Below are 288,358 nucleotides of genomic sequence, written 5' to 3' on the forward strand. Positions count from 1 at the left end.
TTTGTTTGGAAAGTGCTATTTTATATTTTCTCGAAGAATACATGTGAAGTGCTATCTTAAGTTATCCAAAGAAGTGATGTTACGCGGAAAGTCAACTAAATTAACAATATTAGAGGTTATTAGGTAGTCTTCTGACCAGAATGACAAGTTCATTGGATGAGGAAGTGTTTAACCAGTGATAATCTAACCTTGCGTTCGTAATGTTGTCAATGTTGAATGAAAAGAAGTTAACATACCTTAAATGTGAATACGACACGACATTGTGGTTAATATTAGGTTTACATTAGGGCATATACTGCAAAGTTGAATCGAAATAAGATCGTATACAGGTTATAGTAACATTTTAGGAAGACATGTGAAGATAATTGATGGAATTTGAAGAAAATTGAGAACAGAATGGAATATTTAGATGGATAATTAATTATGAGAGTAACATGCGTCAAGTTGAGATGAATTATTATGCTTAATGTAATATAGAGTGAGACATGAGATGTGTAATATGAAATGGATGATTTATATGTGAAGAATGGTAACGTATGTATCATGAAGAATAATGATGATGATTATTGTTTCATCGAGAGTGAAGGGATAGATAATTTTAGCTGCGATATTAGGTCAAATTCTTCAGCAAGCCACATATAATACCAATTATGATCTGTATAACATGCCATTACTTACTACCTACAGATCATCAAAAATAAATTCACATAGGGAGGATAGCACAAATATAGCCTGTATTAATACAAATTGATAACCACAAATATTTTCATTTGAATAAGAAAGGAAGCTTATTTAGTTACATTGAATGATATCACTGGTAATATTATCTGTAATTGAAAGTTGACAAAGTTGACGGTGACTGATATAGAGTCTTCTTACAAGTTAGACTACTTAATATCTAGAAGGATTTCACTGAATAGTTGTCAGATGTGAATGATAGCATGATGACAGACCACATATAATTAATATGTTGGCACTTAAATTAATTTTTGAAATTAATATTTATTTTTAATGAAAAACTTGAGTAAATAACAGTAATGACATTTCAATTATTTTATTTCGAATGAAGTGATGACTTAATGAATTATATTTTCTTCCATATAAGAGAATAATAACAATGAGAACTATGATATAATTGAGAAAATTTAAACTGCAGTATATTGCTGATGATGGAATATGGACAGCTAATGGCAAATGAAACTAACCCAACGTGAATTGATTAGGTGTATATGTAAATCAAGTGAAAATAGTTAAAATCAGATTATGTAATGATTGATGCAAGAGGAAAACGTGATTTTCATTTTGTTTATAATTGATTCCAAGGTAAATAATTTGCGTCAGACATTTTCTAGCTCCCAAACGAAAATTGTAAATATTGTGAGCATGTTTCTTTTTCAATTTAATTGGAGGCCTCTATTTAAAGAATATTTTCAGAATGATTGATGAAATACAAAATTAGTTGATTTTTTTTTTTTAAACTTTATATCAGGATACATAACTCACTTTTCAAGATTTTCTTTTATTTAATAAAATAGTATTATAAAAACTTATTTACTCTTTCAGTGACTTTTTAGGATAAGTACCTAGTCTTAAGTGAATGTTGGTTAAGTATTACATGAAGATATTGCGGAAACGAACCAGATCGCGAACTGGAGACGTCTGCTGCGTAGGTTATGTTTATCCGACGGTATAACCCGATGGTCCGTTCTCGATACCGAACCCATGACCCGAAATTTGAAACCAATTGGAAGTTGATGTTATATTGAGCTAGGCTGGATCTTATGCGACTTGACCTGGACGCGGGGATGGCGCAGTAGCATGTCTTCTTTGAATATGACGTGTGTTAATGAATGAATATGAAAATGAAAACCTACAACCTGTTTTCCAGTCAATGAGCAGGTCAGGGATGGAATGAATGAAGCCCCCATCTTGTGGCGAGGATAGGAATCGTGCCGGCTGCCGAAGCCTGTCACACTCCTGTGGAGCAATGATTAATGACTGACAGATGAAATGAAATGATAGTGGAGAGTGTTGCTGGAATGAAATGGATGACAGGGGAAACCGGAGTACCCGGAGAAAAACCTGTCCCGTTTTTGCTTTGTCCAGCACAAATCTCACTTGGAGTGACCGGGACTTGAACAACGGAACCCAGCTGAGAGAGGCCGAAGTGCTGCCCTTTGAGCCACGGAGGCTTGCTGTTAATGAATTAATACATAGGGGGGGGGAATAAACAAACCCTTCAAAATTTACATAAACATATCATAGACATCTGGAATACTGAAGAAATGCCTGAGGAATGGACTACAGCAATAATCCAGCCACTGCACATAAAAGGTGATAAAATGGATCCCAGTAATTATCGGGGTGTACCTCTGCTTGACGTTAGTTACAAGATTTTATCTAAAATTATATATACAAGAAGTCAGGAACAACCTGACCAGGATTTGGGAGAATATCAGAGAGGATTTTCACCAGGACGAAGCTGTCCCGATCAAATCATCAGTCTTAAGTGGATCATGAAACACCATAGAGTTCGGAACAAGAGATTATTCATCACTTTTGTTGATTTCAAAAAAGCTTATGACGGTATTCATCGTGAGTCACTACCGACAGTCCTTAAAGAATTTTGGTTTACACTAAAAACTCAGTCTTATTGGAATCACTCTTAAATATACTAAGTCGAAAGTCAACTATGGAGATGTATTGTCTGAGCCATTTGAAATCCACACTGGACTTTGACAGGTAGATGGACTCTCACCATTATTGTTTAACTGTGCCCTGGAGAAAGTCATGCGAGAATGGGTAAAGAAATGTCACTTAAACATGAAGATAGGCAGAAATATTAAACTTATTTGCCTAGCATTCCCAGACGATCTTGCACTACTAGCAAGTAGTGTGGAAGAAGCTAAATTTCAAATTGAAGAACTCAAGAAAATTGCTGAAAAAATTGTACTGCAAATTTTGTTTGAAAAGACTGAAATGATGCCGAACTTCAGAATTGAAACACCAGCCAATCACCTTGGTACTGGTAAACAAATTAAGATTGTGAAGAAGTTCAAATATCTTGGGGAAATTATAACCTGGAACACAAAAGAGAAAACACTGATCGACAGTAAAACATCTAAACTGAAAACAGCACAGCAAATCACCTGGCCGACTTATTAAAAAAATCTCTATGAATGCTAAATTTCAACATTAGGAATACAGTTGTAAAACCCGAAGCAACTTATGCTAGTGAAACACACTTCAAGTTGAACACTAAATCAACAACTGATAAATTGCAGAGAGTAGATAGAAGAATCATCAGGACAATCCTAAGTAAGAAACACCAAGTTGATGGCCAATGGAGATTATTACCTAATGAAGTAGTATATCATGAAAGCGAATCAATAATGGATACAATGCAGAAAAGGAGAATTGCCCTTTTTGGTCATATAGTAAGCCTCCGTGGCTCAGATGGCAACGCGTTGGCTTCTCACTACTGAGTTCCGTGGTTTGAATCCCGGTCACTCCATGTGAGATTTGTGCTGGACAAAGCGGAGATGGGACAGGTTTCTCTCCAGGTACTCCAGTTTTTCCTGTCATCTTTCATTCCAGAAACACACTCCACTATCATTTCATTTCATCTGTCAGTCATTAATCATTGCCCCAGAGGAGTGCGACAGGCTTCAGCAGCCGGCACAATTCCTATCTTCGTTGCAAGATTGGGGCTTCATTCATTCCATCCCTGACCTGGTCATTGACTGGAAAACAGGTTGTAGGTTTTACCTTTGCCATATATTCAGACTGCCAGAAACCTGACTAGTTAACCAGTTATTTAGTTACTTCTGTAAAAATAAAACAAAGAATACTTGGTTCACACAGATCATGAATGATTTAGAAGAATTAAATTTATCAATGCTCTAAACTGAAGGCAGAGAAGAGAAGAGGATTCTAAGGAATAAACACTTAGAATTCAAACTCATAACATTTGAACAAAGGAAGTACACCCATTACTGACAACCAAAGGGCAGCCAGGTCCGACAGGATGAAGAAGTTTTGGAAGCGGAAGAAGAAGGTGAAAAGCTAACTCTATTCAATACCCATCATCATCTACTAAAGGCAATGCCTTGTCGCTGTAGCCACATCTGACAATCTTCTGCTAGCCTCTTCATGTTGCTATATGAACCACATGCCAGTTCACCGATGGAGTTCTTGATGTATGACATCCTTGGTCGTCCCCTGGGTCTCTTTCAAAGATGGTTTGGACAAGAGAGTCATGTCTCAGTCGATCCTCTTTTATGTTCTTTAAAACAAAGTCATTTGTTTTTTGATCTGTCCAACTTGTTTTTGTAATTCTTCTCCAAAACCACATTTCAGCAGCCTCAAGCTTTGTTTCTTCCTGTTTCCCTAATATCCAGGTTTCGCACTCATACAGTAGCACACTCCAAACAAAGGTCTTGAGAAATTATTTTCTGGTCTCCAAACTGAGATGGTTGTTTAGCAATAAGTTTTTCTTATTTTGGAAGGCTTGTTTTGCTACCACTATTCTTTCCATGATTTCTGAAAGGGATCTCTTATCAGAGGTAATTACACGACCCAAATAGGATAATCTGCGACTTGTTCTATCGGTGTGTTATTTAATTTTAAGAGTTTTCTGCCTGTAGGCTTCTTTTTGTCTGGTATCATGAATTTTATTTTCTTTATATTTATTTTTGGTGTAAATTTTTCAAAGGACTTGTTGAATGTTCTTAGCATCTTACTCATATCCTTTTTAGAATTAGCTAAGAGAGCAACATCACCTGCAAAGCGTATACTGTGCACCTGAATACCATTAAAATTCACCCCTTTAGTGTGCTTTCATTTTTCTAACTGCATTTTCTATAAACAGGTTAAAGAGATATAGTGACAGTGGGCAGCCTTTTTGCACTCTTCTTCTAATTTTTGCTTCTCTTGTAGTACCATTATTATTAACTTCCGTGGTTTGAGCTTTATATAGATTCAGAATAAGTCTTTCCAGTCAAGTCCCATATTCTTCATTACTTGAAAACACAATTTCCACTCAACATTATCAAAGGCTTTTTCCAAGTCAATAAATGCTACATAAGTTTTCCTGTTGACTTCTATCCTCCTTTCCAGAATTTGACGTAATGCTAATATAGCCTCCCTAGTCCCTTTCTGTATTCTAAAGCCATATTGATTGTTATCCAATTGTTCTATTTTCCTTCTAATTCTGTCTATAATGATATGTAAAATCTTAGAAATGTAAGAAAGGATCGCTAATGTTCTATAATTACATAAAATCAGCTTCATGGTCCGTATCGCACTTCAATAGATTCACAATTAAGTATTTATTTATTTTCCACCTAGTCGATACAATGATTGCTTAAGGCAATTTTTAATGGTCAAAAGTGGTACATGTTTCGTATATTATCAACATCTTCAGCCACATAACACTGTTTAGATGAAAAATATATAAAATTGACAAAGTAATGCTTTAGAGGAAGTGTCCTTAAAATCTTATGTTAATTTTAAGGACACTTCCTCTAAAGCATTACTTTGTCAATTTTATATATTTTTCATCTAAACAGTGTTATGTGGCTGAAGATGTTGATAATATATGAAACATGTACCACTTTTGACCATTAAAAATTGCCTTAAGCAATCATTGTATCGACTAGGTGGAAAATAAATAAATACTTAATTGTGAATGTTCTATAATTTGAACAATCGCATGCACTTCCTTTTTTGGGGAGTGTAATTGTTCTACTTTTAACAAAATCAGTTGGTAAAGTTCCTTGTTCGTAGCATTCAATAATTACTTCAAACAGACCATTTTTCATGGTATCATCGCAAGTTTTTCAAGAGTTCTGCTGGAATGGCATCCATACCAGTGGCTTAGTTCTGTTTTACTTTAGAGAGTGCTACATCGAACTCTGCTGTAGTGATGGGCAGTCCTCTGTTGACTTCTTGAACTAATTCTATATCCTCCAAATATTCAATATTGACAATATCTTCTGCATCATATGAGTCTTCAAGGTATTCTTTCCATCGGTCACTAACATTTTCGATGTGAAAGAGCAGTTTTCCATCTTTATTTTTAGCCACATTGCTTTTAGTTCTTTTCTTGTAGCTAAGAGATTTTATCATTAAGTATGCTTTATCAGAATACCCCTTCTTCAAATCATTTTTGATTTCTCCACTTCTTTCATCCAGTTGTCTTTGGCTAGTCAGCATTTCATTGTTATCAAGTTTTTTAATTCTTTGTATTGTTCAAATTGTATTTCCGTAATCTGTTCCTTTCTTCAATGAGCTCTAGAATTTCTGAGGTCATCTATGGTTTCCTTGGTTCTAATTTTGCTCTACCGAGGACTTCTGTGGTAGCTATCTCTAAGCCACTTTTTATATCATCCCATCCCGATTTACCTTTCTTCACTTTGGTAGCATTCTTGAATGTTTGTAACACACTAGAATCTTGAAGTTTATTTAGGCACCACTTCTTCTGATTGTTTGGAACTTCTTGAATCTGACATCACATTTAGCTGCAACAAGAATGTGATCACTGTCGATTTCAGCACCTGGATAACTTTGGCTGGATTTCACTTGATTTCTGTACCTCTGTTTAACCACTATATAGTCAATCTGGTGTCTTCTTGTATCTCCAGGGGCCTTCCGAGTATAACGTCTTCTTTTGGGAACCTCAAAAGATGTGTTTGATATAACCATCTCGTACTGCTCACATAATTCTAACAGTCTTCTGCCTCTTGAATTTGTTTCTCCCAGACCAAATTTACCACTGTATTAAACATTTTCATTTGAACCTACAGAGGTATTAAAATCACCAATCAAAATCACATTGGCATTCTTTTCCACAATTTCCAATAGTTCTTCGATGTTTTCATACATCTTTTCTACATTATCATCCTTACTGTTGGTAGTGAAGAAATACACTTGTATTAAGACCAAGTCTACTGGTCTGGCTTTTACTTTCACCATTAGGATTCTATCATTATTTGATAAGTGTTCTCAACATTGTGGACCCATTCACCTCTCAATACGATTGCCACTCCACTACTTCTGGTTCTATTGTTGCCAATATGAATTATTGATGGTTATGTTAATTTTAAGGACACTTCCTCTAAAGCATTACTTTGTCAATTTTATATATTTTTCATCTAAACAGTGTTATGTGGCTGAAGATGTTGATAATATATGAAACATGTACCACTTTTGACCATTAAAAATTGCCTTAAGCAATCATTGTATCGACTAGGTGGAAAATAAATAAATACTTTAATGCCAGTCACAATCTCAATGAAATCTCAGAGAAACCCAACATACTCTTCGATCTATTTATCACTTTCCTCAGAAACAATAATGCAGCCAACCTAAACTCAATCCTAAATTTAATCAAAGGTACTTTTCCAAGACAATTACACTTTCTCCCGCACCCTTCAGCCCCACCTTAAGCCCTCTTCCTAAGCCATATTTCATTTCAATACAAGAACTTACTGATTTCCATGATTATAATTTTTACAACACCCCATTTATACTTTATTCTTTGTTAAAAACCTCTTAGTATGTATATTCCTTGTATTATTAACTATTACCATAACATCTCATTTCACTTGTTATTCTTTAAAATAATATTGTCTTAGGATTTCGCCACAAATGATCTTTGCTCCAATACGGCTGATGATGACCCCTAGATGGGTCGAAACTAGTACCGTATAATTTTGTAATTTTGTGAATATATTGTAGTATTGAAAAGGTGGAAACATTTACGTTATTATTATTATTATTATTACTTATATATTATCAATATGAATTATTCTAAAATCCTCAGACCTGAAGTCACCATTGCCAGCCCATCTTGTCTCACATACACCTAGATCATCTAATCTGTTCTTCACCATTGGATTTTTTAGTTCCTCCAACCTTGCCAGTTTGAGCAATGTTTTAACATTCCATGTGCCAATAAAAAATGTATTGTTTTCCTTGCGACAATTTTGTGGGATGATGACTGGAGAGGTCTCACTGTTGTTCCCACTCCTGCCAGATCTTGGCTTCCGATTTCCAAGATCAGTAGAATCAACTCTATCATCAGAACTCAGCTTGGCTATTATACATGGGATATCCTTACGATCTTTAATGTAGTACTTTCCTGTTGCTTTCTACATCCTCATGCTGTTGACCTATAGGTTTATTAGACTTTAATGTATATGACTGATTAAAAAAAAAGAGGGGGGCTGTATATGACAGTGTCCTTAAATTTGAATAAATAATGATGTTGATCGGTAGGAATATGTTGATTTAGGTACTACAGATATAATGTTTATATTTTGAAGGTGCTTTCAGAAGGTGTTAAAAAAAACCAAACCCCATGGTGCAACAGCCCTCGAAGGGCCTTGGCCTACCAAGCGACCGGTGAACAGCCCGAAGGCCTGCAGATTATGAGGTGACGTGCAGTCAGCACGACTAATCCTCTCGGGCGTTATTCTCGGCTCTCGAGACCGGGGCCGCGATCTTACTGTCAGATAGCTCCTCAATTGTAATCACATAGGCTGAGTAGACCTCTAGGATTGTTCACTGGAGACCATGGGGACACAAGAGAGGCATTGGAAGACCCCTGAAGAGATGGCTCGACGACATAAAGCTGTTGGCTGGAACACGCTGGTTCCAAGTGGCTCAAGACCGAAGACGATGGAAGCACATGGAAGAGGCCTATATCCAGCAGTGGATTGAAATAGGCTAGAAAAGAAGAAGAAGAAGAAGAAGAAGAAGAAGAAGGCTGAGTAGACCTCGAACCAGCCCTCAGATCCAGGTAAAAATCCCTGGCCTGGCCAGGAATCGAACCCTGGGCCTCCGGGTAAGAGTCAGGCACGCTACCCCTACACCACGGGGGCGGCTTCTTTCAGAAGTGACTAATATTTGTGTTCTTCGAGAAATGATTACTCCTGTGTGAGGCTAGCCATAGATTTTGGGTACATTTGACTTAGTCATCATTGATATCAAGTGTTGTGAATTAGAGATTCTTTCACCCATGTATCGAAGTTAATTAAGTCTTCCACTTTTTATAAGTACTATAAGACATGTTTAGCCCATATTGTCAACTTTGAACAGTTTAAATAAAAATATTAACAATAAAAAGTTCCACCTTTACAATACTCACAAAATTTAATCTTAAAATAAAGTTACAGATACATGTTTCGTCCCTCTTGGGGACATCTTCAGCCTAGTGAAGAATGAAAGTTAAATAGTAAAATTAGCATATCAAAAATGTTGTTATACACATGTTTTCAGTAACTTAAATCTATGTGGTCTTTATGTGCCATTTGACAAAGTAACATTGTAAAATCCGCTCAAAACTGCTTAAAAATCAGATCAAAAGTTAGTTGTATGGCTTTTCAGGCGTTTGCTCTATTAACCAGCATTTCGTCTTAGGTCTGACACTAGACTCGTCAGAGTGGGATGTGTCAGACCCTACCCACTGATGCTGGGGTGTATGCAGGTGAACTTATCAGAAGCCTCTTATGTGGCACAGTCTGATAACTGCATACGGGAGATAAAACTCCACAATGGAATTAATGCCCGCCTAGCAATTCCAAATGGTAATTCTAAATTCCCATGGAGGAAATTAGATATTTTTCCACCAATAGAGCATATCAAAAATCAGATCAAAAATTAGTTGTATGGCTTTTCAGGCGTTTGCTCTATTAACCAGCATGAAAAAGCCATACAACTAATTTTTGATCCGATTGATATGCTCTATTGGTGGAAAAATATCTAATTCCCTCCATGGGAATTTAGAATTACCATTCAAAACTGCTTAGTCGTTGATCAAAATATAAAAGAATCTTACCGGGCGAGTTGGCCGTGCGCGTAGAGGCGTGCGGCTGTGAGCTTGCATCCGGGAGATAGTAGGTTCGAATCCCACTATCGGCAGCCCTGAAAATGGTTTTCCGTGGTTTCCCATTTTCACACCAGGCAAATGCTGGGGCTGTACCTTAATTAAGGCCACGGCCGCTTCCTTCCAACTCCTAAGCCTTTCCTATCCCATCGTCGCCATAAGACCTATCTGTGTCGGTGCGACGTAAAGCCCCTAGCAGAAAAAAAAGAAAGAATCTTACGTTTGCCAACACACAGGTTAAGAGTAAAACTACCTATAACTTGTAATTCAGTCTTTGTTCTAAGTTGCTATTTATAATAAAATGTGTTCCATTAATGTGTTAATGGATTAAAAACAGTGCGTGGTAAAATTAGACATGTTAACACAGGGGAAACTTTACATGTGGTGCCATTAGAAGTTGAAATGCCAAGCTTGGGTCGTAATGGTTTCATTTGTGGAGTAATTTGCTTGCCTGTCAGTTTGTATCTTGGCGGGCAAGCCTTGTTCTGTCCTGTGCTGTGTACAGCAGTGGTGAAAGGCCAATGGCTGTCTGAGCCACAAAAAAGTTTTGAAATATACATTGAAATTAAGTTTCCTGAATTCCACAACAGAGAGATACAAGGGAGAAGATACAGATACACAAAGTACACAGGTGAACCAAATGCCGCAGCAACCACTGATCTTCAAGCCATTTCATGATTGATCAAAGACAGGTTACTCCAAATTCAGTTACAGATCTGGAACATAATCTCTTTGTACCTAACAGCTACTACCTGGCAGTGAGATTGGATTCTCTCTCCAATTTACACTTCAAACTTCATATTCTTCCAATATATATATTCAATACATTCTTAATTACATTTACACATTAAATACAAAATTCATATCAAATACAAAAATTGTTACAACAGTGACAATAAATGAAACTAATAGGACTGAACAGATACTCTTGAGTATTAGCAGAAAAAACAAAACACTTTAATATGAATCGCTATAGCTCTGAAATAAAACAAGGACACTACTTTTCAAATTATACAATCACTATATAAACAAGAATTTTACTTTCACCCAATAACATGCAATAGTCATTGTATAAAAATAAAGTTATTTCTTAATGCACAGAAGAATGATGAATAAGTTCACACGTTTCAGATGGAGCAAAATAATATCCACATAAAGAGAGGACTGACTGTTGTGTTATTGGTTAGTAAAGGGCTCACAATTCAATATGTCTCTGCATTATCCTTGTTTCTAAATCAAGATGAAGTTTTTCAGCCTTCCTGGCCTGCTTTTTAATATTTTCTTCAACTAATAGGAGGCCTTCAGGCTTTTCTCCTGCCATTTTCTGGGCCCGTCTATCAGCACCTAAAGCAGCCTCAGCCTGGAGATGACGGAGTTTAAGCAGACGGTTCTCATAGTGTAACAGTTCTACCTGAAATGAAATAAAACACTTATGAATTTATAAAACATGGGTCTATAGTGGGAGGGAAGATACAGCAGAATACAGGAGATGACTGGCAAGAGCTATCCTAATTAGTATGTAAAGCACACATAAAAACTAAATAAAAATTTGACTTATTCATACATAAGAGAACAACATAATGGAAACATCATTAAGCATAGAAAATGAAAAAATTAAATACTCATGGAATAGCAGGGTAGCAAGCACATCAAACATATAAAAATGTTCAACTTCACCAGCAAGAGTTAAGGTTAGTGTAGAAATCCTCTGGTGTGGCAACTCCAATTCATAACAGCCTTACATTTTACATTATATCTCTCATCAATAGCCACCCATATGCACAAGGAAGGCAGCAACGGCAAGTAGCACATTAGCCACCTCAATTTCCCCTCTTACAGACTCCTTTCACAATATTTTCTTCCGTGATAGCTTTATTTATTATCTAAGTGTCTTACTTGGCACTGTTTCCTACTGAAGAGACTCCAAAATAAGACTCAAAGTTTGAAATCTGGAACTTCCACATCAACCACATCAGTCTAATGCTGGATTTGAGTTTTAACTCATAACAGTAATTTTTGCATTCTGTTATTTGTCCTTCACTCCTTTGTCCTTATATGGGGTACAGACTAGAAAAATGAAATAAATTTTTTAGGTATGAAAGACATGTATTTAAAGGAAGAATTTTAGATATATTATTCAGAATGTCCACCTTTTTCTCGAACAGAGGCATGGCGTGGATTGCATCATGCCCGATGTTCACAGGAAAATATGCTACAGCAACCTTCAAGACTCTTGGTATACTTGATCTGCTGGTATGCCTGTCTCCCACCAAAGGTCTCTGTTATCTCTGGCCAATCAAAGGATATGAATCCTGAACTGAGGGCTGGAATGAAGTTCACCTGGTCTCAGAAGTACAAATGAGTTGCCCAATACGAAAGACAGTGGACCCGATCAAGAAAGCCAAGATGGAGGGTGTTGTCACAGAGACTATGCATGCTGCAGTACTTGCAGGCCATCTGGCTGGACAGCAGTTGATATGGCAGACAAAGGTTCACGTTGGGCTGCATGTGCCATGGGTTTTATAATAGAGTATCATATTATGAATCTGGTTCCCTACTCCTCTAACAAGCGAACTATTGAAAAGGTCATATCGAAACCAATGATGCAATTTTGCTGAGAGGAGAAGGAGACCATAAAATAACTATATTCAAAAATTTAGCTGCCGTGTCAAACTGGAAGTGGTCAAAATCTTGATTCAAAATCCGTGTGACAAAGCAGCTACTGCAGAACCCTTGCATCTTGCTGGCATGGCACACAGCAGAGTGGAGTTGCAGTTGAGCTGGAGAGAGATAGAGATAAATGAGGTGTGTTAATCTCATAATAAAAACAAAAATATTTTTGGCACCATGCACAAGGAATATGCACTTTAAGGCCACATTGTTCTTCACAGTTTTCCTTTGAAGGCAATATTTTGCAGGCACTTCAAACTTGGGAAGTTTCTCCATTGTGTAATTGGTTGCAAACCATGAATTTTTAATTTTTAATCATGTACTTGAACCGTGGAGAAGAAAACTGAAAAAGAATTAATTTTAAATATGTTGTTTCTCTAATAAACATCAAACTGGAAGTTATTACAAACTGACGGAATGTCTGTTAAATGACAAAAAACTTATCCAAGGCCTGTATTTTCCCTGTAGTGCTGGGAGGAATCCAGGGAATTTCTATACTTTTGCCAGGAGGAATGTCTTCGAGGCAGCATTTATCACTATAAGTAGTCCAGGAAACTAACAGCAGCAAACACCTGTCTTCCACAAATGGGGAGAAGGCTACTTTAAATCAATAATTTTTTTTTTTCATTGTCACTGATTGTATGGTTGCTACAATTATATTTTTGGTATAAAACATGTCTTTGATACTCTCAGACCAAAGTGCCAGTTGCTTCCTGTGGTAGACTGAATAACTTCGGGAAAAGAGTAACGGCCATAGTAACAGTAGGCATAAGTGTGTATGAATGGGTGAATGCGCTAACTGATTGTATGGCTGCTACAATTATATTTTTGGTATAAAACATGTCTTTGAAACTCTCAGACCAAAGTTCCAGTTGCCTCCTGTGGTACAATTAATAATTTCGGGAAAAGAGTAACGACCATATTTCTTGCCAACAAGCAATAATTTTCACTTTCAGTTTGTGCACGAAACCACTCTGACCTGTATTGTATATCGAAGAAGTGGTGTAGTCTAAAAATCGCCCTGTAACTGCTTCCACAAATTTCTTTGCAACTGTATCTTTTTTCCCTCCTCTTCTTGCAGATATGCATGGGATACAAATTTCATGATTTTTCTATTGATTCAGTACTTTTTTCCAGGAGCAACTTAACCAACCAGTAGATGCACTGAAATTAATTTGTCCCACTGAAATCTCTCTTGAAATGTCCAAGGCCCACAGTCGCAGGTCTTCATCGCAAACATTCTGCTTCAACCTTCTTGCTTCTGCAAAGCGAGAAAGTATTTTTTTATACATCAGTCTCCTGTGTTCAACATACTTACTGACATAGATTCTAACTGGTTCTTCCACATGCACAGTTGTTGTTGTGATGTCACCACAAAATTTCTCTGAACAGTGGTTAATGAAAGCCACTTCTTACCCCTGATTTAACCATAAATGTATAACTTTCCTCTTGTATGCAAGATCTACAGTGTGTTTCATTTTTTTCTGTGGACTGGAAGCATAGCTTGAACTGGTAGATATGTCACATGACTGGTCACAATATCTATAATATATAACACACTGGTTCATCATAGTATGCCAGCTATTCGATACCTACGCTGACACGCTGTTTTGAATGAACGGTGTGCGCACTTAAGTCAGGCTCAGTTAGTAGTAGTAGGAGTAGTAGTATGAACTGGTCTGGAATTACAATTTAGCCCTATTCCAAATTATAGTACCAGAATTCTCTAAATAACTCAAAATTCAACCTTGAAAAGAGCCGTTTCTTAGGAAAAGCTTCTTCCTCTTCACTTTCATTAAATCTACATTAATTTTATTCCAAATTAGCAGCGAAGATGTGGTTTCTTCTCTGGCTTGGAGGAATAATTGCCTCCACGTCAGATAGTTCTTTCCCCCGCCAGTGTAGTGAATTGAGATTTTCCGACTCATCAGGTACTCCCAGGAAGCCGATAAGTAAACGGGCATAGTTTTTGCCCTGGGATTATCCACAATTTGAACACACACCGCCCCCCTCTGCCCGCCGAAAAAAAGGACGACAATTGTTCACGGATCAGGGATATCTGCGTCTTTGTCATTCCAGCTCTGTAGCTTTGGGCTGTTAGTTCGGCAGCATAGTACTGTTCATGTGGTTTTTCATTTGATCGAGTATTTCATATGAAGGCATTGCTTTTAATCGCGCCATTCCTACCGACATCATTGTAATGACCCATGTTCATTTCAGTTGGGAAAACCACTAAGAGAGTCTTTAGAGAATCTATAAAGGCAGGCAGAGAATGAGTGCCTGCCATTATAATGAAAACTCCTCAAGCTGATTGTGACTGACGGTAGGCAAGCTGGCCTACCATTACAATGAAAATTCCCTAACCCAGGCTTGATATGAGAAAAGACGTTGGTGACTTGACCGTCGTGCTTCTAGGGCAACATTAACAGCTATGCAACTTAATACAATCATGCTCACAAAGTTTACACTACCTAATCTAGAATTCTGTACAAAATTTAGAATTCCGTAGTGAAGCACGGGTACATCAGCTAGTAATTATTAAATTAATGTTGTAATGGTCCACCTTTCAATATTATAATATGCAATATTTTGCTTTACATTAAATATGGACTAGTTTCGGCCTGGGCTGGCCATCTTCAGCCTTAATATAAAACATCTAGTAACCAAACAAATGTACATACACACAATTGACATAAAACAAATGAAAAATATATACAATTTGACATTAAAAGCTGGGATTAAATAATGAGAATAATCTAGGCTCTAAATTCTTAGCATCTTTAGTATGCTCATCATCGAGACTCTTTCAAGCACTAATATTCACAGAACTGTTAGTTCCATCACTGCCAATCATTGCAATATCAATTGTAAACCGGGATCTGGTAAATGTTGATCCTGTAGTCAAACACCAAATCTACCTTAGTGGTGTTAGCCGTACGCAAGTCACTGAACGCTGCTGTAAACAACCAGCACCTGACCCAGAACTGCTAGACGACGTTTCAACATCAATCAACATAATAAAATGAAATCGAGAAAGTTAATAAGGAACAAGGAGACCAACTACTCAGGAAGATAAATGATGACTTTGCTATGAACAACATGAGAAACTATTATCGGAATTTCAGGGAGAAGCTAAACAGATATGACCCCTCAACTCTCCAATTTCAGGACAAAAAAGGGAACATGGCATATAGTAATAGGGGCAACTGTAAGATACTAGCAGAATATTTCAAGGAACTTCTCAATTGCAAAGAACCACGCCAAAAGATGGCGTTCGATTATGGACCAAAGTAATCCCCAAACCCTGACTCGAAACCCTCATCTATAAGCGAGATCCAGACAATACTAACTCATATGGAAAATAACAAGGCATCGGGAGAAATACAGGTTTCAATAAACATCGCACATTCGTGCACATTTCTCGATTAATAAAAGTCTATATTTCTTTTGAAAATGGCCGATGAGCAAAGGACTTCTGGCCACTGCGTAAAAGAAGCTGAAATTGCGGTATTTGAAAACAAATGTTTGCAGTTCACCGAAAAATAGGCTATAATCGGGATAAATAATAGAATAATCGGGAGGCAGGAAGAACTGTTGAAAATCGGGAGTTTCCCGCCTAAATCGGGGAGTTGACAGGTATGAAACCGATATGGCGAAACTGTAGTAAGCGTCACTCAAGGTTTAGTAACACGAGCCACCGCTAGGTGGCACACGCCAGTTCACTGTCGCATTAGTAGTGCTGAGAGGGAGCGCTGTGAGGAACGACAATGCTGCCAAATGTTGGTTGTTGGTTTGATATGGCTATACATTTTTTTCTTGCCATGCAGACAGTATGCGCCGCGGCAATAGAAAAGAGCCTCTCGAAGGGGCCACTGTTCTCATGACAAAGACTGGCCTGGATGTGCAAAGATAGGTTACAACTACTAAACTAACTTTTTTCTTCTGTGCAGACAGTATGCGCCGCAGCGATAGAAAAGAGCCTCTTGAAGAAAGTGTGGCGCCAAAGGGGCCACTGTTCTCATGACAGAGATTGGCCTCGAGGTGCAAAAATACCTTAAAGTTAATAAATTACCTTTATTTCTCGCGCCGTGACCCTTTTAAACTTTACTGGCTGCTTCATAATTTTTTTCTGCAATGGTTGGTAACAAATTCTCGGCCTCATCCTAGGTGTCAGTGACATCGTCCTCTTCCATACGTGAACCAATCACCGTTATAAGCAATGGAGTATGGCATCTAAAACAGTATTTCTGGTTATAAAAGCAAATGTACTTCTAGGGACGGGTGGGCTGGTCCCAGGCAAGCGTATTGAACACATCTCTTTTCCACGATCATTATAAGGTAAACTTGGAAGCATTTCAAGTAACATTCTATGTAATAATCCTTGAGTAACTGTTTCTATATTTTTACCACAGATATGGTTAACTTCAAATACTTGGGAGCTTTGTTTCTTCTGATAATACCCAAACCAAGAAATAGGCAATAGGATACAAGCTGCATCAAAATTCTACCACTCCATTAGTGAACTACTCTGGAATGACACATTTTTGACAAACTCCAAAGATCACACTGTACAAAACATATCTTGTACCAATTTCAATGTACAGACTGGAAGCAGAAACCTAAGGGACCAGCTAAAGTAAAGTAAACTCGAGTCCTCATCCCGAGGTGGTGCAGCTCTTTTTCAGGCACACCCCCGTTGGAGGTGAGCTGCATGTACCATTTCAACCACTTACCAGCCCTCCTGCCATTCTTAAATTTCTGGCAGTACCGGGAATCGAACCCGGGCCCCCGAGGACGGCAGCTAATAACACTAACCGTTACGCTACGGAGGCGAAGGGACCAGCTAAAAACTGCCTACAGACCACTGATATAAAGCTCCTCCATTCCTGTCTTCAAAAGGCATGGAGAGACCAAGTAAGGAATGAGAATATCCAGCAACAAGTTGGACTGGACAAGATTCTGTTGAAAATCTTAGAATTAAGCAGATTACAATGTAATGGACATATGAGAAGAATGGCTCGAAAAGAAAGATGTTGATAAGAGACCCCCAGATATAATGGTTGGGAAAAGCAAATTTTCAAAGACCTTACGAAACGTGATGTAAATTGGCAGCAAGAATTACATTATCAACAGTGGATGGACAGGATGAACCGGAGGAGGCTCGAAAACACCTGCACCCGGCTTGTTGGAGCGAAGAATTGATGATATGATGAGTGATCTATTTTGAGATTAATCACGTAATCTGTATCAAAATAAACTATTCATTCACCTCAAGAAACTTAAATACCATTTACAGTATATAATTTGCATCAATGGTTTAAGAGTTATTGTTTTAACGAAAGTGCGAGAATGGTTTAACTGTTTCATGGAGAGAAAGGAGTGAACTAAGACCTTGAAAAAATTTTGAAATGAGCTATGTACATATATTAGAAGGAAAACGCTATATGTCAGCTACGAGGATTTTTTTTTTTTTTTTTTTTGCTAGTCATTCTACTTTGCACTAACACACTGAAGGTTATCATAATTAAGGTACAGCCCCAGCATTTGCCTGGTATGAAAATGGGAAATCACAGAACACCATTTTTAGTGCTACTGATGGTGGGATTCTAACCCACTGTCTCCTGAATGCATGCTCATAGCTATGCGACACTTGCTCAATTAAGCCCATCACCATACATTACAAACTGCTCCCTGCAAAGTGAAGGCGGGTTAATAGTACAGTAGAATCCCTTTTATCTGGCCGAAATGGGACTGGACTAGTGCAGGTTAACTAATTTTTCCAGTTACTCAAGATTTTGTATAAACTGGCACAAAAGTACATTATTATGTATGACATACCATGTAAAAGGTCTCAACTGATACAGGCACTCTGTAGAACTTCCTGGGCTTATAAGCAGTATTTCAATATATATATATACATATGAAGTATTTCATTATGTAACTGTTTAAAACACAACAAACCCATTGATAACTCTAAGCCTTACAATTAGGTGAAGAAATAGTGTAAAACAGTCTGCAGAACAGCCAACACATCACAACAGGTAACACTGTTAAAAAGCTTATGGCAACAATATTTTTTTCCTCAAATGATGAGCATCTAGGCTGTGGTGAGGAAAGCAAAGATTTGAACTTCTTAAGCATGTCTCTGATATCCACCTGTTTGTATGCCTCTCTCTGATGTTTTAAGAATTTGTTTTGAATATAGTACATCTTATTACATTGTAAGCTGACGTACAAAAACGGCTCTGCAAAACAAAATTTTGTCAGTTCTGCTTCTTTTCATGATATTGGTGCTGTCAGCTAAGCGACATCTTTATCTTCCTCTTCCCCTCCTGTTCACTCAATTTACCAATGACGTGACATTATGTCATCATCATCATCATCATCATCATCATCATCATCATCATCATCATCATCATCAGAGGGTGTGGTGGTGGTGATTGTTTTTTAAATAGTTTTAAGAGAAAGTACAACTAGGCAACCATCCTCTATTAACATTAATCAGACGGAAAAAAATAGAACGGGTCCAACGCTTCGAAAAATGAAGCTATCGGCCGAAGAAAGGCAAAGACCACAGAGGGCGTGAAAATAAAGGACTCCTAGGCCTAGAATGCTCTAGCAATGTCGAGGTCAGAAAAGAACAAGAGTTGACCAAGGGAGGTCAGATAGAATAGATGAAAGTGAGGAGCCTGGCACAAGTCAGTGGAAGCAATGCCAGGACTCAGCTAAGGGCCTCATAGTTGCCAACCCATTCTCCCCAAGTTACAGGCCCCTGGGGCCCCTTTTACCACTTTCAGTCACCCTTTATGACAGGCAGGGTATACCGTGGATGTATTCTACCGCCCCTTACCCACATCATCAAGGCGGAGCATGACAGGTATAGAGCTGCTGATATCTAACCATTTACCAATCTCTCTTTCATCGGACTGAAGTTTTTTCTATTGTATCATTTTTTCCCATTTGTTTGTTAAGAAGAAAGCTATTCATTTTCACGTTCAACTCATTTAAAGTTATATTTAACATACCGATTATTGTTGCCATTGATGTTTTCACGGCCGATACTTCTCGAGAACAGTCTAGATTTTCTTCTGAAGACGCAAAGCAAAGTTCTTTGCAAAACGTAAAGAATTTCACCCTATTTTCTTGACATGGCATAAACCCAAAAGCCTATATCATGCCTATACCAATTATTTCCCGTATAACATGCCTTTCCAGTCATGATCAGAAGTCTATATCATCATCTTCATGCTCTCGTTCTTGTCAACAGCAAAGTAACGTTATTGTTTTATTTGTCTCTCCATTTGATCGAGTTGAGATAAAGTGCATCTTGCATTGTGAAAGACTTTTGTTTTGAAAATCTTTCACAAAACCTTCATTGTTGACACATTTCCACATAAAATGGGACTGATAGCTCATTAGAAATTCTGGGTAACACCTAGCTCCACAAGCTGCAGGAGACTCACGACAATGGAAGAAAGGAAGTGAACATTCTCACAAGTCTTCAGCAGGAGGGTGAGCATGACAGTTGTCTAGCAATATACATACCCAGCATTTTCAGATGATAAAGACTTTCTCAGATAAATGTACTTTGACGCTTGGCACAAACACTTCCTAAATCAGCTGTGAATAGATTAACATACATCTTACTGTTTTTCAGAGACCAGTGTCCACAGGAATGCTTGTGACATTATTGAAAAATCATGAATTTTGGAATTTCTCTAACACTGATAGTTCTACTTTGTGTGTATCTGTAGTGTTCAAACGAAAACAGCATAGTCATATGGTCTGTTCACTTACAACATCTACCTTATAGATACCACGTTTCTGTTTGAAACAGTTAAGCCAGTCAAGAAAATGAACACATTAGCCCAAATACCGTACCCATTTAAAGAAATGAAATTCCCTTGCCTTTTTTTTTTTTTTTTTTTTGCAGCATCGGTCCTGAAACACAGACAACTTCAGATCTCTTAAGTGAAAACCACTCATAGGCCTAAAGCACATGGTTCATTTCTTCACTGCAAGACTGGTGAAGAGTTTTGTGATTGTCAACTGCTTTTCCTGATTCTGAATTCATTAAAACTTCAAAGCTGACTTGCTTTCAAATACAGTGCCTAACTTCCCACGTAAAATTCTTCTCTTTTTTCCACACTATCTAGCAATTCCAACTTTTGCTTAGCCCATTAGTGCATAAAGTTCATTTTTAGTGTTTTATTTCAATTTATTTACACATTTCCACTCTTAATAACTGCAGAAACACGTTCCAACAATCAGAAAGTTCATAAAAGTGATAGTTTTATTTACACACGCCGTCCGATATATCGGACGCTATGCACTCAGGTCAGTGCAACAACACTAGTTACTCAGCATTATATTGCACAATTATGTTGCAAGCTGGGAAGTGTTCGAGAGTTGGATTATCTTATACAATTTTCAATGTAAAGTAGATCTACAATTTCCACTAAAGACTTATTACAATACTGTATACGCCATTTACAGTTATACATTTACTGATTATGATATCCACAGAAGCATTTCAGGTGAAGTCCAAAGTGATCAAGCTGATCCACTCTTCGGATGCCACTATAGGGCTTGAACAGCTTTCATTGCGCAGAGATGCCAACTTTCAAGAAAAACAATTCGTAATGCACCCGCTAGGGCACGGGGGAGGGGGGGGGGGCAGCGGCCATAGAATCTCCCCCCCCCCCCCCCCCGAGATCTTACTAACTTACATATCATTGAAAAATCAATGAAAAACATACAATTCCACAGATGTAACAATTTAAAGACTGGCATATAATGTATGATTCTTGCTAAAGTAACAGGTGATCTGTAGTACATATGAGCCGCTGAGAGACAACGTGCTCTAAGTCAAGAAATGTCAGTTTTTGAGTTATACCACTCAGTGCACTTATAACACATGAAAATTTGTTGTGAAAAAGTGCTATAATGATAACTCCCATGGGAGACGCTTGAGAGCACTAGACGCATTCTTCCCATCACGCCAGAGTGGAGCGCATTTACAGGAATAATGGTACAAGTCAAGCGTCACGCCCAAGACACAAAACTCAGTCAAGGAAATGGAAATATCGTAGCCCTAACTTTCGATCTTCAGAAAGCACTGGCTTTCCCAAAGGTATCAACTACAAAAGCCTATTATTTGAGGAACTTGTATGTGTATAACTGTGGCATTCATGATCTCAAAACAAACAATGGCTTTATGTACATTTGGGATGAGACTTTGGCATCAAAAGTCTCCCAAGAAGTAGGTTCCTTCCTGCTAAAGCATGTTGAACTCCATGCCCATGATGCTCATCATGTGATAGCATACAGTGATGCAGCAACTGGTCAAAATCGGAATTTCAAACTTGCAGTAATTTGGATAGAGATTGTAAAGAACTCGAGAAATGAAATCTAAGTGGTTGACCATAAGTTCATGCTATTAGGACACTCCTTTCTTCCAAACGATCGGCATTTCGGAGTTATCGAGAGAAAATCAAGAACTGCTCAAATTTTCACTCCGGATGATTGCTGTATACCATTTAAAAGGCAAGGAGAAAACAACCCTTTGCCATTTACAGAATGGCTCTGAATGACTGTCTCAACAAAAGACATAGAGAAAAGTGTAACATTTAGAAAGATGAACATGCAAAATGAAAAGTTCAGTTGGCTTCATGTTCGATGGCTTCATTTTCAGAAAGGCTCTCCTCATCTCATTCTCTACAAGGAATCTCTTGACGAAGGAATCCCTTTCAAAACTTTGGACATTACTCCTTCACATCGTGTTCATGGCCATCCTCGTTTGTCTAGTGTTCAACTCATCCCTCTCAACAACGCTGTGCAACCTGTCACCGAGGCTAAGAAGAGAGACATGATGACCCTTCTCCCATACATCCCCCTGGTACACTTTCTTCAATCAACTGACAACTGTGAATTCGGTTCTGGAGTATGGACCTGATTATGTCGACCCATTACAAGAGGAAGCTGACATAGATTGAGAAATTGAGTAAACTGGCAACTTTTATAATGAAGTTTGTTTAAATTTCAGCATGATAATTTAATTTTCAAAAATTTTGACATTTGGGCAAAACTATTTATAATTCATGAGTGTCCGTACTGCTGAACTATTAGACCAGATTGCATAGCTATCATTTAACTACAGAGCAATTATTTTAACTCACTCTGCGAGAGAAAAAGTTCTAATGGAAGCCGTACGTGCAGTTTCACATCTACTGTACTAAATTATGTTTCGTTAACAATTATTTTATAAATACATTGCCATATTAGAGGTTAAAACACAACCTATACAATTTCCTTTTACTCAACTTCACCAAAACATTTATCGGAAGAGTGGTACACCTCTTGATTTGTACCACTTTACCTTTCGCTATGAGTAAACTGCTGACAGGAAAAGGGGTACTCGAACGATAAAAAGCAATTTAAGGAACAAATAACTAAAATGACTTTATTAAATATAATTTTAATATATCGTCTGCATATTTCATCAAATGATTCATGAATTCTTGTAAAGCCTGAATTTACATGAAACGAAACGTGAAACCTTTAACTTCTCAGAATGGGAAAAAATTGACTTAGACCACTTTGGCTCTCAGCGGCTCATCTGAGTGGAGGTTTAAGGATCATTTATTTTGTTGAGTACTGTACTTCTCTTAGCAGCTTGTAGTTCCTGTTTGGTAAACGTACATCGGTGACATGTGTTTTCTTTTGATTATCACGTGCCTCCTCTGCACTAACGGAGCACATAACAGTTCAGAGTTCATACTAGCACGGAATTCAGTCTTGTTCTTCATCACGCACATGTGAAAAATCGCGGCTACACACACTACAAAACACGTGCGAATGAGATTTTGAGAAACGCAGTAAACAGGACCATACATTCAAGTATTCCTCCCTAAATTCTTGAACTCTTTTTGGCTTATTATCGTAATAGTGTCACTAGCCACGGTAACATCATTACACGTATTTTCCTGCACAAGAAATCGCATCATTATCTCAAACCTTTCCGATTTTGTAACATACGATTAGCATGTATCCTAGAAGAGCAATATATGTAAATTTGGCAAGCAAAATCGCAATAAATACTTCTTCAACGATCAAGCACACAGTATTCACAATGAAACTGAGTTTGTCACCACTTTGTCGCCAAAACAAAGACAAAAGAACTCTCATACTTTGCATAAAGTCTGATCAAGTGACGAACAAAGACAACAACTCTGCAAGATATACCACTTCACAGGTGCCTATTTTTTCGGTACTAGAAGCACACACTGCGTTCGGCGCGTGGAAACTCGAAATATTCTTAAACAAGGGACATGGAAGGGGTTTAAATGATTACTGAGAAATCCGAAAAGAATATTCTGAGAATTCAAGCTGTATCCTTGTGTATCCTTTTGAACACTTCATATAGTTAGATTTAAAAATCAACAAAAAATTGTAATTTGTGGTGTGTGATTCATAAAGGCATAATTATGGTGGGTGATTCGTAATTATTACAATTGAATCATAATAGTTTTCATCTCTGCACTGCGGTACAGGCACATTGTGTATTTTCTTATGCTGGACCACCTTGATGCACCACTTATCTCCATCTGTTTGTTACCAGCAGTGACAACACTGCTGTCAACCCAGTGTATCAGCAACGCACCACCAAAACTCCTGCAGTCGTATGATCCCCTTCTTTTTCCTGTCCACCTTTCTTCGAAGGGGGCACTATTCCCTGTCTGGTTTTCTTGAAATGCTCCCGTTGCACCTATTCCCTTTGAAGCCAGATGTCTTACCAATTTCCGGAATGTAAAGTAGTTGTTAAAACACTGTATTTCCCACGTTTGATTCAGTTCCAGCTGCATCAATGAGAGGTAGGACTACACTTCCTCGAAGTCCAAATTATTTCAGCCTTTCATTTTACATTGCCCAAAGGTGGAAAGGTATCCTATAGCCACTGGCAGAGAAAGAAGTCCAGCGGAATTTCACAATTTTGCGAACCATCTGAGGGGGGGGATATGTAAATAGTCATCAACTGAGATGTAGATTGTGATCTTGTTCACTTTGGAGTTGCTTCTTTTGTGTTACAATTTGACCAACTAATGCTCTTGATTTTTCTATAAGGGATATCGGAAACAGTGGTACTGGACCAATCTATATATATAAAATAAGAGTTTTGTCTGTACATTGCTCAGAATTTGAAAAGAATGGTATTTCTGTATTGGTCATGTCTACAGTAACCAGGAAATGTACTTTTTACTTTTCCGTAATTTCTGTCTGTCTATATGTCTGTATGTACACGCATCACTAGAAAACGGCCAAAGAGAATTTAATGAAAATCGGTATGCAAAGTCGGGGAATAAGTCACTACAATCTAGGCCAAAAATAATTTTATTCACGCTGATAGGAATGGTAGTTTAGGGGAAGGCCTAAAATTTAATTTTCAAATATTTATGTTTTTATTGGTCCTATCTTCATAAAAATTGGTATGAAAAGTCAAGGAATACGTCGCTACAATCTAGCCTATTTATAATTTTATTCACTCTGAGTGAAATGGTAGTTTAGGGGAAGGCCTAAAATTTAATTTTTAGATATTTACGTTATTAGTGGTCGTATTTCATTGAAAATTGGTATGCAAAGTCGGACAATGAGCCACTAAAATTTAAGCTATAAGTAATTTTATTTACGCTGAGTGAAATGGTAGTTTAGGGGAAGGCCTAAATGTAATTCTCAAATATTTATTTTATTAGTAGTCGTATCAATAAATACTACATAACCAAAGTTATAGAGAATTAAATTTCCGACCATTTATATCTTATGCATTTTTACCATACCGGCTATGATAACACAGATATTCATGAATTTGTATTTTTGTTGCTAAGTCCATATCAACGCCGAGCCACGAGAAAATGGGTTAACAGAATTTAATGAAAATCAGTATATGGAGTCGGGGAATAAGAAACTACAGTCTAAGCTATAAACAATTTTATTCATCCTGGATGAAATTGTAGTTTTGGGGGAAGGTGCCTAAAATGTAATTTTTAAATACCAATGTTATTGGTCCTATAGAAAAGTACTATATAAAAAAGTTATAGAGAATATAATTTCCGATCATTTATCTTTTATTCAGTTTTACCGTACCGACTATGATAAGAGTGGTATTTCAGAGTCGGAAGAAAACGAAATGTGAAGGCCTATAATATCGAAAGTGCATAACATTGACCATTGTTTATTGTGATGTTCTTTGTCTCTGATGGTGCCTCTCAACTCCGATAGATGGGATTACTGCTGCGTACCGAGTATAACAGCCTGACTGAATATTGGCGGGAAATAGCCGGGCAGTTAGAAAACTCTCTTCTTTAGCATGCCATTCCTCTGGTTCATACATTTGATACAGCTGGTACGTAACACACTGGATCATCATAGTATTTTACCTATTCGATTCCTACTCTGACGCGCTGTTTCGAATGAGCAGTGTGCATATTTAAGGCAGAGCCTCACTTAGTCGTAGTAGTAGTAGTAGTAGTAGTAGTAGTATGACCTGGTCTAGAATAAAAATTTAGGCCTTTTCCAAATTATAGCACCACAATATTCACTAAATAACTCAAAATTCAACTCTGAAAAGAGCCGTTTCTTAAGAAAAGCTTCTTTCTCTCCACTTTTATTAAATTCTACATTCAATTTATTCCAAACTAGCAGTGAAGAGGGGGTTTCTCTTCTGGCTTGGAGGAAAAATTTGCCTTCCATTCAGATAGATTTTTCCGCCGCCAGTGTAGTGAATCGATATTTTCTGACTCATCGGGTACTCCTAGGAAACAGAATAGTAATTGGGCATAGTTTTTGCCCTGGAGCTCCACTATTCGACCCTCTCCCTGCCGAAGAAAGCAGAAATGTGTTTATGGATCACGGCTATCTGCGGTTTGGTCATTCCAGGTCTGGAACTTTGGACTGTTAGATAGGCAGCGTAGTCCTCTTCGTTAAAAGTGAGAAAATGTGTGGTGTTTCATTTGAACGAGTATTTCATAATATGAAAGAATTGCTTTTACTCGCGCCATTGTATGTTCATTTCAGTTGGGAAAACCACTAACAAGGGAACATCCACAATGGTGAAGTCGCCGATCGCGATGAAACTTAGCTAACACATTGAGGTACATGTAAAAACAATGCCAGCATCAATTTTACGCGCCAACATTCATTAGCGCGTTAACTAAGGGGCCTAAAAGTTGCGACATTTCAAGTTCCGTGCGATCAGCGATGAATACCTGCTGGCCAATGCTAAGTCGGCACACATACTTCCCGTCTGGAGACACACCCTCTGCACCGCCTTTTACCCTCCAAGTGGTTCTCCCCGGCACGTTCCCCTCCCTTCTCCTCGCGCTTGCGAGGAGAAATAAAACAAACAACTAAAGTACATGTTGTTATGTGTATATGTATTGACAGGAACGGAGAACACAACTGTTTGTTTAAAAACAACGAGAGTGTTATCGGTAATGAAATGAAATGTCGTATGGCTTTTAGTGCCGGGATATCCCAGGACGGGTTCGGCTCGCCAAGTGCAGGTCTTTATATTTGACACCCATAGGCGACCTGTGCGTCGTGATGAGGATGAAATGATGATGAAGACAACACATACACCCAGCCCGTGCCGTAGGAATCAACCAATTAAGGTTACAATCCCCGACCCGGCCGGGAATCGAACCCGGGACCCTTGAACCGAAGGCCAGTACGCTGACCGTTCAGCCAGCGAGTCGGACAGAGTTATCGGTATCAACATATCATAAACCTGCAATTTCACATGCAGCGCAAAAGACCACGCTTCAATCTACGTTATTATGGCCTGACATCTCCCCGTGAGCGTCAAAACCTATTTGACAATAGTTGACTGCTTAACACTCACCCTCAATCGCGTCATAAAGCTGCAGCTCCCGAAAGTTCAGCGGACCTTCTTCACCATGACTTCCGTGCTTTGCTTGAAGATGAAAAATAATTTAGACACGCTCAGTAACATAGCCCTTAAGGACTCGTCGCAAACGTTTTCATAAATATTTCATAAAATGTAAACTGCCTATACAATGTGGAAATTCCAAGGGAGAGCTATGAGGAAGGTTGATAGCGTACGCAGTGTAGCACAGGTTCTGTTCGACAGCTAAGCAGACGGCAGCGCGGGGAGAGGGAAACGAGTGGTGCTGAACCAGGCGGGACGGAGGGGAGGAGGAGCAGAGGTGTGGCACAAAGCAGTGTTCCAGCTAAGCATTGGTCAGGAGGAATTCATCGCTGTTCGCACGGAACTTGAAATGTCGCAACTTTTAGGCCCCTTAGTTAACGCGCTAATGAATGTTGGCGCCTAAAATTGGTGCTGGCATTGTTTTTACATGTACCTCAATGTGTTTGCTAAGTTTCATCGCGATCGGCGACTTCACCATTGTGGATGTTCCCTTGTAAGACAGTCTTTCTGAGGATGTAAAAAGGCATTATAATGAAAACTTCCCATCCTGATTGTAACTGATGGTATGAAATTGGGTCTACCATTACAATGAAAATTCCCTCAGTCTTCATATGAGAAAAGAAGTTTGGTGACCTCCCGTCGCATTTCTAGGGTAACGTTGAAGACTATACAATTTAAGACAATCTTACTTACAACGTGTACACTACCTAACCTAGAATTCTGCATACAATGTAGAATTCCGTAGCAAAGCACGAGTACATCAGCTAGTCTTATATATGACTCTTTATTTTCGTGTGACAGCTTCCTTTTGCTTGGTTTTCTGGTTTTTCAGTTCCATCTGCAATCTTTCAGTAATACTTTAACTACCACTGGACCTAGCCTTCCCTTTTTCATATTTTGTTGAAGCAATTTGCCCTTCACATTTACCCAGAAGTAGGTTTCTACCAATGTAATTTAAATTACCCTCGTACTCATCTGTCATTATCATCAACCGTTTCACACCTATCATCAGGAGGTTTGATGTGCTGCTCCTCTCCAAATGTCTGTTCTTCCTCCAAAACTTCCAATATTTTACTCACCATCAATCTAGTAAGGGAATACAAATGTCAGGGACAGTAGGACTCCCTGTGCATAGCGTCCGATTTTCAGGACAGGTATATTTACAAGCCACTGTCACGTCAATGATACGACATAATGGACATCTTAGTGTGTCAGTAGATTCATAGGAGCGTCAACAATATAGTTCATACCAAAGTTTACAATTATTGGAAATATTTGTTAATTCATAAGTAAAATTCTCGACTGTTGCACAAAACTCTGTACTATCTTGCAGCCATGCTCACAATAAGTGTGATTCAACAAAGAATGGTAAGGATATTTTATGATGTATTTTTCGTTATTGTTAGCTACAGCCTTTCTGAAGCACAAGAAAGTATTGGGGGCTTAAAACCATGCATAAATATCACACAACTTTATTTTTTATGACGTCCGATTTTTCGGATGCTATGCACTAACGGGTTAAATGTCAGAACATTTATTTTACACTTCCTGGATTAATCAATCTTGATGCAATTCCACATGCTGAAGAACTAACTGTATGCACCAAGACTTCACTGAGTCTACTAATGGTGTACTAACACACTTCACTTGCACAAACTGAATTATTGCCTACAGAAGGTGCGAACACATCTATTAAAAATGCTAGGAACAATAAAGACCATTAAACATTGTTTCGCCAGAGTTTCTCCGAATTCCTAAGAACTCTTTTCTTCTTTTTCCAAGCTAAAGTGTTGCTGTTATAGAATTGCCAGTTATCTGAATGTCTGATGTGAGGGATTCTACTGTACTTGTATATTCAGTTCCTCTTAACTTTTTTTTTGCTAGGGGCTTTACGTCGCACCGACACAGATAGGTCTTATGGCGACGATGGGAGAGAAAAGGCCTAGGAGTCGGAAGGAAGCGGCCGTGGCTTTAATTAAGGTACAGCCCCAGCATTTGCCTGGTGTGAAAATGGGAAACCATGGAAAACCATTTTCAGGGCTGCCGATAGTGGGATTCGAACCTACTATCTCCCGGATGCAATAACATTATAACAATAAATAAATTTGTGGGTCAGTGTTCCTTTATGAATCACTCCTATACAAATCATAATCCACTGCTAAGGCATTTTAAGATACAGGTGGGAGGAAAAGAAAATCTTTTGAAATAGCTTGGTACTTATAATGTAATTCAAAATTTTGCTTACCCTTAGTGATTCTAATTCATCAGGAGTAAAATTAGCATTTACTGCTATCTTCCAAAGTCCTTCCACTTTAGGTTCAACAAATTCTTTACTATTTGGACCTTTCGCTGCTATACGATGCAAACGATCATAACCATCCCTAATCTCTCTATGTTTCTCCCTGAAATTAATACACAAACAAAAGATAACTTAAATGTAACTGGACAAAGACTTGAATCATTAAAAATAATGAACAGAATCCACTAACTAAAACAAAGATGAATAATTCGGTACCTTAAGGAATTAACTTTATGAGTCAAATCTTTCTGAGGTTCCTCAGCAGTTTCCAAAGCATTGAATTTCTCCAATTTCAAATCTACAGAATCTGAAAAATGAAGACAAGCCTGAGTAACAAATATTAGTAGACCTAAAAGAAATGACTACTTGGCAAATGTAACATAGCATTTACCTAATATGAGGACTTACTCTCATGAGAATCACCTGCTCCTCTCTCCACATCTGACAGAATGGAATAATATTGGTCTATCTTATCTTGATGATGGCCAAATTCTTCCTTCAGAGCTTGCAACTCTTCAGCTATAAAACAATAAAACACTTGTAAGTGATATGCATGCCCTGAATAGATAGATGTCGCAAGGTTAGCTGGTTTAAATCAATTACTGTAGTTCTTTTAAATGTTTTTATTTAATTCTTTATTCTTGTTATTATAACTGCTTTCCAGTGCTATTACTGGAACAAAAATGACTGTTTAAATTTAAAATGTTTTAACAGTTTACTAACTAACTGGCGCTTATCCATTGTTAAACCAGTACTCAACCAGTGTCAGCTATAAAACTTCATATCCTTGTTGCTTGTCTTGTGGTCTGATTCTGAAACACCTACCCTTAAAAACTCCATTCAAGCTAATTCATATCTGAATGTCATTCCACGCCATCTCTGCTGACAGTCGAGCAGCTCGCCTCCTTACTCCCAAGACTTCCCAGCCCAAAGTTTGCAACATTTTCTTAACATCAATCTACTCTTTTGTAGGAAATCACCAGAACAAATCATGATGTTTTCCTTTGTATTTTTGCCAGTTCTCAAATCATGTAATCTTGGTGAGGGTCCCATACACTGAAACCATACTCTAAGTGGCTCTTACTACTGACTTATACTCTCCCTCTGTTACATCTTAACAACACCTAAATAACCTCCCAACTCTATGTAGAGATCTGTAACCATTATTTACAATCCCGTTAATGTGATCACCCCAATGATCTTTCCATATATTAACACCTAGGTACTTACAGTGATCTCCCACCAGATAATTCCACTCCAAAACAGTAATTAAATTCAGAGGACTTTTCCTGAAATTTAAAATTGGACTTTCACCCCCTTTACCATCATACCATTGTCTGTTGTCCATCTCACAACACTGCCCAGGTTTTATTGCAGTAGCTCACAATCTTTTATCTCATTTATTACTCTATACAGTAGAACATCATTAGCAAAAAAGCCTTAACTGTTAAATCATATATATATATATTGTGCCATTACATTATTCCAAAGGTGAAGTTTCAATACAGTTGGAGTAAACGCAGTTACCCACAGCAAAGTTAAGTAGAATGAATAACTTTGTAATATGTCACAGAAATTCAGAATGACACAATATCAAAGAGTTATATAATCATGATGGCAGTGAGAAAGACAAAAACCAGGGACTCTGATTGTTAAGAAACTGAACACTGTAGAAAGGATAAGAAAATGACTATCTTTGCGAGAAGACATGGCGCGAATAAGTTGTAAGCTGATTCAAACGAAAAGTATCAAGAAAAGAAGAAAATTTGAGGAAAGAACATATTAACTACAAGGAAACATTAAAAAAAAACCACCTAATATATCAATATATATTCATAAAATGCATTATATCCAATTAAAAACATTCAATGAGATTTGCAAGTCTGCCAGTCTAAGACACCAGAGAAGCAATAATTCGGCACAACACAATATTACCGCAAGAAAGTTTATAACGCAAATCCCATACAGCACATATATTGAATTTACAACAGACATTTCGGAAGTCTGAGATAAAATTAGGGACCAAGCAAATAAGTTTTAAAAGAATTATAATTGTTACAATAGAAGGCTTTGATTGAAATTACATCAACAGCTGATCTCACCTGTTGTTCTGCATTTCTGTAATTGAGCAAGACAAGACGATTATGAATCTACAAGAAGATGGGCAGCGGACTACCTGGAGTGACCTGAGCTTAACCGTGATTGGCCAACATCGCAGTTGACATCTACAGAACCAGCCACGCAGTACGATGATCGCTCCCGACAACGCAGAATGAATGAGACATAAACTGTCCCAGAATCAATGGAAAAGAGATAAATTTCTTACATAAAAACATGTAGTTTAGTAGATGTTATTTAGAGTAGTTCATTTGTACTCAAAGTCTTGTTATTGTGTCGTTTTAAGCTTCAAAATAAGCTTAAATATTTTAGATTCTCGCGAGTGAATTCTCAGTAGATCGATATAAAGAGAGTAGATAGTGTTCTAAAGCAATTTAACCAAAGCCCAATTCTCAAGAAAAATGGGATATTCTTTCCAAGTAATGTTATGCCATAGGAGATGAGAAGTTTTGACAGGAGTATTTTATAATCTATAAGCTTCATTTCCGTGTTGATTGTAGCTACAACATAAGAATGATACTGAAGCCTCCACCTTATCAATACATTTATTTATATACTATTAATCACAGTAATCACAGTACCGGTTTCGACCCCTCTAGGGTCATCCTCAGCTGTCATATACCAATATAGTTATTAAAACATCACATTGGAAGGTGTTGTACATACATGAAAATTGACCCAATTTGACAGGCTGTTTAAAATAAGTTGTATGTTAAAATGGTAAAATAAATCCTCTCTTCGTCAATTATAAAAAGATTACGTAATGTGAGAGGCATGTCACTACAATGTTCCTGTTGATTTGGTAAGCGTAAACTGAGATTTGTACTATTGTGTATACACTGATGTTCATAGAGTAATCACTATTTTACGTTAAAACTTATAATTAATTATTAAAAACATTTTGACATTTTATTCTTCTGGTGATTATGTTGCTTATTACATGATGTCCTTCTGTTGGTAGTATGTGTATCTTGAAGTGATCTGGACACTGTCTATGAAGAAATAGGTCGTAGTTTAATGTTCAGTTCGATGCATTGTCTATGTACTATATTCATAGTATATACTACATGCTGAGTTAATAGTAATGAAACTTTTCAAGTCAAAAACAAAGACCCTACTAACAGCATCCAAAGAAATCTAAAAACTTTACTAAAAAATACCCATTTTCTTTTAAACGAACAAGAAACCATGAAACTCATCACAACGAACCCGGGACTACCTACTGCTAAAGCATACCCAAAGATTCATAAAGACAATATTCCAATGAGGCCCATAATAAACTATAAACCAAGTCCTACTTACAAATTATCACAATTTATCCAAACATTTCTCAAAAAACATTACGTATTTTTAGCTAAAAAAACAATAAGAGACTCAATAGAATTCTGCAATATCACTAAAGAAATAAAAATAGAACAACACCATAGACTAGCATCATATGACATAATAAACATGTACCCCAACATACCCACGCAAAAAACCATAAAAGTTATAGAATCTAATCTCAAAAACCACAGCAAACTCAGTAATTTAGAAATAGAAGAGTTCATAAAATTACTTCACTTTGCTATCAACAACAATTATTTCAAATTTCATGACACTATATATCACCAAAAAGGATTACTTTTTTTTTTTTTTTTGCTGCTAGGGGCTTTACGTCGCACCGACACAGATAGGTCTTATGGCGACGATGGGATGGGAAAGGCCTAGGAGTTGGAAGGAAGCGGCCGTGGCCTTAATTAAGGTACAGCCCCAGCATTTGCCTGGTGTGAAAATGGGAAACCACGGAAAACCATCTTCAGGGCTGCCGATAGTGGGATTCGAACCTACTATCTCCCGGATGCAAGCTCACAGCCGCGCGCCTCTACACGCATGGCCAACTCGCCCGGTAAAGGATTACCTATGGGATCCCCAACATCAGGTATATTGGCTGAAATCTATATAGATCACATGGAACACCAAGAAATCCAAAAACTAGATAATATCCTCTTCTGGTGCAGATTTGTAGATGATGTATTTGTTATAATAGACAATAGACACATTAATGAAACCAAAATTTTAGAACAATTAAATGGAATAGATCCCCATATAAAATTCACCATGGAAACAAAAAACAATAACACCATAAACTATCTAGACATATCTATAACCAGGCACAATGACCATTTAACATACAAAATATATAGAAAGCCCACTCACACATCCAATACAATAAAAATAGACTCTACCCACCCTAACACACACAAGAAAGCTGCATATTATAGTATGATTACATACCACTAACAAAAAAAGAACTAAATAAAGAACTTAATTTAATCCATGAAATAGCCAGACAGAATGGGTATTAAAAAGAAATGATCAATAAGATCATATACAAAATAAAAAATCAACCCAAATCCAAATTGATCAGAACTGAAAAAAACCAAAAAGGACTACGTACTATTCACCTATAATAACAGCCATATACATCCCATAACGAACATCTATAAAAAACGAGGCCTAAAAATAGCTTACGGTATAAAACCACACGCAGCAATGCCAATATCTTACATAATTCTAAATCTGTTAACAAAAAAATCTATACAACCACTCAGGAGTCTATCGCATGAAATGTAACGACTGCGAAGCCAGTTACATAGGCCATACTGGGAGGAACTTCCAGATACGACATAAGGAACACATCAATGCAATAAAAGACATTTTTCAGCCATTTTTTTTAAATGGCGCCCGGTAATGACGACGTAGTGTTTTATTCTCCGAGTAAATTAACCGTAAAATGTGACGAAAAGTGCGGAAAATGTCGAAAATTAGTGAAAACTGGAATGTTGTGTGATTCATGTGATCGATGGTGGCATTATAAGTGCGGAAATTGCCCTAGAGACGTAAAAACTAATGAAAATGTTGACTGGATTTGTGAGCAGTGTGTTCGGAATGTTGTTGTTGGGGACGGCGTTGACGAAGCACCGAAAACAGTCGATGAGGAATATAAAAGTGCATTAGAAATTATAAACATTCTAGAAAAGGACAATGAGACTCTTAAAGTTGAAAATCAAGAATTAAAAGAAAGACTGCGATCGCTAGAATTTGGGACTGACCATTCTTCGAGTGATATACCGGTACAAGTAACAAACTCGAGCACGTGGTGTCAAGTAGTTCGTGGATGGCCGGCTAAGAAGAAATCTACAACTGAATTTCCGGAAATAAACATCAGAAATAGGTTTTCTGCCCTAAATAATTTAATTCTGGAAGAAAGTGATCGCGCGCGTGAAACCAAATCATCGCGATCCGTTGCCGTGCCGAGTTTAAAATTTAGGCCTAGAATTCAGATTCAAGACCCAGTTAGGCCTAAATCAGCGAAGGTAGCTGTGTTTGGTGATAGCCAAGGAAGGGGAATTGCGAGAGTGATTAACGACGAGAATATAGCAGCAACCGGAGAAATATATCCAGGAACTTCTATCAGCAGTGTTGTGGAAAACGTAGAAGCAGCAACTAGGAACTTCGGGAGCGGCGATGCAGTGCTTATCATCGGTGGGACGAACGACGTAGCTCGCGACGACGCCAAGAATGTAAGATCACAACTTAAACATACACTAGGGAAGCTGACCCACACTAACGTTTTTGTAGTGAACGTGCCCCACAGGCATGATTTGAGTAGAGACTCGTGTGTGAACATTGAAGTGGACAAGGTCAATACAGATATTGTTAAAATTTGTAAACATTTTCGGAATACTCAGGTTATTGAATGTAACAGTTTTGAGAGATACTGGTATACAAAACATGGCCTGCATCTAAACAATTCAAGTAAACGAAAGATAGCAAATATTGTTCTAGATTTTATTAATCTTAAGATATGTACTGTAAAACAGGCAACTCCCTTGAGTTATAATACTGACCAGGAAAACTAGTAGAAAGAGCCAGCTGTACTTCAAGCTGGCTCAGTCAACTAGAAAAAGAAACTCAGGATAGTAAGGAATTTCAAGTTACCCAATTGCAACAGTCAAGTTTTAGGGAGGAAGGGGGTCTGAGATTGCTCTTGGTAAACTGTCAAAGTGTAGTAAATAAAAAATTAAAATTCGGTACATTGATGGAATCTTACGAGACTGATGTGGTGATAGGAGTGGAATCGTGATTGAAAGAAGGGGTGGGTACTAGAGAAGTAGGTATAAGTCCAGGATCCGCCGGCACGGGCGAGCACGGGCTCCGCGGCCGCTGCTTGTGCGTCTATATGACGTCATATATGACGTGTTTGGCGAGCTGATGTTTGTAAACATGGCGGATAATTCGAAGGGACTTGTAGCGGCCGCTAAATGTATGAATTAATGGTCTGTTACATTTAGCTGTTTGAGACTGCGTAACACAATTTACAGGCACTAGATTGGGTTACAACTTGACTAGTTGGTTCGTGAAATAGGTATTAACGGTACGATATGATGGGGCTGACTTGATGTCGCGAAAACTTTAGGAGTATTAAGCACGTCCGGCAAGTACGAAAAGCATTGGTCTCGTTTGGTTAGGTCCGGCTAGTGGCAAAACCATCGGTCTGGGGACAAACAAAGGGAAGCCCCCAGGTTAGAACCGCGAAGAGACCAACAGGTCTCTAGCATCCCTTACGAAAGCAATTGTGTTTCACCGAATACCACTGATAGTTTCAGGTTAGGTAGTGATCCACCGAAAACCACTGGTAGTGACACGTTAGGTTAGGTTTGGTTAGGTGCGACAGCATTGCTAATTGAACGGAGTGATCCACCGAAAACCACTGATAGTGACAGGTTAGGTTGTGATCCACCAAAAACCACTGGTAGTGACACGTTAGGTTAGGTTTGGTTAGGTGCGACAGCATTGCTAATTGAACGGAGTGATCCACCGAAAACCACTGATAGTGACAGGTTAGGTTGTGATCCAAAGAAAACCACTGATAGTGAGAGGTTAGGTTAGGTGCGACAGCATTGCTAATTCAGCGACTGTTGTTGGAAGTACACTTTTGGTGATCACGTCACGAATGGGAAGGCAACACTATACATACGAGTATACTGCAATCACTGAGACAGCATATGAATATATGGGTACTCACCATAAGTTGACAGAGGAGTGGACAGAAGATGGACTTCTTGTGTTTACGTAGATGTACTCCCTCTTAAAATTATAATTACTAGTATGGATACATCACCAAACAGGAGTTGTTTTGGCTAGTTGTACTTCATCTTAAAACAATAATCACAACTATTACGGAGCTGGACACACAACTCGATTGTTTCTGTCTAGTAATACTTCCTCTTAAAACAATAATCACGACTATGACAGAGCTGGACACACAACTCAATTGCTTTCTTCTAGTTGTAAGCCTACTTCCTCTTAAGACAGTAATCACGACTATAACATAGCTGGAGACACGACACACGACTGGTTTGTTTTCGTCTGTTATTTAGTTGTACTCCCTCTTCAAACAATAATCACACTGCCGGTATTGAAACTCGTGATTTGAGTTTGATGTATTCTTGTTCCTCGTAGAAGTTAAGTTGGCAACAGTTGAGAGAGAGATGACAGAGTCATCTTTTGGGGGTAATTATTAATTACTTTGCAATGCCATCTCTATTACTGGTAATGTACTATATGTATCTCTATATACATTGTTTACACCTCAAATTATCAAGTAACATGTTAGCTGAGTGGATAAGCTGATGGACTACGGAGTTGGAGCTGGTTCAAGACGACCTATCGCCAGGAATTTATGACAGGTAAGTAAAATGAGTATAGTATGCGAATATGTAAGTGGAATAAGTACGTATAAATTAGGTTAAATGGACGCCGGTGAAATACAGGCGGGAGTTGAAAGAAGGTGAAGACATAGAAAGTAAATGCGAAATTTCTTCAGTATGTTTTGATTTCTCCCCACCCGAAACCCCTCCTACCCAGGAGGTCCCGTAAGTATGTCGTCATAGCTGTGCCGGCGAATTCTGGCCTTGTTCCGAGAAGTATTTCCAGAAGGGTACACAGTCTATCGTAGAGACCGAGGAGATAAAAAGGGAGGGGGGGTGTTTATTCTGGTGAAGGAAACTTACTGTTCACACGAATGGTTTACCGATGAAAGGGATGAAATATTAGGGATAAAATTAGTTTGTGATAATATGAAGGAGGTGGGAATTATAGGAACATACAGGCCTGGAAGAGAGGAAAGAGACATGGAAATCTTTGAAAAAATAATAGATTATACTCGTAAAAACAATTTTTTTTTTTTTGCTAGTTGTTTTACGTCGCACCGACACATATAGGTCTTGCGGCGACGATAGGACAGGAAAGGGCTAGGAGTGGGAAGGAAACGGCCTTGGCCTTACGTAAAAACCATAATAATGATGATATGGTAATAATTGGGGGAGATCTAAATTTGCCTGAAGTTGAATGGAAAGGAGCTGCAAGTGAAGCCCATGAACAGAAACTGGTAAATAAGTTAATTTGGGAGGGAGGATTTACACAAGTAGTACAAGAACCAACTCGTCTCAATAACTTACTAGATGTATTCTTGGTTAAACCATGGGAAATTGTTGATAAAACTGAGGTAATTGAAGGAATAGGAGACCATAAGGCTGTAATAATGGATGTAGGACTCGTACCAAAAAGGCTTAATAAGAGGGCTACACAAGACAAGAAATTGTACAGAAAAACTAAAGTTGATGAATTTGGGACCTTAAATCACAATTCAGTTGTTGGATAAGTGAAGGGAGTAACGTAGATACACTTTGGGCTAAATTTAAAGGAATTATTTGGGAAGGAGAGAAGAGTAAGAAGGGTAAAATGACCTCAGACCCTGTTTATTACACAAGGGAAATAAGAAAATTAAAAAGAAAATGTAGAATAGTAAACAGGAAAAGAGGGTAGGGAGAGTAGAGAAACTAGAAAACAGCTAATGAGGGAACTGAATAGAGTGAAAAAGGAAGCAAAAGAGAATTATATGAATGGCATACTTCAAGAGGGTAATGACCATAAAGGGAAATGGAAAAAGCTGTATTCATATATCAGGAATCAAAAAGGAAAAGGAATCCAAATTCCTACAATGGTGGGAGAAGGGGGTGAACACTATTTAACAGATACTGAGAAAGCAAAACTATTTAGTAGGGAATTTAGAGATTCAGTAGATGATTGTCAAGAGTTGGAAACCGGAACAGAAGATAGAGAGGGAGAGAGACAGAGGAAAACAAGAAGCTTCTCATTCACAAACGAAGATATTTTCAGAGAAATCCAACTGCTTCAGCGAGGAAAAGCAGCAAGAAGTGATCAAATTACTGGGGAGGTATTAAAGACAATGGGGTGGTACATAGTGCCTTATTTAAAATTTCTCTTTGACTATGTCATAAATAATAGTGTAATACCAAAGGAATGGAAGGAATCTGTAATAATACCAATTTATAAAGGAAAGGGTGATAAAAGGAAACCAGAGAACTACAGACCAATCAGCCTGACCAGTATAGTTTGTAAAATTCTGGAGAGTTTAATATCAAAGTACATCAGAGGGATATGTGATGATAAAAATTGGTTCATGAGGAGCCAGTTTGGATTTAGAAAGAAATTTTCTTGTGAGGCACAACTGGTGGGATTTCAGCAGGACATATCAGATCAGTTGGATTCAGGAGGTCAGTTAGACTGCATAGCCATAGATCTTTCCAAAGCCTTTGATAGAGTGGAACATGGAATATTATTAAAGAAATTGGAGGGAATAGGATTGGGCATAAGGGTTACACGTTGGATAAAAGCATTTCTAAATTCAAGGGTTCAGAAAGTCGAAGTAGGAAATAAGGTATCTCAGGAAGAGAAAGTTTGGAAGGGAATTGCACAGGGTAGTATAATCGGTCCGTTACTTTTCATAATATACGCAAATGATTTAGGGAACAATATAACATCAAAAATAAGATTGTATGCAGATGACATAATTGTTTATAGGGAAATAAACAACATTGAGGATTGTTCAGAATTACAAAGGGACCTTGAGTGTATCCAACAATGGGTTAAAAAAAATAATATGAAGGTTAATGGAGGCAAATCAACTGTTACAACTTTTACAAACAAGAGCTTTAAAACTGAATTTGAATATACTTTGGATGAGGTAGTTATCCCAAAAGATGGCAAGTGCAAATACTTAGGTGTGAGATTTGAAAGTAATTTGCACTGGAAGGGTCATATTGATGACATTGTTGGGAAAGTATACAGATCATTACATGTCATAATGAGGCTACTTAAAGGATGCAACAAAGAATTAAAAGAAAAAAGTTACTTGAGTATGGTTCGTCCATTATTGGAATATGCACAGTGTTTGGGATCCTCACCAAGAATACCTAATAAAAGAAATAGATAGTGTGCAGAGGAAAGCAGCAAGATTTGTAACAGGGGATTTCAGGAGAAAGAGTAGTGTATCAGAAATGTTAAAGGAACTTGGGTGGGAAACTTTAAGTAAGAGAAGGGACTTAATAGACTTATAGGATTATATAGAGCCTATACAGGAGAAGAAGCATGGGGAGATATCCGTGAGAGGGTTCAGTTGGAAAATAATTATATCGGCAGGACTGACCACAAATATAAAATTAGAAGGAATTTTAGCACAAGCGATTGGGGTAAATTTTCATTCATTGGGAAGGGTGTGAAGGAGTGGAACAGTTTACCAGAGGTAGTGTTTGATCCTTTTCCAAAATCTGTACAGATATTCAAGAAGAGAAAAAACAGCAACAGAGAAAATAAATGAAGTGTTAGAGGGCATTCGACCAGTGCAGGTTATTGTAAATTAAAAAATGTGTGTGAATAAATTAATTCCATCCCCTGGTCTAAGGAGTTTGGACAGCCAAAGTAGGGGACTGCCTGTAGGGGTGAAGTACAGTGGGGACTTCGAGGGCCCTGGGACCGCTACGGTAGCTGTGAAGGCCCTTCAGGAACTCTGAAAAGTGGTGGCAAAAGGGGCTCTGGTTAAGACGCAGCAGGTCGTTATGCTACTTAGGATCCAGAACGGGTAAAAAACAAAAACAAAAAAATAGTAAATAAATAAATGCAATGTAAATATTAATGTTATACCAGTTGTATAGTATCATTTGAAGTCATTCCACATACTGTATATTAGTTGACTATATTTGTAAGTAGTACAGGAGATATTATAAGTAGAATTTTGTAAACAATATAAATTTATTAAGGATGAGCTGTGTGTTTAATAGAAAACATTGTTAGCGTAAATTGTATAATATTGTATTATAGGAAAAATTTTTTTCTCTTGTTATTTTAATATTTAGTGCTTGACAATAATGTATTTTAGTGTACCATTTGCCACCGAGGTAGACACCTCATTTGCAAATAAAGAGATTTTGATTTGATTTGATTTGATTTGATATCGAAGACCATAAACACAAATTTACAAATATTGAAAATGACATGCAAATCCTAAGTACTAACCCCAAGAGTCCCTTACTCAGTATCATGGAAGAATTTTACATAAACCTAGACCAATACGTCAATCCAAATTTTAACTTGAATGAAATTACAGAAAAAAACCAATATCCTTTTTGACGCGGTTATTCCCCTCCTAAAAAGCAATTATCTAAAGAGTTAAGAAACAACATCCCATACATATAAAAGAACCGCCTAAAGATACCTCCCACTCTAATCCCACTCCCCCTACAGCCGCTCCTCCTACCCCTCGTAACTTCCCCTCTACAGCCGCGAGCAGCAGCCCTAGACTAACACGTAACAGAACTCGACATGCTGCCGTGCAACGCACATAGTGTCAACACCCAGTGTAAGTACAATATACACAAAACTTTACTTTTTACAAATCTATTAAACACCGTTTCTTACACAATTCATTTCTATTTACAGATATCACAGCCTACAACATATAGGAAGAAGCCTACACGCTATCATTTAAGATATTAAAAATGTAAACCATTTGACACTTGACATAGCATATGTCATAATAAGGTGCACGTCGCAAACTAAACAAAAATTTTTTATACTTACAATACACATTACTATTAACTCAGCATTTAGTATATACTATGAATATAGTACATAGACAATGCATCGAACTGAACATTAAACTACGACTTATTTCTTCAAAGACAGTGTCCAGATCACTTCAAGATACACATACTACCAACAGAAGGACATCATGTAATAAGCAACATAATCACCAGAAGAATAAAATGTCAAAATGTTTTTAATAATTAATTATAAGTTTTAACGTAAAATAGTGATTACTCTATGAACATCAGTGTATACACAATAGTACAAATCTCAGTTTACGCTTACCAAATCAACAGGAACATTGTAGTGACATGCCTCTCACATTACATAATCTTTTTATAATTGAAGAAGAGAGGATTTATTTTACCATTTTAACATACAACTTATTTTAAACGGCCTGTCAAATTGGGTCAATTTTCATGTATGTACAACACCTTCCAATGTGATGTTTTAAAAACTATATTGGTATATGACAGCTGAGGATGACCCTAGAGGGGTCGAAACCATTACTGTGATTAATAGTATATAAATAAATGTATTGATAAGGTGGAGGCTTCAGTATCATTCTTATGTTGTAAGAGTATTTTATAACGCTATAGTTTCCAAGTGTTAGGTTAATATAAATGTAGGTGATATAGGTTGATAAGATATCATGAAGAAAATACATGGCTATTATAAGATAGGATGTCACAAGTTATGGAAATGTCAACAGACAGAAGAGATATTGATACGATTTGAGAAGACATTGATCCCATGATGAGAATACATAAGAAGAAAATTACATATGCGTCAAGAGAGGTTAATTATGAAGAGTTGAGAATAAGAAGAGATATGAATTGAATACGAATATGTGCTACAATGAAATAAAAGAAGAGATTGAGTATTTGAAAAGTGTAATGAATCGATCGACACAGGCTAGGATCATGTGTGTTCATGATAGAACAATATTGTATTTTGTCTAGAATCCATGTGTTACATTGATTGTGGCAGATTTTAACCTTCATGGAATATCATACTAGGGTCATGCCATCAAAAGATATTCCCATGAGAACAAATATTCATGCACTTGGACATCGTAACGTAGGATTTCTTCTGAAAAGTAACATTATTTTAAATTGATTATGGCATACTTAGATTGATATGAAAGACGATTGCTACTGTATATAAGGATGTACATGAGGTGATATTGTACAATATCTCCCAGACTGATATTTCCCTAAATAATTTAATTAATTTTATGCGAGATCACATGAATATTCATTACATACCTGCCAACTTTACAAAACCAAAAATCAGGAGATTTTGATATGAAAATCAGGAAAAATCAGGAGATACAATTGGTCAAAACTGCTTATTCTACATGTCTTGCACAATACAGTACTATGATATATTTATAACACTTATTGTCTCAAAGGCCGACTGCTGCTATACGAGGCTACAAAGCTAAAAATTACACATCTCTATTACCTCACAGAAAGTATGCGAGTGAAATGATCGGTCTCTGATAAGCCTTCCGAAATAGTATGAACTCATGTTTTACACTTGTGAATCGGTCATACACTTAGATACCATTACTTAGCAAATGCGTAGATTAATATATTGCATCAAGCACCCGTGCGATTATGTGAAGTTCAATACTATTTGTATCAAATAACTAGCTGTTGTACCCATGCTTCACTACGGAATTCTCAGAAAGACTGTCCCTATAGTTTTCCCAACTGAAGTCAACATAGGTCATTACAGTGACGTAAGTACGAATGTCATGATTAAAAGTAATGCTGTCCTATGAAATATTCGATAAAATGGAAAACAGCACATCTTCTCACTTTTAATGAAAAGTACAACGGCGTCGATCTAACAGTTGAAAATTCCAGAGCTAGAACAACCAGGCCCCAGACAGCCGCGAACATTCCTGTGTCATTATTTCATTAAAGTGTGCACACTGCTCATTCCAAGCACTGCCTCAGAGTAGGGATCGAAAAGCTGGAATACTATGATGATCCAGTGTGTTACGTACCAGCAGCATCAGAAAATGTGTGAATCAGTGGAATAGCACACTAAGGAAGAGAGAGATCTAACTCCCCAGCTACTTCCTGCCAATATTCAGGCAGGCTGTTATACTAGGTACGCAGCAGTAATCCCATCTGTTGGAGATCCAAATAGCAGCAAAATACACAAAGCACATCACAACAAACAATGGTCAATGTAATGTTATTGTTGATCAATTTTATGAGCTTTCTATATTGCAGGCCTTCAAATTTTGTTTGCTTCCAAATCTGTGATATTAGAGCATCTAATGTAAAGTGAGTCCTCCTTTCTTTCATGACTCCCTCTTGTGTTATTATTTAAGTGATCGTTCCTTCAAGACTCTTTTCTCATTTTTATAATCATCTTCACAATTTAATCACCATCACCACCAACATTATTATAGTCGGTATGGTAAAACTAAATAAGACATAAATAACCAGACATTGTACTCTCTATAACTTTTGTTATGTAGTAAGCCTACTTTTCGATATGGCCAATAAGATAGGTACAGTAATTAAAATTTTTTTTTGGCACCTTCCCCTAAACTACCTTTTTGAACAGGGTGAACAAAATTATTTATAGTGTAGACTGTAGTTCCTTACTCCCCAACTTCACATACCGATTTCCATTAAATTCTGTTCACCTAGTTTCTCGTAGTTTGGTGCTGATATGGACTTAGCAACAAGAAGCCAAATTCACTAATATCTCTGTTAGCATAGCCGGTACGGTAAAAATGTATAAGATATAAATGATAGGAAATTTAATAACCTTAATTATATAGTATTTTTCGATACAGCCAATAACAACATAAATATTCGAGAATTAAATTATAGGGCTTCCCGTAAACTACCATTTCACTCAGCATGAATACAATTATTTATGGCCTAGATTGTAGCGACTTATTCCCCGACTTTATATACCGATTTTCATTAAATTCTTTTCAGCCGTTTTCTCGTGATGGGCGTACATACATACATACAGACGGAAAATTAAAATATGCATTTCTCCTTGTTACTGTGGTCACGACCGGTACACAAATATCATTCTCTCTAAATTATGACAATGTACAGACACTTTTATTTATTTATATTGAGATAAATTAAAATTAATCAGAATTGTCTCCAAACAGCTCCTAAAATCTTTAGAAAAGTCACTAGTCATTATAATTGAAATTCTGTCATTAAATTACTCAAAAAGAATCCATATCTAGTGACTAGTCTCTAGAATCGACTAGACTGATGTGAACGAACACAAACATAGCACGCGAGAATGAGAGATTGACAACCGATATACGTGTTGTGATATGAAGGTTTCAATAATCATTGCACATTCGCGCACATTTCTCGTATTAATAAATATCGATATTTCGTTTGAAAGCGCCCAATGAGCGGAGGACTTCCGGCCACTGGCGTAAAAAAAAAAAAAAAAGCTAAAATCGGGAGAAATAATAGAATAATCGGGAGGTGGGAAAAACTGTTGAAAGTTGGGAGTCTCCCGCCTAAATCGGGAAAGTTGGTAGGTATGTCATTTTTTGGCTCATTTAAGATTCAGTAGAGGGAACTGTTGTACCTTTGAACACTTTGTAATTTTTTTAATTTAATTACTCACTACGTAAGATTAACATGTTTTTAATTAAATCGTACATCAATTATTATATTGGACCACACATTTTATATTAATTAAAAAACAATTATTGAGAACAATTGTTCAAATGTACAAGATGGCCGTGTACCTTTGAACATTGATCATCAGTCAGATATTGAGAGGAATAGAGTGAAAATATAATACTTGTTCACAAGGATATACGTTGCTTAAACAATTAAGTACCATGTAGCTCTGAAACTTTAAGTATAAAACAAATTCACAACTTAAGTCACATACCCTCACTTGACATATTTACTGCTACAAAAATTATCCTCAAAAACAAGCTGCTCATTCTGTCTTCATGATGAGCCAAATTGCATTGGTTTTGAAAGTTTCATTACTATATCAGATTCACTAACATCAAAAATTCCTTTCCCCTCGTAAATGAATTTGTTTTCCTGATACATTTCAAATATTTCACTTGATGTACACAAATTTCAAAGTCACAGCCAACTATTTCCATGACAAAATAATCAGATTTGCCTATCTTTTTCAAAAACTGAACTAACACCAAATTCACCAACAATGCAGTTATTCATTTCAAATATCTCCTGCTCCTTCAAATCATCTAAATCTCTCAATATATCAGCCACTATGTCATCACACTCATCACTGCTGTCTTTTAAATTCTCAGACCCTAAATCCTCATCCTCTGAATCACTCTGTAAACCTTTCTTGCAACATTTTCTTGACCTCACTCACTTTGCTTTTCATGCAAAAAATTGTCTTTTCTCATTCTAATCTCCTCCTTTTCGGGCATTTTCGTGATTATCCGGGTTCTTCCCTGTTTTCTAGACCTTCGTGGGGCAGCATTGGGATACAGTTGAATTTCCACTGGAGAAACTGGGATTGGTTCTTCATGCAACATCTGATCCACAGGACTTCATGGATGTGTAGAACCATTTGAAGATCCATGTGTAAAATTACCAAGCAATTATGAATTCAAAAAATTTAACTGTGTTCCTAGAGGTGTCTGATTTGCAGTTGTTTTTGAGGTGCCAGGGAGAGAATTCTGCATAGTTATGTCTGGCATAGAACTTTGTGTGAAGGGACGGTCAGTTACGTATGATCCCAGGAAGTCATCTTCTGTGAAAACACCCGGATCTAATGGGAAAATACCAGGAGTTTTGAAACCACTGATTATATTGCTTGTGCTGAAAACACGGTAATATATTTTGCCAGCAAGCTCAGCAACTCCATAAATGTTAAAGTCTTTCCCGGGTTATTGGGATGCCATGAATCAAGAGCCTGATAATAGAAAGTCTTTTAAGGGACCAAAAACTGTGAGATCAAGGGATTGCATTTTATTGGAAGTATGTAGAGGGCAAGTCACCATAACTATTCCAACTTCTCTGGCACATTCAATGGCTGGTAAACTTAGATGTGACTGGTGATTATCGAAAATCATCAGAACAGGCTTCTCCTTGGGGGATTTGTGTGTTTAATGAAATGCTCTAAGAACTGTAAGAAGCACTCCCCATTAGTCCATCCAGAGGGATTCACTACTCCAATAGTTCCACTAGGGAAACCTTGCAGCATGAAATGCTTAAAGTTGATTCTGGGGAAAATCACCATAGGAGGAATGTGATTCCCGATGGCATTTATTGCAGCTGTCAGAGTCATGGTGGTTCCACGTTCACCAGAAGTGGTAGCACCCACTTGCTTCATGCCCTTTGGAGCTAGCACACTTGATGGCTCTTGCACAGTTGATAAATCTGTCTCATCTACGTTGTAGATTCTTTCTGGAGGTATTGGCCCAAACACAGCAATGTACATCTACTACATTATTATAAAACAAATTGGCTTGTCAATTTCAAATTAATAATTAATACCATTGCTAACATTGACAACAAAAGTTTTTTTGCAAGAAATGAGGTCAATCGTTGTAAATAATGTACACTGAGTGACAGAGCAAATGCAACACCAAGAAGGAGTGGTCAGAACTTTATGCCAATTGCAGGGTAGACTGACGTCACTGAGGTATGCTCATGATGTGAAATGCGCCGCTGTGCTGCGCACGTAGCGAACGATAAATGGGACACGGCGTTGGCGAATGGCCCACTTCGTACCGTGATTTCTCAGCCGACAGTCATTGTAGAACGTGTTGTCGTGTGCCACAGGACACGTGTATAGCTAAGAATGCCAGGCCACCGTCAACGGAAGCATTTCCAACAGACAGACGACTTTACGAGGGGTATGGTGATCGGGCTGAGAAGGGCAGGTTGGTCGCTTCGTCAAATCGCAGCCGATACCCATAGGGATGTGTCCACGGTGCAGCGCCTGTGGCGAAGATGGTTGGCGCAGGGACATGTTGCACGTGCGAGGGGTCCAGGCGCAGCCCAAGTGACGTCAGCACGCGAGGATTGGCGCATCCGCCACCAAGCGGTGGCAGCCCCGCACGCCACGTCAACCGCCATTCTTCAGCATGTGCAAGACACCCTGGCTGTTCCAATATCGACCAGAACAATTTCCCGTCGATTGGTTGAAGGAGGCCTGCACTCCCGGCGTCCGCTCAGAAGACTACCATTGACTCCACAGCATAGACGTGCACGCCTGGCATGGTGCCGGGCTAGAGCGACTTGGATGAGGGAATGGCGGAACGTCGTGTTCTCCGATGAGTCACGCTTCTGTTCTGTCAGTGATAGTCACCGCAGACGAGTGTGGCGTCGGCGTGGAGAAAGGTCAAATCCGGCAGTAACTGTGGAGCGCCCTACCGCTAGACAACGCAGCATCATGGTTTGGGGCGCTATTGCGTATGATTCCACGTCACGTCTAGTGCGTATTCAAGGCACATTAAATGCCCACTGCTACGTGCAGCATGTTCTGCGGCCGGTGGCACTCCCGTACCTTCAGGGGCTGCCCAATGCTCTGTTTCAGCAGGATAATGCCCGCCCACACACTGCTCGCATCTCCCAACAGGCTCTACGAGGTGTACAGATGCTTCCATGGCCAGCGTACTCTCCGGATCTCTCACCAATCGAACACGTGTGGGATCTCATTGGACGCCGTTTGCAAACTCTGCCCCAGCCTCGTACGGACGACCAACTGTGGCAAATGGTTGACAGAGAATGGAGAACCATCCCTCAGGACACCATCCGCACTCTTATTGACTCTGTACCTCGACGTGTTTCTACGTGCATCGCCGCTCGCGGTGGTCCTACATCCTACTGAGTCGATGCCGTGCGCATTGTGTAACCTGCATATCGGTTTGAAATAAACATCAATTATTCGTCCGTGCCGTCTCTGTTTTTTCCCCAACTTTCATCCCTTTCGAACCACTCCTTCTTGGTGTTGCATTTGCTCTGTCAGTCAGTGTATGTATATATATATATATATATTTTGCTTCTCCCAAAAAGTCTTTAAAAGATATTGAGTTCTTCCATATTTACATTTTGTTCAGTTTCTGATTTGAGTTTTGTAATCTACCACATGATTTTATGGCTGTTGAAGTCTCAGACAGAGACAAAACATGTCCCTAAATGTTTTTAATTAAATAGTTCACTTGTAAAGTGACGTGTAATGATAGGGTGGATCAAACCTAACACTGTTTCTGAGTTTAAACTGTATCAATACGGATCTATACGATGAAGTTCGTAAACTGTACTATTGTGAACACAGTAGAGTAATTTGAATCATAAAATCCAATCTTATGAATTTCAGTATACGCATCACAGGAGCGTAGAGAAAAGTTATTACAATAATATTCAGTTCTTTCCCTTCTTGACAGAAATAACTAAGATTTGATGCCAAGCATTTCTTTCCTCAGAACAAAACGTTGATGATACGTGAAAGAAACAATGTTTCATATCAAAAGAATACTATCATAGCATCGGAATGGACAAGGCTAGAAATCAATTAATTCCTTTTTGAAAAAGACTGCAACAATCTCCAAGGAGACTGTATCCCCCCAGAAAAAGAATGTCAGAAAAGTAAACCTGGCAGGAAAAAAACCAACGAAACACAAAGAGATTAAGGGAGTTGCCATAGTTACGAAGGAAAATAAATATGTCTTAAATGAAATAAATAGAACTGAGAGAAAAATCCTGAAAATGGGCAGATAAACAGGCAGATACAGCCGAGAACAAGTGTACGATAAATTAACAATAGAAATAAAGCAACATCCATAGGACACCAAAAATAACATGGATCCAGCAATCATACAACATCAACACACCCGCAGAGACCAAAATAGGCAAGGTAGAATAAATGATATAGTGTCAAGACACGTCACAACGAGACTCATAACAGCATGACAAAAGTGATCATAGGCTTGTGAACTTCACCCAAATGCACAGATCATAATCCTGGGTTACCGAAATAATGGGCAAGGCTCACCCAGTCATCAACATAACCAAATCTCAGCACACATGCTATGTAACACATTCATATCGCCCAAAAAGACGAACATGAAATACACAGCATTAGTGTTAAACCATATACAGTAGACAGAATATAAGCTCCAGCCAGATGTCGAAACCAAAGAGACTGATAAAGGGTCTCTAACAAAATCACACACAAACACATCATCCCATGGATCACATGGGCAAGTGTTATTTCCCGTGCCTATGTAGGGATAAATACACAATAAGCAGATGAGAAGAAGGTGAAAGACATAAAAGGTTGGCAGCAAATGAAATAAAATTAATCTAAAGAACACAAATTTCAGCATGTAAGATTAGCATAACTATGTCAAGGCAAGAGAGATAAATACCTGAAGTATTGAGAAATAGAATCCGTAGATTCTATTTAATCATAAACATTGATTCAGAATGGAGAATCATATAGGGCAAATAAGGAATCTTTTTAAAATATCAGTAGAAATCTATTAAAATTATCTCATAGCCCAATGGTTCCATCTTTGCAATCCAAGTCATTCTTGCCTCTCTCAGAAAGTAAAAGAAGCAAAGAATAGTAAGAAGGAAATGCTTCATCAATCTATCATAACAAGAGCTGCCATCTGTCAAATAGAGGTGAATTACATGTCAAGTTCGAGAATACTAAAGCAGTCAGATTAATCTATGGCATCGATAAAGAACACGATGTCAGAAGATACAACATAAGGGTAACTTGGTGTGGCACAGCATTTCCACCACTCCTCGGAAAATGAGTCCTTTCCTTGGTGATCAAGCAAGGAGGGCTAATTTACATAAGGGTCGAAGCTTAAATCGAAATGCACGCACGCGCGACTATAACTAAGCTTATAATAAAGAGTAACTTAAACATATGGAAGTCAAAATATACATGTAACATAACAAATATGCATGTGTCTTGAAGGAATATATAGGTGCAAATGTCTGTTCACTAAGGCCAACATAATGCCTCAAAGACTGGTGATATTTCCAGATAAACATATAGTCGTAATCCAACAAATTATGAAACTCAAATAGGTCCCAATTAGTCTACTCTGATTTTCCTTTTTTCATCTTCATTTTGCCAATTTGGGATAGAATTAATACACTGTCATAGCCCTTCTTTGAAAAAATGATTTAGAAATCTGAAACGGAAAAAGTCCATGTGTATTCTATTCTTATTCTATGCTTGTTCTATTTTAATTCAATAAAATAGAAATTATATAATGTTTTAGAAGAAATATACTAATGAAACATTACAGATTCCTCTAATGATATGGTTTCAGGATGGACACGAGCCTTGGACAAAACATGACTAGTGACAAGTGACTTCTTCTAATTTGACCGTGACAGGTCCCAGAAATTCAATGACCTTCTTAGACCATTTTTGGCATAGCTTTCCGCTGATTTGGTCCATAGCAGAACTATCTGGAAACCTTTAAGTTAGGACCGGTCCTCTCCCCTTGTTGTATCTTTGTGAAACTCTGTCTGTGGCTTTGATCAGGTGTTCGGAAGCTATTTTTCATTTTTCTTTAACATCCATGTTACGGGAAGGTCCAGAAAGATATCCAATATTCCATTTCAGTGTGAGCGGATCGTTGAGAACTCTGCCCAAGAACAGTTCAGCAGGAGTGAACCGGCTGGACTCGTGGATGGCTGTGTTGAACCCTAGACTTAAAAAAAAAAAAAAAAAAAAAAGAGACAGATAGGAATCCCAACGGGATTGATTATCATGGTAAAAGGCAGACAAACATGTTTTTAGATTATGGTGAAATCTCTCGACCAGGTTCGGTTGGGGGTGATGAGGGCTGAGACAGACATATTTAATTCCCCAAGAAGAACACATATTTTGGAAATTGGCACTAGTAAAAACAGAAGAGTTGACTGATATTAAAATCTTGGATGGGTCAAAGATGAAAGTTGTATACAATTTTATTTTAGAATCATTACACCATATTAATTATGGAATATGTGTAAAATGGGCCAAAGATGCTGAACACATGTTTAGTTAACATATTTATGGTGACATTGCAATTAATCTTGTGAACAGGAAACAACCAAATGAACTTGGAGAAGCCATCAATGACAGATAACATACTGATGTTACCACTGAGATTTTGTTAATGGCCCAAAATAATCAATGAACAACTTCTCTCCAGGAGAATTAGCAACATCGGCGGAGTGAAAGCCGATCTGACCATTTTGAACAGGTTTACATTTTTGACAAATGTCACAGGTTTCTAAAACATCATCCTTTAAATTTGGCCAAAAGTAGACCCAAGCGATCTTATGGAAGATTTTAAGTTGTCCAAGATAAGCACCCAAAATGAGAAAATAATTTAAAATTATAGGCCTTAAGGCATGGGGAATTAATATTTTTGAAGCTCTGCCATGAGGACTCTTATGACATAACAGACCCTTCTTCATCTCGAAAGACTCCCAATCTTGTTCATTCCTAGAGATTCTGTCCATTAAACGAATACATTCATCATCCTTCCTTCGGAATTCAGAGAGATCAGTAAAGCTAAAAGGGTAATTTTTAAGAATACAGACTGGAAGATTAGTGTCGGGACTACATCCAATGTCACAATCAGGTGTTTCTACGCCTTCAAACATACGTGATAATCGGCAACAATACTGTCTTTACCTCTTACATGCACCACAGTAAAGTTGTAGGATGATAGTCTAAGAATCCAGCGAGCTGTCCTCCCTAATTTTTTTACATTAGCGCTCATCCAGGATAGCACTTCGTTATCAGTGTGAACCTAAAAATGCTGATCCTTTAGATACGAGTGGAATTTTTCAACGCCTAGGACAACAGCTGAACATTCCTTTTCGTATGTAGAATACTTTACTTCAGAGTCGAGTAATCTCTTGTTGAAGAATGTGATAGGGGCCAGACTGTTATATTCTAGCTTCTGATTTAGCACGACAGAGACAGCAATGACAATGGTATCGCATTGAAGAACAAAATCACCGTTAAAACCAGGACTGTGCAACACGGGAGCTTGACAGAGAGCATCTTTAAGTCTACAGAAGGCACATTCTTGAGCATCACCTCAGAAGAAACAAATGTTTTTCTTTTTTCAACAGGTTCAAAGGAGCCGAAATATCAGAAATATTGGAGATGAACCTACTATAGAACCCCACCATGCCAAGAAATCTGCGGACACCACAGAGGTTTTTTAGCCTGGGAAATTCGAGAATACATTTTACCTTCTCAGGATTTATGGATGGCAGAGCTGGAGACAATGTGCCCCAAAAACTTGATCTACCTAGAGCATAAGGATACTTTCTCAGGGTTGACAGTGACCCCATGTCTCTTCAACCTAGTGAAAAACTCGTGAAGATATGTGACATGTTCCTCAAATGAATCAGAAAAAGTTACGTCGTCCAAATAGGCGAATAGATAGAACTTTAGATCTCCAAAAACAGAGTCAAGTTTGCGACTCAAGAGCCTGACCACCTACAGAAATGCCCATGTGTACCTTGTTATATTGATACAAGCTGAAAGGAGTGGCGAAGGCCGTAAATTCGTGACAACTAGGATTAAGGGGTATCTGAAAATACGCTGAACTGACATCAAAAACAGAATAGAACTAGGCTTTCCCAAAAGACTGTAAAGCAGATTCGATAGTGGGAAGAGGAAAACTACCGAACACAACATGGCGTTTCAAAGATCTATAGACTGTCACAAGAAGAGGTTGGCCATCTTTCTTGGGAATTAAGAAAGCGGGGCTACCAAAAGAAGACTTTCATGGACTTATAACACCCTTTTCTAACAACTCATTGATACATTTTCTCAAGGCAGCGAGTTTGGGAGGGAAAAACTGAAGGGGAATGTCTAATCGGCATACGGTCTTTCAATTCGATGCAATAAAGGAACTCTTTAGCACATCCAAGTTTTGCAGTATGCACATCAGCAAATTCCCTAAGATGATCGTTCAGCATGAAGGCTTGGTTGTCAGGTAGAACAGATTGATCAATAAGAACTGCAGTTCAATAGAAGGCATAAAGATTTGTTTCCGGAAGGATTATCAAAAGGGAAATTTTCATTGGATCTGAAGTGAAAGGCAAAGGATCGACTAATGAAATCGACAGATAATCCGGTGGCTAACATGAAATCAGAACCTAGAATGAGAGGAACAGTCAACTCTGGGACAACGTTGAAATTCCAATCCCAAGAAAAAATTATGAATTTTCATATGGATTCTGACATGCTTTATAGGGTGTACACGATGGCCATCAGCAGACAAGTCGTGGAGCAGTTGCAATCTCAAAGATACTTTAAGATCATCCCCTCTACTAAAGACTGATTTACAAAAGAACTACAAGACCCAGTGTCAAGTAGGGCGTATACCGAGCATGAAACAGAAAGAACCTTGGCCCAGGGTAAGGCAGAAGAAGTCCACAAATTCTACGATTTGAAGAGCTTCTGGGCACCAACAGCAGGGCGTTTCATTGGTGCGAAGTCAGTTTCCCTGATTTACATTACACCGTGGATAGATGTTGCAGAATACACCAGTCAAACTGCATTGACTGCATTTTACAGAAGACCGAATTGCAGTGCCTAAAAACATGTCTACCCTTCCCACAGTTCCAACACCTGGCCGAATTCAGCATCTTATGACAAGATACGTTCTGATTTAGAAGGGCATCTGCTACGTGATCAGAGGAACGAGGTGATCTGAAGTGATTAACGGATCTATCAGCACATGGCATACGGGTGGGCGACTTGGCGAACGAGACAGATTTTGACATGACATGGCACGCGGTGTCAGGAAAAGAGCAATCGGTAGGAGGAGGTTGGTATAGATTGTTCAATTGAAGAGTCGACTCGAATTCACGACCTAGGTTGATTATGCCGTCTACACAGTTTACTTCTGACCTTTTTATGAAGAATTTGTACCGAGGGGCTAAGTTGTGATAGAAAGTGTCAAAGCGTTCCGTCTCATGGATGCTAACATCCAGGCGATTGAATAATGTTAGCATACCAGTAGCGTATTCGTCGATAGGTTCTTCTTGACCTTGCGTTCTCCTAAGTATTAAGGATGAAGTCATATCTGATAGGCCAAACCTAAGGTTAGGCTCTTTAGCAAAATCAATACAGCATTGAATTTTATATCTGTTCAACCGAAACCATTTACTAGCACATCCTTCTAACATTCCAGGGATGACGGGGACAAATAGATCTAGGGACAAAGTACATGCTGCTATATCTTCAACCCATTCCAAGAATTCTATAACAGAAAGCCCCTTTTCCTCTCCAAAGAATTTTAAATTCCACTTACGAATAATGTCCAAAGCAGGACTAATCTGGGATGAGGTATTCGTAACAGGATGGGAAAACCTGGTCTACACCATTCATATTCTTATCAGGGATAAGCTCATTGCGGCAATCGTTAACTACAACATCAGCATTGCTGCAATTTGCACTGGAAGGACTAGAGGCGCAATCATTCGACATATCCGCATTTGTATGTGGATCAACACTGGGAGGACTACCGAGTTCAGTATCACTTTCATTCTTTATAGTTTACCAATAAAGTGGGCAGACAATACAAGGAATATCACAAAACAATAATGAAAACCAAAATAAAGGATCGAAGGTTACACGTAGGTTGCAACAGAATACATACAGTGAGACTATGCAGATTAGAGTTACAGTGATGACAATGTACAAACACCAAGTTAAAAAGAGGGGGGGGATCTGAGTCATGAACAATTCAGCTCTGCTTCATCAAAAATCAATATCTCGACGAAACATTCCGACCGACAACCACGCCTGCTACCAATCAACCTACTAACCTAACTAACAAACCCTCGTGGACCAGTCGAAACTGGCTAGAGACTGCCAGGAACTGAATTCGGGCCTCTTAAACTAAAGAATAGCAGTAAAAAGGCACGTACCCAACACAGAACGATTAGGAGGATAAAATAATGTTTACTGACATAACTTGGTAAATAGAAGAAAATGAGAACACACAAAAAAAAAAAAAAAAACAATTAGGGGAATATAAAGAGAGAAAGGATACCCACATTCATTATCTTTTAGGGTGTTATGAACACAGTCAAGCCATTTGAATCATAAAATCCAATCTTATGAATTTCAGTATATGTGCCACAGGAGTGTAGGGAAAAGTGATTACAATAATATTCAGTTCTTACCCTTCTTGACGGAAATAACTCAGATTTGATGCCAAGCATTTCTTTCCTCAGAACAAAATGTTAATGATACGTGAAAGAAATGACGTTTCACATCAAAAGAATACTATCATAGCATCAGAATGTACAAGGCTAGAAATCAATTATTCCTTTTTGAAAAAGATGGAAACAATCTCCAAGGAGACTGTATCCTACCAGAAAAAGAAAGTCAGAAAAGTAAACCTGGCAGAAAAAGAATAAACAAGGAACACAGAGATTAAGGGAGTTGCCATAGTTACGAAGGTAAATAAACATGTACTGAGCTCGATAGCTGCAGCCGCTTAAGTGCGGCCAGTATCCAGTATTCGGGAGGTAGTAGGTTCGAACCCCACAGTCGGCAGCCCTGAAAATGTTTTTTCCGTGATTTCCTATTTTCACACCAGGCAAAGGTCACGGCCGCTTCCCACTCCTAGCACTTCCCTGTCCCATTGTCGCCACAAGACCTATCTGTGTTGGTGTGACATAAAGCAATTAGAAAAAAATAAATAAAAAATAAACATGTCTTAGATTAAATTAATAGAACTGAGAGAAAAATCCCAAAAGTGGGCAAATAAACAGGCAGATACAGCCAAGAACAAGTGTAAGACAAATTAACAGTAATAGAAATAAAGCAACATCTGTAAGACACAAAAATATCATGGATCCAGCAATCATACGACATCAACACACACACACACACACACACACACACACACACACCAAAATAAGCAAGGTAGAATAAATGATAGTGTCAAGACATGTTACGACGAGACTCGTAATAGCATGACAAAAGTGATCACAGGCTCATGAGCTTCATCTAAATGCATAGATCAGAATCCTGGGTTGCCAATTGTAGGCAAGGCTCACCCAGTCAACATAATCAAATCTCAGTACACACGCTACGTAACACATTCATATCATCCGAAAAGAGGAAAATGTAATGCACAGCATTAGCGTTAAACCATATACAGTAGACAGAATATAAGCTCCAGCCAGACGTAGAAATCAAAGAGAATGATATAAGGTATCTAACAAAATCACACACAAACACATCATCCACATGGATCACATGGACCAGTGTTATCTCCCGTCCCTACGTAGGGATAAATACACAACAAGCAGATGAAAAGAAGATGAAAGACATAAAAGGGCTGCAGCAAATGAAATAAAATCAATCTACAGAACAAAAATCTCTCAGCATGTAAGATCAGCATAATTATGGCAGGCCAAGAAAGGCAAGAGAGATAAATACCAGAAGTCTTGAGAAATAGAATCCGTAATTCTATTTAATCATAGACATTGATTCAGAACGGAGAATCATATAGGGAAAAGAAGGAATCTTTTTAAAATACCAGTAGAAATCTATTAAAATCCTCTCATAGCCCAATGCCTCCATCTTTGCAATCCAAGTCATTCTTGCCCCTCTCTCAGAGAGTAAAAGAAGCAAAGAATGGTAAGAAAGAAATGCTTCGTCAATCCATCATAATCATATCTGTCAAATAGAGCTGAATTACATCTCAAATTCGAGAATACTAAAGCAGTCAGATTAATCTATGGCAACAATAAAGAACACAATGTCAGAAGGTACAACATAAGGGTAACTTAGTGTGGTGCAGTCTTAAGGAGAAGTAAAAATTTTGCAATGGACAGACAATGTTAGCTAGAAAATAATGGAATAACTTTATGTAACAAAACTTTTCCCATACTCAAATTGCATATATTTTCAGTTTTATGTATAAATATTGTAGATATGATGAAGGTTAGCACATTTCAGTGAAGATTAACAAGGTAATGATGAAAAATGTGATCATCAACAAATAAATTTAATTTTATAATCTATTAACTACATTGTCCGTATTGATGGTTAAAGTATTCACAAATATAAAGACAGGAACTTTCCACTTAATCAATACATTTATTCTGTTATAAAGTACTTAAAACATGCTAATATCTCAGTACCAGTTTTGACCCTTCTAGTGGGTCATCTTCAGCCGAAAAACCTATCGTCTTAATAATAACAACTTATAACGCTAAAACACAGCTTGTCCTAATTATGAATGATTCGTGCTAACTTAAGGTGATGTGTTGTGATAGTAAAATATGATTGGAAAAATGGTTTTAAAAGCCTGCAAAGTTCACAAGTTCATTTTGATGCTGATCTTGATGTTCACTCATTTAAACCTGTGTTGCGTTGTTGACACACTTATTTGAAAATGTTTTGATGTTGAGCTGGTAAAATATTACTATGTTAACTGCGAATGACTAATGTTAAAATAATGTATGTTATGATAATAAAACGTGCTTGAAGGAGTAACTTTGACAGTCTAGAAATTTCACCAGTCCATTAAAACACTGTTCTTGATGTTGGTACATATTCTCACTCATTCATCCATTGTTTCAATGTTACACATCTATTTTAAAATATAAAATCTCTTATTGCTAAGTTGCATAGTGCTATATTTATAAATTCCGTGTCAGTAGGAGATTTATTATTGTATGATGATGTATGTTGATGAGTTTATTATAACGTCTTCATAAGCTCATCTCAAAGTCAATTTGGTGGGCTTTGACGTTCTGTTAACTAATGTGCAAATGTTCCCTTCTTTGTACTTGCATTCGTTGTATTGTGTCAAAAGATCTGGTGGAAAAAGATAAAAGAATTTTACTACTAGATAATGTCTGTGGAGCGTGTTTTGAAAACCAGTGCTAGTTGGGAGCATGCCGTGCACTGCTTCGTGTGCGCCGAGGACTAGCTATTGTGGCAATGGAGGGGCGAAGTAGTGGGGCCAAGGAGATGATTTGGGGAGGAGTAGGGTAGGGCGGAGCGTGTCTATTTAAGGTTCATTTACGTGTTTTCGCACATCAAGAACAGTGTTTTAATGGACTAGTGAACTTTCTAGACTGTCAAAGTTACTCCTTCAACCACGTTTTACTATCATATCATTATTATAACATTAGTCATTCGCAAATAACATAGTAATATTTTACCAGCTCAACACTGAAACGTTTTCAAAATAAGTGTGTCAACAACACAACACTGGTTTAAATGAGTGAACATCAAGATCAGCATCAAAACGAACTTGTGAACTTTGCAGACTTTTAAAACCATTTTTCCAATCACATTTTATTATCACAACACATCACTTTAAGTTCGCACGAGTCATTCATAATTAGGACAAGCTATGTTTTAGCATTATAAATTGTTGTTACTAAGATAATAGGTTCTTCAGCTGAAGAAGACCCACTAAAAGGGTCAAAACTGGTACTGACATATTAGCATGTTTTAAGTACTTTATAATAGAATAAGTGTATTAATTACATGAAAACCGAGCTCGATAGCTGCAGTCGCTTAAGTGCGGCCAGTATTCAGTATTCGGGAGATAGGTGGTTCGAACCCCACTGGTCTTTATAGGATTAATCTTTTAAATGATGTATTCTTCAGCATAATAGGATTGTGATTGTGGTTATTAATATTGATTTTTATACGATACTATGTTATCTGTATTTTCATCAGTATATTTTTTGATATAATCTTTTCAAATTGAATGTGTATACATCTTCAGTCTGGGAAGCCATATTTGTTTATTTACTTATAGTGCTTAGTTACCATAGCACTTGAATGATCAGCTGGTGATCACGTAAGTAAGGTTAACCGAAGTTTCTATACCTCTGCTGACACATCGTGCATTGAGATGGATGATTCAAACAGAAGTAATGTTTCAGCTTATGACAAAAGTAATTCCTCTCAGCCTGTGTGTAACCATTGCGGGCAACTGTTTAAGTCCACTCGGGGGTCAATATTCATATCTCAAAAGCACATCCGAATGAGCACCGAACACGGCTAGTGAATAGACAGGGGAATCGAACCACCAAGTAAGTACTGAAATAAATTTAGGAACATCTGCAGAACAAGGGCATGAACCTAGAAAAGAAATAAAACAACAAAACACACATAACTCGTACTACCAAGAGCAAATGGTGTTATGGAGGGAAAAGCTACAAGGTGACATCAATGATTCTGAATTTTTCTTATTTGTAGAAGACTTTCTAAAGTTTCTGTCCACTGCAATTGATTTTTTGCCTGGGCCTAAACACCCAGCAAGGAAATTTTACGAGGTGCATAAAAAGAAATCGTATGTTAATACGGAAAAAGGATATAAACAAAGTTCAAATCCGCAAAAGGTCCGCTAATAGGGATAGAAAAAAAAGACGAAGTAAATATTTATATCAGTTAACTCAATTTCAGTTCCACAATCAACGTAGGAAAGCAGTTAGAACTGTCCTTCATGAAAACAATGAAAGATGTCTGATTAATTCTCAACATGTATATGGCTATTTCCATGAAATATTAGGACATGAAAATAATTCAGTGAGAGAAAATTATCCCCCAAAAGTGAGTGAAGCTACACAAACGGTTTACAATGACACGTTTAATGATGTTATATCTAAAGATGGAATACAGCTTGCAACAAGTAGAATTGGGGTGGACACTTCACCTGGACCTGATTACGTCATCGTTAGAGCTATTAAAAGTGACATCGCTTCCGAGATAATTGCCACAATAGACACTCGTATGCTTCAAACAGGACAGGTACCACCGTGTTTTAGAAAGGCAAGAACCGTTCTTATACACAAAGGAGGAGCCCCTGATGACATGGCAAACTGGAGACCAATCACAATATTTTCTGTTGTTACGAGAGTAATTGAGCGAGCTCTTGATAAACGCCTGAGAGAATACGTTGCTTTTAATCCACAACAACGGGGATTTATATCTTCAGCCGGTACACATATCAATACTTCTCCACTCGATTTGGTTTTAAATTCCGCGAAACAGAACAAAACTGATCTAACAGTGATTTTTCTAGACGTCAGAAAGGCGTTTGACAACATTGGGCACCTTCATTTACATGAGACCTTGAGGTCATTAGGAATACCTGAGAAATTAAAGGAACTAATAGTTAATCTCCAGACAGGAAACACTACAAAAATAGAAACTGTAACTGGAAAGACAGCGACCTTAAGCCTAAAAAGGGGTGTTATGCAGGGCTCACCTCTTTCTCCCTGTCTCTACAATCTAGCGACAGATCATATTTTAAATGAACTAACTGAAGACTCTCTCACAAGCCACTATGGATTTTCTTTAGTACCACATCTTCCACATTTAACGATTATGGGTTTCGCTGATGACTTGGTTGTCATAGGAAATAGTCGAACAGCAGCACTTGAGCTCTCGAAAATAGTCACAAGGAGATTTCATGAAATAGGGCTTTATATCAACCCAATGAAATCTACAGCAATCTGCATCGAACGCGGAAAGTTAATCGAAGACCCAGCTGAATTTAAGAGCTATGATATATCAAGTTTGCGACGTGGGGAAACAATCCGCTATCTGGGAGTTAACTTTTCAAATGAAATAAGTTTTCAACCTACACAGGAGCTTAAAAAATTACAGAATAAAATGGAGAAATTAGTTTCTTCTCCACTATTACAGGCTGACCAGAAATTTAAAGTAATAAACACAGGTATATGTCCATCTCTCATATATCCTTTCCAAACTATCAAGCCAGAGAAGATTCCGAAAAAGTTCCTTGCTGATACAGACATACTAATTCGAAGTGCTCTTAAGGAATCAAATACCTGCAGACATTCCTAATGGAATGGTCTACATTGAAAAAAAATGTATGGGGTTGGAACTCTTCTGCACCACTTGGGAAGCTCATCTTCAGCACATTAACATCTGTAAGGTACTATTAAGCTCAGGTGACGAATACATCCGTGCTACAAGAAAGCTGAAAGAAGAAATAACTCTCTCACTACAATCCCTCAATGTCCCTCCATCTGACAATTTGCTACATCCACGCCTAGAAATAACAGGCCAGGAAAGCGAGAAGAGTACTGAGAGAAAGGGCATTCAGTGAGTGGAGTAACTTGCAGCAGAAAGGAAGAGGTGTATGTTTGTACAATGAATATACTGCCAACTCCTGGATTTGAGACCATGAAGGCTTATCATGTAGTGAATGGCGTGAAGCAATTAAGATGACAGCAAACATTTCAGCAGTTAGATCAGTACCAGGAAGATCTCAGAACGATTCCCTTTGTAGGTGCTGCCTCAAGGAGATTGAAACTCTTGCACATGTTTTGGGATCTTGTCCTCATGGTTAACTTTTAAGGAATACACGTCATCATAACATCCGCTCGTTAATTGCGGCAACGCTAAAAGACCATGGTTTTCAGGTATTTGAAGAGGTTCATGGCTTAGCGGACAACTGAAGCCACAGAAGGATTGACATCATTGCTTTCAAGAATAAGAAGAGAGGTTACATCATCGACCCCACAATTCGCTTTGAAAGCCATAAGTCACAGCCCTTAGATGTTAACCTAGAGAAAAGGAATATTTACTTACCAACAATTCCTTACTACAGGGAGAAATACCAGATAGAGGAAATCGACATAGTAGGTTTAATGATTGGAGCAAGGGGAACGATTCCCGCTTTTGCCGCTAATTTCTGGAAAAAGATGTCTCTGCCAGTTACAATGTTACGGGAGATTGCCATCATAGCCTTAAGGGACTCGCTGATAATTCTAAGAAATCACTGTTACAATTAGGTTACCTTCAACATTTCTCAAGTACAGTACATCTATTTCTCTTCTAAAAATAAATGTAAAAGTATACTTTGTCGCAAGGCAGCCTCTGCATGAGATGAAGTATTTCGTAAAATAAAATAACATAAATTTACACGTTCGTATTTGCGTAAAGACCACGTGGACCCTGCGGAGTGATATGAAATGTTTGTTTATGCCTATGTTACTCCTTCAATGCAAGGAATTCTTGTTCATTTAATTTTTTCAAAATGAGCCTTCCTAAAATTAGGGTGCGGGGATTATTCGGTGGCAGGGATTATTCGCGTAAATACAGTATACTGCCCCTGTATGTTCCTAAAATTTACTAATGCTGAACTCAGGTAGGCATTATAAAGTCAGCAAAACTGGGGAACATACAACTGAAACAGAAGTACAACAAGATGAAACAACAGCTATAAAACTGGGGCAAACAATTTTAACACAGAAAACTTTGTCATAAAGCAAGCACACTAAACTATAACAAAAATTATGCAAACATTAAAGATATTCAGATGACAGGCAATTAGGTCATTATCTGAAGTTACATAGGATGAGTATTGCATCCTATTTCTGTGTAACATTATGATAGGATCCTAGCCATGCTTGTTTATGCACCTAGGGGATTAGCTAATTGAATAAAATGATTAAATCTCAAATGTAATACTGGTGGATTCAAACAACTTGCAGGGTGACCCAAATGTCCGTTAACATTCGATGAGGCAATACTTCAAGGAATATTGGAGGAAGGGAGGTAATAACTGACACACATGATCAGCATGACATGAGGTTTTATTGACACCATTTGCCTCGTCAAATATTTACAGACTTTTGGGTCAGCTTGTACTTTACACTTAACAAAACACATCTGGAAAACAAACCCCACTTAAATTCTTTAACAAAGATAAATTGCTGGAACATTTAATCAAATACGTACACTTCATGTTGAGAAAAAACAGACATCAGAACAGCTGATAGCTGTCACAATCATCTCAAAACAACGATCAGGATCTCGATATCAAAATGTGAACATAGGTCATCTGGATATTAAAAAAACTGCAATGACATTTAAAAACCAAATAATGCACTTATTAACCCACAAGTATTCTAAAATTGCTACTGCTAGAATCCATGAACTCTACCACAATCCAAAAACAAAATCCAAATTTACACTGTTTATCTCTCCTGTGGAAATATTACATTTGACTCCATGGAAATGTCATTTATATATCAGAACAACTTCACTTCACTGGAGTTAAGAATTCTTTTATGATGACACTCAGGCATATACAGAAAATATTATGGACGTGGACGATTATTAATATAGGCCTATACTTTACGACACAAAACAATCTTTGGCAGCAATACACGATGTGTCAGGAAATACCTCGACAGAAAAACTCAATAAAGGGAGAATTCATGCCAAATACAAATAAAAACACTGGCCTATTGAACTCTAGGCCCTAAGGCGATGCTGGGCCTACTTTAACTCAATGGGACATTAGCGACCTGCTAATTCCTAAATCAGCTACCAAAGCTTGTTGACAATTAATACAACTCATAAAACAAATTCGTTGATCACTCAAATATTCTTAACATAATGGTGTGAAGATCCAAACACCTCGTATTTAAGACAAAATCTATCTGAAATTATTCTAACTGAAATGACATTATCTACGTAATATGATCCCAAAATAACTTAAATTTACCACCACAACAACAAACCACACATGGAAACTATCCTAGCTTGCACTTGTAAACCACAAATTTACAGACAAATCCTTAAATAATTCCAGAATGGAATATAATAAATTAAAATCTTTTCACGATCCAAAATACACCAAGGGCGTACACTATGTCCGAACATCACCTGAAGTGATACAGAAAATCTGAACAAAGATATAGAGTCGGAGCATTTTAGTTAACAAGAATCAGTAATATTTTCTCTTGTAGTAAAAATAAAAATAAAATTAAAATGCCTATCAGTGTAATCTTACATTCTTGAATGTTAGCTTATGATACCCGCAACTAAAAATAACCTTAATAATAATAGTTATTTTACTACATTTGTGGATATTAATGCACATGTAAATAACATGCATCACATATATTGTAGAATTTTCTTGTAGATTTTAGTGATTGTAGATAGTGTTTTTCTACAAGTGTTCAATATTTTGTACATTGATGGCTTGGATTGTGATCATTTTTTGTAATGACTATCTTTGTTTGATTGTTCTTTCATCATCGCCTAGGAACTTTCTTTTGGAAATGGAGAGATTTATTTCATAAGACTTTAATGTATTCACCGTGTGAGGGTGCAGATGAGGTTGAAGTTGAGAAGTTTAATGAAGCACTGGGTGACATCGTAGTCAGAGTGAACAGCAAGGGTAGTGCTCATGGGCGATTTATACGTGAAAGAAGCCATGTTGACAGTGTATGTCAAACAGATGACAATAATATTGAGATCATCTCTTTGGAACTTAGTATTTGTATAGTCACCTCAGTATACAAGCTCATTTTTAGGAATGAATAGATGAGAATATAACTAAGTATTTTTCGATGAGAAGATTCAACACTGTCAAACATTGTCAGATTGAACATTGTAAGATCAAAATATGTCAGATATCAAACAGTTAGATGTCAGGTTGGTAAACTATAAATTGTCACACTTAAGACTGTCAGAGTCTAAGGTGATTAACTCAAAACTATTTACTTCAAACCGATTAATGACTACTGTGATAATTTAATGGAAGAAACACTATTCATCACATAGGTGTTGTAATTCAATTCAGCAATGAATTCACGTGAGAATTACTAGATACATTATTTAAAATTTATTACTAGAAAAAGTTCACTGGAAGTCATTAAGTTAAATGGGATTTTTTAAAATTTTAACAAGGTGCTTTACATCGCACCGACACAGATAGGTCTTATGACGACGATGTGACAGGAAGGGGCTAGGAGCGGGAAGGAAGCGTCCATGGCCTTAATTAAGGTACAGCCCCAGCATTTGCCTGGTGTGAAAATGGGAAACAACGGAAAACCATTTTCAGGGCTGCCGACAGTGGGGTTCGAACCCACTATCTCCCAAATACTGGTAAATAGGAATTTAATTGAAGAAATTATTGTACAGTAACCTATAATGAGACTTACATTAGTAAATTTTAATGTTTTCTCAGATAAAGCATTGATTAAGGCGAATTTGGTATTTTTCAGACACTATGGAACATTTTGAGCTAAGAAAGAGATGAGAAATGGACCTGAATCTATTTGTAATGTAAATGAGTATCCTGTATAATTAAATGAATTCAAATTCATTTGAAAATAAGTATGGAAGCAAGTTACTTCATACCACAACATGTTTACGAATTTTGTTTACGATTTCTGGAGCATTTATGGCTGGGTTTTGCAAGATTTAATTTCATTTGAGCAATTGTTAATAAAGTTGAGTATCTTTTTATTGGTGTTTAATTACTTAATATTCTATCTTTTACAATGCCATACTAGGTCACTGTGGTTTTGGCTTCATTATAGACTTAGCTTGTATTGTTCTCATATCCTATTAAACCACTGGGCTCATGAACGAACAACTCCTGTGGATCTCTCATGGTTCCCGATTTCTAGCCAGAGCATTAGGGGATACGTGGACATATGAAGATATTTAATACAATATGTAAAAGGTGACGAGAACCTAATTGTGATGGGAAAATGGAATGCAGCGATATGCCTAGGAAAAGAAGGTAATACAGAAGGAGAATTCAGACTGGGACAAAGGAATGAAAGAGGAAGTCTGTTGGTCAAATTCTGCCCCGATCATTTTTTTTTATATTATTATTATTTTTTTTTTTGCTAGGGGCTTTACGTCGCACCGACACAGATAGGTCTTATGGCGACGATGGGATAGGAAAGGCCTAGGAGTTGGGAGGAATCGGCCGTGGCCTTAATTAAGGTACAGCCCCAGCATTTGCCTGGTGTGAAAATGGGAAACCACGGAAAACCATCTTCAGGGCTGCCGATAGTGGGATACAAACGATCATAATTTAGTCCTTGCTAATACTTTATTCAAATGCCACAAACAACAGCTGCATACGTGGATGAGACCGGGAGACACGGGAAGGTATCAAATAGACTTCATTATGATTAGGCAGAGATTCAGAAACCATGTGTTGGATTGCAAGATTTTCCCGGAGGCAGACGTGAACTCTGACCACAACTTGGTCATGAGATGTCATCTGAAAATGAAGAAACTGAAGAAAGGAATGCAAGAGCGGTGGGATCTAGACAAGTTGAAAGAAAAGAGTGTGAGGGGTTGTTTCAAAGAACATGTTGCACAAGGACTAAAGGAAAAAGCTGAGGGAAATACAATAGGCACCTCCACAATGGCAACGAGTCAAACAGCATAATAAAAGGCCGAGTCATTCAGTTATGGGCATATAAATGGGGTTGGAAACCATCAGCTGCCTGCGACTGTGGGAATGACAGTCAATCTACCACATCGCCTCTGAGTGTTCCATCAGGTATTACTCAGGTGATTGACAAGATTTTATTGATGCGACATCTGATGTAGTTGAATGGCTCAATAACCTGGACTGTAATTGAAGACCTGAAATAAATAAGGCTCTATGAACCAAAGTTACACATTTTGAGATATTGTTTGAAACAGAATCTACACGCCAAGCCTGACAATGTATAAAAGGCTCGAACTGCCACGAATGACAGTGTAGTAACAATATCTATCAACAGATGGCATGCTCTATGCTCCATCCCTGTGCCTTCTATACTTTAAACTCATTTTCTTCAAAACTATTATTTTGGCACTTCAAGCCTTCTTTATTGGAAGTCTTCAATAACAGCTACTGGAAAGTGTCCACCATGAACTTATTTTTTCTTTTCTTTCTTTATTCCCCATTGTTTTGTGCTTTATGTAAATAAATAAATAAATAAATAAATAAATAAACCCGTGTGGGGATTTACCGGTTACCTCCATCGGGCGCGTCCCATTGGAATTGGGGAAGCTCGCTGGCTCTGCCGCCAGCAGAGTCAGAGGGTAGTAGGGAAATAAAATACCACCGTGAAAAAAAAACTGGTCCCTTGCCAGGGTTACGGCGAAGACTGGTAAATGACCAGAAGCCCGAAAACATCTTGAGGCAACCTCTAGGGCTAACAACCCTAGTTGTAAAAGGATGGGTACCCGTCCAAAGCAAAGTCAAGTCAAAAAGCATGATGGCACAACATTTCAAGAAATATACCCCAGGGGGTAAATCTTCGGATAAATCCCTCGTCGTGAACGCCACGGCGCACGAGTCTCGTTCGGATTCTGGGGGAGACTCGACATCATGCAAGAGACGAGTCGGAGCGTCTCGGTGTACCCCGAAGAGTCAAAAACTCAGGCCAAAATCTAAAACCTTTCTAGCAACTTTCAACATAAATTCACTTACACAAACTGGCAAGCTGAAAACCCTCACCAAAGCTCTTCATGAAAATCAGATATCCATAATGGCCCTACAGGAAACAAGGTACCCAGATGAAGAGATTTTTGAATCCGAAGGCTACCGATTTTTCAAGAGCAAAGCGCAAAGAGGAATCCTCAATGGAGCTGTGATGCTTGGAACCGCGTTTGCTGTTAGAACCAAGATCCTTAAATCGGTTGCAAATTTCGAACCTGTGAATGACAGATTGTCTATACTCACAATTAAATGCGCGAACAAAACCTACGCCCTAGTTAACGCACATGCTCCTACAAGCGATAAGAACAAGTCTGATCCAGACGAAGTTGATAATTTCTGGGACCTACTGGATGAAAAATTAAACAAAATCCCCAAACACCATGTCAAGCTTCTTTTGGGTGACTTCAATGCCCAACTAGGTCGTGAACAGAAGTACAAGAGAGTTATAGGAAATTACCCTGCTCACAAAAGAACCAATCCCAACGGCAAAAGACTGGTGTCCATTTGCGACAATCACAACCTGCAGGTCATGTCGACCCACTTTCGCCATCTACCCAGAAAGCAAATGACTTGGCGTTCTCCCGTCCAAGCTCTCGGAGAGTTCCAAATTGATCATGTTGCAATCTCCAGGAGAAACAGCCCTGAGATTATGAATGTCAAGGTAAAGAAAGGCATCAATGTGGCCTCAGATCATTATATGTCTCTTATCAAATTCAAACCAATTCCCGCAAACACAAGGAAGACAACCAAACAGATCACACGCTTCGACAATGATAAACTTCGGCAAAGGGTCGAGGAGTTCCAGGAGAAGGCTAGATCAAATGATACTGACTTTAACAACGCCAAAAGTCTCCTTGTTGAGGCCGCCAAAGACGTTGCAGAAATCAAGAGAGGCAAAAAGCATGCCTGGTGGAATGGTACCTGCGAATCAGTCCTCCAAGAAAGACTCAATGCGTGGAAACAGTACTACTCTACGAAATCAGAAAATGATTGGGAAACCTACAAAACCCAACGTGCCCAAGCAGCTAGGGTGTTCAGAACTGAGAAACATAAATACGAAAAATCTCTCATTGAAAAGATAGAACAAAACTTTAGGAAGAATGAAAGCAGAGAGTACTACAGAGCCTTCAAACGCAAACTCACTGGCTATAAACCACCATCTCTATGCTTTGAGCGAAAGGACGGCACACTGGCGACATCAAATGAAGAAAATTGCAGCATTCTGGCAGATTACTTCAAGAATTTACTTAATTGCTCTAAACCTCAAAGCGCCATTGAGACCAAGGAACCCTTACTCAGGTACCCAGATTCCAGACCACCCGACAGAGATGAAATCAAGCGCCACATTGCCCGTCTCAAAAATAACAAAGCGCAGGGGGAAGACTCAGTAGTAGCAGAACTATGGAAATATGCCCCAGAGGAATCACTTGATATCTTGCAAAAGCAAATAGAAGAAATTTGGAACAAGGAGACCTTACCCGAAGATTGGAAAATAGCTTTGATCCATCCATTACACAAAAAAGGCAGCATGAAGAACATCAACAACTACAGAGGAAATCTTTGCTACCCGTGACTTACAAAATTCTATCACTTGCCATCCTGGAGCATTTGGAAGCACAAGTCGGCCATCAAATAGGTGAATACCAAGCAGGGTTCAGAAAAGGTCGCTCAACAGCTGAACAGATCCAAAATCTCAAAACGATCATCAGATATTGTACACTAAGGTCCAAGCAGTATGTGTCTGTCTTTGTGGACTTTAAGAAAGCGTACGACTCCATTGACCGGGAAGTCCTGCTAAACATCTTAAATGAATTTGGAGTCGATTTGAAACTGCTGGCATTAATTAGAGCTACCCTGACCGATACAAAATCCAAGGTGAAGTTCCACGGATGTCTCTCGCATTCCTTTGACATCAAAACAGGAGTCCGACAAGGTGATGGGCTATCCCCGATACTCTTCAACTGTGTTCTTGAAAAGATCATCAGAACCTGGCGGGTAAGATTACAAGAAACCAACTACAGTCCATTGAGAATAGGAACCAAATCCAAGGGGATCGCAACAGACTGCTTAGCATTTGCCGATGATATTGCTGTTCTCTCAAATGACATAGAAACCGCTAGAGCTCAAGTTGAAATTTTAAAGTATGCTGAGTACGATGCAGTAATGTTAAATACGTTAAAAGAGTGGTTAGTGTTCCTCTGTGACCATAAAAATGATACTAAGTCAATAGATAATACATATGAAAACCATCTTCATAAAATACGATGTTATGTCGTGTGGATCTTGTGTCCGGAGCTGTGTGTTGAAGATGTTAAAAGATTCTCGATCCAATGCGGGCCTGTAGTATGAAAGATAAAAACGAATTAAACTCGGATAGTGGAAATGGGGCAAGAAAGTAAAACTTTATGATGAGACTCACCTTGGCTGGCTGGTTGTGTGCTGCGGAGTTGAAGAGGAACTGGCAAAGGAGTCGCGTGGACCGATAAATATTGGTAATATCGAAAAGTTTGTGTGATACAGGGAGAAATCTTTGTGTTAGTGGGCATGTGAACCACGTAATAGAGGTTAAGAGAGAAAACAGAAGATCGATTTCAGCAGAAGTCATTTGTCAAACGTCTGTTACTCTCCCGCCCTACAAAATATTCATAGATGTAAGGAAAATTATACTAATTATAGTTGGTGGAAAGGATACAATTCATCTTACTAACTAATGAATTATGTAGTATCATACAGGCTTAATTATTTTAGAATCCTAAAACATGTTTTTGTACTTCTTTTCTATTTAGATTGATCAAAGCCGAAATGTAGTCAGGAGTGAATGTCGGTGTCCTGCAGGGTTTGGAGGAGCTTGTAAGCATATTGCAGCCGTGATTTACTACATCAAAAATGAACGTGTTATTTCACAAACCAACCAGCTTCATGAATGGGGTAAGCCTGGTATTTTGAAAAGCCAGAAGGATAAATATTCAAAGGGCATGCCAATTAAAGAACTTTTTTCAAGAAACAATTTTCACAAAGCTCTCTCTCCCTTTGAACTGAAATACGATTCTATTAAACATATTCCTTGCAGTCTCAGTGCAATATTGTTAGTAGAAAACAGAACAGAGATTGATCGCGACTATCGAAAAGTGGTAAATGATCTGTTACTTAATGTGGAAAATGCAGTCTTATGTGAAGAATGTCAATTTCTTGTTACGAGCATACCCGAACATCAGGTTTCCCACAGTGTTTACGTAAGAGGAACATATTTCCGCTGAACGAAAATGAATCTTTACTTCTTTATGATGGAATTGCAGTCAATGATAAAAGAATGATAGAAATTGCAGTTAATATGGTGCGGTTTCTTGAAAGACGCCTGAGAATATCGGCAAGCAGCAAGGTTCACAGAATGAAAACCAGAAAATGTGAACATGAAACCTTAGCATATGTTGTTGCAAACTCTATGGTGTAGTGATTAGTGTGATTAGCTGCCACCCCCGGAGGCCCGGGTTTGATTCCCGGCTCTGCCACGAAATTTGAAAAGTGGTACGAGGGTTGGAATGGGGTCCACTCAGCCTCAGGAGGTTAAGTGAGTAGAGGTGGGTTCGATTCCCACCTCAGCCATCCTGGAAGTGGTTTTCCATGGTTTCCCACTTCTCCTCCAGGTAAATGCCGGGATGGTACCCAACGTAAGGCCACAGCCGCTTCCTTCCCTCTTCCTTGCCTATCCCTTCCAATCTTCCCATCCCCCACCAACGCCCCTGTTCAGCACAGCACGCGAGGCCATCTGGGTGAGGTACTGGTCATCCTCCTCAGTTGTATTCCCGACCCAATGTCTCATACTCCAGGACACCACCCTTGAGGCGGTAGTGGTGGGATCCCTCGCCGAGTGCGAGGGAAAAGCCAACACTGGAGGTAAATAGATTAAGAAGAAGAAAGAAGAGCTACGGCGTTTTTGGAAGAAACATCACTAAAAGAAGCTGCTTTAGAAAATACAAAGTACGGGTTAGAGACGGAAGCAACTACCATCAGAGCTTACCAGCAGTCATTTGGATTGAAAGTTAAATGTTGTGGACTAATTGTTCACAAGATGAAACCCCTGGCTGTGCAGAAGTCCCGAAGGAATTATGACCAAAGATGAAATCCCTGTGGCTGTGTTAGAAGTATCCTTTGTCGTGTAAGAACACTACCATTGTCGACAATAACAATGTTCATCATCATCATTTCTCTTTATCCAGCTGTAGCCGGGTAGGGGCAAATATGATTCGTCTCCAGTTTCTTCGGGTCTTTCCACCACTCCTCCTCGAACACTATGGCCCAGTCCAGGTTTCTTTCTATAATACTGCATTGGATTGTGTCCTTCCATCTCAATCCTGGTCGTTCACGGCCTCTCCTTCCTTGCATTTGCATTTCCGTCACTTTTTTTGGCATTCTTTTATCACTCATTTGCTTTATGTGCCCAAACCATCTTAGTCTGCTCTTCTCCATTCTATCATTCATTTTTTCCACTCCAATTTCTTCCAGGATTTTCTCATTCTTTATTATGTCTCTTCTACTCTTCTGTATCATACTCCTCAAGAACTTCATTTCGGCTGCATGGGTATTTGACTTTCATCCTTCTTTGCCATTGTCCAAGTTTCTGCTCCGTAAGTTGTTATGGGTACGTAATAGATCTTATACATAGTTTCCTTTGCTTCCACTGGCACATCTTCGTCCCATAACATGTTTCTTACACTATGATAGAAACATCTTCCAGCTTTAATCCTTTTACTGATCTCAGCATCCAGTCGAGCACTCTCCATTAATTTACTCCCCAGGTATTTGAATATGTCCACTACTTCCAGAAGTCAAATCTGACCTTTCCGTTCTTTCTCCCTTCTAGCCACAACGAGAGCTTTACTCTTTTCTACACTTATTTTCAATCCAGATTCTTCGATCTTCCTATTCACCACATCCAACTGTTCTTGAACCTACATGTCGTCTTCTCCCCAAATCACAATATCATCTGCAAATAACATGATGTTCATTTCTCTTCCTCCATATGTTGCTTTTGCTGTTCTCATTCAGTCATCCATTACTATTGTAAACAGGATTGGCGATAGAACACTTCCCTGTCTCAGCCCGCTAGTGATTTTGAACCAACTTGTCCCGCCAATTTGTGTTTGTACGCAACTACAACATTCCTTATACACTGCCCTTATCATTTTTATTAATCCGTGTCCAATTCCTTTTTGCACCAGACTGTCCCAAACGTTAGTCCTGGGGACAATGTCATATGCCTTTTCAATGTCAATGAATGTTGTCACAATATCATTCCCATACTCCCATTGCTTTTCCATTAGTTGTCTCATAATGAAAATGGGCTCTGTTGTTGACCTTTCACTTTTGAAACCAAACTGATTTTCCTGTATCTTATTTTCAACCCTCAACCTTATCCTACTTTTCAGTATCCTCTCCATTATCTTAGCAACATGGGATATCAGAGTAATTCCCCTGTAGTTCTTCAATACTTTATCGCCTTTCTTGGAAATTGGGATGATTATTCCTTTTTGTCAATCCTCAGGGCCCTCCTTATTCACTCAGAAAATCCTGAGAACTCTATATGTCCACTGCAGGCCTAGCTCCAGCTGCCTTTATCATCTCCACTGAAATTTCATCTATTCCAGCAGTTTTTCCATTCTTCATCCTTCTTACTGTCATTTCAATTTCATTCATTGTAATTTCTTTATCCATTTCTTCATCATATATTGCCTTTCCTGGTCGTCCATTGAATGACAGTAATTATTTCTCATGTTCAGCAACTTCTGAAAATACTCTCTCCATCTATTTGTTATTTCTTCTGGCTTTGTTAATTTAATGCCACCTTCATCCTTCACAATTCTGGTGTTTACTTGATCTCTCTTTCCTAAAGTACCATACAGTAATTTCTTGGTGCCCTGCATATCATCTCTCAATTTCTGTGTGAATAAGGCCCAGCTTTTCGTCTTGTCTTCCTCCACTACTTTCTTGGTCAAATTCTTTGCCTCCACATATTTTTTTCTAATTTCTTCAGTCTTAGATGTTTTTCATGCTTCCCATGCCATTTTCTTTTCCTTCACTTTAATCTTTACCATATCATTCCACCAGTGTGTCTCTTTGTCTTTCACATTTCCTGATGTTCTACCGCATACCTTTTCTGCACATCCAACAAGTGCTTCCTTGAATTTCAAAGGGAAATAATACCCTTGGTACCCAGGGCAGAGATGGGGAATGTTGAAGATACTTTAATTCTTTTCTCTCTTCTTAATGGGATTTTTCAACCTTTCCCACTTTCAATTTTCCTATCACAACTCTATGATCTCCACCAAAGGCTTCTTCAAGCATGGCTGTAACATCTAAACGGTTTTTCCAGTGTTCTTTCTCTATGATTATATAATCAATCATGGTCTTTGTTCATCTGTCTCCCCAACCATACCTTGTAATCTTCTGACTGCTGTTCTTCCTAAACCAGGTGTTTCCAACAATCATTTGGTTCCTCATGAAAAAGCCACCAACAACTCACCTTCTGGATTTACATTTCCATATCCAAAGAGTCCTACAGCATCTTCCTTTCCTTGTCTTTCCATTTCAACTTGTGCATTTAGATTGCTCATCGATAACACTTCCTTGTCTTCTATCTGTGTCTCCACTTCCTCTAAAAAGTCCTCTAGATGTTCATCTATGCAACCCGTTTGTGGGGCATACAACTGAAATAGATCTTTCATGCCATTTCCAAACTGGAGTCTCATCACCATCATCATATTGCTGATGCATTTTGTAGATTGCACATATTCTTGGATTACTTTTCTAAGCATGATGGCCACTCCATTTTTTGCCTCAGGTCCTCCGCTGTAATACAGCCTGTATCCTTCTTTCAGAGGAATCCCTCAACCAGTTCTTCTGTCTTTCCCGTCAGTGTCAGGACATTTACTGTCGCAATCTTGATGTAGTTTGGTGCTGGTTGCCCACTTCTCACAGTTCCTCCAGCATCCGAAAAACTCTGCGTCACTTTTAGCAGGGGACGCCCTGACCTTTTCCGAGGCGACATATCTGCTTTATCCAAATAGGCTATTGTTATGATGGGCTCACCACACCCAAAGGCAATTTATACCTACTGCCAGGTTCAAAATTAGGCCACCCCTAACGTGGAGACAGACTCCTTTTGTAGCCACTCCTCTGGAGTACAGACGCTACAGGTTTGCCCCTTCCACCATATCCACTGTACCAAAGTCCACCTTCTCCGCCGCAGATGCCGTTGAGGTCTTCACTCGTAACCCTGGGCTGGGACCCATACCAAATGTTACACACCGGGTCAGTGTGCTCTGGGACTCACAGAGGCAGGGGCGCCACTCCTTGGGTAGGACTGCCTCCAAAGAGGGTCCCTACCTGCTACCTGGAATAACAGTGTTATGAAAGTAAATTATCTTCAAAGTGATTAAAGGGGGAATTCAGCATTAAAAACAACTCATAACTACTACACATAATGCCAAATGCTTAAGTACAGTATTTAACAGGTCTGAATCAGGTTGGTTTCTCATGGGCGACGAACGTGCGTAAGACCGGCTCCTCAGTTTCAGTGAATTAGAAGGTGCTATTCTAAAGGAAGCTATATAATAAGTGGTACACGAGTGTGTGATACAGTGTTGAATCAAACCAGCGAGTATCAGTCATTGTAACAATCAGTTCACCAATATTAAGTAGTGATTTCTCAGGCAATATGGGCCGTAGCAAGCGCAACACCAGTGACCCGAGCAGTAGTGCCAACCGCAGCAGTGCCAACCCTGTTGAAGAGGCAGTCACCAGGATACTAAACGAAACCATCAGCTCTGGTAAGTTCATTGAAAAGATAGTAGCCGCCATATCGGAGCGTGTGAGAGAACTCGTCATAAAGGAATTAGAAAAATCTCTCCAGTTCAATTCTGAAATTGTGGCAGAATTGAACGCAAAACTCGAGAGCAGGGATAAAGAAATCCGTGAGATGAGGGAAGACTTTGCTGCAAGATGTGACTCACTGGAACAATTCAGTAGAAGAGCTAACGTTAGAATTTTTGGGGTACAGGAAAGTGTAAGTGAAAATACGGACGAACTTGCGATAAATGTTTTTAGGGAGATAGGTGTGAATGTGAATTTGTAAGACATTGATAGGAGTCACCGAGTTGGACCTAAATCTCCAGGGAAACCTCGGCCAATCATTCTCAAATTCACATCATATCGAACAAGGCAGGAAGTGTTTCGCAATAAGCAAAAATTGAAAGGTACCCCAGTAACTATTCGCGAGGATCTAACCTCCACCAGGTTGTCAATTCTTAAGGCAGCTATTCTCCGCTTTAATCAGAGCAATTGTTGGACCTCGAGTGGAGACATCATTATTAAGAAACCAGATGGCAGTAAAATTAGAATTAACCCGCTGAGTGACATTCCTAAGGACAGTGACAGCAGTGTTTATATTCCTAGATTAGTCCATATTTACTTCTCTCAAGATCGTTAAATTTTATCTTAGAATAGTTTAGTGAATTATCGTTTATTTTCGTTTAGCTTAGTTAAAATTTCTTTTTTGCAACTATTTATCCATATATTTTACTAAATAATTGCATTTACTTTCTTATTTCCTTATGATTAATTTAATAACTTCCAATTTTAAATACTTTTAATTTTTATTTTATTAATTTAGACACAACACCCTTAATTTAGTCGCGCTTTAAAATAATAGGTAATTCTAGGCACAGTTGATTATATTCCTGCACCTAACTACTTCAATTAACGTTAAATTCCTCCTAGCTCTATGTGTTTATCTGTACATTTTGTTAACTTTCATCGTTCCAAGTTGGCAAGAATTACAAGTGACAAAACAAATTCCTCTGACGTCACTAGTCGATTTCAACAGCCACCGCATGTCGCCTCAGACCAGCGACCCTCTCCCGTCCTTCCGCCGTCCCCACTCCCCTCACCCTCTAGCGCAAACCTTGACCAAAGTACCGCTAGTATCCTCAAGAGCAAAGTATATTAGCAGCCAACCGAATGGACGAGATTGTAGAAATATTCACTCCACCTGTTTTCCATGTCCTGCTAGTGTCTAGTCATGGTTAATAGATAATAGCCAGTCTTCTTTGTGTCATCTTGAAGGCTACTCGCTTCTGAGAAATGACCGCACTCACAAACGGCGTGGAGGGGTATGTGGCTATTTCCTAACTAGCCTCAAACCTGAGCTGGTCGGTCATTCACCAGGCAGGTATGAGAGAAAACCAGAATACATACTCGTAGAAATAACAACGAATGGGATTAAAGCCCTTGTAGGAGTAGTTTACAAACCACCGAATACAGGTCGCTTAGAGGATTTTGAAGCTGACTTAACTAAATTACTGCTGGACTACCCTCACACAATAATTATGGGAGATTTCAATACGGATTTAACTGACGCAACTTCTTCCGAATCCACACGACTCAAAACATTTTTACAAGCCTATAATATGGAAATCTTACCTCTATCTCCGACTCACCATACATCTCATTCGCACACACTATTAGATCTTATAGTTACCAGCAACTCAGACAGAGTTCTCAATGTTGGTCAAACCTCCATACCTGGTATATCTGCACATAACGCAATATACATCTCGTATAACCTCCGGCCACCGAAACCCTCCCAGAAATTTATCACCTATCGACCATTGAAAAATATAAAGATAGACTCTTAGAGGACGCAGGCAAAATACCCTGGCATGACATAACGAACTATAACAATCTACATGACAAAGTTGACTTCTTTAATAGCAAAGTAACGGAACTATTTGACAAGCATGCCCCAAAGCGGCGAGCAAGAATATCGAAAGGACCCTCCCCGTGGTTAAATGACGAAATTAGACAAATTAGACAGTACAAAAATTACCCTACCGTACAAAACTTCGACGAATATAGGAAGTTACAAAATAAGACAACACAACAAATACGAAATGCTAAACTGCGACACGCTTACAGTTTAATTACGCCTGATGGTAGAACAGCGACGACATTTTGGAAATCTATTAATAAGCTTGGACTTACGAAGAACAAGACCAGAGAAGAAATTACAGTACCTCTCGAGACTCTTAACGAGTACTTTACTGCTAACTGCTCCGTAGTACGACATGACGACAAACAGAGACTTATGCATTATTATGGTACACACCCTACTCCTGACAGAGAGAAATTCTATTTCAGTCACATGACGTCCCTCCAAGTCAGAAAAGCAGTCCTCAGAATAAGCACGAAAGCAAAAGGAATTGATGACATTGGGACTGACATGGTCAAACTAATTCTTGATTGTATATTACCAACCTTAACTCATATAACCAATTTCTCTCTTTTATACTCCACATATCCAACTCTCTGGAAGAAGGCTATTGTGCTACCTCTTCCGTAAAGTCAAACGCCTTCGAACGAGGGAGACTATCATCCAATATATATTTTATCAGCTTTATCAAAAATCTTAGAATATGTAGTCCATACACAAATGTCTGAGTACCTTCGAACGCACAATCTCCTTAATCCTCTCCAGTCCGGTTTCCGACAAGGACATAGTACAACTACAGCCTTACTTAAAGTGACTGAGGATGTTAGACAAGCAATAGACAGAGGACGATTCACAGTTCTGGTACTACTAGATTACAGTAAAGCTTTCGACAGCGTAGACATTGACATTTTACTTGTAAAGCTGAGGGCTCTACATTTTTTTCGGAGTACGATTGCTTGGATGCATTCTCATCTTCACGGGCGTCAACAATATGTGAAAGGTAATAATGGAATCGTTTCCTCGTGGTGCCACGTGAAATGAGGAGCCCCTCAAGGCTCTGTAGTTGGTCCTCTTCTTTTCACACTCTTTGTGAATGACATATCATCCAATTTAAGACACTGCAAATACCATATGTACGCTGACGATCTTCAACTCTACACCGACTCTACAGCACGAAACCTCCAGGAAAATATCGACTTACTAAATATTGACTTACAATCTGTTAGTAATTGGTCTGCTGCGCACGGCCTGAAATTGAACCCTACAAAGTCGCAAGTAATCCTCCTTGGCCATCAAAGTCAAATAACAAGTATAACTAAACGTCCGTTGCCAAGAGTAATCCTGCAGGATGTTCCAATTCCTTTTGTATCACAAGTGAAGAGGTCTGCACATGTCTTACATATCTGTCAAAAAGTTTACTCAGCTTTACATTCTTTATATAAATATGAACATATATTCCCAATAAAGCTTAAAAAGAAATTAATTGAAGCCCTTGTAATGCCACATTTTGACTATTGTGATGTTGTTTTCAATGACGTCAGGCCACAATTTTCCCTAAGGCTACAGCGCGCTCAAAATGCATGTGTGAGATATATATGCAATTTAAGAAAATTTGACCACGTGTCACCATCTTTCCTAAAATAAGAGTGTTCACGACTCTATGTTCGTCGTAACCACCATACTTTGTCTCTCCTCCATCGAATTCTTACTACATCTTATCCATCTTACCTTTCTTCACGTTTCCATTACTTCTCGAATGTTCATGACAGACATACAAGGGCTCAAACATCCAACCTGCTCATCATCCCTCACCATCGAACTGCCGCATATAACAGCTCCTTCTCGGTGTCTGCCGCACGAGAATGGAATCGTTTACCGGACGGCGTCAGAGGAATACCAACTACAGTGTCATTTAAAAGAGCGTTAAGAGGTATAACAGGATGCGAGTGACCTGTGAATTTCTGGCCTTTCAGTGATCGTGCTACTACAGTATCATTACTAGCTATTATTATTATTATTATTATTATTATTATTATTACTATTATTATTATTATTATTATTATTATTATCATTGCTGTTGTATGTATGCCTCACTGTGGTGAAATTGGTGGAATTTTATTTCAGTTGTATTTTGATCGTGTTTTAATTGTGTCTTCTAGTATTAATTACTGTAGTATTACTTACGACTTTAATGTATACTAATTGGTTTAGTGTAAGAGAAGGCCCAATGGCCTTAACTACGCCAATAAAGACATCTATCTATCATTTGTATATATACAGTCAGGCTCAACAGCTGTGCATTGTAAGTGAAAAGGGGGGGGGGGGGGGGGCGTAAGGTTTCTTCAGACATGTCTCCAGTTTAAGATCTCCAATTTTCATATTACTTACACAAACTGTGTGAGTCGTAATTTATTCTAAGTAACAACAACATGCATTGATAGGTTGTAATAATATTTGAACATAGTGTCATTGAATAATAGGTGGCTTTAGATTGACTAAAACACAGCACGTGTGAATTATGTCATCGACATACTGAAGAAGTTCAGTAGGTAATTTATGTAAAATATATATTTTTACTCTCTGAATACATCTTTCCACGTGGATTCTCATGCTTGCTATTTTATATGTTGTTTTAATTTTGTCAACTGCTAACCTCCCCTCGCGCAGGAAAGGTGGTGTCACAACGACACCACGATCAGACAGACTTGTCTGTATTCCCGGAAAACCGTTGTCTATCATCGCTTAGTCTCCGGGCTCCAGCAAGTGCAGCAGTCCGCTGTCATTTGTTATGAATGAGTCGCTTGACATTCCCCCATAACACTTAGACTTAAAGGTGATCATTTCACTCAGAGTGACAGTGATTAGAAACTTCACCATGTAAGCACTTTTATAGTGAGAGTACAGGAACAATCACTGATCTGTGTTTGGTGGCTGCTCCACTTTAACTTCAGAAAAGTCAATTATTGTTCTGCAGTTTGGGTACCTATTCTTGAACACTGCTAGCATTGTTTCTTTTACACTTTCTTTACTTGGCCAGAATAAAATATTTTTTGTTCTTGTCACCAGTGTCATTAGTGTTCTCATAAATATTCGGGAGACAGTAGTCCTATATACGCCGAATAGAACTCTTAAAGCAGAATAGGAGAGGCCTGTTTTCATTTTCATCAGAAAAAGCAGTAATTGGCTTTCTTTAGATAATCCGTAAGCTGTCGATTTCAGTAGGAGATTACCTCACGTGTTACAGACGTCAAATCATGTAACTATCATCTTTAATAGAGGAATATCCGTGAAATCCCTGACTTTCATTTACCTCACACTCAGTTCCACAACTCTTATCACATTTAGCTAAGCCAACGTTCATAGGTACGTTCACTTGTGTACATGCATCATTCCCATTCATGTCACAGCTAAAATTTAATTTACTTTCATTAATATAGACACAGTCTGTTTCTGTGCTTGAATGTACTTTGCCATCATCTGAACAAAAATTGCTTGCCGAATTGTTACATTTAATTATTCTTTTGATGAGTCTTTGGAATCGATCTGATGACTGCTGTGGTGAAAAACTTATTTTTCTATAACTCTCTGGGAAAATGGGAGGCAAATAGGCAGGGCTTGGAGAATGACCAGACTTTGTTTCCAACGAAGTGAGCGCTGTATATTCTGGAGTTTGTAGAAGGCTTCCATAATGATCCATCAAAACTTGTCGTCGTTGGCTGTTACTCGTTTCAGAGTTTAGAGATTTCCTGGCTAATAACTCACTTCAATTCACAGCAGTTTGTGTTTAAACTTCTGGTGACTGTACAGGCCAATTCTTGTGTAGAACATATGTCCACACAACGCGCAGCTGAGGGATGGGGGAGATCCTGGCAGGGTTTAGCGAAGTTTGCGTTCCTGTCGCTTAATATCTTCATGTCTGCGGCATTCTTGTTTGAAGTGTTGAACTGAGGCACAGACACTTTGCCACCAAAGTAAACGGTCCTTGGAAAGTGTTTCCCAGATTTGTGGGTTTATTTCTGCCATCTTTAAAGTTTGTTTCAATTGGTCTTTGAAACGTCTCAGGGGGCACCCCATGGTCTTGGACCAGAGCTAAGTTCACCATTGAGGATCTGGCACAGTAGTCTGGTGTCATTCATACGGGGCACGTTCTTCCCATCTGAGGCGACTGAGGCGATGGCCAACGACCAATGCTTCTACACTCTTAGCATATGCTTTCTCATGAACTTCAACATTAGAAACGTAGTTTTCCCACTTGATGTTCATGATGGAGTGTAGTTTTTGCTGGTGAAAGCGCTCCAGCCTATTGATGTCACAGCAGTGTAAGGTCTACGTTTTGGAGCCATACAGAAGTGTAGAGATGACTCCAGCCTGGTACGCCATTAATTTTGTGTGAATTGTTTTTTATTCCCGAAGACTCTGTATGATAGTCGGCCAAAGGCCACATGGGTAGCACGAAGCCTGTTTTCCACATCCTGTTCTTAGCTCTTTGACAAAATACTCCCAAAGCAAGTGAAGTGGTCTACTTGTTCTAGTTTGGGGTTTGAAATGGTAATGTTAAAGTCTGGAATCAACAAATTCATTTAAAAACCACCTAAGTATCGATTAGGTGGTTTTTAAATTAATTTGTTGATTGGGTGGTTTTTAAATTAATTTGTTGATTGTACTCATTGATACGGTCATGAAGTGGACGGCTTGTAATAAATTCTGGAATGTTAATCCCTCGTGCAGGCTGGGCAAGTACCTTGGTTTTTTTGGTATTGATGGTGAGGCCAAAAAGGTCATATGCATCCTTGAAACTGTTGACTGACTGTTGCAGTTCCTCAGATGTAAGAGCCAGTGATGTGGTATCATCAGCATACTGCATTTCAGTTACTCTAGTAACACTGGTATGTCTTCGCGAGTGAAGTCTGCCAAGTTGAAGAGGCCACCATCAAAGTGGAATTTAATTTCTACACTGGGATTGTCTGTTGTTTCATAAAGCATGGCCGCCAGATACAAGGCAAACAGAGCTGGAGCAAGTAGCAACCCTGCTTCAATCCATGTGTGATTGGGAATGGTTCGGAGAAGTTGTTTTGATGAGATCTGTCGAGTCATACCATCATGAAGTGCTTGCACCAGGCCCACAAAATGCTCAGGGCAGCCAAAGCGTCTCAGAACTGCCCACATAGCAAGTCTTGGAACACTATCAAAGGAATTTTCCAGTTCATAAAATGTAAAATAGAGAGGCTTCTGTTGTTCTCTGCATTTCTCTTCCAATTGCCTTCCACAAAATATCATGTCAACAGTACCTCTGGAGTGTTGGAAACCATATTGAGATTCTGGTAGAGTCCTCTCGGAGATGACTTGTGGGTAGCTAAGCAAGATCCTTGCGAGAAGTTTACCTACAATGGATAGCAGAGAAATGCCACGATAGTTGTCACATTTACGTGGGTCGAGTCATAAGTCATGGCAACTATTTTTTTTCTCACGAACAGGAGACAACACGAAAAAACTAAGATAAGCATTTGGAAATATAGGGCATGTACTTATGCATAGTGCTTGAAAACAAATTCTGACTTCAGGAGATTCTCATAGGAAAGTGACAGAACACAGGCCATTGGTAAACACGGCTTTATTATGGTATAGACAGCAAATACACAAGACTACGTTCAAAGGACAGGTCTCCACTGGTTACAGACCTTCGAAATAATCACCCAAGGTTTCCACTGTGCATTGCCAGCGGTAAGGCACATCGGCAGTTGATACTCTACCCTGTTTCAACTTCCATTTTTTGATGCTCTCACTCAACACACTGAACTTGAGGGCATGCTTAGACCCACACTGTTGTTTACATGCACCATCTAGTAGCATCATACGTAAGTACATACCATACGTTTCCAAATGCATATCTTAGATATTCCGTGTTGTCTCCCATTCACGAGAAATAATAGTTGCCATGACTTATGACTCAACCTATGTACTACGGTCACCTTTCTTGAAAATAGTAATGATATTGGCATTTTTGAGATCGCCGGGTACTTTTGGGGTTTCCCAAATAGACAGGATGAGAGTAAAGAGCCTTGTTTTCAGGGGTAAACCTCCACCTTTAATTAGTTCCAGAGGGATGTTGTCTGGTCCAGGTGCTTTCCTAGGTTTCAGCCTAACAAGTGCCACACAGAATTCTTGATAAGTTGATGGCATCGCCATCCATGGTTCAGGGGGAAAGTTGTGGCACATCCCCTGGAAAGTCATCGGCAGAAGTGGAGCTTCGGTTTAAAAGAGTGGAGAAGTGTTCCTTCCAGCACTCCAGGATGTCTCTACCATATTACTGATCAAGACTAGAAACAGGATATTGTGAGAGACAGTGATACCGGATTGGGTAAGTTTCTTAGATTGTTGCAGGTAAACTGCGGAAGTATTGGTAATAAAATCTCAAAATACAAAAACTTAGCTGATGTGAGTGACCCTGATATAAGTGTGGAAACGGAAAGTCTATTACCGAATAATATATGTAATTCAGAAATAACCAGGTCAAAATTTCTAACGTTTAGACGGGACAGAGGGTCGAAAGGAGGGGGAATTTTCATTTGTGTTAGGTCAGAGCTAAGCAGTACATTAGAACATGTTCTCAATGACTGCAAAATAATTGGGGTGGAGGTAAATAATGCACACAATAAACAAAATATAGTAATTATTGGAGCTTAACATCCGCCAAAATCCGCTTTAAACATGATCACTCGTCTTTCACAATTGACATGTGCAAATATAAGCTACAGGAAAAGAACTATAATTGCAAGGGATCTAAACCTACAGTCAGTAAACTGGGATGGGTCAACTACGGGAGGGCCTACCACAGGAAGCAGTTAACTTATTAGTGTGGAATAATGGCTTTTCCCACGTTGTTACAAAGAACACACGTAAATGAGCACTTTTAGATGTTTTCCTTGTGCAGATCGGATGACACAGTTATATCTTGTGACGTAATTCAGGTGATTAGTAACCACAGTGCAATGGTACTCAATCTCTCTTCGGAAACATGCAATACGAGGCATGTGGGAATTTCTAAGACTATTTGGTGCTATGAGAGGGGAGACTCCGTAGGTTTTCAAAACTATCTGAGGTTGTGCTATTCTAATTGGCTGAAGGAGGACAAGGGGATGGACAACATTTGGGAGAACTTCAAAACCATTTCAAATACTGGACTGAATAAATCCGTTCCCCAAAGGATAATTGGGGATAATTCAGATCGCCGTACCACACCGTGACTATTAGGAAGCTTAAACGTAAGACTAGGAGAGCGTTTAACAGAAGAAACAATAACGATGCACGAGTATAGAAGCTTGGTGAAGCTTTCACTAGCAGAAAAGAAAGTGGCTGAAGAGAAATATCTCGATAATATTCTAAATGAAAATTGAAATCCTGGAACTTTAAAAAAAAGTATATATACGAAGACTGAAGGGAGAGAACGAGTCAGTTCCTTCTCTTTGTATAGGAGAGGATTTATTGGTGACAACAGACATAGATAAAGTGGAAGCATTAAATAAGCACTACAGAAAGGTTTTTAATCTGGCGGCACAGTTATTCAGGGACAATTTTACGAAAACTAATAATGATTTCCAAATTAAAGCTTCATTATTACGTAAAGGTCTTTCCAAACTCAGAAGAAGTAAATCTTGTGGACCAGATTCTATTTCCGGAGATGCACTTAAACTCCGGGGTGAAGCGATCCTACCATATTTAATAAGAATCTCTAATATATCAATGAACAATACAAAGGTTCCAGTAGATTGGAAATCAGCCATTGTAACTCCTATTCACAAAGGGAGCGACAAGGGCGACTTGAATAACCACAGACCAGCAAGTTTGACATCAATCGTACGCAAACAAATGGAGCAATTAATAGATTATTTGAGATTAAAATGGGGCTCTTGTGGAATGATATTCAAGGGGCAGCATGGTTTTAGGGAAGGCTTCTCCTGCGAAAGTCAGCCCTGTTCCGTATGTCAAGATATATCGGATAAGCTCGACAGTGGGTCAAGGATTGACGCAATAGTAATCGCTTTTGCTGAGGCAGTCGATCTTGTGCCACATGACAGCCTCCTTAACAAGTTAGCGTGTACGGGCATTTATATTAGAGTTGTGAAATGGATACGAGAACTCCTCAATGGAAGAACTCAGAGGGTGCGTGTGGGAGAAATGCTATCTTCTCCAATAAGTGTTATGTCTGGTGTGGCTCAGGGTAACATTATTGGGCCAATTTTTCTCATACTTTTCATGAACGATATGCCTGATTCAATAAAATCGGAAGTGCACCTCTTTGCCGATAATTGTGTCATATACCGGGAAATAAAGACAGAGGAGGGCAAACTATTGCTTCAGCAGGATTTAGATACGATTGAAAAATGGGCGCATGAAAATTGAATGAAAATCCACAGCGGAAAAAGCAAGAAACTGTGTTTCAGTAAAAACGAAATGACAAGAAAGAGGGATTATGAAATTGGAGGGGGAAGTGTTGTTAAAGCTGATAGTTGTAAGTACTTAGGTGTTATTATTAGAAAAGAAACTAGTCAGAGCAAGTGGAAAATGTAGTTAAGAAATCCTGGAGATCGTTACATTTCATTATGCGGAATCTTAGGAAAGCTAATTCTGGTGCCAAAAGTAAAGCTTATAAAAGCTTGGTAAGACAGCTTGTCTAATATGGATCTGCGTGCTGGGATCCGTACAGGGTGGATTTAATAAAATCCCTAGAAAAAGTTCAAAGAAGAGTGATGCGTTTCATAACCGGGAATAAGAGGAATACCATTAATTGGGAAAGTTTTGAATCTATAAGATCTAGATCTCACCTGTGTGGTCTTTATAAGAGCTATATGGGAAGGGCTGCCTGGAGAAGTATTAGGAATAGGTTGAAACCTCTCTCATACTTATCATAAACATACAATTAGGATCAGAAATCAGCATACAAACGTGGACAAATTTTCCTTCATAAACAGGACCATAAGGGATTGGAATAAATTACCTGCAGCAGTCCTTGATAGATTCCCTTCCGGTGGTATCAAGTCATTTAAGAAGACCATTAGTGCTAGTGTAAAGTGAAAAGTGAAAGTTGTAAATTGCGGACACTGAATTTGTGATTTCCTGCTTGGTTTCAATTGTGAAACTAGTAGTTTTTCTTGTGGTATTCTCTTTCCAGGGAATTGCTTGTTGTAATCATGTTGTAGTTGTTGCTGTTGTTGTTGGGTAATTACCAATGTTTTTAACTTTATTATCACTTGTAATGTAGTAGGTTCGACCTACGGTATTGTAAGCTGTAGGGATGATGATGCTGGATTTAGAATGTTAACACTTTAGCGTTGACGTGTACATTTGCTTTTTTCGTGGTAAACTGCTGAAATGCGATATACATTTTTCAGGTTGTTGTGGGCTACGGATGTTCGTAATTTCATTTGTAGATGATAATCGAAGACATAATTTATGTTCAAAGTTACTATTTTTGTGTCCCCCCATTGGCGTGACATATGGTTATTAGGTTGACTATGGAACAGAGAAAGCGCACGTCACCCCTACAGGGGTAACGGCCTTTTTACCTTTGTTGTTGTGGAACACTGTGCTCTGTGTAGTGAGCTGTTGATTTACGTGCCTTTCAACGAGTTCCTTGTAATTTACACTTTTGTGACAAGAATTTAATTCATGTTATGTGTTTCTGTGTTGAGTAAGCCATTGTTACCGATAGAGAGATAAAAGAACAAGTTGAAAAGGGTTCGAGTGTTGAATCAAGAATTGTTGACATTTAGGATTTGCAATGTGATGCCACCTTTTCTGAGTCAGAATTCAACAGTAGTTTGTGTAGTGAAGACACTAGCAAAGATTCCGGTGCTGCATCGGGTGATGATTCAAGCAAATCACCAGCCAGTGACAATTACTGGGGAACATTCTCAGGTTTGCAGAAACAATTTTTATTCACACGTAGCCCCGGTTTACAATTTCATCTGAGTGCTAAATCTCAACCAGTATGTAAGAATAAAGCAATAATAGACTCCAATCCACATTATTTTCCTTGCCATTAATAATTGAATTCTGATGGTTGCGTATGTCAGGTGACAAATGTCAGAGAAATTCCACTGTCTGTTGCGCAATGCACAGCGTGCTGAGAAAGGAATGGGCACTGCGCTGCACTCTATGAACACCTAACGTGAACAAGCAATGCAATACAACAGCGAATGGTAGCGCTAATTTCGTGCAACAGTCTAAAGTTAAAGAGGCCTGGACACACTACCATGTCACCCCATGAGAGGTGACATACTATATTTTGTATGAGGGTCGGTCACCCCACATGGGATGACATCATCTTCAAAGTGTTAAACTAGTAGTATTTCTTGAAATATTTTCTTTCCATGGAATTGCTTGTTGTACTCTTGTTGTTTGTTTGTTGTTGTTGTTGTTGGATAATTGTGTTAACTTGATTATTACACTACTGTAAGTGACCATTGTCACCAGGATATTTCCCATTTGCGATGTATTTGTTAATAATAATGATAATAATAATTAGAATAATATTATTAATCAAACTGAATTACCAATCTCAATAACTGAAACACCTGAGATATTAAGTGATATATATATATATATATATATTTTTTGCAAGTTGCTTTACATTGCACCGACACAGATAGGCCTTATGGCGACAATGGGACAGAAAAGGGCTAGGACTGGGAAGGAAGCGGCCTTAATTAAGGTGTGAAAATGGGAAACCACGGAAAACCATCTTCAGGGCTGCCGACAGTGGGGTTCGAACCCACTATCTCCCGAATACTGGATACTGGCCGCACTTAAGTGACTGCAGCTATCAAGCTCGGTAAGTGATATATTTAAAGAGAACCACTTAATATTTGTATAAATACTCCCTTCTTACTTCTTGAATCCATAGTTTTCTTCTTTCTACTTCTGTGCTCATCTGTATTTTTATACGTGTTAGAACAGCCAATAACACAACGATTACTTTTTCCCCCTTTTTTTTAACCATTCATTCTTGACAACAGTAACACCAATGTGACTTCCAATGCTGTCTCGCAGATACCTCTCCCGCAATTAGTTCCAGGGCAGAGCGCTGGTGTAGCTTGCACGGTGCCTATAGAAGGAAATAGTGTGGGCTAGGGAGCAGTGATGTGTGTACAGGGAGCTGAAGTCATGCAAGAATGACAAAGTTATTAGTGATTTGTAAGGAAAGGAATAGAATTAAGTAATTTAACAGATATATATTTACCAGATTTATAATAAAAGTTGAATCATGACTAGAATGTGATACTATGAATGTGGAAGTTTTCTCCTGGAACTGGAATGTTTATCATAGGGTCAGGATACATTCGAAAGGAGTAGTAGTATTCACTCTGGTGAAAGAATTATATATAAGCTATAAAAAACTTAAGGATGAGACACATGAGATTCTCGGTATAAGACTCATCTCTGAAGATAACAGGCAACTTGGTATTTTTCAGATATGGAGAACTGGAAAGGATGATGCTGACACTAAGGGGAATTATTTGATGAGATAATCAGATATGTGTGAAATGACACTGAAAGGAACGTAACTGGGTTGGGTGATTTGAATTTCTCAAATGGTAACTGGGACGATAATGCAAACGATAGAAAGAGTGTCCAATGAATCGTAAATAAGTTAATCTGGGAAGGACAGTTGAATCAGAAAGTGATAGAACCAACTAAGCAGAAGAATATTACAGACATGGTGCTGACAAAATAGATGAAGGAAACTAAAATGACAGATGGTGTGATTACGAAGCTGTTTCCACCATAGTTAAAAATATATGTGATACAAAAGGAAATTTGTACAAGTAGAATATTAGGCAGTACGATGTGGTTGATAAGGCAGGCATGAGGGAGTTAAAAAAAAAAATTAATGATGAAAAATGGTGAATAAAGAAATAAACAGCCTATGGGAAGGGTTTAAGGTGATTGTTAATGAGTGTGAAAACAAGTATGTACCTTTAGAAGTGGTAAGGAATGGTAAAGACCTACTATATTATAAGAGAGAAATGCAGTAGATTAAGGAGGAAGTTCAGGTTGGAAGGAATAGAGTTAGGAAAGATTGTGCAAATAAGAAGAAATTGAAGAAAATTACTAGAAAATTGAATTTAGCAAAAAAGGCAGCTAAGGATGACATGATGGCAAACATAATTAATTGGCAGCCATATGAGTTTTGGTGAAAAATGGAAGGGGGTGTACAGGTACTTTAAGCTGGAGGATTGGTAACACTGCTTATCACTCTGTATAGGAACTGCACATATGATAATGTAGTGGTCATTGACGTGTTTGTTACAATAATAACATAATGAAACAAGAATCTCACTGCGACATTCATTATCAAAGTATTTCTGGTGCATATGAGCACAACTTGTAACAACAGCTGTAAGAGAGGTTTGAAAATACAGCTGTGCATGCAGATGATGGATGTAGTAGCTATGAACGCAACCTGCTCGCTGAAGGAAAGCCAGCCAAGGACATATGATGTAGCCATCAAACATTCTATTCCTTCCATCTCATGATTTCCAGAACCGAATGTGATACAAAAATTTCAATTACATCATTGTGTAGGCCAAAACAACAGAGGATAGAATACCAAATTTCATTAAAATTGGTGGTGGGAAAACCAATAAATTGAAGATAGAAGATTGTCACCTCAGGAACCACACTGCCCGGGCTACGGGTATGAAAGGAGTTAGTTGAGTTAGCTTAAATCAGTATGTATTCCCAGCTGCCACGCTGTGGATGATATCGGTCAGAGATTGTTACTTAGTTCGGCAGACTACCAATGGTAGTTGTGTTTACAAAAGTAAAAGTGTTCACATCTGTGGATGTACAAACCACAAATGATACATTTATGGCATCATACCAAGTGGGGTCAATGTGACCCCAATAGGTGCACCGTTGTTGTTGTTGTTGTTATTAATATTATATTTGGTATTACTATCAATTTCACGATGCCGTGGAGAAGTTTGCTAACTGACCCCTAATGGAGTAAGAATATATCACCGTGGTGAGTTAACTGCTGCTTATATTTTTGCAGTAGCTGAAGCATATATTTTCACATGGAATTCGAAACAGCCTATGAGCTCATGTAGTAATATGATATCAATTTCATGTTGTCTGTACTGATGATTCCTTAATTCTATTTAAAATTCAAGGAGGAAATGTTCCACCTTATCATTACAATATTCTTTTAAAATTCCATTATATTTTACATTGAAACAAAATACTAATTTCAACCCTATGATTGGGCCATTTCAATAATTAAAAGATCGTATCACTGTTGTTGTCTTTAAAATGAACACTTAATTGTAGAAAGAGGATTTTAAAACTTTATGTAAACCATATATTTCTTCATAAATTGTGAGCATGCTCATCTTAAATGAGTATGTAGAATATTGCTCTACTGTGGAACTGGCTTGACAGATGATGTTACTTCATTATAAAAAGTTGATCACAAGGGAACATCCTTAGTTACTATGATAGTAGTTGGTAAAATTGATGACCTGTCAATTAAGGAATTGTCAATACTGTGTCTATTTCAAGCCTGCGGTTGAGAATAAATACGTGGATGTCTGAAAAAAGGAGAAAAAAGTTGGAGAATGCCATGTCAAGTACAAATTTAATGTAAATGATCTTAAAAGATCAGGATTTGAACTTACTTGGTATGCTAGAGGAGAGGAAGGTGGGGGAAAGGGGAACAGTAGTAGGCAGAAGAGACTGGCGAATGTGTTTGTAGCTCTGACAAATTTTTTAGAATCAAAACTGGCAATTAAAGGGATAGTATTATACAGGATGTCTCAGGAAGAATAGTCAATATTCAAGGATATGACAGGAACAATCATTTGAAGCAAAAAAAATTAATATGGACATATGCCTTATTCCGAATGGTTTTCGAGATACGTTTTTGGGCTAGTGGCATGTACGTATGTGTCTTTTTATAATGCAGTAACATGTGTCAACCCAGTTCCACAGTACAGCAATATTCTCAATGCCATAAGATGCACTTTGTTACAATACTGCCTAAAATAAGGCTGTGTCTTATGGTCCGAAGGTCTATCATACTTAGACAATGAGTATACATGATTTGCTATACCAATGCTCAAAATATTCCTTACAATACTCTCAACAGTTGACCCCCTTTTATTATTGCAGTTAAGAAACAGCAGCTATGGTATACCTGCATTTGTCTGACAGGAATATGAGTTGCCAGGGAATTCCTAACAGGACAGCTCGCAGAAATATTTGCGATAAGACAAACAGACCTGCACAATTGATGCACCCCCATTGCTATGAAGAACCATGACACAAAAATACCCAAGAAAATTCTCAGTGTCATTTTGGTCTGTGACAGTGCTCAAGTATATACTGCTAATGCTGTCCTTGTTGCATTGCACCAATTAATCAGATGGAAAATGCTCATGCATCTCTCCTGACATGTCCCCAAGTGATTTTTCACATGTTCAAGATATTGAAATATCTCTCATAGCAAATGATTCACATCAGAAAACAATATAGTGGGTTCAACAGTGGTTCCAGTAGCAATCCAGGACTTTATGTTAAGCTGTAATAAATAATCCCCACCCACGGAGCTACAGCCCTGATAGACACTGACCCACAAAGTGACCACAGCTCAGCCTAAAGGCCTGCAGATTATAAAGTGGTCCGCACAATGCAGCTTCTCGATTGTTATTCTTGACTTTCTAGACCGGAGCCATTACCTCACTGACAGACAGCTTCTCAACTGGTCTCACGCAGGTTGAGTGGACCTCTAACCAGCCCTCAGATCCAGGAAGAAAATCCCTGACCTGGTTGGGAATCAAACCTGGCACCTATGAGTAAGAGGTAGATACGTTACCCCTAGACCACACATTTTATTTTCCTATTCATTTTACTTTAACATAACTGGAACAATCGTACTGTACCATATATGTTTTTCAATCACTCCAACACATCCTAGCATATATCCACCACACTTGAAGAAAATATTCCAGCAATAAAATGTGTCTTAGTTGAAATCACGGAATAACATCCAATATAGTGCAGTAGAGATATATACCCCAGAACATCATTTATTGTACAATAATTAATTACCTGTAAATCCAGCTTTCTCTGCTTTTTCCCACAGTTTATTGAGCTTTTTATCTTTGAATAAACTTTTATTGATGTAATCATCAGATGCTCGATTGAAGGCTTTATGCTGTTTGTTTTTCTGTGGATCATTTACATCCTCAAAGTGTTCCAGAAGTCCATAGGTGCTCATTATTCCTAAAATAAATAAACTATTATCAATATGTATTGTGCAATACAGAAAATGGTAAGTTAAATATTGCAATATTAAAATGTTCAAATTGTAACAAGTCTACTCCAACCACATACATATCAGATTGCTCTTCGTTAACATTCTTTCTCTTATTTCTACTGAGTCCTGTAGCCTATTTGCAACATAATTCCCAGTACCCAGATTGACAATGTTCAGGACCATTCATAAAGCCTCGTAACTACTTGCAGCTTAGTTAACAGAGAAAGGAATATAAATCATTAAAGCATTTATTGTATCAAAATGGCACAGTACAAATCTTTTCATATGCAGTACGTAACTAGTAGAACATGGTGAATGGCAATTAGCATCACTATACTGAATTAGCTCTGCAGGATAAAAACACAACATATTTTATATTTAAGAAATCTCTCTCAAAAGTGAATGAGAGAGAGAAGGAGAGAGTGAATAAGTACCATAAGATAATCTGCTTCAAAATCCTCCCTACATTACATCAGTCTAAGAAAGAAAGTAAACCACTTTCTAGACAAAGCCAAATCAGTAACAGAGAAAGAAAAGGAAACTTGTTGAGACAGAACAAAATGTATTCAGTCATGTGATTTGCATGCAACATACAGAACGCAATTTCAATACAAAAACAAATTTATTTCTAAGTACACTATTCCTGCACTGAGCAAAAAGGATGCAAGATTAACAACTAGTTACGCTTACATCTAGACTCTGGTTAATTCAACATTGGAATAGCACCACCCTGTATACGTAGAGAAGTAGTTGTCAACAGCAAGAGGCTTAAAGTGGAACAGAACAGCGCCCACCCACTGCATGGACATAGTCCTGCTCAGCAACGGATGAGATCCTGGTAGAGCTTCCTGAGGATATCTGAGGTGCTTACTGTCTCACCAGAGCAGGCAAGGCTGGAGCTGTGGAAGAAGAGAATCCCTCACCTCCATGGATGGATGCCAGCTGCTGAGCAGTTACCACCTGGACATAATGAAAGCTGGCTGGTGTGGAAGTCCCTGAACAGGCTACAAACATAAGTGGGAAGACCCTGGAATAACTTGATGAAATTGGGGTTCAGCACAAGTGATACAAGATGTGAAAGTGGACAAGAACAAACCATGAGCCACATGCTTCAGTGCCCTCTGTGGCCAACATCCTGCACAGAGGGTGATGTCCTACAAGCCACTCAGAGTGCATTGGACACTGCAAAATACTGGGCATATGTAATATGATCTCACATGTTATGTTTTGTGTACTTCAAAATGACTTGTACATTAACTGTAAATTCGTATGTTTTTGACCACAGTATTATAATAATAATAAAAATAGTAGGAAGTTTAAGAAGATTTGTTGAAGGTCAGTCAAATGATTTTAATGAAGCGTTTCAAGCTTTAAAAGATATTGAAGGTTTTGTCTATCATGTAAAAATAAATAAATCCGAACAAACAAAAATTACTAACTTTTTAAGTAAGCAATGGAATTAGTGTATTGTTATGCGTGTTAAATTGTATGTAAATACTGGAAATGCTGTTGTTTTATGACTGTTTATACAGTATATTTTCGTGAGAAAACTTTCATGGCAGCTGTTAAGGTATGGCAAAATGCATAATACTGTAATAATTATTCATTACAATGAATTAATTAAATTTTATGTACTGTATACAGTACTGATTAAAAAAAAGCCATCTTTGGTTAATTCGAGTTTTGGATAATTCAACTTTTTTCTGATTCCCCTTTGAGTTTGGATTAAAAAGAGTCCACTGTATATTAACTAATACTTTGTATTGATCTGAGGGCAATTTATTTAAGATTTTTAAGTAAACCTATGTTGTGTACCTGTAACATGATGCACTGATTTGGTTAAGTGATCTGATATTATATCTGTACAAATCTCTTTGGAGTTTAACTTTTCTTTCTCTATATACCTTCTATTTTCCTTTTGGGAAAGAGTTAGGACAAGGAAGTTTTGGTATTTTTTTGCTATTTGCTTTACGTCGCACCGACACAGATAGGTCTTATGGTGATGATGGGATAGGACTGGAAAGGAAGCGGCCGTAGCCTTAATTAAGGTACAGCCCTCTTGTGAAAATGGGAAACCACGGAAAACCATCTTCACGGCTGCCAACAGTGGGATTCAAATCTACTACCTCCCAAATTCAAGCTTACAGCTACCCAACCTGTACTGTGGAAAATCCTCCCCAAAGTGGTTCTATCTCCTATTTTGCAACCTATGTTGCTTTCTTATTACCATTCATCCCCAACAGGTACCCACATGGGTGTAGCAAAAACCTTCGCACACATAGCCTCCATCTTTTACTGGCCATCTAGATGTAAAGATATAAACAACTTTGTTTTAACCTATGAAATTCATAGGTTATAAACTTCATGGTTCTGATCCGTATTGAATTGTAAGTACAATATAATTATTAAATTAATATAGTAATGGTCCACCTTTCAATACTATAATATGTAATATTCTAAATTACATTAATTAATTAGGGACTAGTTTCAGCTAGGGCTGGCCATCTTCAGCCTTAATGTAAAACATCAACATCTAATAACTAAACAAATGTACATGCACACAATTGACATAAAACAAATATATACAAATTGACATTAAAAAACTGGGATGAAATTATGGTTAAATTTGAAAATAAACTAGGTTCTAACTTCTTGAGTATGCTCATCATTGAGAATATTTCAAGTATTAATTTATATACACAGAACATCTAATCATTAATAATTCAACAGTAAATGGGAACTGGTAAAAGTTGATCCAGTAGTTCATCACCAAATCTATTTGAGTGGTGTTAGTCGTATGCAAGCCATTGGACACCGCTGTAAATAACCATTAGCTGACGGAGAATTGTTAAATGTTGTTTCATCATCAATCAAAGTAATAAAATGAGATGCTCTCATGGTGCTTGTTAAATCATGCTGAAATGTTGTTGAACATTGTCAGGACGGCACATGAAGATGTGGTTAACACAGATACATTGTGTCTGGTATAAAATTTGCAATTCATTGTCGTGCCCATGAAGTTAACCTGAATAAATTAGATAAAATTAAATTAGAATGAACTGAATCAGAGATTGTGTTAGTTAGATGGCATAGGTTATATGAGACTTACCTCTCAATACAGCTTGAGGTGTGTTGGCCTATTGTGTGTGCTTCAGAATAACTGTTGTGAGAATCAAATGAAAAGGAAGGAGCGGGGAGGGGGAAGGTCCTGAAGGAGAGGGGGGGAAGCGGGTAGGGTGGGGGAAGGGGGAATTACGGCGGGGCTGAAGGATGTGGGAAAAAGGATGGCTGTTGAGGAAAGGTGCTGTGAATATTATGAAAAACTGAATTATGACTTGCTGGTTTGACGTTACTGAAAATGGGAATTAGGTCAAAAAGGATATTTGGCTTTTCTGAAATTTCATTAAGATTATGATTTGGGTTGAAATATTGATCTAAATGTATGAAGCAGCTTTCAGTAATGTTAAGGAGGGGTCCTTTGTTGATGATTTTGAGAATTTCCATATCTTGTTTTATGTCTGTGAATTTGTGATTATAGTCATGCATATGCTGTCCTACAGCTGAAAATTTATTGTATTTTAGGGCATTGATGTGTTCCGAGTACCCTATATTAAAATTTCTCCTGGTCTGTCCGACGTTGCAAATGTTGCAAATGATCCTGTATACACCTGATTTTGATTAACTATTGAACTTGTTTATGGATGTGGCATTACGTAAGACTTGTGCCATTTCTATTGTTTGTTTTGAAAGCTACATTTACATCGTGCTTTTTAAAGATGTTGGTGACTTTGTAGATTTGTTCGTTGAAGGTAAAGATAGAAAGAGAGGAGTTGTTTTTCTTATCTTTTTTCAAGGTGGTAGAAGGGCGGTATTTATATTTATTGATTAATTACGAATAGTGTTCAACTCATTTTTGAGATCTCTTTTAGACATTGGAACACTGAAGACTCGGTATACCACGCTGTTGTATGCTGCTCGATTGTGAATTTGGGGGTGTGAAGAATCTTGACGGATTGTGGTGACTGGGTGGGTGGGTTTTCTGAAAATCTTATATCTTAAGTAGCTTGGGCGTCTGATAATAGTTAAGTCTAAAAATTTTATTTTCTGTTCAGTTTCGGATTCACGTGTGAATTTTATATGTGGGTCAATGTTATTTAGATTAATGAGAGTGATAGCTGCGTTTGTAATGCTCTCATCCATGATTACTATGGAGTCATCTACAAATCTTGCCCAAAAAAGGATGTTGTTAAAGTTATTATTATTATCATCAATTTTGGTGTGTTCCAAAAAATCCAAATAAATCTCAGCTAAGATACCAGAGGCCAGTGATCCCATAGCCAATCCCTCTTGTTCATAAATAACATTATCGAAAGTGAAATAGTTGTTGCCAATAACTAAAGTACAGACATGAAATCCTGTATTTCTAGTATACTTAAGCCACTGTAATTGCTTAAATTGTTTTGAATGATCGATAAATTAAAAAATTTTAACATTCATTCTCTCCACTCATTCGATATTGTAAACATGTTTCCTAGCATACAAACCTCCAAAATATACCCCATCATTCAAAACCATTTAAGCAAATACAGTGGCTTAAATATACAGTAATACCTATCCACACAATGGCACTATTGCAGTGGAACTGTAAAAGTTATCACTGTCGCCTAGCTGAGAAACGTCAATTGATATCCATCTCTGCTGCCTCCATAGTCTGTCTACAGGAATCTCGTTTGAGACCTGGACATGACACGACTATCTTCAGCGATGAATTACCGCTCCGTACTCAGATGCAGTTGCAGTTCGCACTCCATTGCCAGTAATGACAATGGTGTACAACGTGTACATTCCACCGGACTACGATCTTCAAATGGAAGCATTACAAGATTGATCGCTCAGTTACTTCCTCCTTTTCTCTTGCTGGGAGATGTGAACACCAGTAACACACTCTGGGGTTCTCCATCTTTCTGTGCTAGGGGGAGGATGCTCGAGCGATTGATTAACCAGTTTGATCTTTGTGTGCTTAACAGAGGGGAACCAACACATTTTAGTGGCGCACATGGCACATTCTCACACCTGGATGTCACTTTGTGCAGCCATGCACTAGTTCCCCTGTTACGGTGGAAGGTACACGACGACCTCTGTGATAGTGACCACTTCCCAATAATTCTCTCTCTCCTAAATCAAAGACAGTCCGAAGTACCTAAGCGCTGGTTACTTCGTTGGGCAAATCAGCCAGAATTTTCCAAACGTGTAGTGATAACCGATGACATGCTGGAGTCTGTTGAAGACCACGTTTCTTCCATTACTACTAGAATTCTAACTGCTGCAGAGGAAACAATTCCTTCCTCGCCGGAAACAGGTCCCATTGTGGACCGACAAAATTGCAGTAGCCATACGTGATCACCGACTGGCTTTCAAGCATTATCGTTGGAACCCTACGATGGCCAATCATATCACATTTAAGCGTCTGCGTGCAAAGGTCCGGATTTTTATTAGAGAAAGTAAGAAAGTGACGGCATATACTCCGTCATCACAAGTGTGGACAAAACTCCGCCGTATTGTCGGAGTACAATACGCGCCCTCAGTCCCCGGAATCTCCATTAATGGAGATATAGTTACGATTCCTTCACTATTACAAGATATTAGAATTCAGTCAATGCAGACCACATCACGTCACATTTCGCAGATACGCCCAGCTATAGGAGATACAAGTCTGCATTTCTACCAATTAAGTGCGAAGTAGAGGCCCACCATCTCTTTTACCTCTAGTGCTTTGCAACCCTACGTGCCTTTCAAGGAGTGGGAGTTGAAGAGTGCACTCGCGCTATGCAGAGACATGGCTCCAGGACCGGACAAAATCCACAATTCAAATTCTTAAGCATTTGAGTGACAGATGTCTCCAGGATATCCTCACCCTATTCAACAGAAGAGTGAGGGAGTGTTTCCATCTCAATGGGGTGAGGGAATTGCGATACCAATTCCCAATCCAAAACTTCTGGTTAGTTATAGGCCAATATGCCTTAAAAATGGCATTTGTCTAACTACCAGTGTGATTTTGCAAGTGATAAATATCATTATGGATCTGTATTGAAGATACTATACAGAGTGAAGCGAAATTCGCGCACTCAGGCATCGCAACGCGACTCCTCACATGCCAACAATAAAAAAATGTCTCTCACAAAAGTTGGTCCTGAGAGTATATCAGGCACAAAAAGGATGTTTAAGTGTAGCAATTTGGCAACACTGTAACCATATGTAGGGTAAGTACCTCTGTCAGCAAATACTATCCGTGCTGTACAGTTGACGAAGTGGATAGAGTTTTGGGTTCACATGCAGGAGGTCGAGGATTCGATCCTGGGTTGAGGCGCATTTTTTATTTGCTAATTTTCACAGGACATTACATACTGTAATACAGTAAGACACCCGTACATTACGTCACATGTATCCTACATTTACAACATTTTGTAACGCTGAAGACAACAAATACGTTGCTTGGCCTACTGGTAACGTAAGGCCCTAACGAAATGTAATGGACCCGAACGAGGCAAGAATAATAGTTGGTACTAATCTATGAGACCACTGGAGGAGGGCACAAAGAAAACAGGTTTCGCATCTAGTATATGAAGTGGTGCGAATGAATTCACGCCCACGACATGGAAAGGGCGTCTTTCAAATCTGACCAATGAAAACGATTGTTCGTCCATTTCTAGGATCGTAGTACGTAAGTGGAAATAGTGTCTACAAGACCCGCTGCAATCACTGTTGACAATTAAGATGCCAGATACCATACCACCTGGATTACATTTACGAAATAAAGAAAAATACACAATTCAACCCAGGATCGAACCCTCGACCTTCTGCATGCTAACCCAAAACTCTAGCCACTGCACCAACTGTACAGCACGAATAACATCTGCTGACAGAGGTAGTTACCCTACATGTGGTTACAGTGTTACCAAATTGCCACTCTTCAATGTCCTTTTTCTGCCTGATATACTCGCAGGACCAACTTTTGTGACAGACATTTTTTTGATTGCTGGCATGTGAGGAGTCGCGTTGTGACGCCCGAGTGCGCGAATTTCGCTTCACCCTGTATATAGGATGCCAGTGTCGTTTCCGCTCTCATCAGTCTATCTCTGATCATCTGGTCAGACTGGAAAGCGCCATTCAGGAGGCCTTTCTCCGGAAGGAACACCTAGTCACCGGGTTTTTTGACCTGGAGAAAGCTTACAATTTTACCTGGCAATATTGGATTCTCTCTACACTACACCAGTGGACATTTCAGAGAATTTTATGTCCCTTCGGCTCTTTCGAGTCCGAGCAGGGAGTGCATTTTCTCAATGTTACATTCAGGAAAATTAAGTACCTTAGGGATCTGTACTGAGAATCATGCTGTTCATAATCCCCATCAACAGCTGAGAGACAGCTACAGCAAGCTATTAACCGAGTCGACTCATAGGCCCTGCAACATTGTTTTTGATTTTCAGTGGAAAAAACCTCAGTTGTAAACTTCTGTCGACGTCTTCTTGTGCATCATGAACTAGAGCTCCACTTGCGAAACAGTGTCTTACCAGTGGTAGACGCCTGCAGGTTCCTGGGTCTCCTAGAGACTAATGTGGCAAACCCACATCTGTAAGTTGAAGGTTACCTGCATGAAGAGACTTAACATGTGCGGTGATGCTACATTTTTACATGGCAACGGTCCTCTCCTGAATTGACTATGGAAGTCTGGCTTATGGCTCAGCATCAAAATCTATGCTGAGTCTTTCAGATAGTATTCACCATAGTGGAGTTAGGCTGGCAACGGGAGCTTTCCGTACTAGCCCCATTCCCAGCCTACTCGCTGAAGTGGGAGTTCCATCTTTACGGATAAGGAGGCAGCAGTTAATCCTCACGTACGCTGCCAAAATTCGTAAAATGCCGCTACATCCAAGCTATCAATGCGTCTTTAGTACCCAATATCACCAGAGGTACCAAGACTGGCCGAATGCCACACGGCCAGTTGGGTTTCGAACTGATAGCTTGTGTCGTGATTTAAATATACATATTGGTGGTTGTCTTGAACAAACTTTTAGCAAGGTACCTGCGTGGTTAGTTTTGCGACTGGAAATACGTCTAGATCTACTCCGTGGACCAAAGGTGAACATGAATTCCCCCGTTCATTGGAGGTATTTCCAGGACTTTGTTCACCAATATCCGGCTGCGAGACATATCTTGACAGATGGTTCCAAAATTGGAAAAAATGTTGGTTACTCTTTCGTCACCGATGATATGAGCACGAAGATCTTGCTTCCTAGTGTATGTAGCATGTATTCTGCGGAGCTTTACGCCATCTTAGAAGCTCTGCAGTTTGCACTGGGTGACAAAAGAAGCCACTTTCTTATATGTACCGACTCATTAAGGTCTCTGCAGTCTATTAAAACTTGTTTATTGCAACACCCCCTGGTGCAGCAGATTCATGACCTTCTAGCCAGGTTAAGTGATGCTGACACCAGAATCACTTTCGTGTGACCTCCAAGCCACGTTGGAATTGTGGGAAATGAACTTGCGGATAAAGCTGCAAAGGAAGCGGTACTTTTACCTCCAAGACCTGTCAATGTACCTGCTAAGGAAATTTGTTCTCAGCTACGTCGAACCATCTTGGTGTCCTGGGAATCTGAGTGGCTAGTTATCCCAACTCCCAACAAGCTGAGAGCAATTAAGAAGACAGCTGCCATATGGCGGTCCCCTTTCCAGCCTTTATGGACAGAGACCATAGTATTGTGTAGGCTGAGGATAGGCCATGGATGATCTACGCACTCTTATCTCCTAAAGAGGGAAGACCCCCAGTCTTGTAGTGCCGACTTCACCGTGGTCCACATCCTCACATATTGTGCCGATCTCTCTGGCCTAAGACGAAGCCTCGGCCTGCAGGAAACACTAACGCATACTAGCCAATAACGCAACTACTGCTGATCCGCTTTATGTGTGACAGTGGATTAATCAAGGGTATGTAAATTACAACCGGTCCCGTGGTGTAGGGGTAGCATGGCTGTCTCTTACCCGGAGGCCCCGGGTTTGATTCCCGGCCAGGTCAGGGATTTTTACCTGGACCTGAGGGCTGGTTCGAGGTTCACTCATCCTACGTGATTAGAATTGAGGAGCTATCTGACGGTGAGAAAGCGGCCCCGGTCTAGAAAGCCAAGAATAACGGCCGAGAGGATTCGTCGTGCTGAGCACACGAAACCTCGTAATCTGCAGGCCTTCAGGCTGCACAGCGGTCACTTGGTAGGCCAAGACCCTTCAAGGGCTGTAGTGCCATGGGGTTTGGTTTGGTTTTTTATGTAAATTACAAGTGTACTGCTACTCAGGGAACACACGTTACCTTTTGATTTGTTAGTAATTTTTTGGCATAATTCAATAACTTTTTGTTTTATATTTTACTGCGTTTCCACATTTCTTCGTTGAATATATATTTTTATTTTATTTTATTTTAAATTTCTTTTCCACTAATATGTTCAGACAGGATGCTTACCTAGTTGGACTTCCGCTTAAAACAAAAATCACCACCATTGTAACGGTTCAAATCCCGTTACAAGATGATATCGGTATTTTTATTATTGTATGATTTTATCTGTATTTTATTATTATTATTATTATTATTATTATTATTATTATTATTATGTTATCTGTGATATTGTTACTATTATTGTAATTATCAGTCTTATTTAATTCGATTTTGCAATGCCTGTTGCTTGCAAGATTGTACTTAGATGTATGCATATATATGTATATGTAGATTAACATTAAATACCTGTACAGTGAGAGTTTCGATGTATCAGATGTGGAAGTGACGTTGTTATATTGCTATACCACTGGCGATTCTGCCAAGTCATTGCCACTTCATGGCTACGGCATTGTATTTATTTAGCAATGCGCTCAGAGAGTCAGCCGCCCCGGGCTATTTCACCACTGTATGTAATATCTGTCGCGTAGGTGGGAGTATGTCATTGTTATTTCTGGAGATTACGTAGCTGTGTCAACCAACGTCTATAAAAGGTGGGTGCATATTGTAGCATCAGTCATTAGTTATACGGATGCAGTACAGTGAAGAAGTCTACTAGATCAAGAGGCCTTAGTTGGTCAGTCAACGAATGTGAACGAGAGATGGAGAAGACTCAGTGAGCCATTAATTATTGGTCATTGAGAGAGTGAGGCCAAAGTTCGTCCGTCACTTAGTGGAAGACACGGGCGCAAGGGCTTACCATGGAGTCAGAGAGGGCAACCCTGGACCTGCCAAGGGGTAATACCATATTGACTTACAAAGAAGTCAGATGATATGGAGAAGAAGCAGTCACAAGGATGTATCACCAAGTTAGCCGTGACACATCTACAGTAAACACCAGATCAAAGGAATACGTCGTAATTACACTAAAAGTGTTGAAGGTACAGTCAAGTGAATCAGTGAGGGAAATATTTCGTATAAATTGTTAAATGTCCGGTCAAGAAGAATTCAAATTCATGCCTAGTTTCTTTCAGTTGCAATGTCATAATTTCATATTCTCATCTGTTTTATCGCAACAGGACTCACTATATTTTGATATATTATTTAAAGAATATATATTGTTCTATCAAACGAATTTGTACCGGGCGGTACACCTCCACGCCGCTTATTTAAACTTTGCGCCAGTTGAAACTCCCCTACTGGAAGAAGTCTGAACTTTGTCTTATGTGTTAATTTTCAAGTTACCCTGAAGGTGCCACTACTTGGAAATTTTGAAGTTTCTGAACTGTGTTGTTTTCGATGTATTTTTGTTTTGCTTGTAGTAAGAAGTGTGAACATTCTCTTCTAGAGGACACTACTGAAGAACTACAACGGTGCACCCTAGTGCGAAGTGAAAGAACTGTTTTTTTGGAGAAAATTTAATTTCAAAAGTTTGTTCTTTGCTAAATTTCTTTCAGTCATTGTTTAAGTTGGCAATATTAACCCTTTCTTTCCCCTTGTTTTGAATTTAGCCAATCCCGAATTTCTCGAATTAATTTTCCACCAATAATATGTTTCTTCTTCGTATTGTGTAGGGGGTTTCTTGGTGAACCAATAAAATCCTTGTGGGAGGGTGTTCTCATTCCAAAAACGCCTCGAACTTTCCGCGAGAGTATATAAACTGCTGATTTTCGGGTCTCGGTGCCACTTCAGTACCATCTTTCAGTGTGTAAAGTACATAGCAGGGGGCGGGAAGCGCCTCTTTCTTCGGGGAGCAGTTCAACACCAAGGTAATGGCCTTTTAATAACTTTTCTTGCTAGCTCAGCAGTTTAACTCTCGGGGCAGGTCCGAAGCGTTTCTACCATGTAACTTTCCCTAAAATGTAAAGACTCTTAGCATCTATTCTCTTTTAAAGCTACATATTGGGATAGAGAGTGCTTAACCCTCTCGAGCTCCCACTCATATTGTTTTGAGGTGAACTTATTTCTCACAACCGATTCTTCCTTAATGTGATGTAAATTATTCTTTTCTAAAGTCACCTCCGTAGTATGGGATTAGCCCTTGCATTAGCGGCCTAGAGCCAGATTAGGTTTTAAACAAAATGTATTAGGAGTGCAGATCACCTCCTCTCAAATTGTTATTTTAGAGGTCATGTACTTAACCTTTTTCTCACTTAATAGACCTCAGTAGGTTGGGTATGTTACCCCTGTGTATATGTCCTTAGAGGACAACTTGAAGGTGGAGTTTGGTGTGGCCTTTGATAGGCTTAAAGTTGAGAGCGAGTGGCTCTTTTTCGAAAATTGAGTGTTGTATGCCTCGAGGAGGCTTTACTGTGTAATTTGGAGCAAGTGCTCCTGGGCTTGATTGGGGTCTTCTGCCCCTTTGTTGAATTCTGTATATCGTAAAGTTGGGCTAATTGCTCAGAATTGTGTGTCTGGCTCTCGGAGCCCAAATCCTGTAATTGTACATTCTCGATTAGTGGTTTTGCTACTCTGTACCTGCCATTATTGTTATTTCTTGTTTTTTGCTAAGAAAATATAACCTTGTTAAATTTTAAATTCACTTTAATTTCGTAGCCTGAGACCTGTTCACCCCCCGCACCTTCTTTCACCTCTAACTACCACGGAAAACTCCGTAACAAGTGGTAGCAGAGCGTGGTTGAATGGGTCTCAATTTAGCCCCTTTTGACGGCTAAACATTGTTTTGATTCGAACTCTAACAATTTTCTCTGTTGCTGGAAATTTTGATTTTTTCTTTTTCAAAATTGTTCTGTCATCATGCCCGGCCCTCGCGATGTTCTCCATCTCAACTATTTGCGCAAGGAGGAGTTGATCTATGAATTAACTGTTAGAAATGTGCAATCTGGAGGCACGGTTGCAGTAGACACAAACAAGCTTAGAGAGTCCCTTGATTTGCCTATTTCCATCCCCACTTTGGGAGAGAAAGAAATTGACGACTCTCTTTCCACGATCACAGAGAATACAACTGGGCTAGCATCTGTAGTTAGTTTTTTTGACGAAAATGATCCTTCTCCTAATCAAATTAAGCGTGTGCAAGCCAGGCTATTTCATTTTTCTAATAGAGTTAACGATCTGTTGTCTCTGAAGTTGAATGACGTTCAGAGGAAGGAAGCTAGTACGTTGCTTGAAAGTATTTCTGAATTATCCAGTAAGGTTACCCAATTGTTAACTGGGGAAGTTCCTCCCAAAATCGATCAACCCACCACGGTGAATGTAGGTAGCGAGGAAGAGCCTCCTAAGGGAGAAGTCAATAGGATAACCGTTGGAGCTCAAACGATCTCTGCCCCATTGGACAACGAGTCTGAACGCCGTGCATCGTTGAATAATGTACGTTCTGAATTAACTTCTTTGCCACTGAAACCTTTACCTACTATGTCACCTGGGTTCAGCAGCTTGCCTCATCCATTGGCAATGTTGCTCAGAGGTATCTCGAAGTTTTCGGTTAACACTACCAGTGAAGTAATTTCATTTTTAAGATTTTTAGTTGAATTTCAGGATCATGCCCTTGTTTTTTCTCTTTCTCCATGTCAGATTTTGCAAATCATCTATCCCTATGCAATAGGTATTCTCTCGGACAAAATAGTAAGAGCCATAGCTGAACAGTCATCTATTGAAGATTTTCACGCACACTTGCTTGCAAATTTTTTTCCTGCTCGCGCGAGGTCATCTCTGATTCAGAAGTACTATTATCGAGTACAGAGATTGGATGAAAATTTGGCTGATTTCATACAAGACATTAAGTTTTATACTAGGGTTTTTGCTCTTCATTTTCCTGAAGATCAGATTGTACAGGCTATTGTAGAAGGAATTTAACCATCCTACAGGTCATATTTGTGTTTCGCGGCGTGCCCGCAAACCTTCTCTGAACTTGAAGCATTGGCCGTCTCAGCGGAAGGAGTTAGATACGCCGATTCCTTGCGTGTCGCGAAAGAACCCCCGCCTTCTTTTAGTAATACTCGGCCTCCACCTCGCCGATCAGTCACACCTCGTAAATGTTACGCTTGCGGGTCGCCTGACCATCTTCGGAACAAGTGTCCATTGATCAAATCTAGTAGGGCAAATAATGGAGCTGGCTCATCACAAGGCTGTTTTAAATGTGGGGCTTTCTCACATATCGCCAAGAATTGCCCAAATTCAAATAGCACCCCCTCCTGCTCAACTTCTGGTGCAACTTCCACCAATGTCACTAATAATAAGTGACTAGCGGCTTCGGCTGAGTCGACTAATTCTGCTTCCCAAGGCTCAGCCCCTGGCAAACAGGTCGTAAATTCAGGGAACGTTCAGTCTTCAAATTCATCTTTTGAATGCCCCAAAAAGTGTCTTAGGATTGCGGCGGATACCCCCGCACCTGTTCCTTTTCTTAAAATTGAGTTAAATAATGAGCCTATAACAGCTCTATTAGATTCAGGCAGTGTTTGTTCAATTATTTCGGATCTATGGTATTCAAAATTGAAATCGGTTTGTAAACTACCTGACTATGGCTCATCTCCTGTTCATTATGTTTCGGCTAATTCATCTCCATTAGAAATTCTCGGTTCTGTAAAGGTCAAAATTCGTATTTTTAAATTTACATGGAAAATCAAATTGTTTGTGGCTAAGCACTTGTCTTGCCCCATCATATTGGAAGCCGACTTTATTTCTCACACGGGTCTTGTGCTCGATCTTCAGAGTAAGTCGTGCACATTCAAATTTGCTTCCAATTGTAAAATCCCCTTGTTAAAATGTAATTCTGCATCATGTTCATCTATTTCGCCTACCCAGGATGAGATGTTGTTAGACCTTAGACATCTACCTGAGGAGCAGGCTGATAGTATTCGTAAGTTGTGTCAGTCGTTTCCAGAGGTGTTCTCTGATACTCTTGGTGTTACTGACCTTATTGAATACAAAATTGAGGTCACGGATTCGATTCCGGTCCGTTTTCCACCTTATAGGCTATCTCCACCCAAAATGAAGGCTCTGAAAGAAATCATCGATCAGATGTTGAAGGATGGTATTATTAGGCCCTCTAAGTCGGCGTATTCTTCGCCTATTTTTCTAGTCTCGAAACCCCAAGGGGGCTTCAGGCCTGTTATTGATTATAGGGCTCTCAATCGGAAGGTGGTGTTACAATCTGTGCCCCTACCCGACCTTCATTCTTGTTTTTCATGGTTCCGTAAGGCCAAGTTCTTCACCATCTTGGACTTGAATCAGGCCTATAATCAAATTCCCCTTGCCGAAGAGTCTAAACATCTTACAGCGTTTGCCACGGATTGGAATTTGTATGAATACAACCGCGTGCCGTTCGGGCTCCCCACGGGAGCAGCTGTACTCACTAGGCTGCTAGATAGGGTCTTCTCCGACATCAAATTTGAGTACTTGTATCACTACTTGGATGATGTCGTCGTATTTTCGGAGACCTTTGAAGAACATCTAGATCATCTGCGAGAAGTTCTCAATCGCCTTCGTAAGGCGGGGTTAACTGTTAAGTTGTCCAAGGTTGCCTTTGCGAAGCCCTCTATGTCATTCCTAGGGCATATTGTGTCACCTGATGGTGTTGCCGTCGATCATTCTAGAACACAGGCCATCCGTGATTTTAAACCTCCCAAGGACATTAAAGGTATCGCCAGGTTCATTGGTATGGTGAATTTCTTCAGGAAGTTTATTCCTAACTTCGCTAATAGAGCGGCGCCCTTAAACCTTCTTCGTAGGAAAGGCATCAAATTCGAGTGGGGACCTTCTCAACAAGCCGCTTTTGAAGATCTTAAATTAGCTCTCTGTAATGCCCCTGTCCTTGCTATGCCTGATTTCTCAAAGAAATTCATCGTCCAAACTGACGCGTCGTCGTCAGCAGTAGCAGCAGTCCTTCTTCAAGAGACTGAATTAGGGAGGCGACCCATCGCCTATGCATCTAGGACTCTATCGGCTCAAGAAGCCAAGTATTCCATCTATGAGCTCGAAGGTTTGGCAGTCTTATTTGCCTTAGAAAAGTTCCGTCTCTATCTGGAACATGTCAAATTCGACCTGGAGACAGATAATCAAGCCTTAAGCTGGGTCTTAGGTAAGCTGCGTCGTACTGGTCGTATAGCCCGTTGGGCCATCCGTATTTCTGCCTTCCAATTCGATGTCAGGCATATCCGAGGTACCGAAAATGTTGTTGCTGACGGACTCAGCCGTATGTTTTCCAACGAGGTCGAGACCCATGACCCGGTCGATAGTTCTTCACCTCCCGAGTCCATGCTATCTGGTGTTAATGCCATCTTAACAGATGCTCCCCTGCTCTTTAGGGATATCGAGAAATACCAACATGAAGATCCGACGCTGGCTCCGATAATGGAAACCCTTTCTTCTGGGGAACATGTCGTCCCTTATGTTCTGAGGAATGGTGTTTTATGTTGCCCTTCGAGGCATGATAAGATGATGAAGGTTGTCGTTCCAGCTGTTCTTGTGCCTATGATCTTCAAGTACTATCATGAGACCCCATTAGGGGGGCATCTTGGAATCTTTAAAACTCGTGAAAAGATTCGTGAAAGGTTCATCTGGAAGGGTATGGATGGTGAAATCCATGAACTAGTTAAGGCTTGTAAATCCTGTTTGCTTAGTAAACCAACCATGTCCACTAAGGTAGGCCTTTTGTCTTCGCATCAGGCTTCGCGCCCCATGGAACGCCTGTATATTGATTATGTAGGACCCTTCCCCCAGTCAAAGGGAAATGCCAACAAGTTCATCTTTGTATGCGTAGATGGTTTTACAAGATTTTCCTGGTTATTTCCGACTAAGCTGGCTACCGCTCAGTCCACCATTACTTGCCTAAATTCTATTTTTGCTTCTTTTGGTCCGTGCCAATATATTGTGTCTGATAATGCTAAGGCGTTTACATCAAATCTTTTTCGTAAATTCTGTTTTGACTTGTCCATCTCTCATGTGACGACTTCTGCTTATTACCCTCAACCATCTCTGGCTGAACGGGTTAATCGTAATCTCAGGTCCGCGCTTATTGCCTATCATCATGAAGATCATTCTAGGTGGGACACGTCCCTGCATTGGTTAGCTTTTGCTTTGAATTCGGCGGTCCATGAATCTCACAAGTTTACCCCAGCGTCTTTGATGTTCAAGTTTGTACCCAACACGCCGCTCTCTAACCTCTGGTCTCTGAGTGACATTCTACCGGAGACAATAGACCCGGACAACATTAAAGATCTTTGGAAGAAGGCTAAAGCCAATCTTAAAGTGTCTCATGAAAAGGTTAGGGAAAGATATGATCGTGGACGGAGACCCACCAATTTGAAGGTAGGCGACCAAGTGATGGTCAAGAATTTTGTTCCCGCGGGCAAGCTTGCCCCCAGATTTCATGGGCCATGTGTCGTTCTCGATTTCCTGACGCCGGTTACGTTGTTATTAAGTAATCCAGCCACCGAGAGGATATTTAGGGTTCACCTGTCGCAGGTGAAACCTGTATAATTTCTGTGCTAACTTGCTTCATATAATTTTAAAAGAAATAGGAAGGTTATATTTTTTTTTTTTGAGGGGTTTCACTTTTAAGGCCTTCTGCCCTTGGGAGCTGTTTCCTTTATGTGTAATTATTTTGTGTAAACCTCCCCCGATTAGCTAAACTGCCATCCTGACCTTGCCACGGCCATTACCATGCTCCCGTCTCCTGCTCCACTATACACAGGGGCTTGCTTATGAAAAGAATTTCTCCACGCCGCTGGCCCCTCAACCTCACCACAATGAATGTACCCTACTATCATTCTGGTTCAACAAAAATTCTGCCGTCGAGCTTTAATGTTTCAGTGCCCCCGCAGCCGCACGGCGCTGTGCCGCGACTGGGATAGAGGAAGGGCCCCCTCTACTCCAGCGAGGTCGACCTGTGCACGGCGAGCCGGAGCCCTCCTCCCGGCCAAGGCTGATGTGCGGCGCACAACCTGCTACTTGCCCGCGACCTGCATGTTCACCGCGGGCGCGGCGTACTTCAACACCACTGCTCCCCTCATAGTGCGGGCGAGCGGTATCTCAGGGTAATTGAGGGGTCCGAGCGGCCGCCTTTGGACACAAGCTGCAACGGCCGGTCTGGCCATCCAACTTAATCAACATCGAAATATTTAATCAACTACATGGACATTTACTATCAGCAATTACTACACTTGGGAATTCTACTGCAATATTTGGTGGACTTTGAAAAGTTTTCTTCACTTTCAAGTATTAAAAGTTTTTCTTCTGAATTCAACTTCTACAAACATAAAGACATTACTTCAACAGTTACTACAAGAATTTTGAAACTGGATCAAATCAAATTTTCACTATTTTGATAAATGCTTCTGCAATTAATCTCCATAGCAACATCATAACTTGGACCTTGTTTTCAAACAAAAGTTTATGTTCTTCCGTGTTACCCCCTTGGAGGAACTTTAGGGGGGGGAGGTCTGTACCGGGCGGTACACCTCCACGCCGCTTATTTAAACTTTGCGCCAGTTGAAACTCCCCTACTGAAGAAGTCTGAACTTTGTCTTATGTGTTAATTTTCAAGTTACCCTGAAGGTGCCACTACTTGGAAATTTTGAAGTTTCTGAACTGTGTTGTTTTCGATGTATTTTTGTTTTGCTTGTAGTAAGAAGTGTGAACATTCTCTTCTAGAGGACACTACTGAAGAACTACAACGGTGCACCCTAGTGCGAAGTGAAAGAACTGTTTTTTTGGAGAAAATTTAATTTCAAAAGTTTGTTCTTTGCTAAATTTCTTTCAGTCATTGTTTAAGTTGGCAATATTAACCCTTTCTTTCCCCTTGTTTTGAATTTAGCCAATCCCGAATTTCTCGAATTAATTTTCCACCAATAATATGTTTCTTCTTCGTATTGTGTAGGGGGTTTCTTGGTGAACCAATAAAATCCTTGTGGGAGGGTGTTCTCATTCCAAAAACGCCTCGAACTTTCCGCGAGAGTATATAAACTGCTGATTTTCGGGTCTCGGTGCCACTTCAGTACCATCTTTCAGTGTGTAAAGTACATAGCAGGGGGCGGGAAGCGCCTCTTTCTTCGGGGAGCAGTTCAACACCAAGGTAATGGCCTTTTAATAACTTCTTTTCTTGCTAGCTCAGCAGTTTAACTCTCGGGGCGGGTCCGAAGCGTTTCTACCATGTAACTTTCCCTAAAATGTAAAGACTCTTAGCATCTATTCTCTTTTAAAGCTACATATTGGGATAGAGAGTGCTTAACCCTCTCGAGCTCCCACTCATATTGTTTTGAGGTGAACTTATTTCTCACAACCGATTCTTCCTTAATGTGATGTAAATTATTCTTTTCTAAAGTCACCTCCGTAGTATGGGATTAGCCCTTGCATTAGCGGCCTAGAGCCAGATTAGGTTTTAAACAAAATGTATTAGGAGTGCAGATCGCCTCCTCTCAAATTGTTATTTTAGAGGTCATGTACTTAACCTTTTTCTCACTTAATAGACCTCAGTAGGTTGGGTATGTTACCCCTGTGTATATGTCCTTAGAGGACAACTTGAAGGTGGAGTTTGGTGTGGCCTTTGATAGGCTTAAAGTTGAGAGCGAGTGGCTCTTTTTCGAAAATTGAGTGTTGTATGCCTCGAGGAGGCTTTACTGTGTAATTTGGAGCAAGTGCTCCTGGGCTTGATTGGGGTCTTCTGCCCCTTTGTTGAATTCTGTATATCGTAAAGTTGGGCTAATTGCTCAGAATTGTGTGTCTGGCTCTCGGAGCCCAAATCCTGTAATTGTACATTCTCAATTAGTGGTTTTGCTACTCTGTACCTGCCATTATTGTTATTTCTTGTTTTTTGCTAAGAAAATATAACCTTGTTAAATTTTAAATTCACTTTAATTTCGTAGCCTGAGACCTGTTCACCCCCCGCACCTTCTTTCACCTCTAATTACCACGGAAAACTCCGTAACAGAATTCATGGTTTTATTTCAATGAAAGTAAAATATCTTAACCTCGAAATTAATGGGGAAACCGAACGCCAATCTCCTTTTCCCAGAAACTATATGATATGTTGTCAAAAGTAAGCTTATTACCCCACACCCTAGAGATAGTCAAGAGTCTCATTCTATTATTGCTGCACTGAGTGGCAGCTGGCGCCCTTCAAATAACGTATGTGTAAGTAAGCAGGTAACAAGTAAGTGTGAGTACAAGGTCCGACGAGTGTGTATTTTATTTAATGAATATTAATTTTCATAATTTTCAAGTTAAATGCAGTTTTATAATATGTTTGTAAAATTAGTCCGACAGTTAGGAAAATCTCACCACCACGAACATCAAAAATAAATTACAAAGCTTAAGGTATGTTCAGAAAAAAATGCGCAGTGGATATGCAACGTATACATAAAATAATAATGGGAGAATATACCCTCTTGCAGGTCAATACTCTTTAATAACAAATAATGAGTGTTGTTGGGCTAGGAAATGGCAACGCAAATGTATTCGTCCGCCTTGTGCACTGTCTTGAATAACGATCACAGAACTGAGGAAGTCAGTCACATCACCAGGCTCAGTCAATCAGTGACACAGACAGTGTTGGTGAGTCAATGAGTAAGATAAGGAAGCAAACTGTTGTTGAACGCAAATGAATTATCCAACTCTATGAAACTGGTGATTCTTAGAGAGTAATTGCTGAGAAAACAGGAATACTGCGAATTACATTCGCAAGTATCATTTAGCGATGTAAGACCAGTGCAGACTGGCCCCGCAGTGTAGGGGGCAACGCGTCCACCTGTCACCTGAGGCCCTGAGTTCAATTCCCGGTCAGATCAGGGGTTTTTAATTGTAATGATTAATATCCCTGGCCTGGGGACTGGGTGTTTGTGTCCTTAATCTTCCTTTCTTCACACACAACATTCCACACTACTGCCATTCCCAATACATGCAGGTTCATACAATATGGTGCCAGTAGGGGCAAAAGATCCACATGGGTCAATGCCCTGAACAAATAGCATAAATTTTTTTTAAAAGACCAGTGCAACTGTACTAAACAGAACAAGAACTGGGCAGCCAAGGAAGCTGACAGCACGAGAAGAGTGAAGCATTATACGCACCGTCCAGCAAAATCCCCATGTGACTGGACCTGCACTTCGAACAGATGTACAAGTCTACACTGGGAAGAACATCAGCACAAACACCATATGACGTGTGTTACACAGAGCTGGTTTTTTCAGTGCTGTACAAGACGGAAGAAGCCCCTAGGTGAGTGATGTGAACTGTAAGAAGAGGCTGGTGTTTGCCACAGAGTACCTTAGGGAGCCACCAGCGTTTTGGAAACTCATATTGTTTACTCAGGAGAGCAAATTCTGCTTATTTGATTGGACTGGAAAGTAACGTGTATGGAGAAAGAAGAACACCAAGCTCCAGCCATAAAATATGCAGAAGATTCTATTATAGCATAGGGGTGTATGTCGGTAGTTGGGGTAGGTAACTGCCATATAATACCTGAACGGATTGCTAAGATGCTGTATTTGAATATTTTGAAGCAACACATATCACCCAGCGTAGCAAAAGTAGGTCCTGATAGCAGGTACTTCATCCAGTAAGATAATGGCCTTAAGCACACTACTTATGTTGTTAGGGAATGGCTACTGTACAACACAGCTCATGTGCTGTAGACACCACTCCAGTACCCAGACAAACCACATACAGCATTTAAGGGCAGAAATAAAATGTAAATTGAGCAAGCAGTGTATTACAAATAAAGAAGCTCTGAAGCAATACTTCATGGACGGATGGCACAAAATAGGCCCAAAAGAGACAGAAAAACTGGCAACATCCATGCTGAAAAGCCTTTAAGCCGTGATTGCTTCCAAAGGAATTTCGACGCACTGCTGATACTTAGGAAATTACTGTACATTCCTAGAGTTCTTATTGTGGACGAATACTTTTGCAATGTGACATTTCTGCAAGCAGTGCGATTGTTTTTCATTTGTTCCAAATGCCAGTGCTTAAAGTGCTATACATTATGTTTTCAAATCTTCAGATGACAAATAAAACATACTATTATTTATTTATAATTAACTCCTTATGTTATTGGTGCTACTGGCTATTGTACCCACATGACGTACATGGGCGAATACTTATGCAAGCAGCTGTATGTCAGAAGTCTAAACCACGGAATCGACTACCTCCCAGCCTTTACGCAGCCAATCTATCTACTTACCCAGGTGAATTCTTCTACATTGACATCGTAGGCCCTATAGTCAAAACTTCTAAGGAAAACTCTTATATCTTTCATCTGCTTGATGGATTTTCTACATTTTTAGTTTTACACCCATTGCAAAAAAACTACTTCTCAAATTATCATCAACTTATTACATGGCAATGCCTCAATATTTTCCTAGAAATTGGTTGAAGTTTTGTTTCCTATCGGAAATTAAGCATCTTTTCACCTCACTGTACAATCCACAAACTAACAATGTGGAAAAGTACCATAGAAACTTGAAAATAGCATATCTATTTTTCACAGCACCCATCAAAGACACTGGGACATCCACCTTCCCTCTTTTAACTTTAGCGTTCAATTCTAGCATTAATAATTCCACCTTCTCGACTCCTACAAAATTGTTTTTAGGTCATGAATTGAGAAAACCCTGTACAGCAAAATTGGATTTAGATGGTTTGATGGAATCTGACCAAAATCGTAAGTCTGATGAACTATAGAAACAGGCTAGGAATCTTAGGTTATCCATTGTAAGGTTCATGACTGTCATTGTAGACCTTCAGTATATAAGGATTTCTTATTTGGCCCTTGTAAAGAATATCCGCAGAGTTCGGGGTCAGAGTCTATATTTGCCTAGCTTTGTTTACGCTCGCTGGAACCTTAACAAAATATCGCTGTGCCCATCCCAGTAACTGCAATTATTCAATCTCCTTCTGATATCTATGATATAAAAGAACTCAATGTGGGCCAATTAACATTTTTTTTTTTTAAACTTCTTAGCAGATGCCCTCTTGCCTTTTTCTTATTTGATCTTTAATTCAACGAGATATCTCTCCTCACTGAACACCGATGGTGGACCTTCCTACCATACATGTAAGGGAGTAATTTCAGCCAGCAATAGGAAACAATACTGTATTAACTTGCCCCCTTCCCCATTTTTTGTGTACACATTTTCCCCCATCTTCCTTGTCCTTTTATTGATTGTTCTTTGAGAATATTTCTGCTGTGCTCTCCCGATTTTTCTTTCCGCCCCTCGATGATTTTGGTCCAGGCCTTAATTCCGGCATCCACCATCTCTCATGCATTTCCTGTAGTTGGCGCCGCTAAGGGATATTCTTCAGCCACGCCTTGAACTGCCCTGGACCATAGCAGCCTGCTTTCTTTCTCATCCGTTCAGACTTCATAAACAAAAAATCCTGAAGGACTTTTTCTTCTGAAGTGGAAGATTATATAGTGGCCACTCACTCTACTCCAGACCAGACGTCTTCCCTGTAAACAACTGGTTTATCGCTCTATCCACTCCACCTACTTGCTTCCAGAAAGTTTGGATTCAGCATGTCCTGACTAGGCCAAACAATTAATCCTTCTTTTGGGCCTATTATTCAGCATCACCAAGGACTTCACATCACTTGGAAGAATTCCTGTACAAACTAACCATACAATTATGTGCCAGCCCTAATTGTCCGCTTGCTACAAGCTTTTCTACATTACGTGACTTCCATGTCGTTTGGCCTCTCGTTGGACGATGTTGATGTAATTCTGGAAATTCTCCCGTATTGCGTAGTATGTATAAATACAGAGATAAATACCCAAGAAACCATTCATCATCGTATTGTGACTGACAAGGAGAGAACTGTGTGTCAGTCGTGCCATTCTTCACTTTCCATGTCAGGTGAGCTGGGCCTCTATTTATAATGGCATAATGGATTTATAAAACCATAACTCTTGGGAGTTAATGTAAACGTTGTATCTAGCGGGTGTTTTGGCCATCTAATGTTTAGTGCTAGACTAATTCAGTCACATAATCAATATCTAAACATCAGTATGCTGGGGCTGTGCAACACAGCAGTTTTATGCAGGAAAACAGATTTGAAGGGCATCCGCATTGTCTCTAGTAATAAATAAATTAAGATCCTATATATTTCCTTTTTGTGCTGGTCTTAATTATTCTAAGAATAGAAAGTAATGAGCAGAACAATTATTGGACAAATCTGGCCCCTTTAAATTGGTCCCCACACCGCTGGAGAGCACGGCTCACCTGCCCTGTGTTTGTCAACAAGACCGAGGACAGCTTAAGTGTGACTTTCTCGAGACTCACTTCGTTCTTGATATTGGAGCCAACCAGCCCACTTCAAAGCCTATTTTGATTACAATGGAGTCGTGAAAATTCAATATTCATTGACTTTGCCCACAACGGGCGACTTGCACGCACTCAACAGCATGATGGCAGTAGTGCCAGACCTGTAGCTTAGATCCTTTCCAACAGAACAAAGATGACCTAGGCCACCATAGCTTAATTAGTAGAGCAACCAATGTGAAATCGGAAGGTTTTGGGTTCGAATCTCACCAGTGTCTGGTTGGCCATTCTTGTTCTGTACTTAACATCCCTTCAACATGTACTCAATGTATGCAACACGACTTAATAGGTTAAATAATAATGTTATTGGCAGAAGTAACTAAGTCCATATTTTATGAATTTGAGTTAAATGCACTACTGGGTAAAGAAAAAAGCATGTTCTACACAATGACATGGCCGTTATTTTAATAGAATAAACTATTTTGGGGGTACGGGTACCCTACTCTCTAATGTGAAGTCCATTTCTGAAGATTGATGTCCAGGCAAAAGTGACTACGTGGACTTAATCACCTAATATGGAACACAGTAGAAGGCATTGAAAAAAGAATTAGCCCAAAAGGTGCAATAGCCTCACAAGAATATAGATTCATATGTCACTGATTTCTTAAAACCCATTTATCTCAAAACTATGTTTTTGGACTTAGTAACTTCTGCTAGAACTCCGACGATATATATGTATAAAAATAGGCATGTGTGTCCGTATATTTCACCTTGCAGCCAAAACTATCCACCGCAGACCACTGGTGTTTGTGTGTAGTAGTAGCCTCAAGTTTCCCATCGTGCACTATGGTGGATGTGTGTTGGTAGCTGTGGTGGTGTGGTCGAAATGGGGGTTGAAAATGACCAACTACATATAAAAATAGACGTGTGGGTTCGTATATTTCACTTTGCAGCCACGACTATCCACCGCAGACCACTGGTGATTGTATGTGGTATTAGCTTGTGTCTCCCATCGTGCACAAACAGTTGTTGCGTGTTAGTAGCTGTAGTGGTGTGACAGATTTGGAGGTTGAAACTGGCCGACTACATATAAAAATAGACGCATCACTATATTTCATCTTGGAGCCACAACTACCCAACACACACCACTGGTGTTTGTGTGCGGTAGTAGTCTGGAGTCTCCTATTGTGCAATGTTGTGGATCTGTGTCGGTAGCTGTGGTAGTGTGCGATATATGGGGGTTGAAATCGGCCAACAATATATAAAACTGGACATGTGTGTTCACATGTTTCACCTTGCAGCCACAACTCCCCATCACAGACTACTGATGTTTGTGTGTGTGTAGTAGCCTTGAGTCTCCCATCATACACTATAGTGGTTGTGTGTCAGATGTGGGGGTTGAAAGTGGTCGACTACATATAAAAATAGACGTGTGTTCGTATATGCTACCTTGTAGTCACAACTATCCACCACAGACCACTGGTTTTGTGTGTGGTAGTAGCCTCAAGCCTCCCATCGTGCACTATGGTGGATGCGTGTCGGTAGCTGTGGTGGTGTGGAAGATGTGGGGGTTGAATGTGACAGACTATATGTAAAAACAGACGTGTACATTCGTATATTTTACCTTGCAGCCACAAGTATTAACCGCAGACCACTGCTGTTTTTGTGCAGTAATAGCCTGGAGTCCCCCATCGTGCAGTATAGTGGTTGTGTGTCGGTAGCTGTGGTGGTGAGAGAGATTGAAAGTCAATCAATCAATCAATCAATACTGATCTGCATTTAGGGCAGTCGCCCAGGTGGCAGATTCCCTATCTGTTGCTTTACTATCCTGCGATACCAATATAAATTGACTTTCAATCTCTCACACCACCACAGCTACCGACACACAATGACCGACTAAATATAAAAATAGACATGTGTGTTCTTATATTTCACCTTTCAGCCACAAATACCCACCATAGAACACTCGAGTGTACTATCTTAAACTAGTGGTTGTGTGTCTGTAGCTGTGGTGGTATGGGAGATGTGGAGGTTGAAAGTGGCCGTCTATATATATAAATAGACTGATGCTTCTGTGTGGTAGTAACCTTGAGTTTTCTGTCGTACACTATGATGGTTGCATGTTGGTAGCTGTGGTGGTGTGAGAGATGGGGGAGGGGTTTGAAAGCACCTGACTATATAAAAAAATTAGACGTCTGTGTCTGTATGTTTCACCTTGCAGCCACAGCTACGCATCGCAGAATACTGGTGTTTGTGTGTGGTAGCAACCTGGAGTCTCCCATTGTGCACAGTTGTGGTTCTTGTCAGTAGCTGTGGTGGTGTGGGAAATGTGGGAGTTGAAACTGGCCAACTATATATAATATGAGGGTGACCCAGAAAATAATGCACCACAATTTTTTTCTCAGCCCTCAAGAATGGTACGAATGCAAAACTTTAGATATGAATTCTTTGAAGTTTTCAGAATGTGTGCGCAAAGTTTCCGTTTCTTCAGACAGATGGTGTACTTGCAGCAATGGTTCAACATGGAGTCTGTAAGTAATGTACATTATAAGCAGCATGTCATCATTGAATTTCTCACTCACAAATGTTTCTGGAGTATCAGCAGTCGACAGAAGTATGGGTAGTCGCTGGGCACAGAGAGTGAGGCCATCTGAAAGCAGTTCAGCAGAGCTCCAAGATTTGCAGTGGTCAGGGAGGCCACCCACGGTTGTCACACCTGACAAGATGCAGCGTGCTGATGTGCTCATTCGCGAGGACCGACACAGAACGACTCAGCAGTTTGCGCAGGAGTTGTCAATCAGCAAAGGAAGTGTGGGTGTAACCATCAGTGCTCTTGATTACAGAAAAAAGTTTTCACGATGGGTTACATGCCATCTTACGGAGAAACACAAAACTCTCAGAAAAACATTTCTTCTGAGTTGCTGCAATGTTTTGAAGCTGAGGGGAAGCCTTCTTGTCCCGAATTATAACAGGTGGAACGGCGCCATCCTGACTCTCCACAGAAGAAAAAATTCAAAGCTACTGCCTCTGCTGGTTTTGACTGTGTTTTGGAACTGTGATGGTGTCATACTCATTGATATGATGCCGAGAGGCACCACCATTAATTGTGAGGCATATGTGAACACATTAACCAAACTCAAGAAGTGCTTCCAGCAACTTGGATGCCATAACAACCCAAATGATTGATTGCTTCAACATGATAACGCACGCCCTCACACAAGTTTGAGGACGTTGGAACAAATCACAAAACAGGATTGGACAGTGTCACCCCATCCACCCTATAGCCCTCAGACTTTCACTTGTTTGTGCAACTGAAGAATGCCATTTGTGGCAGACATTTTGAGAATGACGAAGTGGTGATTCGCACAGTGACGAAATGGCTTTGTGAAAAGAACAAGGAGTGGTACCGCCCGGGCATATACACTCCTGTATCTTGCTGGAGGAAGGCCATAGAACAGGAAGGAGGTTACATGGAAAAATAAGGGGTGTAGAAGAAACATCATTCTTTCTTGTGTATACATTTCATTGTTTTCAGTAAATAACTGTTGAAGAAAAAAAATGTGGCGCATTAATTTCTGGGCTACCCTCATAATAAAGGTGTGTGTTCGTATTTTTTACCTTGCAGCCACAACTACCCACCACACACCACTTGTGTTTGTGTGGTTGCAGCCTCGAAACTCCCAACGTGCACTACAGGGGTTGTGTGTCTGTAGCTGTGGTGGTGTGAGAGATGTAGGGGTTGAAATTGACCAACTAAACATGTAAATAGACGTGTCTGTATGTCCGCATATTTTGCCTTGCAGCCACAACTACCCACCGCAGACCAATGGTTTTTGTGTGTGGTATTTGCCTCGATTCTCCCATCGTATACTATAATACTTGCATGTCTGTAGTTGTGGTGGTGTGGGAGATGTGGGGCTTAAAACTGGCAGACTTCATCATTGAATGTATTAAAATGAGTGATGATATACTGGAAGGATCGGAGTGAGAATATACTCTAGAAGGCTGTGATACTCCTGGGTTTTATATACCATCTTTGATTCATCTCGTAGGAGTATTGTGATCTCAGAACCATAACAGTTTGCTGCCTGAATACATCTGTATTTTCTGTAATTCCTGAAAAAATAAAGCAGTTACTTACTGAAACAGTTCCCTAACAATATAATTGAGGCAGTAATCCTAACCGGCAAAGAAAAAGGAAAGTCGGTTTTCATACCGAGAATTCCATTGATCTCAAAAGATTTGTCATTTTGTTTCAAACTCTGACAATTTCTAATGAGATTAGCTTAGAGCAATGAATTACGACTATCAATAAGGCTCAGGGTCAAATGTTTCACAAACTTGTGGAGTTAATTTGAAGGATTCCTGTTTCACAAATGGTCAGCTGTACGTTTCTCTCTCTTTCTCCCAGACAACAAAACATCAAATGTAGTGTATAAGAATGTACTATTATGAAATGACTTAGAATGCAAGATATTTATGTACCCCGAAAAAATAAAAGAAGAAACAGAAGAAGAGCAGTCTTTTAATGCATGTCTTCTGTATTTTATAGAGAAAACTGCATGGATGTACAAAAAACCCCAGCAAAGTGGGTTGTCTTCCGCCAGTAGTATAATCAATTCATATGAGAGGTGACCAACTGATTAATCTGAATTGGAATCATAGAGCCCATTCATAGGTGAAGCTACAGAATGTGCTTGTGCACACCCTAATATTTCTAGCATAGATTTTTAATTACAAGATATTAGAATCATTCTGTATTGCCGGTTTTCACTTTACAAAGGTGAAAAATGAGAGTATCCTCCTAATTCAATACAATAAGTATTCCGTCATTAGACGGAGTGAACAAATTCAAACATGTTTCGGCTCGTTTGAGCCATCTTCAGTTAAAAATGAGGGGAGATTTGAAATAATTTACAGAATATAAGTTGAAAAAATGCTAAAAAAACATAATGAAGGAGCAAATGATAAAACAAACAAAAGAGAGCCTAGACGGAAACAAAATTAGTACAAATATACAATATTTACATCAATATGCGGAGCAAAAAACAACTCACTGCGACAAAATTCAGTGAAAAGGTGTTAATTTAAAATAATAATTGAAACTAAAAACTGTGTTAACCTAAGAAAACAAAGGAATGAAAAAACAAATGATGCAGACGGAAATGAACAATAGTAGCACATGGTGAGGTTGTGGACCTCATAGTTTACAAAATATTGTTTAGTAACAATAACAAACAGGTTGAAATCACAGTCGAAAATCATCCTTGTAGAAACCCATCACATTAAATTGGTCAGGAGGGGAGCGGGAGCAAACATTTTTGAGAAACCAAGCCTGATATGACGTGCAGGCGAAAAGCCTGTGACAAGGAAAAAACACCAATGAAATTTAAAGCTTTAGAAACAACAGCATTCTCAAAATCTTCTCAATCTAGCGGTCCCTATCTTGATTATTGTTTCATAATGTTGGCTGGTGTCTTGCCTTATTATAAAGGATCGAAAGGGCCGTGATATAAAGTTGAGAAGCTGTGTTAGGCAGAAGACAAATGCATAGTAAACTGTAAGTGATCTAGCGGAAACCGTCAATGAAGTTCTAAACTGTAATGGAAAAATGAGGTTGTGTGAGAAACGAGGGGTGATAAGTAAAAAGTGTTGAATGGGTGTGAAGAAAGCTTAAACTTACAGTGTTTAGCAGGTGGTTGTGCTCTCAAATGGCCTGACCTCTCAAAGTAACGGTCTCGTTCGCGTGATCGAGTCTGTTGTTAGTTCGACTGTGTTTGCTAGGATGGAAGGAGCGGAGGAGTAAGGGGTGGTCCAGGGCTGGTGTGAGGAGGGGGGAGTGGTGGTGAGTTCGAGAGGTGGAGGTGGGGTTTGTTTGTGTTTGGAAATTCTGACAAATATATGGAATGAATGTTTCAAGTAGAATGTTCTTTTTCTCGCTGACTTCGTTTAAATTGTGAGAGGGGTTCATAAACTGATCTAAATCGATGTGGATGCTCTCGAGAACGTTGAGCAAGGTGCCTTTTTGCTCGTAATGCAAGATCTTGAGGTCTTTATCTATTGAAGTGTATTCGTGGCTGGATGCTTTATGATGTTCACTCATAGCTGAGAAACGATTATATTTGAGAGCGTTGCGATGTTCGGCGTACCTTATGACAAAATTGCGGCCTGTTTGTCCAATATAGCTGGAATTACAGGATTGGCATTTTAATTTGTAAACTCCGGAGTTCAAATATTTTTGTTGTTAATGTTGTTATAGTTATTGTTGACAGTGTGTGGATTGAAAATGAGTTTGGAGTTGGCGAGGGAGATTCTATAAGCTATTTTGATGTTGTTTTTCTTAAAAATATTAGAAATTTGGTAAATGTTACTATTATTGAAAGTGAATGTGGAAAACTTTTCTTTAGGAGCGGAATCTTTTTCTAGGGTAGTCTTGGGTCTGCTTTTATATCTGTTGATGACTCTGTTGATGAAGGTTCTACTGAAACCATTGTGTTCTGCAATATTGTAAATGGTATTAATTTCTTTTTTGTAATTCTTGCGAGATAAAGGGACAGTTAATGCTCTGAGAACCATGCTATTGTAAGCTGCTTTTTTATGTATGTCTGGGTGCACAGAGGTCTGATGGATGGTATTGATGGTATGGGTGGGTTTCCTGTATATATTGAAGGATAAAGTGTTGTTGCTGTTGCGCATAATGGTTAAGTCCAGGTAATTAAGGGCTTTATTGTTTTCTGACTCTATGGTGAATTTTATATATGGGTCAGTGGAGTTGAGAAATCCAAGTACTGTGTTGCTGTTAGTGACGTGGGAGTCTAAAATAACAAACGTGTCATCAACAAAGCGTGTCCAGTGTTGAATGCCATTGATCTTGCCAATGATGTGAGAATGCTCTAAATGATCAATGTAGATATCTGCAAGGATTTCTGAAGCTGGTGACCCCATGGGAAGACCTATCTGTTGGTAAATGACATTATTGAAAGTGAAGAAATTGTTGTTCAAAGTAAATTCCAGAATCCAAATAAATTCATCTATTTTGCCTATACTTAAATTGCTGAATTTGGAGAGACTATTCTTGATCAATTGTACGGTGCTGTTAACGGGAACATTAGCATACATGTTAGTAATATCAAAAGAATGAAGAGTGTGGTGTTTGGATAAATGAAAGTGTTTAATCTTGTTGCAGAATTCTAAGGAGTTCTTTACTGATGTGTTGCCTTGAAAACGATAGTGTGACTTGAGGAATTTGTGAATGAACCGAGATACTTCACAGGTCGGACTGTTTCTGAAATTGATAATGGGTCTTATGGGGACGTCTGCTTTATGGATCTTGGGTAGCGCTTTGGCTGTGGGAAGCTTCGGATTCATGATAATCATTTTGGGTTTTTCAAGGTCATTAAACAGAAATGAAACATTCTTGGTAATGGTTTTTAGATCTCTTTGTATTTTATTAGTTGGATCTTTTTTAGAGGTTATGAAGTTGTTGTCTGCAAAAAACGTGTGTGCTTTATTAACATAGTCACTTTTGTCCATGATTACGATAGCATTTCCTTTGTCGGCTTTTGTTATAATTAAGTCGTTTTGTTTGACTTTCTTTAGTTTGTTTACTTTAGCTATGTGCACTGTGTTGGGTTTAATGGTTTGTTGTTGATTAAGGATGGAAGATAGCTTGTGTTTGACTTCATATCAGACTTCTTCTTGTATGTTTATTGGTAATTTACTAATGGCCAATTCAGATTCAGCTATGGTGGATATTAAATTATCACAGTTAGAAGGATTACCCCAATTATGTTTAAGTCCCTTGCTCAGCACATCGAGATCATCGGCATCAAGACTGATTTTACTTAAGTTTACTACAGGTTGGTGAAAATCATTAGGCCTAGTGTTATTTGGGGTGTTATGTTTGCTAAGCGTTGTTTTTGTTTTTGAAAGAGCATTCCATTTCTTGTCAAGTGTGTTTTGTTTCTTTAACAAAGTGAGGTTAAGTTTGTTAGAGACGAGTAGTTGAAAGGACGTCCATTCGAGGGGGCAAAGAAGAGTGGAAACTTCTAAATGAGTTGGATATAGTTTGTGGTTCAGGAGAGATTTCTTTTTAGATTTCTTTTTATGGAGAAATTTGATTTCCTCTTTAATCCAGATTTTATCAGTTTTAAGCTGAGTCGCGTGAGTTTTTGCTGTGTTTCTATGAGTTTTCTCGGTAAATTTTAGAAAATTGGGGGTTACGTTATTAATCAAGCATTTTTTCAAAAAACATAAGTCTTACCCTAATTTGGCGACCTTTATTGTGAGATTGCAATAAAGGTTAGCTTTCCTGCTTGCCTGGATGGCATTTCCATTACAAGATATTAGAATCATTCCGTATTGACGGTTTTCACTTTACAAAGGTGAAAAATGAGAGTACCCTCCTAATTCAATACAATAAATATTCCGTCATTAGACGGAGTGAACAAATTCAAACATGTTTCCGCTCGTTTGAGCCATTTTCAGTGAAAATTAGGGGAGATTTGAAATAATTTACATAATATAAGTTGAAAAAATGCTAAAAAACATAATGAAGGAGCAAATGATAAAACAAACAAAAGAGAGCCTAGATGGAAACAAAATTAGTACAAATATACAATATTTACATCAATATGCGGAGCAAAAAACAACTCACTGCGAAAGTGACATTAGTAGGTAGGAATGATGATTATATGGAGGTAAAGTTGGAATTCAGGAGGACAAATTGGTGCAAATGTTTATTTATGAAATCATCATTCCTACCTACTAATGTCACTCCAAGCCATCTTCATAGACAGTTCAGAACCTACCGCTTAGGCCAACTTGTCTTCTTACTCCTAAGTTTTCCCAGACAAAAGTTTGCAACATTTTTGTAAAACTACTCTTCTGTTTTGCTGGAATTCACCCACAACAAATCATACTGCTTTCCTTTGGACCTTTTCTAGTTCTCATATCAAGTAATTCCAGTGTGGGATCCCATACACTGTACCTATACTCTAATTAGGATTTTACTACAACCCCTAGATACCCTTCCTAACCATATGAAGAGATCTGTAACCTTTATTTACAACCTTGTTAATGTGATTACCCCAGTGAAGATCCTTAATTATATAAATACCTAAGTAATTACAATGATCCCTGTGAGGAACTATCACCCCATTACCATAGTCATCAAAACTGTGAGGGCATTTTCTCTTGGTGAAATTTACAACATGACTTTTCATCACATTTACCACCATACCACTGACTGCTGTCCATCTCACAACATTGTCGAGGTCTTTTTGTAGTTGCTCACAATCCTGTAACTTATTTAATACTCTACACAGTATAACATCATCTGCAAAAATCTGCATCTTTGATACCATTTCTTTACTCATAGCATTTATATACATAAGAAAACATTAAGGTCCAATAATATTGTTTAATGGGAACCCCCCTTAATCTCTACAGGATCAGATAATCCTTCACCTACACTAATTCTCTGAGATCTATTTTCTAAAAATTTAGCCACCCATTCAATCATTCCCTTGTTGAGTCCAATAGCCTTCATTTTCATCAGTAGTCTCCCATGATCAGCCCTACGAAAAGCCTTGGATAGGTCAATGGCAATATATCCATTTGACCTCCTAAATCTAAATTATCAGCTGTATCTTGCTGAAATCCTAAAAGTTTGAACGTTACTGGAATAACCCTTCATAAACCCAAACTGCCTCCTATCAAAACAGTTGGATTTACATCTGGGGAGTTACAATGGGAGGAATCGCTCAAAATCGACCATGCTCTTGAATTTGTCAATAAACATAAAGCAGGTCATTCTTTGGTTCCACATCTACCAATCAATGTACAAAATGTATCATTTAAAAGGTCCTTCATGATGCACATGTGGTGACAGATGAACTGCCTAGTATTCATATCTCAGATTGTTTGCATATGTTCATTATTGAACGGTTTTCCACGTTAATCACCACTTCATTCTGCATGTGAAAGGAATTTACAGAGTTAACAGTCCTTTGAAAAAAAATCAACCCCCCCCCCCCCCTCACTCCAACAAAAAACACAAATAACACAAACTACTTTCTGTAATGCCAAATAACGTATGGTCCACCTGATATATTGAGACTAACAGCTACGCTCCATCGCCAATGTCATTATTCTTCAATCTGTCTGTGGTAATTATTTGAATTGGGATGCTATTTTGTCAAGTAAATTAAGTTTTTTTTTACAATTTGCTTTACATCCTGCCTACACAAACATGTTTTATGGCAGCGATGAGATGGGAAAGGGCTAGAAGTGATAACCTTGCCTAGCCAAGCATTTGATGAAACTGCTACAGCATCATATTGGGCACAAAGACATAGTCAGGACTTTCCTTTAGGGTGGGCTCAAGATCAATCAACCAGGATTATAAAAGTTATATACAGTACATTGTCTCATTGCTGCAGTTACAGTGGGAGGTATCGTTCAAAATCGTCCATGCTCTTGAATTTGTCGATAAACATAAATCAGATAATTACAGAACAGTCAGCTTGACATATGTTGCTTTGAATTTCTGGGAAAGAATTCTTTCTGATTAAATTAGGCCTAAAACATGTTGGAGTTTTTCATCTCGCCATGCATCTCACCATGTGGCGATGAGGGAACAAACCAACATTAGCAAATGAGTCAAAACATGTTGCAGCCGCGCACCTCTTCGGTTCGTTACTCAGTGACTGATGTATACTATATTTTCTTCTTGCACTAGAAAGTAACTACGGATCTTCTGCATTACTTGCAGATAAAACACTATCACTGTCAGTCTGTAAGCACCTCAGTATTGTGGTAGTAGTCCCCTTTAGTGTTCTCTGAAACCAACTCGCTTACTGACTAAATATTATTACTCTATGTATTAAACAGCCTTGGATTTGACCAACTGGTGGAGGAAAGAGCTCCTGTAAATAAATAAATAAATAAATAAATAAATAAATAAATAAATAAATAAATAAATAAATAAATAAATAAATAAATATACAATAAGTTCTTCTTACATGTTTTTACAGATTTTTGGTTGTGGAGTGCAGCTTTTGCCAGGGAGGACTGGAAGTGTGTGTAGTTTTTCTTATTTCTTTTGTTGTGATGTGGAGTCCTGTTCGTCGAAGCAGTTAGTCAGGTTAACTTTTTGTGTGTCTTTTTAGATGATTGTCGCTTGTTTTGTAATTTAGTATTTCTTTCCCTCACTGAGAAAAATGAAATCACCATGGAAGTTAGAAGATAGCGCCTACAAGAGTATGTAGTTCGTGTTTATTCTTTTCTGGTTACTAACCTTTCAACTCGTGGTCACATTTTTATCAGTAGAAATGTCACAGAGTAACATCTTATGGAAAATGTTGTATGCTCATAGTTATATTTCTATATCAATAATGTATTTGTCAGTTAAGACTTTACGGTCAACAATATGGTTAGTAGTTACCTTCGCTTCACTAGTTCAACCTTTCAACATTACAATATTACTTTACAGCCAGCATCATGGCTGCTAGTAGGCTACAGAGATAAATTATTATATAAATAAGTGCTTTCCAGTGATGAGGAAAAACGAGGGTCCATCTGGCTCCGGATGGTAGCACCCTGTAAGGGCCCCTGCCTAGGGTTACTAGGTGAAACCTGGTCAACGGTCTCGAAGGCGGAAGAGGAATCTGATTCCCAAAGGCGGAGAGAGCGGAAGAGCCTAGCGGAGTTCACTACGAAGTAAAAATCAAATCAAAATCCAAAAGCGACTGTTCCCAAATCGGGCGGCCTTTGGTCAGCGTCTGTCTCCATGTAAGGGGCGGCTATGAATAATCCTCCGGGGTTAACAACCTCGGTTGTAACAAAAGGTGACTCTAAAAGTCACCCTCAGTATTCAAAGAATTATAAATCATGGAAAAATGTGATGTGAAACTAATTACCCCAGCTGCACATAAGTGTGCAAGCAGACATTCAGATTCTGGGGAGTCTACAACGTCACGCAAAGATGAATCGGAGCGTCTTGGAAGCTCAAACAAAATAAAATACAGGAAAGCAAACTACTTAGCCACTTTTAATGCAAATTTGCTTTTGAAAGTGGGGAAACTGAATAAGACTCTAATATACACATTAAATGAACATAGAATCATCATACCTTCTAACTTCTATGGCGATTTCATTTTTCTCAATGAGAGAAAGGAATACTAAATTACGAAACAAGCGACATTCATCTAAAAAGACACACAAAAAGTTAACCTGACTAACCGCTTCGACGAACAGGACTCCACATCACAACAAAAGAAATAAGAAAAACTAAACACACTCCCAATCCTTCCTGGCAAAAGCTGCACTCCACAACCAAAAATTTGTAAAAACATGTAAGAAGAACGTATTGTATGTATATATATATATATTTACAGGAGCTCTTTCCTCCACCAGTTAGTCAAATCCAAGACTGTTTAATACATAGAGTAATAATATTTAGTCGGTAAGTGAGTTGGTTTCAGAGAACATTAAAGGGGACTGTACTACCACAATACTGAGGTGCTTACAGACTCTGACAGTGATAGTGTTTTATCTGCAAGTAATGCAGAAGATCCGTAGTTACTTTCTAGTGCAAGAAGAAAATATAGTATACATCAGTCACTGAGTAACGAACCGAAGAGGTGCGCGGCTGCAACATGTTTTGACTCATTTGCTAATGTTGGTTTGTTCCCTCATCGCCACATGGTGAGATGCGTGGCGAGATGAAAAACTCCAACATGTTTTAGGCCTAATTTAATCAGAAAGAATTCTTTCCCAGAAATTCAAAGCAACATATGTCAAGCTGACTGTTCTGTAATTATCTGATTTATGTTTATCGACAAATTCAAGAGCATGGATGATTTTGAACGATTCCTCCCACTGTAACTGCAGCAATGAGACAATGTACTGTATATAACTTTTATAATCCTGGTTGATTGATCTTGAGCCCACCCTAAAGGAAAGTCCTGACTATGTCTTTGTGCCCAATATGATGCTGTAGCAGTTTCATCAAATGCTTGGCTAGGCAAGGTTATCACTTCTAGCTCTTTCCCATCTCATCGCTGCCATAAAACATGTTTGTGTAGGCAGAATGTAAAGCAAATTGTAAAAAAAACTTAAGTCACTTGACAAAATAGCATCCCAATTCAAATAATTACCACAGACAGATAATTGCATGCAACATGACAACAAGATTGAAGAATAATGACATTGGCGATGGAGCCTAGCTGTTAGTCTCAATATATCAGGTGGGTCATACGTTATTTGGCATTACAGAAAGTAGTTTGTGTTATTTGTGTTTTTTGTGGGGGGGGGGTTGGACTTTTTTAAAGCACTGTTAACTCTGTAAATTCCTTTCACATGCAGAATGAAGTGGTGATTAACGTGGAAAACCGTTCAATAATGAACATCTGCAACCAATCTGAGATATGAATACTAGGTAGTTCATCTGTTATCACATGTGCATCATGAAGGACCTTTTAAATGATACATTCTGTACATCGATTGGTAGATGTGGAACCAAAGAATGACCTGCTTTATGTTTATAGACAAATTCAAAGCATGGTCGATTTTGAGCGATTCCTCCCATTGTAACTCCCCAGACGTAAATCTAATGGATTTTTCAGCACAGGGAAAAATTAAATATCCAAGTTTATTCAGGAAAATCTTAGGATGTGGAGCACTTGAAGAGGTGTATTAAGTCTGAATTCATCGAAGCATAACCCCAGGACATTACTGACTACATTCGGGCTTCTGTGCTGAAAGGATGTTACTTATGCATCGTAAATGAAGGACTCTTTGAACACTTACCATTTATGAGCTGACTCCATGTTATCATGTTGCATATAACTATCTGTCTGTGGTAATTATTTGAATTGGGATGCTATTTTGTCAAGTGACTTAAGTTTTTTTTACAATTTGCTTTATATCGCACTGATACAAACATTGTTTTATGGCAGCGATGAGATGGGAAAAGGCTAGGAGTAGCAAGGAAGCAACCATGGGCTTATGGTACAGTCTCAACATTTGCTTGGTGTGAAAATAGAACACCACGGAAAACCATCTTCAGGGCTGCCGAAAGTGGGTTCGAATCCACTATCTCCAAAATGCAAAAGTAACTCATGGTCCACTCTGCAGAATAGAATAATGAACAGATTGTTGCGAGCTGTTTGTGCTTACCTTACGTAAAAAAAAATTCTCCCCTTCGAATTGGTGCTCTTTTCTCCGTCTGCTGTTACGAACTGTCGGCTTCCTGGCTGCTTGTACTACTGCTGTCACTGCTCGCCTGCATGGCGCATCCACTCTGACGTCACGCCTATAGTATGTTCTCGATCTACCCCGCTGGCATATATATATATGGCCTTGTGTCGTTCATTCGGCAGGTCAGTTGTGGTATAACCTTGTTAAAGACAGTGGGAGCTGGAACTCTGTACACGGCTGGACCGTGTCCATTTTACTTGTAAACTTCGTGCTGGACTTCGGTCAAGGGTGAGCAGACACTGTTTCTTTCTATCATTTAACGTGCCCTACCTTGCTGTACTTGGGCTTCGCCGTAGTAACGAAAATTGAACTTTGGTCCCTTCAGGACACATCTGAGTATTCGTGCAGCGCAAATATTCTGCCTTTTGGACATTTATATTCCTAAAATGTGGTGTAAATGGTGTACTGGACAGTTGATCTAAAATTCTAGCCCATACCTTCTGAGATGAACTTTTGCATTGGGTCTGTTAGTGCTGGGACTTGGCGGCTTGATCCTTATCCTATCCCATTCCTCCGTTTCTTATTTCCTTGTTTTCTTTTCTTATCCCATCTATCTGTTAACTTTGCGTAAAAATGGTGCTTGCTCAAAAGATGTGGTCTGCTAATTTAATTTGTATGTTCATCGGTTAGCTTCAATTTTATTATCGCCTCTGCGCATGCATGTGTGTTTTAATCCCTTCTGGGATCACTTGTTAGAATTCCTATTTTTTTTCTCTAATCTACCAAAAGGATCACTCCCTGGATTGGAGATTGGTTTATTTCTATTCTGAATCTCTAGAATTGTTTGGCATGAGGATTTTTTGATGTCCTATTGTAAACATTGTATCAATTTGTGAGCTTATCTAGCAAGTGTATGACACTACCAACTTTCTATTCTACTGGCACGAACCTGAAACTTTATTTGATGTACCTCCCTTGTAGCGTATTGTGTAATATAATGCAAAGAAACTGATTTCAGAATCTATGGGTTCCCTCCCCCTTATTCTCTTTCCCCTAATTGAAGTGTCGGAACATATGTCCAAAGATTGTAGTGATTGGTGCTTAGGAATTCGATTATGACGATGTAATCAAATTTTGTATCACCTACGTGTTTTAAAATCAAACTTAATGCTTTTATTATGCCATATGCTGGTTCATACTATGTGTTCTGATGTAAAGATAATTTGTTACCCCTTTGAGATTGGTATAATATATTTGTTATTTTCAAACTTGTTTTCCAACATTCTCTTTCACGAGTTCCTTTCCCCTATTACTTCTGTTTTCACATGTACCTACCACGGCAATTCTCTTGGGTAGCGGCCCTTTAACTTCTTTATGCACATGTATGGAGCTCTGAATTGCACTGTTTACGGTAATGTTGACACGATGTATTGAACTGTTATATTCTCATGTTGCACGCTTCTCAGCATTCTGCGCGCTTGTGTACTGTCAGTTCTGAGTACTTTGATATCTTGTTGTCTAGTATCCCGATCAAGGGCATTCTCCTCAGAACAAATCTCAATTACAACGCTATTTCTAGCAAGTTGATAGTAAGCAAAGACACTATCAAGTAAAAAGAGCGTTACATATGGTAGCAGATTACCCTTTACTTTAGTCTTTTTCTTTTATTATTCTGTATATCATGGCTTGTTTTTCAGATAATTTCCCTTTAGGGGATGACCTTTCTCTGCTATCTTCACCAATTCCTCACAATTTGTCACTTCCAGATCCTTCTGTTCCCAATTTAATTTCGTTTTCTTCTTCTTCTTCCTCAGTCTATCCATCTTCTACTGATCATGCGCCTGATGTAACATCTGATGAGAGTAAACGTCCTCCCTTTCGATACCCTGTAGCCCCTCCTCCGCCCCCCCCCCTCCATACCCTCCCTCCCCTGTTCTTCCCACCACTTCGGCGGATAGTTCTCTCAATATTCAGATTATTAAACAATCTTTACTTCAAGTCCCCCAGTTATCAGCAACAGATCCTCGTAGTCTTACAATTTGGTTATTTTCAGCCCGTAAATTTTTAAATATTAAAGTAGCTTGCTTTCCTCAACTGATTGGTCTTCTCTCCACGAAAACCACGGGTTTTTTCTCCACATTTTGGCTTGATAATATGTCCAACTTCTCCAACTGGTACAAATTGAGGCACGCTGTTCATAATTATTTTCTACCCCTGGAAGTACGTTATAAATTGAGTAATTAATTTATCAGACGACATCAGTTACCTAATGAACCTGCTCATGATTATCTTGACTCTATCATAACTTATACCGATGTTTTGAATATATCATATAATACCCAGGAATTAATTTCCATTATACAGTTTTACGCAGCTCCCTCATTTCGCATGCTATTTAACGTTCTAGCTCCTCCTGTTTCCCTTCTGCAACTTTATAATTTAGCCCATCAGCACAATATAAATTCTTTAGGAGATTGTTCGTTCTATTCATCTGTTCCTCCTCCGACTATTCCTTCTACTTCTTCATATTCTGCTTTACCCGCACCTTCCCTTCCCCCTGTCTGCCCTCCTATCACTTGTTACCGGTGCAAACTGCCCAGCCACCTTGCGCGTCAGTGTACTACTCCATTTTCGGGAAACGCATTCCACCCGCGTCGCTAGGCAGTAGACGCTTAGATGGGAAAAATCTGCCTCCTTTATTAACGGCATCTTCCCAATCCACTTCAAATTTGGCTTCATTTTTACCTCCCACTTGTCATGTCTTAGTTACTGCCAATAACTCTCCTTCTGTCGCCCTTCTCGATTCAGATGCCGCTGTTTCTCTTATCAGCTATCAATTCTATAAATTGTTAACCGAACTAGATCCCCATTTACATTATTTTCCTACCTCTACACGTTGTCTTTCTGTCTCTAATCAGCCTTTGAATATTATTTTTGCATATTAAAATGCAGCATTTTCCTGGCCGTTTACCTTCCTTATCGCTGAATCTTTATCTCTCCCTATCATTTTGGGGTATGGCTTTTTTGCTTATACTGGTCTTCTTCTTGATTCCGCGCATTCTAAAGTTTCTTTTCCCTTTTCTGATAAATCTGTTCCCTTAATCCATACTCTTGACTACCCTTCTCGTTTCCATTCTCCCCTTCCTATAATTAATTCTATTCATTCCAATCAAGTTCAAGCTTTGCTCACTGAATTTTCGGAGGTCATCACCCCTAAGCTCGGTACTGTCAAGGATTTTTTTGCCCATATTGATCTTAATGATTCCACCCCTGTTCGCTCCTCTCCATATTTCCTTAGTCCTCCTCGGATGAAGGTTTTAAATCAGCTAATACAGAAAATGTTGAATGATGATACTATTATTCCATCATCTTCCGATTACGCTTCTCCCGCCTTTGTGGTTGATAAGCCTGATGGCTCCGCGAGGTTCATTGTTGATTTTCGTAAGTTGAATGAGAAAATTGTCTATGATGCGTACCCTATGCCCAAATTAAACTGCATTTCAACATTTTTCCGGTTCAAATTTTTTTTCGATTTTCGATCTTAATTCGGCCTACAACCAGCTCCCGTTGGATGACATTAGCTCCCGGTATACTGCTTTTATTACCCCTAATGGCCTTTACCAATTTAAAAAAGGCCCTTTCGGTTTGAATTTAGGTTCCCAAATTATGCAACGCTTCGTCGACTCCTTATTCTCTGATATTAAGTACAAATATCTTTTCCCTTTTATTGATGATATTTTGATTTTTTCTCCCGATTTTGAATCTCATCTGTCGCACGTTCGCGAAGTCCTTACACGTCTCCGCAACGTCGACTTAACCGTAAATTCGTCTAAGGTTTTGATTGCTTAAACCTCCATTAAATTTCTGGGTCATATTTTAAGTTCTGATGGTATTGCTGTTGACCCTGACCGAGTTTCTGCTATTACTAGAATTCCGCCTCCCTCTAATTTAAAACATTTACGATCTTTTTTGGGAATGGTCGGTTTCTATGCCAAATACATCCCAAATTTTTCTGCTATTTCTGAACCTTTGAATGCTCTTAAATGTAAAGGTGTTAAATTCCATTGGTCTTCTCAACAACAAATTGCCTTTGACCTTTTAAAAACTAAATTATCTCATGTACCTCTTCTCCAGATTCCTGATTTTAACGTCACCTTTGAATTGTCCACCGATGCTTCTGATATTGCTATAGGCGCCGTTCTCCAACAAACTATTAATGATTGCACACTCCGTATTGCATATTTTAGCCGCCTATTATCCCCTGCCGAACGTAAATATTCTACCTACGAAAAAGAGGCTCTTGCCCTCATCCTCTCTATTGAACACTTCGCTGATTATCTTGACCACCGCCCATTCATTGTTAGTACCGACAATCAGGCTCTTTCTTGGCTCCTCCATAATGCCCCGAAAAATGGTCGTACGGGTCGTTGGTTACTTCGCCTCTCACGATTCAAGTTTTCTCTTAAATTCGTCTCTGGATATAACAACTCCGTTGCCGATGCTTTATCTCGTTTATTTGAAGACCCTCATTTCCAACCCTCTGAGCTCGATTCACTTCCTGTTAATTCTGTTTTTTCTGTTTCCTCGTTAACTAATTTTCCGCTTTCTTTTCAATCGTGTTTACAACATCAACAGCTTGACCCTTACTGCCAACAAATTTCTCGTGACCTGCTTTCCCCTAATTATTCTGGCCCGTTTCGTCATCAGCAGCAACTTCTCGTTTTTAAGCCTACTCCCAAGGCCACTCCTCGCCTTGTTCTTCCTTCCAGTTTACGGTCCATGGTTTATCAATACTTTCATGACTCTCCTGTAGGGGTACATTTTGGGAGAGCTAAGACTTATGCACGCCTTGCCTCCCAATTCTATTGGCCCCATATGCGCAAGGATATTTTTTCATGGGTGCGTTCTTGTGCCTCTTGTCAACGCCATAAGCCATTGAATCACCTTCCTTATGGCACCTTTGCCGCCTCTCCCGCTACCTACACCTGTGAGAAATTTTATGTTGACATTGTCGGACCTATTGTCAAATCGTCTAAATCAAATTCTTATATTTTTACTTTATTAGATGGTTTTTCCAAATTTCTCATTGTTCGCCCTTTGCGAAATATTTCTTCTCAAATTGTTATAAATCTTTTGTCTAACCATATTTTTCCAATTACTGGTCTCCCTAAATTTCTTATTTCTGACAATGCATCCATTTTCACGTCGAAATTATTTTATAATTTTGTTTTTCATTAGGTATCAAAAAATCTGTACTTCTCCATATCATCCTCAAGCCAATACTGTTGAACGGTACCATAGGAATTTGAAGACCTTCCTATCCATTTTTCACTCCAATAATCAGAAGCTATGGGATACTGAACTTCCATCTTTTGTGCTTGCTTTAAATTCTACCATTAATTCCTCTACGGGTTTTTCCCCTGCTAAACATTTTCTCGGTCGTGAATTGAACACCCCTTTGTCTCTTACCTGGGATTTGCCCTCCCTCTTGGACACCCCGTCTCATCGCCTCAGCCATTCCCAATTGCAAAAGGCATATGACAAGCTCCTTCAGGCGAGGGAAGTACATAGGAAAGCTTGTAACACTCGGGTCTCTCAACCTAAATTTAAGATGTTTGACCAAGTTCTTCTGAAAAACCATCCTCTTAGTTCTGCTTCACAAAATGTTTCTGCTAAACTTTCCCCACTTTGGTTAGGCCATTTTCGTATTCTTTCCTTTCCATCCCCTAATACTGCTCAGCTTCAATCTCTTCATTCCCCCACGGACATTAAAAAAGCTCATTTTTCAATGTTAAAACCGTTCCATTCTTAAGGCCAATCCCCCCTTTTTTTCTTTCTAGGGTGGGAGTTGGGTAGCGATCGGGCCTACTATCCCCTTTTTTTGTTTTTTTGGTATCGTTTGCTGTCCAATCCTTTTTCTCCTCATTTTTTTCTGGTTTCTGCTCTCCCTCCTTCCAGCTCCCACTGTCTAATCTTTTCACGCCTGACCTCCCCTCATTATATTCGTTATCTGTGTTACCTTCTTTATATATATATTTATTGATCAAGTTTGTCCTTTTATTGTAAATATTTTGATTGCAGACCACTTATCATTGTATTATTGTTATGATACGATCTGGATCGTTCCTTTGTCCTCCTTTCCTCCCCCCTCCTTTTCCTCTTTTCTTGTTTCTTCTTTCTTGTTACTCATTCTTTCGTTCTTTTTCTTTCCCTTTGCTGCTGCATCCTGCCGGGCCCCGGAGATGGCGCCACGTCTGGACCTCGTCGGATCTGCGTCTCTACGTTTCTTCTGCCTTCTTCTGTTGCTGCTTTCATCTGTTCATTGTGGGATCCGCGCTGCATCTTCACCATCCTCATCTGTGCTGGCTCCACCATCCATCGTTTGCTCGACGTGCTTCTTCACCGTTCATCGCACCAAACCTTCGGATTTTTCCCGTGTGGTGGTAGTATATGTTGCGAGCTGTTTGTGCTTACCTTACGTAAAAAAATTCTCCCCTTCGAATTGGTGTTCTTTTCTCCGTCTGCTGTTACGAACTGTCGGCTTCCCGGCTGCTTGTACTACTGCTGTCACTGCTCGCCTGCATGGCGCATCCACTCTGACGTCACGCCTATAGTATGTTCTCGATCTACCCCGCTGGCATATATATATGGCCTTGTGTCGTTCATTCGGCAGGTCAGTTGTGGTATAACCTTGTTAAAGACAGTGGGAGCTGGAACTCTGTACACGGCTGGACCGTGTCCATTTTACTTGTAAACTTCGTGCTGGACTTCGGTCAAGGGTAAGCAGACACTGTTTCTTTCTATCATTTAACGTGCCCTACCTTGCTGTACTTGGGCTTCGCCGTAGTAACGAAAATTGAACTTTGGTCCCTTCAGGACACATCTGAGTATTCGTGCAGCGCAAATATTCTGCCTTTTGGACATTTATATTCCTAAAATGTGGTGTAAATGGTGTACTGGACAGTTGATCTAAAATTCTAGCCCATACCTTCTGAGATGAACTTTTGCATTGCGTCTGTTAGTGCTGGGGACTTGGCGGCTTGATCCTTATCCTATCCCATTCCTCCGTTTCTTATTTCCTTGTTTTCTTTTCTTATCCCATCTATCTGTTAACTTTGCGTAAAAATGGTGCTTGCTCAAGAGATGTGGTCTGCTAATTTAATTTGTATGTTCATCGGTTAGCTTCAATTTCATTATCGCCTCTGCGCATGCATGTGTGTTTTAATCCCTTCTGGGATCACTTGTTAGAATTCCTATTTTTTTTCTCTAATCTACCAAAAGGATCACTCCCTGGATTGGAGATTGGTTTATTTCTATTCTGAATCTCTAGAATTGTTTGGCATGAGGATTTTTTGATGTCCTATTGTAAACTTTGTATCAATTTGTGAGCTTATCTAGCAAGTGTATGACACTACCAACTTTCTATTCTATTGGCACGAGCCTGAAACTTTATTTGATGTACCTCCCTTCTAGCATATTGTGTAATATAATGCAAAGAAACTGATTTCAGAATCTATATGTTCCCTCCCCCTTATTCTCTTTCCCCTAATTGAAGTGTCGGAACGCATGTCCAAAGATTGTAGTGATTGGTGCTTAGGAATTCGATTATGACGATGTAATCAAATTTTGTATCACCTACGTGTTTTAAAATCAAACTTAATGCTTTTATTACGCCATATCCTGGTTCATACTATTTGTTCTGATGTAAAGGTAATTTGTTACCCCTTTGAGATTGGTATAATATATTTGTTATTTTCAAACTTGTTTTCCAACATTCTCTTTCACGAGTTCCTTTCCCCTATTACTTCTGTTTTCACATGTACCTACCACGGCAATTCTCTTGGGTAGCGGCCCTTTAACTTCTTTATGCACATGTATGGAGCTCTGAATTGCACTGTTTACGGTAATGTTGACACGATGTATTGAACTGTTATATTCTCATGTTGCACGCTTCTCGGCATTTTGCGCGCTTGTGTACTGTCAGTTCTGAGTACTTTGATATCGTGTTATCTAGTATCCCGATCAAGGGCACTCTCCTAAAAACAAATCTCAATTACAACGCTATTTCTAGCAAGTTGATAGTAAGCAAAGACACTATCAAGTACAAAGAGCGTTGCAAGATAAAAAGAATGAAAGAAATTGCCAATGTCTTACTGCATATGGTTATGTTTCAAAAGAAGATACAGAATACAGTAAAACCCTGGAAACTGGGGTGTAGTCTGTTTAGATATGTTTGGATCAATACCAATATAATGGTCCGTTATTGGACATTATATAAATTTTCCAGCTAACTCATTCTTGGTTGCCTGCGTTTCGCTCTCGTGTGCTAAGTTGGGGTCATCAGTTGGTACTTAGCACACCTACCAAGACGCAAGGCTAGTGCATACTGTGGAGGCCACTGCATAGGCTACTTGAAGCCACCAGCAGTGCCAATACACTATGAGAGACTATGACTCACTTCTAAAAATTGATGCCTGAATGGCCATTGGATGATATAGATGTTGATTCACAAACAAACAAACAAACAAACAAACAAACAAATCAATCAATCAATAAACAAATAAATAAATTTACAATAAATAAATTCATAAATTTACTCATCCAGGACGAATAATTCATGTTCCCTATGGGAATCAACATCTATATCACATAAAGGATGTTAGGTGTATACGTGCAGATATTTCTTGTAGCAATAGAGAACGATGAGACGAACCACTATATATCAAACTTTTAGTAATCCTCGGAAATTATTTTCGAGAGCAAAGGGATACGATGTTTTTAGAATAGGTAGTATGCCTTGTTCTTGTGAATGAATAGCTCGCCTTTGATAACAGGCAAGTTACGCGCCATCCGTGCCAAACTGGTTTCTGTTATGTTCATGTTTAAGTGCAAATGTACTACTGTGGGAGCTGAGCGCTACCTAAGCAATGCCACGAGATGTTACGTAATATACTTGCCAAACTGGTTTTATGTTTACGAGCAACTGACCTACGATAACAGCTGATGGCTGCTACCAATTTATAACATGTTACGTTACATACTCGCCAGACTGGTTTTGTTGTTGGTGGTATTTAGTTTCCGTCTTAGGGGCTTCAAACAACACTAGTCATCGGTTTCGGACCCTGGAGATGTATTGAATTGTCAGCGTTAATACTGGTTCATTTGCTGTTACGTCCTTTAGGGGATTGGGATATCTGTGGTCGTCAGCCCAGTGGTCTAGTGAGTATGGAAATGACCTGGAAACCTGTGTCGGTGCGGGACCTGTACGAGCGTGTGATATAATTATTGGTTGGGATAGGCGCGCCGGGACGTGAAATACGGTACGATCCCCGTTGTGCATTGCGTAAAGGTAGAAGAAGGAAGACAGTTCTTTACGCCAACGAACGAATGCATGGGATTGGATATCCATATGAGTAGCATCGGAACTGATTTATCGATTTACCGGGCGAGGTGGCCGTGCGCGTAGAGGCGCGCGGCTGAGAGCTTGCATCCGGGAGATAGTAGGTTCGAATCCCACTATCGGCGGCCCTGAAGATGGTTTTCCGTGGTTTCCCATTTTCAACACGAGGCAAATGCTGGGGCTGTACCTTAATTAAGGCCATGGTTGCTTCCTTCCCACTCCTAGCCCTTACCTGCGCCGTCATCGCCATAAGACCTATCTGTGTCGGTGCGACGTAAAGCAACTTGTAAAAACATTACTTGTACATAAAAAGAACCTGCGGGAATAAATTCCGGCACATAAGTTTCTCCGAAAACCGTAAAAGTAGTTAGTGGGACGTAAAGCAATGATTATTATTATTATTATTATTATTATTATTATTATTATTATATCATTAACAGATGAAAGACGTGGAAGAAAATAGTGCAATATGCGTGGTTTAGCAGGAAACAAGATGAAATGGACGTCACGTGAGGCAATATCGGTCGCAATAGTTAACTACAGATTGCTATACGTAAGACGAGAACCAGGTACTGCTCTTGGGGATAAGTCATCTGTAACCTCGTATTGTGGTTAGCACGAGAGGACGACGTGTGACAAAGCAGGTTTTGTGTACAAACATCAAACATACACATCAACAAATCTCAAACATAACAAGGTTATACGTGGGAGACATGTAGCTATTAACCTGAACGCCAGGCCGACGGTCGCTTTCATGAGTACAAGATGAGTTATCTCACAGATGTCGAACGTATTTAAGAGGATTTTGCCATAACTACATCCTACATTTTAATATGATGGTGCTAATAAAAGATCGCAGCAGATTACGCCACTGCGTTTTAACATGATACCGGTGGAATACATCTGTTAAGACGTAAGGCTTCAGTAAAAAAAGATGGTAACGAGAGCCACACAGTCAAACAGGACATAGCCGAACAAGGCTCACATTTGTGACAGGTATAAAAGTAGCGTGTTCGTAGTAACTACAGTCGTAATAGTAACACACTGTTGTACTGGAAGATACTCGGTCCCTTCATTCGTTAGCCGCCTGCATATAACAAAATTGTCATGAACAGTCGTTGCCCCCTCTATACCGTCGGGAGGTGAATGTCAGGATTTCACCGTCATTGAAACTGAGACCTAATGGCTTTTCTCAGTTTCTCTGGATCTTCAGAGAGGTGTTTTAGCTCATAGTGAATAAAAAACAAAATATAAACTGCTCCAACACATGTAATGAACCCAAACCACGTGAAAGGTAGAAATGCGGAACTGCTGAACTGCGTTCAAGGTCAATGTCTAGCGTTTAACAAGCACGTCTTCCGTCTATTGTGTTCAGCTTTCGCCACGTACAAGGCAGACACGCACTAAACTCTCGATTTATTATTTTTGTTACCGATACATCAATTTCTCTGCTCAGATTTATGAGAATATGGAACTAGCGAGTCTTAAAATACTATATAGATTCTGTACTGTACTCCCAAGTAAATACGCTGCAGAAATGGCGTAACACCTGTCATACCAAAAGCGAAACTCGTAGCAATTGTTCACAGTGACCTCCCTGGGCTTCTCTGCAGGCTTCACTTCTCCGAATCCAGTAGCGACGCATTCCAGCCAAGACACCAGTGTTGTTCAGAATATCCTCTGGTGCTTAAAAAATACGTTCATGGAGGCCATCCGAAGTGGTTACTTCAGTTCAGTATACTTTGTGTTTCATGTCTCCCCAGACATAACAATCCATTAGAATAAGGTCTGGAATAAGGGCTGGCCAATTGATAGTTCCACATCGTCCTGTCTACCGTTGAGGAAATGTTTGCACCATCGTCTAAAATCCACGTGGTTCGGCGTAGTCAAAGCGACACATCCTCTGAAAGCTCCAGTGACGTACTGTATCTACAGGAGCAAGATAACATTAATAAAAAGATGTAACCGACCTCCAACTACATCCATCCAGATATTAATTAGAACCGGTGCTGGAAACTGCCTTGTCCTATTGAATGGGGATGTTCCACAGCTCACGAGTGGGATATAGTGGGTTCGAACCCCTCTGTCGGCAGCCCCAAAGATGGTTTTCCGTGGTTTGCCATGTTGACACCAGGCAAATGCTGGGGCTGTAACGTCATGAAGGCCACGGTCGCTTCCTTTCCGATACTAGCCCTTTCCCGTCCCATCGTCACCATAAGGAAAGCTACACCGATCAAATTTATGCAAGTAAGGTGATTGGTACCGGTCTGAGTGTCTGAGACGGTTGAGGTCCTGACCTTCCGACCTCCAACTTGGCAGGTTCAATCGTGGCTCAGTCTGATGGTATTTGATGAGGCACATATACGTCAGCCTCGTGTCGTAGAAATACTGGCACGTAAATGAACTCCTGCGATATTAAATTTCGGCACCTCTGCGTCTCAGAAAACGGTAAAAATAGTCAGTGGGACGTAAAGCAAAATAACTCTAATAAAAATACGATTGGTCACAGAAACAGACCTCCCACTGCATCCATCCAGATGTTAATTGAGAGCCGGTGCTAGAAGTTGCCTTGGTATACTGAGAGGGGGAGTTCCACAGCCCATGAGCGAGTTATGTAAATATTAAACACTCCTTGTGTAATTCTTGTGTAAAAATTGACTCACGTGTCACTAATACACTTGAAAGAAATTCTGGATTGCGTGCTTGATCAATTGACCAGCGGAAGAAATCCACTCTTAAATCATCACCGAGCCTGATAGTAGCAGTCGTCAAAGGTCGAACAGTATCCAGTATTCGGTATATAGTGGCTTCGAACCCCTCTGTCGGCAGTCTTAAAGATAGTCTTCCGTGGTGTTTCATGTTCACACCCGGCAAATGCTGGGTCTGTACCTTAATTAAGACCACGGTTGCTTCCTTCCCGATTCTTGTCCTTAGGTATATCTGTCGCCGTAAGACCTATCTGTGTCGTGGCGACGTACATCAACTTGTAAAACAAAATTGGTAATCAGCTGGTTAAAGACATTGCACCCGTTGAATGAGGTCAGGGTGCATTCGCTCTTCATGCAGTGTCCTACGTATGGTCCAAGTTGTTATACCAACGGCACGTGTTATACTACGCGTACGGTGCCCGGGATCATCGTTTGCCATTGTCAGGATGCCTCCTTCCGCGTCTAATACAATAATGTTACTTGCTTTACGTCCCACTACGGTTTACGGTTTTCGGAGAAGCCGAGGTGCCGGAATTTAATCCCGCAGGAGTTCTTTTACGTGCCAGTAAATCTACCGACACGATTGACGTATTCGAGCACCTTCAAATACCACCGGACTGAGCCAGGGTATAACCTGCCAAGTTGGGGTCAGAAGGCCAGTACCTCAACCGTCTGAGCCACTCAGCCCGGCCCTTCCGCGTCTATGATTACACGTGGCCGTTCAGACCTTCGCTTTTCATAGCATGATATAACACAGCCTGTACCGCACACATGTTGCACTACAGCAAGTATCGTTGTGGATTAGGAACCCGTATGTTGGAAAACCTTTCCCAATAGGTTCGTTACGCGCGACACGTATTCTATTCTGCCTCACGATACACTAGCAGCATATCACTGTATTCGTGGTTTTCATAGACTGGCATTATTCAAATACTACAACTATCACCACTACTACTACAACTACGAAGTAACTCGTGAACGACTAGTACGGACAATAATTCGCCCCTCTGACAGCTGTTATTCATGTGAAAGTCAGGCCGCTCATACCTCTAGTCCGGTTTCATGTAGGGGGCGGAGACCCGTCTAACCACATCCCCGTCGCTAGGAACAGCAGACAACCGAACCGGCACGTGATACGTCTAGTGCTTTTTTCGAACTGCTTAAGTTGAATGTTCTCCCACAATGTGATTTCATTATTATGGATTCTTGGGAGAACTATTCGCAGTATGCAGAAACACCCCGGACTTCATTTCTTATTTTGTTATAATGCACAACATAGCGCAAACACAAAGCCTATAGGACGTCCGATTAGTCTGGTAGACATCTCTAAATACCATAAGGTAAAAATTTTTATCGCTAAACCACGCACGTTTTACTATGCGAGTTGCGCGTGTTTTAGCTCTCTATTCTAGCTCAGTCCGGCGGTATTTGAAGCTCCTAAAATACTCCCCGCTTCTGGTCGGTAGATTTACAGGCACGTTAAAGAATACCCGCGGGCAAAATTCCAACACCTCGGATCTATAATAATGTTATATGCTTAACGTAACACTAACTGCTTTTCCGGTTTGCGGATTCGCAGAGGTGCCGGAATTTAGTCCCCCAGGAGTTCTATTACGTGCCAGTCAATCTATCGACAAGAGGCCGACGTATTTGACCACCTTCAAATACCATCAGACTGACCAGGATCGAACGTCCCAAATTGGGGTCAGAAGGTGAGCGCCACCTCGAGTCTCCAATGGGACGTAAACAACATTATTATTATTATTATTATTATTATTATTATTATTATTATTATTATTATTATTATAACTGTATTAGTCTATTACTACTACTATTATTCAAATAACAATTAACCGCTACACTCAAACTTCGTAGCTCTTCATCTGTCAGAAAACACTAAAGAAAGTAGTGAACTGACAACAAGTCCGAATTATTAATCTTGAAATTCCGGACATGTCTCAGAGATTAGTAGAACATGTACTTACAAACTGTTTTTCGTCGCACTGACACAGATAGGTTTTATGGCGTCGATGGGAGAGGAAAGGGTAGGAGTGAGAAAGAAGCGGCCTTGGCCTTAAGTTAGGTACCATCCCGGCGTTTGCCTGAAGAAGTGGGAAACCACGGAAAACCGCTTCAGGGTGGCTGAGGTGGGTATCGAACCCCCTCTACTCAGTTCACCTCCAGAGTCTGAGTGGACCCCGTTCCATCCCTCGTACCACTTTTCAAATTTCGTGGTTGAGCGGGAATCGAACCCGAGCTTCCGTGGGTGGCAGCTAATCGCACGAACCACTACACCACAGAGGCTGGCGAACATGTACTTGAACGTCCAAAGTTACAGTTCAATTCCTTTATAAGAAATGCTCGAAATGCCTTCCGTTAGCTCGACGACAAGCTTCCATGCGGTGACACCACGAAGCTCTCACCCGCCTCCACACATCCACGTCAGCTCTCACAGTTGCGACGGCATTCCAGATTCGTTGTCGTAGAGTTGCTTAATCGGCAATTTCCACTTGGTACACCAGGTCTTTGAGGTGCCCCAAGAAATAAACGTCTAGTGAATTTAAATCGGAGGACCGCGAAGGCCAGCTGATGGGACCATACCGACCAACTCACCGATTCGGGAAACTTTTTTTTTTGCTATTTGCTTTACGTCGCACCGACACAGATATGTCTTACGGCGACGATGGGATAGGAAAGGCCTAGGAATTGGAAGGAAGGGGGCGTGGCCTTAATTAAGGTGAAAATGGGAAACAACGGAAAACCATCTTCAGGGCTGCCGACAGTGGGACTCGAACCCACTATCTCCCGATTACTGGATACTGGCCGCACTTAAGCGACTGCAGGATTGTGGACACTGTGATCTAGAAATCGACGAACGACCATACTGACATGAGGAGGTGCCCCGTCATGCATGAACCACATCCGCTGACGTATCTGTAGAGGAACGTCGTTCAGAAACTCTGGTAGAGAAGACTGCAGAAAATGGAGGTAACTAGAGCCAGTTAGTCGTGCAGGCAGTTCCAATGGTCCAAGAAGATGATCTTCCAATGTCCCGGCCCAAAGATTTATAGAAAACCTGTGCTGGAAATGACCTTGGTGAATGACATGTATGGGCGTTGTAAAAATTAATGATACCCTCACGAGTAAAACATGCCTCATCTGTAACCAACACATCGTGCGGAATGTCTGCATTAACGTCATATTGTTGCAAGAACCAGGTACAGAATTCAGCTCTTGGTAAGTAATCCGCTTCTTGGAGATGCTGAACCCTCTGGTAGTGGTACGGGTACAATAGCTCTTCACGCAATGTACGGTGAACAGTCCAGTTAGATGTACCTACTTGCCTTGCCAAGCTCCTTGTGCTTATTGACGGTCTCTCTTCTACAAGTCGTAAAATTTCTTCTTCCCGCCGAAGCTCCGCAGGATCGCGATGCGTTCCACGACCCTCGATCCGAGGAAGAAGCGAGCCTGTGTCCCGGAGCCTTTGATGCACAGCGACGAACGTTCGGCTATTGGGAATACGCCGGTTTGGAAATCGTTGTCTGTACTGCTCCCTCGCTGCATGTGCCGATTCTCCTGCTGCACCGTAAACGAGGTGAATATCAGCTAATTCTGAAAACGTAAATGTTTCCATTATCTGATCAATTGGATACAGTGATGTTAGGTCTACAACTGTCCCACGCCTGGGGGGCAGCAATCGACAACGTGCCAGCAATGATGATGGGGCAGTGGGTGGAGCCTACGTCCAATGCCGCATTCACTTGTTCACGCGCCACCGCTGAATGTGCAACAGCTGCGTCAAACAGTTTCCTCATGTGATTGGGTTACGTAGAGATAACAGTGACTTGAGGCTAAAAAGGGTACATTTAAAGTAAACTATAAGAATACATTTTGGAATAAATCAGTGGAGCGAAGTCATATGTAATAATAATAATAATAATAATAATAATAATAATAATAATAATAATAATAATAATAATAATAATAATAATAATAATAATAATAATTTGCTACCAAGCTCGATAGCTGACGTCGCTTAAGTGCAACCAGTATTCGGGAGATAGTAGGTTCGAAAACCACTGTCGGCAGCCCTGAAAATGGTTTTCCGTGGTTTCCCATTTTCACACCAGACAAATGCTGCGGCTGTACCTTAATTAAGGCCACGGCCGCTTCCCATCGTTGGGACGGGAAAGGGCTAGGAGTGGGAAGGAAGGGGCCGTGGACTTAAGGTACAGCCCCAGCATTTGCCTGGTGTGTAAATAGGAAACCACGGAAAACCATCTTCTGAGCTGCCGACAGTGGGATTCGAACCCACTATCTCCCGGATGCAAGCTCTCAGCCGCGCGCCTCTAACCGCACGGCCAACTCGCCCGGTAATAATAATAATTTTTTGCTAGTTGTATTACGTCACACCGACACAGATAGGTCTTATGGCGACGATGGAATAGGAAAGGCCTCGGAGTTGGAAGGAAGCGGCCGTGGCCTTAATTAAGGTACAGCCCAAGCATTTGCCTGGTGTGCAAATAGGAAACCACGGAAGACCATCTTCAGGGCTGCCGACAGTGGAGTTCGAACCCATGATCTCCCGAATGCTAGTTCACAATTGCGCGCCCCTAACCGCACGACCAACTTACTCCAAGCTCTAATGCCGGGCTGAGTAGCTCGGGCGATAGAGCGCTGGTCTTCTGATCCCAACTTGGCAGGTTCGATGGAGGCTCAGTTCGGTGGTATTTCAAGGTGCTGAAATACGCCAGTTTCATGTCTGTAGATTTACTAGCATTAGAAAAGTCCTGCGGTACAACATTCCGGCACCTCAGCGTCTCCAAAAACCGTCAAAGTAGTTCTTGCGACGTAAAAAATTACATTATTATTTCGTGCTTGCAAACGAAAAGCACATGTGTCATGGTAAAATAAAGCATTATAGCTTACTGCTGCCTTTGCAGTGCTTAATAAATTTTTAAAATAAAAGTGGCCAATCTGAATTGCTCAGACGGTTCAAGTACTGTTTTCTTGGTTCCAACTTAGCAGGCTCGATCTTGGCTCAGTCTGATGGTATTCGAAGGTGCTCAAATACGCCAGCCTCGTGGCAGTAGATTTACTGGCGCGTAAAAAGAACTCCTGCAGCACGACTAAATTACAGTACCTCAGCGCCTCCAGAAACAGTAAGAGTAGTTAGTGCGACGTAAAGCAAATAACATTACCGGTATTATTATTATTATTATTATTATTATTATTATTATTTAATTCGCTGGGGCCATCAAGGACCACGTTAAGTAGAGCCCAAATTTCCCTCATTCTTTGTGAGTGGGCCTGCTTACGCTCCTCTGTCCAAGGGGCACCGTGTCTTCTCTTCGGTTGCTCGTCTCGGTTTAGCCCGTTCGTCAATATTTTCTTGCGGAAGAGATCTCTGTTATGGGCGTCTTCAGCTGAGATATGTAGCATTTGCAGGTCTTCTTTGGTATTTCTAAACCAGGAATTGTGGTTTTGGGGTTTGAATCAAAAAAAGTGAAAGATTCCCTTAGTTAATTTTCTTCCGTCCATTCTTTTCAGATGACCGCAAAATCGTGCCCGTCTTTTTCTGATTGTGTCGGTAATTTTCTCTATTTTGCTGTAGACTTCCTTGTTGGACCTCCTTTGATGGATTCCATTTCTGTACTTTTATCCCAAGATTCCTCTCACAATTTTGCGTTCTCTTTTCTCCAGTTCTTCAAGGAGTCCTTTGTTGGCATTTAGAGACAGGGTTTCGGCTGCATATAGAACTACTGGCTTCAGAACTGTTTCATACTGACGTATCTTGGTGTTTTGGGTAAGGCATTTTTTCCTGTAGATTGTGCGGGATGTTTGGTAGGCTATTTCCAGTTTGCGTACTCGCTCCTGAAGTGCTTCTTTGTCCAGTCCATTTTTCATGAAGATCTCACCCAGGTATTTGAATTTGTCTACTCGGGTGATGTCCCCGTATTTTGTATGGAGTTTTGGTGGAGCCTCTTTGATGTTAGTCATTCTGTTTTCTCAAACGATATCTGCAAACCAGTTTGCTCGGCAATTTCCTTTAAAATTTCAACTTGAGCTCTAGCGGTTTCTATGTCGTTTGAGAGAACAGCAATATCATCGGCAAATGCTAAGCAGTCTGTTGCGATCCTCTTGGATTTGGTTCCTATTCTCAATGGACTGTAGTTGGTTTCCTGTAATCTCACCCGCCAGGTTCTGATGATCTTTTCAAGAACACAGTTGAAGAGTATCGGGGATAGCCCATCACCTTGTCGGACTCCTGTTTTGATGTCAAAGGAATGCGAGAGACATCCGTGGAACTTCACCTTGGATTTTGTATCGGTCAGGGTGGCTCTAATTAATGCCAGCAGTTTCAAATCGACTCCAAATTCATTTAAGATGTTTAGCAGGACTTCTCGGTCAATGGAGGCGTACGCTTTCTTAAAGTCCACAAAGACAGACACATGCTGCTTCGACCTTAGTGGACAATATCTATCTGATGATCGTTTTGAGATTTTGGATCTGTTCAGCTGTTGAGCGACCTTTTCTGAACCCTCCTAGGTATTCACCTATTTGATGTTTGACTTGTGCTTCCAAACGCTCCAGGACGGCAAGTGATAGAATTTTGTAAGTCACGGGTAACGAAGATATTCCTCTGTAGTTGTTGATGTTCTTCATGCTGCCTTTTTTGTGTAATGGATGGATCAAAGCTATTTTCCAATCTTCGGGTAGAGTCTCCATGTTCCAAATTTCTTCTATTTGCTTTAGCAAGATATCAAGTGATTCCTCTGGGGCATATTTCCATAGTTCTGCTACTACTGAGTCTTCCCCCGGCGCTTTGTTATTTTTGAGACGGGCAATGTGGCGCTTGATTTCATCTCTGTCGGGTGGTCTGGACTCTGGGTACCTGAGTAAGGGTTCCTTGGTCTCAATGGGGCTTTGCGGTTTAGAGCAATTAAGTAATTTCTTGAAGTAATCTGCCAGAATGCTGCAATTTTTTTCATTTGACGTCGCCAGTGTGCCGTCCTTTCGCTCCAAGCATAGAGATGGTGGTTTATAGCCAGTGAGTTTGCGTTTGAAGGCTCTGTAGTACTCTCTGCTTTCATTCTTCCTAAAGTTTTGTTCTATCTTTTCAATGAGAGATTTTTCGTATTTACGTTTCTCAGTTCTGAACACCCTAGCTGCTTGGGCACGTTGGATTTTGTAGGTTTTCCAATCATTTTCTGATTTCGTAGAGTAGTACTGTTTCCAAGCATTGAGTCTTTCTTGGAGGACTGATTCGCAGGTACCATTCCACCAGGCATGCTTTTTGCTTCTCTTGATTTCTGCAACGTCTTTGGCGGCCTCAACAAGGAGACTTTTGGCGTTGTTAAAGTCACAGTCATTTGGTCTAGCCTTCTCCTGGAACTCCTCGACCCTTTGCCGAAGTTTCTCATTGTCGAAGCGTGTGATCTGTTTGGTTGTCTTCCTTGTGATTGCGGGAATTGGTTTGAATTTGATAAGAGACATAATGACCTGAGACCACATTGATGCCTTTCTTTACCTTGACATTCATAATCTCAGGGCTGTTTCTCCTGGAGATTGCAACATGATCAATTTGGAACTCTCCGAGAGCTTGGACGGGAGAACGCCAAGTCATTTGCTTTCTGGGTAGATGGCGAAAGTGGGTCGACATGACCTGCAGGTTGTGATTTTCGCAAATGGACACCAGTCTTTTGCCGTTGGAATTGGTTCTTTTGTGAGCAGGGTAATTTCCTATAACTTTCTTGTACTTCTGTTCACGACCTAGTTGGGCATTGAAGTCACCCAAAAGAAGCTTGACATGGTGTTTGGGGATTTCGTTTAATTTTTCATCCAGTAGGTCCCAGAAATTATCAACTTCGTCTGGATCAGACTTGTTCTTATCGTTTGTAGGAGCATGTGCGTTAACTAGGGCGTAGGTTTTGTTCGCGCATTTAACTGTGAGTATAGACAATCTGTCATTCACAGGTTCGAAATTTGCAACCGATTTAAGGATCTTGGTTCTAACAGCAAACGCGGTTCCAAGCATCACAGCTCCATTGAGGATTCCTCTTTGCGCTTTGCTCTTGAAAAATCGGTAGCCTTCGGATTCAAAAATCTCTTCATCTGGGTACCATGTTTCCTGTAGAGCCATTATGGATATCTGATTTTCGTGAAGAGCTTTGGTGAGGGTTTTCAGCTTGCCAGTTTGTGTAAGTGAATTTATGTTGAAAGTTGCTAGAAAGATTTTAGATTTTGGCCAGAGTTTCTGACTCTTCGGGGTACACCAAGACGCTCCGACTCGTCTCTTGCATGATGTCGAGTCTCCCCCAGAATCCGAACGAGACTCGTGCGCCGTGGCGTTCACGACGAGGGATTTATCCGAAGATTTACCCCCTGGGGTATGTTTCTTGAAATATTGTGCCTTCATGCTTTTTGACTTGACTTTGCTTTGGACGGGTACCCATCCTTTTACAACTAAGGTTGTTAGCCCTAGAGGTTGCCTCAAGATGTTTTCTGGCTTCTAGTCATTTACCAGTCTTCGCCGTAACCCTGGCAAGGGACCAGTTTTTTTCACGGTAGTATTTTATTTCCCTAATACCCTCTGACTCTGCTGGCGGCAAAGCCAGCGAGCTTCCCCAATTCCAATGGGACGCGGCCGATGGAGGTAACCGGTAAATCCCCACACGGGATTATTATTATTATTATTATTATTATTATTATTATTATTATTATTATTATTATTATTATCAGGTCATTAGGAGCTGTAAGGCAGTGAAGAAAATAGTAAAATATGCGTGGTTTAGGAGGAAACAAGATGAAATGTACTCCGCACGTGCCAACATCGCTCGCAGTAGTTAACTGCCGGATACTATGCGTAAGACCAGAACCAGGTCTCAGATGTAACTTCTTATTGTGGTTAGCACTAGAGGACGAAGTGTGACAAACAGGTTTTGTATATAAACATCTAACATGCACATCAACAGACACACACACGCAATGAACCCGAACCACTTACAATGTAGAATGAAGAACTGCCAAGCTGCGTTCAAGGTCAATATCTAGCGTTTTAACAAGAACGTCTTCCGTGTGTTGTGTTCAGCTTGCGCCACGTACAAGGCAATCGCGCAATGAAACTCTAGATTTATAATTTTTGTTACCGGTACTTCAATTTTTCTGCTCGAATTTATGGGAATAGCGAACTATCGAGATTCAGAATACTACATCGATTGAGAACTGAACTCTCAACTCAATACGCTGCAGAAATGGCGTAGCATGTGACATACCAATGTGAAACTCGTAGCAATTGTTCAAGTGACCACCCTGGGCTACTCTGCACGCTTCACTTCTCCGGTACCGGGCGAGTTGGCCGTGCGGTTAGGAGCACACAGCTGTGTGCTCGCATCCGGGAGATGGGGGCTTCGAAACCCAATGTCGGCAGCCATGAAGATGGTTTTCCGTGGTTTCCCAAGTTAACACTTGCGCGGGCTGTACCTTAATTAAGGCCACGGCCACTTTCTTTCCATTCCTAAGCCTTTCCTGTCCCATTGTCGCCATAAGACCTCTCTGTGTAGGTGCGACGTAATGCGACTAACAAAAGAAAATCACTCCTCCGAATCCAGTCTTCCGTAATATCCATTGGAGATCTGGCGGGCCAATTGATGGGTCCATGTCGTCCTATCCACCACTGACCAAATGACTGATCGAAATGATCACGCAGTAAGCGGCTTATATCAGGTGGTGGACCATCGTGTAAAAACCACATGTTTCTGCGTAGTCGAAACGACTCGTCCTCTGAAAGCTCTAGTAACGTACCTATGAGGAACTCCAGGCAAGATACCCCTATGAACCGTGCAGGTAAGATGATGATAATAATGTTATTGGCTTTCCCACTAACTACTTTTCACGGTTTTCGGAGCCGCGGAGTTGCCGGAATTTAGAACCACAGGAGTTCTTCACGTGCCAGTAAATCTACTGACACAAGGCTGACGTAGTTGAGCACCTTCAAATTGTACCGGACTGAGCCAGGATCGAACCTGTCAAGATGGGGTCAGAAGGCCAGTGCCTCAACCTTCTGAGCCACTCAGCCCGGCAAGATGATTGGTGCCGCACTGAGTAAAGTGCTGGCCTTCTGAACCCAACTTGGGAGGCTTGGTCTTGGCTCAGTCCGGTGGTATTTGAAGGTGCTCAAATACGCCAGTCTCGTGTCTGTAGATTTATTTGCATTAAAAAAATACTGCGGTAATAAATTCTGGTATTTCAGCGTCTCCGAAAACCGTGAAAATCAGTGGAACGTAAAGACATTATTATTATTATTATTATTATTATTATTATTATTAGTAGTAGTAGTAGTAGTAGTAGTAGTAGTAGTAGTAGTATTGCGGAAGTTCTAAGTAAACGGCTCCATTACAGTCATAATTTTACCTATCGGCACTTACTGTCCAGTAATAAGCCTTCTGTCCACCTCTGTGGTGTAGTGGTTAGTGTGCTTAGCTGCCACCCCCGAAGGCTCGGGTTCGATTTCCAGCTCTGACACGAAATTTCAAAAGTGGTACGAGGGCTGGAACAGGGTCCATTACGCCTCGGGAGGTCAAATGAGTAGAGGTGGTCCGATTCCCACCTCAGCCATCCTGAAAGTGGTTTCTCGTAGTTTCCCACTTATCCAGGCAAATGCCGGGATGGTACCTAACTTAAGGCCACGGCCGCTTCCTTCCCTCTTCCTCGTCTATCCCTTCCAATCTTTCCATCCCCCAGCAAGGCCCCTGTTCAGCATAGCAGGTGAGGCCGCCTTTGGTGAGGTACTGGTCATTCTCCCCAGTTGTATCCCCGTCCCAATGTCTCACGCTCCAGGACACTGCCCTTGAGGCGGTAGAGGTGGGATCCCTTGCTGAGTCCCATGAAAAAACAACCCTGCAGGGTAAACAGATTAGTAAAAACAAGAATAAGCCTTCTATTACAAATTCACGGCGGCAATTCCACAGTAGCTCTTTTTCCTTCGAGCAATGTTCACGCATGGATGCAACTACGGTTTTTGAAATTTGTCTCATTAATAACAATTTCACTAAATACTTATAGCCTTTTCTTTCAGTGTCCACCGTCCTTTCATTGACCTGAAAAGTTTATGAATAAGCATAGGCCTAGACAACTCGAATTGTCTATTGTTAGAAATTCATCGTAGACTGTCGCAATAACAGCACAGAAATGTTGCGCCCATTTTTCATTTAATTATTAACTATTTCCTTTCATTTTGTCAGCTTGGATCATTGAGTAATGCCACTGACGTCTTATAAATAACACACAACTATACAACACTTGATTTGCATGAATGTGGTGGTACGGATCTTCGACGTCACTGTAAGGATTCTGTGTACTTTTCACACAGGCTAACCTAGACCGGTTTTCGAGTACAGCAAGTGGCCTGGCACATGAGTCAACCTCTCCTACTTGCCAAGCCTTTAGGGGAAGTGCACATGTGTTGGCCTGCGATAAGAAACAGGTTCAAGAAGCCCTATACTCTGCTACTGTACTTAGACTACGCGTGGACAGAATGACATCACCGGCGTATCCTGTTACAGCCGTTCAAAACACATTAGGTCCTGAAATATTTGGCTCAGTATTGAGCAAACTAATAGGACAAGGTAAAAAGTACATAGCATATATTGAGAGATGTATTTTTCTTTGCCGACTAGCTTAATATCTGCACGTATACCCCTAACACCTGTATATGTTTGGATTATCCGAAAAATGTGTAATATTCCGGGACAGTAGGCCCGTACAGTACATATTGGTAGCTACAGCACTAACAGCCACTAGGCAACATAGCGTAATGTTGAGTGAAGGGACAGAAGGTTGAGTGACCTTGTGCGGTAGCATCACTGCAGTGGTTGCTTGTATGCTTAAAAGATAGTAGCAGAATCTGCAAACCTACATACATAATAAATTGGATTGTATTAAGTGAACGTTACCGTTTTTTCATACAATTGAAAAAATTACATAAAGAGAAAAATATTGTTAAACAGTGCATTATAAAATATAAGTATATTCAGTAACATACATTAATGACAATTTTATGCAACAAAAGTTCTATTCTGCTGAATGCTAACTTAAAAATTGTAATCATTTTTAAGTACATTACCATAATTAAAATAAATGTGTGTGTGTACATATGAAAAGAGACCACATGTGAGGTATTGAGATAAACGTACTGTCTGTCATGTTCCATAGTATGTAACTAATATCATGTAATTGAATTGAATGCCTCCAAAAGAAACTAACGCCTTAAATTAGCATGTAATGTTAACAACATTAGATTTTCAGTAGAGCTGTTTAAAAATGTGGTTACTTTATGACACAAATAACTACTAAACTATTTGGAAGTTACACTGGCATTGACGTTTTCATATTCACCGGTATTCTGATGTACATCTTTTTAAACGAATATTACCAACAGATATTATTTATGGTCTAATTTTTTCATGGAAATCTATCTATCGATGCTAAGCCTGAGGTTTTATGACTTGCAGAAAGTCACTTAAGACAACTAATTGCAACAGTACTGCACCTTACAAATGAAGCTTTCGGGAAAAAAACAGTGCAATTTCTTGTACTGCCACAACCCTTGTTTAAAATTTTTTTAACCTCCTCCGTATATTCGGAGTCTGTTTGAACTTTGGGAACATCATGTAGAACACTTAAGTCCGCGTCAGCAGAGTCCTCCTGCAACTCCTCTGTTCTGGAAATTTCAAAAGGTTCACTTTCCTCAAAATCACTATATTCACCAGAATTTTCACTTTCAAACTCAAGAGGTGCACTGAAGAAGTCTGAAATAACATCTGATAGTTCCAGCGGCAAGTCACTGTCTGCATATCATTTTACAATAACATTTGCTGCATCACTAGGCCCTGAGATAGTGAGAATTGTTACTCCTTATTTTGGAACCTAATTTATTTTAAAACTTTTTAATAAACTTAAATACACAACTATATGAATAATAAGGAAAACACCACACTTCTCCACACTATGAAATACACAGAAAGACTGCATCGGTACTGGAAATGTTTGGAGCAGACAGGATGTTTAAGATACCTATTACCTTTAAAAGTGCCCAGCTATGGTTTACTTATCGTAAAAGATATCCGAGTCATCTTATGTTTGCGCAGCTGTAAGCGCAAGAGAGTAACTGTGTGGAGCTTCGCTTACGATGCGAAAAGTGGTCCGTTTTCTTAGTGTTAAATGAACTCACGTTTTAGCAATGATTAATGTCAGAGGGCTTTTAAATTCACGCAGTGAGTAGACGAGGTCTAAGCAATACATAGGCAAAAAACATGAAAATTCGACATTTTACTTCCTTGAGTGTTTTTTTTTTTACAATTATTTTGTGAACTGTTGACCGAGAAGTGGTCCCTTTTCTTATGCACACACACAGATACTTCAACAATGAATGTGGTATTTTGATTCCTTTTTCCTCTATCACGGATTCAGCTCAGATTAACAAAAATTTTGAATTAACGGTGATCAGATTATTGGTGTTCTACTGTATAGCAAATCATTATCATCATTCAACATTGTGATGTCCTCTACTTATCCACAAGAAAATTTGTGCACAGAAAACTGCAAGCTAAAAATATTTGTGAAAATTCAGAATGAAGCTGAACTTCCTCTAACTCACTGATATAAAACATCTCAACTGACATTCATATACAGTGACTCACAAGAAAGTTCTATACCTAGTACAAACTGACATTTGACTGGAAATTAATTAATATTCCCTCTAAATGAAAATTACTGGTAACCCTGTTTATTTAATCCATTACATATTCAGCTCCTAGGGACCATAAAGATACACATGTCCATGATTACCCAGCATAAAATGGAAAACACTAAACTCAACTGTAAACTGAACACTGCAGTGAAAGTGGTACACTGGACTACCAGGCATGCCATGTCAGGCTCCCACATTCTGAACCATGCGTACCTTCGTTCTTTGCATGAAGGCGAGCATTTTATTCAAGTAAGCCTTCGCAGATCAATGCAGAACACGAAAGCCATCAGATGTCTGCAGCACTGAGAAAGCTGGTAATTTTGCATTACTAAAGAGGCAAATCTCTGCACGAGATTGGCAAAATTATGAATCACAGTCAATCTACTGTGCAAAATATCATTAATCACTTTCATCAGTACAGAAGAATAGAGAACAAAGAGATGTTTAGCTCCAGAAAAATATTCACTGCAACATACAAGCAATGAATTCACATCAAACCAGGAAGAACACCACATTAGGTGCACCAATACTTGCCAAGGAAGCATTGAACAAGAAACCATGAGGCCAATCCTTTGTAGGAATGATTTCAATGGTCGAGTACCATGCAACAAACCATACATCAGCAAGAAGAGCAAACCTCTCATGGTCCAGTCTGCCACAGATCACACTGATAAAACTATTTTGACAACTGTAAAACAGTAATATTTATTAATGAAAGTGAATTCAATGTGCATGTATCAGATAGAAGGGTCAGTATCTAGTGTAAGCCAAAACACAGAGCATGCAAAAAAATATATTTGGCCGAAGGCGAAACACGGGGGTGGGTCGCTGATGGTGTGGTGTTGTATGGCAGCTTTGGGTGTGGGGAAACTCAATTTCATAGATCAAGATGTGTATTTGGACATATTAAGGAAAGAATTGACACAGAAAGCAGAGAAATACAGGATTGTTTCATGTTTTACTAGGACAACCTTTGGGTGTGATAACCCCATCGTAACTAAAGCCTAAAAATGAGTGATGGTATACCATCAACATCCCGAAATGGCAGGAGCTGGACAAGGGGAAATGAAAATGATGATGAATGACTGAAACACAAGACCCATAACGTACACACGTGGTTACCATATACAGTGGAACCTCGATTATCCGTTCCCGGAAAATACGTTTTCCCGGAATATGCGTTCAAATTACGTGGTCCCGCGAGCATCGTAATTAAATCACGTTGTAAAAGTCCCGCATTATCCGTTCCTCGAAGAAACGATTTCCCGGATCAACCGTCCAGAAATTCCAGTCCCATCAACGCTAAATCCTCGATCAATCGTTTTTTAATAAACTGTATCTCACAAAAGGACGGCTATGGCATATTTATGGATCTTGGCGTTAACGTCCCGTCACTGCGATAATTAAAGCAAGTACTGTACCGGTACTGGAAAAGCGATCGGCGGTGAACTTGCATTCGGGTGGTATTGTTTAGAGAATCTCGGAAAATCATAAAGCAGAGAGCGGCGACAACAATTGCAAGGAGACACGGCGCATTTCGACAGCTCTGCTTGAAGACGGAACGAGTTTCGTCAAATGTTCGCAATTATAAAACGTCCATATTATGTCCAGGGTTAGATGTTTATATTTTTACTTTTTTTGATCGTACTGCCGAAGAGGTTTTTGGCACTTTGCTCAGGGCACTTGCAGAGTAACTGGGCTTTCAGGCAGGAATCGAAACTGCTTCTTAACACAAATTCAGCATTTTTGATATCGTACATGATTATGTTAGCGAGACCAAAACACATGTTGCACCTAAATGTAATTTTAAAAAAAGAAAGCCATGGGAGGTCTTGGAATTGTCTATTACTGTTTAGGTCCTAATGTAAGACTGGGAATTTTACGTTTTCGTGTTAAAATACCAAAAACCGCAGTCGTTTTATTTGCGCACGTTACATTTTAAATGGTTGGTATAATTTCAAACTCGTACTGACATGTGCAGCGAGCGCGCTTTCCAGATGACCTCAAGGTCACGAATAGCCGTAATTTCTGAAGTTTTGATATTTCTTTTATCTTTCCAATTTGATTGGATTTGTGACGCGCAGAACTGAATATAATGCATTCGAGAACTTTTAAGAATCGATACTTACATTCGAAACCATGTTTTCGAGTTCAACATAACCTTTAAAAGTCGACGTAGGCCTAATCTGCGCGGTACGAGATTTCCAGAAACTGACTACGAACAGTATACCGGAGACCAAATTACAATGAAAGATTAAGAAATGAACGGATTTCGCATTCATTTTGGGTGCTTTCGTATCTAATGTGCTTTATTTTATTAGATGAGAGACTTAAAAACTACTTGTGGTCGATTTTCGTTTGGCTTGGCGTTATTAGATTCTTCGAAGAGTTTGGCTAGCCTAATCAAAGTCGCTGAACTGAAAGAAGTTTTCACGGGAAACTGACGAAGATTCCCCTGTCAAACTGAATATAAAGTATCGAGATTTTGAACTCGCGTACCGGTAATTAATGCGGTTTCGTGGTCTAACATGCCCGCCTCTCATCCAGAGGCCCGGGTTCGATTGCGACCAGGTAAGACAATTTTACCTGGATATAAGTCTGGTTCCAGGTCCACTCAGCCTTCGTGATTACCTTTAATTGTGGAGCTATCTAATGGTGAGATGGCGACCCCGATCTACAGAGCCAGGAATATCGGCCGAGAGGATTCGTCGCACTGACCATGCGCACCTCGTAATCTGGAGTCCTTCGGGCTGAGCAGCGGTCGCTTGGCAGGCAAAGTCCCACTGGGGCTGTAGTTTGGTTTGGTTTAGGAGTTTTGTAAGATTATAATTATACATATTTCATTTTTGTGATGTTTAGCCAAATTGTTGATGGTTTTCATTCATTCCCGGATATCCGTTTTTCCGTATTGTACGTTTTATTTTCATGGTCCCTCGAAAAACGGAGAATCGAGGTTTCACTGTAATTGCCCCATGTACTCAATACACCTCCACAGTCTCCACACACAATGTCCTCAAAATTGCACTTGAGAAGGAATGGGACAAGACTGAACCTTCTTATTGTGAAAAGTTGGTTAGATATATACCAGATAGGCTTAGAGATGAAAAAGAAAGGTGGCTGTCACATATCAATCAATCACTACCGGTACTGATCTGCAATTAGGGCAGTCACCCAGGTGGCAGATTCCATATCTGTTGTTTTCCTACCCTTTTCTTAGATCATTGCAAAGAAATTGGAAATTTATTGAGCATCTCGCTTGGTAAGTTATTCCAATCCCTAACTCAACCTTCCAAATAACAAATATTTGCCCCAATTTGTCCTCTTGAATTCCAGCTTTATCTTCATATTTTGATGTTTCCTACTTTTAAAGACACCACTCAGACTTATTCGTCTGCTGATGTCATTCCACGCCATCTCTCAACTGACAGCTCGGAACATAACAATTATACAATGTTAAAACAATCAAGTTTATTAAAACGTTCAACCCATTCAATACATTACATTCGTCTGAATACTTATACATTAAAAATCAAATTGGGATATGTTTCGCCCTTAGTTGCAGGCATCATCAGCCTACACCTGACCCCCAAAATCATAAATTTATCGGGATCCCAATTTTCTCTTACAGACTATCTTAATACTTAAGTGTAAAAATAATATGGATTAAAAAATATATTTTTGTCAATTTTTAACTAACTGGCAGAAAATTTTAGAAATTATGTGAAATTTCTTGAAGCAGTTTTTAAATTGTTCTTTGGATAGCTTGTGTTGAAACCTATTTCTTTATATAGTGTAGCACTATTCTGTCTTCTTGGTCAATGTCCTTTAGATTAAAGATTAAATTCACACATTATATAAAAGAAAACATCACATGTAACATACTACTTAATAAGTTAATTTATTGAATTTACCACCTAATCAATACAAAATGTCATACTTTAGTTGGTTTACTTCGGCATATTAACTAAAATAAATTAACTTATTGATATTATTCCATTCAAGTATCATCAATACGGATCAAGAATGATATTTATCACATGTAACATACTACTTAGTCGAGCAGTTCATCTCCTTTCTCCCAAGTCTTCGCAGCCCAAACTTTGCAACATTTTTGTAACACTACTCTTGTTGGATATCACCCAGAACAAATTGAGATGCTTTCCTTTGGATTTTTTCCAGTTCTTGAATTAAGTAATCCTGGTGAGGGTCCCATACATTGGAACCATACTCTAGTTGGAGTCTTACCAGAGACTTGTATGCTCTCTCCTTTACATCCTTTCTACAACCCCTAAACACCCTCATAACCATGTGCAGAGATCTGTTCCTCCTTTACTTACAATCATATTTATGTGATTACCCCAATGAAGATCTTTCCTTATATTAACACCTAGGTATTTACAATGATCCCCAAAATAACTTTCACCCCATCAATGCAGTAATTAAAACTGAGCGGATTTTTTCCTATTTGTGAAACTCACAGCCTGACTTTTAACCCCGTAGGTCCTTCAGCTACAGAAAGTATACAGACTGCCATTTTCATTGTGGTGTAAGGGTTTCCGAAAACCATAAAAAGTAGTTAGTGGGACGTAAAGTCAATATTATTATTATTATCATCATCATCATTGTGTGTAAAACTTCGACCATAAACTGTATATATATATTTTTGTTGACATCGCGCGCGCGCGCGTGTGTGTGTGTGTGTGTGTGTGTGTGTGTATACAGGGTGAAGCGTAATTCGCGCACTCGGGCGTCGCAGCGCGACTCCTCACATGCCAGCAATAAAAAAATGTCTCTTACAAAATTTCGTCTATCGAGTATATCCGATAGAAAACGAACGTTAAAGAGTAGCAATCTGGCAACACGTCCACGTCGTGCTGTACAGTTGGTGCAGTGGGTAGAGTTTTTGGTTGGCATGCAGGAGGTCGATGGTTCGATCCTGGGTTGAGGCGCATTTTTTATTTGCTAATTTCCATCTGACAGTACCTACTGTGATACAGTAAGACACCGTTTCTGAGGTCACATGTATCCTACATTTACAACATAATAATAATAATAATAATAATAATAATAATAATAATAATAATAATAATACATTGAGATACGTACTAAACAGCATGCGGTTACCAGACGCAACACGCAATGTTGAAAGGCAGAATTATTGGGACCATGGTGATAACACATACAAATTGTAACCGAGTGTGGACATTATTCGCAGAGCACGTTGCTAGGCCTACTGGTAACGTAAGGCCCTAACGAAATGTAATGGACCTGAACGAGGCAAAAATAATAGTTGGTACTAATCTATGGGACTATTGGGGGAAAGAAAACAGGTTTCACATCTAGTAGATGAAGTGGTGCGAATAAATTCACGCCCACGACGTGGAAAGGGCGCCTTTCAAAGCTGACCATGAAAACGATTGTTCGTCCATTTCTAGGATCGTAGTATGTAAGTGCAAATGGTTTCTAGAGGACCCACTGCAATCGCTGTTGACGATTAAGATGCCAGATACCATACCACCTGGACTACATTTACGAAATAAAAAACATACGCCTCAACCCAGGATCGACCACTCGACCTCCTGCATGCTAACCCAAAACTCTATCCATTGCACCAACTGTACAATACGAGTAATGTCTGCTGACAGATTTAGTTACCCTACATGTGGTTACAGTGTTGCCAGACTGCTAATCTTCAACGTCGTTTTTCTGCCGGATATACTCGCAAGATGAAATTTTGTAAGAGACATTCTTTTATTGCTGGCATGTGAGGAGTCGCGCTGCGACGCCCGAGTGCGCGAATTACGCTTCACCCAGTATAGCGTATATATTTTTGTTGTAAATTTATATATTTTGTGAAGATAATTCGTTTTTGTATCTGTTACGGTATATGGTGAATGCAAATACATTTATTCATATATATATACTCAAATTTCATATCCAAGAGACTTGTATTACAACAATGAAATATCACACTTTCGCTGTGAGTCACTGTAGTTGGATTTGAAACTTATAACATTCTATAATTTAAGCCAGCATTTAAGTACCAATGTTAGGAATTTGAGTATACAAAGGAGTCTGAAATTTGATTAAAAACCAAAGACCTCTTCCCTGTCTCTTTCAAAAAGACTAATTTTAATCAATACAAAACATTATTTAAAATTATTTTTCTTAAAAAAGGGCCAAATAGGAAGTTTTACTGATTTTAAATCCTGTATGTTTAAATGAACACACTGAATACATATGTCCTTTATATGCTGAACATGACCTATTATTTTGAAAGTTTATTTGAGTCATTCAGTCCTCTCACTCTTCAATTTCTATAAAACGCCTTAACAATTTACTCACCAATTAGTTTCTTCCTCAATTCAGCTTCTTTTAAACCATCTTTGTCCATTCCATCAGCCATCAATTTCTTCCATGCCAATTCTTCTTTGTCGTGAATTCTCAATTCACTGAACAGTGATTTCAACTTTGGTTCAGTTAATCTCTATGCAGATAAAAAATAGTTATTATACACAAAGTACTGTGCATTAAATCAGAATACCTCACCTTGAACATCAAGTGAACACCAAATTTCTCATACAATTTCACACTTCTCAAGTTAGAAAACAAACTGATACCTGACAAAGTTGGAGATCCTCTCTTTTAACAACAGACCTTGAACAGTCTGACTTACATCTGTTTTATAATACAATTACATTAATTACAGGTGAAGGAGAAGATAAGCTACCATTTCATAATTTGGTTTAGTTATTACTGTCACCCAGATCCATCTCTGGTGAGATACAGTGTGTAGAGTGTACTGTGTCTCCAGGTATGAACTAGATAAAGTTTATTACCCTCAATTTTCTGTCGCAGTCTCATCCTTGACTCTGATGATATGAAAGTGACTGAGATGAGTAATGCTATTCAGCAGCCAGTCTCTGTGTTGAAAGATGTGAAAGTGTTGCTCAAAGGGTCTGTTATTACATGCGTTTTAGTGGGCTTAGCAGGCATATGCTACAGAACAGGCTGAATCAGTGAGGAATACAACAGGAAATTATTTTGTTCATTTCCCTAGCATGCCTCTTCAGTGATGCCTAGGCCATCTATGACAGCTGATGGTGGATCTGTTGACAATCCAGTCAGTCTCAGGCTGAGGACTCAATTCCTCTATACATATTTTAAACCTTTTTTAAAATAACGTAAATTCCTGTTTTTCAGTTATTAGATCATAGTATTTACATTTTTTATCAATAAGCTAGATTTTTCAGTTAATTGCATTTCTGTTTTGTGACATTTAAACAGTGAAGAACCTGTGAGCTATCTAATCTTAATATAAACATCCACTGCCCTAAATGCAGAGTGTATATTATTTTACTTCTGCATATCAGCTTGCAGCTGTGTGTTTCTTATCTTATTGGTCACGCTTACTGTAGAAGCCAGACACTCCCTTTCCCTCAGCAATATTGCACCACATGTTTGACCTTCCTCCCCACTTCGTAAGATCAGTATCACTTACATGTAGTTCATTTCTGGTATTGTGAAGTGCACTGAAATACAATGCCAAAAGTAAAAGCAATAACAAGTTATTGTTTGCAACAATGTGTTGCAAAATTTAAGGATAATTTTAGTTCAGACTAGCTGATGTACCCGTGCTTCGCTACGGAATGATGCATTGTATACGGAATTCTAGGTTAGATAGTGTACACGTTGTGAGCAAAATTGTATGAAATTGCATAGCACTCAACGTTATCCTAGAAACGCGATAGGGGAAAGTCATCAAATGTCTTTTCTTATATGAAGACTGGGTTAGGGAATTTTCATTGTAATGGTAGTCCCCGTTGCATACCACCAGTCACAATCAGGTTGGGGAATTTTCATTATAATGGCAGACACTCACTCTCCACCTGCCTTTTTACATTCTCACAAAGACTGTCTTAGTAGTTTTTCCAACCGAAATGAACATAGGTCATTACAATGTCAGTAGGAATGGCGCGATTAAAAGCATGCTTCCACATGAAATACTCGATCAAATGAAAAACCACACATTTTCTCACTGTTAACGAACAGTACTACGCTGCCAATCTAACAGTCCAAAGTTCCAGAGCTGGAGAGACCATGCCGCAGACAGCTGTGATCTGATAGCACACTTCATCTTACTTCGGCCGGGTGGGGGTGTCGAATGGTGGAGACTCCCAGAGCAAAAACAACACCCTTTTACTAATCTGTTTCCTAGGAGTAACCAATGAGTCGGAAAATCTCAGTTCACTATATAGGCGGCGGAAGAATCTATCCGACTTGGAGGTAAATTTTTCCTCTAAGCCAAAGGATAAACCCCCACTTCACTGCTAATTTGGAATAAAATAAATTTAGAATTTAATTTAATAAAAGTGAATAGGAAGAAGCTTTTCTTAAGAAACGGCTCTTTTCAGGGTTGAATTTTGAGTTATTTAGTGAATTGTGGTGCTATAATTTGGAATAGGCCTAAATTGTGATTCTAGACCAGGTCATACTACTACTACTAAATGAGCCTCTGCCTTAAGTGTGTACACTGCTCATTCAAAACAGCACGTCAGAGTAGGGATCGAACAGCTAGAATACTATGATGAACCAGTGGAACCGGCAGTATCAGAAAATGTATGAACCAGAGGAATGGCATGCTAAAGAAGAAAGTTTACTAATTTCCCAGCTATTTCCAGTCAATATTTAGTCAGGCTGTTATACTCGGTATGCAGCAATAATCCCGTCACCGAGCTCGATAGCTGCAGTCGCTTAAGTGCGGCCAGTATCCAGTATTCGGGAGATAGTAGGTTCGAACCCCACTGTCGGCACCCCTGAAAATGGTTTTCCGTGGTTTCCCATTTTCACACCAGGCAAATGCTGGGGCTGTATCTTAATTAAGGCCACGGCCGCATCCTTCCCACTCCTAGCCCTTCCCTGTCCCACCGTCGCCATAAGACCTATCTGAGTCGGTGCGACGTAAAGCAAAAAAAAAAATCCCATCTGAGTTGAGCGGCAGCATAAGAGACAGAGAACATGACAACAAACAATGGTCAATGTATTGTTGATCAATGTTGTGCACTTTCAATACTGTAGGCTTTCTCATTAAGTTTTCTTCCGACTCTGAAATACCACTCTTATCATAGTCGGTACTGTAAAACTGAATAAAACCTAAATGGTCGGAAATTGTATTCTCTATAACTTTTGTTATGTAGTACTTTTCGATAGGACCAATAACATAGGTATTCAAAAATTAAATTTTAGGCGCCCTCCCCTAAACTACAATTTCATTCAGGGTGAATAAAATTGTTTATAACTTAGACTGTAGTTTCTTATTCCCGAACTCTGTACACCGACTTTCATTAAATTCTGTTAACCCATTTTCTCGTGGCTCAGCGTTGATATGGACTTGGCAACTAAAATACAAATTCATGAATATCTGTGTTATCAAAGCCGGTAGGTAACAATGTATGACATAAATGATCGGAAATTTAATTCTATATAACTTTCGTTATGTAGTATTTATCGATAAGACCACTAATAATGTAACTATTTGTGAATTAAATATTTTTGGCCTTCCCCTAAACTACCATTTCACTTAGCATGAGTCAAATTATTTATAGCCTAGATTGTAGTGGTTCATCCCCCGACTTCACATACAGATTTTCATTAAATTCTCTTCAGCCGTTTTCTCGTGATGCGTGTACAGACAGACAGAAATTACGGAAAAGTAAAAATTGCATTTTCTTGTTACTATGGACATGACGGATACAGAAATACCATTCTTTTCAAATTCTGATCAATGTACAGACTAACCCGTGCTTTGCTACGGAATTCTAGTGTACACGTGAGCAAGATTGTATTAAATTGCATAGCTCTTAACGTTACCCTAGAAAAGTGACATGGAAGTCACCAAACATCTTTCCTCATATGAAGACTGAGTTAGGGAATTTTCACTGTAATGGTAGACCCGCTTGCATACCATCAGTCACAATCAGGTTGGGGAGTTTTCATTATAACGGTAGACACTCACTTTCCACCTGCCTTTTTACTTCCTCAGAAAGACTGTCTTAGTGGTGTTCCCAACTGACATGAGCATACATTACAATGACGTCAGTAGGAATGGCTCTATTAAAAGCAATGCTTTCATATGAAATACTAGATCAAATGAAACACCACACATTTTCTCACTTTTAACAGGACTACACTGCCGATCTAACAGTCCAACATTCCAGAGCTGGAATGACCAAGCCACAGACAACCGTGATTCATGAACACTCTTCTTTTTTCGGCGGGGAGAGGGTCGAATAGTGGAGACACCCAGAGCAAAAACTATGCCCTTTTACTAATCTGTTTCCTAGGAGTACCCGATGAGTCAGAAAATATCAATTAACTACACTGGTGGTGGCAAAAAAATCTATCTGACTTGGAGACAAATTTTTCCTCCAAGCCAGAGGAAAAAGCCCCTCTTCACTGCTAATTTGGAATGAAATGAATGTAGAATTTAATAAAAGTGAAGAAGAAGAAGCTTTTCTTAAGAAACGGCTCTTTTCAGGGTTGAATTTTGAGTTATTTAGTTAACTGTGGTGCTATAATTTGGAATAGGCCCAAATTGTTATTCTAGACCAGGCCATACTACTACTACTACTACTACTACTACTACTAAAGTAGGGCCCACGAGAGTTGACGTCTGACGTTTAGCGCCACCGGCGAGAAAAAGTTGACTAACGCTGCTCGAAAATGGCCTGTTGCTATGGCAATGACAACAGAGTTGCAACATTTTAGGACGCTATCACCACGTGGGTTGGCTTGCTCTCAGTCACTTTTGTCATTCATATTCTGACTGATTTCTTTTCTCGATGAAGTATCGTCTTCCTATTGTGTTTATTATACCGTAGATAATTTTTTAATTGTACAGGTACCGTTAACAATCGGAGTTAAATAATAAAAAACTATCAATGTGGGTAGTGTTGTTATATTCTGTGATTAACATGTGCATTTGTTGAGGTTATTGTCAGAAACTGATGATTTTGTTAGTGATTATGAAATCTTTTATAAATATCGATAATGTCGTGTTCTGTCTTAAATGCTGGAATTATTAACACGAGCTTAGGAACCGGTTAAGGTAAACGAATTGTATTAGGCCTAGGCCTACATGTTTTATTAAACACTCAGCCTGTATGAAAGGGTAGTAGGCTGCAAATGGAGGTAACTATGACAACGCAGCGTACTTCGTAGTTACAGCTTTCGCCGCTCACCTGTCAGACTTCAACTCTCGTGGGCCCTACTATACTACTACTACTACTACTACTACTACTACTACTACTACTAAGACAGCCTCTGCCTTAAGTATGCACACTGCTCATTCAAAACAGCGCATCAGAGTAGGGATCGAATAACTGGAATACTATGATGAACCAGTGTGTTACGTACCAGCTGTATCAGAAAATGTATGAGCCAGAGGAATGGCATGCTAGAGAAGAAAATTTTGTAACTCTCGGCTATTTCCCGCCAATATTCAGTCAGGCTATTATACTCGGTACGCAGCAGTAATCCCATCCATCAGAGCTGAGAGGCAGCATAAGAGACAAATAAGATCACAACAAACAATGGTCAATGTAATGTTACTGTTGATCAATGTTATACGCTTTTGATATTGTAGGCCTTCACATTATTAGTTTTCTTCCGACTCTGAAATACCACTCATCATAGTCGGTACGGTAAAACTGAATATAAAACATAAAAGATCTGTAACTTTTGTAGTGTAGTACTTTTTGATAGGACCAAAAACATAGGTATTTAAAAATTAAATTTTAGGCGCCTTCCTTTAAACTACAATTTCATCCAGGGTGAATAAAATTGTTTATAGCTTACACTGTAGTTTCTTATTCCCCGACTCTATATACCGATTTTCCTTAAATTCTGTTAACACATTTTCTCGTGGTTCCTCGTCGATATGGACTTGGCAATAAAAATAAAAATTCATGAGTATCTGTGTTATCATAGCCGGTACGGTAAAAATGTATAAGACATACATGGTCGGAAATTGAATTCCATATAACTTTGGTCCTGTAGAATCGATACGACCAGTAATAATATAAATATTTGAGGACTAAATTTTAAGCCTTCCCCTAAACTACCATTTCACTCAGTGTGAATAAAATGATTTACAGCCTATATTGTAGTGCCCTATTCTCCGACTTTGTATACCAGTTCTCAATGAGATAGGACCACTAATGATATAACTATTTAGGAATTAAATTTTAGGCCTTCCCCTAGACTACCATTTCACTCAGCGTGAATAAAATTATTTATAGCCTAGATTATAGCGACTTATTCCCCTACTTTGTATCCCAATTTTTATTAAGATAGGACCACTAATAAGAAATATTTGAAAAATACATTTTAGGTCTTCCCCTAAACTACCATTTCTATCAGCGTTAATAAAATTATTTATGGCTTAGATTGTAGCGACTTATTCCCCGACTTTGCATACCAATTTTCATTAAATTCTCTTTAGCCGTTTTCTAGTGATGCGTGTACAGACAGACAGAAATTATGGAAAAGTAAAAAGTGGACATGACTGATACAGAAATACCATTCTTTTCAAATTCTAAGCATTGTACAGACAAAACTCTTATTTTATATATATAGATGGATGTGTCCTGTTCGGCCAACCACATGGGAACACCTATCGCTGCAATTTTGCGCATGATGAAGAAACAAACTGTAATTCTGAAGGACCTTATACCTTTTCAGTTTATTGTTAAGATTTATGTACGGCATTTGTGTCAGCAAACACACCCCTTTCTAAGGTACATAATCCCATGTTGATGATGATGATGCTTGTTGTTTAAAGGTGCCTAACATCGAGGTCATCGGCCCCTAATGGTATGAAATGTAATGACAAATTAACCCTCGGGACGTCCCGCCGCGGTCTTTTCGACCGCACGCATTCTTCTTTTGTTAATCTGTCTACGATTGTTACAGGACAGATTTCTCCTTCCACCATATCTACCCAGCAACCTTCCTCTAGTGTTTATAGCCAGGTAGCGCTCCCTAACTGCTCTTCTGTTATCGCTGTGGATGTTTATGTGAGTGTGCGGTGCTTTCAACCGCGGGTGACTACTGCCGTTTGTTGAATTTGGTTCTAACCCTGGACGCGCAACTATTCGTATTCACGATTTGTTTGATTGTTTACTTATGTTGTGAGTGAAAATGGATTCCGAAGAAGTTGATAGGATACACATATTGAGTGATGGTGTGGAAAAGGAAAGAGAAAGACGAAGACTTCGTGTGCTGCCTGCTCTCTGTGCATATGCCGGGAGCACACTGTCTTCACCTGTCAAGCCTGCAGTATGGGGACAGCAGGTGAAGATGAAGAAAATGATGACCGTTTTATTATCTAAGGACACAGTCAGCTCATGAATATAATGAAGAAATACACATAAATTGTCTTTAGTGAACAGTAAATCTCTAATTGCTGTTACCCTTCTATCTGTTGTAGCCTTGCTCTTACAACTGGACTGTATACCTTACTTATATTGCTGTAACTTTGTTTTGTACATATTTTTACTGATAGTTGTAAATTACTCGTACATTGCACTATACTTCTTTTACCAGTTTACTTTCGTGAATTCTGTAAATCTATGTTCTTCCCATTTCACTGCTTTTTGATGTGTGTTAAGTAGAACGTAACGTTAGTTATTGTATTATTTCAAAGCACTATTTAAATATTAAAAAAAGAAAATTATTTTTAATGATGAAAATAGAGAGTAAACAAAAATATAGCAACATAACAAAAATACATAGCAAATTGAAATACAAAAACGATATGGAATTCTTGGGCGGTTTTTTCCACCGCACGTGATGACCGACGTTACACTGCCTCTCGCGACGTTCCGAGGGTTAATAGTTCAAAATCATCCACTGACCAAAATAAAAAAATGTCATGAATGAATGGATATGAGAGAGAGTCAAACTCATGCAAACGCTAGTGCTTCCTGTCCTCGACTACTGTGACGTCATTCTGGTAGACGCAACAAAAGAGCAGACTTTGAAACTTCAGCGAACGCTTAATTGTTGCCTTAGATTTATATACAGTCTGAGTTATGATACGCATGTCACCCCATACTATCACACTATTTCATGGCTGAAACCTGACAAACGACGAACGTATCACATACTGATACAGATATACAGACTGCTCTCTGAAGACAGACCACTATACATTTCTTCCCAGCTTAAGTATTTGTCCTCCTTTCACAGCAGTAATACCCGCTCTGGTTCCTCCCTTTCTATTCCTGTCCAGCGATCCTCTATGTACAACAACTCCTTTGTTGTGGCGGGCTCTAGACTTTGGAATTCCCTGCCAGTCAGTGTCAGAAATTCCACCTCATTACCTAAATTCAAGTCTGCTTGCCGAGACTACCTGTTAAATGCAGCTGACTAACTTGTATGACTGGAAGATAGAATGAATGTGAGTTAGAAAAGTGTAATGTATTTTTGTGTAGGTTATTATTTACTGTATAATATGATGTATTCAAACTGTATCACTACAGTGGTTAAGTGTAAGAGAGGGCCAAGAGCCCTAACTTCGCCACCTACAAAGGCATAATAAACAAATAAACAAATAAACAAATAAACAAATAAATAAATAAATAAATAAATAAATAAATAAATAAAGAAAGAAAGGAAGAAAGAAAGAAAGAAAGAAAGAAATAAATAAATAAATAAATAAATAAATAAATAAATAAATAAATTCAAAACAATCGGTGGGTCCAACAAAAAACCATCATAAAAATAGTATTACTGACCAAGGGACCACTTCTAAAGCACAATCCCGAATCGAGGATGCTCGTTGTCTAAACGGGTCCAAAATCCAGGTCAAAGGCCCCTCATAATGGTACTTATCACTAGTAAAGTAGAACCATGGTATTTGTCATGTTGGGGTACTAATCAAAAGTAGCGCAGACACACGGTATTCTACACGATGGTACTACTCACAAGTATTGTACGTCGCACAGGTAATGCAGACCTATGGTGTTTCTCACATAATGGCGCCACTCATAGGCAACACAAACCGATGGTTGTTCCTCACCTACGTGTACTAATCGCGCGGACGCCGGTATTCCGGTGGTGTTCCTCATATAGTGAGTACTAATCACAGGCAACGCAGACCCACGGAGTCGCTCATAAAGTGGTACCAATCACAGGCAACGCCCAGACCCGTGGTGTATTCTCACAACGATACTAATCACGGATACTGGAAACCCACAGTGAACCACTCTCAGCTGCTACTTATCACAAAACTCTGGTGTACCTAACAGAGTGGTACTACTCGCAAGTGAAAGCGACCCATGGTGTTCCCAGCGAGATGGTACTAATCAAAATTAGTTTCATGGTTCTAATACAATCATCCCTTGGTTGCCCCTTTTAGTTGCCTCTCACGACAGGGGACACCGTGGGTGTATTTTACGTCAGCATCCCCCACCCACAGGAAGTAGACAGAGAGAAAAAAGAAGGGACCCGTCACTTCAAAAAATGGAGTAACGAACAAAGAAAGGCAAGGACCACGAGGGGCGTGAAAAGGAAAGACTCCCTAGGCCTCGAAAACTCTAATACAATTACAAGTAATGAAAATCATTTTTTGCTGTATTGAAAGAATCTTAATTTATAATAATATAAGAAATTTATTTTAACATTCAACCTATTCAATACAGTACAAGATGTTAACGTATTAGTTAAACATATAAAAATGTGTTGCATGAGTGAATACATTCAAGAAACATTTACAAGATCTGATCATTAACAAAATATCAAATTTATTTAAAAAATGTACACTAGTGAACACGTTGGTGAATTTTCCCTCAAAACAAGGCCGTCATATGTACAGTATTGACAATAATGGTAATTTAAAGTCTTATTTGATGCTAAGTTCAAAGACAGTTTAAAATTTATGTACAAACATTGGGAATGATTGCAGGATACATATAATTACAATTACTGTACACGTATTTTACATTGTAAAATGATGTGGAAAAGCATTCCTAATTTGTATTAATTTCAATAAACAAAATTGAACTCAATATTACATTCCTGATGTAGTCTAATCAGAAATAGCTTCAAGATGTGAAATTTGTATGTGATTTATGACCAGCTCCTGTAAAAATGTTGCTTTACGTCGTTAATTCAACTTGAATGTCTATGTTGACTAATTATATTTTAGGCCCAAACAAATTAGTTTGCCAAAGTATCCATGGGCTAATCATGACATTTAACGACATTCCAACCGCCCTCATTCAAGCCATTATTTTAACTTTTTTCAACATAGGTTCATTTTGAATCAAATATCAACTGTTGTTTACATGCACTAGGCACTCCGTCTTCATAGAGAAAGTCCAACGGAGGTGATTAGCACATGGATACTTCGGCGAACTAATTTGTTTGGGCCTAAAATATAATTAGTCAACATAGACATCCAAGTTGAATTAACGACGTAAAGCAACATTTTTACAGGAGCTGGTCATAAATCACATATAAATTTCACATCTTGAAGCTATTTCTGATTAGACTACATCAGGAACGTAATATTAAGGTCAAATTTTTTAAAACGAAATTAATACAAATTTGGAATGCTTTTCCACATCATTTTACAATGTAAAATACGTGTACAGTAATTGTAATTATATGTATTCTGCAATCATTCCCAATATTTATATATAAATTTTAAACTGTCTTCGAACTTAGCATCAAATAAGACTTTAAATTACCATTATTGTCAATACTGTATATATGACGGCCTTGTTTTGAGGGAAAATTCACCAACGTGTTCACTAGTATACATTTTTTAAATCAATTTGATATTTTGTTAATGATAAGATCTTGTAAATGTTTGTTAAATGTATTCACTCATGCAACACATTTTTATAATTTCCAACCAGACGTCTGGTAGAATTTTGAGGTACTGATGACAGAAGGGGCGAAACTTGTCTCAACTATTCTGATGATGTTTAACTAATACATTAACATCTTGTACTGTATTGAATAGGTTGAATGTTAAAATAAATTTCTTGTATTATTATAAATTAACTCTAATACCGTTGTTTAACTAATACGTTAACATCTTGTACTGTATTGAATAGGTTGAATGTTAAAATAAATTTCTTGTATTATTATAAATTAACTCTAATACCGTTGGGGTCGGAAAAGAACAAGAGATGACCAAGGGAGGTCAGACAGGATAGACGAAAGTGAGGAGCCTGGCACAAGTAAGTGGAAGCAATGCCAGGACGCAGCTAAGGGCCCCGTGGTCGCCAACCCACACTCCCAAGTTGAAAGCCCCTTGGGCCCCTTTTATTTGCCTCTTACGACAGGCAGGGAGTACCGTGGGTGTATTCTTCATCTGCATTCCCCACCCATGTTAAGGAAGTTTCTCTCCAAATATTCAAATATTGACACTCCTGAAGAGTCAACGTTGAGAATATCTCCAAAGTGTTACCAATGAGCTCAAACTTTGTTCAATTTCTTCAATTTGTGAAAATGAAAAAATGTGGGTTACCTTAGATGAAACTTCAGATTCCACTGGCAGGGAAGTTCAGAATGACATTGTTGGAGTATTAAGAAAATGAAGTGATTTAGAAGAAATGTTTTCTGCTAACAAGCAAAGAAATTCCTACTGCAAACTATGTGACAGTTGCAAGATTATTTAATGAAGCAATGCAAATTTTGTGACCATGGAGTGTGAAGTTCGACAACGTTTTACTGTTATTGACAGATGCTGCAGCATATATAAAGAAAGCAGTGGCAGGTCTTGTTGTTAGTAATTCTAAAATGATCCATGCTACATGCATTACACATGGTTTACATAGACTATATGAATAAAATAGAGCAGTGTATCCTAATATTGAAAAATTTATTTCTGATGGGAAAAAAAGTGTTCATTAAGTCATCGAGAAGAACTCGTGTATTCAAGTCTAAAAATCGTAACATACCACTGCCACCCACCCCAGTAATAACGCGGTGGGGAACTTGGCTTGCTGCAGTCCAGTATTATGCAAATAAGTTTGATGGTTCTGCCTCAGTAGTTAATGAACTGGACAAAGATTATGCAACATCAATTGGAATTCTTTAAAAAAATTTTTTTTTTTTTTACACCTTGCTTTATGTTGCATGGATACGGAAAGGTCTTACGGCAACAATGGGATAGGAAAGGGATAGAAGTGGGAAGGAAGTAGCCGTGGTCTTAATTGAGATACAGCACAAATGGAATTCTTCTGAAAATATTATGTGACAGTGTTAAAAAATGACCTTTGCATATAGGTGATGATGATGCTTGTTTAAAGGGGCCTAACATCGAGGTCATCGGCCCCTAATGGTACGAAATGAAATAACAAAAAATTCAAATTCATCCACTGACTAAAATAAAATACGTCATGAAGAATGAATGGATGGACATGAACGCTACAAATAAACAAAAACAAACAAACAAAAACAGTGGATCAGACTCAAAAAGAAGGTAGTTAATTAGAGTATTACTGACCAAGGGACCATTTATAAAGCACAATGATGCTGAAGGGGTGCTAAATTCACGTCTAAGGCCCCACAGAATGGTACATGTCGCAAGTAAAGTAGAACCACGGTATTTGTCATTTTGGGGTACTGATCAAAAGTAGCGAAGACTCACGGTGGTCCACACAAGATGGTACTACTCACAAGTATTGCAATTCGTACAGGGAACGCAGACCTATGGTGTTTCTCACACAATGGCGACACTCATAGCCAACGCAAACCGGCAAGGTTCCTCACCTAGGTGTACTAGTCACGGGCGCCGGTATTCCCGCGGTGTTCCTCACATAGTGGGTACCAATTACAGGCAACGCTGACCCACGGTGCCACTCATATAGCGGTACAACTCACAGGCTACGCCCAGACCCGCGGTGTTGCTCACATGGGTACAACGCACGGGTACTGGAATCCACCAGGCCAGGCTTTTTACTGCAACTAATCACAAACCTATTTCGTACCAATTTAGTGATACTACTCGCAAGTACATGCAACCCATGGTGTTCCCCGCATGATGGTACAAATCAAGAGTAGTTTCATGGTTCTAATTCAATCATCCCTTGGTCGCCCCTTGTAGTCGCCTCTTCCGACAGGCAGGGGATACCGCGGGTGTATTCTACATGTGCGTCCCCCACCCACAGGGAGTAGTGTGTTTGGTCCGCGAGAGGTATTTTATATTTGCATATAGGTCTACCAATAATTTCCACATATATCCGTATCTTAACCGATTAGGTTAGAAAATGTAGTCACCAATAATATTACTCAAAGTATGTAGCTCAGAATAGTACACTGCCACATACTTCACGAATAAAATAGTCCAGAAAAGCAAATCATGAAAAGATAGAAATATTATGAAGGGACTGAAAATTATAAGAGCATAGAGTGGCAGCAAAAATAGAAGTAGGAAAATAGTGAAAATGAAAGAAATAAGGTGGTGGTGATGATTTTAGTTTTAAGAGGAAATACAACAAGGTAACCATTCTCTCTGAACAAATTAAGTGGAAACAAAATTGAAAATAAAATAAAACTATTTATTCAATGGAAAAACTTGAAGATGAATTAAATAAAACAAAAATTATTTTATTAATCTGGAAAGTATACCAACACATCAGAAGGGAACACAAGTTCTCTGAGTAACAAAGCACTTGAAATTTAAATGCTCTTGATTAATCCACTCTCAAAAATAAAGTAAATAATGAGATCAGCAGTATTCTTGTCATCAGCTAGTGCAAGTTCGAGTGCCTCCTGCAGGCCGAGGCTCCTCTTAGGCCAGAGAGATCAGGGCATTCTGTGAAGATGAGGGCCACGGTGAATTCGGCACCACAAAAACCCACTGTTGGAGGGGGGGGACATCACTTTTTAGAAGATAAGAGTACATAGATCTTTCATGACCTATCTTCAGCTTGCACAAAACTACAGTGGAGACTGAGACATGGCAGTTGTCTTCTTAATTGCTCTCAGGACGCCAAGATAGTTTGATGTAGCTGAGAACAAACATTCTTAGCAGGTATGTTCATACGGTGGTAAAAGTACCACTTTTTTTACAGTCTGATCCCCAAATTCATTTGCTACAAAAGTGACTTGGGTACCAGCATCGCACAACTGGGCTAGAAGGTCATGAATCTGCTGTATAAGAGAGTGTTGCAGAAAACAGGTATCAATAGACTGCAGAGAACTTAACGAGTTGCTAAAAGTGAGAAAGTGGTCACGATATAGTGTAAACTGTAGAGCTTCTAAGATGTCAAAGATCTCTGCAGTATATACGCTACAAACACTAGGAAGCAAGACTTTTGTTCTGACATCATTGGAGACTAATGAGCATCCAACACTATCTTAAAACCGTCTGTAAAGACAGTCGCATGTTCGGATGCACGTGAACGAAGACCTGGAAATACCTCTGATCAATGGAGGCATCTGTGCTTAGGTTCATGGAATAGATCTAGCCATATATCCGGTCATGCAACAAGCCAGGGTTTCTCTCAAGACAACCACCAACAGCCACACCCAATTCATGACGCAAGCTATCAATTCGAATCTCAACTGATTGTGTGGCATTCAGCCAGTTTTCGTACTTCTGGTGGTATTGGGTATTAAAGATTCATTGATAGCTTGGATGTCACAGCATTTCACGAATTCTGGCAGCTTAGTGAGGATTATCTACCACCTTCTTTGGAAAGACGGAACTCCTGATTCAGCGAGTAGGCTGGGAATTGGACTAGTACAGAAAGCTCTGGCTGCCAACCTAATTCCACTATAGTGGAACCTGTCTAAATGGTTCAGCAGAGATCTTGATGTTGAACCACAAGCCGCACTACCAAGTCTATCTGGGAATGGACCATAGCCATATAAAAACGTAGCAGCTCTGCATGGTCAGCTCCCCACAAAGTTCCGCAGAGAAAACTAACCTCGTTAAGTCTCTTCATGCAGGCTACTTTTAACTGACAAATGTGAGGCTGCCACGTTAGTCTCTTATGAAAATGGAAACCCACAAACCTTAGAGCCAATCTGCAAAGCCCTTGGGAACTGTTCTGAGAGTCCTTCAAATCAACATCGAAGGAATCAGTAGATATAAAAGTGACTACCTTTCCAAACTGGTACTGGAAAATAATGTTGATGTAATATGCATTGAGGGAACTCATACCTCTGATCAATCTCAGCTTCATTCAAGAGGAAACATTCCTGGATACAAGTTACTGGGAGCTACTTATCATCAGTCTTATGGAACTGCAACCTTTGTTCGAAATTCCATCACCTGCTCTTATTTAGTCTTTGATAATTCTGATGCAGGCATTTTCAACATCACTACAAAAGTTAATGATGTATCGATCATAAATATTTATAAACCTCCAGGAATTCAGTGGCCTAACAGTGTTCTTTAAACAATCTCTCACCCATCCATCTATGTGGGTGATTTCAATAATCATCATACTCTGTGGGGTTACAGATATAGTGATCAGTGTGGAGAAAAACTTATAGAGTGGGCAGAGCTTTGTAACATGCAACTGATTTTCAGTCCAAAAGACAAACGTAAATTCAAGTCAGGTAGATGGGACTCAGAAACCAATCCTGACTTGTGCTTTGCTTCATGTGATCAGGGATCCAGCTTACCTGTGTTTCGTAAAGTTCTTATGAACTTTCCACATAGTCAACATCGACCTATCCTTCTGGAAATTGGAATGCAGATTCCTATAATAAGATCTTCTCCACTCCCTCGCTGGAACTTTAGTAAAGCTAGCTGGGAGAGCTATTCAGCTGATCTTGACAGGACCATACGATGGATTCCTTCTGAGGTTAGTAACTTCTCTAGGTTTGTGAAAGCTATTCTAACATGTGCTAAAAGACATATTCCCCATGGAGTGGGAAAGGACTTTATACCAGGGTGGGATGAGGCTTGTGAAGTACTTTATGAAGATTTCCAGAGGAGTGGTGAAAAAGATGTAGCTGACGAGCTCCTTCATAAACCAGATGAAGCTAGACAAAGCAGATGGAAGGAAACCATGGATACACTGGACTTCAGACACTCAATTCGAAAAGCTTGGAGCCTTCTGAAGAAGCTAGGTTTCACCTAATCATATTGCCAGTTTGTCCAAATCCAAGCCAGACAAATTACACAAAAGGTTTATTAAAAATGAACTGTCTCATTTGAGAAAGCAGTACACTACTTCTTCCAACATTTCTGCTCCTTTTACTGAGCAAGAGCTTTTGCTTGCCCTAAATGAATTGAAAAATGGAAAATCCCCGGGTTTTGGTGGTATACACCCAGAATTTTTGAAGCACTGCGGAAAAATGTAAGGAACTGCCTAGTGCAGTTTTTCTCTAACATACTCTGAACAAGTCAACTCCCTTCAGAGTTTAAACAAACTAAGATACTAGCTATCTTAAAACCTGGTAAACCTACGGATTCTGTCGAAAGCTACAGACCAATTGCCTTAATGAGTGTCTGCTTTAAGCTCTTGGAACGGCTCATCTACAATAGAATAAGCCCTCTAATTTTTAGAATCATTCCAATCGAACAAGCTGGTTTTAGACCTCAATGTAGTTGTGAAGATCAGGTGCTTGCTCTGACAACACATATTGAGACAGGTTTTGAAAAGCAGTTAAAGAGTGGAGCAGTGTTTATTGATCTAACAGCTGCATATGATACAGTGTGGAGAGAAGGTATTGTGTATAAGTTCTTTAAACTGACAAAGTGTGGTCAAATGTCACATCTGATTAACAATATGCTCTCAAATAGAATTATCCAGGTAGTCATGTATACAAATCACAGCAAAATAAAGGCACTTAACAATGGTCTACCTCAAGGATCTGTTCTCTCTCCATTACTGTTTAATCTGTATATTGCAGACATACCTGTCACGAGATCTCGTCAATTTGCTTATACCGACAATCTGGCAATAATTAGTCAGCATGTGGATGGCAATGTGACAGAGAGAACTTTAAGTGCAGACCTGGATGTTCTGCGCACATACTTCAAAACGTGGTGCTTGAAACCAAGCCCTAGTAAAACGGAAACCTGCTTCTTCCATTTAAATAACCGACAAGCGAATATCACCTTGAAAGTGTCACTTAATGGAAGTCTTCTCCCTCACAATGCCAACCTCAAATATCTTGGAGTTGCTCTCGACCAAACGCTATCATACAGGAAACCTAGCAGCCAAATTAAGGTCACGCAACAACATCATCCACAAGCTTGCTGGCTCCACATGGGGAGCTTCTGCATCTACTTTGCGTACTTCAGCTATGACGTTGGTGCTTTCCACAGCTGAGTACAGTTCTTCAGTTTGGATCAACAGCTCTCATACTAAAAAGGTGGACTCTGTCTTGAATGAAACAATGCGTGTCATAAGTGGCACAGTAAAATCTACTCCTCTTTTCTGGTTGCCAGCGCTCAGTCACATAGAACCTCCTAGAATTAGAAGATTGAACAACTTGTTTAGAGAATACAACAAGTTACTAACCAATCCTGATCTCCCTATCCATAAAGATGTTAACGTCAGATTCAGTTGCCTCAAATCAAGATCTCCTCGTATTCAAACAGCACAGGAACTTGTCAGGAGGGATTTCAATCCAAAAATTGATTGGCAACAAGAGTGGAACAGCGTAGCTCCAATTCAATGGCAGACACTGTTCAATTATAAGAATCTTCCAGCTGGCTTTAATTTGCCCTGCAAGACATCGGTAGCCCTCAACAGAGTACCTACTAACCACGGGAGGTGTGGATCAATCTTGTTTAAATGGGGTATGAGATCATCTCCAGACTGTGTCTCCGAATGCATTGGTAGGGCATTCGCTGGATCCAGCCAGGACTTTGTGTTGGCTGCTTCTGAGGCCATACAATGGCTGGAGAACTTAGATCTAACTCTTTGAACCCTTTTGCTTGCACGATTGTTTTCAATGTTATGTGTTTATCTTGTAATTTTGTATATAATATTTTGTGCTGTATATTTAATCTTTGTATTGTTTTGTGTACGTTACCATGCGCTAATAAAACGGTAAATAAAAATGTAAACAGACTCTGGGATGGGTTTAAAGAAATTGTTGAGGAATGCGAAAACAGGTTTGTACCATTAAGGGTGGTAAGGAATGGTAAAGACCCACCTTATTAAAATAGAGAAATCAAGAGACTAAGAAGGAGGTGCAGACTGGAAAGAAGTAGAGTTAAAATGGCTGTGGAAGTAAGGAGAAATTGAAGGAACTTACTAGAAAATTGAATCTAGCAAAGAAGGTAGCTAAGGATAACATGATGGCAAGCATAATTGGCAGTCATACGAATTTTAGTGAAAAATGGAAGGGTATGTATAGGTATTTTAAGGCAGAAACAGGTTCCAAGAAGGACATTTCAGGAACAATTAATGAACAAGGGGAGTGTGTATGTGAGGATCTTCAAAAGGCAGAAGTATTCAGTCACCAGTATGTAAAGATTGTTGGTTACAAGGATAATGTCGAGATAGGGGAGGAGACTAAGACCAAAGAAGTAATAAAATTTACATATGATAACAATGACATTTACAATAAGATACGAAAGTTGAAAACTAGAAAAGCAGCTGGAATTGATCAGATTTCTGGGGCTATACTAAAGACAATGGGTTGGGATATAGTACCATATCTGAAGTACTTATTTGATTATTGTTTGGTCGGAGGAGCTATACCAGATGAATGGAGAGTTGCTATAGTAGCCCCTGTGTATAAAGGAAAGGGTGATAGACATAAAGCTGAAAATTACAGGCCAGTAAGTTTGACATGCATTGTATGTAAGCTTTGGGAAGGCATTCTTTCTGATTATATTAGACATGTTTGTGGAATTAATAACTGGTTCGATAGAAGGCAATTCGGTTTTAGGAAAGGTTATTCCACTGAAGCTCAACTTGTAGGATTCCAGCAAGATATAGCAAATATCTTGGATTCTGGAGGTCAAATGGACTGTATCGCGATTGACCTGTCTAAAGCATTTGATAGGGTGGATCATGGGAGACTACTGGCAAAAATGAGTGCAATTGGACTAGACAAAAGAGTGACTGAATGGGTTGCTATATTTCTAGAAAATAGATCTCAGAGTGTTAGAGTAGGTGAAGTTTTGTCTGACCCTGTAATAGTTGAGAGGGGAGTTCCTCAGGGCAGTGTTATCGGACCTTTATGTTTTCCTATATATAAATGATATGAGTAAAGGAGTGGAATCGGAGGTAAGGCTTTTTGAGGATTATGTTATTCTCTATAGAGTGCAAGATTGTGAGCAACTGCAACGTGATCTCGAAAATGTTGTGAGATGGACAGCAGGCAATGGTATGTTGATAAACGGGGTTAAAAGTCAGGTTGTGAGTTTCACAAATAGGAAAAGTCCTCTCAGTTTTAATTACTGCGTTGATGGGGTGAAAGTTCCTTTTGGGGATCATTGTAAGTATCTAGGTGTTAATATAAGGAAAGATCTTCATTGGGGTAATCACATAAATGGGATTGTAAATAAAGGGTACCGATCTCTGCACATGGTTATGATGTTTAGGGGTTGTAGTAAGGATGTAAAGGAGAGGGCATATAAGTCTCTGGTAAGATCCCAACTAGAGTATGGTTCCAGTGTATGGGACCCTCACCAGGATTACCTGATTCAAGAACTGAAAAAAATACAAAGAAAAGCAGCTCGATTTGTCCTGAGTGATTTCCGACAAAAGAGTAGCGTTACAAAAATGTTGCAATGTTTGGGTTGGGAAGAATTGAGAGAAAGAAGAAGAGCTGCTCGACTAAGTGGTATGTTCCGAGCTGTCAGCAGAGAGATGGCGTGGAATGACATTAGTAGACGAATAAGTTTGAGTGGCATTTATAAAAGTAGGAAAGATCACAATATGAAGATAAAGTTGGAATTCAAGAGGACAAACTGGGGCAAATATTCATTTATAGGAAGGGGAGTTAGGGATTGGAATAACTTACCAAGGGAGATGTTCAATAAATTTCCAATTTCTTTGAAATCATTTAGGAAAAGGCTAGGAAAGCAACAGATAGAGAATCTGCCACTTGGGCGACTGCCCTAAATGCATATCAGTATTGATTGATTTATTGATAACAGGAAGGATACTTGTTTTGCAAGCAAAACTCTGGCTCAGGATGCAGTAGCAGACAGTATAACTGAAGTTTTTGCTGCTGATAATTGAAAACCATGTTAAGGGCTAATAGCTTGGTTAATAGCTTGCCATAGCCACCTCTCAGCACCCATCCGCACCTGAAATGTAGAGCTAAATCGTCTAGATATAACGGTACAACTGCAGACCCAGCAGTGGCAACTATGCTGTTGATGGCGATTGCGAACTGTATGACACTAAATACAGATCCCTCTGGTACTCTATTTCCTTGAACGTGACAATGAGAATATCCATTCCCTACACGACCCAAAAGAGCCAGAAGGGCATGAACTTCACAATAAAGGTTAGTAAATTTCCCCAAAATCCCCACTGGTGTAGGGTGGAGAAAATCACATACAGTCAAGTAGTGTTGTAGGCCTTATCCAGATTTAAAAAAAAAAAGCCCATGGGAACAAAGTGCTCCTTCCAAGGAAAGGCCTTCTGTATGATAATCTCTGATCTAACTAGATGATCACCAGCAGACCTATGAAAGCAAAAACCATACTGGTAGTTAGAAAGGAGAAAAGCTACACATACTGGTAGTTAGAAAGGAGAAAAGCTATCTTCCAAGGTTCACACAAGTTGTTGGTTTATCATTCTTTCAAATATCTTACAGAGGTCATTTGTTAGGCATAGTTGCCTATGGCTATCCAGGAGATTTTCATATTTATCTGGCTTAGGAACTAGTATTGCAACTTCCTCACATCACCCTATTCTGTTGAATAGGGTGAGGATGTCACCGAGACATTGGTCACTCAAATGTTTTTTAAGCTTTTGATTGTGGATTTTGTCTGGCCCAGGAGATGTATCCATGCACAGCGCGAGTGCACTCCTCACTTCCCATTCTGTGAAAGCCACGTTATAGGAATACGAAGCGCTAGCAGTGAAAGAGAAGTGATGAACCTCCGTGTCACACTTAATAGGCAGAAATGCATGAGCTGGACATGTCTGCAAAATGTGATACAATGTGATCTGCAATGACTGAAGGAATCATACCTATATCTCCATCAATGGAGATTTTGGATACTATTGGTACTTTATACACCCCTGACGGTATGCTGGAGGTTTGTCAAGACACCCTCACACCTAATGGAAGGGAGATGCAGTGCAAAGGTAGAAAAACATCCTTTTACTAGGTGATAGATGCGGTGGCTCACACACTTGCTGGAGGGGAAATGCACTACACTAAAGAAGAGGAAGTTGCTTGGTGAGAATATTTCTTCAGCTCCTTCCACCAGAATTTAACTTCATAAAGTATTAGGGTGTTCTCGCAATCATGTTGAATTCATGCGGTACATGGTGTCTGCTTCCTATGGGGATACTTACGTACCTAAAAGACATCTGAACAAGGCTGTATTAAAAATAGTTTGTGGAAAACATTAAATTAGTTGAAAAGTACACTTTTCTATGTAACAAATGTCATGAGTTATATAGCAATACCATCGAAACAGCTGTTAAAATTTCACAATGCCCATTTGAAAATGCACTTTGAATTTATCTTCATGGTACAACAACTGAAACAATGTAGAAAATTCACCATTTAAATTTAAATTTCTACATGTATTAGTGCCATGAACCTAAAATCTCTGATTTTGCCTTTGTTCTTCCCTTTCAGCTTTTTCAGCCAACAGACCAAAGCTAACATGCGATCCATTCATTGGATTCGGCTGAGCCAATGCTTCACACATAACTGACAGGTTTTGACGAACAGCTCTCCAAATGGCGAGGCACTCTTCTAGTAGGTATGAGCACAACCAGGAGAAATTCTCAGAACTTCCCCTTTCCACGTCCACCTTCTGGCAAGTGCGAACAGACCTTAAGAAAGAAGAGGCTACACAAAGCAGATGAAAGGGAAAAAAAAGTAATAATACAACCAGAGGAGGTAAGGAAAAGATGGAAGGATTACTTTGATGAACTCCTGAATCTGGGAAGGAATGTATACGAAATGACAGAGGTAGTGTGAGGAGACAGAATCCAAAAATAATATTACAATGGAAACGGTGGAAACTGCTGTCAAAGGAATGAAAGTGGGAAAAGCAGCAGGACTGGATGAATTGTAGCCTATGTGCAAATGATAAAAGCAGCAAGACCCATTGGTCTACAATGGCTGTATAGGCTATTTAGATGTATTTGGAAAGAAAAATCTGTACCAAATGACTGGAGTAAAGAAGTAATAATACCTATATTTAAGAAGGGGTACAAGAAGATATTTGATAATTATCGAGTTGCAAAAATAATATTTGAGAGGGTACTAGTAAAGAGAATGTGAACAAAGATAAAGGACAATTACAAGACCTTTTCAAAATGGAAGATCAATATTAGCCCCCTTTCAATATGAGGCAGTGAATGGAAAAACACTGAGTATAGGGAAGAGAAACGGCTATTACATTCCTTGATTTAGAAAAGCTTACGATAGTTTACCCAGAGGAAAAGTATGGGAAGTAATGTAATGGAAAAGATCTGTAAAATAAATGATAGAATATGAACAAGCAATATACAAGCAGACGCAATTACAGAGTGGTTTTGGAATGAAATTGGACTACGACAAGGAAGTATGCTGTCACCACTGTTATTCATGATAGTTCTGGATGAAATTGTGAAGGAGACATCAATACTACCGACCATGCTCACCAATATTAGTGCCTTGGCTCTATGTGGAGTGACTGGCTTTTGTTTAAATCATGCAGAGGACATGGTCAAGATGGTCAACAAGGCTGCCAACCTCTCCAATTAAGAACTAAGATGAGGAGGTGTAAGCCCCCAGGAGGAGAGGAAAGAATGGGAGTTAAATGAATACAAGATTGTTTCTTGTGTAAACACCATTGGTCTCGATAGATTAGGGTAGGGGTGGACAAAACCAGTGATATGCGGACAAGCAAGAGCCACGAAGAGGCTTTAAGCCTTTAGTTTACAGTGTAAACACCACTGGTCTGGACTGGTTATGGGAGGGGACTGGAGAAGACCATTGGTCTGGATTGGTAAGGGTAGGGATGAAGAAGACCAGTGATTTGGGGATAAGCCCCAGGACAGAGCTGCAAAGCAGCCTTAGGCCTCTAGCTTCCCCTGTACAAACACCACTGGTCTGCACTGGTTAGGGTAGGGTGAGGACAAAAGCAGTGCATTCTATGTGGGCTAGTGGTGGAAAGTTGAATTAGAATGGTAATACTGTTTCATAATTGAGATTGACGAGATTACGGCACCTTCTATATAGTCTAGTGGTGGAAAGCTGAATTTTTCGTAACTCTTTTCAAAACCCACACTGTTCCAGGGCAATAACAAGCATTCTATTTGGCCTAGGGTGAACAGCACAGCATTATACATTCGATTCAACACGTCCCTGTCTATATCAGTTCTATTTGTTTATGTTTTATTCTGCCCGAGTTGGTAATACAATGTAATTATTGTGATTGTGATGACTTTATGGATGGCTAACGATACGATAGTTTACTTACAATGCTTACTACTTTATTATTTAGAGTACAGGAATGTACAGTTTGTTTATCCTTCTGAATCTTGTTGTCAGTCTTAGCACAGAAGTAACGTTATCTGTTGTGTTATTGTCGCCTACCAACTGTCATGGAGATTCTTTGCCCTTCCTTGGTGCTGTCGCCTGACGCGCTTTTGTGACTGTGGAACTCTAGATGTTGCCACACCATCCCCCCCATGGAATAGAGGTATTCGCAGCTGAAAGTAATCCAGAAATCTAACTCTTCAGCCGGAGCGAGTTGTAGGTCCCTTGTCGCGGGATGGTGGAGCATTTTTAGGTGCTTGTGATGTTGGGGCTGTGTCATCATAGAGTGTGTTCTCTGGGCTGATGCAATGATCCTGATTGATCCAAGTAAGGATGTGTTATCTGCCAGGAGGAAGGAGGTTTTACCTGATCAATACTGACAGATAAGTTTGTCTCGTATGTGGACACCAACGTCCCATAACTTTGATCTAATACTCAATGTGGGCCGGTGTATGGCGGTTGTAGGGCACTACGGACCGTGTCATCACAGAGATAGATGTGAGTACACATGTTCAAGGCCCTGAAGATGAAAGTGGAGCATTGATCATGTTGTGACGCTGGCAAAGGATACAGTCGACTCATTTGTTGGACTACGAAGCTTGAGGATTCCTAGAGGCGGTTGTATGTCTTCTCCTGGAAGTCAAATAGTTTATCCATAGACCAGCTCTGCCGAGGAAACGCCAAGATCTTTATGCGCACTTCGGATACCAAGCAAGACAACTGGTAAAGCTGTCAGCCAAGACACATCCGGATGGCACATGAGGGCTGCCTTGAGTTGACGATGGAAACATTCTACCATGCAACTGGTACAAGGATGCCAACTGGTTGTTCGGGATCATGAGGTTCCGGTGAGAATTCCCAAGTTTCAGAACAACTGAGACTCGAACTGTCTGCCTTGGTCGGTCGTGATACTGTGTGGTGATCCAAAGCGAGACACCTGCTGCAATACCTTCCACGTCGTCTTCTGCTCTTATGCGTTCCAGTGTCAGAATTCTGGCCAGCAGGTGAAACGGTCCACTGCTGTCAGAGAGTATTGGTAATTTCCAGCAGGAGGGAGTGGACCAATGATGTCCAGATGGACATGTTGGAAGCGAGCAGACAGTGAGGTAAAGTTGCCAATTGGAGCGTTGGCATGGCGCGTGACCTTTGAACGTTGGCATGCCTGGCAGACTTGTGCCCAAGCACGGCAGTCTCTTTGTATGTGGGGCCACACAACGCGTTCTAATGCTACACAGGCGGTCGCTACGGTACCAGGATGACTCAGACCGTGAAGAGAGTCAAAAGGTTGTCTGCGAAAAGGTGCAGTGATAAATGGTCAGTGTGGACGCGTTGAAGTCTCGCAGAACAGAGTTATGTTCGTTCCTGGGATACAGACTTGTAATCGAAGTACTGATTCGCGGTTCAGCAGATCAAGGATTTCTGCATCATCTTCCTGTGATCATGCCGAAATTCAAGGTGTTACTGGTAATTCCGCTGACGAAAGACAATGCACCTGCGACTACGTTGGAGGAGCCTTCAATATGCTGAATGTCTGTTGTCAACTGAGCGATGAACGACAACTGGTTCAGTTGCACAGGTGTAAGTTTGTTGCGACGTTGCTGGAATGCATAAGTCAGGGCTTGTGGTCTGTATAAAATGTGAACTGCTGGGCTTCCAACATGTACCTGAAGTGCTGTACTGCTTCATACATTTGCAAGTAACTCCCAGTAGTAGCATACCTGTCAACTTTTGAAAAGAGCTATCAGTAAAACTCACGTGCGACAAAAAAACTAACGATTTTTTACACACCCCAGCTCAATGAAGATAATACTTCTAGGCTACAAAATACAATAATTCATGCTTTAAACAGGATACTTCAATGAAATCATATCTACTTATATCATAGGCCGATGATTTGTTGATGAAGATAACAATCAAGAAGAAATCTATGTTAAACAGCAGCAGGCGTGGCGAATATTGGTTTGGAGCATACATAACAGGACTTCCTTGATAAATTAAGTAGATATGCGAAAATTGAAAAGGGCTTTACATAATTAAACACTTTTAAGAAATACTGTAAAATAATACACACTGCAAATCACATGCTAGTTTGACTTTAAAGTTATAGCTGTGGCCTTTTTAGCTTCCTGCAAAATGTTTTGTCATAACAGGGACCAGAGCTCCTGGTCTTCAAAATAGAAATAGACACCACAGATTTATTGGACATGGATGATCTCAACTCTGCTCTATTTTTCTTCACAAGGCTGAAAACACGTTCACGTTCTGCATTGCTATGGGGTATGGTGAGAATAGAGCGCATTACTCTAGAAATTTGGTTATACTTAAGAAGTCCATCGGCTCCATGAATTCTTGATATTTGTGCCCAACTGGAATCACTTGCAGCATCTTGATTTACAGCCAAAGTGTCATCTACCTAAAGAGCTGTGAACTGCCTCTGAAGCTCATTCCCACCTCATCTGTAGTTTCATTCTCTTCCTTGCATAACATAATAGGAAACATTTCCAAGAAAAAACAAATGGAAGAAAACTGCGCATCTTCAATTTTGTCTACTCTAGCAACTTGAGTATGCTTTAACACATCATCCTTGAGTGGAAACTTGATGATGTAGTCACAGGCAGTACAAAAGTAGTTTCTCAATGATGAATAGAAAAGGTATTTATCTGTATCCTGGAGATCATTCACTACAGTAAGTTCGAAGTTTGAATGCCAACAACTATCTCATCATCATTTCTTTGATTTTGAATCAAGTTGTACTAAACTTCACACAATGAGGAGCTTTTGACAATTTTGGGCTTAACAAACTTGGTGAACAACTGCTTTAGCAAATCCATTAGAAGTTCTAATAAAAAGTGAACTTGTGGGGAAGAAGTCTGAAGGGCAACATTGAATTTGTCAAATGCAGAAATAGTCACATGAAGGAAAGTACAAAAGCCCTTGTTCAAGTTTGAGGACAGGAACATAATCCACTTTTTCTCATGTGTTGTAGCAGAAGTCTTATTTTTTAGGATGGGTTTGTCACATTTGGAAGAATATGCTATTCTTTTTGGGGCATGTGTAGTAGCAGAATGAAGAATTATCTTCTTCTGATACTCTTTGGATCCACTTTGTTCAACTCTAGGTATTCTGAAAGGTCAAGGTTGTGGAGATGTTTTGGGTATATAATATTACTTCCTCCTTGAAGGAACAAAGAAGCGGATCCCACTGGTCCAGTAGTCTATCCAAACATCTGCCTAAAGATAACCACCTAGCAGATACATGCTTCTTCTCTAAGAAATAAAATATATCAACAAGGATCTTATCCACTTTAAGTGGTAATCTTCCAGCACCTTTTTCAGCTACTAGATTAATCAAGTGGCAAATGCAACCTACTATGGTAATATCTGGTTGAACTTCCTCCAGAACTGCTGAAACTCCATTTTTGTGTCCTATCATAAGAGGAGCATTGTTGGAGCAGAAAGCCACACAGTTTTCAATAAATTGGTATGTTATGAGAATTCAGCTGTGATAACATCGGGTTACCTACATTTCACCCTGTTGAGCCCCCGTCTAACGCTGGTATGGATAGCACAGTGCTCACCACTTTTTCCCGTGGAATGTCATAGAATGTAACAACAATAGGATAAAACTTGACATTCATATCATTGCTTCCATCCGTTGCCAAAGAAAATGGTACGCTCTGAAGGCACTTAACAACTTCAGATGATGTATTTTTAGTCATTTTACAACGCATGTCGTTTTCGTGTGACCACAGCTATATTTCTTTGCAACTTCTGATGTGGGAAATAACTTTTTAATAAAGCACCAGCGTGATCAGCTGCACTTAAGGGCACGCTGTGCTCCACCAAAAAGGAAGTAAACAGACATTCGGCCCTAATTAAATCACTGTCAACGTTTCCAGACTTGGCAAAAAAGGTGTTGATATTCTTGTTGTCTTCCTTCGATTTAACATAACTTACGTGTTTACCGCACATCACATGATTACTTAAATAGTTTCTTCCACAATAAGCAATATTAATATCGCACCCATATACTGTGCAAAAGGAAAATTTTTCTCCCTTTCTTGATTTTAGTATTGTCCCCATCAATTTTGTGCTTTTTGAGCACTTAATTATGTACCGGTAATAACCAGTGCCATTCATTCAATATGAGTGAAGTTTCAGGTTATTTCTGGCGACAATCTGTTATCTCATTCAGTCAGCTGTTCGATCGGTTGGAATTCCAAGAGTATTGATTTTTCTCTTCACCCTCATCGATTGATAGCATGTGACGATCACATGATGAGCTGGCCTGTTTCAAGGTTAAACCCACTGCCTTGTGCGCTTCCTTGCCCGTCTTCGTGTAACTTCTAGAACAATTTGAACCATTTACGAGGTACAATTACATGTATACAAGCCAACAACAATTTCTCCGAGAGCCACACCTCCAAATGAGAGGCTATAAAAACCCAGTGTTATCCTTGATCAACCCCTTCTTATTCTGTGCGGGTCTACGAACCGAGTTAAGTTACGTGTACATTTGAATAATTCAATCTGGCTTAGCATGAACTTGTTCTAAAATTTTTATGTCTGTTTCAGTTCAGAAATAACTTTTGAAGAAAGAAGAAGACTACCACCAGCAAAATATCGACACCAATTCCAGGATGTCTACCTTACATTCAAGAGGACTGATTCATCCGACGTGGGTCATGAAATCTACAGCAAGCATGTGGTGCTAAACATGTAGGCGCGGATAACATCAGATGGAGAACGTGACGAATTTCATCATCATGACAGCATAGCAGACCACTCTGGGAATCGAGCTTCGTCGCAAAATTTAAGTACATTTTAATAATATTTCCTGCCCATCTTTGTAGACAATTTAACAATCTTCTTCTCTAAGAAAATATTTATATTAGATTAGAGTAATTTAGTGATATTTTTCACGTTCCATCTTGCATTGGTAAAGATAGTTTTGAGTATGAGAGAGTGTGAATTGGGATCTATTAGTGTAGATTTAGAGTAGTTTGTCTTCTGAGAATATTTCTACCTTAGTGCAATTATTTAAAATCATGTTTAATAATCAATGACCTCCCTGATAAATAAGAATTTAAAATGATTATTTCAGATTTTTATGAAAAATTGTGGGACGAGATTCAGGTTGCGTTTCATCTAGTGCATTGCCACATGATTATGCATATTGTGCCATCTTATTTAAATATTAATTCAGATGTTGATGGTAGATTTAAAAATCATTGCTAATAATAATAATAATAATAATAATAATAATAATAATAATAATTTAAGATCGGGTTAAATGAATTTTAGTGGACATGAGTGATTAATGATGTTAGACTTTTTCATGTGGAATTTGCAATGTGTGCTCAATTATAGTGTAAATTTGCCTGGAAAATGGTAATCCTATGGTATATTTATTGAATTTTGGAAGCATGTGTCACGGGTTACAATGTATTCCGAGATAAATGCGGAGCACACGTTGGGATATATTTCAATGCTAAGGAATAATAATAATTTATTGACACTCAATGATCACATGTCCAATGATAATAAGTGCTAACCCAGGCAATGTGCATGATTAGTTCTACCAAATCTTCTGAATCAAATGCTGGATTTTTGAAAAGATCACCGTTGTAATGTCAAGACAATATTCAATTAAGTGGTCATTCTACTTCTATCATGAGCCACACAAACTGTTGATCATATCTGAATTTAAAGGGAAGTCATCTGACTATTCCATTCAACCGTCATTTTATGATAATCATAAATAAAAATAGAGCCTAGGATCCGACTGTGTAACCTTTCGGCGAAATTGAAAATATGAAATGGATAAATTGTAACTAGAATAAAACATAAATAACGAAATTGAGCGCCACCTGCAAAAGAGCATGAAAGAACTCCCTCTCCCAAGGCGACGGTCATCAGGCTGACGAGGCTCCAAACTTGCTTTAAAACCTTACCTGTTACTGTTATTAATTTCACAAACATGTGTAATATAATCAAAAACAAGCATTCCAGATATGTCTTCAGATATTGTCTTTAGTATATCCCCAGAAATATTAATTCCAGTTGCTTTTATAGTTTTCAACTTTTGTACCTTATTGTAAATGTCCTTGTTATCACAGGTACATTTAATATTTCTTTAATATTAATCACCTCCTCTATCTGAACATTATCCTTGTAACCAACAATCTTTACATACTGCTGACTGAATACTTCTGCCTTCTGAAGATCCTCGCATACACTCTCCCCTTGTTCATTAATAATTCCTGGAATGTCCTCCTTGGAACCTGTTTCTCCCTTTAAGTACCTACACATACCCTTCATTTTTCACTAAAATTTGTATGACTGCCAATTATATTTGGCATCATGTTATCCTTACCTGACTTCTTTGCTAGATTGAATTTCCTAGTACTTCAATTTCTCCTTACTTCCACAGCCATTTCTAACTCTATTTCATTCCAACCTGCACCACCTCCTCTTTACTTCTCTGTTATGGTATAATGGGTCTTTACCATTCCTTACCACTTTTAAAGTAAGTAAGTAATTCGTCTTTATTCGTGGCAAAGTTAGAGCTCAAGGCCCTCTCTTACACTTAACCACAACATTTAAAATAATTAACATACATATAATTTTTTTAATATAACAAATCTTTTTTTAATAATATAGTATTAATAGCAAATATGGGGATTGTAATAAAAGAAATAATTATAGAATGTACAACATGATCATATAAAATATTGAACATGGTAATAATTTTAAAACTAACACTAGTAATAATAAAAGAAGGAAACACAGAAAAACCTATAACTAGCAAATACATTTCTAATTTTTATGAAAATAAGCTCATTCACGCACTCGTTCACACTACGCACATCGAACAAGTCAGCTAGAGGTATTCAGCAAGTGATTTCGGCCATCGATCTTAAATCTCCTGTTGTTGTTGTTGTTGTTGTTAGTCGTTTAGTCGCTTTCGACTCTCCGTGACCCCATAGACCAAAGTGCGCCATTTTTTTCCTGTCGTATACTATTTTCCGAAGTCTTTCTAAATTGAGAGCCGTGGCTTCCTTGATGTCATCAATCCACATCATCCGTTGTCGCCCTCTTCTCCTGTTACCATCAGTCTTCCCCGGCATTAAGGTCTTTTCCAGTGAATCATGTTTTCTCATAATATGACCGAAGTACTTTAGTTTTTGTCCGAGTATCTGACCTTCCAGTGAACAGCCTGGGTTGATTTCCTGTAATATGGACTTCTTAGATCTCTTTGCAGTCCACGGAACTCTAAGGAGTTTTCTCCAACACCATAGTTCAAACGTGTCCATTCTTCGGCGCTCAGCCCTTCTTACTGTCCAGGTTTCGCTTCCGTACATTGCTACTGGGAAGACCATACCCTTCACTATAAGAATGTTCGTTCTTAAAGTTACTTCTCTACTCTTGAAAATGTTATCAAGGTTGACCATTGCCTTCCTCCCAAGGAGCAAGCGTCTCTTAATTTCATGGCTGCAATCGCCGTCAGCAGTTATTTTGGAGCCCAAGTAGATGAAACTAGGAACAACCTCCATTGTTTCACCATTTATATGCCAGGAGGTGATAGGTTTAGTTGCCATGATCTTTGTTTTCTTGACATTCAACCTTAGTCCAGCTTTTGCACTTTCTTCTTTCACCTTCATTAGTAGATACTTCAGTCGTTCTTCACTTTCTGCCAACAGGGTGGTGTCATCAGCATATCTAAGATTATTTATATGTATCCCACCAATTTTAGCTCCAGTTTCTGTTTCATCTAATTTGGCATTCCTCATCACATACTCTGCATATAAGTTGAATAAGTAAGGTGACAATATGCAGCCTTGACGTACACCTTTCTCAATCTTGATCCATTCAGTTGTTCCATATAGGGTTCTCACCGTAGCTTTCTGATCAGAGTAGAGATTTCTCATAAGGCAAATAAGATGAGCTGGTACTCCCATAGTCTTGAGTACTTGCCACAATTTATTGTGGTCGACACAGTCAAAGGCTTGAGCATAGTCAATAAAGCATAAGTATAGGTCTTTCTGGAATTCTCTTGCTTTCTCCATAATCCAGCGAATATTAGCAATTTGATCTCTGGTTCCTCTGCCTTTGCGGAAACCGGCTTGTTCTTCAGGTAGTTCTCGATCTACATACTGCCGAAGCCTATTTTGCAGGACCTTGAGCATAACCTTACTAGCATGTGATATAAGTGCGATTGTTCGGTAGTTTGAACATTCTTTAGCGCTGCCCTTCTTTGGAATTGGGATGAACACAGAGTTTTTCCAATCTTTTGGCCACTGCTGGGTTTTCCATATTTGCTGACATATTGAATGTAGCACTTTTACAGCATCCTCTCCTAGGATTTTGAACAGTTCTGCTGGGATTCCATCATAACCACTTGCCTTATTGTTTGCAATACTTTCTAGGGCCCACTTGACCTCACTTTCTAGGATATCTGGTTCTGGCTCTGACAACAGAGTAACTTCATCATCGGGAGTATTCCGATCTTTCCTATACAAATTGCGTACATATTCCCTCCACCTTTCTTTAATCTCCTCTGCTTCAGTAAGATCTTTTCCATTTTTATCTTTTATCATTCCAATCTTCGCCTGGAATTTCCCTATGATGTCTCCAATTCTTATGTAAAGATCTCTTGTCTTACCCAGTCTGTTATTTTCCTCAACTTCCTTGCACTGTTTATTCAAAAAGGCATTCTTATCTCTTCTAGCTAGTTTCTGAAACTCTGCATTTAATTTAGACATCTTCAATCTTTCCCCTTTGATTTTTGCATTCCTTCTTTCTTCTGCTATTTGTAGTGCTTCACCTGATAACCATTTGGCCTTCTTCTTGTTCTTTTTCTTGGGAATATGCTTTTCCGCTGTTTCCTTAAAACACAGCGTACTTCTGACCATAGCTCTTCTGGAACTCTATCTCTTAAATCTAATCCATTAAATCTGTTTCAAACCTCTACTGTATATTCAAGAGGTATGCTATTTAGGTCATATCTGCTTGATGGTTTGGCTCTGTCAATCCTTTTTAATTTGAGCCGGAATTTGGAAATTAAGAGCTCGTGATCTGATCCACAATCAGCCCCAGGCCTTGTTTTTGATGACTGTACAGCGCTCCTCCACCTCTGACTACAGAGTATGTAGTCAATCTGATTCCGACATTTACCATCTAGCGAGGTCCAGGTGTATAGGCGTTGTTTGGGCAATTGAAACAGTGTGTTGGTAATGACCAGTGAGTTGTCTTGACAGAATTCTAGGAGTCTCTGTCCAGCTTCATTTGTTTTGCCAAGGCCAAATTTTCCCGTTACTCCATCTAGAGTTTGATTTCCTACTTTGACATTCCAGTCGCCAATAATGAAGACGACATCCTTCTTTGGTGTTAAATGTAGCAATTTTCGTAAGTCTTCATAGAACTGGTCAATATCTTCCTCTTCAGCTTCTGTGGTTGGTGCGTAAATTTGTATGACTGTAATGTTTAAAGATTGGCCTTGAAAACGTACAGACATCATTCTATCAGTTTTAAAATTGCACCCCATTATAGTGTTACGCACCCTGTTGCTAACTATAAGGACAACTCCATTTTTCCTTTGGTTTTCATGTCCAGAATAGTAGACCATGTACTCATCTGTAGCAAATTCACAAATACCAATCCATCTCACTTCACTTATTCCCAGTATATCGATGCCCAGTCTCTTCATTTCTCGTTTGACTATATCCAGCTTTCCTTGATACATGGATCTTACATGCCAAGTTCCTAAACAGTACTGTTCCTTGCAGCATCGCACATTTCTTGAGGCTTCTCTCAACGTAGTTCCCCCTGGAGATCCAACTGGGGAACTTGAGACTCCGGAATATTTTGAATTGAGCAAAGCCATGGGGTTTTCTTGGGAAAATTACAGTGGTGGTTTCCCGTTGCCTTCCACTGTCCTCCACTCCTGTTGGCTCACTGACCCAGTTTCCCGCCGGGATTGTAAACCCAACCTTCTATTGGGTTGCTCAGCTTAACAGGGGCACCACGTGTAGGTAGGATTTGGAGAACTGAGGTGTGAGAGGCTAAGTGAACTCTCTTGGTGAGTTCATATATTCGCATCACACCCCCGTTTCTAGCCAGAGTCTCAAGATGTTCGTAGAGACTCCCCCAGATCGTTTCCTACAAGAACGTAAATCCCTAATGGTAGCAGGGAGGGTATTCCACAGCCTAGCGGCAGAGACTACAAAGGAGCGATTGTAAGTCCTGGAGTGACAGAGATGTTGTTAAACAGGAGCCAGATTGTGTATCGTGGTTATGATAGGAGGAGAGGGAATTAAATTTTGATGAGAGATAATTCGGTACACCTGAGTGTAGAACTCCATGCAGAAGGGACAACATGTGGAGACTGCGACGCTCATGAACACGAAGCCATGACAACTTCCTATAATAAGGTGAAATGTGATAATCATATCGCAGCTTAAATATAAATCGAATACAGGTGTTTAAACGCCGTTCGAGCATCTTGTTACTGTCTTGAGTTATGTCCGTAAGTACAGTGTCGCAGTAGTCTAGAACTGGTAAGGTTAGGGAATTTACGAGTTGTATTTTAAGATGTTTTGGAAATATGGTAGAGAAGCGTTTGAGAGGAAAAAGAGAATTCTGCGCTTTACGACATGTATCTGTTACTTGTTCAGTCCAATTTAGTGTCTCAGTCATTATTACACCTAAGTTTCTTACTGACGTACAATAGGGCAAGACAGTATTATTTAAAATAATTGGGGGTACAACATGTCTACTTTTTAACAAGTTAAGGTTTCTTTTGGTACCAAATATAATAGTCTGAGTTTTGTTAGGATTTATTAACAAGCTGTTTTTGGCATAGTCATTCAGTCGTCGTAAGTCAAACTTTAATCTGTCAATGGCTACATCTATATCTTGTGGATATGGGTGATAATAAATCTGAAGATCATCTGCATAGATATGGTACTTGTTATATTTCAATGTGTCCCCTATGTCGTTCAAACTAACAAAAAACAAAAGTGGGCCCAAAACCGACCCCTGTGAGATACCTATTGATTTGTTATGCCATCCTGAGTACATTGTTCCCACTGATACTCGTTGCTGACTGTCACAGGTGAACAATGTAGTGGAAGTGGAAAATGTTTATTGAAGACTTTATTATTTTGTAAAGTGTGGTGATTTGTTTTATTTGTATGCCATGTAACGACCTAACCTGTACAGTAAATACTCCGTCATTAGACAAAGTAAACAAATTCAAACATGTTTCGGCTCATTTGAGCCATCTTCAGTGAAAAATGAGGGGAGATTTGAAATAATTTACATAATATGAGTTGAAAAAAATGCTAAAAAACATAATGAAGGAGCAAATGATAAAACAAACAAAAGAGAGCCTAGACGGAAACAAAATTAGTACAAATATACAATATTTACATCAATATGTGGAGCAAAAAACAACTCACTGCGACAAAATTCAGTGAAAAGGTATTAATTTAAAATAAGAATTGAAACTAAAAACTGTGTTAACCTAAGAAAACAAAGGAATGAAAAAACAAATGATGCAGACGGAAATGAACACACAAATTTTTGAACAGGGTGTGTTGCCTTTTGTTGGTTAGGTATTCTAGAATGTATTTTCTGACTACTCTGAAAATGGAAGGTTCGCGATTGCGTATTCGAGAATGTAGGTTAAGTTCGCGACTAAAGTTGGAGTTGTGATTGGTGAATCTAGGGGGCGATAGGGGGGGGCTCATGCATTCTGATTGGCTACTCCAAGGCCAGGGTTCACCTTTATAAGAGCGCGAGGCAACTTTCGTTATGAATTCTGTCTGTCTTGGTCTATCTGTCTGTGAGCAGCCTATCTGGTTGTCCGAAGTTTTGACGTCGCCTCGCTACCGGGATGGCCCATCTTCGGGTAAGCACTCTTGAATTCCTTTTCGGCTAAAATTTCCGTAATGTTCGGTTGCTATTTCGTATAGGAGTCTGCATTCTACCAGAGACAATAGAACCCGATAATATTAGAGATCTATGGAAGAAGGCTAAGGCCAATCTTAAGGTGTCTCATAAAAGGTTAGGGAAAGATATGATCGTGGATGGAGGCCCACCAATTTAAAGTAGGAGATCGAGTCATGGTTAGAAACTTTGTTCCCGCGGGCAAGCTTGCCCCCAAATTTCATGGGCCGAGCATCATATTGGATTTTTTGACACCGGTTACCGTATTAGTGAGCAATCCAGCCATGGAGAGGATCTTTAGAGTTCACCTATCTCAGGTGAAACCTGTGTAATGTCATTGTTAACTTAGCCATCAACGTTTAGCAGCAGTTTGAAGGTTGTATTTTTTGGGAGGTCTTCTGCCCCAAATTATTGTATTTTGTTATCTATATAAACTGTATGTACGATCTTTCCCTCTGGTTTTCCTGCTGTCAATTCCTTTGTGGCCATTACCAAGCCCCCGTCTCCTGCATATCCACACCAGTGGCATAAAAAGCCTTCCACGCAGCATGGCTCTCAGCATCACCAATAAAGATCGTACCCTTTAATCTCAAGTCAGCAACAACACTTTTCTGTCGCCGAGATCTTACTGTTTTAGTGCCCCCACAACAGTTCTCTGCCATACTACCACAGAGGTGGGGTACGGGCCCACTCCACTCCTGTGAAGTCCACTTGAGTACGGCGCGCCGGAGTCCATCTTCCGGCAAAGGCTGATGTGCGAAGTGCCTGCCGCCAACTCATCTGGGGACTGTAGATACACTTCTGATCTGTGGCGTCCTTCACCATGACTACCCCTTTCATAGTAGCGGGAGAGGTGTATCTGAGGGTACTTGAGGGGTCCGGACGACCTCAAAAGGATATTGGCAGCGGCGGAAGTTCATGCCGTCAAAATTATCAACATGTATTTCACATTCTACGGCAACAAAGACACTCTAAAGCTGGAGTTTAACAAGTTTCTACCCACCAACAAAAACTTAGAAAATTTTCTTCAAAGTAAAATAATAATTTTTTCAAAATTCTTCTGTGCCACCCCTTGAAAGGACATTTGTGGGGGGGGGGGTCTGTACCGGGAGGTACACCTCTACACCGCACATTTAAATTTTGCGCCTAAAAGAACTCCTCTTCTGGAGGAATTGTGAACTTGGAATTAGACCTACTTAAACCTTTACTCAGAAGATGTCACTACAGAAATCTGATGAAGTTTTGTTATTGTGAAGTTTCCTGTACTGTGTGAATTTTTATTTGTTTTGTTTGCCCTTCATCAAGAAGTTTAGACTTTCTTCAATAGATGCCACTGCTAAAAACTATGATCATGCACCCTGGAAGTGGAAGAACTTTTGATTTAAAGAAGTTTTGTATTCATAAGTTTCTTTTACTAAATGATGTTCATTTATTTTTGGGTTGGCAACATTTATCTTTTCTTTCCGCCAGTTTTGAATCTAGCCAATCCTCAATTTCTGTAATTAATTTTCCGCCTATCACAGGCTTCTTCCTCAATTCTGAGTGTGACTCTTGAATTTAACCAATAAAGTGAGAGGGTGTGGCTGGTTTATTCATGAAAGGTCTCCAACTTTCCCCGAGGGTTTCTAAACTGCGGATTTTCACGTCTCTTGGCCACTTGATTGTCATCTAACTAAGTGTGTGAGTCAAGCAGGAGGCGGGAGGTACCTCTTTCATCAGGCAGCAGTTCTTCAGCAAGGCAATGGCCGTCTAACATCTTACTTTTTTGCTTGCTCCGCAGTTTAACCCGAGGGAAAGGTTCGAAACTTTAACTATGTAACCAACTTCTCTAAAATGTAAATCTCCTTTCGGTTCATGTAAAAATTTCATAAATATTTAACTGTAAATCGGGTATAGGGAGTGATGTACCCTCTCGAGCTCCCCTTCATCTTGGTTTGAGGTGACTACGTTTTTCATTCTGTAGTGTGGTAAATTACCTTCCTGTACGAGTCACCTCCATAGTTTGGAAATAGCCCCTGTTTCATCGGCCTAGTGGCCCTTAGGTTTTAAGAATGCATATTTAAGAGTGCAAGTACTCGCCTCCATTCAATTTGTGTTTCGGGCCATTTACTTAACCTGTTCTTTTCCGCAACGGCCCGATAGGTTGGGTACTAGATACCTCTGTTTCGAATTTGTAAGTTGTGCCAAGATGGCGAGCGATTGTAATTTTCTGATATCGCCTAAAATAGGCTTGGAAAAGTGAGAGAACGTCAGCTCTTTTCTAGTGTTGTAAAAGTGCCTCTGGGAGGCTTGATATTGTGTGTTGGGAGCAAGCACTCCATGTATTGAGGGATTCCTGCCCTTGTGTAAATTTGTGCCGTTTGTAAATTTGAGCTAGGAGGTCAGGAACTGTAAAGTGAGGGCTTGAAGCCCAAGATCTGTTTATCCCACTAATCTTCCTGGACTTGTTTATGAATTGCTACTTGTACCTGTTACACTGTTATTTGTTGATTTTTTAAATTCTAAAGAAATATAACCTTTGTTAAAGTTTAAAATCAATTCGTGACATTGTAGTTAGACCCATTCACCCCGGCACCTTCTTTCACCTCTGCGTTCCACGGGTAACCCCGTAACAATTATGATTATTATTACAATTTAAGAAAGATAAATAAGGGATCGGGGAAGCAATATAATACAAGAGCTGGGCAATCCAGAGGTAATCCGAGGATGGTACCAGAGGGTAAATAGCAATGCACATACAGGGAGGAAGTTTACAAAGACGCTAGGAGAAAATCAGAACTGCCAACGTTAGATGAACAACAATGAATGTATAGAAAACGGCATGGCATCAAGAAAGTCAATGAGTAGAACATAGTTTACAAAAAGGTCACAATTTATGATTACATCATAACAGCATTTTCACAAAAAGCCATGAAGAACAGAACAAATGATTCCCAACCAACTGCACAAAATACGTAAGAGAATAGGAAAGGTAGGAAAGACCATAAAGTAGGGAAATTAATTAAAGGAGAGCATTAGAAAAATTATAAATCTGGGCATTCAGAAGTAGAATGCAATTTCCAAATACAGTTCCAAATACAGTGAGTGCAAGACCGATGCATATTTGCCCAGTAAGATAGAAGTGAACAAAGTCCAGAGGCAGAAGTATACAGAGTAGGCCTAATTTAAAGCACCAAAAATCTCCGAAAGTATCGACACTCAAGAAAGTTCGTAATTACTTAAATAAAAAAAAAATCCAGTTATTTCCGAATAAAGGAATTAGATATCCAGCTGCTGTGCAATCGATACATAATAGAGTACAACACTCGAAAGAAAGTAAAGCAGAGTTCAAAATACAGTACCTCATGGTCAGAAATTAAATCCCATATACAGATGTGAAAATATACATGAGCATAGCATAAATATATTGCCCTCTCTCCAACAGCCGAAGAATGTCTCTCCGAGGCAAGTATTGTGTGCAGTTTATATAGGGCGAATTGGAGAGGGAAGGTACAGAGGAAGGCATGACACACGGCACTGGAAACGCCGAGAATATGCTTGAGAAGTATAGATTTGCTGGCTCGATGATGTCATCCAAGTTGCAGGTGAGAAAACAGCTGATAGTAGTTGCGTAGCAGTGGCCGAGTGCGGATGTCAAACATGATAAATGCGGCGGAGGTGAGTCAAGACCGTTACAGGTTGTGTCCCTTTGGTGGCGACTTTGTATCCGAGAAAGGTGACGTTTGGAGATGCTAAGACACTCTTTGTAATACTGATCAGGATACCATACTCAGAGAGGTGCTGGAAGAGAGCTAGCAGGTGGCGCATGTGTTCTTCGGGACTCTTAGACAAGACCAAGATGTCGATGTATGCAAATGTGAAATCCAGACCAGATAGCATTTCATCTATGAATTTCTGAAAGATTTCACCAGCATTGCACTGTCTGAAGGACAAGAAAGGAAATTAAGGGAAAAAATACCCCATCCATGGAGCTGATGACTGAAATCATGGAGATGTCGAGGGCGATATATGTCAGGAAGGGTCCGCGAGTTTAAGGCGCAATAATCTCCGCAGAGCTGCTGGCCTTCACCCTTCTTCGGTACCAAATGGAGCAGTGATGACCAAGGACCCTCAGAGAGTCGTGCTGTCCCTTCCAGAAACATGACAAACTACTCCTTAGAGACTACGAGCTCGGCAGGAGACATGTGGTCCTAGTGTAGTGCGGATGAAATGTACCGTAGAATGGCGTACTTCCCGTAGAGCTCCAGATGGACGAGTGAGGTCAGGACATTCCTTTAAGATTTCATGTCAGTACACTGAGGGCTTCACAGAGGGTTTGCATATTGGACGTTTATTGATAAGCTTAGGATACCGGCTGCCAAGCATCTATTACGATAGTCTGGCAGAAGGTGGTAATAGGTGAGGAAGTCTGATCCTATGATAGGAAGTGCATCGTCAGCAATGACAAATTTTCCATGAAAGCTCTCGTCGAAGTCTGAGGTTCAGTTTCAAATGCAGAGTCGCGTATGTGGACTGTGGAATTATTAGCGGTGATGAGTTCGTAACTGGTCTGATGGTAACACCCTTTCAGGAAATTATGTGGGAAGCAACGCAAATCCCAAGCAGTGTCGATCAGAAATTAAAGTTTGCTGTTCTTACCTGTGATAAAGCGGCAGTTTCCATCTGTTGGGCAACCATTTACCACCATCACTGGTTGCCACTGAAGTTTGATTAAAGCTACAAGGTGATTCAAATTTCTGAGCGTCCTCATGGAAATGGCGACGGTAATACTTTGTTCACCAGCTGACGGAGAAAACCTGCAGCTGTTGCTACGGCGGCTTGGCCAATCCCAATAATGAGAGCAAGAGTGAAAGGAAGTTTGTAGTTCTGCCATTTGGTGTGAGAGTTCATAATATATCCTCTTTGTGAGCTGGGTCACCTCACTAACTAGCGCCATGTTTACGGCGTGACAGTGGCGGGAAAGGACATGGGTGAAACCTCAAGAATTCTGTTGGCCAGGACGGCAACTTTATCTAATGCAATCTCACTTCGAGTTTGTAAAATGGCCTGCACTTGTGACAGTAGGCGCTGTATCCATAACCGTCTGAGGAGGTTGTCCTGTACTTGTGTGCTACCTATGAGAGATCTAAGATGTCGTAAGAACTGGGATGGCTTACGGTCGCCAAGCTCTTCTTCCACGAGCAGCTGGCGAACAAGTTGCTCTTCCGATAGAGAAGGACGCCAAATGAGTTTGGTACGCAACTGCGCGTATGCATTTTGTGACGGAGATTTAGTAATGAGATCTTCAACTTCTGCAGCAGTTGGGAAACAATGTATACATATTTTGTTGTGTCTTGTGTGATACCATATACAGTGAAACTGCGCTTGCGCCTGAGTGAACTATGGCACCGGCTTCTCTGACCAGAAAACAGGTAATTTAACTCCAACACAATTCACTACAGTACTAACCTGTGCAGATGAAGATTGCGACATTTGCTGCTGGAGTTATTGGAGAGGCAATTTTGCTCTTGAAATTGCTTCATAGCAAAGGTGGTCACTATCATGTGAAAAACACTGACTTTATAGGGGAAAACTGTATCACACAATTTCAGATCAAGTCAGGGTAACCAATGTGAATGGCTAATGATATGATTGTTTACTTACACCTACACACATTAAATGCAATTAATTTGGACAAAGTTTACTGCTTTATTATTTGGAGTACGGGAATGTACAGTTTCTTTACCCTTCTGAAGCTTGTCGTCAATCTTAACGCTGTAATCTGTTGTGTTTTTGTTGCCTAGCAACCGTCGTGGAGATTCCTTGCCCTTCCCAGGTGCTGTCACCTGACACACTTTTGTAGCAGTGGAACTCTAGATGTCACCACGTCACATCTGACTTTACGATGGCCAATAGGAATACAAGTAGCTACCTCAGCAATGGAGAATGACGAGTGCTGCTCTGTATTAGGTTATAAAAATAAATGTTCTTCTTGGGGGGGGGGTTCCAGGACATCGCAATGAACACATCTCTCCTCTAAAAGGAATTCCAAGTAAGATTTGCATAAATTCTACTTCCTAATAATGCTACTACGGTTGCTGTGCATGGGCAGTAATTTTGCCAAGGAGACAAAGGTAAAATATGGGGACAGGGAGGTGAAGGCAGTGCTGTTTGCAGATGATATAGTGGTGTGGGGAGCAAGTAGAGAGGAAATACGGGGCAACTCGATATGCCGAGTGAGATTATTGAAAATTATGGAATGAAGCAGTGTGGAAAGGAGTAAGACAACGGTGTTGACTAAAGGAGAAGAAGGGGAAGGAATTATGTTTTGAAAATGGACAAAACCTTAAAATTGTGGAGAGCTTCACTTGGGAAGTGAACTGATGCTGGATGTAAGCTAGATATGGAGATCAGCAAAAGAAATCAACAGGGAAATGCATTCTACCAGAATGTAAGACACAATGGTGTGGAGAAAGGAACTGGAAAGAGGTGTAGGCCTATTACTGCTCAATACTGACATATGCAGCAGAGACCTGGTCACTATAAAAATACAGGAAATCGAAGTGGAAAAGCTATACGACAGAACGGAGGGGAATAAACTTGACTTGGACATGGCAAGAGGATGCAAGATGAAAGGATGCTGAAGGGGATGATGGAGACCCAGATAGGAGGGAGGGCAAAAGGAAACCCAGACTAAGGTAGTTGAAAATGATCAAAAATGGAATAATTAGAAGAAACATGAATTGGAACATAGTTAAGGAGGAACAATGGTGGTTGGATAGAGGAAGATGGAAATGTGTCAAACATTCCAACCTCATGGAAGCTGGACACAGGAAATGGATGATAATGGTTACGGAATGACATCTACCAAGAATTTTTTTTGACCTATAATACTGCCAATGGAAGTATTGTTCTATAGTCTGACATACTCTCCAATGTAATATATTTCTTAAGAATTTAAATTCATTTTTATTAATTGCATTTGTTTGGAATGTTGGCCAACAGAGTAGGAGAGGCAGTAGAATAACATTTCTAATCACTAGATTGCACGCCAAAATCCTGGATTCAATTACAAACCTCTCTGCAGTATTCATATAGAGTGAGAGCATATGACATTATTGACAGTGATTCGTTTGTTGGACAGGAACGTTAACCCTTGAGCAGAACCCTTGGTATTATTGAACAGGATAGGCTATGAGCTGAAACTGGGTTTCACCCTCTCCCTACCTTATTATCCTGATCATCATCACTCGACATTCAGACACATACATCGCCCATGGCCTTCACCAGGTAGGCCGAACATGCACTCAGACATTCCTGGCAGTAAAAGCCATACAATAAAAATAGTTCATCTTTACACTAAGGTGTGGTGTTTTTTCCTTTTTAACACTTATTTTAAAATACTTGCTGCAGTTGGTAACACCTTGTCAGGATCCCTTTCCAGTGTTACAGAAAGATATTTTCAACAGTTCAGAAGGCAGAAGAGGACCGTGTCTCAACGGCAAATAAAGTGGTTGAACTCTCTTCACTTAGTATAGTGTCTATATTTCAAGGAAGTGGTTGTTCTCCAAAAGAGTGGCCTCTTATTAACACCAAGTTCAGGTTGGAGTGAGGCGCCAGTCAGCAAATCCAAACTAACAAGAACAAGTGGACAATGCTTGCATAGCCCACAAGAAAGTTGATGGAGAGGTCGGAAAACTTGCTACATCTTGGATGTCATGGGATATACAACCAAAATGATGATGTTTGTGTTGGTTTACAAAACCAACTTGCCGCAGTAGGCCTAAATTGTTTCTCAGATCGTTTCAGAATGTCCATCGTAGTTGATAAGGCATCTCATTAATTATAAATTTTTCTACCTATGTGCCACAAACCAGGGGAAGAGAAGGCAAGAAAGAACAGTTTAAGGGTGAGAGCTGAAAAAAAAAAATGCATTCCATCATACCCTGCCCCCACTAAATATCTACCTCTCCTCGGTGATCTAAACACACATGTTGAATGGAGCAAGGATGGTTATCGCTGTCATGGTGGACGACGACTACCGTGAAGTGATGATGGACCACAAAAGTTCAAAATTCAAAGAAGATAATGAGTATCTCTCTAAGAATTGGGAGGCATATTGGGTAAAAGTAGATCATACAATGAGGGAAACATTAGGTGGTGACAATCCTTAAACGAAAGGATTGTGGTTTGATGATGAATGTGACTTGGTAACCTCAGAGAAGAATGAAGCATATAAAACAAACGTCTGAAAGGATAGAACTAGAGGATCAGTGGAAGAGCACAGAAAAGAAGGTGCATAAAAAAAATAAAGAGGAAATGGATGAAATCCAAACTGGAAAATATTGAGCCACTGAACAAAGAAATTGAGACTTAACTTATAACGTTACAGGGAACAATCAAGTTATGTTATGTTAAAAGAGGAACATGATAAACACAGTGACATGTGAATGTGGAATATGGGAGTAAAAGAAAGAGGAAACTATGAAAAAAAAAAAAAAAAAGAAGGCCAAGGACTGTCCCCACATCTTCATTTATTACCTTTAAACAGAACGAGCCTCTCCTCGTCAATCCCAGCTCTTCCATCAACCCCCAATGAGCTTGTTTGTTAATGACTGCAGGATGACATTTACCCTTAAAGTTAGTATGACAAAGCATGACATTTGTAAAGTTATCAATTATAATTAACAGATACTGAAAAAAGTAAAAAATAACAAGTATCCAGGTGCAGAAAATACCCCAGCAGATTTCTTGAAGCTCAAGGGAGAAACCGACAGAACATCCCATAACAGAATAATAATAGTTTGATTGAAGGAACAATTGCCTTAGGAATGGAGGGAGGGGATAAATGACCCATTTTCAAAAAAAAAAAAAAAAAGGAGAGCAATTATACTGCTCTATTGTGATATATGCTCTTGTTGATCAGCTAGGTGCCTAAAGGAGAAAAACAATTTTGTAGTTTGATGCAAGCGTTGATATCATGATCATAGCCGATTCAATATGGAATCCAAACCACAAGGAAGTGAATATTTATTTTTGAAAACATTCTAACAATGTGGAATTGGGAAACTATACTGGCTATGGTTTTTCAGACCAAAACAGACACAGCATAAGAATGTGGCGTATGATTCATTCAGCAGGAAAGGGAAAATGTTTGTAATCTTGGCAGACAATCAGCTACGCTACTTCCGGAATAGTTCCAGGTACTCCTTACGGTTTTTCACCCATGATAGGTCTATGGAACTACACTGTGGTTAATTAACAGTGCAATGACAAACATAGACCAAGATTTCATTATTCTCTAAACCTGCCTATGTTTTAACTTCCCAGCCCAGTAATGTTTTGATCAATCAGACTAAGAAATTGAGTAGAGGAATTGACTGAAAACTTGCAATACAGTATTCATCAAGTACAAATGGTACTTATTCTGACACACCCAACACAATATTCCAGTTCTGTTAATAATAATTTATAAACTTGGTCCTCTGCGAATTTAATAAACGTGTTCACTGAAAATTTCGAAATACTCACCAACTGAGCTTTAGACCACAGCATATTTATTTTTGACATTCTAAATGGCTTATCCAGAGTTCGAAAATTGCTGATAGGTTCGGAAAGTTGAACTTTTAAATTAGCTTCCGCTGAATATTTATTTAACCCTTCAGACATTGGGCTCAAAAATATAAGCACATAGCACACATTAAAAGAAATCGACCTGCTGATCTTTTTGAAAACTTTCATGATAAAAACACTGTCGCACAACGTGTATCTACTTTCTCACGTCAGCCTGCGTCAGCCGGTGCGTCAGCCCCTAGAACAGCTGAGATGTGACATGGAACAAAAAAATACGGAGCTGCTACTTCAAATTCTTCTTCTGCTTGTATGATGATGTGGTTTTTTTTTTTTTTTTTTTGTTAAAAATGAAGCCATGTTTTCCAGTGTTGACTTAGTTAAATGTAGCAAAGGCTTTTCAGTCTGTCAAACACATAACAAATACAATGTAAATTAAAACACTAAAAGCATATCTGTAAAACACACACTAACATACAAAGAATGACATGTATGTTAGTGTGTGTTTTACAGATATGCTTTTAGTGTTTTAATTTACATTGTATTTGCTATGTGTTTGACAGACTGAAAAGCCTTTGCTACATGTATGATGATGGACATAGTTTAGACAATACACGACACTTTCGGATTTCGCCTTGCTAAAATGGGAGACAATTCGACGGTGGCGCTCCTAGTGACTTGACCTGAACAAATTGCGCTAAATTCAAATATCAATGGAAATGTATATACGGAAATGGATAAATAAATTACGTCTAGAAAGAAAGTGGTATTGAGATATTAACTTCGAAGTTGCTAAAGCAATTCTGGATAAATGAATGAAGAATTATTTAAAAGGTTATTATTCAAAGACTGAAATTAGACATATAAACAAGGTGTGAAATGGACTGCGGTGAAATGGCTTGATCTTTCATTTATGCATTACTTTTTTAGCTTTAGCATACCTGCCTGAAATCTTACGGTTGGATTTGTCTTTTCTCCTCATTTAAAAACATTGTATCATCACATTAAGACATTTGTCAATAAATATATCGGCACATTCCTTACACATATGATGCAATGAATTAACATTTAATAGCTGGACAATTTTCCTCTTAACATGAAGCCTACTAACAGAAAGAAAATCTATAAAATCCCGGCTTTAATCTGAGAAGAAAGATAAAAGAAAGAAAAGTTTGAAAATGTTGTTGATAGTGATGCTTTGAGGAATATTTACGTACAATTAGAGTAAAAATGTAACATACCCTTGGCTGTATAGTCGAGGATTGTTAAAGTCGCTGGCCTGGAAATGATCTGAACAGATCTTATAATTCTTATACATGCGTAACGTCCCTTCTTTCTTGTACACTTTATCCAAATCGCTTCTGTGACATTTCAAAACCCACAGATCACACCTACAACAACACATCGGTATTGAAGGTTAACTGCTGCACTGAAAATGAAAAATGAAAACTTACAACCTGTTTTCCAGTCATTGACCGGGTCAGAGATGTAATGAATGAAACATATAGGCTGTTATTACAATGGGGTCGCCAGTCCCAAGGTGATTTATTAATGAGTGATAAATGCTATGAAATGATAATGGAGAGTGTTGCTGGAATGAAATATGACAGGGAAAACCGGAGAATACCAAAGGGCAGAACGCCCCTAATTACATGGAGCACTAGCTCCCAGCAATCAAAATGTCACGCCTCCCCCAGGCACCTTTCAAAATACCAGAAAGAGCTGACCCGCTCTCAACCTTTCAAGCCTATTAAGAGGCCATAAACGGACTTTACTACAAACTGCCCTCAAGGCACACTTATAAATAAACAGGGGTAACTTGTACCCACTCTACTGGGCCTAAAATGGAAAAATAATAGGTTACTTTAAATGGCCCTAAATGCAAAAGGAATGGAGGCATGAGTTAACTCTCCTAAATCCACATTTTAAAACCTAAGTGGCACTAGGCCGATTACACAGGGGCTAATCCCAATCTATGGAGGTGACTAGTATACAAAATCAATCAATCAATACTGATCTGCATTTAGGGCAGTCGCCCAGGTGGCAGATTCCCTATCTGTTGCTTTCCTAGCCTTTTCCGAAATGATTTCAAAGAAATTGGAAATGTATTGAACATCTCCCTTGGTAAGTTATTCCAATCCCTAACTCCCCTTCCTATAAATGAATATTTGCCCCAGTTTGTCCTCTTGAATTCCAACTTTATCTTCATATCGTGATCATTCCTACTTTTATAAACGCCATTCAAACCTATTCATCTACTAATGTCATTCCACGCTATCTCTCCGCTGACAGCTCGGAACATACCACTTAGTCGAGCAGCTCTTCTTCTTTCTCTCAATTCTTCCCAACCCAAACATTGCAACATTTTTGTAACGCTACTCTTTTGTCGGAAATCACCCAGAACAAATCGAGCTGCTTTTCTTTGGATTTTTTCCAGTTCTTGAATCAGGTAATCCTGGTGAGGGTCCCATACACTGGAACCATACTCTAGTTGGGGTCTTACCAGAGACTTATATGCACTCTCCTTTACATCCTTACTACAACCCCTAAACACCCTCATAACCATGTGTAGAGATCGGTACCCTTTATTTACAATCCCATTTATGTGATTACCCCAGTGAAGATCTTTCCTTATATTAACACCTAGATACTTACAATGATCCCCAAAAGGAACTTTCACCCCATCAACGCGTAATTAAAACTGAGAGGACTTTTCCTATTTGTGAAACTCACAACCTGACTTTTAACCCCGGTTATCAATATTCCATTGCCTGCTGTCCATCTCACAACATTTTCGAGGTCACGTTGCAGTTGCTCACAATCTTGTAACTTATTTATCACTCTATAGAGAATAACATCATCCGCAAAAAGCCTTACCTCCGATTCCACTCCTTTACCCATATCATTTATATATATAAGAAAACATAAAGGTCCGATAACACTGCCCTGAGGAACTCCCCTCTCAACTATTACAGGGTCAGACAGAGCTTCACCTACTCTAACACTCTGAGATCTATTTTCTAGAAATATAGCAACCCATTCAGTCACTCTTTTGTCTAGTCCAATTGCACTCATTTTTGCCAGTAGTCTCCCATGATCCACCCTATCAAATGCTTTAGACAGGTCAATCGCGATACAGTCCATTTGACCTCCTGAATCCAAGATATCTGCTATATCTTGCTGGAATCCTACAAGTTGAGCTTCAGTGGAATAACCTTTCCTAAAACCGAATTGCCTTCTATCGAACCAGTTATTAATTTCACAAACATGTCTAATATAATCAGAAAGAATGCCTTCCCAAAGCTTACATACAATGCATGTCAAACTTACTGGCCTGTAATTTTCAGCTTTATGTCTATCACCCTTTCCTTTATACACAGGGGCTACTATAGCAACTCTCCATTCATCTGGTATAGCTCCTTCGACCAAACAATAATCAAATAAGTACTTCAGATATGGTACTACATTCCAACCCATTGTCTTTAGTATATCCCCAGAAATCTGATCAATTCCAGCCGCTTTTCTAGTTTTCAACTTTTGTATCTTATTGTAAATGTCATTGTTATCATATGTAAATTTTATTACTTCTTTGGCCTTAGTCTCTTCCTCTATCTCGACATTATCCTTGTAACCAACAATCTTTACATACTGCTGACTGAATACTTCTGCCTTTTGAAGATCCTCACATACACACTCCCCTTGCTCATTAATTATTCCTGGAATGTCCTTCTTGGAACCTGTTTCTGCCTTAAAATACCTAAACATACCTTTCCATTTTTCACTAAAATTTGTATGACTGCCAATTATGCTTGCCATCATGTTATCCTTAGCTGTCTTCTTTGCTAGATTCAATTTTCTAGTAAGTTCCTTCAATTTCTCCTTACTTCCACAGCCATTTCTAACTCTATTTCTTTCCAGTCTGCACCTCCTTCTTAGTCTCTTTATTTCTCTATTATAATAAGGTGGGTCTTTACCATTCCTTACCACCCTTAAAGGTACAAACCTGTTTTCGCATTCCTCAACAATTTCTTTAAACCCATCCCAGAGTCTGTTTACACTTTTATTTACCGTTTTCCACCGATCATAGTTACTTTTTAGAAACTGCCTCATACCTGCTTTATCAGCCATATGGTACTGCCTAACAGTCCTACTTTTAAGACCTTCCTTTCTATCGCATTTATTTTTAACTACCACAAAAACAGCTTCATGATCACTAATACCATCTATTACTTCAGTTTCCCTATAGAGCTCATCTGGTTTTATCAGCACCACATCCAGGATATTTTTCCCTCTGGTTGGTTCCATCACTTTCTGAATTAGCTGTCCTTCCCATATTAACTTATTTGCCATTTGTTGGTCATGCTTCCTGTCGTTCGCATTTCCTTCCCAATTTACATCTGGCAAATTCAGATCTCCCGCTACAATCACATTCCTTTCCATGTCGTTTCCCACATAGCTGACTATCCTATCAAATAATTCCGAATCCGCATCAGTGCTACCCTTTCCCGATCTGTACACTCCAAATATATCAAGTTGCCTATTATCTTTAGAAATGAGCCTTACACCTAGAATTTCATGTGTCTCATCTTTAACTTTTTCGTAGCTTACAAATTCTTCTTTCACCAGAATGAACACTCCCCTTCCCACCTTTCCTATCCTATCTCTACGATACACACTCCAGTGCCGTGAGAAAATTTCTGCATCCATTATATCATTTCTCAGCCATGATTCAACTCCTATTACAATATCTGGTAAATATATATCTATTAAATTACTTAATTCTATTCCTTTCTTTACAATACTTCTACAGTTCAGCACTAACAATTTTATGTCATCCCTGCTTGATTTCCAGTTCCCTGTTCCCTTATCACCGCTCTCTAGGCCATCCCGTTTCCCTGAATGTACCTCCCTATTACCCTTCCAAACAAATTTCCTAACTTATACGTACCACTGCGGTTTAAATGAAGGCCATCTGAGCGCAGATCCCTATCTCCTACCCACCCATTAGGATCTAGAAATTTCACTCCCAGTTTCCCACATACCCACTCCATAGTCTGATTTAAATCCCCAATCACCCTCCAGTCAGTATCCCTCCTACACAGTATTCTACTAATAACAATCTCCGCTTTCTTAAACTTCACCCGTGCTGCATTTACCAGATCCCACACATCTCCAACTATGTTGGTACTTATATCAGCTTGCCTTACGTTGTTGGTACCGACGTGAAACACTACCACCTTCTCCTTCCCCTCCTCCCTCTCTTCTACTTTCCTGAACATCTGCCTCAACCTAATTCCAGGATAACATTCTACCCTGGTTCCCTTTCCTCCACACACTTTCCCCACGTGTCTAACGATGGAATCCCCCATGACCAGAGCCTCAACCCTACCCACCTCATTTGATCCCCTCCCCTCCTGGTCAGCCCTATCTTTCCTGATAGCTGCAGAAGCTACTTCTTCCTCCCTTTTCTCCTTCCCATGACCCTGTTCCACCTGTCTTTTCCTATCCTCTACTCTACATTTCCCTTTCCTACCTTTTCCCTTCCTCCTACTTCCATGCATCTCAGCAACAGTTCCCTGTCCCTCATCTTCCCTCTGTTGTTCTACCTGGAGTGACTCGTACCGATTTCGCACAGACACCTGTCCTGAATTCTGATCCTGAATAGAGCCTTTGGCCTGCAATCTCCTTCCCCTTAGAACATTAGACCACCTGTCTTCTACAACTCCTCCCTTTCCTTCCCCTCCCTCTTGTACACCTACTGTAACCTGTACATTGTTTGAGGGAGTCCTATCTTCCTTCCTGTCTTCTGTGAGAATCCTAATTATCTCCCTCAAACTTTCCAACTCCTCCCTCATACCCCTCAATGCCTCACCACAACTACAATAAGCACACTCGCGCTCCTTAGCCATTCTTTACGGGGGGGGGAAATTATAAATTAAAAAATGAAGTAACTTATTTGCAAAAAAAATAAATGAACGGAGGGATATATTGTCTGGGATAGTACACAACAATAAGGTAATTAATATACGACTACACTACAATACTACTTAGTCGTGCTCTATTTTTTTTAATCCTACAACCCCTAACAGGATAAAAACTGCTGTTAATTACTGAATATCGAAAGTAATACACAAGAACTACACAATTCCAAACTGCAATTAAGCCTATCCTAATTTCAACAATATTTTAGTAAGAGTTTCTACGGATACCTCTACTACACCAGTACTACACAAATATTTTACAATAATAAAATAAGCACACTAAATTCTAATAGGATATTACTCGTATACTACTGTACAGTACACTACAGTAATTTGTAAACTACTTTCAGACGTATCCTAATTACGATACCGGTACCGTACCGTATGTCACTACTAAGCACAACAGAAATGAAATTTGCAAGAACTACTGTACTCAAAGATTACCAACGAAGCTAAATGCTTAGACAAATTATTATTAGTATTAGGGTATAATAGATACACACGAAAGATAACACACGAATATAGCAGGCCAGATACGGCACTATCTAAATGTACCGTACTGTATCTATACTACAATGTATCTACACTACACTATACTGGGTTTGGTTAAATGCTTAAGTATCAAAAGGATTGCCGTACACGAAGAAAAACACGAATATAACTGGCAAGATACGATGTAATATATTATACCTTATCTTCACTACAATTCTACTGAAATGTGGTTATGTGATTATTACAGCTGGTGGATTACTATTGTTTTCCCTACTCCACGGGACGGAGGAAAAAAAAGTGTCCTTAATTACGCCTACTGAAAAATACGAGGTTGTCTACAATAATTTCTCAAATATTTCTGTCAAAACTACTACTACTATTACTCCAGGGACTTGAACTGCAATTAGTGGCTCACAATAATCACGAGATGTATGGCTTAGCTACCTATGTGAGAAACAATATTACCAACTACGCAGTAGTCGACTGTAGCTCAAGTGATGACATTTTCACTGTCACAATTAAAATTAATAATCTAACAATAATGAACGTATATAAGCCACCAAACACAAAGTGGCCCACTCCTCCTCTACCATCCTTACAACACCCAACCGTAATCATAGGGGACTTCAACAGTCATCACACATGTTGGGGCTATCAACAAAATGATCTAAATGGGGAGGCAATTGTTGACTGGATGGATATGGAAAATCTTAAATTAATCTACGATGCTAAAGAAAAAGGAACCTTCTTCTCTGCCCGATGGGGTAAGGAATATACTCCAGATCTTTCCTTCATAACCCAATCCCAAAATTCTCCAAACCAGATACTTCGCTCAGTTCTCAACAATTTCCCTCATAGTCAACACCGGCCTGTCATACTCCAAATTGGCATGTATATTCCTGTCATTCGATCTTATCCGAAACCTAGATGGAACTTTAAAAAGCTAATTGGAAAAAATTTACAGAACAAACTGATGCAAATATAAGATGGATTAAGCCAACCTTTAATAATTATGACAGATTTGTTGGAGTTATAAAATGTGCTGCTCGGCGCTGCATTCCAAGAGGATGCCGTAAAGATTATATTCCTGGATGGACTGCAGAGAGCGAGAGCCTTCTTAAAGAATTTGAGGAAAATGGCAACAATGAAACAGCCACAAAACTTATTCAATCACTGAATGACAATAGAAAACAAATCTGGATCGACACTGTGTCATCTCTTGATTTTACCCACTCAAGTAGAAAGGCCTGGTCTCTCATTAGAAAGCTTGACTCATCAAAGCCAGCTGGTGGACAGAAGCTGAGTGTTAACATAAACGATCTAGCCAAACACATGATCTCTATCTCAAAGATCAATAGAGATAAACAAGTTGTAAGGGAAATCCGGTCAGCACTGAAACATAAAAAGCAATTAGCAAAACAACAATCATCCCAATTCTCTTGCCCTTTCTCAAGAGAGGAAACCCTAGAAGGCATCAAGAACATAAAATCCGGGAAAGCAGCCGGTATAGACGGCATCTACCCAGAATTCCTACAACATCTTGGACCTGCAACAATCACTTGGCTCACCAAATTCTTCTCCAATATTTTGGAGACAGGTAACCTTCCTTCATTATTCAAGAAGACCAAAGTAATATCGATCTTGAAACCTAAAAAGGACCCTCTGAGAGTGGAAAGCTACAGACCCATTGCACTGCTAAGTGTTACTCTAAAGCTCCTGGAAAGACTAATATACAATAGGATTTCAGAAACCATCAATAATCTCCTTCCCACAGAACAAGCTGGCTTCAGACCTGGAAGAAATTGCGATGACCAAATTTTTGCTTTGACTTCTCATATTGAAAATGGATTTGAGAATCGGAAGATTAGTATGGCTGTCTTCTTAGACTTATCAACAGCCTATGATACTGTTTGGCGAGAAGGGCTTCTGCTAAAACTTATCTCTGCCATCCCCTGTGTCAAGCTTACAAATCTCATTGGCAATATGATTAGCAACAGAAACTTTCAGATCTTCTCGGATGATGCAGTAAGCAAAATCTACAAACTGAATGATGGACTTCCACAAGGATCTGTTCTGGCACCCTTACTTTTCAACCTCTATACTGCTGACTTACCAGCAACTAAGTCCAGGAAATTTATTTACGCAGATGATATACTACTGGTTAGTCAAACTCCAAGTTTTCCAGAAGCTGAACAAATACTTACAGCAGATCTAAAAAAGCTAGACACATATTTCCAAAAATGGTGTCTTCGTCCAAACCTCCAAAAGACTGTTGTATCTGTGTTCCATCTCAGAAATAAATTTGCCAATTACAAACCTTCAATAACAATCAGAAATCAATCCTTACAGCATTGTCCCTTCCCAAAATATTTAGGAGTCACATTAGACAGATCCCTAACATATAAACATCATATTAACAACACAGCCGCCAAGATTAAAAGTCGGAATAATATCCTTCAAAAATTAGCCGGCACCTCTTGGGGCGCAAACAACCAAGTGTTGAGATCTACTGCTCTAGCCCTTTGCTATTCAGTTGCCGAATACTGCGCTTCAACTTGGCTGAACAGTGCTCATACTGCGAAGATTGATGCTCAACTAAATCAAGCAATGCGCATTATAACTGGTTGCATTCGCTCTACAAACGTGGCCTGGCTGCCTACACTCAGCAATATTCCACCGCCTTGCTTAAGAAGGTCTGAAGCTCTTCTAAAATTGTGGAAGAAGATCAGCCAGGACTCCAACCTCCCCGTTCATCAAGATATTAATCAATTTGCCTCTCCACGACTTAAGTCTAGATCTCCATCCTGGCGCGCTGCACTTACACTGGAAGAATCTGGGTTCTCCATCACGAACGCCTGGTTACATCAATGGCAACAGTCTTCTGTTCCCAATCAACATCTTGTGACCCTACCTCATGTTCAACCTCCCGGATTCCATCTACCCAGACGTCAATGGAGGACTCTAAACAGGATTAGAGTCAATCAAGGAAGATGCGGCTATACTCTTTATAAATGGGGCTGGCAGAAGTCTCCTGGGTGTGATTGTGGAGCTACCTCACAGACCATCCACCATGTAATTGTCGAGTGTCCACAGAGAGCATTTCAAGGTCCTTTGGAGGACATTCATAACGCAACTGAGGAGGCCTTAAAATGGATCAAAGGGCTTGATTTGGAACTATAGGCTTCTGTTTGTATATATTGTGTATATATTGCATACTTATTTATATAATCTTTCTGTGTACATCATACGATAAATAAATAAATAATACCACTCATAAATACTGAAAGATCGAGGGAGCGAAATATAAATTACGGATACTAACTACCTACTCAGAAGTACAAATGAATGGAATACAAGGTCAGCTGATTTTTATTTATATTTACTTGACTACACTACACCCTTTGTTCACGACTGTAGCCAACAATGCAATATTTGAAAATGAGGAGCGACAATAATCAATAACAATACGACTGTTAACTATTACCGTGTAATCTCTTTAACTTCTTTTTAAATGGAAGTTTACAGGCGTATCGTGTTTTTTAATGTAGTAAATTATTACCTTCACGATAGTTTGAACGTATATCTATACGAAATACCGGAGAAGTTGCTGCAGAAGTTACGATACTATTCCTTATGATAATCTGCCTTTGTAAGTACAACCAACGAACCTACATATACCGGTATTTACAAATATTTTTTTAGTTAATATTGTTACCTAAAGTATTACCTAAACCTAAATTTGAAACAAGGTGCACCTAGCTAGCCTACTTAACCTAGAAAACGTAATTTACTGAAGACCAACTGAATTACTTGTTACAAAATTTAAATAATTATTACTACTCCCAATTTCTACCAACAAGCACTAAACACCACTATATAAACAGCACTAAATGAATCAGATATACACAAAATTAAGCTATTTCAATTGGTTTTCACTACTTTATCACTACAATAATGCAAGAGCTCTCTCAACAGCCAACCGTTCTCAAGCGTGCAAACGTGCAAATAAAATCAAATAAAATAAAATAAATTTATTACATTAAGAAGGAAGAGAAAAACGGTTACGAGAACATAGTCACCTCAAATTCAAAAATGAAGGGGAGCTCTAGAGGGTAAATCACTCTCTATCCCCGATTTACAGTTGAAGAAATTTGTAGTTTTTACATAGACTGAAAAGGGATTTACATTTTAAGAGATGGGTTACATATTAAAGGTTTCGAACCTTCCCCGCGAGTTAAACTGCTGAGCTAGCAAGAAAAGATGTTAAATGGCCATTACCTTGTTGAAGATCTGTTGCCCGAAGAAAGAGGCGCTTCCCGCCCCCTGTACATATCCACACGCTAAGCTAGATGTTATTGAAGTGGTGCGGAGACAAGTAAATCAGCAGTTTTTATACCCTCGCGAAAAATTCGAGACTTTTCATGAATGATTAAGACCCGCCCACAAACGTTCATTGGCTAACAGCAAAAGTTACACACAAATCTATGAAGAAACACTTATTGGTGGGAAATTAATTACAGAAATTTAGGATTGGTTAAATTCAAAACAGGCGGAAAGAAAGCTTAATATTGCCAACCCCCAAATGAAAGAACAAAATTTAGTAAAGACAAAACTTATGAATACAAAATTTCTCCAAGAAAGTTCATTCCTTCGCACCAGAGTGCATTATCATAGTTTTTAGTAGAGACATCTGTTAGAGAATGTCCACACTTCTTGATCAACAAAAGCAAATCAAAAACACCCAGTGACATCTTCTGATAAACAGTAGAGTTGATTCAGTTGTTACAGTTCAGGGTTTCTCCTGTAGAGAGGTACTTCAAGGCGGAAAATTCAAATTTGCAACGTAGAGGTGTACCAACCGGTACAGACCCCCCCCCCAAAGTCCTTCCAAGGGGTGACACAGGAGAAGTTCTTTAACAAGGTTAAAAAATTCCATATTTGAGAATTTAAAAAATAATTGAATTCCAGCTTCCTTGTAATTAGATGGGTGAGAAAATATTGACGGAACATTAATAGATGAAAAAGTCCTTTTTGCTTAATAGCAGATGAATCTTGAAGAAAGAAAATTCAAAGTATTTTGTGTTTGATGAAAAATTAATAAAAATTTTCGGATTTCTTGCCAATAGATTTGTTGAAGGTTCATAGAAGAGATATTAATGGTTGAAATAGAAGAATTTTGACGATGTTACCAAAAGGAAAATTTTCACTTTTTTTGAAATAGATTTGTAGAAATTATTTGAACAGCAACTTTAGAGTTTCTTTGTTGCCGCAACCAGCAAGGTACATGTTGATAATTCTGACGGCCAGACCAGCCGCCGCTGCCAATGTCCAGACGAGGTCACTCGGAACCCTCAAGTACCCTGAGATACCTCTCTCCAGTACTATGAGAGGGGTAGTCTTGGTGAAGCACGCCGCAGATGCGAAATTTCTTTACAGTCCTCGATTAGTTTGCGGGAGGTGCGCCGCACATCAGCCTTTGCCGGAAGGAGGACTCTGGCGCGCCGTGCACCGGTTGACATCACTGGAGTGGAGTGGGCCCGTACCCCACCGCACGGCTGCGGGGGCACTGCAACAGTAAGATCTCGGTGGCAGAATTTTTGTTGGAAATTTGCTTTAGGGTACTGTCATATTGGTGAGGCTGAGGGGCCAGCGGCGTTGAAATTTTATTTGCCATTGGTGCGGTTTAGCAGGAGACGGGAGCTTGGTAATGGCCGTTGGGCACGGACAGCAGAGTAACCATGGGGAATGTTTTACATAGTTATACAAGGTAGATGGACAAACACAGAGCAGAAGGCCTTAAAAATAAAACCCAAAAATATAACCTTTGGGGTTCTTACAAGGAGTTAAAGATCCAGCGAGCAAGTAATTTACACAGGTTTCACCTGAGACAGGTGAACCCTAAAGATCCTCTCGGTGGCTGGGTTACTTACTAACAATGTTACTGGAGTTAGGAAATCCAAAATCGTACACGGCCCATGAAATCTGGGGGCAAGCTTACCCGCGGGAACAACGTTCTTAATCATTACTTGGTCTCCTACTTTCAAATTGGTGGGCCTCCGTCCACGATCATATCTTTCCCTAATATTTTCATGAGAAACTTTAAGATTGGCCTTAGCCTTCTTCCAAAGATCTTTAATATTATCTGGATCTATTGTCTCTGGTAGAATATCACTAAGAGACCAAAGGTTAGAGAGCGGCGTGTTGGGTACAAACTTGAACATCAATGAAGCCGGAGTGAATTTATGAGATTCGTGAACCGCCGAATTTAAAGCGAAGGCTAACCAATGCAGAGATGTGTCCCACCTAGAATGATCATCGTGATAGGCAATTAGAGCCGACCTCAGATTACGATTGACCCATTCAGCCAAAGATGGTTGAGGATAGTACGCAGAGGTTGTTACATGTGAGATGGATAAATCAAAACAGAATTTACGGAAGAGATTGGAGGTGAAAACTTTAGCATTGTCAGAAACGATATATTGACACGGGCCAAAGGAAGCAAAGATGGAATTTAAACAAGAAATAGTAGACTGAGCGGTAGCCAGCTTAGTCGGAAATAACCAGGAAAATCTTGTGAAACCATCTACTCACACAAATATAAATTTATTGGCATTCCTCTTTGATTGGTGGAAGGGTCCTACGTAGTCGATGTAAAGACATTCCATGGGGCGCGACGCTTGATGGGAGGACAGAAGACCTAGCTTGGTGGACATGGTAGGTTTTCTTATCCAACAAGCTTTACAAGCTTTTACCAACTCACGCATTTCTCCGTCCATGCCCTTCCAAATGAACATCTCTCTGATCTTTTCTCGAGTTTTGAAGATGCCTAAATGCCCCCTAATGGGGTCTTATGATAGTACTTGAAGATCATAGGCACAAGAACAGCTGGAACCACTACTTTCATCATCTTAATATGCCCCGACGGGCAACATAAAACACCATTCCTCAATACATAAGGGACGACATGTTCCCCAGAAGAAAGGGTTTCCATGATAGGGGCCAGCGTCGGATCTTCACGTTCGTTGATATTTTTCAATATCCCTAAAGAGCATGGGAGCATTAGTTAGAATGGCATTAACCTCAAGAAGTATGGACTCGGGAAGTGAAGAACTATCCATCTGTTCAGGAGTCTCTACATCATTGGCAAACATACGGCTTAGTCCATCTGCCACAATATTTTCCGTTCCTCTTATATGCCTGACATCAAATTAGAAGGCAGAAATTCTGATGGCCCGGCGGGCCATACGGCCAGTGAGGCGCGGCCTAGCTGAGACCCAGCTTAAGGCTTGGTTATCCGTTTCCAAGTCGAACTTAACGTGTTCCAAATAGAGGCGGAACTTTTCTAACGCAAATAAGACAGCCAAACCCTCAATTTCATATATGGAATACTTGGCTTCTTGAGCCGATAATGTCCTAGACGCATAGGTGATGGGTCTCCTCCCTACTTCAGTCTCTTGAAATATAACTGCAGCCACCGCTGACGCGTCGGTTTGGACGATGAATTTCTTGGAGAAATCCGGCATAGCAAGAACAGGGACATTACAAAGAGCTAATTTCAGGTCTTCAAAAGCGGCTTGTTGAGAAGGCCCCCACTCAAATTTGACGCCTTTCCTACGAAGTAAGTTCAAGGGCGCCGCTCTATTAGCGAAGTTAGGAATAAATTTCCTGAAAAAATTCACCATGCCAGTGAACCTGGCGATACCTTTGATGTCCTTGGGAGGTTTGAAATCACGGATGGCCTGTGTTCTAGAATGATCCACTGCGACGCCATCGGGTGTTACAATATGCCCTAGGAATGACATGGAAGGTTTAGCGAAGGCAACCTTAGATAACTTCACAGTTAACCCTGCCTTACGAAGGCGATTAAGGACCTCTTTCAGATGATCTACTGTAGACGTTCTTCAAAGGTCTCCGAAAATACGACATCATCCAGATAATGATATAAGTACTCGAATTTGATGTCGGAGAAGACCCTATCTAGCAGTCTCGTAAGCACAGCTGCTCCCGTGGGGAGCAGGAAAGGCACGCGGTTGTACTCATACAAGTTCCAATCCGTGGCAAACGCTGTAAGATGTTTAGATTCTTCCACCAGAGGTATCTGATTATAAGCCTGATTGAGGTCTAAGATGGTGAAGAACTTAGCTTTCCGAAACCACGAGAAATAAGAATGAAGGTCGGGAAGGGGCACAGATTGTAACACCACCTTCCGATTGAGAGCCCTGTAATCAATTACAGGCCTGAAGCCACCTTGGGGTTTCTGGACTAGAAAAATAGGCGAGGAATATGCCGACTAAGAGGGGCGAATAATACCATCTTTTAGCATCTGATCTATGATTTCTTTCAGAGCCTTCATTTTAGGTGGAGATAGCCTATAAGGTAGAAAGCGGACAGGAATCGAATCCGTAACCTCGATCTTGTATTCGATAAGGTCAGTAACACCAAGAGTATCAGAGAAAACATCTGGAAACGACTGACACAACTTACGAATACTCTCTGCCTGCTCCTCAGGTAGATGTCTAAGGTCTAACAACATCTCATCCTAGGTAGGCGAAACAGATGAACATGATACAGAACTACATTTAAGTAAGGGGATTTTGAAATTACTAGCAAATTTGAAAATGCACGACTTGCTCTGAAGGTCGAGCACTAGACCGGAATGAGACATGAAATCCGCTCCCAATATAATGGGGCAAGACAAGTGTTTTGCCACCCTACAATTTTACTTTCCAAGTAAATTTAGAAATGCGAATTTTGGCATGCATAAAACCTAACATTTCTAATGGAGAGGAGTTTGCCGAAACGCATTGAACCAAAGACGAACAATAATCAGGAAGTTTACAAACATATTTTAATTTGGAGTACAACTCGGCCGAAATAATGGAACACACACTGCCATAATCTAATAGAGCTGTTACAAGTTCATTATTCAATTCAGTTTTGAGAAATGGGAACGCACAGTGGGACGAAATGACGAAAACGTGGCCGAAAGTCTAAATCTTGGTAAAATTGGACATAAATGGGTACTATAAGGTTTTTGATACTGCTGATTACGAATCTGATGTTAAAATTGAAAAATTCAAAATGGAGTGTTCAATATGGCGGACCAAAATTCGTAAAAGTTGGTTTAATTGGGAAAAAATGAGTATTATACGGTTTTTGATACTGCTGATTACGAATTTGATGTTAAAATTGAAAAATTCAAAATGGCAGATCCAATGTATCGAACAATTTTTTTTAAATTAAATATTAATAGGCAAAAATATAATTAATTAATTATTGAAAAACTAAAGTGCTTATTGTTTTTTAATTTAGGATTTTTCAATTATCGTCAATAAATATAATTTGTGAATATTAAGACATTTTATTAGAATTGAACAAAAGAAACATTACAATATAAGTTTACATATTTATCCTTATCCTATTGGCTTTGATGTTCTTCAATAGTTGCTTCTGATTCATCTTCGAAATCGCTAATCTGTCCGCCCGAATCATCATCTTCGAAGGAATCACTGTCCCCGCAAAAATGATCGTCGTCTGAACCTTCATCACTGTTAGAAGCAACTGGAGGTAACACTAAGAGAGCTTTCGCTTCTGGTAATAAACCCTTCTCTTTTTTGCGACGTACTTGACGCAAGGATGCTATAAAAGGATCAGTTGTTGCCAGAAGTCTTCGAAAAATATCCTCCGTGTTTTTAACTCGAAAACACTTTCGTGAGTGGTATTCTCGGTTTCGTTTGATTAATTTATTAGTCGCTTCGTGCGCTTCTTCTGATAGTTTGCCAATCGGTAGTAATGCTGCTTTTACTATATCAGGTTCCCTGGATCAGTAGTCGGTGAACTCCAGTTGGCATGTTGTACCAGGGATACAGTTGAACCAAGTATCTGGCTGTTTCTGTACAATATGTGCGAAATTTGTCTATCCTAATTTCTACACCACTTGAAATTGTTTGCAATATAACGTGAAAACGATGAATCAGATCCTAATTGACTCCGGTTATACTAGCTGATGTACGTGCGTTTTCAAAGAAACGTCGAGCCGTATTTCCATCATTAGTGCTGCCACCACCAGCTTTTGGCATATCAATGAGAAGTCCTAATTCTTTTCTGAAGCCATCCTGGACCATACGTTTTCTTCTTTCTTTCGCGGCTTTGTCTTCGGTTTTGCGCGCTTGCCACTTCTGTGTTTCACTTTGATATGATATATGAATGAGACATTCGAAACACCGAATCCACGCATGAAGAGTTGACAATCCTAATTTGTAATGATCGACGTTTACTGGTTTCTTTAACATTGCGTCAATGTCGTTGAACCTATTGGATGTTGCTTGACATAAATAACAACGTTGAGATGATTTAGTTCCCGTAACTGCATTACATACCGTACTTTACCGTCAACCATGGTCATAGCTAATTAATATGTGACCACAATCTTTCTTGTGGTGATGACTCTTTCTAAAGGTTGCCATTGTTGAATCTGTTTGTCGTAATAAGATTTTTCATTCAGTGAGGTTTCGATGGTTTCTTTTACAAATTCTAATTTTAATGGCCTACAATATTGAGTAGCTGAAGGTTTTATATTGGACCAAACTACAGATTGAACATTAGAAATTCTATTAACTGCTTTAAGTTGCAATGGAACAATCGAAGTGAAAAGTAAACTTGTATCTGAAATATTTGGATCAGTAAATTTCATTTTATAAATACTTTGTCCCGAAGTCCCATCGAAGCCCCACTTGCAAATAAAATCCATATGCTCAAGTACTTCATCGGTCATTTGCGCAATATTGTTCTCCTTAAGTAACAAAATGCGATTTAAAGTATGATCCAATAAACCTTGCAATTTAACCTCAGCTCTGGATTCTGTAAAGCTAAGGTAATCATCATGGGGGTAACAATCATTTTTAGCAATGGCCACAGCCGTATATGGTGGAATAACGTTCATACCATTCGCTTTGAAACGGTTTCTCATTAGTTGATATCGTCCTGTTGACATTCCTGTATCAAAAATAAGAGCTAGAGCTTCATCCCCGTTAAGGCCTGTATTATTTGAAGACGATATTTTTTCCGAAATTCTGCGACGTCAGATGGATTAGATATTGAAATATCTTTCACAATTTTGGAAGGATATAAATTTCCTGAAGCTCGGAGACTCATTTGCGCAGCGTATGCCAGTTCTTTGTGATTATACTTCTCACGAATATCCGCGGTTCTTCTTCTTTTTGATCTGTCAGACATTTCGTCAAATTCTTTTGGAGGTCGACCCATTGATCCACGCTGTTCGCTTCTCGTAGTAACACCAGGCACAGAAAAATTAATTAAACCATTTAGCCATGTTTCATTTTTCTTAAAAAAATAATCATCACGTTTGGAAACCTGCTTATGTTTGGTCCTAAAGTTGAAATAATTGGCCTCATGTATTCCGGTAATGTATAAGGTTGTCCAATATTGTCAGCGACAAACTTTTCCAAATTGTCAACAACTACTTGCAGGTCACTGGAGAGATATGGTTTCATTTGGATGAAAAATGCACATTATCATGGTTACTAGATGAACCTGAAAAAGCATATAAAATAATATATATATATATTGCGCCGTCCCCACTCCCTGAGAGGACGCATAAGATCCAGGCTAGCTTAATTACGATCCTTTTGACTAACATAATCTACCATTTGGGCTATGAGTTCCGAATATGAGAAAGGCATGCCATACGGAGCCAAAGAAATCTTAAATTACACATAGTTACAACTCTCATACGTTACTTATTGAATTTCTTACGCTACCAAGATGTTGCAGCATTCATCCACTTAAATTTAAGTCTCTACACTATGGTACACATTGAAAGAATGATTTAAGTTTTACAAATCTTATTTATTACATACTTGTTTCAATCCAAAGGTCGAACATTATGCTATCCTCCCTAAAGAATTTCTAATAGAGGAAACTGTATGGTCACTTGATTATCTTATCCATCTTTGGCGAGCATTGGTTTAATTTCCTAACTCCATCTTCTTCTATAACCCGAATGTATGATAAGTCACTTACTTCTCCTCTTAGCCACTCTCCATACCAATATTTCAGCTAACGCATCCTCATTTCTGGCGTAAGGAGAAATCGAAGAAATGTCAGTATCGGGCAAAAATACATACAAGCGACGTTCACCTTGAATCTGCCGGTAATTGACACGTCCGGCACCCACTATGCATTATATAAGAAATGCTATTTGAGTTAGTCATTTTTAAAAATGAATCTATTGAAATCTATTGCACTAGGTGCTTAAATCTTGACTGACCCAAAAACCAAGGACAGAATGGAATATACGGCAAATTATTGAAGTCCGTATAACCAATTATTTAACTGAACATTACTATAATTCAGCTCGTAATTAACAAATTAAAAATTATAAGTCCAAAGATGTCGAACTCACCATCTTAGGTTTGTAAAGAAATGATTAAATCGAAATAAAGTTAAAAAAGTTAATAGACTGAAACAACTAAATTAAATATGTTTGGGTAATTAAAACATGTTTGGGTAATTAAAACTTGTGTGGGTGCACCCTAGCAAAGAAAAATATTAACAATATGATACCTTACAAGCTAAAGTGTAAACTGAGGGCGGTTTCAAGATATTCAGCACGCATTTTAGGCCTAAAACCATATCTCATGAATTGGAATTCTCCTCTGTTGCCTATGAAGTCTTTGAGTTAATTGCTGGCTCTCACTCGGAGCTCATATTAATCTGCTAACATATAATTATTCCTATCTTTCACAGAACATATCAATAGATACCTATAAATGTCAACTTGGGAGGATAGTTCCCTAATATTTCTACAAACAACTGATTTACAATTCTGAATATTCATGCTTCTTCCTCTACTGCGTGAATATTGATAAGTCTTCTTCTAAATTAATGTAATTTTAATAAATGGTTCAACAAGTACCAGTAAGTTCCATACATTATTCTAAAATCTGAATCTTCTCATCATTTGTAATTGAACATACGTGCGACTTTATATATTCTAACGACTACTCTACTAGTTTCTTCTGAAGTATACTAGCTAATGTGGTCTGCATTGTATGAAGACTCGACCATAAGATACAATTTATACACCTACAGTCAGTCATCAGTGATAGGGTGTTGCCTAAGACGTTACTACACGTCCTTTCGCTTGAGAATAGATTATAATTAGAAACATCTGTGACATAGTGCATGTGTTTAGTTCATCCTCCTAACTAAGACTTCATTGGTATTACCAAGTATGCACGCTAACCAACAGATGTCACTTCAATCATCTGTGAACTTTCTCATGCTTGCTCGTAAGATAAATAGTAAATATAAATGCTACATATTCATTTCCACTTAGTAAAAACTCAATTTGAAACCATTATGTCCACTACTACATCACCGTGCTCATATTCGCGAAGAATCAATAACTACCACCATTCTAAATTATCAATCTCATATCAACTTCTCTTAAAATAATCATTATTATATTTCCAAACATATATCCCGTCTCCTTTACTAAATACGTATCCACTCCATTTAATTGTGGCATTTATTACCTTAATCACGGTTCATGAACATATTTCACGACATTATGACCTTACTTCCATCATAACCTTAACATTCTTTGGTCATAACCAACGTACACGCGTACCTAAGTCTCTCTTTGATATAGTATACAATTCACTGTCACCTTAACGAACTCAGTATTTCACACTACATGGATCACATCTCGAACGTAGGCTTTCATCACTGATTGACTACCTATCTATGGATTTGTCATTCATATACGAAGATTACCTAACCACCTTTGATCTAATTCAATACACCACTTTCGTCGCTTCATTATTTCACACGGAATAACTTAACAAATTGTATTATACTCACATATGAATATAAACATTACTACATTAATTTAAAAACAAGACTTATCTGAATTCAGCAGCTCCAGTCGTCGGCATATGTCCAGCTGAGAGGACATAGGGACACGCCTCTTTTTACTTCCCTAGGTGAATGGGAAATACTGGCATAATTCTCCTCTGGGCTTAGTCATCTCTCGGCAGGCAACGTCATCCGACGGCACCCATTTGGGCAGTCTGGCCTATCATCTTCTTAGAACATCTTGCTCATTTCTGGACTAGTTGGAATAGAATAGCAAACAGGATCAATTAGCATTGCCATCATGAATAGCCGTGATAATCTGCTTAACGCGAAAGATTGCTTTCTTTGAAAGAGTTGATCTACTTGACAAATAATACTCTTGGGGTAGTATAATTCTATGACTCGAAATGAACAGATTTTTCTCCTTTGTCTTTCCAGGAGTTATTATAGGATTCCCACTTCTGTAGTTCTTTAACTTGGGTGATATCGAGTAATACGTCAGCAGAGACTGCCGTGACGTAAGCTTGTCGTAGTTTAAGCTTGAGTTTCCTCGTATCTTAAAGTTCGCGGAACGAAATTAAAAATCTTCCGCTTGATCTGCGATGCATCTTCCAATAAATCTGCTCCTTGTTTCTGCTGAAATGATCTCTTGTCGATACCTCCTTTAATTCTGACGTAGTTGCTTTCCGTCTTCGACTCTGATTTAGAAGTAGCAATTCAATCTCGTTTTCTTATTTTTTTCAATAATTGTTAGTAACAATCTTCACATTCGTTCTTCTTCACTGCCTTCTGGATCTAAATTCTTTTCTCTAGCGCCTAAGGTAAATACTTTGCTTTCGCTTGCGGTATCGTCAGACATTTTGACGTTAATTATTCTCGGAGACCTGGACTCCATCTTTGTCCTTCTTACGGACGGAACTTCTTATAACAGTGAAATGGCACATTATATATATATATATATATATATATATATATATATATATATATATATATATATATATATATTTGTGTGTGTATGAAAAAATATAGGACAGAATATAATAGCATTGTTTGTCCTTTTCTAACTTATGCGTCAGATCCTTCAAATGAAGGGTCAATGTTTCCATCTCCTTTCATCACATTATTTTCTTTACTATGCTACATGTATAAATAATAGCATAATTCACAGAAATATTGCTATAACTGAACTTTTATATAACTTTTTACAAAATGCATTAATATCGGCTAATACCAATTTTCACCTCAAATGTGGTTCATTACCGGAGTAGTGGCTAGTAGTGCGTTTTTCCAAGAGATTTTGAAAGTAAATTAATTCTATTTCATCATAGTATGCGAGATTTAGCCGAATGCTGTCGTATACATAACTTTTACCTATCATTTGTTACTATATTTCAGTATTATTTTACATTATTTAGCATAAAAGTTAATCATAAATAAACAACTGTTACTATTTTGTTTAACATCTAATAAGTTTTGAATAATAAACTACATACCTGGAGAAACATTATCCATTTTGTCGATACTTTTATAAACGTCTGAGATCACTTTTATCAATATCTTAACATGTGATACGTTGCTCGCTCAGCTTGCCTCGTGCGTAACTAACAGAAACGCTACGCATTTGACCTGCTGTGCAACTTCACAATGAACCGGCCGGCTGTTTATAGGGCCGGAATTCAATAGTCCCAACGTTCCTATTACCAACTTATGAGTCGAAAATCCCCAATAGAAAACTTTTTTCGGACTTTTGGCCACGTTTTCGTCATTTCGTCCCAGTGTGCGACGGCCAGAAACAGTTGCAAGCTTACATCTTGTCAGCTTTTGCATATCGGTTCCAGGAAACAACAATGTCCAAGGGATCCTCGGGTTGTACCGTGGTTGAGAGATGTGTTGTGTTTAAGTTGCAGCGTTGGGAAGACTGTGACAGGATTGTGAGCTGCCCGTTAGTTCCTCATTTTGTGCCATATAAGTAACTTTTTGAAAGAGGGACCGTTTTGTCACTGAGAAGCTAACACTATGTGCATCCTCGGTAAGTTATGAAAAAGTTTTTTATTCTTACAGTAGCAAGACAATCGCGGATGCATGCCTAAGTACGATAGGTAGGCCTATATATTTTGTCAAATGCCCGGGGACTGATTGGAACCTCAAATGGCACCATCAAAAGTGCGGGTAACTATTTTGTAATTGGCGGGCGTGATAACTCAGTTCCAATGGTTCTATCTTCTCATCAATACGGCCCAGGCTTGCATCGCAGTGGATGCATGACACATTTTTTAAATGGGAAGTCACGTTCTATTGATACGGATTCTACTTAAAACACTAGATCCCGTCCCTTACCTTTCTTTATACTTTTGAGCCAGAACCGCATCATTTATAGTGGTGTATTTTGAGTATCCAACCTTTATTCGGACTTACCTTGTACCTTAAATGGTGAGTGAATGCAGTGGCGTACACACAATATAATTTCAGTGGCCAGTAGTGTGGATACGACTTTTCCTTGGAAGGGATTATGAAAAGGTTTTTCATTTTTGATTTAGAATTTGCTTTACGACGCACCGTAGGTCTTATGGCGACGATGGGAAAGGAAAGGGCTGAGAGTGGGAAGAAGCGGCGTGGCCTTAATTAAGGTACAGCCCCAGCATTTGCCTATTGAAAATGCGAAACCACAGAAATCCATCTTTAGGGCTGCCAACAGTAGTGTTTGAACCCACTATCTCCCGGATGCAAGCACACAACTGTGCACCCGTAACCGCACGGTCAACTCGCCCGGTGGATATGAAAGAAAGCCGGTCCTACCGAGTGCGGTGACGGATCTTCAGTAGGTTTTGTTGGTTTTGATTGTTACCATGTACAATCATAGCTTCTGTACTCTTAACATAAACCTGCTGCATTATTGAAACTGTTCGTAAAATTGATAATATCGTTCTTGGTTTGTGAGGAAGTAGAATCTTCATTTAATTTGTCTTCTTAAAAAAAAGGAACCACTTTGGTACTACACTCCGTGAAGGTGACTACCTTCCAGGCCGTAGATATTTCGATTACGGGAGACTTAAGGAAAACTCTACTGCACCCAAAAACAAGCCTGTATCCGTCTCATCCCATGCCTTTCTTCACTCTGTCAGTGCCTGGAATCGAATGCAGGATGCCTTAAGTCTAATTCGAAAATAAGGATACCTAAAAGTAACCAGCCGGCCCCACGGTGTAGGGGTAGCGTGCCTGCCTCTTACCGGAGGCTCTGGGTTCGATTCCCGGCCAGGTCAGAGACTTTTACCTGAATCTGAGGGCTGGTTCGAGGTACACTCAGCCCAGGTGTTTATACTTGAGGAGCTATCTGACGGTGAGATGGCGACCCTGGTCTAGAAAGCCAGGGATAACGGCGGAGAGGATTCGTCGTGCTGACCACACGACACCTCGTAATCTGCAGGCCTTCGTATTGAAGAGCGGTCGCTTGGTAGGCGATGGCCCTTCGGGGCTCTTACGCCATGGAATTTGGTTTGGAAAAGTGAACAGAGAAGGAAGCGACACCCCTGCAAGTCTCCTTATCTTCCAGCTAGTTCTTCTGTCCGGCCTCGTGCATTTAGGACAGTAAGAAAACGTACGCCTTAATAAATGCTCCTCATAAAACCTTTTTAAAAAATACTAACTGCATCTACAATAATCACAAACGCCTCCTTTTCATGTGGCTCAGTTGGCTGAGTCGCTGTCCTTCTGAGTCTGAGTTGGTGTTGAAACGGCAACAGCTCAGTGCCGTTGGTTTCTGGCACGTTAATAAAATTATACATACGACTATTAGCGTCACAAAACTGTAACTTTATACTACTATATTCTGTATCCCATGCTCGCGTGGAAAAGTAATTAACAATTTACTTTACGTCGCACCGACACAGATAGGTCTTATGGCGACGGTGGGATAGGAAAGGCTTAAGAGTGGGAAGGAAGCGGCCGTGGCCTTAATTAAGGTAGAGCCCAGCATTTGCTTGTTGTGAAAATGGGAAACCACGGGAAAATATTTTCAGGGGTGCCAACAGTGGGGTTCGAATCCACTATCTCCCGGATGCGAGCTCACAGCTGCGTGGCTCTAACCGCGTTGGAAACTAATAGGACAAGGTAAAACCTACATAGCATATGTTGTAACGTGTACTTTTCTTTACCAACTAACAAAATATCTATACCCATACGCTTTACATTGTTTATTTATTTATTTATTTATTTATTTATTTATTTATTTATTTATTTATTTATTTATTTATTTATTTATTTATTTATTTATTTATTTATTAGTGCCTTCAGTTCAGTGGCGAAGTTAGAGATCCAGGCCCTCTCGTACACTTAAACCACATACTAATCAGAATCTTAAATAAAATACTGAGATACTTAAAGTAGTTAAAACTACATAAATTAAGAGAATTGAAAATAAAATTAAATAAATTACTAAATTAATATTAGAACTAATTAATATTAAAAACTCTTAACAATGGCTAATCCTCAGGAACGCACACATTCATACTTCGACCATTCAGTCAGCTGTCCTCAGCAGGTAGTCTCGGCAGGTGACCTTACATCGTGATTTTAAAAAACTAGTTTCTCTGACCTGAACTGGCAGGGAATTCCATAATCTGGCGACAGTCACTACAAATGATCTATTAATTTCATTTGTGCGGTGCAGTGGAATAGAAAGAATGAATCTAGGACGTGTATTTAAGTTGTGAAATGATGAAAAAAGATGAATTTAGAAGAAATATACATTGGCTGACTTTCAGCTACCACTCTGATCACCATCGTTAAAGTGTGTACCTGCCGACGTTTATCAGTCATCAGCCATGAGACAGCCTGATAGTATGGGGTGATATGAACATTGTACCCGATATTGTAAATAAATCGCAGGCAGGTGTTCAGTGCTCGTTGAAGTTTAAGTGTTTCTTCTCTCGTCATGTCAACTAAAACAACGTCACAATAGTCAAGAATAGGGAGAATGAGTGTCTGTGTTAGTTTGGCCTGTAGCTCCAATGGAAATACATACCTCTGCCGTTTATTAGGGTGAAAAACTCCGAAAATCGTTTTACATATTTTTTTCGTGTGATCAGACCAATCAACTGTTTCATTCATCATTACGCCGTGATTTTTAACCGTTTTACTGTTGGGAATAATGTTACCATTCAGTAGGATAGGCGGGATTGCGACATTGTTTGAGCAGCTCAGTAATTTTCGTGATCCAATTATAATTGTCTGAGTGTTTTGCAGTTTAGTATAAGAGAGCTTCGTTGTGCATATACAGTACACTGAGTCGTCGGAAGTCCCTGTTAATATCTTGTCTTGCAGTGTCGATATATTTCAAGATCGTCAGCATAGATGTGGTGTGTGTTATTTCCTGTCACATATGGTGCGTCATTGATATAAATACAGAAAATTAGGGGCCGTAGAATACTGCCCTGTGGGGCAACACTAAGTTTCATTTTCCATTTTGAGGCCTTGTCGTTTACTGTTACACGCTGTTGACGGTTACTCAAATAAGAACTAAAAACCTTAAGCGCAACCAGGTCGAAAGTTAGCAGTTCCGTTTTCTTTATCATAGTCGGAATTACTATAGTGTCAAAGACGCTACTGAAGTCCAGAAGGATACGTATAGTGAGCATTCCTTTGTCCAGAGCGTTTCTAATGTCTTCGATAACCTTCAAAAGTGCTGTCGCGGGACTGTGAACCTTCTCAAATCCAGATTGCAAAGGGTCCAAAAAAGCATTTTTATTTAGGTATTCCAGAACTTCCTCGTATACTAAACGTTCAAAGTCTTTAGAAAGCGCAGGGAGTACGGACATAGGATGACAGTCAGAGGGTGATTGTGGGTCTAAACCCATAGGTACCGATATAATATTGGCTGTTTTCCAGACAGTAGGGAAAGTTCCGTTTAGTAAACAGTAGTTCAATATGTGCGTCAGTATAGGCGAGATAGCACCCATAATGTTACCGTATGTATAAAAGTAATAGGAATATCATGTACACCTGTAGTCTTTGATTTAATCGAGTACAAAGCCTTTTAACCTGATTTTCTGTGACACTGTGAAATGTGAATGGTGGATTAGCTGGAGGGGAGGGCGGTGAGTCGGTGCAGTTTATTTGGGTAGGTTGAATATTTATTCTACTAATCGTTCAGTTCGTCAAGTGGAGTGTCAGGAGTTGTCTGTCTCTGTTGATGTTTTCCATTTCCCAGAGGTCTACGTTTGTCCCATGCGCGATTAGAATTTAAGTTGTTAGCTAAATTCCGAAAATATATACATTTTTATAATTTCTGATTAACTGCTTTGTGCGATTTCTTAAGATGCGGTTAGATTTGAAATCTGTGTCATCTAGGGTTTGTTTATAATGTCGAAATAACGAGTCACGGTGGGCCATCATTCCTTTGCCTTTATCATCTAGCCATGGACAAGAAGGACGAGAAACCTGTATTCGACGCGCGTGTGTATGTGTATATATATTTGCCGCATTATTTGTATAAAATGCCACTTCTTTATTGCTTATCACATGACCATTATTATAATAACATTACCGTATTTATTCTAAACCAGAATATTGCATCCTTACTCAAACTGTTTATTCTTGCATTCATTTCACTTGTACTCGGAATATATGAAATGCTGCAGTTATGTTGGGATGGGAGTAACAGAGGTAGCCGGGGAACGGGGTGGAGGGCTTGTCGTCCAAGGAGTCCCGACACCCCAGGAGTTTTAACGAACGTCCTTTTATTGAGCATTTTATACATAATATGCATTAATATTAGCTTCCGGAGTCCGACTCATTGTCTGAATGATCAGTGTTTGAGGCCTTCGGTTGAGACGGTCCCGGTTTCGATTCCCGGCTGGGTCGGAGATTTTAATCGCATCTAATTAATTCTTCTGGATGGGGACTGGGTGTTTGTTCCAACATATTCATATTCAGACAACATACTAAAATACCAACCACCAAAGAAACACACAACACTGATTACATCCCTCTATATAACGTTGGCGTCGGAAGGCCTTCCGGCCGTAAAACAGGGCCAAATCCACATGTGCGACACAGTTCGCACCCGCGACCCCACAGATGTGGGAAAAGCGGGGGAGGAAGAAGAAGAAAATTATTATTAGCTTCCGGAATCCGCACGAATCTACCACTCTTACTTGGATCCAAGGACACTCATTTCCATTTTCGGTATTCTACACCACATAAATATGGAAGTTTGGACACCTACCAAAATAAAATTCTGGATGAATGCCCCACCCCCAAACTTAAATCCTAGCTACGCTACTGCAAGCATGTCCACTACTGTATCATGCATTTAACACAAAACCATGTTGTTACCTCTCAAAAAGCACTTCCCTTTTCCCTAGAAAATGATGGTTGCTGGAACTACAATGTCACATGAAGCAATTGCATAAACCTGCAGAATCTACAGCAGAAAGTATTATTGAAGAAATTTAAAACAATTCTGGTAATGATAGGGAAATTAGAACTACTTCAAAATGATAAGCATAAGCTAAAAGGAGTTCTGAAGCAGCTTAAAGCTGTTGAAGGTTTTACAGCATCACTTTGTTCCAATGACAGTCAGGATGAAACTTGCTTTACACCAGCACAAATAGTAGAGTGTGAACCTCCAAACAAGAAGGAACAAAAACAATCGTTCTTCTCAACAAAGGAGTCATCTACAAAAAGCTTAAAGGAACGAAGTACAGGATAAAACCCTTGCTTTCACCATAGTGCATCCACAGCTCTAATATTTATAAGAAGGTGATAATAAACATAACTATGCTGGTTAAAGTTCTTGGCCAGTTCCGTTTAGTGTTATATCTTTTCTTCATATTCCTCAAGTGTTATAATTCACATTTTAATTTTATTTACAAGACAGAATAAAGATAAACCCACACTGACACATCCTACCCCCCACGGCACTTAACGCCTTGAAAGGGCTTTGGCCTGCCCAGCGACCGCTGGATACGAAGGGCCGTGTGGTCAGCACGACGCATCCTCACGGCCGTTACTCTGGGCTTTCGAGCCGGGGCCGCCATCTCACCGTCAGATAGCTCCTCAATTCTAATCACATAAGCTGAGTGGACCTCGAACCAGCCCTCACATCAAGAGAAAAATACCTGACCTGGCCGTAAATCGAACCCGGGGCCTCGGGCAAGAGGCAGGCACGCTACCCCTACACCACGGGGCCGGCACATCATACACCTCTCATTACTGGAATTGTGGAACAACCGATGGACTGTGGTTCTGGTATATTTGTTGATTATATACATATGGAGCGAGTGATGGACTGTGCTTCTGGTGCCATTGCTTATTTTATAAATACAGAGCATCTGATGAACCGTTGTTGCTGCTAGAAGAGATTTATAGCGTAACCACTGCATGGAAAGGTAACAGCCTCTTGCTCAGATTTGATGGTGGCAGACTGCTACAATAGAGTTCTCGCGACACGTCCCGGCAAAGAAACAAAACCTTAAATATTAAAGAATATTCAATATTTATATTTTCAAACTGTTGGTAACAGTGGATACTAGCACGCTTCACCACTGTGAACTATTGTTTATTTTTGTTTTTAATGTATTGATGGTTCATGGTGCGGGTTACTGTAGTCACGTCCTAGTTCGTTAAGCATGGGCAAAAAGGCTGAGTGGCCTTTTTATGTGGTCCTGAGAGTCGGGGTACCAGTTGCTACGGAATGACAGTGGGCATATCAGACATAATATGAGTCATGTTCCTCGTTTTGCTCAGGCGGCTAGGACCATAAATCCACAGTGGTCCCTAACCCGTTAGAGGAGAGAACCTCACTTGGAATATGTGTAAGTAGGGTAAAATCCTGCTTCACGAATTTACCGAGCTCACAACATTTTAAGCGAGCCTCGGACCTACGGGAGTAACGGAGTCCCACTCCCATTTGACAGGCGAGGGAATCCTTATAAACAACTTGCCGAACAAAATGGAATTAGATTGGGAGCTGTCAATATTAATGGGGCTTATGGAAGAGGGAAAGAAGAACTGGCTGGGTCAACAAAAAGGATGTATCTGGATGTGCTAGGAGTAAGTGATATTTGGGTAAGGGGAGATAACGAGCAAGAGACAGGAGATTATAAAGTGTACTTGAGGGGTGTTAAAAAGGGGGAGAGCAGAGTGTTGGGTACGGCTGTTTATCAGGAATAGTATTGTATGCAACATCCTTTCTGCTAGGCACATAATCAATCAATCAATCAATCAATCAATCAATCAATCAATCAATCAATCAATCAATCAATCAATCAATCAATCAATCAATCAATCAATCAATCAATCAATCAATCAATCAATCAATCAATCAATCAATCAATCAATCAATCAATCAATCAATCGATCGATCGATCGATCAATCAATCAATCAATCAATCAATCAATCAATCAATCAATCAATCAATTAATCAATCAATCAATCAATCAATCAATCAATACTGATCTGCATTTAGGGCAGTCGCCCAGGTGGCAGATTCCCTATCTGTTGCTTTCCTAGCCTTTTCCTAAATGATTTCAAAGAAACTGGAAATTTATTGAACATCTCCCTTGGTAAGTTATTCCAGTCCCTAACTCCCCTTCCTATAAATGAATATTTGCCCAAGTTTGTCCTCTTGAATTCCAACTTTATCTTCAGATTGTGATCTTTCCTACTTTTATAAACGCCATTCAAAATTATTCGTCTACAAATGTCATTCCACGCCATCTCTCCGCTGACAGTTCGGAACATACCACTTAGTCGAGCAGCTCTTCTTCTTTCTCTCAATTCTTCCCAACACAAACTTTGCAACATTTTTGTAACGCTACCCTTTTGTCGGAAATCACCCAGAACAAATCGAGCTGCTTTTCTTTGGATTTTTTCAGTGCTTGAATCAGGTAATCCTGGTGAGGGTCCCATACACTGGAACCATACTCTAGTTGGGGTCTTACCAGAGACTTACATGCCCTCTCTTTTACATCGTTACTACAACCCCTAAACACCCTCATAACCATGTGCAGAGATCTGTACCCTTTATTTACAATCCCATTTATGTGATTAGCCCAATGAAGATCTTTCCTTATATTAACACCTAGATACTTACAATGATCCCCAAAAGGAACTTTCACCCCATCAACACAGTAATTAAAACTGAGAGGACTTTTCCTGTTTGTAAAACTCACAACCTGACTTTTAACCCCGTTTATCAACATACCATTGCCTGCTGTCCATCTCACAACATTTTCGAGGTCACGTTGCAGTTGCTCACAATCTTGTAACTTATTTATCACTCTATAGAGAATAACATCATCCGCTAAAAGCCTTACCTCCGATTCCACTCCTTTACTCATATCATTTATATATATAAGAAAACATAAAGGTCCGATAATACTGCCCTGAGGAACTCCCCTCTCAACTATTACAGGGTCAGACAAAACTTCACCTACTCTAATTCTCTGAGATCTATTTTCTAGAAATATAGCAACCCATTCAGTCACTCTTTTGTCTAGTCTAATTGCACTCATTTTTGCCAGTAGTCTCCCATGATCCACCCTATCAAATGCTTTAGACAGGTCAATCGCGATACAGTCCATTTGACCTCCAGAATCCAAGATATCTGCTATATCTTGCTGGAATCCTACAAGTTGAGCTTCAGTGGAATAACCTTTCATAAAACCAAATTGCCTTCTATCGAACCAGTTATTAATTTCACAAACATCTCTAATATTATCAGAAAGAATGCCTTCCCAAAGCTTACATACAAAGCATGTCAAACTTACTGGCCTGTAATTTTCAGCTTTATGTCTATCACCCTCTCCTTTATACACAGGGGCTACTATAGCAACTCTCCATTCTTCTGGTATAGCTCCTCCGACCAAACAATAATCAAATAAGTACTTCAGATATGGTACTATATCCCAACCCATTGTCTTTAGTATATCTCGAGATTTCTGATAAATTCCAGCCGCTTTTCTAGTTTTCAACTCTCGTAACTTATTGTAAATGTCATTGTTATCATATGTAAATTTTATTACTTCATTGGCCTTAGTCTCCTCCCCTATCTCGGCATTATCCTTGTAACCAACAATCTTTACATACTGCTGACTGAATACTTCTGCCTTTTGAAGATCATCACATACACACTCCCCTTGTTCATTAATTATTCCTGGAATGTCCTTCTTGTAACCTGTTTCTGCCTTAAAATACCTATACAGACCCTTCCATTTTTCTCTACAATTCGTGTGACTGCCAATTATGCTTGCCATCATGTTATCCTTAGTTGCCTTCTTTGCTAGATTCAATTTTCTAGTAGTTCCTTCAATTTCTCCTTACTCCCGCAGCCATTTCTAACTCTATTTCTTTCCAGTCTGCACCTCCTTAGTCTCTTTATTTCTCTATTATAATAAGGTGGGTCTTTACCATTCCTTACCACCCTTAATGGTACAAAGCTGTTTTCGCATTCCTCAACAATTTCTTTAAACCCATCCCAGAGTCTGTTTACATTTTTATTTTACATTTTCCACCGATCGTAGTTACTTTTTAGAAACTGCCTCTTGCCTGGTTTATCAGCCATATGGTACTGCCTAACAGTCCTACTTTTAAGACCTTCCTTTCTATCACATTTATTTTTAACTACCACAAAAACAGCTTCATGATCACTAATACCATCTATTACTTCAGTTTCCCTATAGAGCTCATCTGGTTTTATCAGCACCACATCCGGGATATTTTTCCCTCTGGTTGGTTCCATCACTTTCTGAATCAGCTGTCCTGCCCATATTAACTTATTTGCCATTTGTTGGTCATGCTTCCTGTCGTTCGCATTTCCTTCCCAATTTACATCTGGCAAATTCAGATCTCCCGCTACAATCACATTTCTTTCCATGTCGTTTCCCACATAGCTGACTATCCTATCAAATAATTCCGAATCCGCGTCATTGCTACCCTTTCCTGATCTGAACACTCCAAATATATCAAGTTGCCTATTATCTTTAGAAAAGAGCCTTACACCTAGAATTTCATGTGTCTCATCTTTAATTTTTTCGTAGCTTACAAATTCTTCTTTCACCAGAATGAACACTCCCCCTCCCACCCTTCCTATCCTATCTCTACGATACACACTCCAGTGCCGTGAGAAAATTTCTGCATCCATTATATCATTTCTCAGCCATGATTCAACTTCTATTACAATATCTGGTAAATATATATCTATTAAATTACTTAATTCTATTCCTTTCCTTACAATACTTCTACAGTTCAACACTAACAATTTTATGTCATCCCTACTTGATTTCCAGTTCCCTGTTCCCTTATCACTGCTCCCTAGGCCATACCGTTTCCCTGAATGTACCTCCCTATTACCCTTCCAAACAAATTTCCTAACTTATACGTACCACTGCGGTTTAAATGCAGGCCATCTGAGCGCAGATCCCTATCTCCTACCCACCCATTAGGATCTAGAAATTTCACTCCCAGTTTCCTACATACCCACTCCATAGTCTCATTTAAATCCCCAATCACCCTCCAGTCAGTATCCCTTCTACACAGTATTCCACCAATAACATTTTCCGCTTTCTTAAACTTCACCCGTGCTGCATTTACCAGATCCTACACATCTCCAGCTATGTTGGTACTTATATCAGCTTGCCTTACGTTGTTGGTACCAACGTGAAACACTACCATCTTCTCCTTCCGCTCCTCCGTCTCTTCTACTTTCCTCAACATCTGCCTCAACGTAATTCCTGGATAACACACTACCCTGGTACCCTTTCCTCCACACATTTTCCCCACGTGTCTAACGATGGAATCCCCCATGACCAAAGCCTCAACCCTACCCACCTCGTTTGATCCCCTCCCCTCCTGGTCAGCCCTATCTTTCCTGATAGCTGCAGAAGCTACTTCCTCCTCCCTTTTCTCCTTCCCATGACCCTGTTCCACCTGTCTTTTCCTATCCTCTACTCTACATTTTCCTTTCCTACCTTTTCCCTTCCTCCTACTTCCACACATTTCAGCAACAGTTCTCTGTCCCTCATCTTCCCTCTGTTGTTCTACCTGGAGTGACTCGTACCGATTTCGCACAGACACCTATCCTGAATTCTGGTCCTGAATAGAGCCCTTAGCCTGCAATCTTCTTCCCCTTAGAACATTAGACCACCTGTCTTCTACAAATCCTCCCTTTCCTTCCCCTCCCTCTTGTACACCTACAGTAACCTGTACATGGTTAAAGGGAGTCCTATCTTCCTTCCTGTCTTCTGTGAGAATCCTAATTATCTCCCTCAAACTTTCCAACTCCTCCCTCATACCCCTCAATGCCTCGACACACCCACAGTAAGTACACTCGCGCTCCTTAGCCATTCCTTACGGGGGGAAAATGAAATTAAAAATAAAATAACTTATTTGCAAAAAATAAATGAACAGAGGGATATATTGTCTGGGATAGTACACAACAATAAGGTAATTAATATACGACTACACTACAATACTACTTAGTCGTGCTCTATTTTTTTATCCTACAACCCCTGACAGGATAAGAACTGCGGTTAATTACTGTATCTCGAAAGTAATAGCCTACACAAGAACTACACAATTCCAAACTGCAATTAAGCCTATTCTAATTACAACAACAGTATTTTAGTAAGAGTTTCTACAGATACCTCTACTACACCAGTACTACACAAATATTTTACAATAATAAAATAATCACACTAAATTCTAATAGGATATTTACTCGTATACTACTGTACAGTACACTACAGTAATTTTAAACTACTTTCAGACGTATCCTAATTACGATACCGGTACCGTACCGTAAATGAGCAAATGATGTGTGTTGATTTGGCAGTTGTAGGAATTAGGACGAGAATTTTCTCAGTGTGTTCGCTATGTGACGGGGTAGATGATGATGAAGTTAAAAAGTTTTATGACGCGTTGGGTGACATCATAGTCAGGGTCAACAACAAAGATAAGATAGCGCTAGTGGGCGACTACAATGTGAGAGTTGGAAATAGAACTGAAGGATACAAAAGAGTGATTGGTAAATGTGGGGAAGATAAGGAAGCTAATAGCAATGGGAAGCATTTGCTGGACTTCTGTACTAGTATGGGGTTAGCAATTACGAATACATTCTTCAAACATAAGGCTATTCACCACTACACATGGGAGGGTAGGAGTACCATGTCCATAATACACTATATCATGTACCTGTATAGGCTTTTGGGCTTATGCCCTGTAAAGAAAATAAGGTGAAATTCTTTAACTTTTCGCAGGGAACTGTGCTCTGCGTCCTCAGAAGAAATCTAGACTCTCCACGAGAAAGGCTTCTTAAACAATGACACTTTAAATTGGACTGTAAACTCACTTGGCTATGTTCCGGCTGCAGAACAAAAAGGTTGAAGTGTTCAGATGTGGAAGATCATCTGTTGGAAATGCTTAAGACATTTACCGAGTCAGTTTTATGTGAAATTAAAAACAACGTGATGGCCCTACTAAGGGAGGAGATAAAATCAACACTATGCCAAGAATTTTCACTCTATGTTAAGCGCCCGAATAAGGAGAAGGCTCCCAGTCCCCCAATTGGTCCTAACGGTCCTAAAACCGGAAACAGTTATCTTGGGGAAACCCAAAGGGAAGAAAACAACTCTCATATGAAAACTGACGCCACCGTGGTATCGCAACAAGTTCAAAAGAGAACGCTCAAGGAGAAAGACAGGGTTTCAGTACAGAAGGGTAAAGGACAGGTAGAGACAGACTCTAGGATGACAAATACAAACACAGAACCTATGACTATAGATATACCAAATGTTAGTCAACACGAAGTGGATACTTTCGGAGGAAAAGGAGAGTGGCATGTACAGGAAAGAAGAAGGAGGAAGTCCAAGGGAGCGCACACTATAACGGGGTCCAAAGTACTTACAAATAGCAAAATCCGTGCTGGAGATAGGATGGCGTGGCTTTATGTAGGCCGCATACATCGATCCGTCGATAAAGATATTTTGGTTGAACATCTAAAGGAAAATGGAAATGAAGGGAAGATAGAATGTGAAGAGCTGACCACAGCGGGCGAGAATAAAGCATTCAAAGTGGGTGTCCCTTTTGAAGCCAAAGACATGGTGGAACTTCCGCAATTTTGGCCGAGAGGTATCGTTGTCCGACGATATCTTTTTCGGAAATATTAGGATTCAAGGACCCGATCCTCCGGAGGAAACTATGACCGAGAATATCAGAACAATGACATGGAATACAGAAGGTGCAGTGAATGCTCTAAGCATGTCCCCAATTGATGAACTCAAAGACTCTGACATTGTAATCCTAACGGAGACCTTTCTCACGAAGGACTGGAATTTTGAAGGTTTCTACAACATCCATGTTCTAGCTCTACAGGGACTAAAAGGTAGGCCATCCGGTGGAATCACCTGCCTGCTGAAGCCGAGATTTCACCAGTTCACTGTGGAATACAAGACACCTGAGATGATAGTGGTTAAAACAAGTTTGTATTGGATCATATGTGTGTATTTCCAGCCGTGGTATAGAGATGAAGATATTATAGATATCATTAGCATTGGACTCAACAAGGTGTGACAACAGCAACTGGTTATACTCGCTGGAGACCTTAACTGCAGTGTCGATATTGACAATACTAAGTCAGAGGCAGTCCTCGGATTCCTTCAAGGAGAAGGCTTGAGCCTGATCAACTCTTACACAGAGAAGACATGCATTTGTCACAACGGGAGTAGCACGATTTATTTAGTATTCTCAAATATGAAGAAAGTGACAAACGTAGCGCAAAGAATACAGAAGAATGTCGTCAGGAAGCATCTGCCTGTATTGACAAACTTTACTGTACAGCAAAGCATTCCTACCACATCTCATACCTTAAAACGGACCAGAGCACTGGATGTACAAACGATCGAGGAATCCACGCCTTTGATCACAGAAGCAATACAGCTCATACAGCATGGACATATAGACACTGCTCTACAGGAACTAGAAGACATCATACTCAGCGCAACGACAGTAGCACCGGCATTCAAGAGGAAATCCAAGCCCTGGTTCAACGCAGCCTGTTACCAGTCCAGGAAAACAACGATTCAATCGCTGCACGAGGCGTTAATGTCACCCTGTGAAGACTCCCTGCGCGAATACTCCAGGTAAAGACAGAGCTACAAAGCGCTGATCAGAGAAACAAAAAGGAAATATTCTGAGGAAACAGTGGAGAAGCTTATAGAAGAAGCTAAGAAGAACCCCTTCAAGGTCTTAAAGCCGAGGAATCCAACCTTCCCGAGAGACATTCCAATGGAGGTCTGGCACGACCACTTCAGTAAAGTGTTACAGTCTAAAGACACTAGACCTTGCAATGCTACTGTTGGCCAAGGAAATGTGAGAAGCACTGAGTCATTCACTCAAGAAGAGATAGTGGAAGTAATTGCAACACTGAAACGCAATAAAGCCTGTGGACATGATTGATTTTTAGTGAGTACCTGCAGAGTTCAGCTCAAATATTAGCAAATGCATGGACTGTGTTGTTCAATGAATGTCTCCAGCAGGGGAGAATTCCGGACAAGTGGAGGATTTCGAGGGTTAAAACACTGTACAAGGGTAGAGGAGATCCGAGTAATCCTGATTCCTACAGAGGTATAGCGCTAGAATGTACATTATATAAAGCCCTGGCGAAACTTCCGACCTTGAAACTGACAGCCATAGTGGACAAGTGTATCCCAGAGGAACAGTTCGGTTTTAGGAAATGTCGATCGACAATCCAAGCAGTAGAATGTCTACAGAACGACATAAATGAGGCCCTTCGACATCCAAAAGGGAAACTGCATGTTATCTTCGTTGATTATACCAAGGCATTCGACACTATCAACAGAACGAAGCTAATGATGAAACTCGTGCAGCTCGTAGGAGAAGAGAACTCCTATACGATTCTGGTGAAAAATATACTTTCGAGGAACTATATCGAAATGGACGATGCACTTATTACCTCTAACCCGATTGACCAGACGACGGGAGTCTTACAAGGGGACCCACTTAGCCCCCTCCTATTCAACATTGCTACATATGACGTGGTGCAGGCAACAAAGACATAAGACGTAAAGGTATACCTGTACGCGGATAATACTGCCCTGGTTTCAACATCGATCACTTCGCTACAAAAAGCATTCGATCACCTAGTTGTCTGGGCGAATGACAACGATCTACAAATGAACAGGCTGAAGACGGTGAAAATGACCTTCAAGAAAGGAGGACGGCAAGCAGCCGAGGACGTAATATATTGGGCCAGCAACCATTAAGCAATGTGAACGGATTCAAATATTTGGGAATAACTCTTCAGGCACAGGGGAGAACATTTTCTGCACATGTTAAAGACAGAGTGGCCGCATCTCTGATTGCAATAAATGATATCAGACATATCAGGAAGATTTCACTCCGAACAGCGATGGAACTATTTAAATTTAAGATCATACCCGTAGCTACGTATGGGTTACAGTTAATCTGGGAATGCCTTACAAAAGCGAACTTGAAGGACATCGAAAATGTTAAGGCCACGTATATGAAGCGAGTCCTCGGCGTCTCCAAATTTTCCCCATCTAGATTGATCTACGAGTTGTGCAGCGAAACGATGCTTTTGGAAGATCTCCGCCTACAGCTTGGACTGCCATCCTCGCCAGCTTACGAAGAAATAGTCTCCGAACATCAGAGGAAAAAGAAAGACATTTGGATTGACTTCTACAGCACAGACGCGATGACGACAAATGACTGGAAGGAAGCGAACTACGAGCTGAGGCACCTCGTGACAAGGTACGCGATACATGGCTTTCATTTCAAAGTCTGTTGCACGGATCGATTCCATGAGCCATCTGAAGACTGTAGTTGTTTATTGTGTGGCAAGCTATGCGATCGATACCACGTGCAATTTTGTGAGAACCGGCGTATGTCGCTTAAGAAATTCTGCTCGGAAGAGAGTTAATACTGTGCAGACTGAGAATTATTTGATGAAATTGTAATTGATGATCATCTACTTTGTACAGTATGTAAGTTTCTCTATGGCCATTGGCTGCAATAAACGTATTATTAAAATTGGACGTTATAATAGAAGTGGAAAATGGTAAGTTCAATCGCCACTAAAATTGCTCACAGTCTGAGTAAAACCAAGAGCAAATTGTCCCCACTTTTACATCCTGGGGTATACGAAATTCCCTGTACTTGCGGTAAGGTATACGTCGGCCAAACATGCCGATCCACTGGTACCCGTATCAAAGGACATGAACGTAATATTCGTCTCAACCAACCAGACAAATCGGCCATAACTGAGCAAGCTCTATTGTCGGGTCATGATGTCATGTTCCAAGATGCTCGAACTCTTACCCACACTAGACACTACAGGTCGAGGATTATACGGGAAGCTATGGAAATACGTAGAAATTCTAACAATTTCTACAGGGACACCGGCTATCAATTAAGTAATACCTGGTTGCCAGCCATTATGAATTTACGTAGGTAGTTCCCTTCCCTGTCCCTTAACTATTGTCATCTCGACTCGGTGTTTTCCAAATTCGTACGTTCCTCGTCGCCAGATGTTTCATTCCAGGTTTGTGTCTATGCCATACACCTGCCAGTGTGATGTGATACGCAAACACGTTATGCGAACCGCTTAGACTGATTGTCATGGTTCGGTCAGCTTCCGCTTCGAACGCTAACGTTGCCACGCCCTGGGGGCCATCTGGTGGCGATTGAACGTACCATTTTGCATTTCTATTATAACGTCTAATTTAAAGTGTCATTGTTTAAGAAGCCTTTCTCGTGGACAGTCGAGATTTCTTCTGAGGACGCACAGCACAGTTCCCTGCGAAACCTTGTCCCAGGTGGGACACGATTTTAGCCTTTCTCCCGAACATTTTAGGCCTAGGTGACTCACCTTTGAAATTTGTTCCACTTTAGAATTTTATGTCTACTCTTTTATTTTATTTTCTGTGCGACTTACGTCGCTAAGTTTAATTGCATCTACTCCGTCTGCGGAATTGTGCTCTATCGTCCATATACAATGTATTCAGCTCCTATTCTTGTTATCTGGTCCGGGGATGGACCGGTTCTGAAGCGAGTCTGTCTCCCGGGGCTCGTTTGCTGTCCAGCCGGGCTCTGTTTCGCGTTGCTTATTGGCGTGAGGCCAGTTGATTGTTGCCCGCCATGAGTGTTGGAAGCTTGATGTGGTGACTTCTCAGAGGAACGTGTATTTATCTCAACATGCCAGGATAGCGTGTGAAGGATCAGGGCTAACGCCCTGAAGAGTTTATTAACCTTATATTCTTATCTGGAGTGGACGTCTGCTGCTTATTCTGCCTAATTTTATCTCTATGGATTTGTAAGTAATCAACATCCCATCTGACGCCATGCGTTAGATTCTACTCAAGGGCAAAATGTAAGTTATCTACTTCAAGGTATTATTATTTTCTTTTTCCTGGTTCTGGATCGCCTCGTCTCAAAATCTTAATTAAGTTTGCGGATATTGTTCTGTCCTACGAATAACTTTTCTGATTGATTTTCGTCCGAATGAAATTGGAAATTTGCTAAAGTGAAAAGTGTTTGGCGTATTTACTGCTCCTTTTCAAACTCCGTACTGCGGGAAGAACTCTACCAAAACCTGTTTATCTCTGCATTATTCTGCGAGAAACAACTTCATTGTAAATCTTAATTTTTTGGATCATGTAAAGAATTTGTTAATTAGAAGAGAGGTAAATTTACTAATGAGTAGTCGTTTGCTGTAAAATTGAGACCACGCGATTTTCTCAGGAAACCCGAATCTTCTTATTATTTAATTTCCATTCTCCTATTCACCCTTTCTGAATGCTATATTTATTCTATTTATTAAAAAGGTATTGTTTGGCTCTTGCTCTTGTTTGTTTCTATAGCAACCGTTACCCTTAGTGATGTGTTGTTGGTATGATGTTGATGATTATTAAAAAAGACAGAAGGAGGTGATTGAAGTTGTAATTTGGCAGTTGCCTCATGTTTGAGCTGATGCCTTTTCCCCTTGTTTTTTAAAACTTGGAGTGCTTTCGCTCTGTATTAAATATATTTGTGCTTGTGTTGATTTAACCCGTGTTTCTGGTGTTTATGTGTTTTACCCCTATTTCTTCGGGGTTTGATGATTAATTTGCGAAGGTTGTTCCCCAAAATTGGTGGTACCTGGCATCTTTTGTGAAGTGTGGTGAATTTTGGGTCCTGTTGGTGACCTGTCTGACTTAACCTTCGTGTTTCTTTCGGGTTTTGAACTAGTACTTTATTCCCTGTCTTACTCTTTTCCGGATTCCCTTTGTGTTCTGGTTTCTTCGGGAGAATCCGTGGCTTCTCATTATTTAGTCTGATAATTCATCAAAGGAGAAGAAAACCTGTAATACTTCGAAAATGAACCTGTTGGAAAACTGTTTATTTTAGGGGCTTTCTGCCAGGAAATAATTTTTCTCTTTAATTGTTTCTTTCTTTATGTTAATGTTATATTTTAATTTTGAGGGCGTCCCTCTTCTCAGTGGAAAACATTTTGATTTAATCCATTCTTATTTAATTTAATTTCTAACTTTTAAACTTAAATTTGATTTAGACGGTGCACCATACGTTTAAGGAAGAACGAAAAAGGTATTCTTTCAAATAATTGTAAGGTTCTTACAAAAGAATTTTTAATGGCTCGACCTGTATTGTTTCACCATCAACTCCGGAAAGGGGAGTTGATTTATGAGCTTCTTATTAGGGGTCAGGAACCTGGGCAGACTCATGCGGAGTGTATCTCCTTGTTGTCAGAATGTATGCAAGTACCCATCAGTTTACCTAATAAAAGAAATAGATAGTGTGCAGAGGAAAGCAGCAAGATTTGTAACAGGGGATTTCAGGAGAAAGAGTAGTGTATCAGAAATGTTAAAGGAACTTGGGTGGGAAACTTTAAGTAAGAGAAGGGAGAAAACTAGACTTATAGGATTATATAGAGCCTATACAGGAGAAGAAGCATGGGGAGATATCCGTGAGAGGCTTCAGTTGGAAAATAATTATATCGGCAGGACTGACCACAAATATAAAATTAGAAGGAATTTTAGCAGAAGCGATTGGGGTAAATTTTCATTCATTGGGAAGGGTGTGAAGGAGTGGAACAGTTTACCAGGGGTAGTGTTTGATCCTTTTCCAAAATCTGTACAGATATTCAAGAAGAGAATAAACAGCAACAGAGAAAATAAATGAAGTGTTAGAGGGCATTCGACCAATGCAGGTTATTGTAAATTAAAAAATGTGTGTGAATAAATTAATTCCATCCCCTGGTCTAAGGAGTTTGGACAGCCAAAGTAGGGGACTGCCTGTAGGGGTGAAGTACAGTAGGGACTTCGAGGGCCCTTGGACCGCTACGGTAGCTGTGAAGGCCCTTCAGGAACTTTGAAAAGTGGTGGCAAAAGGGGCTCTGGTTAAGACGCAGCAGGTCGTTATGCTACTTAGGATCCAGAACTGGTAAAAAAAAGTAAATAAATAAATGCAATGTAAATATTAATGTTATACCAGTTGTATAGTATCATTTGAAGTAATTCCACATACTGTATATCAGTTTACTATATTTGTAAGTAGTACAGGAGATATTATAAGTAGAATTTTGTAAACAATATAAATTTATTAAGGATGAGCTGTGTGTTTAATAGAAAACATTGTTAGCGTAAATTGTATAATATTGTATTATAGGAAAAATTTTCTTCTCTTGTTAATTTAATATTTAGTGCTTGACAATAATGTATTTTAGTGTACCATTTGCCACCGAGGTAGACACCTCATTTGCAAATAAAGAGATTTTGATTTGATTTTTGATTTTATCCCCTATTACCGCAGAGAAGGTGAGTGAGTCTTTGCATGATATTAAAATCACGTTGCATGAAATTTCCATCTTGAAAGAAGAGTTTGTCGAACAGGCTCCTACTAAGAGTCAAATCAATCGGCTCAGAGCGAGGACGTGCCATTTCATTAATAGAATTCAAGATTTATTAACTATTAAACCTCAAGCTGAATATGTGTCTGAAAGTGTTAGATTATTATCTTTGTCCACGAGTATATCAGCCGACCTAGAAATTATACTTGCCAGTAGGGAAATGGAGAGTTTGTCCTTAGCTAGCAATCAAAGCTCTTCTAGGCCTAATCCTGAAAATGACTCTAACCAGGTTGCCTGTAATTATTGCCACCATAATGCATGTTGTGTATCTACTCCGGTGTTAGAGACTTTGCTGTCACGCTTAAATGTCACCCCTTCGCATAACCCGTTGAAAGAATTATTTCATAGGTTAAAAATTTCTGTCAATTCTATTGAGGAGTGTATTTTGTTTTTGCGGTTTCTTGTCGAAATGACGGAATCTGGGAGCGTATATTCTGTGGATGATCTGGGTATGTTTATTGCATTATTTCCCCATTGTGAAGGTATTTTAAAACGTGAAATTACTGAAGCTATTTCTAGGAATTTAAAAATAAATGAATTTCATGGCTTAGTCCTCTCAAAATTCATCCCCTCTTTGGCCCTCCAAAATTTAATCCCTCGATATTGCTCTAGGGAACAACTTTTACATGATAATCTTTTGACGTACATCCTTGACTTGAAATTTTATTGTAAGGTGTTCATGATAGCTGTACCTGAGGAAGAAATGGTCACCAGGATTATTAAGGGAATATCACCAACATACCGTTCATACTTGTCATTGACGAAATGCCCAACTAACTTTTCTGAACTTGAAGCTGCATGTTCGTTTGCGGAAGATGTTAAGCATGGGGATGCATCCCGACAAATTCATTATCCACCGCCTATTAATCTTGTGAATTCGGTTCCACATCAACCTGTCATAAACCATCTGAACGTCAAAAAATGTTTTAATTGTGGTAGTAGGGATCACCTAAGAAATAATTGCCCTTCGGTGAAGCGAAGTTCTGGAATTTGCTGTTATAACTGTGGTTCTAGGCAACACTCCAAAAATAACTGTCCTTCTTCTTCTCGGTTCAATTTCAATGACTAATAGATGATTTTAACAATAATAAAATTGAAAAACTTAATCACCTTGATTATTGTGACGCAATTGTATGTCCTGATGCATGTGATAGGATCTCAGCTAACGTTGGGTCTAAAGGAACCTTTGTTCCTGTTGAAGTTAATAATGAACCCCTAGTCGCTCTAATTGATTCTGGTAGTGTTGTTAACGTTATTGATTTTGGTTGGTATTGTGAAAAGAAGTCACCTTTTAATCTGCCTGATCTGCAGTGTGTTAATGTTGAGTGTGTCACGGCTGATGGTAAGAAAATGAAAATATTAGGATCTGTCAAGGTTAAACTTAGAATTGGAAAATTTACTTGGAAAGCCATGTGTTTAGTAACTCCTAATCTTTCATGTAACATGATTCTTGGGACCAAGTTTATTTCTAGTGTGGGGCTGGTGTTAGATATACAAGACAGAAATTATTTCTTCAAATTTGCCCCTGACTATAAGTTTGATTTAATTGATGCCCCTTTTAAGACTATTAGTGTTTCTGGTGTTGCTAATCCTGCTTCACAGGAGAGTAATGTTATCAATCAGCTGAAACTTAATCATTTGAGTGAACAAGAGGCCGAGCAAATTCGTAATCTTTGCCAACAATTTCCCGAGGTGTTCACCAGCAAACTAGGCGTAACTGATGTCCTAGAGTATGACATTGTATTGACTGATAGTCAACCTGTTCGATCTCTCCTTATCGGCTCTCGCCTCCGCGTATGCTGGATCTAAAAAGGATTATTGGGCAAATGCTCAAAGATGGTGTTATTAGGCCTTCAACCTCGCCTTATGCTTCTCCGGTATTCTTGGTGCCTAAGCCGTCTGACGACTTCAGAATTCGTTCGCTTACCTTTTGGCCTGAGCTCTGGCGCTAGTGTTCTAACCCGTTTACTTGGTTCTATCCGCTCGTATGTTCAATTTAATTTCGTTTTTAACTATCTCGATGACGTCGTAATTTTTTCAAAAACCTTTGAAGAACATGTAGAACATGTGCGTGAAGTCCTTGAGCGCCTACGAAAAGCTGGTCTTACTGTTAAGCTATCCAAAGTATCCTTTGCTCAGCCCAGTATATCATTTCTTGGACATGTTGTGTCCTCAAATGGAGTTTCTATTGATCAGTCTAGGACCCAGGCTATTAGAGAATTTCAACCCCCTAAAGATGTCAAGGGCATTGCCCGTTTTGTTGGAATGGTCAATTATTTCGCAAATTTATTCCAAATTTCGCTGAGGACGCTGCTCCTCTTAATCATTTGAGGCGGAAGGATGTAAAGTTCTTCTGGGGACCTTCCCAACAAGAAGCTTTCGATAAATTAAAACTAGCCCTTTCGAATGCTCCTGTTTTGGCTATTCCGTATTTTAATCGCCGCTTCGTAGTACAAACTGATGCTTCTGGTAAGGCTATTGCCGGCGTGTTACTTCAAGAGTACGAGGTCGGACGTAGAACTGTAGCATACGTATCTAGGATCCTTACGGATCTAGAGAGAAAGTACTCTATTTATGAATTGGAATGCCTCGCCGTGATGTTTGCTCTTGAAAAGTTTAGGTCATTCATTGAACATGTTGACTTTGATCTTGAGACAGATAATCAAGCTTTGTCATGGGTATTGAATCGACCCAAAAGAACTGGGGAATTACCAGGTGGGCTCTTCGAATCTCCACTTTCAAGTTCAATGTTAAACACATTAGGGGAACCGAAAATGTCATTGCCGACAGCCTAAGTCGAATGTTTGACGGTCATGAAGCAGTGGAGGAAAAATCTGATTCTAATGATCCTGTGGTAATTAACATGTTTGGAGTTAACGCTATTCTTTCTGATCTACCTTTACTATTTCATGAATTTGCTGATTACCAAAAAGCTGACCCCGAATTGAAAGAAATTATTGACAAAATTGCATCTGGAACCTTGGTAAAACCTTACTCGTTGTCAAAAGGGGTCCTTTGTTGTAAAGGTCGCGATGACCGCAACCTTAAAGTTGTCGTTCCTAAATTTTTGGTACCCATGATTTTTAAATATTACCATTCTTCCCAACTAGGTGGTCATTTAGGGATCTTTAAAACCAGATAGAGAATTAGGGAATTCTTCATTTGGAAAAGAATGGATCAGGATATTAGGAACATGATCAAAACTTGTACTTCTTGTGCGATCAGTAAACCTTGCATGAACTCAAAGGTTGGTTTATTATCTTCCTCTCAAGCAACCCGCCCACTAGAGAGATTGTTTATAGATTTCGTGGGACCGTTTCCTCGATCCGCCTTGGGTAACACTCACATTTTTGTGTGTGTTGACGCCTTCTATCGATTTTCTTGGATTATGCCAACTAGATCAACTAATTCACGTACATCTATCAATTGCTTAAATGCTATTTTTGCTTCCTTTGGTCCTCCCAAATTCTTGGATTCGGACAATGCCAGTGGTTTCACCAGTCACTCGTTTAAAAGATACTTGTTCGACTTGTGCATTTCCCATGTCACTACTACTCCGTACTACGCCAATCCATCTTTTGCTGAGAGACTGAATAGGAACTTGAAGTCTGCCTTAATTGCTTACCATCATGATAATAAGAGTAAGTGGGATACCTGTTTGCACTGGTTGGCTTATGCTTTTAATTCGGCATGTCATGAATCACATGGAAAAACCCCTATGCCCCTCATGTTCTCTTACACACTGTATTCTCCCATCTCCAACCTTCTTCGGATTGAGGATCTTCTGCCTGACCGGTCAAGTTCTAATGATGTTCAGAAGATTTGGAACGAAGCCAGAAAAAACTTGTCTGTGTCATATAAGAGAACAGAGAAAAGATACAACAAGGGTAGGAAACCTACTAAATTAAAGGTTGGTGATCAAGTTTTCATCAAGTGTTACCCCATTAGTAAGGCAGTTAACAAGTTTTCGGCTAAACTTGCACCCAGGTATCAAGGTCCTTGTACTATCTTACAGTTTCTGTCACCGGTGTCAATGTTGGTGAGTGACCCGGTTGCCAAACGAATCCGAAGGATTCACCTCTCCCAGGTGAAGCCGGGTTAAAAGTCCCGTGTACCGTTGTCATTAATAAGTAAATGTAATTATGTTGCTTTCTCTGGTTCTACTTGTGAACTGTATGTGCGGACTGCGTTTCGGTAATCTCAATAATTCGTATCTTTGGTAATGTGATTTGTTTAACCGGGTAATTGTACTTACTATTTTGGTAATAATGGAACTACTGTTAAAAACTAGAGCTAGAATTATCATGAGATTTTTGCCTTTGAGTAATTCCTTTTTTTCCCAAATTGTGGTGACTGTGATGTTCATTCTTGGTTATGAATGTGAGATCAACGTGTAACAAGCTACTCTAATAACATCTGTTTTTGGTGTGTCTATTATGGTGTTGAGGCGGTGTGAATCTGGTTAACAATTCATAAGAGTATGCCATAAAATGCCTGCTATGAAGGGATGTTGGATTTATAACTACTTACATAACTAGTTCTGTGTCAACTTCGTTGGAGGAAAAGGATTCTATTGTGAAGTTCTATCGATTGGGGATTTGGATTGGGAACCTTTTTGCCTAGTGCAGGGATGTTTTATCTTTTCTGTGTTTCCATTTCTGGTTCCCTGTTGTGTATGCTTTGCAGAGGTGAACCTTAATTGTAACCTCATTTAATTAATAATTATTTGCCTATCATACCTTCTGCATCTTAGGTAGACCTTTTATACTTGATTCCACATCTAACATTGGGTAAGGTAAAAATTATTTCAGTTAAAGTGTAACCCTTGTGGACTCTCTTGAAGTGGTTGTAGCTGAAGTGTTGCTCGTTGTGGGCGTTGACTTCGTCCCGAGTTGGTTCTGTGTTCTACTGAAGTACTTACTTACCTGGTTATTTCCTGTGTCTATCGATTAGTCTTGCAAATTGTTCCATTTGAGTTGCAGTTGCCTTCTGGTATGAACTGAGTGCCATTCTTGTTTTGGGGTATTATACTAATGGATCCTATTTTGAGGAGCTGGTTTCTAAAAAAAGAGTTTTTTTGATTGTTGTTCTTGATCTTGTAGTAAGAAAGGTGCTACGGTATCGTGTGATTATGGTGACTTACCTTTTCACTAGGGAGAGTGCTATTGAGGTTATTATACCTTTATCCCTTGGGCTGACACATGTCTCTTGTTGGTGTTTCTAAAAGGAATGGGCTGTGACCGTATTTTGATGTAGAAATGTGACGTATTTAATTAACTGGTTGCTCCTGTGACTATGAGGGTTACTGTTTTATGGTTCTGCAGTTCGTATCATCTGGAACGAGATAGTTTGGTGCTACTTGTTGGTTTAGAGTGGTTGTCTTGTTAAATTCTTCATCTCTTATGTTATACATCACCTGCTAAACTGATGTCTTCTGGTATTTCTTTTGATCCTTGTTAAGCTCATTTAATTTTACCTGCCACTCTATGGTATTTTCTTCTCAGTCGAGATTATATTTCTTGACATGGTTAACTAGTCATCTCACTGTTCTGTGAATCACCGGTTAAGTATGGGATTAACTTGTGATTTCCTGGCGGTGCAGAAGCTGCTCTGCTGACAGATTATGGGATCTGTTGGTTGGTGTTCTTTCTTCTTCACTGTCTTATGTGCATTCTAGCATGCCGCTTCATTATCTACCTTTATTTTAAATTATTTACCTGGCCTCCGGTGGGTTTGGAGGAAGGTACCTGTTCGCTGTGTAGCGACAGGGTGGTTGATACCACTTATCTTTAGGCTGGTTAGCTACAGAGGCTCTATGGGCAACTGGTAGATTGTGCTGCGTGTGACATTAATAGTACTCTCCGGGTTATCTGATTTGAAGGTGTTTTAAACCCTTTTCTTTAAATTTAGATCAGATATTCTAGGCGGAGAGAGAGATTGTGGTAATTATGTGAAGCTGAAAGGTGTTGTGTTTTCTAAACTTTCTCTTCTGCTGAGATTCTTCTACTTGTCATTTTTCTGTTCCGTTATTCATGGAGTTTAAGGTGATTGGGTAGTAATGTTAAACTGAAACTATGATCTATTCTTGGGTGAATTCTGGTGGATATACCTGTTGTTGATGACAAACCTATCCGGACCCCACTATCTTACTACGTAGAGGTCTCCAACTGTGTTTTTTCCATCATCATCCTAACCTAAATATATATTCAGACATTACCTTAACCATGATTTTAATTATATTCCAAGCCTTATAATTCTGTGTGTCGCTGATTTATCAACATTACTGTTGCCTAGTTCTACCTTTTTTAGCAGGTAGTGTATTGTGCATGTGTGATGACCAAATTTAGTTACGCTGCAAAATTGTTAAATGTTCATTGTGGTTAATGTTAAGATGATGGTAATTATTGAGTTAACTGATTCGTAGTTCTGCACACCTAAAATTTTATTTATTATGTAATTCTGTTTTCTTTTGTCACTTGTGATAAATTGTGGAAAGCTGTTTCCATGGTCTTTGGGTTTATGATAGGTGACCTTATGTTTGTGGTTAGTGTATTCCTGGTAGGGATACAACTCCTTCCCCTTTAAACTGATGTATCTGTGAGTTTCGATGATGTAGTATCTATGTATTTGAGTGTGCCTGTTGACGGGCGTGATTAATTATTTTCTTGCATCTTGCGGCGCATGCATTTGTAAGGTAAGTGTGAAGTTATGAAAGTTTTAGGTATTTTCTCTATACAACTTAGTTGCCTTGTAGGGTTTTGGCTTTTAAGTTTGGTATCCCTTATGTTTTTGGTACATTTTGCGTATTTCCTTATGTAATGGTGCGCTCTGAGGAAGAGACAATTGATTTGTATGTGGAGGTATGTTTAAGGTAATTTATTGTAATGAACGTCATGTGGTGACTCGTTTACGTACTGGTGCCCTGTGTTCATTCTTCCCTTTTCCCTGGATTATTTTGTGATTTCCCCAACTCGTGACTTTATATAAAACACGAACTTGCACTACTTTAACTCTGAAATGAAAATTTAAAATTGTAAACAAAAATTTTAAGGACTCACATCTGATGAAGGATCTGTAATGTATAATTACTTGCTAAAGATTGAGATGCCAAAACTGCTAGTGGTTAAGCGGAAAAGTCTGTTTCTGGTTGTAAATATGCTTTAGGTAATTTATGAAAGATAAAAATTTCCTTATAAACGCTGACTTAGTTCGAATTACATTGAAGTTAGTAACTTCTGTTTGAAAATACGTGTGGAAGTGAAAAGGTATTAACTTCAGTGAATGCAAAGGAGGTTGAGCATGTATCCCTTTAAGTCATAATTTTTGGTGGTAAATGTCGTACCCACTGAACACTGAACTGCTCTTGAATGGTGTGATTGATAAAAGTGATTGAAAAGAATTGAAACCGGGTTTACTAGTGGTATATCATGATGGTTTTGAGTGCAGTGGTCATTATCCCTTATGGACCTTGTATTTTGAAAAGATAGTTTATTTCTAGATCACTGTACGGTGCAGAAGATTATCTTCTGCTTACCGGGGGAGGCTTTCCCAGGTGGGACACGATTTTAGCCTTTCTCCCGAACATTTTAGGCCTAGGTGACTCACCTTTGAAATTTGTTTCACTTTAGAATTTTATGTCTACTCTTTTACTTTTATTTTCTGTGCGACTTACGTCGCTAAGTTTAATTGCATCTACTCCGTCTGCGGAATTGTGCTCTATCGTCCACATACGATGTATTCTGCTCCTATTCTTGTTATCTGGTCCGGTGTTGGACCGGTTCTGAAGCGAGTCTGTCTCCCGGGGCTCGTTTGCTGTCCAGCCGGGCTCTGTTTCGCGTTGCTTATTGGCGTGAGGCCAGTTGATTGTCGCCCGCCATGAGTGTTGGAAGCTTGATATGGTGGCTTCTCAGAAGAACGTGTATTTATCTCAACATGCCAGGATAGCGTGTGAAGGATCAGGGCTAACGCCCTGAAGAGTTTATTAATCTTATATTCTTATCTGGAGTGGACGTCCGCTACTTATTCTGCCTAATTTTATCTCTACGGATTTGTAAGTAATCAACATCCCATCTGACGCCATGCGTTAGATTCTACCCAAGGGCAAAATGTAAGTTATCTACTTCAAGATATTATTACTTTCTTTTTCCTGGAGCTGGATCGCCTCGTCTCAAAATCTTAATTAAGTTTGCGGATATTGTTCTGTCCTACGAATAACTTTTCTGATTGATTTTCGTCCGAATGAAATTGGAAATTTGCTAAAGTGAAAAGTGTTTGGCGTATTTACTGCTCCTTTTCAAACTCCGTACTGCGGGAAGAACTCTACCAAAACCTGTTTATCTCTGCATTATTCTGCGAGAAACAACTTCATTGTAAATCTTAATTTTTTGGATCATGTAAAGAATTTGTTAATTAGAAGAGAGGTAAATTTACTAATGAGTAGTCGTTTGCTGTAAAATTGAGACCACGCGATTTTCTCAGGAAACCCGAATCTTCTTATTATTTAATTTCCATTCTCCTATTCACCCTTTCTGAATGCTATATTTATTCTATTTATTAAAAAAGGTATTGTTTGGCTCTTGCTCTTGTTTATGCCATTTCCACTATGAGGAGTAGTACTTGTGCCGATGTTCAGTCGCCATGTAATTCACATAACAACTCAACAGCATGTTTTGTACCTTTCCTATCAGTCTGCATTATACCGAGTATAACTAATGTACCTCAACCTACAACTGTAGATTAATTTGTTTCTATAGCAACCGTTGCCCTTAGTGATGTGTTGTTGGTATGATGTTGATGATTATTAAAAAAAGAGAGAAGAAGGTGATTGAAGTTGTAATTTGGCAGTTGCCTCATGTTTGAGCTGATGTCTTTTCCCCTTGTTTTTTTAAAACTTGGAGTGCTTTCGCTCTGTATTAAATATATTTGTGCTTGTGTTGATTTAACCCGTGTTTCTGGTGTTTATGTGTTTTAACCCTATTTCTTCGGGGTTTGATGATTAATTTGCGAAGGTTGTCCCCCAAAATTGGTGGTACCTGGCATCTTTTGTGAAGTGTGGTGAATTTTGGGCCTGTTGGTGACCTGTCTGACTTAACCTTCGTGTTTCTTTCGGGTTTTGAACTAGTACTTTATTCCCTGTCTTACTCTTTTCCGGATTCCCCTTGTGTTCTGGTTTCTTCGGGAGAGTCCGTGGCTTCTCATTATTTAGTCTGATAATTAATTAAAGGAGAAGAAAACCTGTAATACTTCGAAACTTAACCTGTTGGAAAACTGTTTATTTTAGGGGCTTTCTGCCAGGAAATAATTTTTCTCTTTAATTGTTTCTTTCTTTATATTAATGTGATCTTTTAATTTTGAGGGCGTCCCTCTTCTCAGTGGAAAATATTTTGATTTAATCCATTCTTATTTAATTTAATTTCTAACTTTTAAACTTAAATTTGATTTAGACGGTGCACCGTACGTTTAAGGAAGAACGAAAAAGGTATTCTTTCAAATAATTGTAAGGTTCTTAGAAAAGAATTATTAATTAAATTTAAATTTTTGACAAAGGAATTTTGGTGTTTTCTTTCAAAACATAATTTATTTTACACCGTGCTTGTGGTTAAAATTCGATCCAACTATTCTCTGCTTAATGGGCCGTAGACTAACTTCCCGGTGAGTATTTTCTTATTTTTTGATGTTTACTTTTTTAGGTTTTCTGGTCACTTGTTCTTGTTTACTTGTATCAATTATCACCGGTACGGCTGGTACAACCTAAAGAATTTCACCTTATTTTCTTGACTCGGTATAAGCCCAAAAGCCTATAGATTATCATGTTTAAGTACGGGCCGTAAAAGCATTAATGACAACGTATATCATGATCACTACCAGGTCCATAATACACTATATCAGGAACGCTTCAGGAAATCTGTTAGGAATGTATGGGGTTTTCAGAGATTTTTCGATGATACAGACACTATCTGATCTGTAATGATCCGAGTATCTCTAGGCCTAGGATAGAGAAAGTGAAATCTGTCTACAAATGAATAAGAGTAGAATATTTCCAAGACGAGGAAGTTAGACAGAAGTACATGAATATGATTAGTGAGAAGTTTCAAATAGTGGACAGTGAGCAGGTTCAGGATATAAACAGAGAATGGGTGGCATACAGGGATGCTGTAGTAGAAACAGCAAGGAAACAACTGTGTGTAAAAATGGGAAACAATAACATCTTGGTGGAATGATGAAGTGAGAGCAACTTGTAAACATGGCACAAAACAAGGGCCGATGCAGACAGGGAAATGTTGGTTATGGGGAAAATAATGTGATAGATATCATTTCATGATATGTGAGAAATGACACAGTTAACATAGGTATGCTTTTGAGCTGGAGATCTATCTGGAATTAGCATCATCAATTTCCTGACACTACTGTAACTGTAGCAAGCAGTTTCATTATGTAAGTATACTAGGCCAGCAGCATTATCTATGCATTCCTGTAAGAACGCAAGCTTTGTGAGAAAGATTATAATTTACTACCCATCGTACTTGGTAGCGATTTGAACATCAATGTGAAGTCAGCACTTGGTCAAGAGTTTCTCTCCTTCAAGTGTGATAGACTGGCCCTCGAATTTAACGACGACCCAGCCATTTCCACTATGAGGAGTAGTACTTGTGCCGATGTTCAGTCGCCATGTAATTCACATAACAACTCAACAGCATGTTTTGTACCTTTCCTATCAGTCTGCATTATACCGAGTATAACTAATGTACCTCAACCTACAACTGTAGATTAATTTGTAAAGAAATCTTTGTTTCATTCCATCTGTATTGTACTTCTCTTCATGAAAAATACTTAATTATACCTCTACACTTGTGTGCTCTATTACAGACGCGCACTTTTCACTCATACATTTTTCCGCTACACAGAGGATCACAGAATTGTGGATATGAACTTGCTCTCATCTTCTAAGTCTAAACACCTAACCATGATCCTATGCTTCTCCGTGAAGTGGAGAAAATGTACCAGTGCAAAGGTTTTATGTATAGAATTTTTGATCGAAAATGTACTTTGCACATTTGTACACTATACCTATTATTATTATTATTATTATTATTATTATTATTATTATTATTATTATTATAAAAGGGTTTTAGGTTGTACAGTTAAACTTACAACTAGAGTGTGGTTTGTACAGTACCAACTCACAAAACTTCTTTACTTAGAAATAACACAAGTACTGTGACAGTATTTAGTGTGCCGAACCACCCCAGAAAACCTTTTGGATTGATAGCTTCACCATTAGAAAGTTTTATAAACGAAATTTGACAATGAACATTGCCGTATCTCATTTTGGGTGGGATACCTTGCCATTTTCGTGAGATATTTGGCTATTTCCTTCAACTTGATCCGCGCAGGTCTGCGCTCTTTGTCTAGCATTTTGAAATCCCGTTACTGCTTCAGGCAATCTGCGCACGCGTTGCGAGCTTCCTGGCAGAACGACTCTGCCTAGCGAGGTGATGCTCTCACTTTGAGACTGGCAGCCATCATGAAGAGGTGTTTGTGTCTGTTCAGCGCGACGGAGTGGCAGTGGGGAATCGACTCCGTATAGGATTAATTTATTACGGGCATTGTAGCCCATTGAGCCTTGTGGAGTTGTTCTCCCTTTATATTTAAGTTTGTGATCAACGCAGCTTTACCCGGAATTTTCTTCTAATCTCTGCAGTTTCGACGATGGGAAAAGAAGCGTCTTTTGACCTCGTGTAAAGCTCACCTGGTATCCTGAAAAATTGTAAGTTATCTGTTCTTTTCTTTAAAAACGATGAAGAGATGTTTTTGAAGGAGAAAAATAGAATTCGTGGCTCAGTGGAATTCTAAATTGAAACTCCGATACATTGCGTCTCAATCTAATAATAATAATAATAATGATGATAAAAACTTTGGTGTTGAAATTACTGCTTACTCGGCTAACAGCTGCTACTGTATGATAAAAACTTCGTCTAGGCTTCTGGAAAATGCGCTTTATCTATATTTAAAAAAATTAACTTCATTTTAAACCATGTAATAATTATTTTGGTACAAATTAACTGTTAAACAATGTGTTGTTGAACTAAGGTGGTTTACGCAAGGTCTTGTTTAATTCAACTTAACTTTTCCTAATTTTATTTTTGATCGTCCTTGTGATTTTTTACCTAATCTTGTCGACTTATTTCCTTTGGCATTTATTTTTTTCTATTTTAATCGGGCCTGTTTTCTTACGCCTTGGCCGGACATGTTGTTGGTGTTGTTGCCATAGTGATGATGATTGATGGCATTGTTGAAGTAGGCTTGTAATTGTTTGTGTCCGGGTGTTGTGATTATTACCTCTTGCCTGTGAATTTTAATGGGTTTTTCGGTTTTCCTTGCTCTAATTGTTTACTTCTGGCCCACCCTATTGATTCTGTGTTCGTTTTGGGTCGTTCGTGTTCTTACCTTGAAAATTATTTTACGTCTTTGCGATAACCAGCTTGGTCGAATTTAGAGTCAAGCCACGTAATGACTCATAGTACCTGAAAGGAAAGTACTTTCCCGAATGATAAGTTGTAACTAGCGCTAATTAGTAGTAAGTTTCCTTTTCATGTTTAGTATTTTATCGCAGGTGGCCGGTCACCTGTTCGAGTGTAACTTAGATTGAAACGGGTTAATTCATTTCTTGGAGGACAGCTCACTTTAAAATTTATTCATTTCCCTTTGGTTAACCTAACTAACTGAATTAGTCTTTTTTTAACTTATTGGTTCTTCTTTTGGTTAACCTAATTAATTGAATTAGTCAATTATTAATTTATTTGTTTACCTATTAGTTAACCTCTTTAATTGAACATTTGTTTATTTGGTGCGTTTAAGTTTCCTTAATTATCTTAACTACTTAGAATTATTTTATTTCCACCCTTGGCGTTGTTGCAATTAATTTATCTTTATGAATTAAAATTACCTTGTGTTTAAAGAATGGTGCTGATTTTCATTTCGTCTGAATCAATGCAGCACTGTGACAGTTCACTTTAAATTTTTTCCACGGCGTTAAGCTACTCTTCCATTTCTTTAAAGTTAAGTGTGTGTTTCTTCTTCGAGTTGCTGCTTATTGTGATGTGTTGCTGTTATTGTTGTTTTCTTGTATCTTGTCACTCATTGGTGTTCGCTTAAATCCCCTCCTGGAGGCGAATACACAATCAACCTTCTCACCGTTTTGGTGTGTAAGGTTATAAGCCCATCGTCCTAAGGGTTGTTTGGGCGTTGCCCTGAGGATGGTGCTGGTTTGAGTACTTATTTTCTTTATCTTCTCCTGCTTACTTGCCTATAAACATCCTATAAATTATGTTCCATGATAATTATTTGCATCACAATTTCATTGCACCCTCCTCTAGCTTTGTAGAACCTGTTTACGTGTCACCAGACCAGGCACGTCAACTTTCTTACATTTTCAATATTATGTATGAATAACGTTTTCATGCCAAGTTTAATACTTTTTTAATGGCGATTATAAACCTGAAGGCGGTAGTGTTTCACGATGGTACTATCAACGTGAGACAAGCAGGTATAAGTACCAGCATATTTAGTGATGTGTAGGATCTGGTAAATGCAGCATGGATGTTTAAGGAAGCGAAGATTGTTATCAGTGGATTACTGTGTAGGAGGCATACTGACAGGAAGGTAATTGGGGATTTAAATGAGACTGTGGAGTGGGTATGTGGGAAACTGGGAGTAAGCTTTCTAGATCCTAATGGGTGGATAGGAGATAGGGATATGCACTCAGATGGCCTTCACTTACACTGCCGTGGTACAAATATGTTAGGAAATTTGTTTAGAAGTATTATAGGGAGGTACATTCAGGGAAACGTGGTGGCCTAGCTTGTGGTGATAAGCTAATAAGGAACAGGAAGTCAAGTAGGGATGACATAAAAATGTTAGTGCTGAACTGTAGAAGTATTGTAAAGAAAGCAATGAATTAAGTAATTTAATAAATATATATACTGACCAGATATTGTAATAGGAGTTGACTCGTGGCTGAGAAATGATGTGATTGATGCAGAAATTTTCTCACGGAACTGGAGTGTGTTACATGTAATCATTCTCATTGTTGGTCCAGATTGAATTTTACGTAAGTCTAAATAGCATGTGTATTTATTAAAAACCACCTATTCAATACAATATAAATTTCTTATAATTAAGATTTATATATTGTCATAATAACATTACTGGGACATGTTTCACCCTCTAGCTGGGCAACAGCAGCCTTCTATCGTACCTCTTAATCATTAATCAGGATCCTGATTTTGTACAAAATGTTACATAGATACTATATTATACAGGTTTAAAGAAGTCCATATTACATGGTCTTAATTAATAGCCTGAGAATTTGTGTAATATAAACTTCTAAGAAATCAGCTTGGTTGAGAAGATTTTTTACTCTTAAAGGGATCGTATGAGTAAAAATTAATAATTTATTGACTGTCTTGTCCTTTTTTCAAGCTTAGTATGAATGTCTATGGCTAAAATTCTGTTCCTATGTTGAATTTTAAAAAGATACTAGAGAACATTTGCTTTTGTTTAGGACACCGAATAAAATCTGGTGAAAAACTTTTCAAACTGGTTGTGGTCGTAATAAACTGTTGCCTTCTCGAAACGTGTTGCAATCCTGCATACAAATCATTGATGTTAAACTGTATCTTGTGGCCGCCCTGTGAATTAGTATTTGTTTTTAAATATAAGGTTGTTTAACAATTTAGAAAACGATATGTTGATATAATAATAATTATTAAAGCACATACGGTATTATTCGAATCCGGCGTTTTTTTCAATTTCCGTTGTAAAGGCGAAGAATGGATATTCAACAGAGCAAAAGTGGTTGTATCCTTTAATTGAAATTATGGTTGCTGCCTCTTGTTATGCTACTGGTGATTGATGCAGAAATTTTCTCACGGAACTGGAGTGTGTTACATGTAATCATTCTCATTGTTGGTCCAGATTGAATTTTACGTAAGTCTAAATAGCATGTGTATTTAGTAAAAACCACCTATTCAATACAATATCAATTTCTTCTCTCATTCTTGATATTAGTTGATGCATGAGTGTTGATTCTAATTTGTAGGAAAGCGTGTTGATAATGTCCCCTCAGCTATTGTGAAGAAGAATTGTTGTTCTGACAGAACCAGTACGACTGACTTTTATCGTAGAGATAGGATAGGAATGGTAGGAGGGGGAGTATTCATTCTGGTGAAAGAAGAATTAGTAATCTACGAAAAAGTGAAAGATGAAAAACACGAAATTCTAGGGGTAAGGATCATGTCTAAAGATTATAGGCAACTTGATGTCTTTGGAGTGTACAGACCGGGAAAGAATAGGGCTGACACTGATTCAGAATTATTTGATAAGGTAATCGGCTATGTGGGGAACGATAAGGAAAGGAACGTGATTGTAGCGGGTGATCTCAATTTACAAAATGTTGATTGGGAAGGCAATGCAAACGACAGAAAGCATGACAACAAATGGCAAATAAGTTAATATGGGAAGGGCAGCTGATTCAGAGAGTGATGGAACCAACTAGAGGGAAGAATAAACTGGATGTGGTTCTGGTAAAACCAGATGAGCTCTATAGAAAAACCGAAGTAATAGATGGCATTAGTGATCACGAAGCTGTTTTTGTGGTAGTTAAAAATAAATGTGAAAGAGAGGAAGGTATTAAAATTAGAAATATTAGCAGTACCCTATGTCTGATAAAACAGGTATGATGGAGTTTGTAAAAAATAATAATGATGAACGATTGCAAACGGTAAATCAAAATGTACACAGACTCTGAGATGGGTTTAAAGCAATTGTTGAGGAATATGAAAATAGGTTTGTACCTTATAAGGTGGTAAGGAATGGTGTAGATCCACTATATTATAACAGATGTAAAGTAACGAAGAAGGAGGTGCATACTGGAAAGAAAAAAGAGTTAGAAATGGCTGTGGAAGTAAGGAGAAATTGAAGGAACTTACTAGGAAATTGAATATGGCAAAGAAGTCAGCTAACGATAACATGATGGCAAGCATGATTGGGGGTCATGAATATTTTAGTGAAAAATGGAAGAGAATGTATAGGTATCGGTACTTTAAGGCAGAAACAGGTCCCAAAAAGGACATTCCACGAACCATTAATGAACAAGTGGAGTGTGGATGAGGTTATCTTCAAAAAGGCAGGAGTATTAGGCGGCAATATGGAGAGATTGTTGGTTACAGGAGTAATGTCCAGATAGAGGAGTTTACTAATACTAAAGAAAAATTAAAATTTACCTTTGACAATTATACCTGCCGTACCGGCGATTAATGTTACAAGTAAACAAAGAGCAAGTGATAACCAGTATCCTAAAAATATCCTTCAAAATTATCAGTAAATACTCCAACCAACCTGTTAGTCAACGGCCCATAACGCAGAGATCATTTGGATCCAAAGTTAAGTTTTGGCACGGTATGAAGTTAATAATGTTTTGAATGAAAAACACCAACATTTCTTTCTCTAAACAATTAAAATTTAATTAAGAATTCATCTGCAAGAACCTTATAATTGATAGAAAGAAAAACCTACTTTTTCCTTCTTTAAAAAAATACGGTACACCGTTTAAGGCAAATTAAAGTTAAAAGACAGAAATTAAATAAATTAAGACTGGATAAAGTCAAAAATACTTCAACTGATATAAGGGACTCTCTCTAATTAAAAATTAAAATTAAAATTAATAAATGAATTAAAGAAGAAAATTATCACCTGGGAGATGCCCCTAAAATAAACAGTTTTTTCAGCAGATTAATTTCAAATTTTTTACAGGATTTCTTCTTTTTAATCTATTAATGGACTTAATAATAAGAGGCCACGAGATTCTCTCGAAGAAACCAGATCTCAAGGGAAGTACAGGAAGGGTAAAAGGAAGGTAGATCGAATGCCAGTCCAAAAATGAAAAGAGATACCAGGGTTAACCTTAAATATGTCACCAAGACAACCCAAAAATTCAGAGCGCTTCACTAAAAGCACAAGGTACCTACCTCCAAACTTGGGGGACAACCCGCGCAAATTAACCATCAAACACCAAGATTTAAGAGTAAAACACTCAAACACAAGGACCACGCCCACTGCAACACAAGTACATATATCGGTAATACAGAACAAATGCGCTCCAATCACTAGGGCAACGCCCATTTCAACATAATTACATATATCATAAATACAGCGAATGAACTCCAATAAATTAGTAAACGTAAGGGAAAGAACAACACCACAAATTTCAGGCCACTCCCAACTTATCACTTAATTTCTTTTTAAAATAATAATCATCCCAACAACTCATCCTCATGGGTGACGATTGCCATAGAGACAACAAAACAGGAACTACAGAACCATAAAAGAAAAAATGTATATACCGAAAAGGAAAATCAGAGAATGAAAATTAAAAGAATAGGGAGATTCAGATTTCCTGAGAAAATCGCGTGGTCTCAATCTTTACAGCGGACGACTACACATTAGCAAAATTATGTAATTTCTTATTAATAACATATCTCTTACATAATCCTAAATATAGATAAGATTTACAATGAAGCCATTTCTCGCAGAAAAATGCAGAGAGATAAACAGGATTTGATAGAGTTCTTCCCGTTGTACGAACGTTGAAAAGTGCAGTCACTTTTCACGTTACGAAATTTCGAAGTTCATTTGAAATGAAGTTCTATCAGAACTGACATTGGTAGGACGGAATAATAACCGCAAATTTAATTAATATTTTGAGACGAGGCAATTCAGCTCCAGGAGGAAAAGAAAATAATAATATCTTGAAGTAGATAACTTACACTTTGTCCTTGAGTAGAAGCTAACGCATGGCGTCAGCCGGGATCTTATACTCACAATTTTTAAAGTTAGAATTAGTAAATAAGTTGCGGACGTCCACTCCCAGAAGAATCATAAACAACCTTTGAGGGCATCAGCCCCCATACTTTCTGAATTACTCAGGCATGCTATGGTATTTTGATGCTCTAGAAATGAGCCATCGCAAGACACATCCAAAATCCATAATGGACGACAATGCACTGGCTTCACTCCAACAAGCTACGCGAAGCAGAAATTAGCTGGATAGCGAACGAGCTTCGGGAGAGAGACTCGCTCTAGTGCTGGTCCAACGCTAGACAAGAAAATAACAAAGATAGGAGAAGAATACATCGTATATGAACGATGGAATATAACCCCGTGGGCAGAGAAAATTTAGTGACATAAGTCGCACAGGAAATAAAGTTAAAAGCGACATACAAATATACATTATCATTATAGACTGTTATGCCTTTCAGCGTTCAGTCTGCAAGCCTCTGTGAATTTACTAAACGTCGCCACAATCCTAGGTTTGCAACTAGTGTTGTGGCCTCATTTAGTTCTCTTTAAATCATTAGAAACCGAGTCTAACCATCATCGTCTTTGTCTACATCTATTTCACTTACCCTCCATAACATAGTGCATTATTCTCCTAGGTAACCTATCCTCCTCCATTCGCCTCACATGACCCCACCACCGAAGCCAGTATATGCGTACTGCTTCATCCATCGGGTTCAATCCTAAATTAGTCTTTATCGCCTCATTCCGAGTGTCCTCCTGCCATTGTTCCCACCTGTTTGTACCAGCAATCATTCTTGCTACTTCATGTCCGTTACTTCTAACTTATGGGTAAGATATCCTGCATCCACCCAGCTTTCGCTCCCGTAAAGCAAAGTTGGTCTGAAAATAGACCTATGTAAATATAGTTTCGTCTGGGAGCTAACTTCCTTCTTACAGAATACTGCTGAAGGCAACTGCGAGCTCACTGCATTAGCTTTACGACGCCTTGATTCAATCTCACTTACTATGATGTCCCATTCAAAGTTGGCTATCTTTAGAATATTTACGACAAGTCAACATTAAAAGTTTTATTGTTCACCGGGAGCTGTATTCATCATTTGGAAAGCTATGGGCGAGCACCAAACTGTTTTTTTTTCTGTCGTTCCGAAGGACGATGTATTGGTCCGTGTTCGACTGAGTGTAGTGTAAATCACGTGACAAGCCAGTTTTTCTAGCAATTCACGCGCAAACGACCTGGGTTGCGAGCAAACTTCGAGAAACAGTCACAGCCAATTACAAGGGATCCCGTGATCCAATGATCGTCTCTAAAAAGTACACACCTCCCGAGCGCAGACTATAATATGTCAGGTTCGCAGTAAATCGATCTCTACTCTGCTCTGCTGCTCTACGCTGCTACTCTGCTCTGCGTTGTTACTCTGCTCTGGTCAACGATAACCACGTGGGAATAAAATTCTGCCGTGCAAGCAGGCAGCCGCTCTGCTAAAATTAGTGCATTTCATTATCAAGTCTTATGGAGTGAATCTCAACATTAATGAACCAAGTTAAGTTTATTTCTCCACGAGAACATTAAGTACTTCAACGTGTGTGTACACATTTTAATATCTGTTGTATAAGTTACAGCCTACACTTCTGGAGCGTGACGGACTTCATCCCAGTGAATCGCGGTGTACACCAAGATGGAATCTTCCTCTACAATGTGCATCTTAATTTCATCGTAGGACGTCTACTGCCGTGTCTCCATAACCTTCTAAGTATGTGAGGTGCATCTGGTCAGAGAGGGTGACTGACCGGGAAAATGCCGGAATGACTGACTTCAACCCGGAATCGAACCTCGAGTAAACTTGAGCACCATTTAACTGTTTATTTTCTTTCTCATCTTTGTAAAGCTAGATGATCCTTCTTCTCTAAATCGTAGTTCTATTAGTTCTTGTAGTAGATTGAGTTATTTCATTTTCCATTTCTTAAGGTGTCATGGTAGTCGAGTTACATGTGTGTGACTGAAATTTGAACCTATTAGATTAGCTGTGTAGTGTGTCTTTGAGTGAGTTCTCATACATAGGATTTAGACAGATTTAAAAATCACTGACCACGCGATAAAGCTCATTTGTTTACGTGTGATATTGGAAATAACCGGATTGGAGTTACCTGTAAAACTTGCGAGATAGGGCCGAATTTAGTGTCATTTTCAGATCACTTGCATTCTTTAGGATCGAGTCGTCTAATATTACGATATTTCAGGAGGACTGATAGATCTAATAATCACTTAAATAATAATAAAATTAAGTAAAGATCGGGTTTAGAATGAATTAAAGGGTCGTGAGCTATAAATTATTTTAGATTCCTTATATGTGAGATTTAATGTGCTCAGTTCATTATGCGCCTGGAATACGGCAATCCTGCGGGATATTAATTGAATAATTTATTAATTGGTGGATTTGTTGGTTAAAGACTTGTTGTTGTGTCTTTGGGAGCACAGTGTAATTTAATAAAGTGGAGCACGTGTTGAATATATTTCATGAATAGGGAGTAATATTAACGTGATTAAGGCTCACGAACGTTATTTGCGACTTGTAACCCACGTGACGGTGATGATTAGGGAATTCTATTAGAATCTTCAAATTAATTTCAGAAATTTAGAAGAATCTCCGTTGCTGTTTAATAAGTATTTCATTCAAGTGATACCACGAATTTCGATCACTAGCCACTATTGGAGTAAGGATATTTCCAGACATGAATTCATCCTCCGGATATTATTGACGCGACCATGCTAAAATAATTAATTTACAAGGGCAGGATTGGTTGTCAATAGTGTATATAAAAATGACGTGTTACCTTGTGTGAATGTGTCTGTGTGTGTTACTGTAGTTATGAATATTTTCCATGTTTTCATTTTTTTATGTAATTTAATCTGGTCGTGCATTTATTGCAACGGCACGAATTGTGTTCAACGTTGTTTGCCACCATGTTGATTTATGTATCACACCTTAAGGAAAAATTTGATAAGATTAGTGTCGAGTAAGACTAGGCTAGGATTTCATGTACATCATTTAAAGATTTAGACGAAAAATCGTCGAGTTCATTTAGCAAAGGCAAGCGATTTGTAAATTAATCTTCAAATAGCTCACACGTAGGTATGAGAAGACTTTCAATGTATTTTTATTAAAATTCCGACGTATTGCAAACTGATTTGAAACTTTAAATACCATGCAAACATAATTTTAAGGTTTACAAATGGCATAACCAGCTTGAATTTAGGTGACAATGAATAATGATGATAATGATAATAAATTGGAAATATACTAAAGAAAATGTGCATTATAATTACCATGCGAATTATTTAGTGAGATACACTTTGTAAACACGATCGTGTGATGATAAAAGTAAAATGCTACGCAGATATGTGAGATTTTAATAATAATAATAATAATAATAATAATAATAATAAAATAATTATAAATTTTAGAATTAATTTTGGTTTTCATTCAGAATTTCTACTGGTGTTTTCAATGAACATTATACACTTTAATTATTGAAATTCATCAGAATTTAACATTGACCACGTGTTGAGATTATTATGAATTAATGGAACCTTAAGTTGATTTTATTATGGAATAATAAGCGAGATAGCTCCCTACTAAATTTGTGTAAATCCCTATTGAAGTTTCTGAACACTTTCATTTACTTTCATTTTTGAAGGCAGTGAAGGCCTAATCTGTTGTTAATTTTCATTCCAGATTAGTAAGACTGGAGGACGAGAATTGCATTTGTAATTGAAACAGGAGAACTCGACATTATGAAAGCCTATTGTTATAAAACTTCAGCAAGGATATTTTTGTGTTTTTGGATGCTTATATCAATAAATGTAAGAGTGTTGTTTTTAATTTTTTGCTTGGTCGTCACCCCTTTTCCTTTAAATGCCTCTAAAAACCGATAGCCAGGAACGAACGCTCCACACTGGGATCTCTCGCTCACTGGCTGGGCTTAGCCAGGCAATAATGGTGGCAATATTACCATTAAGGGAGAACCCACAACCTAAATACTTGAAATTATCGACCTGTTCTAGCTTTGTGTCACCAATCTAACATTCAGTTGTGTTGAACTTCTAACCTACTGACATCAATTTATTCCTCGATAGGCTAATTTTCATACCATACTCACTGCACCTCTTTTCAAGTTCCAAGATAAAAGACTGCAGGCTTTCGGCACAATCTGCCATTAAGACAAAATCGTCAGCATAAGCCAGACTGCTTACTACATTTCCACCTAAATGAATCCCTCCATGCCATTTTAAACCTTTCAGCAATTGATCCATGTAAACTACGAACAGCAAAGGTGAAAGATTACAGCCTTATATAACACCTGTAAGTACACTGAACCAAGAACTCATTCTACCATAAATTCTCACTGAAGCCCAATTGTCAACATAAAGACCTTTGATGGATTTTAATAATCTACCTTTAATTTCATAGTCCCCAGTATAGCAAACATATTTTCATTCGGTACCCTGTCATATGCTTTCTCTAGATCTACAAGACATAACTGCCAATTCCTCGTACAATTTTTCAATTACCTGGCGCATACTCAAAATTTGATCCTGACAGCCTCTCCGCGGTCTGAAATCACACTGGTTTTCATCCAACTTCCTCTCAACGACTGATCGCATCCTCCCTTCCAAGATGCCAGTGAATACTTTGCCTGGTATACTAATCAATGAGATACCTTGATAGGTGTTGCATTTCTTCCTGTTCCCTTGCTTATAGATAGGTGCAATTACTGATTTTGTCCAATCTGAAGGTACCTTACCAACACTCCATGCTAATTTTACTACTCTATGAAGCCATTTCATCCCTGCCTTCCCACTATACTTCACCATTTCAGGTCTAATTTCATCTATTCCTGCTGCTTTATGACGATGGAGTTTATTTACCATCCATTCCACTTCCTCAAGCGTAATTTCACCAACATCATTTTCCTCCTCCCCTTGAGCTTGACTGTTCGCAACACCAACAGGATGATTTCCTTTTACATTGAGAAGATGTTCAAAATATTCCCTCCACCTCTCCAGTGATTCGCTGGGATCTTTTATGAGTTCACCTGAATTACTCAAAGCACTGTTCATTTTCTTTTTCCCTCCCTTCCTAAGATTCTTTATTACTGTCCAGAAAGGTTTCCCTGCTGCTTGACCTAGCCTTTCCAGGTTATTTCCAAAATCATCCCACGACTTCTTTTTGGATTCAACAACTATTTGTTTCGCTCTGTTTCTTTCATCTACGTACAAATCCCTGGCTGCCTCGGCCCTTGTTTGGAACCATTTCTGATAAGCCTTTTATTTTGTTTACAAGCTGCTCTCACTTCATCATTCCACCAAGATGTTCAACTTTTCCCGTCTTTACACACAGTTGTTCCTAGGCATTCCCTTGCTGTTTCTTCTACAGCATCCCTGTATGCCACCCATTCACTTTATATATCCTGAACCTGCTTACTGTCTACTGTTCGAAACTTCTCACTAATGATATCCATGTACTTCTGTCTAATTTCCTCTTCCTGGAGATTTTCTACCCTTATTCGTTTTCAAACAGATTTCACCTTCTCTACCCTAGGCCTAGATATACTTAGTTCACTACAGATCAGATAGTGGTCTGTATCATCGCACAATCCTCGGAAAACTCGTACATTCCTAACAGATTTCCTGAATTCGAAGACGGAAAGTCGGAAGTTAGGAAATTTGTTTCGAAGGGTAATAGAGAGGTACATTCAGGGAAACGGTATGGCCTAGGGAGCGGTGATAAGGGAACAGGGAACTGGAAATCAAGTAGGGATGACATAAAATTGTTAGTGTTGAACTGTAGAAGTATTGTAAAGAAAGGAATAGAATTAAGTAATTTAATAGATATATATTTACCAGATATTGTAATAGGAGTTGAATCATGGCTGAGAAATGATATAATGGATGCAGAAATTTTCTCACGGCACAGGAGTGTGTATCGTAGAGATAGGATAGGAAAGGTGGGAGGGGGAGTTTTTATTCTGGTGAAAGAAGAATTTGTAAGCTACGAAAAAATTAAAGATGAGACACATGAAATTCTAGGTGTAAGGCTCTTTTCTAAAGATAATAGGCAACTTGATATATTTGGAGTGTTCAGATCGGGAAAGGGTAGCAATGACGCGGATTCGGAATTATTTGATAGGATAGTCAGCTATGTGGGAAACGACATGGAACGAAATGTGATTGTAGCAGGAGATCTGAATTTGCCAGATGTCTATTGGGAAGGAAATGCAAACGACAGGAAGCATGACCAACAAATGGCAAATAAGTTAATATGGGAAGGACAGCTGATTCAGAAAGTGATGGAACCAACCAGAGGGAAAAATATCCTTGATGTGGTGCTGATAAAACCAGATGAGCTCTATAGGGAAACTGAAGTAATAGATGGTATTAGTGATCATGAAGCTGTTTTTGTGGTAGTTAAAAATAAATGTGATAGAAAGGAAGGTCTTAAAAGTAGGACTGTTAGGCAGTACCATATGGCTGATAAACCAGGCAAGAGGCAGTTTCTAAAAAGTAACTACGATCGGTTGAAAATGGAAAATAAAAATGTAAACAGACTCTGGGATGGGTTTAAAGAAATTGTTGAGGAATGCGAAAACAGCTTTGTACCATTAAGGGTGGTAAGGAATGGTAAAGACCAACCTTATTATAATAGAGAAATAAAGAGACTAAGGAGGTGCAGACTGGAAATAAATAGAGTTAGAAATGGCTGCGGGAGTAAGGAGAAATTGAAGGAACTTACTAGAAAATTGAATCTAGCAAAGAAGGCAACTAAGGATAACATGATGGCAAGCATAATTGGCAGTCACACGAATTGTAGTGAAAAATGGAAGGGTCTGTATAGGTATTTTAAGGCAGAAACAGGTTACAAGAAGGACATTCCAGGAATAATTAATGAACAAGGGGAGTGTGTATGTAATGATCTTCAAAAGGCAGAAGTATTCAGTCAGCAGTATGTAAAGATTGTTGGTTACAAGGATAATGCCGAGATAAGGGAGGAGACTAAGGCCAATGAAGTAATAAAATTTACATATGATAACAATGACATTTACAATAAGTTACGAGAGTTGAAAACTAGAAAAGCGGCTGGAATTTATCAGAAATCTCGGGATATACTAAAGACAATGGGTTGGGATATAGTACCATATCTGAAGTACTTATTTGACTATTGTTTGGTCGGAGGAGCTTATACCAGATGAATGGGGATTTGCTATAGTAGCCCCTGTGTATAAAGGAAAGGGTGATAGACATAAAGCTGAAAATTACAGGCCAGTAAGTTTGACATGCATTGTATGTAAGCTTTGGGAAGGCATTCTTTCTGATAATATTAGACATGTTTGTGAAATTAATAACTGGTTCGATAGAAGGCAATTCGGTTTTAGGAAAGGTTATTCCACTGAAGCTCAACTTGTAGGATTCCAGCAAGATATAGTAGATATCTTGGATTCTGGAGGTCAAATGGACTGTATCGCGATTGACCTGTCTAAAGCATTTGATAGGGTGGATCATGGGAGACTACTGGCAAAAATGAGTGCAATTGGACTAGACAAAAGAGTGACTGAATGGGTTGCTATATTTCTAGAAAATAGATCTCAGATAATTAGAGTAGGTGAAGCTTTATCTGACCCTGTAATAATTAAGAGGGGAATTCCTCAACGCAGTATTATCGGACCTTTATGTTTTCTTATATATATAAATGATATGAGTAAAGGATTGGAATCGGAGGTAAGGATTTTTGCGGATTATGTTATTCTCTATAGAGTGATAAATAAGTTACAAGATTGTGAGCAACTGCAACGTGACCTCGAAAATGTTGTGAGATGGACAGCAGGCAATGGTATGTTCATAAACGGGGTTAAAAGTCAGGTTGTGAGTTTTACAAATAGGAAAAGTCCTCTCAGTTTTAATTACTGTGTTGATGGGGTGAAAGTTCCTTTTGGGGATCATTGTAAGTATCTAGGTGTTAATATAACGAAAGATCTTCATTGGGGTAATCACATAAATGGGATTGTAAATAAAGGGTACAGATCTCTGCTCATGGTTATTTGGTTGTTTGGAGAGAGACGCCATTATTCTGGTGTGAGTTAGAGAAGATGCATCCCATGTGTACTTGGTGTCTAGTGCTTGAGCACTTTCCAAACTACGAGATGGAGAACGGCTGAATATTACATGTGAAAGGGCTCTCTTGCTAGCCCTCAACTTCTATTAGTATTTAATTCATCATGTGAACGCCCACAGACTGTATGTATTCATAATTTAAATCTATTTGTCTGCTCTTGAAAACAGTGTACAAAATGGCGAAGTCCCGTCGTTTGGAGCTTCTGTTCTACTTTCGATATCTGTGAACCGAAGGAAAACTTTCGGTTGGTGTGAAGATGTCTAAAACCTTATTACGTTGAAAGGGGTCACTCTCGGGTATATTTTAATGATCTCTTTTCAAAAAAAAAACCTTGTGTAAGATGTTATTGAAGTGCACGTTCTTTATCACGTGCTATAATTGTCATTGAATCCTTGTAATGTTGCACTCAAGGTTTGGTAAATTACAATCTAAATTATTTAATAGGGAATAGGGACCGTGCGCGCACGAGATTTTTAGTAGCTAGCGCCCCTAACAGCTGCAGTCGTTTGATGGGGCACTCACGAGACCTTTGACAGTGCAGTTCATTGCAACCAGGCAGTATGCTTTGACTTGTGATTGTAAAATAAAGAGGTAAAGCCAGACAATAATGAATTCGACAGTAGCAGCGACCGGTACAATTTAAGTAGGGTTTCAGACAGTGCAACACTCCGATTACGTCCGGAAATCCACGCTAAAGAAAGATGAAGATTTAAATAGCAGTAACCATGTCTTTGACGTGAAGGAAAGTTTAGGACAATAAATATACGGCAAGTGTCTAAGGGAAAAGAGTATTAATCAGCCACCATACAACGTTGAAATTAAGTTATTTACTATATTTTATTCCTATTTCGGGAAATTGTTAATTAATTATTTATTCAAAATAACTTTAGTTTTTTTTTTGTAAAGTGTTCAGAATTTCAGTTCCTGAGGAGGAAATTGTAGGTCGTATTCTAAAATGAATCTCCCTTTCTTACAGATCCTATCTTTCCCTAATGAAGTGCCCCACTACCTTTGTTGAATTGGAATACTGCATGTTCTTACCCCGAGGATGTGAAGCACGGAGACCAATCTCGTTCTGTACATATTCCTCCTCCTACTACCAATTCTAATTGTTCTGGTTATACTAATGTACCCTGTAATGTGAACTCGAAAAGATGTTTTGTGTGTGGTTGTGCTGAGCACTTGAGGAATTCATGCCCAACTAAGAGTCGTAAACATGATGTTTGTTATTATCTTTGTGGCTCTAAGCAACACACTAAAAATTTCTGCCCTATTCATTTCAATGAATCATTGCGCGGGGCCATTGCATACACTGAGTCTTAAAAGAGTTTTAATCATGAATTTAAAGTCGGATGCCTTTCCTGAAACACAATTCTTTCAACTGAAAATCGCACTTCAGTGACACTGGGGTTCAAACCACGGTCACTAAAGTCAGAGGCTAGCAGCTAAGCTAAAATAGGGAGAGCAAGCCAGTTTTTCTCAGTTATTCTACTATTACAAAGGTGGTAGCGAGCGGCTTGCCTCAATTCCCGGTGACTGTGGTTGAAATTCCAGCAGATTTTCAGTTTATAAATAATGAGTGAGGAAGGGCAACCGACCTGCAATTCATGGCGACAACTTCTTCTAGAGTGTACTTCCTCTGCGCAGGTGGGATAAGCTGTGAATGATGATGAGATTGTTCAAATATTGTTGTTGTTTGAGTCATCAGTCCATAGACTGGTTTGAGCAGCCCTCCATGCCACCCTATCCTGTGCTAACCTTTTCATTTCTTCGTAACTACTGCATCCTACATCTGCTCTAATCTGCTTGTCATATTCATACCTTGGTCTACCCCTACCGTTCTTACTACCTACACTTACTTCAAAAAACCAACTGAACAAGTCCTGGGTGTCTTAAGATGTGTCCCATCATTCTATCTCTTCTTCTCGTCAAATTTAGCCAATTCGATCTCCTTTCGCCAATTCAATTCATTGTCTCTTCATTTGTGATTCGATCTATCCATCTCACCTTCAGCTTTCTTCTGTAACACCACATTTCAAAAGCTTCTATTCTCTTTCTTTCTGAGCTAGCCATAGTCCATGTTTCACTTCCATACAATGCCACGCTCCACACGAAAGTCTTCAAAAACATCTTTCTAATTCCTATATCAATGTTTGAAGTGAGCAAATTTCTATTCTTAAGAAAGCTCTTTCTTGCTTGTCACATGTACCTCTTTATTTTGCACACCTACGTACTTACAGTGACAAAGATACATTGAGTAGCCTAGTTACAAACATGGCCAACTCCATTTTTTTTTTAAATCGGGGTTATTGCCGATTTATACAGTAAAGAATATGGGGAATCTCATTACGAGATTAGTTAGTATCAAAATCGGCCATAACAGTGTTAATTTAGCATTATAAAATCAACCTAAGTTACATAAACGCCCAACTCCTTATGGCATTGGTAACAAAATCGACCCATTCCACGTCGACCAATCATAAGTTTCAATTTAATCACGTGACTGGCACAGATGTTTGTGGGAACTGGAAGTAAACATTGGTTGTTGATATTGTGTGATATGAACGATTGCTGTACTAGAAAATTTAGCTGTTTTTAATAGTTTTATTGTACCGTAAAAGGAATTAGGTAATTATACATCAAAAGGTTACTTTGTGATATGGAGAAAATTATCACTGGCCATTCTTACATGCCGAGCGATAGAGTTTTTGGAACAATTGTAAGAGATTTATAGAAAGTGGGTACAATTGTTCAACTAGAAGACTACCACGATGTTTTTAGGAAACATGGAATGGTAAAGCTCCTGAAAACCCACTGGAATAATCTTGATTGGAAAGCTGAAGCTAAAACGTGTGTGAAAGATTCTGGAGCACTTCACTTTAAAATTTCACAAATTAAAAGACTTGTGCTTACAAGGAAGTCAAACTCGATTACTGTTAGTGGGGAACTCAACTATAATTTTGAGATTGCGCAGTCTTTATCAGTTACGAAAGAAGATAAACGGTAAAGGTAAAAGGTAAACGACCGAAAGATATAAATCCTACAGAACTAGTTCCTGGCATCAGAGTAAAGCCATTGAAGATACAAGATGTGAGAAATTTGCTTCAGAAACACTATGGAGAGGAGTGGAACAAACATGAGAAACTGAAATGGTTTCAAAAGATTATTGACGAAAATGACACCAAGCCAGAGGTACCTGCAGAGGCTGATTGTTGTGAATGTCTCATTCAGAATACTGAGGGTGATTTTGAAGTTGTTGAAGTGATTGTGCAGTTTCAAAAAAACTGAAAACTATCATAAAATGTGTGAAAGATCAACTTTCTTATATTTGTCTCATTTATAAAATAATTGCATTTTCTTTATTAAAATTGACAATTTTACATATTACATGCTTGTTGAATGCATCTGTCATAAATTTTAGAATTACTAACCATTTTACTAGGTTAAATCAGTGCATTAGGCGTGGAGTTCAGTTACAAAGGTGGCCAGCTCCATTGTTTACTTACAAACTTGGCCAACTCCAAATTTCAACAGTGATTTTCTACTTAACTATGGAATATCATATAAAAATATTTATGTAAATATGTTTCTGATATTGCTGAGAATCTGCATTCAAAAAATTAACTCAAAAGGTAAGTAGGAAATGCATTAAACAGTTTTTGCCTCTCCTGAAAAATTTTAAGAAATGGAGGTGGCCATGTTTGTAACTGGACTACTCAGTCTAATTCCTATATCAATGTTTGAAGTGAGCAAATTTCTTTTCTTAAGAAAGCTCTTTCTTGCTTGTCACATGTACCTCTTTATTTTGCACACTGACGTACTTACAGTGACAAAGATACATTGTATTCGGTCCCAAACGCTTTCAGGGGTCGAAGAGACATTGCTTTCTCTGTTTTGGCCAATGTTGAGAACCTTACCATGCTGTAAAATCCACCTTATGTCTCATAATAAAGCAGGGTGAATAAAACGAGGCTAGTTCATTTTCATCTGAAGTAGAAGTCCCCTTCAATAAATGTTAATGTCAATTCCTTGCTGGGAGATGAGTGAAAGTTTGTTTGCTTTTACTCCTTCGACTCTCCATTCTTTCAGTTAACACCGACATAAATTAACTGGAGCGCTGGCCAGCAGCTTACCCGATCAAAAGTTTTCTGAGGTAGTCGCAAGAGCGCACCACTCGCCATTTGCACGGTCCCTATAGCAATATGAAAGTGTATAAATTCTTACCTTGGTGTTAAGCTCACCAGAATCTGGTCTGGTTTTGAACTACTTAGCTCTAACCAAGGGGCGGTAGATTTTTTTTGGGAGCTTATTTAATTCTTTCTTTTCCTTCTTGGCCCTTTCGACCTAAATGTGTTGTTTATTTTTCCTTGTTTCTGCCTTCTCTTTCGGTGAGGATCTAGATTTTGCGCTGTTTCGGCGTGGGCCTGTTTCCATGGCAACAGATGTTGTGTGATGATTGTTGAAGAGAATAATATCCGTTGGTGGATGATTTTGGTTCCCAGTTTCCCCTTTGGGGCTTGTAATCTGGTGTTTCCTTTTCATTTAATTGATGTTTTGTCCTTACCCTTTTCTTGAACCTGTGTTTTGAATTATCCTAATTCATTTGGTATTTTTAACCTCTCCCAGCGTGTTGTGTTAATTGTGAATTTACTTACTGGTCTTCCGGTGAGCCCTGCCCTTGGATAGAACTAAGTGGTTCATGTGGTTATTGGCGTTTCCAAAAGAAGATTGTTTATTTTAAACTGATACTATTTTCATTATCTCATTACTTCTAGTACAAAGGGGCCCCTAATAACCTTAGTATAAGATTAGTTTATTTTTCTTGGTAATAATTTGATTTCATCTTAATTGTTACCTTTTCTATTTTACTACGTGGGCGTTTTCTAATTACTATTTGCCATTCATTCATTTGTGTAATAAATATTACTTTCCTTAGAATGAAAGCCCTGGTGTACTTCTTTTAAGTAATTTGACATCTGATATCAGGTTTGATTTTCCATTGTTTGGTGCGTCACCCTACTACTTCCTGTGGTAAGTTATTTATGTTTCCTTGTTTATGTTCTTGTGGGTGCCTCATTACGCTTCCAGCTGTTTCTTGGTCATTTTCTAACTCATTTATGTACTGACTAATTACTTGCTTGTTAATACTTTTGCTGGCCTAATCGTAGTGTTCTGGGTTTGGCTACGTACGGGTCAGTATTTTGGTAGCCGAGCTGCGTTTTTTAATTCATGTGCCTGTGGCTCGTACCCACCCGTAGGTTGTTTGCATCCTCTCTTAACCTTGATTCTTACCTGGTATCATATACTGATTTATTGAAAGAGGGGCCTAGTGTTAAACTGATGTAATATGCTTTTGTAAAAGAATTGCAACCATCTTATTCCATCCTTGAATTGTTTGTTTCATATTGTCTTTCGTCATGGCCCGACCGGTTATTCACCCTCACCACCTTCGCAAGTCCGAGTTGCAGTATGAACTCTCTGTACGTGGATTAGAACCTGTGGGAACTGTCTCTGAGAGTGCCGCTTTACTGTCGGCTCATCTCCAGGTGCCTATTAACCTATCTAAAATTGACCTCTCCAGGATTGGTGAGTTCTTGATTTTAATTAATGGGTCTTTAAGTGAAATTTCTTTAATTGTTAAAGAATTTATTGAAACACCACCTACTAAGTCTCAAGTCAATCGGCTCAAGGCTAGGGTGTACCACCTTTCTGGCCGCATCCAAGATCTTCTTGCCTTGAAACCTGAGGGAGAATTCATTAGTGAGTGTACCAGACTTTTGACTCTGGCTTCCAGTATATCTGATGAACTCGATTTGATAACTGCGAGTAGGGAAATGGAGAATTTGTCGATTACGGACAGGACTATTATTCCTAATAATAATATTAGTGGTATTGCGAACCAAAATTTATCTCCTCATTTTAACCAAAGTGCATGCTGCGTAATTACCCCTGTGCTTGAAACTATTTTATCCCGATTAAGTGGTACGTCTCACAATTCTTTAAAAGAACTGTTTCACGGTGTAAAAACATTTCTCTGTTAACTCAATCGAGGAGTGCCTAAGATTTTTAAGATTTCTTGTGGAAATGACAGAGTCAGCTAACGTGTATTCTGTAGATGATTTAGGGATGTTTCGTGCCTTATTTTCTCATTGCGAATGCATTCTAAAGAAGGAGATTTCTGAAGCAATTTCACTGAATCTCAGTATTAGCGAATTCCACGGATTAGTCCTTGAAAATTTTATTCCTTCCTTAGCTCTTCAGAGCCTTATTCCGCAGCATTGTTTTAGACCCCAGTACTTGCATGAAAACTTACTAGCCTATATCCTTGATTTGAATTTTTTTTGTAAAGTGTTCAAAATTTCAGTTCCTGAGGAGGAAATGGTAGATCGTATTCTAAAAGGAATCTCCCTTTCTTACAGATCCTATCTTTCCCTAATGAAGTGCCCCACTACCTTTGTTGAATTGGAATACTGCATGTTCTTACCCCGAGGATGTGAAGCACGGAGACCAATCTCGTTCTGTACATATTCCTCCTCCTACTACCAATTCTAATTGTTCTGGTTATACTAATGTACCCTGTAATGTGAACTCGAAAAGATGTTTTGTGTGTGGTTGTGCTGAGCACTTGAGGAATTCATGCCCAACTAAGAGTCGTAAACACGATGTTTGTTATTATCTTTGTGGCTCTAAGCAACACACTAAAAATTTATGCCCTATTCATTTCAAAGACGCCGTAAATTTTAACCTTTTAGCAATGTAGGGGACTCTGATGAGGTTATTTGTCCTCTTAATTGTAACAAAATTTGCGGTAATGTTGTCTCTGAAGGAACTTTCCCTAGTGTTGAAGTGAATAATGAACCATTAATTGCTTTGATTGATTCTGGAAGCGTTCTGAACTTAATCAATTATGCTTGGTATTCTAAAATGAAATGTGCTTGTAAGTTACCCGATTTACAACCTTCTGAGGTAAAATGTGTCACTGCTAAGGTGAAATTGAGAATAGGAACCTTTACCTGGAAAATATGGTGTCTTGTGGTACCTAACCTCTCATGTAATATGATTTTAGGAACTGGTTTTTTGTCCAAGACTGGTCTTGTACTTGACCTTCAAGATAGAAAATTTTTCTTTTAATTTTCCCCCTCCTGTAAATTTAATTTAACTGATGGTTCTAGGGGTAATTTAAATATCTATTGTGTTTCTGAAATAGTGCCTGATGAAAGTAGTAATATTAAGGACTTAAAACTTGATCATTTAAGTAAAGAAAAAGCTGAGGTAATCCGTGCTCTCTGTAGTGAATTTCCTGAAGTATTCACCAGTAAGTTGGGGGTAACTGATGTTCTTGAATATGATATCGAACTAACTGATATCAAACCTGTGAGATCTCCTCCGCACAGGCTCTCTCCTCCACGTATGCTGGAATTGAAAAAGATTGTTGAGAAGATGCTTGCGGGAGGGGTTATCCGTCACTTCTACTTCCCCATACGCATCTCCTGTTTTCCTTGTACCCAAGTCCTCTGGTGGCTTCCGGGCTGTTCTGGACTATAGGAAATTAAACCAGAAAGTGGTGCTTCAGTCTATTCCGTTACCTGACCTCCACACCTGGTTTGGGTGGTTTTCTGGGGCAAAGGTTTTCACAGTACTGGACCTTAACCAGGCCTACAATCAAATTCCTTTATCCAAGCGATCGATTCCACAGACTGCCTTCATTACTGACTGGAATTTGTATGAATTTCTCCGTCTTCCGTTCGGTTTGAACTCTGGAGCTGGTGTTCTCACACGTTTGCTTGATTCTATCCTCTCTGATATCAAAATTAAATGCGTTTTTAACTATCATGATGATGTCGTTATATATTCTAAAACCCTTGAAGAACATGTGACCCATGTACGGGAAGTTCTTGAGCGCTTGAGGAAAGCTGGCCTCACCGTTAAGCTATCCAAGGTAGCATTCGCCCAACCTAGTATGTCCTTTCTTGGACACGTTGTGTCTTCAAATGGAGTTTCCATTGATCAATCCAGGACACAGGCCATTCGTGAGTTCCAGGCTCCTAAAGATGTCAAAGGCATTGCCCGTTTTGTGGGAATGGTTAACTTTTTCAGGAAATTTATTCCTAACTTCGCTGAGGTAGCTGCTCCTCTCAATCATTTAAGGCGGAAAGATGTGAAGTTCTTCTGTGGCCCTCTCCAACAAGAAGCTTTTGAGAAATTGAAGCTCGCTCTGTCGAACGCCCCTGTTTTGGCCATACCTGATTTTTTTAAACGCTTTATTGTTCAGACCGACTCATCTGGAAAAGCTATTGCTGGGGTACTCCTGCAAGAGTACGAGGATGGACGCAGAACTGTTGCATATGCCTCCCGTGTCCTAACTGATCTTGAGAGTAAATACTCTGTTTACGAGTTGAAGTGCCTTGCAGTCCTGTTCGCCCTCAAAAAGTTTCGGCCATTTGTGGAACATGTAAATTTTGACCTGGAGACAGATAATCAGGCCTTGTCGTGGGTTTTGAACCGGCCCAAAAGAACTTGTAGGATCGCTCGATAGGCAGTTTGGATTTCTGCCTTTAATTTTCGAGTTAAGCATATCAGAGGTACCGATAATGTCATCGCCGATAGTCTAAGCAGAATGTTTGATAGTGAACCTCATCCTAGGGAAAAATCTAATGTAAATTTTTATGAAAGTAATGTCGTTGGAGTTAGTGCCATCCTTTCTAGTCTACCTTTACTTTACCATGAATTGGAAGATCATCAGAAATCTGACCCTGAATTAAATGAGATCAAAATTAATAATGGAACTCTAGTGAAATCTTACTCTTTTGTCAAGGGTGTTCTGTGTTGTAAGGGTCGAGGAGACCATAGTTTCAAAATTGTTGTACCCAAGGTACTGGTACCAGTTATCTTCAAGTATTATCACTACTGTACAATTGGAGGTCATTTAGGTATGTTCAAAACAAGGCAGAAAATTAGGCAATTTTTCATTTGGAAAAGGATGGACAGTGACATCATAAACATGATTAAGTCTTGCAAAATTTGTGCCATCAGCAAATCCAGTTTGAACAACCGTGTAGGTTTGTTATCATCCTCACAAGCCTCTCGGCCGATGGAGCGACTATTCATCGACTACGTAGGACCAATGGTTCGATCTTCTCAGGGGAAAACCCATATTTTTTTGTGTGTGGATGCGTTCTCACGGTTCACTTGGATCTTTCCCACTAGGTCTACCACTTCTCGGACTACTATTAACTGTCTAAATTATATCTTTGCTTCTTTCGGCCCTCCCAAGTTCCTTGTTTCTGATAATGCTAGTGCGTTCACTAGTCACCTGTTTAAAAATACCTTTTCGAGTTGTGTATCTCACATGTCACAACCACCCGATATTATCCAAACCCATCTTATGCTGAGAGAGTAAATAGAAATTTGAAGTCTGCGTTGATAGCCTATCATCACAATAATCAGTCTAAGTGGGACTCCTGTTTGCATTGGTTAGCTCATGCATTCAACTCTGCTATCCATGAGTCTCATGGTAAAACGCCCATGTCTCTTATGTTTTCTTACATTCCATATTCCCCAATGTCAAATGTACTTGGTTTTGATGATCTTTTGCCTGATCTGTCTAAACCACATGATATTCGGAAGGTTTGGGATGAAGCAAAGAAAAATATGTCCGTCTCATATGAGAAGCGTTTTCGTAGTGTAATGGTTGACACGTTCGCTTCGTAATACGAAGTGTGCAGGTTCGAGTCTTTATTATAGAGTCAAACGTTACCCAATTGCAACAGTCAAGTTTTAGGGAGGAAGGAGGTCTGAGATTGCTCTTGGTAAACTCTCAGAGTGTAGTAAATAAACAATTAAAATTCGGTACATTGATGGAATCTTATGAGACTGATGTGGTGATAGGAATAGAATCATGGTTGAGAGAAGGGGTGGGTAATAGAGAAGTGTTTCCAGAAGGGTACACAGTCTATCGTAGAGACCGATGAGATAAAAAGGGAGGGGGGTGTTTATTCTGGTGAAGGAAACTTACTGTTCACATGAATGGTTTACCGATGAAAGGGATGAAATATTAGGGATAAAATTAGTTTGTCATAATATGAAGGAGGTGGGAATTATAGGAACATACAGGCCTGGAAGAGAGGAAAGAGACATGGAAATATTTGAGAAAATAATACATTATACTCATAAGAACAATAATAATGATATGGTAATAATTGGGGGAGATCTAAACTTGCCTGAAGTTGAATGGAATGGAGCTGCAAGTGAAGCCCATGAACAGGAACTGGCAAATAAGTTAATTTGGGAGGGAGGATTTACACAAGTAGTACAAGAACCGTCTCGTCTCAATAACTTACTAGATGTATTCTTGGTTAAACCATGGGAAATTGTTGATAAAACTGAGGTAATTGAAGGAATAGGTGACCATAAGGCTGTAATAATGGATGTAGGACTGGTACCAAAAACGCTTAATAAGAGGGTCACACAAGACAAGAAATTATACAGAAAAACTAAAGTTGATGAATTTGGGACTTACCTAAAATCACAATTCAGTTGTTGGATAAGTGAAGGGAGTAATGTGGATACACTTTGGGCTAAATTTAAAGGAATCATTTGGGAAGGAGAGAAGAGATTTGTACCTGTTAAGAAGGGTAAAATGACCTCAGACCCTGTTTATTATACAAGGGAAATAAGAAAATTAAAAAGAAAATGTAGAATAGTAAACAGGAAAAGATGGTAGGGAGAATAGAGAAACTAGAAAACAGCTAATGAGGGAACTGAATAGAGTGAAAAAGGAAGCAAAAGAGAATTATATGAATGGCATTCTTCAAGAGGGTAATGACCACAAAGGGAAATGGAAAAAAGCTGTATTCATATATTAGGAATCAAAAAGGAAAAGGAATCCAAATTCCTACAATGGTGGGAGAAGGGGGTGAACACTATTCAACAGATACTGAGAAAGCAAACCTCTTCAGTAGGGAATTCAGAGATTCAGTAGAAGATTGTCAGGACTTGGAAACCATAACAGATGATAGAGAGGGAGAGACATATAGGGAAACAAGAAGGTTCTCATTCACAAATGAAGATATTTTCAGAGAAATCCAACTGCTTCAGCAAGGAAAAGCAGCAGGAAGTGATCAAATTACTGGGGAGGTATTAAAGACGATGGGGTTTGGTATATAGTGCCTTATTTAAAATTTCTCTTTGACTATGTCATAAATAATAGTGTAATACCAAAGGAATGGAAGGAATCTATAATAATACCAATTTATAAAGGAAAGGGTGATAAAAGGAAACCAGAGAACTACAGACCAATCAGCCTGACCAGTATAGTTTGTAAAATACTGGAGAGTTTAATAGCAAAGTACATCAGAGGGATATGTGATGATAAAAATTGGTTCATGAGGAGCCAGTATGGATTTAGAAAGAAATTTTCTTGTGAGGCACAACTGGTGGGATTTCAGCAGGACATATCAGATCAGTTGGATTCAGGAGGCCAGTTAGATTGCATAGCCATAGATCTTTCCAAAGCCTTTGATAGAGTGGAACATGGAATATTATTAAAGAAATTGGAGGGAATAGGACTGGGCGTAAGTGTTATACGTTGGATAAGAACATTTCTAAATTCAAGGGTTCAGAAAGTCAAAGTAGGAAATTATATATCACAGGAAGAGAAAGTTTGGAAGGAAATTGCATAGGGTAGTATAATCGGTCCGTTACTTTTCTTAATATACACAAATGATTTAGGGAACAACATAACATCGAAAATAAGATTGTATGCAGATGACATAATTGTTTATAGGGAAATAAATAACATTGAGGATTGCTCAGAATTACAAAGGGACATTGAGAGTATCCAAGAGTG

The 288,358-nt window shown here is 39.2% G+C and overlaps 1 protein-coding gene across 1 annotated transcript; it reads right to left on the reverse strand.

The window, feature by feature from the left end:
• Nucleotides 1-10,688: 10,688 nt before the first annotated feature.
• On the reverse strand, nt 10,689-208,437 carry LOC136858295 (alpha-2-macroglobulin receptor-associated protein). Its single transcript, XM_067137724.2, has 7 exons — nt 208,150-208,437; nt 163,370-163,511; nt 93,060-93,233; nt 30,211-30,321; nt 30,019-30,109; nt 29,749-29,905; nt 10,689-11,300 (listed from the first exon to the last, which is right to left on the reverse strand). Exons 1-7 carry the CDS (start codon nt 208,357-208,359, stop codon nt 11,085-11,087), a joined length of 1,101 nt encoding a protein of 366 aa, XP_066993825.1. The 5' UTR covers nt 208,360-208,437; the 3' UTR covers nt 10,689-11,084.
• Between the last annotated feature and the right edge of the window lie 79,921 nt (nt 208,438-288,358).

Source organism: Anabrus simplex, chromosome 1 (assembly GCF_040414725.1).
Source record: "Anabrus simplex isolate iqAnaSimp1 chromosome 1, ASM4041472v1, whole genome shotgun sequence".
NCBI classification, from domain to species: domain Eukaryota; kingdom Metazoa; phylum Arthropoda; class Insecta; order Orthoptera; family Tettigoniidae; genus Anabrus; species Anabrus simplex.

Bases quoted from the DNA above. Each gene is read 5' to 3' on its own strand.
- LOC136858295 (XM_067137724.2), bottom strand. From the start codon at position 208,359: ATGAAAGTTTTCAAAAAGATCAGCAGGTCGATTTCTTTTAATGTGTGC. The intron at 93,234-163,369 runs GTGAGTAAATTG...TATTTATTTTAG, and splicing joins ATTGAGGAAGAAACTAATTG to GAATAATGAGCACCTATGGA. The intron at 30,322-93,059 runs GTAATTAATTAT...ATTGTTTTATAG, and splicing joins AGAGAAAGCTGGATTTACAG to CTGAAGAGTTGCAAGCTCTG.